This window comes from Sitophilus oryzae, unplaced genomic scaffold (genome assembly GCF_002938485.1).
Source record: "Sitophilus oryzae breed Bouriz unplaced genomic scaffold, Soryzae_2.0 scaffold_863_pilon_pilon, whole genome shotgun sequence".
In the NCBI taxonomy this organism is placed as follows: Eukaryota; Metazoa; Arthropoda; class Insecta; order Coleoptera; family Curculionidae; genus Sitophilus; species Sitophilus oryzae.
This window is the reverse complement of record NW_022147487.1, coordinates 1,625,400-1,845,906: the sequence shown is the minus strand read 5'-3', so window position 1 is coordinate 1,845,906 and position 220,507 is coordinate 1,625,400. Positions and strand designations below refer to the sequence as shown.

Sequence of the window (220,507 nt, the reverse complement as noted above, 5' to 3'; positions counted from 1 at the left end):
CTGTTGTACTTCGTTCAGTTACGTATTGCTCATTCCCTAAATAACTGGCCCACATAAAATAATTAACTAGAATTTTATAATCTTGGAAAATTTGATATTCTTGAACCTTTGATTCTAAATATTCTAGAATTTTTGATTTTCTTGGAATTTAGGTTCAGGCTTAACTGATTATTGATTTTTTCATTTGGTTTTCATTATTTTTATTTGGTTTAAAAAAACGGTTCGGCTAACATTATAGCCTCCATCGGTGTTGTGTCATATGAAAAAAATAGTGTCGAATATAATCCAAAAATTGCATATAAAATATTCACACGCACATAATGTTTACTGCGTACTCCATAGTCAATGTAGATAATTTTAGTGTTAAGAATAATAATTTTAAAAAATATGTGGTCATCTTTTGATAAGTTTATATTAGTTTATTAATTGCAGTAAACATTATGAGGTGTGAATTATATTGTATATGTAATTTTTTTTTTTTTTTTTTTTTTTTTCTCATATGACACAACCCTGATGAAGTTATAATGTTAGCCGAAACGTTTTTAAACCAAATAAAAATAATGAAACAGAAAACTTAATCAACGTTTTCAGGCTCATCCCAAAAATCAAAAGAACTAATTTAACATATAAAATGCCAGCGATCTTCATTTTCATAGCCATCGCTGACGCCTTTTTTAGATAATATTGTATTATTTGTAAATATAATTTGTCGAACATTGATACTTACCAAAATATACATATAAATTTTAATGAATGCAAATAATAATACATTTTTTTTTTTTTTTTTTGTAAAATGTTTTGTTAAATTAGATCGATTTTCAAACCCCAAAATTTAAAATATATTATTTTACATTTACCCATTATCTTATGTACCTATACATTATTTGTACATTGTAAAACATTTGCTGCATTTGGATGGTTCATAGTTTATTTGCCAAAGTATTTATTACTATAAATAGGTATATATGTTGTAGTTATTAACTGTATGTTAATAATATTTCATTTAAACTATATCATTTTTAAAATACAAACCAAAAATCTGAGGAATAATTGTGTTTTCCATGTATTCTACAACTTATTTATTAATCCGTTATATCTAACTAGCGTGATATCATAAATCTCGCTCCGAGGCTGATCTTTTTAATAGAGGCACTGCGAAGAAGGTAAGATATAGGTAACTCTTTTTACGTGAAATAGAAAATAATAAAACAAGTGACAGTTCTTCCTCTTCTTGCAAAAATCAACACATAATGTCATAATTGTCAAAAGTAAAATGTCATCAGCTTTTGACTTTTCTAAATGCCGTCTCTAATAGAACAACCTCAGAGCGAGATTTATGACGTCATGCTAGTTAGATACTACGGATTAATAAATATGTTGTAGAATACATGGAAAACATAATAATTATTCCTCGTATTTTTGGTTTGTATTTTAAAAATGATATAGTTTACATGACATTAATTTTTTTTTTATTATTAGTAGATATTGAATGTTTTTGTTAAATTAGATTTTCAAACCCCAACATTTAAAATATATTTTACATTTTACCCATTATCTTATGTACCTATTCATTATTTGTATATTGTAAAATATTTGCTGCATTTGTATGGTTCATAGTTTATTTGCCAAGGTATTTATTACTATAAATGGCTATATATATTGTATTTATTAACTGTATATTATGCATATTTCATGTAAACTATATCATTTTTAAAATACAAACCAAAAATACGAGGAATAATTATGTTTTCCATGGATTCTACAACATATGTATTAATGCGTAGTATCTAACTAGCGTGACGTCATAAATCTCGCTCTGAGGCTGTTCTATTTGAGACGGTATTGCGTCAGTATGGCTGCAAGTTGCAAACCTAATAAAATTATCACTAAAAAAGCCCGCGGGAACTGTCAAATTCAAAGTTATTCGTTTCACAGACTATAATATAGGTTCTTGTAAACTATAAGTACCTCGGAATGTGGCACTTGTTTGCATAAATATTAGATTGGTTAGCATTTGGGTTGCTTTGGTTAGCTTTTCTTTGTGGAGGGTGGTAAGCTGTGGTTTTTATATTTTAATAATTAACTGTGATTTTGTAAAAATATTATTAGATTTATTATTAGATTGGTTAGCATTTTAGACACGTTTAAATGATTTTTTTTTGGTTCAAAAGTGCTTCATCCAAGGATTTTTTTCTTTTAAAACTATTCTATAAGCATAGGACTTTCTGCCAAAAAAAAAATTGCTAAATTCGTGGGTACTTATACTTTACAAGGCCCGATAATATAATAAGGAACAAATGGAAAATGAAAATCAAGTATTTCCGCAGGAAATTTTTAATTTTCCTGAGTTTGTAAACGCTTCTAAAAGGCAAAAATATATTTATTTTTTTATATAACTTATTTCAGCTATGTTGTTTTGAGGTCCGTGAATTTACTTTTTAATTAAACCAGGTCTTTTTACTCTTCACGAGTTTTATTTCTGTTAACAATTACAAGAACAAAAACTAAAACGAACAAACTGAATATGCTGCCGCCATATTCTTCTTACTCTCTTTTTTGTTACTAGGAACCTTATAAAAACAAACTTACTAACCTATTCTTAGTGCTACCAACCGTAAATACATGGGTTATGTTAATTTACCATTGCCCCAATAGATGGCGTATACAACACCCCCCCTCAATGGTAAATTTACTAAACATTTGACTAACAATATTTTCCTTTTAAATACATAACAAATTTTTTCTTAATTTTTAAACTATTTACACAATCTAAACCTAACTTTTCTCTAAGTTTTTTAAACTGTGTAAAACCTAATGGTTTTGTAAACAAATCCGCCTGTTGATCATGAGTACTAATATATTTTAACATCACTACATTATCTTTGATTTTATTCCTAACAAAATGATATCTAATGTCCACGTGTTTCAGTCTCTTATGGAACTCAGGGTTCTTACAAACTTTAATAGCACTTTGATTGTCAGCAAAAACTAACACTGTAACATAGTTTTCACATATGTTTAAATCATAAAATAAATATCTAAGCCAACAAGCCTCACTAACAGATTGGCTTAAGGCTATATATTCAGCTTCAGTTGAAGACAGACTAACAGATGACTGTTTCCGACAAGCCCACGATACTGTACAATTGAAAACTTTAAAAACATATCCTGTTGTAGACTTTCTGTCAGTACAATCACCTGCCCAATCCGAATCTGAATAGCCTACAATTAAATATTCACAATTATTATTCTTTTGATATACCAAGCTCATATCAATAGTGCCTTGAATGTACCTTAACACTCTTTTAATCTCTTTCCAAAGATCATAACTTGCACAAGTTTGATATCTGCTTAGTATACTAATAGATACACATATATCGGGTCTTGAGCAAAGCATTGCATACATAAGCGACCCAATAGCCATTCGACATCTCTTTTCTATCTCTAAATTTTCAGATTTTACTCTTTTTAAATAATCATGATGAAAATTGTTATTCATAGGTGTTTTAGATGGTTTACAATTTAACATTCCAAATTTTTCAAGAACACCTCTTAAATAGTTTGTCTGATTTATAGTAATTTTCCCTTCAGATAAATTTTGAGTTATATTCATCCCTAAAAAATGTTTAATTTGCCCTAAATTATTCATTTTAAAAGTATTATTCAAAATTTTAATTACATTGTCTACTTCTTTTTCGTTTGTTCCTGCTACAAGCAAATCATCAACATAAATTAAAATATACATTTTACTTTTAACATTTGTTTTGATATAAAGGCAATACTCATATTCAGATCTTTTAAATGACATTTTTGACATTAATTCATGAAATTTATCATTCCAGTTCTTTGGTGATGTTTTTAAACCGTATAATGATTTTTTAAGCTTACAAACTGTACCCTCAATTTCTTTAAACCCTTTTGGAAGTTTTATATAGACATCATCTTGAATATCCCCATTTAAAAAAGCACTACATACATCTAATTGATGTATTTTTAAATCGAAATTGATACATAAAGCTAAGAAAACTCTTATTGATGGTAATTTTGCAACTGGACTATAAATATCTGAAAATGATATACCTTTTTGTTGAAAACCTTTAACAACTAATCTTGCCTTAAATCTAAAAACATTTCCACTGTCATTTCTTTTCTTCTTGAAAACCCACTTGCACTGAATGACTTTATTTTCACCTACACTTTCATCACTCACACAAATCCAAGTTTGATTTTCTTCCAACGCTTTGATTTCTGTTTCCATGGCTTCTTTCCATTTGCTCCAATCACTGCTTGCCATAGCATCTTCATATGTTAGGGGTTCATCTGTGTCAATACAGGCTAACAAACCTATATCTTCGTTGTCCATGTCAAAGTCATTGAATCTTGACGGTAGATTTATGCTTCTTCTTAAGTTGTATCTTCTATTGTCTTCTTGGTCTTCATTTTCACTACTGTCACTATCTACGTTCTCTTCTAAGTGTCTTTCTTCCTCTTCAATGTCCAACTCACTGTCACTACTAGACTCAGCTTCATTTTGAGTGTTTAGTTCTGCAATTAGCTCTTGATTTTCTTGTTTTACTGTTTCTTTATTTTCTTCTATGACACGTTCAGGTTCTATGTCTTTTTCTGGTAGAAATATTATGTCACGAAGAATTTCTACTGTGTTCTTTTCAGGTAAGTATATTCTGTATCCTTTTACATCTTGACTATATCCCAAAAATATACCAAACATATTCTTTGCATCCCACTTTAGTCTTTTCTCCTTTGGAATATGTACCGAGACCTTTGTTCCAAACCTCTTAAAAATATTAGGGTCTATCTTTCTTTTGTACCATGACTCATATGGTGTTTTATTTTGCTCTGAGCTTACTCCTGTTCTATTTAATATGAAAGTAGCTGTGTTGAGAGCTTCTGCCCACAAATTCTTGTGTAATTTTTGACCTTGCAACATTGTTCGAGCTGCCTCAACTAAGGTTCGATTTTCTCTTTCTGCTCTTCCGTTTTGTTGTGGCGTATATACAACCGATCTTTGATGCCTTATTCCTCTGTTTTCTAACAGTTCTTTGATCTCTTTGTTCAAAAATTCAAGACCGTTATCTGATCTTAGAGCCTTCACTTTGTAACCTGTTTCTCTTTCAGCTAAAGTTATGAAATTTTCCAACTTTTTCTTTTTACTTCTGACTTATTCTTTAGAAAATAGACATACCTGTAGTTAGTATAGTCATCTTTTAATAGGAGAAAGTATCGAGATCCTCCTAAAGATTCTTGCTCCATAGGTCCACATACATCTGTGTGTACTAGCTCCAATGGTACTGTAGCTCTTGACTCACTTTCATGGAAGGGATGTCTATGCTGTTTTCTAGTTAAGCATTGTTCACATACAAACTTTTCATCCACAAATTCTATGTTATTGTTCCTTAAAAAGTGTTTTATATAGTTAACATTTTGGTGTGCTAATTTACAGTGCCATTCTTTTAAACAGTCTATGGTTTTAACTTTCATACAGTCAGAGTTTAAGTTAGTTGTTAGGATATTTTTAGGTTGATCTTGTAAGCATTTGACATAAGACTTTTCTTGAGAAAAACACATTGTATACAACTTATTCTGTCTTATAGCTTGAGCTCTTATCTTTCCATTTTTGTCATAAAAAGTGCATTTTTCATTATCAGAGGACAAGAAATATCCATTATCAAGCGCACAACCAGCAGAAAAAAGATTGAACTTTAAATCAGGTATATATAATACATTAGAAAGGTAAGTTTCAATAAGACTTGTGCCATTATATGCCCACAACTTAATTTTGCCATAACCTCTTACCTCTAGCTTTTGACCATTTCCTACTTGCACCATTCTAGGGATTTTTACTTTGTACATTTCCTGAAATAATTCCTTGTTCCATGACATGTGCTCGCTTGCACCGAATCAAAAACCATTCATGTGACTTGGTATTAGTTTTAGAGTTGACCATAAAAGCATTTACTTCTGGTTCTTCTTTCTTTTTTTACTTGACATGCCTTTTGTTTTCTTGATTTCCTTCTTTATTTTTTCTGACCCAACATGTTTGGACTAAATGACCATTTTTTCTACAGAAACTGCACACTTTCTTTTCATTCTTTTGCTTCTTGTGCCTGAAATAACAATCTCTAGCAATATGGCCTACCTTTGAACATATATAACATTTCTTTCCTTGAGGTTTTTCACTGGTTTTAGTTGCCAATGCAGTTGCATTTTCCAAAGACTTGCATCTTTCTTCTTCTAGAAGTAATCTTGAAGTTAACTCTTCGAGACTTTGGTTATCTACTGGAACAGATTCCCACGCTGATCTAAAATGCTTAAATTGCTCTGGGAGAGACATTAAGATCTTGGTTATTACCATTTTCTCTGATAGAGTTTCGCCTGCAGATTTTAATTTCATTTTTATTTCTTCTATTTTAGATAAAAAGGTACTAACACTTGAATCAAACTGCAGTGAGAAGAAACGTTCTTGTAAAAGGTGTACACTCACCACTGATTCCTTGTCATATACTGTTTTTAGTTTACTCCATATTTCTTTGGACATTTCACAAGACAGTACATGCGTTAATGGTCCTTCTTCCATTCTTGTTACCAGTAATTCTTGGGCCTTTGCATCTTCTTTCATCCACTTATTTATTTCTTCAACTCCTGTGGTTGGTTTTACTTTGGATCCATCCACTACTTCAAATAAACTACGACCTTTTAGTATGATGCTTGTTTGAAATTTCCAGACTGGCCAGTTATCTCCATTTAGTTTTAATGCAGCGTTATTTTCAGACATTTTTTCGGTTTTACTGTTTTTACTTTTAATGTTTTTACTCTTAACACTCCGATACACTTTCCCGAAATTTTACTTGTCGTTTTGTCCTTGCCGTTTTTAGTGCGAGACCTTGGTTTTCTATTCTGTGTCTGGGCTGTGATCTGGGCTGTGATCTGGGCACATAACCTGTTGTTTTGAGGTCCGTGAATTTACTTTTTAATTAAACCAGGTCTTTTTACTCTTCACGAGTTTTATTTCTGTTAACAATTACAAGAACAAAAACTAAAACGAACAAACTGAATATGCTGCCGCCATATTCTTCTTACTCTCTTTTTTGTTACTAGGAACCTTATAAAAACAAACTTACTAACCTATTCTTAGTGCTACCAACCGTAAATACATGGGTTATGTTAATTTACCATTGCCCCAATAGATGGCGTATACAACAAGCTATTCTAAAGTCTATTAAATTTCCTCAGAAAATGGATACAGTTTATTTCCGCAGGAAAATTTTTATTTTCCTCAATTCGTGAATGCTTCTAAAAGGCAAAAATATATTTATTTTTTATATAACTGATTTCAGCTATTCTAAAGTCTAATAAATTTCCTTAGAAAATGAAAACAGCTTATTTCCGCAGGAAAATTTTTGTGTTTATATGTTCAGAAAAATATTCACTTATAATATCACAAGAGCTTAAATTATTTTCGGAATTTTTTTTGAGGGCACGAATATTTTGAAAATTATCCCGAGTCGAAGACGAGGGATAATTTTCCTAAAATATTCGTGCCCGAAAGAAAATTTCCAGGAATAATTTAAGCTTGCGTGGTATTCGGTAAGAAAATTTCACACCTAAATTTGAAAAAAAAATATTAATCCAACATGACATTTTAAAATAATTTCAATTTGTTAAGTTGGCCAAGGTATTGATGTTTTTGACATATTATGTGTTTTGTCATTTTTGTTTGCGATTCTGTCATTAAGCTATTACTAGTTTTAAAACGTCTGTAATTCATATTGTAGGTATATCTAACATATTTCCTTAAATAAAAAATATTACCAACCTTAGTTACATCAAATGCTAAAACTCAAATGGGTAATATTTCAATATATAGACATTGTAGTTCATTCACATTATGATTGTAGATCTTATGTTTACCTTTTCAACTGTCAAAAAATTTCCACTAAAGTTTCGTGGCGCCTCGAAAAAATTTCCGGAAATTTTTTCGGTTGCCATGGTAACTAGTCAACATTAAAGCATGTTATTGGTTGAAAAGTAGAGGTGTGAAATTTTCAAAATAAAACGCAAAATGTATTTTTTATATATAGTAGATTTCAGTTATTCTAATGTGCAAAATTTGGAAATTACGCATTTCCGCAGGAAAAGTTGTGTTTTCCGTGGTTCACAGTAGCTTTTTAAAGACAAAAATTTATATTTTTTTCTAATAACTGATTTCAGGAAAGTTGACCCGCGTCGTGTTGTGTTGTGACAATTTCAAATGTTAATAAAATTTCCGAAAAATGTTTACGCGTAGAGGAGAGCGTAATTAGGGCGTTGTTGGGTGCAATAACATTCAATAACTCAACTTTCCCTGATATTCAACTCTCCCGAAACAACATTTTATAGCTTCATATTTTCTCATACCGATTTAATCAAAAGTAAAAATGAATTCAAGCAGTTCGACGAAATATGTGAGTAAACAAAGTGATCGTTACATAATTAAAAAATTAAATAGACATATATACTCAGAGAGACATATATAGTATCAGAGAATAAAATATAATTTCCAGTATTAATGGTATATCAAATTAAATGTTTTATGAACATCTTCTAAAATAATTATGTACCTTTAAATTTTTTTGTTATAGTCGAAAATAGCCCCAATTATGACCCCACTAACCAAACCGGTGATTAAAACTATGCTCGCTACCGTATAGTTGAACTCATCTAAAAAGTTTATTTAACTGGAATAATAAATTATAATACAAGTTAGACCTGAAGATATATAAAAATATTTACTTTTTTATTTTTATTTTTAGAATTTTTAAAAATTATACTTCCTAAGCCTATAACACATGGGCATGATAACACAGAGAGAGAGAGAGAAAAAAAAAACTATTAATAACTTGTTTTATCTAATTTATTAACATTTATTCATTTGATAGTGACACTAGGCAGAGCTTGTTTATCAATATAAATACAATAATTTACAATTTGTTGACGATAATTTTATAATTAATAACGTTTGAACTGGATTTACATGGTTTTTGTTTGCACTCAAAGAAGGACTCGTCACAAAAAAAATACTTTAAATATTTTAAATCCAGGAATTTCTTAGGCAATTCTGGCTGGAATTTGGGCACAAATGACGTCTTTCTGATCGGAATCTACCAGTTCCCACTTTATGTCCAGCGTTATCTGATGAAAAAAAAACATTTATTTAATTAAATTATAAAAAAAATGATTTTTTATATTAAATGTAGGAAATTATGAATAACTAAAAAAAGTTCAAAGAAAAGTTGTGGAGCGTCAAATTTATCATAGAAATCAATCTATTCTTTTTTTGCTTAGATCAAAATTAACCGAGATAGGGTGGCTAGAAGCTAAGGGATGATAGTAGAAATTTAAAAAAATATATAAATCGCCGAAAAATTCATATTTCATATATTTAACATTTTTAATCAATTTGTTTGGAAAATTATAAATTTCAATTAAGACTTTTTTTTAAATTCACCCCGAGAAAGGGTAAAAAATATAAAAAAAGTGTTTTTTTTAATTTTAGAGAAACGTAAGAACTTTGAAAAAAATGTTGTCTCCTAGCTTCTAGCCACCCTATATCTCGGTTAATTTTGATTTAAGCAAAAAAGGTATAGAGACCATTTCTATGTAAAATTGAACACTATAACTTTCATTTGAAGTTTTTTTTAGTCCTTGCCGTTCTCCGGAATTTCGAAAAAACAATTTTATTTATTTGTATCACCGGAGGTAAATTTAAAAAAAACTTTCACAATTCGTTTGGTTTGGTAGGTCTTTCAAAGTAACTTACATCAAAAATTCAAATGTTTACCAAAACTTCGTATTTGAAGGCCTGTTTTCTTTGACTACATCCCTAAATAAGATACTCTAAGAGTCCCAATTTTTGTGTCCAAAACCAAAAGAATTAATATAGTCTAGAGAGATATGTCTGTTACTAATAATGCCAGAGATTCTTCTCTTAAAGATGATTACTACTGATGTTCTGAGTACTAATCCAATGTTAAACGAATACACTACTACTACTACTGCTATTACTCGCTGACGAGTATTCGACACGCATCAGAAGATGGTCACGCCAGGCGTCTTCTTTCATGAGCTTTTCTGTGACTGAAAAGCCCGATACGTGATATTATAATCTGCCAAACGCACTCCGGACTAGTGATGTTAATATTTCAGACATTTTTGATTGTTGCAGGAAATTTCGGAAAATTTCGGAAATTTATGAAATTTTAGGAAATTTTACAATTTTACATATTTTTTGTTGATACAATAAAGGAATATATTAGATAAACATTTGATACCAACATATAAGTGAAAAAAAAAACAAAAAACATAATACCGTATGATCGAAAAAAAACGGCGTCCAGTTGGTTGGGAAATGAACATCGATGACATTTCCCGTATAAATTTACATATAAAATGACAGCGATCTTCATTCCATAGCCATCGCTGACGCCGTTTTTTCTCGATCATACGGTATTAGTTGTTATATTTTTAATAAACAATACATAACTCATAAAAATCATAAACATACCAAACCAAACACATAACAAAATCATTTGGTAACATTTGTACTATAAATTAAAAAAAAACAAAAAAGCTCGAAATATAAATTTAAAAAACGTAAAACACAAATAACTGAATTATTCTATTCCTGAATACTTTTAGGCGCCGAGCTGGTCCCATCTTCATAGGGTATTATAGTAATAGTATATTAGTACTGTCTTCGTCAGTTTCTATTTCCAAATCAGATATATTTGATGTATCATCTGGTTCTGATTCTGAAGGATGGACCTCTACCTCTACACGTTCTAGTGGTTCTGGAGGAGTTTCATGTTGTTGAATATCATGCTTCATATCCCCTTTTTGTTTTTGTAGTAATAATTTATTGTTATGAGCTACGAACATTATTTTGCCGGCTCTCTGTGCAGCTGAGCGATTCCTTTTTTTAGTATGGTTAAAACTAAGTACTGAAACTTCTCTCAGTGGCTGCAGATGGCGTTGGTAAAGACAGCAGAGTAACAGCTAAATATTTCAACTGAATATTTTTACACATTGCTTGCCACCAACTTAAACAGTCTACATTTTTAGCTGACATCCAAACGTAGTCGAGAGCCCACAAACCCGATTTGGCGCAATAATTTGTTACATTTGTAAAAATGGCTGCTTTATTATTGAAAAACTGAGGATGCTTGTTGGTGATATTGTTGATTAATTATTAGGGTGCTCTCCCAGGAAACAGAGGGGTCCAAGAGATTCGCGGCAAAATGCATTGGTTTAAGAGCCATACGTTTTCTATTTTGTAAGGCGGAGAAGCATTCTTTTTCTTCTGATTTAAGAATAAGCATACTTGATACACTTTCGTTAAATTTGTGCTTAATGATTTGAATTTTGAAAAGAAATTTCTTGCAAAATTCTGATTTTTGTTCTTTTATATTCTACTATAATACATTTATAGTAGGTATAGTTTTCTTACCCTTGGATAACTCGTACTGATTGGCATCGTTGTGGTGTACTTGTAAGTAGTTCCAGGTGTCAATGGACAGGACAAACCAGAATCTTTACAGCCGTCTGGATTGGGTAAGTCGAATGGTACCGGTACTCCCATAATTAGTCCATGAACGACAGCTTTCAGACTTGTAGATGGCGTGCCTAAATAAAAAAAAATCTTAAATAGTAATAAATAAATAATAAATTCTTTAATTTTTAAATGGCGCCAGTAATTGGCCTTAAGAAGCATGTAATTTATTTTTATTTAAGTAAAACTCCACGTAAAAGCTGTGGCACATTTAGAAAAATAAGTAAACCTAGAGGTTATACAAGGTGTCCCAGAAATAAGAAATAAGCCCCAGAAACACGCCTATGAGGTTTTTATCCCAAAAAAAAAAATTTGAAAATTCGAAATTTTTTGAAAAATATTTTGGAATTTTTTTTTAGATTTTAGTTAAAAAACATAATTTCTTGATAATATGACAACATAGGTAGTAGATTAAATTTACAAGAAAGAAAATCCAGAAAAGATCCAGTGGTTCTCAAAATTTGAGCAAAACAAATAATTGTTTTTGGAAATTTTCAAAGTAAAATACCTCCGATATTTTGGACTTATTTGAAAAACGATAAAGAGAAAACGTTTCTTTTGTCGAGATCTACCGTCCCTTAAAATACTTGCACTTATTTCTGGGACATCTTGTATAAAGCATAGAGAATCTTTTTCAATTAAATTTAGTTAAAATAAAAGTTTTTTTTTTATTTTTTTCTAAAATTTCACTGCGTTAGAATCTAAATGGAAACCAGCTTGACCAATCAAAGTGCTAACATTTCAGGGGGTATATCTCCTCCCGTCGTCAGAATAAGAAAACGGAAAAAAATAAAGAAAAACTACTAAATATAATTATTCCCAGAAACTTTAGTTTTTAGGTTACATTTAGATATTTTGAACAGTTCTTTTTTATTCTGGTTCTAGTTGCTTCTGTCATTTTAGTTATCTGCTAGAGCTCCTCTATGTTTTATTATTTTTCTGACATTAAGAGGCATTTATCTGCATTTATCGCAGTAGATAACTAATGTATGCTTAATAAAATATAAATAATAATTTTTAATGGCTAAAAAAACGCCATACTATATTACATATATTCCATACCAATTAAACTTCTAGTTACGTAATCGAGGACGCGATTTTTAAATTCATTGTTGCCAAACGTGGACATATTCGGCGCCGGGCTGACTAACGGGAATTTAAATTTCCCGCTGGGGATTCAGGTGATAGCTCTGCTATAAAAAATATCAAGTCGCCACATTTATCTATTTATTTCCTGACATAGTCAGTCGTTTTGACACTTTAGTTTTTGGTTTAAATGAATTGTGTTGTGATATTTTAAACTTAAACATTTTTACTAGCAGACCTTGCAGTCGAACATTGCTCTTTTTAGAACCTCGTTTAGTGTAAAGCGGTACAAGATAGCTTAATAGCCGTAAAAAACTCATCGCAACTTTATTAGAATATTTTGAACGTGAAAGCGGTAGTAATGGCCCTTTTTCTCCCTTAAGTGCTATTAAGAAGGCGAGTCTTGTTGATATAAATAATAACTGTTTATATATTTATAATCAATCACGTCACTAAAAGTTAATTTGTTATGAACTATACAGGGTTGTTCACCACATACGACACGGAGTATTGTAGCTAAACGATAAGATTTTTACAAATTGTAAGTTTGGGGTTCGTTGAAGGACTATTAGAGCTACAATTTAAAAATATTTTTACAAGATACAGAGTGTCCCAAATAAATAAAAAATATCAAAGTTGTATTTTTTTAAATGGAACACCCTGTATATTATTACATTTTTAGTTTCTACGATTAAAATAAAGGTAAATTTGATTAAGGTTTATTATACTTAAACCTTATCGTTTTTGAAATATTTTCAATTTTGTGAAATTGCAGTAAAAATTTTAAAGCTTCATTTCTCCAAGGGTATCAATGTTATTAATACTAAATATTTACTGAAGTTTATTTATTGATCACTTATTGTGTTGCAATAATAAAAATAATACTACCTTATACAGAGTGTCTAAAAATTTATTTTAAATAATTTCTAGCTTTAAACGCCAATAACTTCTTTAATTTAAATGGAACGCCCTGTATATTTTAGGAGAATCAGATGCACAATTTAATTGTCTATCAAATTGTATTATACTATTTTTTACCTATCCCTTCAAGTTTTCGTGGAAAATGCATTTTCTTATAATTTAGACCCTATTTATCAATATACCTATGGAATATTGACATTTTAGATTGTTTTTAAAGCAAGAAATGTACAAAATGTACAGGCTAGTAATATTATCGTTTTTAGCAAAACGATAATATTACTAGCCATTTGTATGCAAAAAGAAAACTATTTAAATTTTTATAAAAGAGTATACCATTAATTAAATATAACACCATTATTTCCGCCCATATACTAATTAATTACATACTTAATTGTGTTCGTTAATAAATTATTCTAAATAAATGTGGATTTGAGTCAGAAATCAATATAATAATAAGTTATCAAAATTAAAGTCTCTGTTGTTATAAATAAGTATTTATTAAAAAATGAAATATCATTTTTAAGGTGTTTCTTTTTATCACACTGTCTAATACCCATACAAAATTCAGTTTTTTAGTATTTGGAGCAATTATTATTAATCAACGCAAACAGTCTCCTTTAACAAATATTTAAACAGTTTTTTTATTTTTTAATAAAATAAACAAATTATATCGACAATATTAGTATCTGTACTCTTTAAAAATTTGGTACATCTTTAAAAATAATCTAAAATGTCAATAGTCCATGGGTATATTGATAAATAAGTTCTAAATTACAAGAAAATGCATTTTCTACGGAAACTTAAAGAGATGGGTAAAAAATGGTATAATATAATTTGATAGACAATTAAATTGTGCATCTGATTCTCGTAAAATATACAAGGTGTTCCGTTTAAATTAAACAAGTCATTGCCGTTTGAAGCTAATAATTATTTAAAATAAATTTTAGGCGCTCTGTATAAGGTAGTATTATTTTTATTATTGCAACAAAATAACTGATCAATAAATAAACTTCAGTAAATATTTAGTATTAAAAACTTTGATACCCTTGGAGAAATGAAGCCTTAAAATTTTTACTGCAATTTCACAAAATTGAAAATATTTCAAAAACGGTAAGGTTTAAGTATAATAAACCTTAATCAAATTTACCTTTATTTTAATCGTAGAAACTAAAAATTAAATAATAATAAGGGTGTTCCATTTAAAAAAATACAACTTTGATATTTTTTGCTTATTTGGGACTCTGTGTATCTTGTAAAATTATTTATAAATTGTACCTCTAATAGTCCTTCATCGAACCCAAAACTTAGAATTTGTAAAAATCTCATCGTTTAGCTACAATACTCCGTGTCGTATGTGGTGAACAACCCTGTATACAACTATAAATGCCTGTGCATTTATTATTTTTATAAAAATGGACACTTGAAAAATATTTGTTTACATATTAGGTATAGGTGCTATTTTTCTAAATAATACGCAAGGTCACATCCATGAATGCACATCTGCAATTATTTACCTGTTTTTTTTTAATTATAACGTTGAGGTCTTTTGTTTAAAACCAATATAAAAAAACAATAGAATTGAAATTTAGAACATAAGTAGAAATAAGCTAACACAAAACAATGTTGTACCAACAATTTTTTAATAAAAACCTACTTGGAGTGAAGTTGATGACCATGGTGGCGTTGGTGTTCCTTTTTAATGTACATCTTCTGGATGAGGCTGGGCAGTTTGTGATTTGTATATCGACAATGCTACCATCTTGCGACCCTGAAAAATCCACACAATATTATTTACTGCTATCTCTTCAATTTAACAAACTTATTTTAATAATATTATTTTAATAAATTATTATTTTCCTTTTATTTTCTTATCAGCTAACAATATAAAATACATTTTATTTACAACCACATATGTACAGTACGTCTGTCCGTACTGTAGCTACGGGGTATCCGTGAGAGGGGAAACGATATTCTCTCGATGTTTTTCGTAAAAAATTAGACGTGGCGTCCCATCAATAAAAATTCGACAAATTTGCAAGTAGCCAATAAAATTAGTGGGCGGAGCGATTTGCGGTGAAGTACTCGTCAAGTCGACGTATAAAATATATTGCTGTTTATTTAAATGTTTTTTGTCCGCATTCCTTTATTTTCCTTTTTTGTCCGCATTTTTAGTATAATTTCAACCAGTGGCGGATACAGAGGAGGGGCCCATGGGGCCGGGGCCCATAAGGGTTGTGGTACTGCTTATGGTACTTGGCTAACAAACTTATTTTAATAAATTATTATTTTCCTTTTATTTTCTTATCAGCTAACAATATAAAATACATTTTATTTACAACCACATATGTACAGTATGTCTGTCCGTACTGTAGCTACGGGGTATCCGTGAGAGGGGAAACGATATTCTCTCGATGTTTCTCGTAAAAAAATAGACGACGCGTCCCATCAATAAAAATTCGACAAATTTGCAAGTAGCCAATAAAATTAGTGGGCGGAGCGATTTGCGGTGAAGTACTCGTCAAGTCGACGTATAAAATATATTGCTGTTTATTTAAATGTTTTTTGTCCGCATTCCTTTATTTTCCTTTTTTGTCCGCATTTTTAGTATACTTTCAATCAGTGGCGGATACAGAGGGGGGGCCCATGGGGCCGGGGCCCATAAGGGTTGTGGTACTGCTTATGGTACTTGGCTAACAAACTTATTTTAATAAATTATTATTTTCCTTTTATTTTCTTATCAGCTAACAATATAAAATACATTTTATTTACAACCACATATGTACAGTATGTCTGTCCGTACTGTAGCTACGGGGTATCCGTGAGAGGGGAAACGATATTCTCTCGATGTTTTTCGTAAAAAAATTAGACGTCGCGTCCCATCAATAAAAATTCGACAAATTTGCAAGTAGCCAATAAAATTAGTGGGCGGAGCGATTTGCGGTGATGTACTCGTAAAGTCGACGTATAAAATATATTGCTGTTTACTTAAATGTTTTTTGTCCGCATTCCTTTATTTTCCTTTTTTGTCTGCATTTTTAGTATACTTTCAATCAGTGGCGGATACAGAAAGGGGGCCCATGGGGCCGGGGCCCATAAGGGTTGTGGTACTGCTACACTTGGCTATATGCCCTTCTTACTTGGTACCTGGCTATATGCCCTTCTCCTCTAGGAGCTACAGATGCCCGACGCACTTTGCCGGACTCTGTATTTGTTGCTGTTTTAAAATGATATAAAAGCACAAAATTTATTCGGTTTAATGCTACGAAAAGGGTAATAATAGTTATCGGAAAATGAGATACTTTAACAAGAGCAAAAATATGTATATTTTCATGTTTTTTGGAATTTTCTCTAAAACGGTATGGAAATTTGAAAAAGTATAAACGGAATTAACCATTTTAGAATAAGCAAAATTTTTTATAAAGGATGCATTTTTCTCAAAATTTTAATAATAAAAAAGTTTTTCCCCTTGTAAAGACAATCCGGGGACACAGGGGCGCATATACGGAAGGGGTAATGGAGGTAATTACCCCTCCCAGGAAGAAATTTATAAATAAGAAAATCTGGTATGAAACAAAATTGTCACAAAATAAATTAATAATGTCAATCAAAATAGAAATCCAGAACAATCTTAGCTTATTTTTTCCATATAGTCACAGTACCTTTATGCGAAAATTTAATTTAAATTTAGTAACACCCCAAAAAATTATTATTTTTTTAAATCTTGAAAAAGAACATAAAATACTGACTATAAAAATAGGATCAATCAATAAAGAAACTACGATATGTTTAAACAGTTAAAAATACTAAAATTATCCTCTCTAATATACATCACAATTTTTTAGTAACCTTCATTTTCAATTAAACAATTTGCGAGTATATAAAAGACCCCAAAAAATTAAAAAATACTACACAAACTATTTTACATAAACATTTAAAAATAATAAAGAAAAATAATCACTTACCACAATCAGTGTACGCTGCACAAGCGAAGTAGGAAGAAACCAATAGAATGGCCACTGAAACTAAAATTCTGTTTTCCATATTTTTTAACTTTTAGCTTCTTTGACAAGAAAAAAATAAAGTCACCAAGAAATCGGTTGTTTCTTCCACAGCACTAGTAGATGACGACGAATTGTAACCCTGTCGTAATTTTGTTTGATGAATTGAAACTGTTTATTATCAGGAAAGGACAAAAGTTTATCAGCGCTCTGACCAGCGGTCGAGAGATTTCAAATTATCGACTTAAGAATCCCAATACTTTTTTTTAGTATAAAGTAATATACAGGGCGAGTTTTAAATGAGTGCAAATATTTTCGGGGCTGGTAGATCTCGATAAAAGAAACATATTTTCTCTTTACCGTTTTTCAAATAAGTCCAAAATAAACGAGTTATTTTGGACTTTACAAAATATATTTATACAGGGTGTACCAGAAATAAGTGCAAGTATTTTAACTGGTAGTATATTTCAACCCCAGAAACACGCCTATGAGGTCTTTTCAAGAAAAAAAAAATGAAAATTCGAAATTTTTTGAAAAAATTTTTGGAATTTTTTCTAGTTTTTAGTTAATAAACATAATTTCTTGATAATATGGCAACATAGGTATTAGATTAAATATACAAGAAAGAAAATCCAGAAAAGATCCAGTGGTTCTCAAAACTTTAGCAAAAGATCATTTTTTTGGAAATTTTCAAAATAAAATAACGTTATTTTGGAGTTATTTGAAAAACGATAAAGAGAAAATAGGTTTCTTTTATCGAGATCTACCAACCCTTAAAATACTTGCACTTATTTCTGGGACACTCTGTATATAAATGAGCCGTTGAAAACCAGAGCGGTCTAAGTCAATTTTTTTGGATTTTCTAATTTCAATATATTACGATTCCTGATGTAGTTTTCTATCTACTTACGAGGTTTTAAAAATGTTAATCTATGAAAACTTGCATATATGTCACTAAAATTGTAACCAAGACGGAACGAGCTACTAGAGTGATTAACAGAATTAATTTTACTTCAAAAAGTTCATTGTATCAGGCAGTTACTCGTCAAAAATTCATTTTTCATAATAAAATGATAATGAAACGTGACCTAACCCACACAAAATTTAGATAGAATTTCTATTTAAATATTGAGCATACATCCAACTGGTACATAAATAAGGCAAAGGCAGACTAAAAATATCCAGTTATCTGTCGTTCATGAATTTTGGTTGCTTGTAATGCAAAAAAGTCAAATATCTAACAACTATCTCAGTTTACACCGCCAGTACATCTAGGGTTTTTTAAGAACCTAAAGGTGTAGAAGCAATAAATATTAGCGATGGGAACTATCGAATGAATTAGACTATCGAATGGTTACTGAATGAATGATTTCAACTATCGAATGGTTTCATTCGAATAAAATCATTCATTCATTTGTATACTAAAGCATATGTGACAACCTCGCCGTGCGACTAAATGATTATCGTTAAGCCACGACTATCGAATGCTTTTTATAAATGAAATTTAGTATTCGTTTGATTTTTGTCTGCGTCAGTGCATCATTAGTCCTTCCAAATTTTTATAACTTGCCTTCTAAATACTGTGCTATTTTTGCGTTTATTAAAATATTTAAAATACTAAAGTAGTAGTGTTTTTTTTAAATTGATGATTGTGTACGTGTGCAGGTGGTCAAAATTTTTCTGAAAATTTGTGTGATTTTCCGATCTTTCAATTACTTAATTTTATACGGTATATGGTTTATTTTTTTAATGGGAAATTTTGAGAAGTAACAATTTTTAAGAGAGATGAGGTGAACTTACAATTAATTTTAAAAATACATATGTATTTGTATTTTAGATGTTTTAGTAATATGAATTAGTTGAACTTAATAATCATATTTAAGTAATGTGGTAATGTGGTTAAGTAAATGGTTATCGAACTCAAATTTTGGGATAGGAAAATTAAATTGATTGATTAAAGTTTTACACGTGCCAATTTAAAAAAAAGTTAACGATATTTGTATTTTGTTTATGCTAATTCTCTTACATGTAGATTTTTGCGAAGAAATATTTTATTTATTTTTAAAGTAAATGCCAGTAAAAGCAAATATTATTTTTAAATACTAATACAAAGTAATAAAAAGTAATACACATATATAATTATTTTGATTTCTAATATCTTATTTATATTTTTCTTCTATTACACTGCATGCTTAGAAAATTAATAAATGTTTATATTTCATGATTTTAAAATTTGTTGTTAATATAACAAATTAGTTCCGTAATTATTATTATTTAATAAACCAACGTTGCCACACAAAAAATTTAGAGACTATATTATTTTTAAATAGGATCTAATATAAATAATTTGGACTTCTAATTTGTTGTTTATATTTCGCTACTACTTAAAAAAATGTTTATATTAAATGATTTTAAATTTTGGTGTTAATAGGTATAACAAATTATTACTGTTATTATTATTTATTAAACCAGTTTTGCTTAAAAACATTAAAAATCATTTTCCTACATCCAAAATATAAAGTATTATTGTAGTGTAACAACAGAATATTAATAAAAAAATGCAAAATATATAGTCATACTATCCCTAAATAACTATAATACCAAAGAATAATATTCTTTGCTAATACCAACTAATACGAATATACGGCAACAGCGCCGTTCATAATGTATTTTCTGTGTAAATACTAGCACCTCAATAAAAAAAATAATGTGTCCTTATCTTTATCTGACTCAAAATCAAAGATGCCGGCTTTTTTTCATACCATTGCCACCGACCGCTGTCCGGTTTCTAGGAAAGAAACCTACGTCGCCGGGCGACAACTAAAATCCAGTTTATATTTTATTATAATCGATCCTGACGAATAAATGAATTTTACAAATGAATGAATTTTATAAATGAATGGTTTTTGCTGCCGAATTAATATATTTCAAGGCAGATGACGCATCTATTCGATATTTTTATTCGAATAGTTTTCGACGAATGTTTTCTTACTAGCTATCGAATTATTCGAATGAATTGCAACTATCGAATGTTTCGATAGTATTCATTCGATAGTTCCCACTACTAATAAATATACCTTTTCTCTTTTTAAACCAGGACAAATATGACACAGAACTTTTAGAAAATAATCTGCCGAATGAAGGAGCTTAACTAGGGTGTTTTTGATAATTCTGATACTGTTCAGTTATATTTCTTAAAACTTAATATACAGGTTGTTAATTTGTTTATTACTCGCGGCAAGAGGTTGATGGTTGAAATATGGCAACCTCGGCACCCTCGTCAGAGTCGGCAGAAAACCCTATAAGTGCATAGTGCATGCGTTCTCAATAGGCAGTGTTGCCATTCTGTTCCTCTATAAGTAACTGTCCAGTTAACAACCTGTATAAAACTTTAAAACACATGAAAATGTTATGGTGTCCGTTTGATACCACTAACTTTGAGATTTTGAATGAAGCTTTAGTTTAGGATTGGTACTCTTAAGGCTGACGAAGAAATTACAGCGAACAAATCTACTATTATCTTTGTAAACGTAGAGTTTTGGTCCTAAACGAGATAAAATTACTGGTAATTTGTTTTAATTAGATTAGAGTGAATCGGGTCGAATTCAGGAAACCTTAAAATAACTTTTGCTCTTTTGTGTACACAAAAACACACACACAAACAGCGTTCTATAATTTGCTTTGTTTAAATAAAAGGTCAGAGTTATTACGGAGTTGATTCTTATGGGGTTTGCTTAGTCACAAACTATAAATTATGAACTTATTGACATTACAGCCGAGACACAAAAAGTCATTTTTGCGTCTCACCGTAAACATGCTATTTTTTTCAAACACCACAAATAAATTTTTAAACAATTTCAAACGTTCCAAATAATATAAAAATATTTAAAAGTCGTACCTTGTATGTAATTATACAGGGTGAGTTTCCTACGATGTTCTCTATGGGTATCTCGGAAACTACTGGAGATAGAGAGTCGGTTAAATGGGAAAAGAATTGCAGTTTTGTGGGATCATAAATATGCGCCTTTCAGATTTTTGAAAAAGTTCATGGCTTACTAGATATTTCGAAAAAAACAAATTTCGGCTATTTTAAAAATTGTACCTAATTCCATTATAAGCTATTTTAGACAAAAAGTTTTCAAATAAAAGTTGTAGATAATCACATCCTTAATGAGACTGTGTCCTTCTTTTATTTCTAAAGCCTGTCATTTTTGACATATGACACAAACATATGTTTTTTTAAATGGAAACCATAGTAGGCCACAGGGGGGTGACAGTAAACCGGAAAATTGGAAACAGTTGTGGCGCGGTTCTACCCAGGCAGACAGCATGGCCTTCTAGACTGTCCTAGACAAAAATCTGAATATTTCTATATGATTTCTGTCAATTTCTGCTACGGAACATTTTTATGCACGTCGGCGTCCTGTTCTTTTGTCTTTTGTCAGTGTGTCAGCGTCAGCTCCCGAGGCCTCTGGCAAGGTCGGACGCCATTTTAATTTTTGCCGTTTAGATTTGATTGGAAGTTTGTTTCTGATATTTCGGCTGAAATTTACAAGTACAAAGATGTTTTTTGATATAAAGTTCCTTGTTAACACTTTAATAAAGTATATATGATATTAATTACATGAAGAAAATGATGAAATCGACGTTTCTGCGTGTAGTAGGTATGGGCCATATTATATGTAAAAATAGGTAATATATTAACTGTTTTTATATTTTTTTAGCTTTAAACCCAAGGATCTTGGGATATTCTTTGCCAAGAATTTTTCCGTATCTCTACTTTAAAGACTGATCGGTGATTTTGAGCAATTGAAAGCAAGTTATACAAGGTAAATTATGATTATTGAACTATTATTAGCCTACATTAATTTTCTACAAGATGAACAGAAATGCGTAATTACATATCACATAGATACATAGAGGTCATAGCAATAATGCTATAAATCTATGTATTTAGATTATTTTTAAAATACAAATGAGGTATTAGATGTATATGTATCATATTTTTTATTCATTTTATTTTCATTCAAGTCCTGTTTGATTTAATTCACAAAAGTCTTATGTACTTATATTTATGTTTTTTACATATTTTTTTTGATTCCAGGTTTTATGTGGGTTCCGGTTGCCTTTTTCCTGCTTCCAGTTATTTAGTTTTATGCCCGTGAAGCTGTGAAAACATTTATTTATCTTCAAGTTTCTGTAAGTCAATGCACTGTTACTTTACTAATTCACTTTAACACAGCATCTCTGATATTATTTAAATATTTGATATTGATACAGTAGTTTATTGGTTTATAGCTCTTTAATTGTGTTGATTTGCATATTTACATTGTTCTAAATTCCAAATAAATATTTTTGAGTAATTTTGTTGTATTATTTACTACTAGAAAGAGTAAAAAGTATATTAACCCTCATTTAAACCTCCTGAACAGACCGCCATTAAAAACCGGAAACGGAAATAAATTTCATAAAATTGAAATTGTCATGTCTATGTCATGTCAAATGTCCCAGCCGCCATATCTGAAAATTAGTTACCCAGGCAGCCACGCTGTTTCCATAATTTAACATTGACTTGACACTTCTTCTTGTATTTATTATTTTATGGTTGGCCATGGCTTCATAAAAAGCGCCATTTTTTAAGCTCTTTTTTATTGTTACTGAGAATCTACAACAGTAAATACTTATATTTTTATGAATGTTTAAGTTACTTTTACTCTTAATTTTTTTTAAAAATAATGTACCTAGTAGAAATATAGTCTAATGGACCCTGAAAAACGTTAAATTAAATATAATATTTAAAATATAGTTGTCCTCCTTGTACATGACTACAATAAAACTAAAAAAAATAATTTAATAAAAAAACAAGTGGTTGTAGAAAAATTTTAAATATAATTTGTTTATTTTTTAACAACGAAATTCGAAGGTATAATAACAGATATCATACCAACCATAAATAGAGTATGTCATATAAAAATGTTTTGAATTTTTACTAAAATCGACCCTTGATAAAAAAAAAGGACTAGATTAAGTTTCCCTTTGATCCAGTCTGTATACTATTTCTTTGGATTTTCTGCACGTGTGCAAAAAATACACTAAAACACTATATCTTATAGAAAATAAAATATTGTGCGTTGAATTTGAGGGATTTCATCTGAAAAATTATTAATTTGGAAGAAAACCGGCAACAAGCGGCAGAAAATTATAATATTTTAGTGCAGTCTGGCTGGTCGCAACGATCAACGGACGGCCAGGACGTTAGTGTGGGCTGTATCTTATGTATCTTACATAGTTTTATTAGAGGTAGCAGCGGCCTGGCCGGTGCGACCTGGTCGTCAGTGAGTTCGAGCCCTTAACAAAAAAAATGTTTATTACAGATTATCAATTTTTTTGATTTAAAAAAAAATGATTTTTACCAACCATGCCTACCAGTTATTGTACCACGTTTATTATAATCAAGGAAATAAATAAACATTAAACAACTTTTATTAAATTTCATAGGAACATTTACAATTTCTAAACTTTTAAAAGAAAAAAAAACACTATGTATTATTTCTATATTAGATTTTGTTCTTCTCAAAGCTCACAGATATTAACAAAAACCTTCTGTACAATACTGGCTGATCTCACAATTACCTCTATATCACACTTTAATACAAGCACTTAAAAAAAATCAAAGAATTAGACTAAACAAAACTTGAACGAGAAACAAAATTAAAAAACAGAAAAAATCTGTATTATCACTAGAGAATTTGAATATCGTGTCCATTAGCGTCAATTTTCCTGTTGAATTTGTTGAAACAGGAGCACTATACTCGATTTTTTAAATAAATTGGAATTATGGACAGTACTCCAAATCCTATCAGCCAAAACATCGATGACATGTTGAAATCTTCGCCTAGGGAATGTAAGGTTTGGCCGCCCTGTATAGCAAAGAATGATGGTGCAGCTACCCCTGAAAGAAAAAACAAGATTTTGAACACACTTGGTTATGTTAATTAAAAAAAAATTAAATTATTAATCAACAGTCAATAGGCCAGTAAGCGAGGGTTTTAGCACAGATTAGGTATCCTATAAGTATACAGATAAAAATCTTGTCCCTAATTCGTGGTACGAAAATTGTTTTTTATGACGATGTGCAAACGAGTAAAATTAAAATAATAAACAGCGTAATAGAGAGATATCGCTAAACCGAATACCGTGCATGGACGTTAATAAGGCCAGGTGTTATTTCCTTTACGTGAGGTGGTATTAACTCTCTTCATTTATAGTTATCGGATCGGAAAGAATTCTGTTCGCGTCGCGTCCGCTATTTAAACTTAACCTAACTTTGAATTTAAAACTTTAAAATTGTTTTGTTTACTAGGTATTTTAAAACTAAAGGGCTGAAGTGCGTATTTCCAGTGCTTTATTGTTCAACGTCTTGCAGTGGGTTTAGGGCAACAAGCAACAAATTCTCTTAGAAGGGCTAAGTCGTCATCTGCTGTAAACCTAAGCCTCTATATAGGTTCTTTAATATTGGAAGAGGTGGAATCCATATTTTGGGTCATATTTATTTAATTAAAACTAATCCCAGCTACTTAAATATCAAATTACCTAATAAAACTAAAGTAATAATTCAAAACAATTCAAACATAACCTAAAATAAAAGATCTCGCCGGCCGGCATACCCGCACATGCCCATTTAAGCAATTTTTAAACGTTATTTAGAAATAGCGCTTGGTGTAATTAATCCGCAAATTATTTATATATTTAATAATTTTAATTTTTTTGACATATCTCAAAAACTAAGCAAGATACGTAAAAATGCAACAGAGGAAAGTTAAAGATCTTTTTTGCAATATTTTTGCTCCCTTTTAATTTTTCTGTAGATCTCTTTATTTCGTAAATATTACGTTTTTTTAGTTTGACTTACATGTAAGGACCACCTTCTTTGAGCCCTTAAAACCCAAAAATCGCGTGAAAATAATGAGTTCAAGACTGTTCAACTATAGAGGTTAATTTGTAGCTCGTGTAGTTTCCTACAAATTGATATTTTTTATTTTAATGATTTTAATCATAGATTTTGTTGTTAATTTTTTCCGAAAAAATGAGGTGACCATTTTATTTTTATCATAACTCCCCGGGTTTTTGAGCTACGAAGCTACGAGCTACTTCGAAAAATGTATTCTTTCGCCATTATTTTACGATAAAGGGTTGCAATGTAGTTTTCGAAAATGGTAAACAACAAAAAAATGAATCGATTCATTACTCCAAAAGCTTCATTTTTGCTTTATATGAGTTTTGCGATAAAACGCAAGATTTTCGAGTTATTTATAGAAAATTGCCGGAAAATATGCAGTTTTTAGATGAAAAATCAACATTTTCAATCCTAAATAACTCGGAAAATATTAATTTTCTGAAAAAATGTTACAGAACATTTTTTGCGTAGAATTCATCCCTTGTCGCCTTGACTAGGATTCGAACCTGCCTTACTACGGCTCCAACGTCATAGCAGCGTAAAGTAGTAAAGTCGTAGCGAAAAAATTTTATATTTTTATTTTACATAAAAAAATGCTTTCACTTTAGAATAGCCGAAATCAGTTACATGAAAAATGAACTTGTATTTGGTTTATACGAGCCTTTACGAGCAAAGAAATACAAAAAAAATCCTGCGGAAATGTGTCAATGTCATTTTGTGCACTTTGTTTTTCATACATTTTTCAGTTTAGAAGCTTACGGGACGCGGGAGCGAATAGGGGTGCTGGGTGGGGTAAAACATCTTTCGGAAGAATAACAATTCTTGTAGAATAGATAATGTAGGTTCCTGTAAACTATAAGTACCTTAGAATGTTGCACTTATTCTTGTTTTTTATTAAAGCTTTACGTAAACAGGGCTGATTCAAAACAAAAAATCATTGGATCATGCAGTTTTCTGTTATATTTTAATAATTAACTGTGATTTTGCAAAAATATTAGATTGGTTAGAATTTGGGTTGTTTTGGTTAGCTTTTCTTTGTGGAGGGTGTTAAGCTGTGGTTTTTGTATTTTAATAATTAACTGTGATTTTGCAAAAATATTATTAGATTGGTTAGGATTTGGGTTGCTTTGGTTAGCTTTTCTTTGTGGAGGGTGTTAAGCTGTGGTTTTTATATTTTAATAATTAACTGTGATTTTGTAAAAATATTATTAGATTTATTATTAGATTGGTTAGCATTTTAGACACTTTTAAATGATTTTTTTTTGGTTCAAAAGTAATAAAAAGATAATTTTATATGTATTTATGCTTACAAAAATGGAAAATGAAAATCAAGCATTACCGCAGGAAATTTTTTATTTTCCTGAGTTTGTAAACGCTTCTAAAAGGCAAAAATATATTTATTTTTTATATAACTGATTTCAGCTATTCTAAGCTAATTCTAATAAATTTCCTTAGAAAATGAAAACAGCTTATTTCCGCAGGAAAATGTTTGTGTTTATATGTTCAGAAAAATATTAAAAATAAAACGCAAAATGTATTATTTTATAGCAGATTTCAGTTATTCTAAAGTGCGAAATTTGGAAATTACGCATTTCCGCAGGAAAATTTGTGTTTTCCGTGGTTCACAACAGCTTTTTAAAGACAATTTTTTTGATTTCAGCTAAACGAAAGTTGACCCTAAACCAAACATACAATTTAGTAGTAAAATTTCTCATGTTTTTCTTTCAACTTCACTAAACACAATGCTATAATTATTCATAAAACAGCAGGTACAAGTTCCAGTGTGGGTACGTTAGTCTTTACTCCGTCTTGCCCGAGCATTAAAACGTTATGTGTAGTCGGGGGCTTTATTTTCGAAAAAATAAAACTACATTTTTAATTAATATTATTTAATATTTATTTTTACATGCTATTTTTACCAATATGTGTCATTGTTATAATAATAAAAATATACCCATTTCAAAATATTTTTCTCAATTTGGTTCTTAATTTCTTCGTCTGTCTTTTATATTCCGATTGAAACTGTTCTTTGGATGGTATATATTTTGTAACCTTTTCTAAATTTTCTTTATCTGAAAACAACAATATATAAAACTATTAGGTATCTAAAATTTTAATTAACTACAAATTATATAATTTTTTTAATATATGTATTTTTTTCAAACGTCAAAAAGGTATTGTTACGGATTCCGTGGGTCCACTATTTAAACTCACGATAAAATACTTAACGAATTTATTTGTTTCACTCTGTACACACAACTTATACTATTTACAACACAACTTATGCAACTACTATTACTCTAACGGTATTTCGCGGTATTATCAAACTTCAGACTATCTTCAGACTTTAGACTTCAAACTTGTCCAACTGTCGTAAGCATATACGTATTACTTTTTACAAATTATACTCAGCCTAATCTCCAAAAAGTGAAGCCCAAACAGTGAAAGAACAATATAGAATTCTGCATAAGTCTATTTCACCCGGATATTCATTTAACTGAGCATGCCTCACCTGAAAAAGTTTTCATTGGTCGATGTTTTTAATTTGGGGAAGTGGTTGGGTGACATTTCCCCTAACCTTCAATTTTATTTATATTTTTATTATTTATAACACATTATCATGGGAGTTGGAAAAATATCAAAAAATAGTTGGAAACAATAAACTAAACAAAATCACTCTTTTACGCGCACCAATAAAAAGTAATCCAAACAGAACTAAAACAACAATCAATCGGAGTTTGGCGCAATCGCAGTTCGATCCATATCCGGGTGAAATAGACTTATGCAGTTTTAATATGGAGCTGGGTTATGTTGTCTTTTTCTTACGGCACAGAAATTGCACACGTATTTTCAAACTTCAGACTTCAGACTATCTTCAGACTTTTCCAACTGTCGTAAGCGCTCCTTTTATATAGCTGTGGTGAGTGTTTCGCGAACAATCCAAAATTATCGGGACCGGTCCGCCATCTACTAGTACATTCTATTGTCTGCTTCGCTTACTTGTCGACTTGATTAAGAGATGGCGCTACAACAAAATAATGTCTTCAGGTTTCTTGACACGTTGCGGTTTTAGTTGCTCGCTTCTCCGACAGATGGCGCCACATACACCTTGACAGTATTAATTTTTGCGATGTGATTGGCATTATAAAATATTTATTTTTGTATATAGTTCGCGAAGTGCTACTTCGTTGAACGATACTTGAATTTTTTAACGAGGCGTAGCCGAGTTGAAAACTTAGTCGAGATCACCAAAATAGTTCGCTCACAAGTTGCAAACAACAGTTTTTCCTACAAACATTAAAATCGCGATATCAAGGTGTATTAACAGTCTTTTTATAATATTTGGAACGTATGAAATTGTTTAAAAAATTATTTGTGGCGTTTGAAAAAAAAAACAGCATGTTCTATTCAGAGCAAAAATAATTTTTGTACCTCGCCTGTAATGTTAAAAAAGCACAATTTTTACTCCTAATAAAACAATATACTAGTACTAAATAAAAACTTGATTAAAATCAAAAACATTGGATTAAAATCAAAAAAACCTGACTAATAGTTATTTTTTATACAAGGCGATAAAATGGTATTTTAATAATTTTTAAATTAATAATTTTTAAATAATAATTAATTAATTTTTGAATTAATTTCGGGGGACGATAATGCAATTTTATCGTCGTGTATAAAACAATATTTTTTTCCATAGCGAGTTACGTTTTAAAAAATATTCAGAAATTATTATTTCAAGGATTTTAATACGAGTAGAAGAAATATTGTGCCGGATTGGCGTTGGTTCCTATGTAATTTGATAAATAAATAAAAGGTTCTTTGGTTGTCAGTTTTGAGTCAATATTTTTTAATTTATCTTTTAGATAATTCCAAGATTCCAGTCGATATTACGGACACTAAAAACGTTAAATTTTCCATACAGATTAGGCAGAAACATCGAATATTAGCACTTACTACATTATATACAGGGTGATTCCTGTAAGTCGGTTATGCTTTCGGGGAATGATAGGGGACGTCAAAATATTAATTTTGATATAGCACACTATGGGTCGGAAATGCCTCTTACGCAAGATACAGGGTGTTAGAGTTTAAGAAAAATTAAAGATATTCTTTAAGTCTTTTAACAGTTGAAGGTATCGTTATAAAATTTCATTATAGAAGTCTACCTAACAGATACACTTTAAATGTAAAAAGAAGAGATTTTAGTTTCAAACGCCACTGATAAAAATAAAAATTTCAGAGTTTTTTTATTTACTCGGTTTATTTCCAAGAAAAAATGTCTCTTGCAACTTTCTCCTATCTAACACCATTTTGTCACAATTTAAAAATAAATAAATTTTTTAATGAGAATCTTAAATACAGCGAATTATTATAACTAGAGGGCAGAAACACATGTGCATCGTTAGCTCCCTTCATCTTAGCTCCATAGACTTAAAATAAGATAGAGACTGAGCATCTCATTCATAAATAGCTGGAACATGCGGTCAGACAATGTCTTGTTATTGTTGTGTTATTGTTTTAGGTTATAACGAGTGCGACACGAGCGCTAGATAGGTTGTCTCTGTCGTAACGGTCGTTCCCTGACGACTCTGCCGAGAAACACAACACTGTCTTTCGTTTCTCAAGTACACCTGAACTCTCCGTATCATAGCCGGGTAATTTTTTTATTTTAATGAAGCTAAAATTAAATTAAAAATATATCGTATTTAAACTTCTTTATATTTTATTAAGATTTAGGACAGGTTTTTTAAATAAAAATTTAGAAAAAACGTCTTAGAGTCCAAAAAGGATAAAAATAATAAAATACACGTTATAGAAGAAATTTTATAATCGAAATTACGTAATTTTTGAAATTAATAATAATAAATTATTAATTTTAGTCAAACATTTACAACCCCTAATATTAATCAAAACAGGATCTATTCCACAGATATAATAGAATCGGCGACAGGGAGAGAAAAAAATATATGATTGTTGTAATTTCTTTTCTGGTTAAGCGATGTCTTATTATGTAAATTAGAGAAAACATAAATATATTCCATTAAAGCAAGGAAGGTGATAGGAAGTGGATAAAATGAAATCTAACTTTATTTAACTCGGTACTGTCTTTATTATACCGGGGGCGTCCCAAAAGTGGCTCATCCCCATAATTTTTTTATATTTTCAAATAAAAAAACAAGATTTAGTATGTTAGTATATGACATAAATTAGGATTGATTGACGTTTCAATGTTTTTGGTCACTTCCTGTTTCACCGGAAATGACTATAACTTTTAATTTTTAAATGGCACCCGCGGTATTTTTTACTTTATTCGATAGAAAATGACACTCTGAATAGAATGACATATCATATGTCAACTTTTGACATTGTCGCTTAAAAACAAATCGTATTTTAAATTTCAATCCAGGGTGCCATGGTGTTGTTAAAAACACTAAGTTTTAATCAAGGAGCCTTGGAAAAATAGTTTTGATCGTCTAATAGGTTTCGTGTCTTGTCTAGGCCGGTTAAAAGATGTACAAATGGTATTTTTAATCATACATATGTCAATTTTTTCAAGTGGAACAAGGGTGACTCATTAGCATATTTAGAAAAGCATTTTTTTATGAATATATTGGTACCACACGCTTGGTATTTCGAGTCAAATTGTCGTTATGAACCGCGTGTTACAATTACAATTAAACCATATGCGAAAATGTCAAAAGTTGACATATGATATGTCATTCTATTCAGAGTGTCATTTTTTATCGAATAAAGTAGCAATATATCGAGGGTGCCTTTAAAAATCAAAAGATGTAATCATTTCGGTGAAACAGGAAGAGACCAAAAACAATTGAATATGTCAATAAATCCTAATTTATGTCATATACCTACTAACATACAAATCTGTTTTTTTTATCTGAAAAAATAAAAAAGTTATAAGGGTGAGCCACTTTTGAGACGACCCGGTATATTAAAAAATATTGTTTCATAATGTAATATCACAACCTACTAAAACACACACTTTTCAGGACAATTTTGTTTTTTTTAAAATTCTTGTGTCCGTAAAGTCGAACGGACCCCATTCCAAATTTTTACCGATATTTTGTTCTGCAATAATTACAAACATTACAGTTGAGGGTTGGAACCTTTGGCGTTAAACAGCAAAATAAAAACACTGAATCACCACAATACACCAAAACCCTTTTACTTTTACACTGGACGCGCGTTTCGCTAACCATGTTAGCATCATCAGCAGATGATTATAAACTCAAAAGTTTATCACTCAGTTTAATTATCACTCAAATAAATTACCAACAGATATTCAGGCTGAGGCAACAAACGCCACATCCAAACTACTTCCATTTAAATCCCGAATAACTTATGAAAAGGAATACAAAAATTTTCAAAAATGTAAGAATTTAAAAAAGTGCGAGACGAAATAAAGTTTTTAACCTATCCTCGCTGTTAAAGTATCATTTAATCTACCCTTTTGTGGTTAAAGTACTATTTTATCTACTATTTTTGATAGAGATAAGGCAATTTTAACAGTTGCTATGGAAAAAAATTTAAAAAAATCGACTTTTTCGATTTAAAAAAAAACATGATTTTTTTGCACTCTGCCCTAACTAACTACTCCCCAAGAGGTACACAATCCGCCTAAAAAGACAAGGTCGATGGCTCTTTTCGTGTCCTTATTTCCTGGACTAAAAATGATCTAAATTGAATTTAGTTTTTACTTACCGCAGTATTTTAATAGCAGAGTCACCATGGCTACTGAAAACGGCACAAGCATAAAAATATGAATTTGATAGTTTTTGGTCCCTTTACCTGACGAGGTTTGGTTTAGTTTGGTGTAAACAACTTCCATATTTTTAATAAAATATCTGGTAGTAGAAAGAAATACAATTTTCAAGTCGCTTCACATTAAATTGTATATTTTTGAACCATACCCTACGGTGCCCTTACTAGAGAAGCCAGTATATTACTGGCCTAGTAATATACTAGTTTCGGTCCAGCGACGGAGAGAGCCGTACTCGGTACGCCTTCGCAGTGGAGAAAAAGCGTTCCAACCTGGAGAGAATCGTTTAGGGCTCGAACCAATACCACCTAGACAAGAAGGCCTCGGAACAAGACGCGCGACCGCTCCTCAGTAGGCCATTAGATACACATTGCGTATATAGAGCGTATACTAAAATAGTATTATTTTTCACAATATTTTGCTATTTTTTTTTGTATATTACCTTTTCTCTAATAGTAGGATTTTTCGATGTAATACTCTATGTTTTATTTATAAATAATATGATTTCAGAGGAAAAATAAACTAAATTTACTCTAGTACGTTTTCCAGTATCATCATTAATCATATTATATTCATTAAATTGTAATGTGTCAATTTAAGAAATAAAACAGGAATCTATTATGTTATAAATTCTATTATATATAGATATTAATCTATATATTATTAAAAATGGAGAAAGATACTTAGAGTATAAATTAGATACAGAGAACATAAATAAATGCAGATTTTTAATTTGAAAGAGTGGATAATTTCCGTTTGTTTTCTTTCCCAAGTCGGTCATTTGACTTGCCACAATAGTTTTTTAAAAGTGTATTTGTGATAGAATTTATTATAGCATGTTATGATCAATTTTTGAAATTGGTGAAATATGTACAACTTCTTTAAAATCTGAAAGTGCGCTGCTAATCATAAAAGTAAATGCTGAATTGGCTAAAGTGGCACTTTTAGCAGCTGTTCCAACAATATTTCCTCCCTTATAATCCATATATGGTTTAATATGAATTTCATCCATGAGTAAAATCATGTGTTTTTGGTATCTTTTAAATATTTGTATACATTTTGGCATATAGTAAAAAAGATTGTCTTTCTTCCAGAGTTGGGTCAGTGAGAAACGAATTACATATAGATTTTAGTGTATCAGGATGCGGCAATGTTAAAAATCCATGATTTCTTAAATACTTATATGCATGAGGACTGATTGTATTTAATATTGCACATAATATTAGGGTGTCAGCTGATTATCGATTCCTTTTTTTAGATAAAGTTAATAGTTTTAATTGTTCACATAAAAAAGACACTGATGAACTATTATCTTTGTGTTTTAAATTATCTAGAATGCTGCAAACCTGAATAATTATATTATTGAAACTGTTTGTTTTTTCCTCTTTTGATGTTGGGTGGGTACTCGATGCAAGATTTTCTAATTTTTCAATCTCATTTATTACTTCTGATAAATCATTAATATTATTTAAGGTAAATTGCATGTTCATATAAATATGTGTGATGTGTGCAGTTTTAATTCGGAATCAATATTTATAGAATAAGTAATAATAGGACCTGGAGATCTTCTTATTTTAAATAATAGAACTTCGTTTAAGTTACTGACTATTTTATGCCATTTTTCAGGAAGTATCCAACTCTCAAAAATTTGTTTAAATTCATCGAAGTTTTTAAAAGTTGTTAATTTTTTATAGGTCTCATATTCCTGTATACTTTCTGTAAGCGCTTTTTGCAAATTTTGTTCTTCTTGTATAATTGACTTTGCTTCTCTACTTTTTCGGTTGTTATCGGGTTTCGAAAGGTAAGAGGGACAATTTGGAAAAATTGTTGGAACAGAACCTGTTAAAAGTATTGGACGTTGTAAAGGTATATCGACAATTTTACCTGATTTCTCATCAAAATAAGTATTAAAAAATTTGATACTTCCTTTTGAAAAATGCTGCTCGCAAACCCTGGTGTTTTTAGTGGGCTGAAAGTTGTCTCTTGGAATCGCACGTACCCATTGTTTCGAAAGTTGTTCGTCCTTTGTAAGGGCGAAAATGTGAACACGTTTGTCGTCGGAATAATTACCACTGCACCCCGGAACACAACACTTATACGGCATGTTTACAGCACAATATCGAACACCAAACACTAAAAACTATCTAAAACGCTGTAAATACTGGAATTACAAACGAGAGCGGTCAAACGAAAAAAATCATCTGGCGCTCAGCATAACGTAAACATGTGGTCGCCATCATGTCGCCCTTAGATTTTACCACCTTACGCGTAGTATGATTGGTCCAATTCACGTGGGAGTTTTGAATCGGTACAACTGGACTCGGTCTTGCGAAATTCCTAAAGCGCGGCGGCGGTGGTGCCGGTTTGCTTCGGAAATACGATCGAACATAGTAAAAACAAAGTAAAAGATGAATGCCTACATAACAAGAAATGCAACCTCGCCCGTATTGGACAACCGGGGCCTTCTTAATATCTAGGTGGTATTGCCACAAAATATACACCATACAGAAGCGACAAAGAGTACGTTCCACTAAGCACTCATAACGTTCACGCCCAAAATTGCGATTTTTCCCGTTCCACTTGCTTGCGAGCATTACAATCATAAACTCAAGTGGAATGGGTTATGGAGCATTTTAAGCGTCAATCCTGTCAATATATGTAAATAGTAAATATATGAGTAAATAATACTCAAAATCACAGAAGAGAATTCAAAAAATCTGTCTCAAAAAAAAAAGATCAAAATGTCTTTGGCGACAGTTGGATATTTTGTGCATCGGAATGTGTCTGAAATTTCTTCATCTAGTTCAGACGAATAGTGGAATGCAATTTTCCAAAATCGCGATCGTAAAAAGCGAAAACTTAGGTCACGTATTATTGGCTATGAGAATTCTATGAAAATTTTTATCGTAAGTCGGTAATCTTTTGTCAAAGTTTTAAAAATTGCGCCAAAATTCCTCAACGTCCACTTCGATCCTAATATTCAGATGGGTCGTTGTGAGCTCGGCGTGAGCGAAAATAATGACGTCATTAGTGACGTTTTCGCCGCGACCACAACGTCCGCGATCGTCATGTGGAACGACCGAAGGCATATTTTGAGCATTATGAGCGCTTAGTGGAACGCACTCAAAGAGATTTGCTTCAAAATTTTTAGGAGGGGGTAATGCTGGTTAACTGTCAAACGTGACGTCAAAGAATTATACACCAAAAAAAATTCACGACCGCAGGTATAATTATTTCTAGATATTATGCATAAAAGAATAAAAAATATATTTCATAATTATTTATTTATTTTTAATTCTAAATAAAAATACTGATTTAAATCCCTCTAGCTTTTAAAAATTAAATAAACCTGCTTTTCATCATTTTCTATTAAAATCTAACAATTTTCTTTCAGTGTGAAATGCTGTTCAAGGCGCACGGATGTCAAACGTGACGTCACGCAATTAGTTCCCATTTGACCAATGCTATTCAAAGCTCTTTGTCGCTTCTCTGTGGTATTGCTCGAACTCACTGACGACCAGGTCGCAACGACCTGGCCGGATGTATTGCGTTTTTAGCTGCGGCCAGATGAACGACCAGTTTCAACAGAGTTGTCAAATCTAACGATTTTTTACGTTTTACCATTTAGAAAATATTGTTTCAGAAATGTTAAAATATCCGAGTTAACTGGAAAAAGCGAAGTTGCTATTCACAACAAACAAAAAGCATATTGTGTACGCGCGACCGACAAAAAGGGAGATATTCTGTTTCTTTTTTCTACTGATATGGCGCCCTTATCGACTTTAGAAGTAAACATATTAGGGCCATCGTAAAAAAAGATCGTCAGACACTGGCTCTAAATATAAGCAGGTAGAAAGTTTATTTATTAAGTTAAACAATGTTTGTTCTGGCGTACTTGTTGAAATGGACACGTCGTGTGAGCGCCACACTAGCCGATATTCAGCTTACTTCGGGTTTCTCTTGTTACCGATTCTGAACCGTCCTAGAACTGTGATGCGTATGCGCAGAAGGAAATACGAAGACATTATTTCATTTGTGCATGCCCTGCAGAGTTCTAGGACGGTTCAGAATCGGTAATAACAAGAACCCGAACAAAGCTGTTTACAAAATGGGGACTGGTGGGGATACTTGCCAAGTACGCAAATATTGTTACTTACTGTCCAAGTCGACACATGCGCACAAATTCGATCCGAATTCCGAATCCGATTCTTGAACGGTCCTAATTGCTGCGTTGGAACAAAGCTATTGTCTTTGCTTAAACATATATTTATACAAGGATATCATCATAGAGGTTAAAAGGATATCATTATCAATAAAGTTTAATTTTCTGTTAGGGAACCACTGGAATATTAGTAATTGAAATAATATTTGATCAAAGTGAACTTATGAAAACTATAGAACGTATGTCATCATCCAAGTTCTTTGTTTAATTTTTTTATAGTACAAGGTACAGGGTTGTTCACCACATACGACACGGAGTATCATAAACGATTAGTTTTTTTACAAATTGTAAGTTTTAGGTTAGTCGAAGGACTATTATAGCTACAATTTAAAAATAATTTTACAAGATACAGAGTGTCCCAAATTAAGTAAAAAAAATTATAGTTAGTTTTTTTAAATGGAACACCCCGTATATTATTCTATTTTTAGATTCTATAATTGAAATAAAGGTAAATTCGATTAAGGTTTATCATACTTAAACCTTACCGTTTTTTAAATATTTTCAATTTTATGAAATTGCAGTAAAAATTTTAAGGCTTCATTTCTCCAAGGGTATCACAGTTTTTAATACTCAATATTTACTGAAGTTTATTTATTGATCAGATATTGTGCTGCAATAATAAACAAAATACTACCTTATACAGAGTGTCTAAAAATTTATATTAAGTAATTGCCAGCTTTAAACGGCAATAACTTGTTTAATTTAAATGGAACACCCTGTGTATTTTACGAGAATCAGATGCACAATTTAATTTTCTGTCAAATTGTATTATACCATTTTTTACCTATCTCTTCAAGTTTTCGTAGAAAATACATATTCTTATAATTTAGATCTCATTTATCACTATACCCATGGAATATTGACATTTTAGATTATTTTTAATATTTCATTAAATTCAGGTTATTTCATTAAAAAAATAAAAAAACTGTTTAAATATATTTTGTTAAAGAGGAACAATTAATATGATCCCAGTATTCACAGTTTACTTTTGACTGTTACGTATTGATTACAGTTGAGGGTTGGAACCTTTGGTGTTACAGCAAAATAAAAACACTAAATCACCACAATACACCAAAACACTTTTCTTTAAAGAGGAAACTGCAAGTATCCAATCCCTCATTACCAAAATTGAATGCTTTGCCAAAAATTCATAAACCGAACAAGTCTATGCGCCCAATTGTTTCGGCTGTAGGTTCTCCGACTTATAATTTGGCAAAATGGTTATCAAGGGAGTTCGAAAATTTACCTGATCATGAACCTTCTTTCTCAGTTAAAAATAATATTGAATTCACCAACAAACTCAAAACAATTCACCAAACAAAATTAAAGATATAACATTGCATGAAGGTGAAATTTTGGTCTCCTTTGATGTATCCTCATTGTTCCCAAGTGTTCCAATTCCACATACTTTAGGCTACTTGAAGGAATTACTGAACGCAAATGGTCTCGACAACAAAACTGTGATTGAATATATTGAGCTTACATCGTTATGTATGAAACAAAATTGTTTTCAATTTAATAACAACTTTTTGAACAGCGGGAAGGTACAGCAATGGGTAATCCATTGTCTCCATTTTTAACTAATTTATTCATGAACAGGTTTGAAGTGGAGGCTAGGAATCAGTTTGAGTATTGTATGGTTTAGGTATGTGGATGATATTTTTGCTGTTTTTGACACACATTCAGACACCATAGATAACTTTATTTCTAAGTTAAATAATCGTTTTCCTTCCATTAAATTTACGGATGAAATTGAGAACAACGACAGATTACCATTTCTAGATGTATTAGTTATTAGAAATACTAATAATTGCCTGGAATCTGATATCTAGAGGAAAAATACGACCACACGCAGATATATTCCTAATGAATCACATCATAGTGTTGAACATAAAATGGCTAGTTTAAATTTCTTAGTTCATAGATTACTTAGTTTCCCACTTTCCAACGAAAGATATGAAATAGAAAGAGATTACATTAGGAATGTAGCTGAGTGTAATGGATATTTTCCATCACTAGTTGATAAATTAATTAGAAAAGCTAGGTATAGGTTAATGATTTCTGAAAATTCGACTTTTCAAGTGGAGAAAGATACGTCTAAATATTTTTCGATACCGTTTGATAGAGATATATCCCGTGGTCTAAAAGGAATTTTTAAGAATGTCAATTATAAACTTGTGTATAGTGCTAATAATAAATTACAACAATTATTAGGTAATCCAAAGGATAAAACACCTCCACTGGAAAGGTCGGGTATTTATGAAATTTCTTGTAAATATTGTAATCAGAAATATGTTGGGCAAACTAGAAGATCAATATTAACTAGATTTAAAGAACATTTAGCTCAGATAAGATATGGTAGACCGGATAAATCTTGCGTTGCCGAACATATTGTTGATAAAGAACATTGTATAGACCTTAATAATTTAAAATTAATTAAACAAGTCTCAAATTACAGGCAATTAGATGCATATGAAAGCATCAGAATTAATAAATGTAAAGATAGTATGAACAGAGACAACGGTCCAATTGTTCCTAGTACTCTAGTGGCGGAAATCTAACTGTTACTTGTGTTGTTACGCTCAGTGGGCTCTGACTCAGTTGGCTAGATTTTACCACGCCCACTCGGTACCCCATAGATTGTACTTTAGTTTATAATCATCTGCTGATGATGCTAACATGGTTAGCGAAACGCGCGTCCAGTGTAAAAGTAAAAGTGTTTTGGTGTATTGTGGTGATTTAGTGTTTTTATTTTGCTGTTACGTATTGACTGTTTACGTTGATTAATAATATTTGCTTCAAATACTAAAAAACTGATTTTGTATGTGTATTAGACAGTGTGGTACAAACTAATCTTATAAATTTTGCAACCAAAGTGTGTACTAGGTATTTCAGGAAAATATTTTAACTTCTACAGAGTGGGTTCAAAAAAGTGTGAGTGATCAGGATTAATTTTTTTTAATGGAACACCCTCTATATTATTGCATTTTTGGCTTCCTTCATTTTACATAGTCCTAAGATATTATGAAATTTGTGTTAATAGCTTCAAAGATATTACATAATACAACAAAGAAATACAAATATATTTTTCTCAGTCTTTTTAAAAAAAAATATTAAAAGTACAAGAAATGTCCTGAAATCAAAACAATAACTAGATATTTGCTATAGTTGGTCTGTACTTACTTTGCTATAAATATCGTAATCTTAAATCATACAGGTTGTTCAAAAATTCTGCGCAAAGAATTCTAAAATATAAAATAATTTTTCTTCTTTTTTTTAAATAGGACACCCTGTATATAATTTTTTTGTTAAATGCAAAATTAAAAAATTAACACTTCTTGTGTTTAAAGTATTTCAAAATTTTTAACGGTTCCGCAGATATTCGCGGTTTACAATTACAATAGTAAATGTTTATAATGTGATTTTTTTCTGGTATTTTACCGTTGAAATAGCCATGTAATAACACTAAAATATTCAGCTTTTAATTCTGCATTTAAAAAAGCAAATTAAAATAATATACAGGGAGTTCCATTAAAAAAAAAACGAAGAAAAATTATTTTATATTTTAGAGAGTTTGGCATAATAATTTGAACACCCTGTATGATTTAAGATTACGATATATATAATATAGTAAAAATACAAACCAATTATAGTAAGTACCTTGAATAGTTTTGATTTCAAGGCACATTTTCTAATATTTTTTTTTAAATATATACAGGGTGGCGCACCTCGGTTGATTATACGAAAACGGAAAGATATAGAAACAAAATATTTTATGGGTATATGTGGGGGAGGCAATGTGCACAATTTAAAATTATTTAGAAATATACAGGGTGTTTCAGAACTAAGATAAATACCAAAGTTATATTTTTTCTTATGGAACACCCGGTATTTTATTTCATTTTTGGATTCTTGGGCCCAAAAAAAGGCATTTATTAGAAGGTTTAAATATGTTTAAAATCTTGGGTTTTTGAGATATTTAAATTTGCATGCTACAATAGAATAGATTATTAACGATCTGTACCTTACTTTTCACAATTAATTCTTGAGCTGAATTTAAAGGTAAAGAAATAAACTTTACTGAAAAATGGCATGGCATGGATCTATTTTAAGGATATATTTTATATAAAAACTTCGTTATTTCAAATGCAACGCCCTGTATTTTTTAAAATAAACCGAAGCAGATTCAAATGCTCTTTCAAACTATATTAGGGTTTCCTATACCTATCTAGCTTAGGTTTTGAATAAAAAGCGATTTTTAAATAAAATTGCAATCAAGATGGCTGCTGACGTCATGGCAATTTTCTAGTGACAGTTAGTAACTATTTTCAAAGTCGACATTAGGTTATGGACATTATTATTTATAATTTATAACAGTTTTCTTAGATTTACCTACAATAGTTTAATAAATAAGTGTTCATTATTTTATCAAGAAAAATAAAGCAGTATCTGCTTTTTTTTTCTCTCGAGGAGGAGGGGAAAAATCTTGCATAAGACACCGTTGGGTAGTGTCTGATTCCTACCGACTAAAAAAACCCTCCTCGCATTCCATCGCTCTATCCAGCTGGAAACCGCTTGCGCATTACTTCAGCTGGAAGGCTGTCTATGCGGTTAGGCCCCGCATTCTATTTCCTTTGGTTTCTATTATTTCTCGAATGCATCTATATGTAATTTTCCATGACGTTTCACCACTTAGTAGCCCTTGCATCATATTTTTGGCATTAAAGACTTGTCCACTGTCCCGTTGGAATGACTCTCTAAACTGCTTCCATTCACTGCAGAGAAATAGTGTGTGTTCGACACTGTCAACTTCCTTGCAATACATACACAAATTTGAGGTGGATCTCTCCCTTTTATGCAAATAGTTGTTAAAGCATCCGTGCCCTGTCAGTGCCTGAGTTAGGAAATAGTCCGTCTCTCCAAAGCTTCTGTCTAACCAGATATTAATGTCAGGTATGAGATCATGTGTCATAGATCATGTCACATAGATCTACCATATCTATCTAGATCCCACTCCTTTTGCCATTCAATCATCAGTATGCTTCTTGCCTCCAGTTTTGATGTCCCTTTGTATCTCTCTCTTCTCTCCTCTACAAGTAGGTGAATAGGCGGCACCCCGGATATGACATTTAATGCTTCAGCGGAGACGGTTCTATATGCACTGCAGATCTTGAGGTTCAGTTTACGGTGTATACCTTTAAGTTTTTGCCTTATATATCCCTTTGATATTGCGAAGTGCCACACTGGGGCGGCATATAACAGTTGAGAGTGTGCTACGCAGGCTAGGATTCTACGTTTGGAAGCAAGTGGCCCTCCTATATTAGGCATCAGCCTACCCAGTGCGGTCAAAGTTCGTTCCGCCTTTCGTATAACTTGATTTATATGCTCGCCGAATGTAAGCTTTGAATCAAGCCAAACTCCAAGATATCTTATTGCATTCTTTGGTGAAATTGTTGTACCGAGAAGCTCAAATGATATATGAGAGAGTTTCCTCTTGGTGGTTAATAAAACCGCTTCAGTTTTGCTCGGTGCTAGTTTTAAACCTTTGCGCTCGATCCAGTTGGCCACTCGTTGTAGCCCTGCATTAGCAACACTCATTAGTGTCTTTTCGTTTTTGGCCATTACCACCATCGCTACGTCATCGGCAAAGCCGATTAGTGTTACTCCTTCGGGCATTGCCGTTTCCAGTAGGTTGTTGTACTGGATATTCCATAGTGTTGGGCCAAGTACTGACCCCTGTGCACTCCACTGGTTACGTTAATCTGCCTTTTAGCAGTATCGTCTTCAATTAAAATTGTCCTTTCAGAGAGATAAGATGCCACCATGTTAGAGACGAACTTATACCCCATTTTTGCATTTCGTCCAGAATGATCTGCCACGAAGCACTGTTGAACGCATTTTGCACATCTAGAGTAATTACTGCGCATAATTTTCTATTATTTGGTGCATAATCTGCTGCTTGTCTGACAATAAGAAGTACATGTTCGATCGCATGTATTGTTTGTCTACCTTTTCGAAAACCATATTGGCGCGCTGAAAGAGTTCCTATTCGATCGAGTTCTTCATTTAGTCTAATTAGAATTAGAATTTAGAATAAGTGGGAGGGGGGTTAATCTCTGCGACCTTAGAGATCTATTGTGTGCCCCTTTCTTGAGTTATAACTCATCATACAGTCTGATACAGGGTGTTAAGTAAGTACAGGGTGTTAATAATCTATTCTATAGTAACATGCATATTTAAATATCTTTAAATATTTCAAAAACCAAAGATTTTAAACATATTTAACCCTTATATTAAATGCCTTTTTTTGGGCCCAAGAATCCAAAAATGAAATAAAATACCGGGTGTTCCATAAGAAAAAATATAACTTTGGTATTCATCTGAGTTCTGAAACACCCTGTATATTTCAAAATAATTTTAAATTGTGCACATTGCCTCCCCACATATACCCATAAAATATTTTGTTTCTATATCTTTCCGTTTTCGTATAATCAACCGAGGCGAATGAGGTGAGCTACCCTGTATATATTTTTAATTTTTCTCTCTGAAATTACCGAAACAAATTTAAAAGTCGATGTAAAGTGATTAAGAAGAAAGCCAAAAATGCAATAATGTACTGGGTGTTCCATTAAAATAAAAACATCCCGATCCACTCACTTTTTTGAGCCACAATGTAGAAGTTAAAATTTGTTTTGTGGGCCCTACAGATGCACGACGCACTGTTGCAAGACCCTCTATAAAAAAGACTTTGCCCACGAAATTATTAGAGGGTGTTTTGAATATTGAAGTTTATAAATAACTGAGTTTACGAATTAAAGTTAATATATTTATATACTGATTGCTAAAAAAAAATACAAGCACTTTAAATTTGACAAAAAAAATTGTCTATTGCGTTTTTTTGCATCTGAGTATACATATAAACTTTGCGACTTACCAACGAATGTTCCTAATGCAAACGGTACTAAAGGCACGCCTATAACTGGTGCAGACAAGTTTATAAACCAGTTAGGAAGTATTGGAGTCACTCGAAGAAAAACCATATAATTAAACATATTGTCTTTATGTTTATCGACTTGAATCTTCCACTTGCTTGCCCTTTCAGGGAAGTATTTCAGTACGAGCTTCCTGCCCAACAGTTGGGACAGCATAAAGCACAGTGTAGCGCCCACCATAGAACACGTACACACTAACACTAAGGCCACATAAAATGGGAACAGGTACCCAGATAAAATCGATAAAAATAACGATCCTGGAATGGCAAACGTTTGAAGGCTACATCAATCTGTTAAGAAAAACATAGATTTAGTTCATAATAACTGAAATAAAAGAATAAGTTTTAAAAAAGGATACAATATATAAGTTAAAAATACACCAGACATCACATGATAATAATGGTCCCCCTTGTATCTATTTAAAACTATTCCTAACTGTTTGGCGTCCTCTATATTCCAGGGAATCTTTAAATGCTCTTTTTCTTCTCTGTAAAATATATACACACTTTAAAATAATCCATTTTAAAAATATTATATACTAACTTACTCTGTAACTTCTGGGAATTTCTGGTAAACAACATATAAGGCAGTGATAGATACTAGAAATATTAATGCTACCGATAAGGTAGCATATCTAGTTGATATTTCTTCATTATTATGTCTTCTATTATTGCCTAAATATAATAATTACGTATATTAGAGACAGTCATCTAAGTCATAAGGATATTTTTAGTATTTTACTATAATAGACATACTAGGATTAATATTAGGTACAGATACGATAGGCTGGAATATCATTTCAGGATGGGAGAACTCAATTCTTCTACGAGCTGATCTGCAGTTAGGTCTGCCTCCGATAGGATATTTGGAAACAAAAGGGATATCGTACGAGTCGGAGGAGGAACTAATTGTGGGGTATTGGAGGAGATTATCACCTTGAATTTGTGCACTACTCATTCTCAGTCGGTTACTATTTGAAAAACTACTTATTTTCTATGTTTTCGTCCTAAAATAATAGTTTGAATTAGTCAGATAAGGGCTTGGAAATTTAGTTTAAACAAATGCAAAACAAATCGTCACTGTTTTTCAAATTTTACGTGACGTTTGTTTTGTAGGTTATAATATTATCTTGCTCTGTGGTAGAGGATTTTAGATTTTAGATAGTCGAATCTTAAATATTAAAATATTAGGTCCGAAAATATACTAGATTTAAAAATTTAGTATCGAAATTGTTATGAAAACATTCGTGTCATAACAAAAACATCAAAAAAATTCACACATCACAAAATTTCCCGTTCGTTATCAAGATTTCTAAATCAACCATCTCAAAATTTCAGTGAATGACCATTTTCCTGGCATGAATCAAAGTTGCTGCACGTATCTGTTGAAGCTGTCATACAATAATTTCTACAGATGCTTCCATAATTCCTGGTAAGCGCAAAATGAAATAAAACTTTTTTGGGATGGGTTCAATTACAAATTTCTAGCGCCAATAAGGCCACGCATTATGAAACGCTGAAATTACAAAGGAACTGTACGTCTAAAGAAGTCAGAGAATCGTTTTTGAAGCTTTCGAAAGAGGTAATTTTTTTTACGAGTTTAAATGAACTGTACCTTAAAGAAATATTTTTTTAGCATCATCCAGACCTTAACAAGGACCCTAATGCTCATAATCAGTTTTTAAAGATACAGGAAGCTTATAATGTTCTGAGCAAGCCTGGTCCAAAAGCATCGTACGATCTTTCATTATCAAATCCTCATAGACATATTCATAATGTTTATACATCGAAACCAGGATTTAGAGGCGAAGGTCCCAGGAGGTAAATGCAGTATTAAAGCACGGAATTGAATTTTAAAATTGAAATAATTTAAGCTATTGGGACGATCCGTACTTTCACCATCAGCAACATTATGAACGAAGATATAGAGAGGAAGATATACCGTTTGGCCTAAATCATAGACCTTCTAAGGCTACAATAGTGTTTTGCTGTATAATATTAGCACTAATGTCGTTTACAATGCAGATGATGGTTGTGAGGTATGTAGTAATTTTTTTTTGTTGGAATAAATTTCTAAGTGAAAAAGTTGATGTTCAGTAGTGGCTATAAAGAATACAAAGAGCAATAATACCACCTTTTACACCTGAACAAATCACCATTGTAATAAACCATAAAAAATTGCTATAATTGTCCCTGGTGTCATCTCATCTGTGTATTCTTCGGTCATTGATGTTCAAAGAGCCACACTGTATATAATCTGCTGATTTAATTTTCTTTTTTAGTGAAGAAAGAGAAAGACTGAAGAAGTTTCAGGCTAGAAAGTCTTGAAATGTATTTTTTTTGATGTTATTTATTAATTTATTTTTAGTTTTTTATGTATAGATTTTAAATAAAAAACTTCTAAGTTTACTAGGGTTTTGTTTTAAGGTATAGAAGTAACCAGATGACACGACTATCTAATGAAGCAGAAGAAACATTAAACGAAGTCAGGGAAAGAGCCAATAGAAACGGAAATTTAGTGCAATTGGAAATTTTAAGAAAAAAATTTGAGGAACAAAAACAACGTGAATTAGAGTATTTGAAGAGTCTTGAGTAATATATGTTTATTTTTGTTTGATCAGTATTTTTTTGTTTTCAATAAATATTTTGTATGAATTTAACGTATTTCTAAAAAGGATTTTGAAAATTAAAATTTTCAGGAGAGCGAAAGGTAGATCCCTGTAAAAACTATAAAAGATTCGTTAAATTGTCGGTAGATGGCAGGAATAACTGAAATTGTTTTAGTTACGCCTCTGTCTAATAGAGGTCCCAGGTGGGTATACTTACTGATATTATGTATAGATGTCGCTGACATCATTAAATTTAAATTTTGCCCGCATTTTTTAATTTAATAACGAGATATTTATTATTTTAGGTAGCAAATACTTATCTTATTGTATTAATAATTCAGGAGCTAACAATATTGCTATATTATTGCTTTTTATTGAGTTGTTTATTGAAAAAAACTGAAAACCCTTTAATAAAAAATAAACAAAATAATATTGTTTTTAATCGTTTATTTTTGTACACTTATACAATATAATCGTTTTTAGATACTGTACAGAGACCATACAACTTTTTATATAATAGGCCGAGTAACTACACATCACAATAAAGGAAGTACATAGTAAACTGGAAAAATATAAAAGTACAAAACTTTTCGAAATATTTTAATAAAATTTTAATCTTTTTGTACATCATTTTTTCTTCAACCAATACATATATCACATGTAACTTTTTTTAATTCTATAATATTAAATAGGCTTAAAAATGTTTGAAGATATATTTTTTATATTTATATATTTGTAATATAATCAAAAAAATTGTATATAACCTTTGAATAAGAAGACTATGGAAGGAGCATATCAAAAATCTTAGGTACACCGCGATGGGCCTCAAATATGGCCGACTTAAATTCCGGTTTATCAGTGTCGTTCTAATTTCATTTAATAAATGTAAAACTATGATGTAGGGTAGACTCAATAATTTGTTGTTTTATTTTACGTTGTGAATAAATGTTGGTAGTTATTAAAATTGTTATAAAAATATATAATTCTATTAAAAATAGATAAGTTATAATAAGTATTTATTACCACAAACATCCGATACGCTACTGAAGCAGGTAAGTCAAATTAACGTATCTAAATTCTTTGACATCTAATCTTTGACAAGTAATAAATAAAAGCAAAAAAGCAAGAAAAATATATAATTTAGTTAATTTAAGTGAATTTCATAAATGATCGGTTTACTACACGTATGTATATTCTTTAGTCACTTACTAGCGAAAAGTTGTTCCATTATTTCACTCAATTTTTGCCGAGATCTACCGCACGCTACACAACCAACTATTTTAGAGTCTTTTTCGATAAATAGCGATAGTGTCACTGTTAATTTAAGTGCTGCCACAATTTCCATCTAGATTTACTACCTTTATACAACTATCAGTAGTAGAATAAATAATAAATAACATAAAATAAGCTCCGTAAAGACTGACAAATCCACAAAATTTCAAATCAAATTCAAATGTGTCAAATGAATCGTCAAACAGAACTGTCAAGGATCCCCACCCTAGAGAGCATTTATGGTGGCTTTTCCGCCCACCATGCATGAATACATGGATAGCATTATGCTCCTTCCTTAGTCTTCTTATTCAAAGTACCGTATGATCGAATAAAAACGGCGTCAACGATGACTATGAAATGAAGATCGCTGTCATTTTATATGTAAAATTATATGGGAAATGTCATCGATCGTCATTTCCAAGCCAACTGGACGCTGTTTTTTTTCAATCATACGGTATATAACACACAACTACATATATATTTTGACACATTTAGTATAAGTACCTATGTAATATTTTATAAATTTATATGTAATTCCTATAAATTTTATTTCAACCATTTTGTTATTTTTTTATATTATTTATTAACAAGAAATATGTATTTTATTTAATACTGTTTTACTAAATAAACAAATAATTTTTGAAAATTATACAGGGTGTCCCAGAAATAAGTGCAGTTAAGGGGTATGGTAGATCTCGATAAAGGAAACATATTTTCTCTATATCGTTTTCCAAATAAGTTGAAAATAACGGAGTTATTTTACTTCGAAAAATTCCAAAAAAAATATTTTTTGCTCAAATTTTTAGAACCAACACTGGATCTTTTCTGGATTTTCTTTTTTGTAAATTGAATCTACTACCTATGTTGCCATATTATCAAAAAATTATGTTTTGTAACTGAAAACTAAAAAAAAATTCCAAAAATGTTTTCAAAAAATTCCGAATTTTCAAAAATTGTTTTTGCGAAAAAACCGTGTTTCTGGGGTTGAACTATACTACCAGCTAAAATACTTGCACTTATTTCTGGGACACCTTGTATATTAATTCAAGTGCTTATTTACCCTTAAAATGAAAAAAAAAAAAACGTCGACAAGGTAAGCGTTGAAATATAGCAATCCTGTTCGAACACTGCTATGTACAGTACGTCTGTCCGTTCTGTAGCTACGGGGTATCCGTGAGAGGGGAAACGATATTCTCTCGATGTTTTTCGTAAAAAATTAGACGACGCGTCCCATCAATAAAAATTCGATAAATTTGCAACTAGCCAATAAAATGAGTGGGCGGAGCGATTTGCGGTGACGTACTTGTCAAGTCGATGTATAAAACATATTGTTGTTTATTTAAATGTCCGCATTCCTTTCATAGACACAGATCCAGTAGACGTACTGTATATCGTTAAGTTTATAAAGATTAAAAATCAGTCCTGAGTTATTTCAAATCTATAACGATCGGTGACATTCCCCATATAATTTTACATATAAAATGACAGCGATCTTCATTTCAATGCCATCACTGACGCCGTTTGTTTTTTTTTCGATCATATTTTATAATAATACGATCGAAAAAAAAAACGATGTCAGAGTTGGTTTAGAAATGAATATTGCCTTATTTAAGATTGAATTTTTAATTCTTATGTTATTTCAAAGAATTTTAAATAATTCACGATTAGCTAGCTGTCATTTTTAAGAACTTATGCGATAGATATAGTGCAACCGAAACTAAACTAATGTAAGTTGGTAAATAAGACAGTATATAAGTAGTTTTTCATTTCTTTGATCACATATGGTTTTAAAAAACAGCGCTAAATGGTAGTTCTACGAAATAAAATAAAAATAATGACAAAAATAGGTCCGTTTTATTTAGAGTACATGTAAAATCTTGAGCAGAATCAAAGTAATCAGTCAAAATACATTCTTTTGGTTTATAATATACTTTTTCTTTAAAAAATCTACTCAGAAAAATAGAGCAGATATATTTTTTCCTTACACAACATGCATACACTACACCAATAAAAATAGAGTTAATAAATTAGAATTTTTGAACGTATACTGTGACAGCTTCGTGAGGTTTTTCAGGTTTGAACACAACCTGGCCATTTTCTTTGTGATCGGCGTATTTGAGCGAGTAGTGGAGTTCAAATCCTAATTTTCTTAGGGCTAGGGCTGTGAAATGGCTGGTGCAGTCCACTGCCATGAATCCGGCACCATATTGTTTACCCAACTCCCTGAAAAAAAAAGAATTCAAATAAAGTTGATGTGGATGCACTTCACCAAAGACGTCGAAAGCATTACCAGATTATTAAAGTTCTAATAAATATAACTTTGAAACTTTTTCCGGTAAAGGTGTGGATCCGGTGGCTGACCTTGAAGCCCATATTTGCTGCATTTGATCATCGATACTACGCAAGCGCACATCGTCGATGTTGCCAAATTGCAGTTTATTTTCGAATTATTTTATTTGCAGTTGAAAATTTTTTTTTGAGTGTTAATCAATAATAATACAAATTCTATAATTAATTTTATAATTTCAGATTTATCTTGATATCCAAAATTAAGGTAAGAAAGAATATATAAAATTGTAATAATAATAACAGTTATTTATATATTTACATTAGAATTAAAAATGATCATTTACGTATTTTTTCTTAATGGTTTTAAACTTATTAGAATTATTTTATTTCTTTCAAGTTATTTAATTTCTAGTTATTTACAGGCAACAATAGTTTTGGTTATATGTATTAATGTATCGAAGTACTACCATGACGAGTCTTATAGAACAATATACACGTCATTGGGAGATAGAGGTAACATTTTACCTATAATCTTTAATGTTACTAATATAATATACTTTGATTATAATGTTTGTATCATAATTTCTTAAAAATATCAAGTTAGTGGATTAATAGCAATTTTAGACATATATTTTATCGAAGAGTGTGTTGATAAGACTAAAATAAACTTTATGTTTTATCTTTTTCTCTTTAGAAGAGAGATGGTTTGTGTCGTAGAATACATTACAGTACTTAATATCGTGTACTTTGATATTCTTTTCATAATTTACTGTAATTTCTTGTTTCCTATAATGCCAAATCTTGACAATATGGTGAAGGTTGAGTTTTGATCTTATTAGTTTTATACCTGTGTTTATACAAAACCAAATTAAGACTTAGTTAGTTTGTGATTTATATTAAGATCTTTCTTATAATACTTGTTATGTCTTAATCTTAATACTATATTATGCTTTATCTGGAAAATAAATGTTAAAATATCTTAATTTTGCATATCCTATTCCATCCTTCCATTAGGAAAAATATGGTTTTCATATATGCTAAGAAAATCACATAAGATTATCACGTAAGAATAGAGAAATCTTAAGGTAGCAGAAAAATTAATGCAATATATGTATAAGCAGAATTAAAACAAGGTAACTGTTAATGTTGCTGAAGCTGATTCTACAATTTTAATTACGGAGGCTAAAAGGCCTTTTAAGGCCTCCGTAGTTTTGATGGAATGTTAAAAAAACTATTATGAACATGACATGGAGCTACAGCATTTAAAAATTAAAAAAAAGAAAAAAGAAAAAACTTGGACACATCCCTTTTAATTTCCCGAATTTTTAATAAAGCCCTTTTTAAACATAGCATAATAATCTAGAGCAATTAGATTAATTATAGGAATCTAGGGTTTTATTTCTATTTAATTTTATTGTATATAATATAAATAATATACCGCGTATATAATTGAAAAAAATAGCATCGGCGATGACTATGAAATGAAGATCGCTGTCATTTTATATGGGAAATGTCCTCAATCGTCATTTCCCAGCCAACTGGACGCCGTTTTTTCGATTATACGGTATATATTGACAAAAAAACACTGAAAAGCATATATTTGTTTTCTACTGAAAATAATTCCAAAATAACTTGCAAACTGGCAACATCGAAGATGTGCGCATGCGTAGTGTCTGTGACTATATGCAGCAAAAACTCGTTTCAAGGTCAGCCACCGGATCCACACCATTACCCTTTTTCCTTTTCCTTATAACCTTTATATCCTGGTTAAAAAATACAGCACGCTGTTGCATCTAGTAAGTTGGCCGATAAAAATTGTTTTATGTTGGTAGTCATTGTTTTCTTGAAATATGGACAGTCTGTATTTTACTTTGAAGTACGATTTTGCTTACAATCAAACGCAAAAACCACTACATTTGCATCACAACATACTGGACCCATATAACACAACACAATCCTTTAGATATCTTGCGGATATCCACCAAGGATATAGTAAATATCTTAGGGATATCCAAAAACCAGAGGAGGATATTTATGGGATATCCAGATGGGACAAAAAAAGTCATCTTCAAGACATCCCTGGGCAAGCCTTTTACGATTATTTAGGATATTTATAGGATAATACAAGGATGATGTTGGGAGCATTATAGAATATTTTTAGGACATTATATGAGGACTGTTATTTGACAATACTTACTTCATCCTTAGTTTATAGTAAAAACGTTCGCGATTTAGTTTTATTTGGCCACATTTTGACGTTATGCATTGGATATTTTTATTAACAGCTCTAAAATATACCTACATATTATGTCAATGAATTTTGCGTCAAAATTTAGAAGTTTATTTGTATGAATTAAGAGCTATAGTCTATAAAATGAATAACTTTGAATTTTGACCGTTATTTTTTACCAACATGGCAAATATATAATCCCTCTATCCAAAAAGTTACTGATATTCTCTAAATGAGTGCCTGAACGAATCAGATAGGTAACTCTTTTTATTTTCGTGAAATAGAAAAGGAAAATAATAAAACAAGTGACAGTTCTTCCTATTCTTGCAAAAAACAACGCGAAATGTGATAATTGATAAAAGTAAAATGTCATCAGTCTTTGACATTTCTAAATATCAGACCAATGCCGTCTCTAATAGAACAGCCTCGGGGCGAGATTTATGACGTCACGCTAGTTAGATACCACGGATTAATAAATATGTTGTAGAATACATGGAAAACATAATTATTCCTTGTATTTTTGGTTTGTATTTTAAAAATGATATAGTTTACATGAAATATACATAATATACAGTTAATAAATACAATATATATATATATATATATATATATATATATATATATATATATATATATATATATATATATATATATATATATATATATATATATATATATATATATATATATATATATATATATATATATATATATATACGATTTATAGTAATAAATACTTTGGCAAATAAACTATGAACCATACAAATGCAGCAAATGTTTTATAATATACAAATAATGAATAGGTACATAAGATAATGGGTAAAATGTAAAATATATTTTAAATTTTGGGGTTTGAAAATCGATCTAATTTAACATGAAAAGCGATGGCTATGAAATAAAGATCGCTGTCATTTTATATGTAAAATTATTCTAAAATTTTTGATTTTCTTGGGATTTAGGTTCGGGAAAAACGCTGATTAAGTTTTCATTTGGTTTTTCATTATTTTTTTTTGGTCATCAGTGTTGTGTCATATGAAAAAAATAGTGTCGAATATAATCCAAAAAATTACATATAAATATATATGTAATTTTGAATAATTATATTTTCCATGTATTCTAGAACATAATTAATCCGTAGTATCTAACTAGCGTGACGTCATAAATCTCTTTCCGAGGCTGTTCTATTAGAGACGGCATTGCATCAGCATGGCCGCAAGCTGCTAACCTAATAGAATTTACACTAGAAAAGCCCGCGGGAACTGTCAAATTCAAAGTTATTCGTTTCACAGACTATATAACAAGTTAGTCACGGCAACTATGATGTTATAGCGTAATTGTATTAAAAATTAGAGTAAAAATAGAAAAAATTGGAATAAGTCGCAAACTATTAAAAATAGGTATATGACATACTTAATAAAAGTTGAAGAGCTTTGCAAAATCTATCAGAAAAAATGAAAATATATAGGGTGTACCATTTAAAAAATTTGAGATTTTTTAATTTTAATTAGTTGAAATTCATAAATATATTTTAAACACCCTGTAGCATTTAACTACAATATATTAACATATATCTTCTTTTTAATCTCTATAGAACTTTCATACCAAATTTTGGTATTCCAACTTCAGAAAGAATGGTACAACTGACAATTTTTTACCACACTGCATTTGTATAAACAAATTTAAATATTACAAAAACCATTAATTTTAGGTATATAACATTATATATAAAAAAAGTTATAGAATTTTACGCAGAATCTAAAAATAAAATAAAAAATAGGGTGTTGCATTTAAAAAAACATATGTTATATCCGCCACACATTTTTGAAGAACCCTGTATACTCTATAATAATTTTAAAATGTGTATCTTAACCTTCCCTATAACTTTTGTATTTAATATTTTTTTGTAAACCTCGAAACAAATGAGATAATGGACTTTACTCTCTCGTTGACTCACCCTGTACAATGGTTTTCCTTGTTTATGGCTAGTAAAATCAAAAGAATACATACTGGCAGGGAAAAGAAACATCAGGTCTTTGAAATAATTATTAAAAAAATCACAAAGCTGGACTTTGAAGCGACTATAGGGATACGGTAACGAAAAAAATTAATTCACTAGAACTGTTTACAGAAAAGAATAATCGAAAGTTATTAAATTTCAAGTAATATCTACCAATGCAGATGGCCTGGTATAAGGTTCATTTTTACGATCATTATTTAAGAGTGAAAATATAAAGGCTGTCTAAAACAGAAAATAACATAAAAAGAGACAATTCTCAACTGAGAATTTTTGCTTCCAATTCCTTTTTGGAAGAGATGACAAAAAGAGGGCAGAAAAATAGAGGACTCTGGGCACGTGTAGGGTCTCGCTTTTCAAAACAAGGACGCTGAAAGCGACAGAAAAAGCAAGAAAAGGGAATTTTTCGCCCTTGAACTACTAAAATACGTTTCCAGGAGTATAATAAAACAATTTATATCGGTCCTTTCTATCCAGATGAGATTTTTTGAAGATATTGTGAGATAAAATTTATTTTATTGCTTTTTTCGATTAAAGTATTGTTTAAAAATGAAAAGCAAATAAATTTGGACTTATTAGATCTTCATAACAAGTTTCAAATAAAGGCAAGTGGTGTAAAAGTGACACATTTTTCAGAACTTTTCTTTTTTAACTCTAGTTATAGTAATTCGCTGTATTTAGGATTCTCATTAAAAAATGTATTTATTTTTAAAACGTGACAAAATGGTGTTAGATAGGAAAAAGTTGGAAGACATATTTTTTCTTGGAAATAAACCGAGTAAATAAAAAAACTCCGAAATTTTTGTCTCTGTTAGGTAGATTCCTATAATGAAATTTTATAACGATACCTTCAACTGTTAAAAAATTACTAAAGAATATCTTTAATTTTTCAAAAACTTTAACACCCTGTATCTTGCATAAGAGGCATTTCCGACCCATAGTGTGCTATATAAAAATTAATTTTTCGACGTCCCCTATCATTCCTCGAAAGCATGACCGACTTACAGGAATCACCCTGTATAATATTTTTATTTATTTATTAATATCTCTGAAATTATCGAAATATATTTACTCATGTCTTGGGATTATGTAAAGTGATCTGAAAGGAAGCTAAAAATGCAATAATATACAGGGTGTTCCATTTTAAAAAAATCATCCCGACCCACTTACTTCTTTGGACCACCCTATAAAAGTTAAAATATTTTCCTGAAATACATCCTAGTACATAATTTAGGTTTGCACATAGACTTAAAATAAAATATAGACTACACTATTTACATCTCAACGCGGTCAAACAATATTTTTTGTACACATGTTTACTTCTGGGTACAGTCGACCGAGCCTTTGTCATCCAGTCTATGTTGTCACGTCTTTAATATTATCAATATTTTTTTTCTTGTTATACACATATATTGAGATATTAATACTACAGTTTAATAAAGTACGTTTTAGTATTCCATAGATGTATTAAATAGTCCTTATACTACTAAATTATAAGTCGGATACTGTTTAAAAAGGATAAGTTCTTTACAATATGACAACACCGATTAGAGGCGAGGGAGCCTATTCATTCATTTATTCCCTTGTAGTACGCGTCGCACGTGTGCGGTAAAGCTTTGTTGCCGCTATGTCCCCGGCTGTATTAACGCATTTTCTTAGCTTGTAGTCCTTAGTGTTTATTTTATTGACTTTTTCTGTTCAAGAACTATAAAATATGGTTCGACAGTGCCAAATTTTCAAGAAATTTGACTTAAATAATCCATTTAAGTCTTGAAACGACTTTCGACCGGTAGGCAACTCTCAATTTACCCATTAGGAGTCAGTGGCGTTGTTGTAGAAAGGCGCTTATTTAGATAATATTTTAGTAAAATGTAAAATCTGAATTTTTTCTCTTACATAATCATTTATATAAAGGTTTTTGTAACAAAATCATAATTATTATAACCCTGTTAATAACTAATAATGTTTTTATTAAAAATATATTCCGGTTTATTCTAAAATTATCTTCAGAATCTAAAATAACATACAAAAATTTTAAAATGATATTACATTATGAAACACTATTTCTTAATATACCGGGTCGTCTCAAAAGTGGCTCACCCCTATAACTTTTTTATTTTTTCAGATAAAAAAAAACAGATTTGTATGTTAGTAGGTATATGACATAAATTAGGATTTATTGACATATTCAATTGTTTTTGGTCTCTTCCTGTTTCACCGAAATGATTACATGTTTTGATTTTTAAAGGCACCCTCGGTATATTGCTACTTTATTCGATAAAAATGACACTCTGAATAGAATGACATATCATATGTCAACTTTTGACATTGTCGCTTAAAAACAAATCGTATTTTAAATTTCAATCCAGGGTGTCATGGTGTTGTTAAAAACACTAAGTTTTAATCAAGGAACCTTGGAAAAATAGTTTTGATCGTCTAATGGGTTTCGTGTCTTGACTAGGCCGGTTAAAAGATGTACAAATCGTATTTTTAATCATACATATGTCAATTGTTTCAAATGGAACTAGGGTGACTCATTAGCATATTTGGAAAAAGCATTTTTTTATGAATATATTGATACCACACACTTGGTATTTGGAGTCAAATTGTCGTTATGAACCGCGTGTTACAATTACAATTAAACCATATGCGAAAATGTCAAAAGTTGACATATGATATGTCATTCTATTCAGAGTGTCATTTTCTATCGAATAAAGTAGAAATATACCGAAGGTGCCGTTTAAAAATTAAAAGTTATAGTCATTTCCGGTGAAACAGGAAGTGACCAAAAACAATTGAATGCGTCAATCAATCCTAATTTATGTCATATACTAACATACTAAATCTTGTTTTTTTTATTTGAAAATATAAAAAAATTATGGGGATGAGCCACTTTTGGGACGCACCCGGTATAATAAAGACAGTACCGAGTTAAATAAATGTAGTTTTCATTTTATCCACTTCCTATCACCTTCCTTGCTTTAATGGAACAGATTTATGTTTCCTCTAATTTACATAATAAGACATCACTTAACCAGAAAAAAAAATTACAACAATCATATTTTTTTTCTCTCCCTGTCGCCGATTCTATTATATCTGTGGAATAGATCCTGTTTTGATTAATATTAGGGGTTGTAAATGTTTGACTAAAATTAATAATTTATTATTAATTTCAAAAATTACGTAATTTCGATTATAAAATTTCTTCTATAACGTGTATTTTATTATTTTTATCCTTTTTGGACTCTAAATTGTTTTTTCTAAACTTTTATTTAAAAAACCTGTCCTAAATCTTAATAAAATATAAAAAAGTTTAAATACGATATATTTTTAATTTAATTATAGCTTCCTTAAAATAAAAAAAATACCCGGCTATGATACGGAGAGTTCAGATGTACTTGAGAAACGAAAGACAGTGTTGTGTTTCTCGGCAGAGTCGTCAGGGAACGACCGTTACGACAGAGACAACCTATCTATCGCTCGTGTCGCACTCGTTATAATCTAAAACAATAACACAACAATAACAAGATATTGTCTGACCGCATGTTCCAGCTATTTATGAATGAGTTGCTCAGTCTATATTTTATTGTAAGTCTATGGGTTTGCACGTAAACAAAATTCCCAAGTTTTTTATTCTAGGTGCTACAGATGCCTGGCGCACTATTGCCGGACCCTGTATATTTTGTATATTATTTCGCTGTTTGAAAATTTACAAATAAGTATTTCTTACATAATGCTGAGTAATTTAGGGTATAAGCAACCCTAAAAAGGGACCACAGTGTCCTAGTTTTAGGACAATTCTCTCTTAAGAAAAAGGACATCTCTTTGGATGTCCTTGCTCTACTTAACTGAAACTCGTCCTGAATAACAAACAGATTTTATGTGCCTTTCAGGGCCATTTTCTCTACTATTCCTCTTTCCTATTACAATTATCATAAAATAAAATAACCGCGCGTATATACATATTGTTTTTCTACTTTGTAGCCTATAAAGTCCATAATTTTTTTCATTTTTAGTCAATAAAAAGTGTATAAAGTTGAATAAATTTGTTAAAAATTCTTTATACTCTAACTTGCGTATACCCGCGACTTCGTTCGCGTCGAATTAATCATTTGTAATGGTGATGATAAAGCAAAGCAAGAATTTCCATTAACATACAAACTGGATAAAATTTTCTCACATTTATGTCAGCATGAGAAAAAACAATATGGCGATATTATTATACAGGGTTGTTCACCACATACGACACGGAGTATTGTAGCTAAACAATTAGATTTTTACAAATTGTAAGTTTTGGGTTCGTTGAAGGACTATTAGGGCTACAATTTAAAAATATTTTTACAAGATACAGAGTGTCCCAAATAAATAAAAAATATCAAAGTTGTATTTTTTTAAATGGGACACCCTGTATATTATTGCATTTTTAGTTTCTACGATTAAAATAAAGGTAAATTTGATTAAGGTTTATTACACTTAAACCTTACCGTTTTTGAAATATTTTCAATTTTGTGAAATTGCAGTATACATTTTAAGGCTTTATTTCTCCGAGGGTATCAAAGTTTTTAATACTAAATATTTACTGAAGTATATTTATTGATCAGTTATTGTGTTGCAATAATTAAAATGATACTACCTTATACAGAGTGTTTAAAAATTTATTTTATATAATTACTAGCTTTAAACGGCAATAACTTGTTTAATTTAAATGGAACACCCTGTATATTTTATGAGAATAAGATGCACAATTTAATTGTCTATCAAATGGTTTTATACCACTTTTTACCTATCCCATCAAGTTTTCGTAGAAAATGGATTTTCTTATAATTTAGACATCATTTATCCATATACCCATGGAATATTGACATTTTAGATTGTTTTTAAAACAACAAATGTACAAAATGTACAGGCTAGTAATATTATCGTTTTTATTAAAACGATAATATTACTAGCCCGTTTGTATGCAAAAAGAAAACTATTTAAATCTTTATAAAAGAGTATACCATTAATTAAATATACCACCAGTATTTCCGTCCAAATACTAATTAATTACATACTTAATTGTGTTCGTTAATAAATTATTCTAAATAAATGTGGATTTGAATCAGAAATCAATATAATAATGTTATGAAAATGAACGTCTCCGTTGTTATAAATAAGCATTTGTCAAAAAATTAATATCATTTTTAAGGTGTTAGTTTTTTTACCACACTGTCTAATACACATACATAATTCAGTTTTTTAGTATTTGGAGCAATTATTATTAATCAACGCAAACAGTCAGTTACTGTAGTTTGAATACTGGAATCATATTAATTGGTCCTCTTTAACAAATATTTAAACAGTTTTTTTATTTTTTAATGAAACGAACTGTATCGACAATATTAGTATCTGTACTCTTTAAAAATTTGGTACATCCTCAAAAATAATCTAAAATGTCAGTATTCCATGGGTATATTGATAAATGAGTTCTAAATTACAAGGAAATGCATTTTCTACGGAAACTTGAAGAGATAGGTAATAAATGGCATAATACAATTTGATAGATAATTAAATTGTGCATCTGGTTCTCATAAAATATACAGGGTGTTCTATTTAAATTAAACAAGTTATTGCCGTTTAAAGCTAATAATTATTTAAAATAAATATTTAAACACTCTGTATAAGGTACTAAAATTTTTATTATTGCAACACAATAACTGATCAATAAATAAACTTCAGTAAATATTTAGTATTAAAAACTTTGAAACCCTCAGAGAAATGAAGCCTTAAAATTTTTACTGCAATTTCACAAAATTGAAAATATTTCAAAAACGGTAAGGTTTAAGTGTAATAAACCTTAATCAAATTTGCCTTTATTTTAATCGTAGAAACTAAAAATGCAATAATATACAGGGTGTTCCATTTAAGAAAATGCAACTTTGATATTTTTTATTTATTAGGGACACTCTGTATCTTGTAAAAAGATTTTTAAATTGTAGCTCTAATAGTCCTTCAACGAACCCAAACCTTACAAGTTATAAAAATCTAATCGTTTAGCTACAATACTCCGTGTCGTATGTGGTGAACAACCCTGTATAACTTGGTAATATTTGAGGGGTAGTTTCATCTCGTTGGAATTTGACTTTCGAAAAATCCAAATCCGTTTGCCAACAATAAGCTTTTTACGTCAAGAAGTTTAAGCAGAATCGTGTGGTTAATCAATTACCTAACTTTTTGGAACATCCTGTATGATTTTTTTAAAAATTTCAAAATATGTAAAAAAACAAAATAAATTATGCGTGTCCAAGCGTTTTCCCGAAAGACTAACTGTTTTTTAAATAACAAATATCGTAATATTTAAGGGACGTTTTCAACCTCTTGGAATTTAAGATTCGAGAAACCACTCCTTATCGAACCTCTACACCCCACAGTCAATCCGTTTACCAAAAATCAGCTTTAAACGTCAAGCAGTATAAGCAGAATCGTGAACACCCTGTATAAATTTTTTAAAAATCTTAAAATATGTAAAACAACAAAATAAAATATACGTGTTTAAGAGTTTTTCCGAAAAATTCACCGGCCTTTAAATAAAAAATATTCTAATATTTGAGGGGTGCTTTCACCCCCTTGGAATTTGAGTTTCGAAAAATACCTTCTTATCGAACCTCCACACCCTAAAATCAATCCGTTTTCCAAAAATCAGCTTTTTACGCCAAGCGCTTTAAGCAGGATCGTGATTAATCAATGACCAGATTTTTCGAAACACCCTGTATACATTTTTCAAACATCTTAAAATATGTAAAAAAAACAAAACAAAATATACGTGTTTAAGCGTTTTTTCGGAAACTTGACCGTTTTTTAAATAAAAAATATTGTAATATTTGAGGGGTGATTTCACCCCCTTGGAACTGGAATTTCGAGAAATCCCTTCTTATCGAACCTCTACACCCTAGAATCAACCTGTATGCCAAAATTGAGCTTCTTACGTTGAGTGGTTTGGGCAGGATCGTGATTAATCAGTGAGTCAGTCTCTTAAGGATTCTATGTTCTTCAGACACATCAATACTCCAACTTAACAAAAGAAAATTTTCCATATTTCATTCCGAGTAATTTTTCTCCCTTTTCTTATTTTCCTACCTCACTTTTTCCCTTTTAAATCAAAACGAATTTCACTGAGATTTCTGTCTCCCTGTTCTCGAGAAGCCTTATAAAAAGGGAGGCTCTATGTAAAACCTCTGTGGGTAATTGGATTTCGTTGTTTGAGCTGGATAAACAAAAGGAAATGGAGCCTCTATAGAAATTCTAGGAGCAAAGCTGAATTTCATAAAGAGCTGCGTGGTTTTAAGGCTCTTGAACCTAATTAGTTGTTCAAATTAGACTTTGTTGTAACCACAGGTTGTAACTTCTACAAATCACGCAATTTATATGGTTTCATGATAAAAAGATGAGAATAAATCTGAACATACCGTGTGGTGCATCGGAACACGGGACAGAAAATCCCATGTAAATTTTGCAAAGGCCAAATATTATCTTCCCAGATGATTTTATGCAAAAATAAAAATTGTATTAGACTTTTTTAAAGAGGCGTTAAAGTTGTACTTTAGTGTAGAATGTTGTTTCGTTTGGAATAGTCGTTTAAAAGTTATTTGCAAAAATCTACCTTCAAATTGCTATTTGTAAATTTTTAATTTACAATACGGCCCAGAGAAAGCTACAATTAAAATACCAGCAAAAATATGATTTTGTCATTGTCAAATTCGATGTCACATTATTTTTTGTTTCCCAAGCAGCATTTGGACGTCGGGACAACGTTGTGTCACGCGACCAAACGTCGGGGCGCAACGTCGGCACAACCTCGTGCCAACCCTAGTCTGCACTAGTTTGGAGAATAATTTTTGGGTCGAAACGACGTTGGCTAGAAGCCTAATTTAGTACAAACTGCAACGTTGTTTAAAATCCTAATTCACAGAAATACAAAACTAATATGGCGTCTCAGTCGCGTTTTATCCTAAATTGGGATAATTATAGTAAAAATATTATTTTTATGATTTAGTTAGAGACATATGTCAGATGGCAGTGAAGGAAAACAAAACAAAAGTATTTAAGTGTGGAGGATGTTTGAAGATCATAATTATTGAAACACTTTAACCGACTCTGTAACTCGTTACCCAAGACAAAAAAGTTAAAAGCAAACAACTTTATTGATAAATGTATTGTTTCTACTTTGAAAAATACTAATGGGCCTTAAAATTAAAGAAGTTTTAAAAATTATCTTGAATTTTTTTTTTAGTAAAATGAGAATAATTTATTCGCAGTCGAAAAAATTGTTTCCGCGTGTTTTTTAGGATCAAATATTTCAAGTTAATGTATTCAAAAAGCAGGAATTGCTATTTTAGGAACGAAACATTTTCTTATTTAACAACAACTTACTCGGACAACTTTTTACTGAAACTTTGCCTTATAATTTCCTTGATGCATAAATAACTAAAACAATATAGATTGAACAAATTGATAGATATCTTACCTAGTTTTATTGACAAGTTCCTTGGCAATACCCTGTCCCCTGTAAGCTCCATTTACTGACAGGATTTTGACAGTTACCGTCTTGTCGAACTCTGGAAACCTGGCAAAAATATCCGATTCTTTGCCCACTCTATCCAGCAGCCTTATGATTTTACTGAATTTTGGATCCGTGACTTTGTAGTCATCCTCTTTGTCTAAGTAACCTAGAAGAGGAAAATCGTATTAAATTTTAAAAAGAACACTTTCAATAATGATCGTGTTTTAGGAGTAATCCTAAGGGATAAGGGTAGATTACCTCTAATTTTTGTTTCATCCAGTTTGTGTGATGTAACGCTGTTTCGGGTAGTAAAAATTAAGTGAAAAAGAACCCGAACTAGCCATCGCGTTGTGTTGTGACAATTTCAAATGATAATAAAATTGTCGAAAAAATGTTAACGCGTAAAGGAGCGCGTGTGCAATAACATTCAATAACTCAACTTTCCCGAATATTCGATCCTTCCGAATCAACATTTTATAGATTCACAACTTCTCACACCGATTTGATCAAAAGCAAAAATGGATTCAAGCAGTTCGACGAAACAAGTGAGAAAACAAAATATCCATTACATGATCACAAAATTAAATAGGCATGTACTATGAGACAGTAGCGGCTCGTAACCATTAGAACTGATGAGGCGACGCAAACGCGGACGAAAACAAAAAGACGGGGGGGAAGGGGGATCTAAGCTGCAACAAGTTTAATTTTTTTTGTTCCTCAGATATAATATATTTGAAGGTTTAACCTACTAAAAATGTCATAAGAACTTTTTTTTGTTTTTATGTGTTTATTTTCTTTTTGTTTTTTTAAGCAGCTAAGCAACAATAAGTTAGAGATTTGTTTGCTCCTCAGATATAATAAGTTTGTAAACATAACTTATTAAAAAAGTCATCATCGGAACTGTTTCTTTATTTTTTTTTCCCTCAGAGTATAAATAATATAACTTAAACATATATTAGGTATTAGCTAACTAATCTAATGATCTTAATATAACAGTTCTAATTTGAGGTTTTCGTTCGGTTAGTAAGACGGAATTTGTCACATCAAGCTCTACGACGCGCGACGCGACGACATAAATAAGAAACAAACAAGTGAAAAATAGTTAAAAAATGTAATTGTATAAGAATTATTCCTTGTAGGTTAAGTTTATTCGTCTGTCTTTAAGAATAGCAAATTTATCAATTATGTCATCATAAAACTTCCCTTCGTTCTCACTAAGGGTAACCAACAGCTCTTTTTCAATTGAAAATAAAGACAGCAGAAAGTCTATCTTGTAACATTGTATTTCTTAATTAAGATTTTATCCGTTTTAGACAAGAAAAATCCCGCTCGACTTGAACACTTGTAATCGGGATTGTTAATTTGTCTTTTTATCATTTGTTACAACACTTATCTGGGGAGTAGGTCTGTTTTCCTGTAAGACCTCTCGCTTTTCATCCTCCTGTCTTCTTGAAAACGGGGTTTCTTGAAGGGACATCACAATGTCATGTACATGATTCATTTTAAAGTCTGATTATTACAAAATAAATCACTAAACTCTGAATTACGGCTAGATCACACTACTTGCTACTCACAAAAGCATAAAACAAACCGACCGAACAGACGTGACGTTTAGTAATTCCCCGAAATATCTAAAGTTAATTATTTTGGCCAGTATTGCGTGGATGCCAAGAGTTCATATTATTCAAATTTATTCTATACTCTCTTCGATATGCGATATTATTTCCATAATTATTGATGGGGTATTTCGTGAAGATCAATTAATAGATTAATTTTAATTACAAAGAGCATTATAATATCGCATTATCCAGCCATATCAAGCACGAACTATTTTTGAACTTAACAATCAAGTTTGTAAAGAATGGATTTTTTTTCATGAATCTGGCAACAGCGTTGCACTTAAGCGATTTGGCTGTCGCCTCTGCTACAGCTAATTTCACGCTTTCCCTCCGCTTCCCCGACCAACTGATTTCAATGTGTGACGTTTTAGTTCATTGATAAAAAAAGGTCGGCAGAGGCGGCAAAAATTACGCCTCAGGAACACAGAACGAAAAGATGCATTGTAGTCCAGTTAAAACAGAAACGATATGGCGCGATCGGTTGGTTTAGACCAGTCGAAAAGTAAAAAGCTTGGTATATTTTAATAAAATTATTCAATATTAATATTGATACATAAATATACGATTAGCTGGAAATAAATTTGTGTACTACTAAAAGATAGAATTTCGAGGTGAGGCGGCGCCTCAGTTGCCTCACCTGACGGGCCGCCACTGCTATGAGAGGATAAAATATAATTTGCAATATTAATGGTATACTTTTTTTTTAACTAGTGCTTATAGTATATTGTGCAACTAGTGCGAAAAGTTGTCGATCGCCCACAATTCTCTCGAGTGGGCAATCGACAACTTCGCACGAGTAGCACATACTATTTTTTATTACGTTGCTTTTTAATGTGTCTTTTGTTATATTTCATCATGTAAACAAAAGAGACTTATTAAAAAGCAAAAATTACTTTAAAAATCTCGTGACAAGAAAAACTTTTGGAACACCCCATAGATGAATGCAAAAGATGACATTAAAAACTTCAAATTTTTAAATCGGATTTTAGAGTAGAAAATGAAGGAATTTTGATGTTGCTTCTTAATAATGGTGTTTAATAATAATTTGTTTACCATGATGAAATAAAATAAAAGATACATATTAAAAAGCAACGTAATAAAATAAACAAAAAAATAAAAAAATATTTAAATGTCAACCTCACTTCTTTAATTTTGACACTTCGAGACTGTCTTTTTTGCTTGTCAATTTGCGTGTGCCAATACTGCCAATGAAAAATTGGGTGCGAGAAGTTTATTTGTCGCAATCTTTGAATAAGAAGACTAAGGAAGGAGCATATCAAAAATCTTAGGTACACAGCGATGGGCCTCAAATATGGCCGACTTAAATTCCGGTTTATCAGTGTCGTTCTAATTTTATTTAAAAAATGTAAAACTATGATGTAGGGTAGACGTGGGGTAGACTCAATAATTTGTTGTTTTATTTTACGTTGTGAATAAATGTTGGTGGTTATTAAAATTGTTATAATAATATATAATTCTAATAAAAATAGATAAGTTATAATAAGTATTTATTAACACAAACATTGTGCGTGGTGCTAAATTCTTTGACATCTAATCTTTGACAAGTAATAAATAAAAGCTAAAATGCAAGGAAAAGATATAATTTAGTTAATTTAAGTGAATTTCATAAATGATCGGTTTACTACACGTATGTATATTATATAGTCACTTACTAGCGAAAAGTTGTTCCATTATTTCACTCAATTTTTGCCGAGATCTACCGCACGCTACACAACCAACTATTTTAGAGTCTTTTTCGATAAATCGCGTTAGTGTCACTGTTAATTTAAGTTCTGCCACAATTTCCATCTAGATTTACTACCTTTATACAACTATCAGTAGTAGAATAAATAATAAATGACATAAAATAAGCTCCGTAAAGAATGACAAATCCACAAAATTTCAAATCAAATTCAAATGTATACCTCCTAACACTTTTAGAATAATTATACAGTATGTCCCCGGATTGTCTTTACAAGAGGAAAAAAAACTTTTTTATTTTTAACATTTTGCGAAAAATGTATTCTTCATAAAAATTTTTGCTTGTTCCAAAACGGTTAATCCCGTTTATATACTTCTCCAAATTTCCATACCGTTTTAGAGCAAATTAAAAAAAACATGAAAATATGTTTGAATTTTTCAACCATATTTTCATTGCTGAAGTCCTAAAAATCAAAAGGCGTTTCTATGGTAATATCAATTCGATTTATTTCTTTGATAGATGGTTATTATCAAACTTTGAATAAGAAGACTAAGGAAGGAGCATAATGCTATCCATGTATTCATGCATGGTGGGCGGAAAAGCCACCATAAAAGCTCTCTAGGGTGGGGATCCTTGACAGTTCTGTTTGACGATTCATTTGACACATTTGAATTTGATTTGAAATTTTGTGGATTTGTCAGTCTTTACGGAGCTTATTTTATGTTATTTATTATTTATTCTACTACTGATAGTTGTATAAAGGTAGTAAATCTAGATGGAAATTGTGGCAGAACTTAAATTAACAGTGACACTATCGCGATTTATCGAAAAAGACTCTAAAATAGTTGGTTGTGTAGCGTGCGGTAGATCTCGGCAAAAATTGAGTGAAATAATGGAACAACTTTTCGCTAGTAAGTGACTATATAATATACATACGTGTAGTAAACCGATCATTTATGAAATTCACTTAAATTAACTAAATTATATCTTTTCCTTGCATTTTAGCTTTTATTTATTACTTGTCAAAGATTAGATGTCAAAGAATTTAGCACCACGCACAATGTTTGTGTTAATAAATACTTATTATAACTTATCTATTTTTATTAGAATTATATATTATTATAACAATTTTAATAACCACCAACATTTATTCACAACGTAAAATAAAACAACAAATTATTGAGTCTACCCCACGTCTACCCTACATCATAGTTTTACATTTTTTAAATAAAATTAGAACGACACTGATAAACCGGAATTTAAGTCGGCCATATTTGAGGCCCATCGCGGTGTACCTAAGATTTTTGATATGCTCCTTCCTTAGTCTTCTTATTCAAAGGGTCTGATAATTAGAAATATCAAAAGCTGATGACATATTACTTTTGACAATTATGACATTTCGTGTCGATTTTTGCAAGAAGAGGAAGAACTGTCACTTGTTTTATTATTTTCCTTTTCTATTTCACGAAAGTAAAAAGAGTTACCTATCTGATTCGTTCAGGCACTCAATTTAAAGAATATCAGTAACTTTTTTGGTAGAGGGATTTTATATTTGCCATGTTGTTAAAAAATAACGGTCAAAATTCAAAGTTATTCATTTTATAGACTATAGCTTCTAGCTTCTACTAAAATAAACTCACCCCAAAGACTAACCAATGCAATCAAGACACGCCGTAGGGTATTACATATTTACAGCTGTTACATATTACATATATTTTGGTTGATAGAAGCAAAAATAGCGTAAACAGGCTTTAGGTAACCTCGACTTACCTCTTTCTAAAATACCATTCAAACTAAGGCCTATAATCTTTCCATTGTGCACAGCCTTCAAATTAAGTCCATTGTCCAGTTCTTTGGTGCAATATTCTTCTAGGTCTATACACCTGGGCCGATCTTCACTTATCAAACCTGTCAATGAAAAAAGATCTCAATAAAATGACAGTATTTATTATTTTTACTGGCAATTAAAGTAAACTTCCTCGACAAATCATAACATTTAAAGATGGTTTTATTACGTAGATTGATGCAATAAATGTGGAAACTTGATGAATAATGTTTACTGTCTGTATATACCGGGTGCGTCTCAAAAGTGGCTCACCCTTATAACTTTTTTATTTTTTTATTTAAAAAACATGATTTGCTATGTTAGTATATGTCATAAAATAGAATTGATTGACGTATTCAATTGTTTTTGGTCACTTTCCGTTTCACCGGAAATTACTACAACTTTTGATTTTTAAATGGCACCATGGCACGCACCCTCGGTATATTTTTTTATACAAGACGATAAAATGGTATTTTATCGTATATTCACGTATCGTAATATCGGGAAATGCAATTTTATTGTCGTGTAGAAAACAATATCTTTTTCCATAGCGAGTTACGTTTTAAAAAATATTCAGAAATTATTATTTCAAGGAATTTATTACGGGTAGAAAAAATATTGTGCTGGGTTGGTTTGGCTATGCAATTTGACAAATAAATAAAGCTGTCTCTTTAGTTGTTAGTTTTGAGCATAGACAAACAAATAAAAAGAGACTCGCAAATTAAATGGCAAAGAGAGGGACAACGTTCCCGTAGCGCAACGCAGAACGCAAAATTTCGTTCTATTTATGTATGTTGATCTGTGCATTGCGTCTATTGAGCCCACTATCTCATTCTAATATAACAAGAGAGAAAGAAGCAGCCATATAAAACGTAATTTCTAAATAGAAATTAGAACAATCGCCTTTCGTTTTCGTCATCATGACAACCAAGATGACAACATCATGACAATTCGTCATGTTTGTTAATTTTTCTTTTGGTGATTTACCTTTTTTTCTAAACTCTCCATTTTATTGACTTATGAATATGGATAGGGAACAAATTCCTTTGTTCCATATAGGTATTTATATTTTGTTACTTATAATTTTAGGTTATACTATTTGTTATTTTATTTGCTGCAGGAGCCAGTATCAACTATTTTTTATATGTATTGGTGCCCCCTTTCTCTGATAGATATGTTAACACCCGGTAAAATAAAAGTAAGTATTTTTATTTATCATCTTATTAAGAAAAAAGTAGGAGTAGTAGTGTCAAAAATATTTCGAACTTCTCTTAACATAACAAGTTAATACCATTAATTTTTTTCATTTTTAGGGTAGGTAGTTTATAGCTGGTTTATAGTAACCAGAAACTTTATTAATCATTTATTAATATATCTATTTTACTTTTGTTTTAGGATTAAAACTGGACTTGAAAATTGAAAATGGTTCAGGATCATGATTCTCGTAAAGTCTTCTTTGCTTGGATATTCACTTTGTTATTGCAATTAGGCAGTTTTTTCGAAAATTAGATTTTTAATGCACTTTAAAAAATTGGCCGATCGTTTCCTGCAACAGTCAGTTCTTCTGCATTTACCTACTTACTAAAATTGGTAGGTGGGTGGAATAAATACTGTTATTTTTTGTTATTATATTATAAAAAGTTTATTTATTTTTATGTATAAATAAATATGTTTATAAAACAGTACAATTTTTGCTTTTTTTATAATTTCCCTTATAATAGTAGTATTCTTTCGGTCTGAAAGAAATTGCAAATTTTCACTTAAACTGATTTATTCCCTACACCACGTTACCTTTACGTGGTATAGAGAATAAATCAGTTTAAGTGAAAATTTTCAGTTTCAGAGTGAAAGAATACTACCAATAATGGCTAATTTAAATTTTCCGCCAGCCAGAATGTGTGATAATGTCTTACGATACGTTTTATACCTATCTCTTTCTTTTTCATATAAAGCACACATAATAAAGAAAGATAGCAATAAAGACGTTCGTCTTGCCATGGTCCTGCTAATTGGTTTCAAAATTGTTATTCTGAGTTGGGGTGGTTTCACCCTTTTGGAACTGGAATTTCGAAAAATCCCTTCTTATCGAACCTCTACACCCTAGAATCAAGCTGTATGCCAAAATTGAGCTTCTTACGTTGAGTGGTTTGAGCAGGATCGTGATTAATCAGTATGTCAGTCACTTAAGGATTTTATATATTAGTATAGATTTTTGATAGATACGAGTATAAGGCAATTTCTTTGAATAAGAAGACTAAGGAAGGAGCATAATGCTATCCATGTATTCATGCATGGTGGGCGGAAAAGACACCATAAAAGCTCTCTAGGGTGGGGATTCTTGACAGTTCTGTTTGACGATTCATTTGACACATTTGAATTTGATTTGAAATTTTGTGGATTTGTCAGTCTTTATGGAGCTTATTTTATGTTATTTATTATTTATTCTACTACTGATAGTTGTATAAAGGTAGTAAATCGGTACTACCTTAATTATAATTCCTGATTAACTACCTTAGGCGGTGTAAATTTAATTATTCAGCTCACATGACTGGTTTTCTACATCGATCTAAACGAATCGGCACAAAACGTACAAGACATGTTAATCTTAATCTTTCCCGACAATCTACTTAGGCAATTCTTCATCCGTTAAGCATAAAATTAAATAGAATTAACTCACGTCAAGTTACAGTAGTTTAATTAAACCAATTAAGAATGAGGTAGATAATATGATGATTTGTCGAAAAACTGGTTTAAATAAGAAAAAAAAACAGGAGAAATTACAAGCGTGAATACCTTTCCTGAAAGTAATATTAGCCCGGTCAATTTAGACATTCGAAGGTAAATAAATTTACGACAAGCTGAAAATGCGTGAAATTGTTTAAAATATAATTAAAAATAACATTTTAAAATTCCGAATCATTCCGGTGCCTCGAAAAAAATTTGGTTTTCCCAGTAGGACTATTCCACATGTCTGTTGTGATTTTGTTTAATGAAAACTATTGCAGAGGAAAAGCTATTAGTAAGGATTGGAAATTATAAAAGCAACGGAAATAAAAAAAAAATTAGAAATTTACTAATCTGATTCATAACCTTCAAACACTTCTTCTTGTTGTTCTTCTTGATCTTAGTCTTGTTCGTTTTCTTTATCCTGGATGTAAGTAAATATCGTCAATAATGATGTATCGCATGTTTCTTCGTTGGTATCAAACGAATAGGTTTGATATCAACGAAAAAACATGCGGTATACAGCACTATTGACGCAATTTACTTACATCCAGGATGAAGAAAACGAACAAGACGATGATCAAGAAGAAGAAAAAAATCAAGAAGAACAACAAGAAGTATTTGAAGGTTATGAATCAGACTATTTTTTTTATTTTCATCGTTTTTATAATTTCCAATCCTTACTAATAATATCTTTTCTTCTGCAATAGTTTTTAATTAAACAAAATCACAATAGACATGTGGAATAGGTCTACTGGGGAAACCATGTTTAAGAAAACGCTCTATAAGTACACTACCTCATACGTGGCGGAAACATGTGCATATTGTGACGATTACAACCCTTTGACTCAGATACAGTGGCGGATAAAAGTATGGAAAGATTTTTTATTTCCTATTTTATCTCGCTCAAACAAATAATACAGCATAAATATTTTGGTATGCTAACAACCGCATAAATATATCAAATATTCACAAGATAATTTTTTATTCTATCTACATTGTTTATTTTTACCAACATATTTTGTTTACGCTTCGGACAACAGTATAGAAAGCTTTTTCTTGTTCATATTTTTGCTGTTGTGATCGATTTGTTTAGTTTGATTTTATTGCAAAGGCAAGCAACATATTGTTAAAAATGGGTAAAAATAAGTATTTGTCTGAGAACTTACGCAACAGAGTTATAGAGTTAAAAAATAGAGGTGTTAAACAATGTACAATTGCCAAATCATTAATGATTTCAGAAGGAGCGGTTTCGAAAATTTTAAAAAAGTATCGAACATTGGGAGCTACAACTAACCGGCCAAAATCGGGGCGTCCCCGAAAAACCACCCCTTTTATAGAAAAATCCATTAAAAAGATTTCTCTAGCAGACCCACACAAATCTTTCCGGCAAATAAAAGAGGAAATCTGTGACAATTTCAATATCAATGTTACTGATCGCACGCTTGTGTGAGGTAGGACTTCTAGGAAGAGTGGCCGTTAAAAAACCCTTGCTCTCAAAAAGAAATCGGAAGAACAGAATTCAGTTTGCTCAAAACCATTTAAATTGGACATCTCAAAATTGGAACACAGTGCTCTGGAGTGATGAGAGAAAATTTAAAATATTTGGTTCTGATGGTAGATCATTTGTGAGAAGGCCAGTAGGTAAAAGATATGATGCAAAGTACCAGAAGCCAACAGCAAGGCATGGTGGTGGTAGTGTTATGATCTGGGGGTGCTTTTCTCGAGCTGGGGTTGGTCCTCTAGTAAAGATAGAGGGAAAAATGGATCGCTTTATGTACAGGGACATTCTGCAAAATAACCATTTGCCGACGAAGAGATGCCCTTAATATGGAGATTCCGGCAGGACAATGATCCCAAACACGCCTCACGATTGGTAAAAAATTGGTTTGTGGAGGCAACCGTGGATGTTTTGGAATGGCCTTCTCAGTCGCCAGACTTAAACCCAATTGAACACCTTTGGGAGCATTTAGAAAGAAATATTCGATTAAGGGCTATTCACAATGCGACAGATTTGTGGGAAATACTCCAAGATGAATGGCAGAACACTCTTTTGCAAAATTTGTCAAAACCTTGTGGATTCCATGCCAAGAAGATGTAAAGCAGTCCTTCAGGCTAAAGGTTACGCAACTAAATATTAGATTTTAGGATTTGTTTCTTTATAAAATTTTCTTTCCATACTTTTGTCCACAGTAATTTTTATGTTTTTTAGTAAAAGAAAAATAAGAAATTATTTTTGAAAATTAAAACTAAATATCCATAAATTACAAAACGTTGTTTCATTTAATATACGAGGCATGTTTTTTAAGTAAGTACCGTTTTGGAATTAAAAAAAAACGTGCAAAGATATCGCAATAATTTTATTTTTACATGAAAGCCTGTACCTTAATCTACTTTTCTACATAATTTCCGTGAATATTGAGGCACTTGTCATAACGTGGCACCAGTTTTTCAATACCCTCCTCATAAAATTCTGCCGCCTGACTGATTAACCACTGTATCACAACTGTTTTGACTTCGTTATTCCATGGACTGTTGTTTCGATTCTGGTGTGACGTAGGCCACCCATGTTTCGTCACCAGTAACAATTTTGTCTAAAAAATCTTCACCTTCATTGTGGTACTGCTCAAGGAAAGTCAATGCACTGCTTAAACGTTGGGTTTTGTGCAAATCCGTCAACATTTTCGGAACCCAACGTGAACACAATTTCCGGTAATTCAAGTTCTCGGTCACAATGCGATACAAAACACTACGAGAACATTGAGGAAAGTAGTCGCACAATGATGAAATTGTAAAGCGTCTGTTTTCTTTCACCTTTTCGTCCACTTTCTGCACCAAATCTTTATTAACGACCGAAGGACGCCCACTCCGTTTTTCATCATGCACATTTGTGCGGCCATCTTTAAATGCTCTCACCCATTTCCTTACCATTCCATCACTCATAGTGTTTTGTCCGTAAACTTCACAGATCTCACGATGAATATCGATCGGTTTTACGCCTTTAGCACTAAGAAATCGTATGACAGCCCGTACTTCACAATCGGCGGGGCTCACGATGTCGGAGGCATCTTAAACACTCAATAAACAACGTATACAATGAAGAATCAGACTGTACTGGCGTCTGTGCATAGACAAGAGATGTAGGTAACCAGCGCGCATGCGCGGAACGCCGACCGTAGCGCTGCGGCGGCGGAATCGCAAAACGGTACTTACTTAAAAAACATGCCTCGTATTTAAAATAAGTTTAAAAAGAAAGTTACACAAAATATTTTAGAAAAAAAAATCTTTCCATACTTATGTCCATCACTGTATCTCAGAAACAGTGGCTCTAAGGAAAAAACTATTGATACATTTTTTATAGAGAATTTTATGATCTATAATTTTTGTCTGAAGTAATTTTATGATAAAACTTACCGTTTTGCTGAAAATCGCGAAAAAACATGTTTTTTTTAGATTTTTGAGCTTTGACTTTGCATAATTTTTTTCCAGACACCGGAATGATTCGGAATTTTAAAATGTTATTTTTAATTATGTTTTAAACAATTACACGCATTTTCAGCTTGTTGTAAATTTATGTACCTTTACTCAATTTTCTGGTCTAATTTGACCGGGCTAATACACCTTGCGTGTCACTTGTATTTCGAGAAAAATTTTATTTCAAGATAATATATTGGCATTACCTAAATAGTTATTCAGTGGTTCATCTTTGAAGAAAAATTCCCTCAAAAAGATGAGAATGTCTTCCTTATCTGCCGACGTTGCCAACTGTATGTCATATTCTTTGGGACTAACTGGGGTGGTGGGGGTAATCGGTGGTGACATTGGTTCGTCCAAGGACTGAAAAAAAACGATAATCATCGGTTAGAATGAATAATTTATATAAAAATAACCAGGAAAAGTTATTGTTTATGTTATATATTAATACCAATTTTTATTATATTCTATTTTCTAATAGATAGATAAATAGTTTTTCTGCCGGTTATATCATATCTCTCCGTTATATCGATGACAAATAAATCAATCAGGCAAGCAGCAATCCATCAAATGTGACATATTTTTTAGTATATACATATTTTAAAGTTTAAATAACAAATTATCGATTAAGAGACGAAATGAATATATTAATAATGTCGTTAAATAGAAGCATTTTTATATCCTTGACAAACTCGTATATGGTTCAGAGTAGCAAAATGTTTTCATTGATATAATTGATGGGGTGACTGCAATAACCAAGCAGCACCACTTTTTAGGTTTTAAATCGTCCAATCGTTCCCTGTAACTATTAATATACCGGGTGCGTCTGAAAGGAGGCTCACCCCCAATATTTTTTTTATTTTTTCGGATAAAAAAACGAGATTTGGTATGTTAGTGTATGACATACATTAGGATTTATTAACGTACTCAATTGTTTTTCGTCACTTCCTGTTTCACCGGAAATGACTACAACTTTTGATTTTTAAATGGTACCTTTAGTATTTTTTACTCTACTCAATAGAAAATGATACTCTAAATAGAATGACATATGATATGTCAACTCTTGACATTTTCGTTTAAAAAAATATTGTATTATAAATTTCAATCTAGAGTTCCATCTTCTTCTTCTTCTTCGGGTTCCATCTCCTAATGGAGGTTGGAAACCATCATGGCAATTCTAACTTTGTTAACGGCTGCTCTGAATAACTGGTTTGAAGTCATTCCAAACCATTCTCTCAAATTCTTGAGCCATGATGTTCTTCTTCTTCCTTGGCTCCTTCTGCCCTTTACCTTTCCTTCTATTATGTTCTGCAGCAGGGCATATTTAGGTCCTCTCATTATGTGTTCAAAGTACTCAAGTTTTCTCTTTTTAAGGGTGTTAATCACCTCTTCGTCCTTCTGAATTCTGCGTCGCAGTTCTACATTTCTAACCTTGTCAGTCCATGCAATCCTCAGCATACGCCGATAACGCCATCTTTCGAATGCCCCAAGCTTCTCCATTTCCGCCTTTTTAAGTGTCCAAACCTCTGAATCATAGAGTAGTATCTCTTAGCATTCTTAATCGGCTTTAAGTTGATGTCTCCACTGCAGAGACATTTTTTGAGTTTTACAAAGAATGTTCTGACTATTTCTATTCGAACTTTTATTTCTGCTGAGTAATCCAAGTTTTCGGTCAACCAACTGCCTAGATATTTATATTTTTGTACTCTCTCCATAGGTGTATATCATCTATTAGAACATTGGCTTGGACATCTGTGAGAGTGATATCTGTGCCATGCCTGTGTTAAAAACACTAATTTTTAATCAAGGAGCCTTGGAAAAATAGATTTGATTGTCTAATGTTTTTAGTGTCTTGTTCTGACCGGTTAAAAGATGCCCAAATCGTATTTTTAATAATATCTCGTTTTTTTTCAATGGAGGGTGGCTCATTGGCATATTTGGATAAAGCATTTTTTTACGAATAATTTGGTACCACACATCTGGTATTTCGAGTCAAACTGTCGTTATCAACCGCATGTTGCGATTTCAAATAAACCATATGAAAATCTCAAAAGTTGACATATATGTCATTCTATTCAGAGTGTCATTTTCTATCGAATAAAGTAGAAATATACCGATCTATATTTAATTACTGTCCTCTATTTTTAACAAATTAATATAATATTAGTTGAGCACTCTTTTTCATCACTCTAAAGAAGTTCTCCTTTAAAAACATAAGATACTCTATTTTTTTCTTGTCGTATGTAAATGCGTGTTGTAATATTAATTAACACCAATATTTTTTTCCTGGTTTATACAATTGTACTCTTTGTTTTCGAAAATTTTAACTATTAGACTCATTAAAAATGGCGCGCCTCATATTTACAAGTGCAAAATATGTACGTTACACAGTCACAAACATACTATTTTTTTGTGTTGTTGTATGGGTTCGTTAAGTATCCTGGTTGAATACTGTTATATACGAATTTATTATAGGTATTTTTTAAGATAGACATGCTTTTTTACAATCACGTTCAAAATATATTTTTAAAAAGGAGACATTTTCAATGTTTTCAAGTTTTTTGTTGTTTTTAATTGGGGTTTTTATTGTATACTGTTATTTGCAAGTTAATTAATATGTTTCTAAAGTTTATTAACAGGTTGTTCATAATAAGGTCATAATTATTCATACGAAAACCGTTGACGTTCTGTTTTAAAAAACTAAAGTGTTCTCGAATAGTTGCATTTAAATATTTTAAATACATTTTTTCTTTGTTCTTTGTGTTTTTTGCTTCCGACAACGGAAAGAGATACAGCGCTTTCAGATGGAGCGGACCGTCCGCGACTTCGAGCAAATATCATGAGTTTATTTATGAACAATTTCACATGGACGCGTATGCTCCGTCCGACGGCTATATTAAAAAATCGGTAAAAAAACTTTTAAGTTAAACGGTTTTATCTTATGTGCACTGAAAATTAGAAAATAATAATAACAATTAGGTATTTTGAACTTCTAGTTCAGAAATATTTTAGTACTAGGCAGAATAGCTTTTAGGCATATTAGACTAAAATAAAAACGTGGGGCCCATTAACTATTGCTGTAATACTTTCTTCTATACTAAGTGTGGATTGCATCGACTTACTATAATCGTAACTGGAGATTTTGACAATCAATAACCAGCCGTGGCGGTTTCACCAGCGAACGCCGAGCTCATGATCTACCAAAGTATAAAGATATGCTTTGCCATAGGTAGGATTTCAGAGGGGCTCCACGTTTTTATTTTTAGTCTAATATGCCTAAAAAGCTATTCTGCCTAGTTCTAAAATATTTGAACCAGAAGTTCAAAATACCTAATTGTTATTATTATTTTCTAGTTTTCAGTGCACATAAGATAAAACCGTTTAACTTAAAAGTTTTTTTACCGATTTTTTTATTTTCTAGTTTTTAGTATTTAACGGAAATGCTTACCGAATATTCCTCATTCTATTTAATTCATTTAGTGCATCATTATTACATGGTTTTACCTGATAATTTATTTTTGTTTGTTTTTTTATTTATTGTTTCCATGTTGTTCCCACGAGTAATGGACATTTTAACGGTCGATCCCCCAGAGGTCCAGTAGAGGGGCAAGGCTATATACAACAAGAAGCGCCTAATCTTGAGGGGGGAAAACGCTTGCGACATTACATTTTTAGCCACCCTAATGTCATACAGTCCTCAGCACGTTTTAACCTATTACCTTAACTTGGGTGATAAAGCTACCGCTAACTACGTAGGTACATCTAATCACCTATTTTTTTATCTGTCCTTCTAACGTCACACAATCTTGACACAACTGTTCTGGACACGACTACTCATGCTCTCACCTAATACGCCATTTTGTAACGACGTCCATCTTGGATTTTAAATTTTGTCATAACCACAGTATTCTACAAGGTCATAATTATTCATACAAAAAACCGTTGACGTTCTGTTAAAGTCAACCGCGCGCGTTTTTTGTAGACGTATCTGTTTTAAAAAAATATGAAATCCGCCATTCTCGAATAGTTGCATTTAAATATTTTACAATAATTTTTTCTTTGTTCTATATTGTTTTGTCTTCGACAACTAAAAAGTGTGTACAGCGCTTTCAGATGGAGCGGACCGTCCACGACTTCGAGCAAATATCATGAGTTTATTTGATGAACAATTTCACATGGGCGCGTATGCTCCGTCTGACGGCTATCTTAAAAAAACACGACGCGGACGCTCCGCTCCATCTGAAAGCGCTGATTATACTTCCCGAAACGTTAAGCATTTTTTTGTCCGTTAGGCAAATTTGTTTATTACTAAACCACTGCTGACAGTTAGTCTCCGTTGGATTAACGCCGCAGTGTTTACAAAAAATAACTATTTTATTTTGTAGATTTTCCTTCACAGTGGCAAAATGCCCATATGAATTTTTTGGAGAGATGAATCCGCCACAGACGCACAGACAGAGGTATAGACATTTTTAGCCAACCATACCAACAGGTATGGTAGGTTATTAAGATCGGCAAAAAAAAAGGTTTTTTTTAATTTCACTCACAAAATATTTTCATGGTGTCTGTCTGTCCGTCTGTACACGATAACTCAAATGCCGGTTTAACGATTTTAACCAAATATGGCACAAAATTCTGTGGCATCCGAGAATCTGGCAATTAGTTTTTGGTGGTGGTGGGGGGTTGGTAAGGGGGTATGGGAGGGGGTTAAATATTTTAAAAAATTGTAACTCCAAAATTACACTAGCTAGCGAAACGCCGGTTTTTAATTTAAGATTAGGAATAATATTTGCAACAAAATTTGTAATAACATCAAAATCAGTCAAAGTTGCAGTTTTTGAGATATTCCGTGTTTCCGTAGTCCGTTTTTGAGAAACTCCATGTGCAGAACTCCAAACTCCCATCGGACGCGACCCCAGATGGCGGATAGGGGAAATAACCGCGGACCAAAATTGGGAAAAATTCCTTCACTTTGAAACTAAAGGAATTGCCCCAATAACAGAACAGGAAACAATGGCATCCATAAAACAGCTTAAAAACAACAAATCAGCTGGTTGTGACGCGATCCCGGCGGAAATCTATAAGTGTACAAGTAAAGAACTTATTGGTCATCTTAAGGCTCTCTTCGATGTCATATGGGAAAGCGGAGAGGTACCTCAGGACTTTTGCAACGCGAATATAGTGAATATATTTAAGAACAAAGGAAGTGCATCAGACTGCGGAAATTACCGGAGAATTTCACTATTGGCTATCATGTGTTTGATAAGATTTTTCTTTAAATTTCGTTAACAAGAATGATAGGGGTAGTTTATTTCAACCCCTTCCCCTCATTTTAAAAAAGTGAAAAAATTACCAGAAAGTGTGTTTTCATAACAGTAATGCTTCCGTAAAATTTCATTAGTCTATCTCTTTTCGTTTTCAAGATAAAAAATAAAAACATTATTTTTCCACCATCTTTGTACCGCGATATCTCCCTAATGGTTGACTTTTGACCCAACGTTTATAAAGCAAACTACCCTTTATTTTGAACAAGGAATCACCCCCTGAAGTTTTTCGCATTTGTTTTGAAACACCCTGTATATAAAGGAACTGCCTACCAACTTTTTATTAACATATTTTAGTATGGGCGGCTATACATGCCCGCCGCCGCCAATTTTTTAAAATAGTTTATGTTTATGTAAATAATAAACACAGGCAAATTTGTGCAGGTCAAAATCAATGTCATTTTTTCTTACGTTTTTCGTACTGAATTTGAAACGCTATTATATTTATTACATAAGTACGGTCGAATTTTAATTGGAAGTCTGCGAAAACACGACAAAAATTCAATTTTGTTGTACTAGGATACCATGCAGTTACATAATGTAGCTATTTTTTATTTAGACATTCTTTTTCCGTATTCATTTATAGAATTCATTTGTCCAAATTTAGACACGGCCAGTACAGTGCATATACAATGCGATCAAAGAGATTTATGGTGAATCTGAAGCCAATCGTAGATGTAGCTTAGTATAAGGATGATTAGGCATAATGGATGTAGGATGAGAAAGGTAAATAGTCTTTAGTCTAGCGATTTCGGCTGTGCGTCGTTCACTAAAACAGTCAGTATTGAATTGTATATCGTATGATCAAAAAAAATGGCGTCAAAAGCGTCTGGGGAATGGCAATCGATGATAATTTTGACTAAAAATCGACCTAAATGTTGTCAAAAACTAACACTAATTATAGAAAGATTAAAAAAGGATAGAATGTACCAACCAGACACACCAATCTATAGGGTGGTCCGAACTGTTTTCTGGAAACATATTCTGCAGATAAAAATAAGTAAAAAAGTTTGTGTAAATGCATGTCCTAAAATGCTTAGTTTTGGAGATACAGGGTGTAGAAAAATTGGTGTTTGGAAGATTTTTGACATGAGAAATTTGATTTTGATGTCAATATGACTCCTTCTTGTAGAGGGCGCCACCTACATATTTTTTAACTGATTTTAAGTGTAATAACGTTTTGTCCGCACCTGTATAAAACTACTGAGTAAGAAAATATACATGTACGACGTTTTTTACGTAAAAAAAGTATCTTGGTAAAAATCGCTGCGAGTAATGGTTCTCGGGATATTTGGAATCGAAATTATCAATGCCTGTCATCGTTGACATAAATTAAAAAATTAAACATGTTGACGAAATAGTTCTTAGACTAAAATCATAAATTTGAAATGTTTTTGTGCCAAAAGTTCAACAGAAACTCTTTTATCATCACTTTTTCGAAGAAAAATTTATGATTAATTTAAAAAAATAAAAGTTCCCAAATTTATCATTTCAGTCAAATAACTATGTATAGTCTGTCCAACGAGAAGATCCTTGACAGTGATAGATGTGTCTGTCATTTTAATTTCAAAGTAGTTTATTTTATTTTACAAAGAAATAAGTTGGTACAACTGGAACACATAGCAGGAAATATTTAAAATTTTATTGACAAGATGACAAGTGATTACTTCAAAATATTGTGAAAAAAACTGTATAAAACTGAAAAAATGTAATCGAGTTATTTTATTTAATAAAAACGGTATGTGTTAATACAAAACAAACAAGAACAAGACACTACATACCAAAAAAATATAAAAAAGAACTATTATTTACTTTCAAGCTTTATGAAACTACCCGCATTTATGATTATATTTATTAATATAACTTATGTACAAATACAAATTTGTAATATTCCACAGGAATAAATAAAACAACATAGGTAAATAAAACAAACTATTTTATTAATAATAACACTTACCAAATTTTATTCCTTAAAGGTTGATTAATTAACTTTAATCTTAATTATTTTAAACCAGTACCTTTTGACATTATTTTTCTGCAGTACTAAAATCCATTATTTACCTATCGTGTGATGTCGATATTTTACAGCTACTCCAGTTTTTAGTACGTGTTTTGTTTGATCCTTCTACCATATACGAGATGCACTTATCTACGACGAAATGGTATACAAACTTTATCGATGGCAACTTCATTGGTGTATAAGACTTTCTGCCTGGGCAGCGAATATTAACCATAATCTGTGCTCTGGGTCTACAGTTAATTTTCACTCCATTTTTCCTCCACTTGACTTCAAAAGATACAAAACATACGTAATAACACGAATCAAATTGCATCATCTTCCAAAACGCAGGGTATTTAACAAAAGTTGACACAAAATTATAACCTATAATTTGGCAAGAATTTGACAAGCGTCAAAAATGACAAAAATCTAAAGGCGAGTTCATACGCATCGGCGTCCGTTTGGCGTTCATCGTTCCGTCAAACCAATAAAATTGAAATACGATCTGTCATTTTTTAAATAAACCAATAAAACTGGTTAAAAACAACAAGACACGACGCATGACGGATTTATATTTAAACCCATCCATAGATAACTTAAAAATTATTAGAAACTTTTTTTAGTAAAATAAATAGATTGGTATGGGACGTCATCTGCTTTTCTTCTGTCATCGTCTGTCGAAATCTTACCTGAGAAAAAAAACAGAGTATATCTACTTAACATGTTTATTTTTTGTCAATAATGATATATATTGACGTCGCCAAAATTATTATCGATTGTTATTCCCCAGCCGTGTTTGACGCGTCTTTTTTTCGATCGTATGGTATAATATAGAAACAAGATGTAGAAAATAAATCTAAAATATTGATATCTTTTCAAATAGTACCATAGCTATTAAAAATATACAATAACTTACATGGTTTAAAAAATGATTATTTTATAACATATGCCCTTGGAATTAACATGTTTGGATTTTCTACGATAATTATTACATTTTATTGATGTAATACCGATACGAAACTTCGAATGAAGATCAAGATCAAGCATGCGGTGTAATTTGTTATTTCTCACGACCTTACTCTGTGGTTCAATATCAAGGTGATGTTTTTGTTGTTTGTTGTCGGTTCATTTAAAAAAAATCATGTAATCAATACTTCTACGGTCATAATTGTTAATTGTTGTTATTACTAAATGGTAGGAGAAAGTGAATTTTATGGTCATTTATATACTTTATTTTTTGTAATTATGGATTAGTAACATAACATATAATTAGTGTTAATTTTAATAAGGTTAAATTTAAATAAATATTAGTTTATTGGCATTAAACAATAACAATAATTATGAAAGTAATAAGTAATCAAAAGGCACAATATTACAGTAGTTTAATTACAGTATTTATACACGTAAATAAAATTGATACATAATTATTGTGTGTCTAACTTTTGAAAGTTTCCATGCAATGTATAAATCAGAAATATACTCTGTTTTTTTTTCTCAGGTAAGATTTCGACAGACGATGACAGAAGAAAAGCAGATGACGTCCCATACCAATCTATTTATTTTACTAAAAAAAGTTTCTAATAATTTTTAAGTTATCTATGGATGGGTTTAAATATAAATCCGTCATGCGTCGTGTCTTGTTGTTTTTAACCAGTTTTATTGGTTTATTTAAAAAATGACAGATCGTATTTCAATTTTATTGGTTTGACGGAACGATGAACGACAAACGGACGCCGATGCGTATGAACTCGCCTTTAGATTTTTGTCATTTTTGACGCTTGTCAAATTCTTGCCAAATTATAGGTTATAATTTTGTGTCAACTTTTGTTAAATACCCTGCCTTTTGGAAGATGATGCATTTTGATTCGTGTTATTACGTATGTTTTGTATCTTTTGAAGTCAAGTGGAGGAAAAATCGAGTGAAAATTAACTGTAGACCCAGAGCACAGTTTATGGTTAATATTCGCTGCCCAGGCAGAAAGTCTTATACACCAATGAAGTTGCCATCGATAAAGTTTGTATACCATTTCGTCGTAGATAAGTGCATCTCGTATATGGTAGAAGGATCAAACTAAACACATACTAAAAACTGGAGTAGCTGTAAAATATCGACATCACACGATAGGTAAATAATGGATTTTAGTACTGCAGAAAAATAATGTCAAAAGGTACTGGTTTAAAAAAAATAAGATTAAAGTTAATTAATCAACCTTTAAGTTTTGGTTTGGTTTGGTTTGGTATAAAATTTGGTAGGTGTTATTATTAATAAAATAGTTTGTTTTATTTACCTATGTTGTTTTATTTACCTATGTTGTTTTATTTATTCCTGTGGAATATTACAAATTTGTATTTGTACATAAGTTATATTGATAAATATAATCCTAAATGCGGGTAGTTTCATAAAGTTTGAAAGTAAATAATAGTTCTTTTTTATATTTTTTTGGTATGTAGTGTCTTGTTCTTGTTTGTTTTGTATTAACACATACCGTTTTTATTAAATAAAATAACTCGATTGCATTTTTTCAGTTTTATACAGTTTTTTTCACAATATTTTGAAGTAATCACTTGTCATCTTGTCAATCAAATTTTAAATATATCGCTATGCGTTCCAGTTGTACCAACTTATTTCTTTGTAAAATAAAATAAACTTCTTTGAAATTAAAATGACAGACACATCTATCACTGTCAACGATCTTCTCGTTGGACAGACTATAGCATAAATATACTTAGACAAAGAATAAAATTGGCATAATGAACTGCTAAAATACTAAAGCGTTGTCTGATTAGTTATATTCAGACATTTTAAATAGTTTTTTTTTGTTTATATTTATTTCTTTTTGTTTATGAAGATGGGAGGATATACAGGGTGTCCCAGGCTGAGCGTGCATTAGAAGTTTCTAAAGAACTACAATATCTAGATCGGAGATTTTTGGCACATCACTGTTTCACAACGAGATTTATCGACCAAAAATATTTTCAGTTAGTGGGGTGTCCCCATTTTTTATTACTTACTTAAATTCTCTGTAAAATTTTATGAATTTTGATATTAAACACTCTATAATACCCTTGTTTATAATATACAAGGATAATACTTAACATTAACCGTTTCTGAGAAAAAATATATTTTTGAACGAAAAAAATTGCCCCTCGAAAAAATTTGTATAGCCTAAAAATCAAATTTAGTGATTACCACAGTCACTGTGATATAGTCTGTCCAACGAGAAGATCCTTGACAGTGATAGATGTGTCTGTCATTTTAATTTCAAAGAAGTTTATTTTATTTTACAAAGAAATAAGTTGATACAACTGGAACGCATAGCGATATAATTAAAATTTGATTGACAAGATGACAAGTGATTACTTCAAAATATTGTGAAAAAAACTGTATAAAACTGAAAAAATGTAATGGAGTTATTTTATTTAATAAAAACGGTATGTGTTAATACAAAACAAACAAGAACAAGACACTACATACCAAAAAAATATAAAAAAGAACTATTATTTACTTTCAAACTTTATGAAACTACCCGCATTTAGGATTATATTTATCAATATAACTTATGTACAAATACAAATTTGTAATATTCCACAGGAATAAATAAAACAACATAGGTAAATAAAACAACATAGGTAAATAAAACAAACTATTTTATTAATAATAACACCTACCAAATTTTATACCAAACCAAACCAAACCAAAACTTAAAGGTTGATTAATTAACTTTAATCTTATTTTTTTTAAACCAGTACCTTTTGACATTATTTTTCTGCAGTACTAAAATCCATTATTTACCTATCGTGATGTCGATATTTACAGCTACTTTTTTAGTAGTTTGATCCTTCTACCATATACGAGATGCACTTATCTACGACGAAATGGTATACAAACTTTATCGATGGCAACTTCATTGGTGTATAAAACTTTCTGCCTGGGCAGCGAGTATAAACCATAAACTGTGCTCTGGGTCTACAGTTAATTTTCACTCGATTTTTCCTGCACTTGACTTCAAAATACACAAAACACACGTAATAATACGAATCAAAATGCATCGTCTTCCAAAACGCAGGGTATTTAACAAAAGTTGACACAAAATTCTAACCTATAATTTGGCAAGACTTTGACAAGCGTCAAAAATGACAAAAATCTAAAGGCGAGTTCATACGCATCGGCGTCTGTTTGTCGTTCATCGTTCGGCAAACCAATGAAATTGAAATACGATCTGTAATTTTTAAATAGACCAATAAAACTGGTTAAAAACAACAAGACACGACGCATGACGGATTTATATTTAAACCCATCCATAGATAACTTAAAAATTATTAGAAACTTTTTTTAGTAAAATAAATAGATTGGTATGGGACGTCATCTGCTTTTCTTCTGTCATCGTCTGTCGAAATCTTACCTGAGAAAAAAAACAGAGTATATAAAGAGAAGACACGTGGCTATCTATTTCAAAAATTAAATTGTTCGAATGCCATATAATAATGGTCACAGCTGTTGCTGTTAAGTTGAAAATATTTTTAATCGATAGATCTCCTAAAACATTTCCGATCTAGATATTGTAGTTCTCTAGAAACTTCTAATGCACGCTCAGCTTGGGACACCCTGTATACCCCCTGAAACTTAAAGCATTTTTTATTTAGGCAAATTTTTTTACGAATAAAAAGCCACTTACAAGCTGGTTTCCTCTTGGATTCAAACGCAGTGGCATTTTACCACAAATAACTTTTTAATTTTTCAGATTTCTGTTTCATTGGCGAAATTACCCTGGCTTATTTCAAGAAAGAACTCTACGAAGATTTAGATGGACTGAATAAAAGATCCAGAAGGTTGTCATTAATACAAAATTCACTACATATGAATGTTGAGATCATTTCTATCAAAAAATGTGTAAAAATGAAGACACACAGTGATTTGGTATGGTTTAAAAAGATTGTGGACAAAAATCGCAGAAAATTCATATTAAGCTGAGTGCAGGTATGTAAAACAATGCAACAAAATAATTATCAGTATCACTATAAAGAGTTGGCTATAAGAATAATTTCAAATCTGAAATTGTTTAAATATTGTATCAACAAATCATATAAATAATGTTCCTAGTTACAAATTAGTTTATATTTTTAGTTGTTTTGGAATTGTGCCAACTTTGAAGCATGTCTAAAGCAAAATAGTGTTTAATAATACTTGAAGGACAATAATATGTATTAGATATAAACATCATAAAACTTTTTACACTGTATACTGAATATCAATCTGTATTATGAAAAATGGAAGAAGACTATCTTAAACAAAGATCTTAAAGTAGATGTCATTATAATAATTGTTTGAAACTCTACATACACAGTGTCTTCAAAAGTATAGAATAGAAATTTTTGTGGAAATTTTTAATGTTTCATCTGGTATTTACTATTTTTACTAACTTTTGATTTTAATTTTTCGTGACACTATATTAATAGCTTATCTATTAATCTTCCCATAATATATTAGGCATTGTTTAATTCCATAATGTTAATATTGTCATGTAATCTAACTACCTTAGATAAAAGCGTCTTAATTGTTATTATAATATACGCATTTTCATCTCATTACACAGGTCAATAAACTAGAAAACAGTAACTTTTACTTATATCCTATACCGGGCCATGTACCGGCTCAGGAGATATAGGAAATGTGGTGTAAATTTTAAAAATGTGGATTATTAGCTCTTCTATAGATTTTAGAAGAAATTTTTAATGAAACTTTTTAAACTACTAGATTATATCAACTTGGAAAACTTGGAAACTCCTCTGCTAAGCCGTTTTTAAGTTACTTGCAAAATTAGGTCCTTAAAAAGTAATTTGTACATCGGTAAAGCACTCCGGCCACTAGTAATTTATTTTTTTCCATAGCAACTGTTAAAATTGTCTTATATCTATCAAAAATAGTGGATAAAATAGTACTTTAACCAAGGGTAGATTAAAAGATACTTTAACAGCGAGGATAGGTTAAAAACTTTATTTCTTCATGCACGTTTTTTAATTGGTTCCATTTTTTTAAATTTTTGTATTCCTTTTCATAAGTTATTCGGGATTTAAACGGAAGTAGTTTGGAATATCTGTTGGTAATTTACTTATTTCGTTTTGAGCCATTTCTGGCTTCAATTCAATCAGCATTCGACACGAAAGAGAATTAAAAAATATTGACTCAAAACTGACAACTAAAGGGACATGTTTATTTATTTGTCAAATTACATAGAAACAAACGCCAACCCAGCACAATATTTTTTCTGCTCCTAATAAATTCCTTGAAATAATAATTTCTGAACATTTTTTAAAACGTAACTCGCTATGGAAAGAAATATTTTTTTTATACACGACGATAAAATTGCATTATCGTCTCCCGAAATGAATTAATCTTTTCGGTCAACGATAAAATACCATTTTATCGTCTTGTATAAAAAATAACTAAAAGTTTAAGTTATGTTGACATTTGTCTGGTTTTGTATTGTTATACCTGTTCAGTTTTAATTTAAAATTTATAATAGGTGCAGTTTTTCTTAAATTACTTAAAATCGGCTTGTCCAAAATTGTTCAAAATTTGCATGCATTGTCCTATGTTTTCCAATATACGATGCACCACCCGGTATAACCTGAGCTAGTGTGGCAGTATAAAGCACATATTTATTAAAATATACAAAGTATTTAGAAAAAATAGTCCAAATTCTACGCAAATATCATGTTTTTATTCTCTGCACATTGCAATCTGAGCTGATCACTCTAATCTTGGACACACTGTACAGGGTGGGTCAAATTCGACGCTTTTAAATGGATACGCCCTTTTCTATAGGAGATAGACGAAAACTAATATCGGTGTCTGGAACTCAATTTTCTTCAAAAACACGATGGTGAAAACCGCACATCAATATCTGTTACCGTTCCGGAGTTACGGGGTGTTTTTAAAAAAATGTGTATTTTTAACAAATCGCTGCAACTTTATTGCTATGGAAAATTTTGTATTTCTATGAAAACATTTCCAAAGCACCTTTTTACCTAGAATTTAATGGTTTAAGTATAATTTTTTTAAAATTAATAATTTAAGAATTATCAACTGGAAAATTAATTTTTTATTTGGGATACCCTCTATATTTTTAATTAACTGAAAAGAATTTATTATTACCTTTCCAAAAATATAGCACACTTGATATTTTGTTATAATCCCCTTCGAAATACAGAATTTTTAAAAGTTCGCCACTTTTAACTAGTAGGCTTTGGACCCCTTATTGATCATATGCCCTTAATGGAACTCGAAAACATATTTTTCAGCAAGACGACGCACCGCCTCTGAATGCGGAAGTTATCAGCAAATTTTTGCAGCCAATTTCAAGAATAATTGAATAACTAACCAAGATCCCAGCCATTGGCCGTCGAGGCCGCCTGACTTAGTGCCCATGGATCTAATCCTATGGATATATTTGCGGAAGAATAAAGGTTCCTTATTCCCTATAATCTAGACAAGAATTAGAAATACTTAACAGTTTTGAGAGGGTATCTTTCACCCCCACTGAGTTAATGAATTCCGCGAGAAATGTTCAAAAACTGCCCCGTCTGTCCATAACAGAAGACGGTTGATATGTCGAACACCTGTAGCAAAATCTCATGTCTTGGTTTGCTATTTATTTTTATTGTTATTAGATATAGTTTAAATGTGTTGATGTTGGTTAAATATATTTTAAATTGTTATAAAATTTTGCATCTCTCATAACAAATATTATTTTCGTTTTAATTGATGCTCACAGTTTTTGCATTATAGCCGGTGCCGTTCAAAGCCTACTCATTTAAAGCGGGCAAATTTTTATATACTCTATATCTCGAAGAGGAATCGAGCAAAATATCAAGTGTGTTATATTTTTGGAAGGGTAATTTTAAATTCTTTTCAATAAACTAAAAATATACAGGGTGTCCCATATAAAAAATCAAATTTTCTGTTGATAATTCTTAAATTATTAATTTAAAAAAAATTATACTTAAACCATTAAATTCTACGTAAAAAGGTACTTTGGAAATGTTTTCATAAAAATGCAAAATTTTCCATAGCAAAAAAGTTACAGCGATTTGTTAAAAATGCACATTTTTGAAAAACACCCCGTAACTCCGAAACGGTAACAGATATCGATATGCGGTTTTCACCATCATGGTTTTGACAAAAATTGAGCTCCAGACACCGATATTAGTTTTTGTCTATTTCCTATAGAAAAGGGTGTTTCCATTTAAAAGCGTCGAATTTGACCCACCCTGTACATAATAATCTAATATTTGACACACTGACTGTATATTAAATTAGAATGACTATAGTGGCGTAAAAATAAACCTGAAAGATGTTAAAAATTTTGCACAATGAAACTTTAAATATTTATTTTTAAACTGGCGGTTCTAACAAAATATTTAAACTATTGCAAAATAAACACCTTGTATAGGCATGGTTCAGTCAAAATATTAACAACAAAAAACGGGAAACATTAATGGATTTTAATTAACTTCATTGCATAAATATTTAAAAATAATTTAAAAACTGGAAATGTTAAATACTTGTAGTATATAAATTACTAGTAGGTACTTTAAATGGAATAATTCTGTTATCTGTTTACTAATACGTAAAATTCCAAAAAGAAATAATTTCAGTATTTAAGTTGATAGATACATAATATTATGATTTTATTCTCTATTAATTCAAATTGCAGGAAATTTAATCCTAATATAGTCGCGGGTATATTATAAATGGAAAAAAATTGCTATGAATTTTGTTAATAATGACGTTAAATACTGTTTAATTCATAATTTGATATTGCATGCAAACGAAATATAAATAATAATAATACAAAAAACTTCCTGTTATTATGTTTTAATGTCATAAAAAAAGGTCAGTACTGTAAAGCCCCGACTATACATAACGTTTTGCCTGTCAGGTGAGACGGATTAAAAGCTAGCGTATAATACACTGGAAGATTTACATGTAGTTTTATCAATTATAGCATTATGTTTAAGGAAGCTGAAAAGAATGGAATTTTACTACAAAATTGTACTTATGGTTTAAATTTGATTTGTAAACACGCAAAACTAATTGAGAAAATAGTATCGTCTGGATTAAATATTTCGTAACAATTTTGTAAATTTTTCTTGTTTTGTGAAACTATGCAAAAATATTAGATTTTTAAAAGTTTTATGATATATCCATTATAATCTAAAATATTTAAATAAAAAAACGAATTTTCTCTAAAAACCATAAAAGTGTATATCATTTGCTTTTCGTATTTGGATTTTTTTTTAATTTAAAAAATTAAATTCATAAGTTTAAATTGCATATTTAAGACAGCTTTTCACTATTTTTTGTATTGTTTTATATTAATTATTATATGTTCAAATTATAAATATTTAATGTTTAAATTATAAATAATTATATAATTAAATTATAAATGTAAAAAAAACAACATAATATAAACCAACACATATGTAATTGGATTTTCTATTAAAACTGTAATGGAATGATCGATTAAATTGATGTATAATTATTACTATTTTTTTATTTTATGCAGATGCGTCAATATATTATGAAGAAATTGAAGGTGTGTCACAGTAGTTAATTTTAATTTAATTCATTTTTAACGATATCTGGCGACAACATAAAATATGTCGTCAGTGAAACGTCAAATAAGGTATCTTTGTTATAGCGCTTTTAAACCCTATACAGAAATACAGTCCAAACAGTTTTCAGTCAAAACATATCAAGTAAAACAGTGAGTGTAGACGAAAAAAACGATCCGTTTTACTTGAACTAAGTTAAGACGGAAGACCATCTAGAATCTAGAGAAACGTGTGACAGAATCATTCAGTTTTGCAACAAAACTGTCGTTTTGCCTGCACTGGAAATATAAGTAAACTAGGGCGTACCCGCGACTTCGTTAGCGTCGAACTAATCATTTGTAATGGTGCGATGATAAAACAAAGCAAGAATTTCCATTAACATACAAACTGGATAAAATTTTCTCACATTTATGTCAGCATGAGAAAAAACAATATTGCGATATTATTATATAACTTGTAATATTTGAGGGGTAGTTTCATCTCGTTGGAATTTGACTTTCGAAAAATCCCTTTGCCAAAAATATGCTTTTTACGTCAAGCAATTTGAGCAGAATCGTGGTTAATCAATTACCCAACTTTTTGGAACACCCTGCGTAGTTTTTTAAAAAATTTTAAAATATGAAAAAAACAAAATAAATTATGCGTGTCCCAGCGTTTTCCCGAAAGACTAACCGTTTTTTAAATAACAAATATTGTAATGCAGAAAAAAAATCGTGGGTGTTTGGGAAGGCTTGAAAGGAAACAATTTTTTGCGACGTTTCGCGACTTTATTGTAGAAAAAAAAAACGATGCTCGGTTTGTGTCGTACTCATTGAAACGACACAAACCTAGCATATAACCATAATGAAATATTGTAATATTTGAATGGTGGTTTCACCCCCTTGGAACTGAAATTTCGAAAAATCCCTTCTTATCGAACGTCTACACCTTAGAATCAACCTGTATGCCAAAATTGAGCTTCTTACGTTGAGTGGTTTGAGCAGGATCGTGATTAATCAGTGAGTCACTTAAGGATTTTATATATTAGTATAGATTAATTGAGGGGCGTTTCCACCCCCTTGGAATTTAAGATTCGAGAAACCCCTCCTTATCGAACCTCTACACCCCACAGTCAATCCGTTTGCCAAAAATCAGCTTTAAACGTCAAGCAGTTTAAGCAGAATCGTGATTACTCAATGGTTATATTTTATGAAACACCCTGTATAAATTTTTTAAATATCTTAAAATGTGAAACAAGAAAATAAAATATACGTGTTTAAGAGTTTTTCTGAAAAACTCACCGGTTTTTAAACAGAAAATATTCTAATATTTGAGGGGTGGTTTGGTTTGGAACTCCCTTAGTACCCCCTTAGAATTCGAATTTCGAAAAATCCCTTCTTATCGAACCTCTACACTCTAAAGTCAATCCGGTTTCCAAAAATCAGCTTTTTACGTCAAGAGCTTTAAGCAGGATCGTGATTGATCAATGACCAGATTCTTCGAAACGCCCTGTATACATTTTTAAAAAATCTTAAAATATGTAAAAAAAGAAAATAAAATATACGCGTTTCAGCGTTTTTTGGGAAACTTGACCGTTTTTTAAATAAAAAATATTGTAATATTCCACTCCAGTTTTTACCCCTTTATGGGATGAATTTTAAAAAAATCCTTTCTTATCTCACCTAAACATCATAAACGGAACCCCTGTGCAAAATTTCAGCTTTCTAGGGTTAAGGGTTTGGTCTGGCAGTCTGGGCGTTGATGAGTCAGTGATGAATGAATCAGGACTCTCTTAGAGATTTATATATTTTATAGATGTTCAAAAGATAATTATGGATATATTACAGCAAGAGTAATGATATATAAAACAACCCCAGAGTTCCCAACTGAAAAAAAGAAGTACGACAGGGAGACGCAATATCCCCAAAGCCGTTTACAGCAACATATTACAACAACTATAGTATATATTGTAGGGACGTTGAGGGTGCTAACCCCAAGCAGTTTTGACAATTTATAAATAATAAAAGTAAGTCTCGGTCGTTTCCTGAACAAATGAAGTTTAATGATGTCAAACTCAATGATACAAAATCAATAGCAGATGCATTTGCAGACTTTTTTCGATCGTCCTATATTGTATCAGGTAACGGTCATATTCGTGAAGGTAGGCACTGAAATTAATTCTTCCTTTGGTGATATAACACTGAATCGGGTATCGGAGAGGATATCTTGCAGTGCTTAAAAAAATGAAGCCCACCGGAGTGGTAGGACCCGATAAAGTACCCTCATTTCTGTTGAAAGATTGCGCAATAGTTTTTTCCTCCCCACTAACGAAATTATTTAATCTGTGCCTGAAGACAAATAGGTACGTTTCCTGTTATCTGGAAAACCTCAAAGATCATCCCAGTATTTAAAAAGAACGATAGAAATAATATTGAAAATTATAGACCTGTAACAATAATTTCTAATTTTTCCAAATGTTTAGAAATGGCTCTCTATGGCGCATTGGCGTTCCAGGTGGGAGGTAGAATTTCACCAAATCAGCATGGTTTTATAAGGGGTCGGTCGACGACAACTAATCTTTTAAGTATTACACAATTTTTTTACACATTTAGTTGCATGGTGTTCATATAATAACGTACCATTGAACGTTGAAAAATGTAAAGTCATGTCTTATACCTTGAAATCGGAAACACAAATTTATAATTATTCTATCGGTGATACGATGATAGGTAGAGTATCTGTTTTTAAAGATTTGGGTGTCACATTTGACAAAAAACTATCTTTCGTTCAGCATATATCTGAAGTCGTTCAATCTTCGTTTAAGGCCTTGGGATTTATTTTGCGTAATACTAGAGATTTTAGCAATAGTAACACATTAAAACTACTCTATTATGCTTTTGTAAGATCAAAGCTAGAGTATGCATCAATTGTATGGTCGCCGTTTTATGCGGCACATATTAATGCTCTCGAGCAGGTACAGCGTCGTTTTCTGAAATATCTGAGTTTAAGAACTGATGGGGTTTACCCGCAAATTGGCTGCTGTCACAGCTCTTTATTGCAGAAACATTCTCTAGATTCCTTGGAGGTTCGACGGACAAATTCAGAGCTGAAATTTTTATACAAGTTATTACATAATGAAATTGATAGTCCGGATGTTCTCAGTCAAATCAATTTTCTGGTCCCACGTAGCTCTCGGTATAGCTTTACATTTTATGTGGCCTCCTCGCGCACAAATGTAAGTAAATATTCGCCATTGAAACGTATGCAGGATGCATATAATTTATATCAGTGTAATTTTGATATTTTCAGCTGCAGTTTGGTTTCGGTTGTGAGTTCAGTTTAGTGGTTTTTCTTGGTTTATATTGTTGTTGTTTTTTTTTTCATTGATATGTATTTTTTCTCATTGATGTTATTTTTTGTTTAATTTAATTATTTTGTATTGGATTTTTTTGTGTGTAACCCACTCTGTAATTGGCGTAAGCTGTAGAGTGTTGTAGAATAAATAAAATAAAAAAAAATAAATAAAAACATTAGAAGAAATCTTCCGTCAACTGGAGTGGATCAACAAAGGATTAAAAATAGATGTAGAATATCTTAACCATCTAAGATTCGCTGATGACATAATCCTAATTGCCAATAGTCCTGAAGAACTACAAGCACAAATTAATGAACTAAATACAGCCAGCAATAAAGTGGGCCTCAAAATGAATTTAGCAAAAACTGAAGAAATGTACAACGAACTAGTGGAAGGAAAAGACATTCTAATAAGTAACACAACACTGGAAATAGTAGAAAAACAGCTCGGAATCTCTACTACCAGAAATCAACAGAAGAATTAAGTTAGCTTGGAATACTTATGGAAGAAACTCAATCATAATCAAATGTGGAATGCCATTCTATCTAAAGAAAAAAAACATTCGACCAATACGTACTACCAGTTATGACCTATGCCTGCGAAACCTGGACACTTAAAATGGGCAACATAAGGAAACTGAAGGTCGCACAACACTCAGTGGAACGAAATATGCTGGAAATAATTAAGAGAGACCGTAAAAGGATAGAGTGGATACGACAAAATACCCAGGTAATAGATGTCATCCACGGAGTCAAATCCCTCAAATGGAAATGGGCAGGACACCTGGCAAGAAGAACGGAAACAGATTGACCACAAAAATTACAGGATGGTACCCACGAGGAGTTAAGGAACCTATAAGAAGACCGAACCTGAGATGGGACCATTATATTAGGAAATTAGCAGGGATAACTTGGGCCCGCATAACCAACAATAGACAACAATGAGCCCGACTACAAAGAGAGTATGTGAGCACAGAATATCTAGCTACGCAACAGAAGCCTCGTTACATGTATAAAATTGTAGGTATCAAAAGGAGACAGGCTTTAAAAGCCTGTCTCCAAATCAGATATTTTGATCCGGTAGTTTCGCTACTACATAATAGAGGGCGATAAATTTAAAAGAAAATAGTTTTCTACAAACGAAATTTAAAAGAATTTTGTGCAGTGTTGCCATTGTGTAATTCATATTGTAATACTTTCTGATAAATCCTACCTTCAAATTTGCTACATCATTTAAACATATTAAAATAGATCAGTGCTCTTTTTTCAAACGTTTAGTCAGGTTTAAGTACGTATTTAACTTGCCATATTAGTTGGGGTTCAATAATCAGTTCCTGACGTTTGATTGTAATTGAATCCTGAATTTGATTGTAATTCGGCGACAATATAATAAGTATTGTTCTACTATTATGATACCACTTCCTGACGTTCAATTGTGTTCATACTTTATACCGTATGATCGGGGAGAAAACGGCGTTAGCGATAGCTATGAAATGAAGATCGCTGTCATTTTATATGGGAAATAGTATACTATAATATAGTACCATATTACGATACATGGCGTTCGATTGAGCTTAAACTTGGTATTCTACTTTATCTTTAGTAACATTGTAATATTATAGTTCCATGGAGCATATAAAGTGGTACCTTCTATAGTACTACATTATGATACCACTTCCTGACGTTGGATTGGGCTCGTATTTGATATATACTTGCATATTTTTGATCACATTGCAATATTATGGTACCATGAAGCATATCAAGTGGTACCATACTATAATATAGCACCATATTAGATACGTGGCGGTTGATATAGGGCTTAAACTTGGTATACTACGTATCTCCGGTGACATTGTAATTTTGTGGAACCATGGAGCATATAAAGTGGTACCTTCTATAGTACCATATTATGTTACCACTCCTTGATGTTCGATTAAGCTCATATATTTGATGTATAATTTCGTATTTTTGATGACATATTATAATATTATGATACCATGAACCATATCAAGTGGTACCATAATATAGTACCATATTACGTACATGGCGTTCGATTGGGCTTAAACTTGGTATACGACGTATCTTCGGTGACATTGTAATATTATAGTACCATGGAGCATATAAAGTAGTACCTTCTATAGTACTACATTATGATACCACTTCCTGACGTTCGATTGGGCTCGTATTTGATATATACTTGCGTATGTTTGATAACATTGCAATATTATGGTACCGTGAAGCATATCAAGAGGTACCATAATGTAGTACCATATTACGATACCATTTCCTGGCGATCGATTGGGCTTAAACTTGGCATACTACGGATCTTCGGTAAATTTGCAATATTATGGTACCTTGAAGCATATCGAGTGGAGTCCAATATTATGATATCATCCTCGATTGGGCCCTAATTTGGTATACTTACGTTTCTTTATAAAGATTTGTTGTGTGTTACTGCATTTTAATAAATTAATTCCATTATTATTAAACTTATATTTCATTACTAACTTTCCCGCATTAATAAATATCACTATCAATCGCCCTGTATATTTTTAAAGGTAATTAAAGGTATTTTCTTAGTTAACAATATAAGGTTGTGTATATTAAAAATGTATTTTTTGAGTATATGTTTTGTAATAATATACTTAAAACTATTTTAAAAGCCAAACGAACAATTAACATAAGTGTGTCTGACAAGAAAATAAGAATAGAAAGAAACTATTATACACCAGAAAAAGAATGGGATGCCAATTAAAGGTCTTTTTGAATCTGGCAACTGTGCATATTTAGGCGAGCTTCAAGGCCGTCGATGTACCGTCGATCTAAAACCGAAAGTTCAAAATTTCCAATTATATTCTAATTATGATATTGTCGCGCCATCTAGTATTTTATTTGTGAAATTTTAGCTCTTTCATTACGAGTATTTTTCTGTTGCGTAGCTAGATATTCTGTGATGTGAGGGAGACTACACCATTTTAATCAATTTAAACGACTTCTGGAACACTGTGTCAAAGATTTTTGACGTTTCTTGGGTAATTTTGAATTGTTTAAATCTTTCAAATAAATTTTACAAGATGATTTACTTTATTTAGAACTTATTTGACGTATTTTTTTTTATTTTACACTTCCAAATAAATTGTTTACAAACTCCAAATTTTAAAAACCATTCATTTTTTTAGATATAATAATAAAGATATTTTAATATAGACGCACGTTTTTCTTACAAATCTATTTCTTGAAAAATGTTGAAATTTTCTTAAAATAATATTTTACAACAATTTATTACTTCCACATGTTTCAAATTTCGTTCCTCAAACTGAATAATAAAGCTATAACTAAACTAACATAATTTGAATAATAAAACCATTAGTATTCCTAGCACAAACGCCAAATTCAGAAGACAATTAGAATTGCCAATTGTCTCATTAGCGAACAATATAAACATAAATAAAACAATAATAAATTATTGTTTACTACTGTTCGTACGTCCTAATACGTCTAGAAAGATATTTTTACATGGATCGAAAAAAAAATAACGGCATAGAATAAATATTTCAATTGGAATTTTAGTTTCTGTCACTGTTTAGTAGCAAAGAGGTTTAAAAACCAATAGTTCAGAGTAAAAATGAAGATACGATAGATACAGTATGTCTCCGGATTCCGGATTGTCTTTACAAGAGGAAAAACTTTTTTATTAGTAACTTTTTGAGAAAAATGATTTCTTCATAAAAGTTTTTGTTTATTCTAAAATTATTAATCCGGTTTACTCTTCCAAATTTTCATACCGTTTTAAAGAAAAATGAAAAAAATATGAAAATATAGTTGAATTTTTTCTAAAGCTTCATTTTGAAGCTCAAAATTAGTGGTTACTTGTTGCTCTAAATTCAATGTAAGCATTCAGAACGTTAAAATTAGTGGTAGACATTTTCAATTAGTTAACAAATTTTTAACTTTTTTCACTAATAATTATACTTAGATTAGTCTTAGATTATCTTTCGTTAAGAGAATTTGTGGTTAGAAATCAAAAGTTGATTGTCTTATAAGCTAATTATAGGCTTTATGGACTGTAATGTGGACTATAATACTATTAAGATATTATATTATGCAAATTTCTTATCAGTGTTGAGGTATGGAATCATTTTGTGGGGTGGAAATAGAGACATACAGAAAATATTTGTTGTTCAAAAGCGACTGCTGAGGACAATGAAAAATATGAAGTGTAGAGATAGTTGCCGAGGACTTTTCAAGAGTGAGGGTTTGATGACGGTGCATGGGGTTTATACCAAGGGCTGGCAAAGGTTAGTCTTGGGTCGAGATTTCCGTATGTAAGAAGAATACAATGCGTTTATAATGTACTGAACAAAGAGAGGACAGTAAACACGTTGCCAAACGTATGAAATAAACCGAGAAACTGTGCACATCGCTAAGAGACGTGGAAGGGGATATAGCAGATTTGTCGCAGTTGACCGATCGACCCAATCAATACCTCTGTCAGTACTTAAAGTTCTAGGGAAAGGTGTACGTCACGCGTTCAGCTTCACGATTTAATTACGTCTCGTGATACTTAATTTGTTTGTTTATTAACGAGTCGTTGTAATTTTCCCTATAGCTTGAATTTTTTTAAGTGCAAACACTTGCATTTTTGGTAAAAATAAGTGGAATTGAGTGGGTGTTCGATAGTGGTCGCGCTATTAGAACTCTGAATTCAAAAATCGATATCTCGAAATCTATTAGAAATAATAGATTTTAGTTTTTTCAAGAACTTTGTTAATATTTCTGCTGTATTTTGTTTGTAGACAGTATGTGAAAATATTTATCAATAAAAAAATTACACGATTGCTGAAAATTGCTATGCTCTAAAAGTAAATGGATAGATTGTTTACAATTTTTGAATGGAAAAAACAACATTATCGAATTTTTCTTTTGTAAACATATTGTAAAATATCCGATCTTGAAAATAAAAAAAAGTTTCAATATCTAAAGTGGTTCTTGAGTTATGGCCTGTTATGTGTTAAAAAGTTGAGTTTTTAAATTATCGCGATTACTGACGTTTTCTCGTTATAAAAAAAATGACACCCTAACGATATCCTTATAATTCCATTTCAGATGCTCAGAAACATGTCTAATGATTTTATCTAGTTATCTCTTGAAAAAAAAGTCTTTTAAAAATAAGCGGTTTGCGATCGTGATTTTACTTTAGTTGATAGGGAAAGGCGTATCGGCAACGCCGCAACAGAACACCGTCGCGCGTCGCGTCGGTCGGTAGCATTTCTCTCACTCCGACTTAATAAGATCCCTATGCGATTTACTTTCACACATGTAAATGCCGACCCAAAAGTAACAGTTGCCAGCACGGTATTTATGAAGCTCTGCTTTTCTTTTTTAAAAATCGGAATTCATTTGATTCCCAGATGGCTCATGGGTATAACACCAGAACCCTAAATGTAAATTACCCAGTACACAGATTGACTCTGACTGGGAGGAATCCATATTATATGTGTCTCAGGTTATTTAATAAACTACCAAATAATATAAAAGAAATATCAAATTTTAGAAGATTCAAACAAAACTTTAAGACACTTATCATTGGTATATTAGCCTTAGAGCTGGCGACATATTTAGAGAACATATTTTAAGCAAGTTAGAATAATAAAAAAAAATAAAGTTTAATAACTTGTGAACCCAGAATCCTAAGTCTGGCTGGGGGGTTCGGGGTATTTCGCTACTGCGCAACTCATAACATTTGCAAAAAAATAAATCCAAAAAACATTCTTTAGGCAACTTGAAATTTGTTTATTCTTAAATTTTAGCATCTATTTAACCTAGAAATAAGTGTGCCAGACTTTTTTTTCGGATTTAAAGTGTAACCAGACCATTCCATATATGTTTAATTATTATACCTGGAAAACATACTTTAGGCATTCTAAAATTTTTACAGCGTGTTTATTAGATGATATTAAAAAATATGTGTTAATTGCCAGACAAATTCAATGGGGAAAAAAAAAATTATTGTCTGTGACACCATTTCCTTTGTGATATATTTTCAGATTCTCTGTAAATTCATACACAATGTGAAATAAAGATGATTATTATTATTATTATGGATACAGCCCAAGATACAACTGACTACCGCAGGCTGTAAACTTTTAATTATAAAGCTTTATTCAGAGCCTCGCAATAGAATAAATTAGTGGTTTCAATTACGCTTTATACTTTTTAGTTTACGATCATTCACAATGTTTAAGAAACACAATTAAAATTAATAGAATATCCTAGCAACAGCTTACGTTAGTCAGTTGTATCCATAGAGAAAGCCTAATAATATTTAGCTTATAAAACAATCAACTTTTGATGTCCAACCACAATTTCTCTTGACGGAAGATAATCAAAGGCCAAAATGACATTTCTCGCAAATTTTGATTTGCGTTTGATAAGTTTGTTAAGTTGATTTGAGTTTGATAAGATTTTTCTTTAAATTTCATTAACAGGAATGATAGGGGTAGTTTATTTCAACCCCTTCCACTCATTTTAAAAAAGTGAAAAAATTACCAGAAACTGTGTTTTCATAACAGTAATGCTTCCGTAAAATTTCATTAGTCTATCTCTTTTCGTTTTCAAGATAAAAAATAAAAACATTATTTTTCCGCCATCTTTGTACCGCGATATCTCCCTAATAGTTGACTTTTGACCCAACGTTTACAAAGCAAACTACCCTTTATTTTGAACAAGGAATCACCCCCTGAAGTTTTTCGCATTTGTTTTGAAACACCCTGTATACAGGGTGAGTTTCCTACGATGTTCTCTATGGGTATCTTGGAAACTACTGGGGATAGAGAGTCGGTTAAATGGGAAAAGAATTGGCCATGACTTTATAAAAAGCGGCATTTTTTAAGTTTTTAGCGATATAAGCTATTATGTTTTCTTCGAAAAATTACTGAGTTATAGCCAATTCTTATCATTTTTAAACAATTTCACTTAGTTAGCCATGGAAACAAGTTCAATCGCCGCTACTCTCAGAAATGTGAAGCTGTCACATTCAAACTTTGTAAATTAAAATAAACAGAAATTGTAAATATGAATTTCTCAAATGAAGAAAAGCGTGTAGATACTCGCGCATCAATAGAGTGTTTCCAAAATGACTTTCATTATGACCCTCCCCCCCGCACAATGAAAGAAATGTTAAAAATTATTGATATCATAATAATATAAACTCAGGGATAGGAAGAGGTGGACTAATTGCATGGGCCTCCTCGACCACCTGACCTATCCATTTTAGATTTTTTTTATGCGGTATGGTTAAAAATAAGGTTTACAAAAGAACTTATGAATTAAGAGAAGCACTCGAAGTGGCGGTACGAGAGAAGTTTAATTAAATCAACCGGTCCTTTTGTGAGAATAGGTAATAATTCAGTTTTAAAAAGATGTAACTCCAAACAATGGAATTTTTGAACATTTTCTAAAATAACTTAAAGTGTATGCAGTGACTCGACTGCAGCGATATTATTTTTTTTAAGTTTTAGTTTGTGTAATGTAAATTCTAAAGAACCGTTTAGTAATATATTCTGACTTTTTATAAGTTATAAATCACAAAAGAATAAGAATGCCATGCAATCTAAGTGAAATTAGTCAAGAGAAATAAGAATTGGCTATAACTAAATTTAACTTTTCTAACAAGTCGTGAAAATCGTTCTCTAAAAAACATAACATTCACCGGTCAACCTATCCTCGAAAATGTATGGTCAAGAAAAGTTGAACCAATAATCTTACACGCTTTTCTTCATTTGAAAAATTCATATTTACAATTTTTGTTTATTTTAATTTACAAAGTTTGGATGTGACAGCTTCACATTTCTGAGAGCAAAGACGATTAAACTTGTTTCCATGGCTAACTAAGTGAAATTGTTTAAAAATGATAAGAATTGGCTATAACTCAGTAATTTTTCGAAGAAAACATATTATAGCTTATATCGCTGAAAAGCTTAGAAAATGGCGCTTTTTATGAAGTCATGGCCTACTATGGTTTACATTTAAAAAAACATGTTTGTGCCATATGTCAAAAATGACAGGCTTTAGAAGAAAACGGAGGACACAGTCTTATTAAAGATGTGATTATCTACAACTTATATCTGAAAACTTTTTGTCTAAAATAGCTTATAATGGAATTAGGGACAATTTTTAAAATAACCGGAATTAGGTTTTTTCTAAATATCTAGTAAGCCATGAACTTTTTCAAAAATCTGAAAGGCGCATATTTATGACCCCACAAAACTGCAATTCTTTCCCCATTTAACCGACTCTCTATCTCCAGTAGTTTCCGAGATACCCATAGAGAACATCGTAGGAAACTCACCCTGTATACGATAACTTTTTCTACTAATTGAAAATATCTACCACTAATTTTGACGTTTTGAATGGTTACATTGAAATTAAAGGCACAAACCACTAATTTATTGCACTAATTGCGAGGTTCTGAATCAAGCTTAAAATATAATTAAAACCATTAATTTTTTAAGGTTCTGAATAAGGCTTTAGTAGACTTGAGAAATTCAATTTTTATAATTGCCAACATTTTAAAAACAAAACAAACATTTATAGCAAATCTACTAAGCGAATAAATATTTAGCATTCAATTTGAAAAACTACAATTTATTGTAAAACTATATTTATAAAAATCTCCGCATATTAAGGAAAATATATTTTAAAAATGTGTGCTATTATTGGGCGACTATGTTACAATAAATCTCATTATGAAGTTTTTTGGGAACAAAATTTAATTACCAAAAACTAACTAATGGCTTAATTACCTCATATCGAGTGAACTTAAATCTCTCGATGGTGGTCCTGGGCACCATATTTCTATGCATTTGCACTGCCATTGTCTTTATTTTTTATTAATTTATTAAAATCTCTAAACGCGAATTATTTTTTCCCGGCACGTAAGTCAATCGACTGACTTAATAGACTTATCGGTAGCAGCAGGAACGGATAACTGCAGGAGAGTATCGCGCGCGTATACCGGCAAAGCTAACACAAACCTGCTAGCGGTTTGGAGCGCTGCGTTTTATAGTAAACTCGGGCAGACGAAAGCGCGTAGAGCTTTTAGCGCCACGCCTGAACAATCACGACAGGTCTTTGATAGATTATCTTGTAACCCTTCCGACTTTAGGATCCATAAAATAAGACAGTTTTACTTGGTATACCTTGTAGGTTGCGTAGGTATGCGTTAAATAGTTGGGGGCAATCGTATCACTGCAAGTTGTCCAGATCAACTTGTAAAGGTCTCTCTTACTTTGGAGACAAACTGCAGTGATTATTAGGGTTTGAAGGCATATAGATAACATCGTTACGATTTATCGTACCGTGTAAACAGTACTCCACTTTTCCGATTAATTGAACCATAAATTTGTCAATCACATCGTTACGATTTCTCGTAACGTGTAAACCGCCCTTTAATCCAAGCGGAAACTACTTGTCAAAAGTTAGGTTTACAGATATAAAATTTGCCTAACGAACAAAAAAATGCTTAAAGTTTATCTCTTTCCGTCGTCGGAAGCAAAAAAATACAAAGAATAAAGAAAAAAAATATTTTTTGTCATACGCTCCCAAAAACAGCTATTTTACGGACTCATTTCAGTCCGTAAAATGTTTCTTTTTCGGCCTAGGCCGTAAAGGTCGTCATGGCAACCTTTATGGACTAAAATGTCTAAATTCGTTATTTGGTTGTTTTATTTTGTCATTCAGAAATTTGTCTAAAATCATAAAATTATACATATATTTATAATTAAATTATTAAATACTAACAATATCAAAAGCTAAGTTATTTGTTTAAAGTAAGTACCTAGGTACCTATTTAAAAGAGGCTTTTAAATTAAAATATTCTTAAATTACAGTCACAAACATTCAAACCATCGTCAATTTGGTCAGAAATATTCCATGCGAGCAGTGTTAAGTGTTAAAGAAGATATTTATATTGACAAATTTCCAAAACTTTTGCTTTTTTGAAGAGGAATTCGGTTGGTTACGAGCCTAAAAAGTCTAAGGTTTTGTCCATAAAAGAGATCGGTGATTTTTTGGCCACGGCTAGTGATGAAACTTATTTACTTACTAAGGTAAGTTTGCGATAATGATTTTTAAAATATATAGATGGTTTCTTATTCCATTGTATTTGATTTTTAAATTATTAAATACTAACAATATCAAAAGCTAAGTTATTTGGAAAAATAAAAATGAAATGAACAATTTTGTGCATTTTGAAAACTTGCATCTGCAATCGAAACGACTCCTCCATTGGCAGGTAAATTTACTTTCTGATGAGGTGGAGTAAATGCGAACGATGATGTACTTGGTAATACATCCGTGGAAGTGGTCGCGATTTTCTTTTCCCCCATTAGCAGTTTGCAAACTTTCTTCTTTTTCTCAATAGATTCTTCTATGTAACCTTCGGCCACTGTGGACGACCTAAATAATTATTGTTGTTTAGAACAAGATCGGAAAATATTAAAATTTTTACCTCCAACCTCCTAGGCGTTTCAGCGATGTAAAATCCACATCTGCATCTGCAGCAAGAGTAGCAGAACTACGTCGGAAACAATGACCTGTATATTCGTTTGGGTTCGACAACTTTAAAAATGCTGCTACAATCGATGGCATCTTCCCAAATGAATGAATGCCGACTCGTTGCACGGTGCATTTTCCTTTACGATAAGAGATGAAGACATAATCATGTGGTACATTTTTTGGCCTAAGACAAGCATATTTTCTATACAACTCAACTGGATTGACAACGTTCCCTTCGTTCACCACCGGAAACACTCTTTTGATATTAGTTTTTGTATCCGCAAGGGTAACTAAAAGGCAGCTGTTGTCTTTTTCTATGATGTCTTGCACTCGTAGAGAGTACAATTCTTCTTCTACATGGCCTCCACAAGGCCAATGACAAAGAGCTACCTAAAAATCAAATACAATGGAATAGAAACCATCTATATATTTTAAAAATCATTGGCTTGCAGCAATAAATAAATAAGTTTCATCACTAGCCGTGGCAAAAAATCACCGATCTCTTTATGGACAAAACCTTAGACAGGCTCGTAACAACCGAATTCCTCTTCAAAAAAGCAATAAGTTTTGGAAATTTGTCAATATAAATATCTTCTTTAACACTTATGCTCTCAGCATGGAATATTTCGACCAAATTGACGATGGTTTTGAATGTTTGTGACTGTAATTTAAGAATATTTTAATTTAAAAGCCTCTTTTAAATAGGTACCTAGGTACTTACTTTTCTAGTGGAAATAATTTAGCAATACATCTTCATTTACAACGAATACATAAATTTTTTACGATAGCTTTCCATTCAAATTAAAAACATCATATTCTTTCTGGTAAATGGCACGAGACTTCACAGGAAGTAAATCCAACTGATTTCTTTGGCCTTATTAGCAATATGTTCGGGATTTTGGAACATTTAAAATTGTTGATGAATTTGTGTGTGATTTTGTGACAAATTTCGAATGACATGTCAAATGCGATGAAATAAACAAACTCGTTACTAAGATATGAATTTATAAACCAACTTTTTCAAACATTATAATTTCAAATATGGAAAATTTGCAAATATCGTTCTAAAAAACTGTAAAAAGCGTATGACAAAAATAGTGTATGCTTAACACGTACCTAAATTATGTTTTTTAGGACTCATCTATTTCCGGACTCGGCCCAACGCCTCGTCGCAAACAGTAATGATTCGTCTAAAAACATCATTTTAGGTACTAGTTATAAATAGCCTGAAATATTTAAATTCAACTATTCGGAACACTTTAGTTTTTTAAAACAGATACGTCTAGAAAAGCCGTTGACGTTCTGTTAAAATTACATTATATCCCCCAAGTTAAATTTCAAAATTAACAATTATTACTACCTGATAACAATTACTTAATAAGGTAAAACCAAAAAGCCCAAACTTTCTGTATGATTATTTTTAATTTTTACGTATGTTATGTTTATTTGTGTTATGTTCTTTAAAATCAAAGAAGCGATTGCCATTCATTACTAACATCTACAGATGCATGAGCAATACATTTATTTTTATTAGATTGAATTAAAAAAGCCTCTTTCATTTTTCTTTTAGAGGCTATCGCTTCTATCGGATAGATGGATCTTCTATATTGAATAGATGAATCTGCCACAGAGGTATAGACATTTTTTATAATTACTATTTTATCCAAAGTATACACTAAAGGTAAGTATACACTGAAACAATTTAATATCCGACCAACATTTTACAACAGATTCGTTCCTAAATACATCCAGAGTGAAGGCTAAGTGAAAAATGTTCCGTTTTTATTTTTCAGTTCACTTCACAATTGCCAGTCGATCCTCTGTCGTAGTTTTTGTATTTACTATTAGTAGCTTTAAATTTAATTAGTTTTTAACTTATTATAATTATTAAACTATTCACCATTCGACATTATAATATTTACATTTTTTCTTCAAGAGAAATCCTACCACCTAGTACTAAAGCCATATTAACCCGGAAAAATGGACTGCTGGAAACAGTTGCAGTGCGCTGGATGGGAACCAGCAAACTGGATGACAATATGTAAACTAGGATGATTACACTGGATGATTTCACTCTGAGTGATTCACTTTGTATGTAAGTACAATAAATCCCGTTTTTAGGGTTCCGTACCCAAAGGGTAAAAACGGGAACCCTATTATTAAGACTTCGCTGTCCGTCCGTTCGTCTGTCACAAAGGTCTATCTTATGAACCGTGATAGCTAGACAGTTGAAATTTTCACAGATAATGTATCTATGTTGCCCCTATATGAACAAATACAGCATACATACATATAAAAACAGAATTAAATAAATATTTATAAATAAAAAAGTACTTTCACTAAACATTATCTTTTAAGTAAGAATTTTACATAGAATCTTTCAAGTCCTCGCTGGCCGCGTGGTTAAAGCGTTAGGACTTTACGCTGCTATGACGTTGGAGCCGTAGTAAGGCAGGTTCGAATCCTAGCCAAGGCGACTTTTTTTTAATCGTTTTTTTTTGTTTTGGTTTGGTTTGTTTTTTTTAATATTATTTGAACGAAGTTAAATAATTTTTTTGTATTATAAAATCTATGAAGTATTTGTTTCCAGTTTTTAGTTTCTTTATCTAAGTGTAGAAGCATTACAAACACATAAATATGATCTTTTGTTCGAAAAAGGCACAAGAAATAGTACAAACAAAAAGAAAATGGACTTGTATCGTTTTCAAAAGATTTCCGTGGTGTAGCGTTAAGGTTTTAAAGCTTAAAATCCGAGTCATATAAACTTAAAAGCTCTCCTTCTAAAACGCTTTCCAAAACTAAAAGCTTTTGGCATGACTGTATGGTATTTTATAACACATTTCGTGGTTAATGCGCTCTTAACTTTCCTAAATAATTTACAACTTTGCATGTAAATTTCTCATATATCGTATGTATATTCAAAGGGGATCTAAAATTTGAACATAACGTAGGAGAATAATTATGGGTAAAATTGCTAGCATAATTTTTTAATGACTTTTATAAGAAAACTAGCGTGTACCCGCGACTTTGTTCGCGTCGATTTAATCATTTGTAATGGTGATGATAAAGCAAAGCAAGCATTTCCATTAACATACAAACTGGATAAATTTTTCTCACATTTATGTCAGCATGAGAAAAAACAATATGGCGATATTATTATATAACTTGGTAATATTTGAGGGGTAGTTTCATCTCGTTGAAATTTGACTTTCGAAAAATCCGTTTACCAAAAATAAGCTTTTTACGTCAAGCAGTTTAAGCAGAATCGTGGTTAGCAATTACCAAACTTTTTGGATTTTGGAAAAAATTTCAAAATATGTAAAAAAACAAAATGAATTATGCGTGTACAAGCGTTTTCCCGAAAGACTAACCGTTTTTTAAATAACAAATATTGTAATATTGGAGGGGCGTTTTCACCCTCTTGGAATTTGAGATTCTAGAAACCCCTCCTTATCGAACCTCTACAACCCACAGTCATTCCGTTTGTCAAAAATCAGCTTTAAAAGCAGTTTAAGCAGAATCGTGATTACTCAATATGGTCATATTTTATGAAACACCCTGTATAAATTTTTAAAAAATCTTAAAATATGCAAAACAACAAAATAAAATATACGAGTTTAAGAGTTTTTCCGAAAAACTCACCGGTTTTTAAATAAAAAATATTCTAATATTTGAGGTGTGGTTCCACCCCCTTTGAAATCGGGTTTCAGAAAATCCCTTCTTATCGAACCTCAACACCCTAAAGTCAATCCGTTTTCCAAAAAGCAGCTTTTTACGTCAAGCGCTTTAAGCAGGATCGTGATTAATCAATGACCAGATTTTTCAAAACACCCTGTATACATTTTTAAAAAATCTTAAAATATGTAAAAAAACGAAATAAAATATACGTGTTTAAGCGTTTTTTTGGAAACTTGACCGTTTTTTAAATAAAATATATTGTAATATTTGAGGGGTGGTTTCACCCCCTTGGGACTGGAATTTCGAAAAATCCCTTCTTATTGAACCTCTACACCCTAGAATCAAACTGTATGCCAAAATTGAGCTTCTTACGTTGAGTGGTTTGAGCAGGATCGTGATTAATCAGTGAGTCAGTCACTTAAGGATTTTATATATTAGCTGTGATATTAGTATAGATATAATCTGTTAGAAAGATCATTTTTTACTACCCTACACGCACGTCTCTGTATAAAAAAATTTCATGTAAGGTGGTGGTACCCTTATGTTATTATGCCGCGCTTGAATAAATGCCAAAGTTCCCACTTGAGCTCTCCTACTATAATAGAAAAAAATTTACTGCAAATTGCTTACACACGCTTAACGAATAGGTGCTTAATTTTGTTGTAATTAAATGATGAAAAAGTTGACTCGAAGCATAATTGTCGCTATTTTTTAACACCTCAAGCGTCAATTAACGTTAATTAGTTTTTAAACATAAACACAAATAAATAATTACTTAACTTTCTTTTAAAATAAACTTACTTTTTCAACAGAAGAAAACAAAATATAAACAACTTATATTTTGTTGTTAATATTAACACTACACTGATGAACAGAAATTAATTAATTATATAATATCAATATTTATATACCGTTGTATACGTGAGAATATACAAATAGTAACTAAATGTAATTTTATTTAGTACAGTGTATTTATCGTATTGTGAAGCACTTATGTGATAAGATAATGAAAATGAAAATGAATACTGTTCTTTGATAAAAGTCAATGAATTTATTTATTGACTTTTAACATACTTATATTTTTTCAAACATTGTGTGTTTTGGATAATCATCAACAATGCGGAAACATATGCAATCAAATTTTTGATCATTTTAATTAAATGTTGTGCATTATGACTTATGATTCATTAATTACTGTATCTATCTCACTTAGTCAACATATCTTTGATGTTCCGATAAGATTTATACTCCAATTGATTTTTACTCTCAGTATTCTACAGAATCTACTTCATATTCCTTCAACTTGACAAAAAAATTGCAGATCTTCTAAAAAATCACCAAATTTTGTGTATTTTATCTATTTTTTTCCATAGCAACTGTTAAAATTGCCTTATATCTATCAAAAATAGCAGATAAAATAGTACTTTAACCGCAAGGGTGGATTAAATGATACTTTAACAGCGAGGATAAGTTAAAAACTTTATTTCTTCTCGCACGTTTTTTAATCGCTTCCATTTTTGAAAATTTTTGTATTTCTTTTCTTAAGTTATTCGGGATTTAAATGGAAGTAGTTTGGATATGGCGCTTGTCGCCTCAGCCTGAATGTCTGTTGGTAATTTACTTATTTCGTTTTGAGCCATTTCTGGCTCAAATTCAATCAGCAATCGAAACGAAAGAGAATTAAAAAATATTGACTCAAAACCGACAACTAAAGAGACAGCTTTATTTATTTGTCAAATTACATAGAAACCAACGCCAAGCCAGCACAATATTTTTTCTACTCGTAATAAATTCCTTGAAATAATAATTTCTGAATATTTTTTAAAACGTAACTCGCTATGGAAAAATCTTTTCCCAGAAAATCTTTTCGGTCATTTTATCGTCTGGTATAAAAAATATCTATTATAACTCGGAAAAAAAAATAAAAACTTATTTCTGGTAATTTTTGAACACCAATGTATTAATATTAGAATTAGATTCTTGGATGAAGGCCTGGCTATGCCTGTACCCTGTCTGTTTCTTCAGTGGTGAGTCTGCTTTGCCCTGATTATTCTATGGATCATACATTTGGGTATTCTCAGTACTGGCTCTGGACTTGAATAGGATTTTTGTGATCCTTGCCTAGCTAGTCCATGGGATTTTTTGTTGCGTTGGATGCCGTTATGGCCCGGCAGCATATTCATATTCTGTCAACGTAATACGATATTCGGCTAAAGTCGCAAGCGTTCGAGCCTAACGTTTGCAGAATATGATTACATTGAACTAACGTTGGCAGTTTATACGGCTGAATTCGCGTTTGAGCCTAGCGTTTGGAAAATATGATTGAATTGAACTAACGTTGGCAGTTTATTTGCCATCCGACACAGTTTGTTGTTTAGTCTTCAAATTATTCATTTAAAAATTTGGCTTTGCATGTTGTTATTAACATATTGTTGTTAACGAGCTGCTCATTACCTTACACTGCATCAGGATACTGCGACGTGCAAGACCACAAGATTTACTTTTTTGCAACGCAGTCTCCTGCAGGGGGCATTCCAGTTGAGTGTATCATTTTTAGTAGTCAGAAACAACTTAGAATTATTTGACGAAGCTGTTAAGAATTTAAAGGCAATCATGCCTCAGAAAGTTTCTCCAAAAATAATATTAACCGACGATGATCTCAGTGAAAGAAGCGTTTTAAAAAAACAGTGGCTACAGGCAGAGCTCCTGCTTTGTTCCTTTCACGTATTGAAGGCAGTATGGAAATGGTTGACTGCATCGAAGAACCTAATCAAAAAAGAAGACAGGCAAAGACTATACACGAACTTTAAGAATATATTAACTTCAACATCAGTTTTACTTTTTTAAGTAAACGCGCAATGTATATAATGGATTGTTCTTTGAATCTAAAACAACATTTTGTCATCGTTTTAGTTAAAAATTGCACTTCAACAAGTTTGAAACCGTTCTCATATCACTTTTTGTTCTTTTCCTTCAAATAACTAACCATTCACGCATATAATCATCAAATTTTTTAAATTACACCTAGTGCTTAAACAAGCATTAAGTGCCAACGGGCAGTTGCGATGCTCATAATTTGCTAACGCTTCACGGCGCCCGGTACGAATCCAGCCGAAGTCGTATTACGTTGGCAGAATATGAATATGCGGCCCGGCACCTAGGATAATTTATCTACGTCAGTTGAAGTGAGTTAAGAAGCTCCTAACTCACGCATTTTGAGTGAGTTAAGAGCTTCTATATTGTTCTATATTGACCAGGCATTCCCAGGCGAGTCTCGACGATATCTTATTAGAGTTTCCCTATGTATTGTTTCTTATTTTCTTTCAAAAAAAAAAAAAAAAAACAACGCTTTATTGTACAAAAAGCCAAAACAGCTTCATCGACAAAGCAAAACAAAAAAAGCACAAAAACAAATATACAAATAATACAAAAAATACAAAAAATGTCATACAATACAAATCAATTCAAAAAAAAATTTACGTCATAAAATTACAAATAAAACATATATGGACATTGCAGAACACAGGCGTATCTAGAAAATTTTACAAAAGGAAAACTGTAAATGGATAAAATCATGTTATAATAACATAAAATCAAGAGTTATAAAATATTAAATACTAGACCTTTAACCAGTGTGTGAGATGATCAAAATATTAAAATTAAAATTCTAAATTGTTCATGATTAAACATCAACAAAAAAGTCGTTTACCGCATATAGGGCTCTCTCCAGTAAGTATGATTTCAGAGCTTTGCGAAATGCGGGAAAGAATGAAAGTGACTTGATATTCGAAGGCAAATGATTGTACATTTTCTTGGCATTGTACAGTATTGAGCCCTTAACTAGTTCTGAGCTCGGGGTTGGCAGATAAATATCGTGCTCCGCATTCCTAAGTGGATAGTTGTGAGAAGGCCTTTCCGGAATAGAGAATATGTGCTTGCGGATTAAGCAAACGGATTCAAAAATGAATAAGGAAGGAAGAGTCAGTATTTTGAAATTTTTAAAGAAATTCTGGCAGTGAGTTCTACTGTTTAGTCCCAATAAGTATCGAACTGCTCTCTTTTGAAGTTTGAAAATACGATCAAATTTTGTCGCGCAGCAAGTACCCCAGAATGGAAGGGCATAACGAAGATGCGACTCAAAAAGGGCATAATAGACCATTCTAGAGGTTGATGAGTTAAGTTCCTTAGACACTGATCTTAGCGCAAAACAGGCAGAGCTTAGTTTCTTTGATAAGGCTTCGATGTGCAAGTCCCATTTTAAAGAGTTGTCCACAACAAGTCCTAAGAATCTCACAGAGTCCACGACGTCAATAGTGGTGTTATTGAGTACAAAAGGTTGTATAGTACTTTTATATGACAAAACTTTAGTTTTTGAAAGGTTGAGGCATAGGAGATTAGAATCGCACCAAGATTTAATGGTTCGTAAGTCACTGGTTATAGTATCATATAGTGCCGTAACATCTGGGCCGCTCCAAGTGAAACTAGTATCGTCCGCAAAGAGGCAGATTTTACCGCTAATGTCTAGATTTGCAATGTCGTTGATAAACACCAGAAATAAAATAGGGCCAAGTACTGAACCCTGAGGGACACCACATTCTATAGGCTTACAAGAAGACATAGACGTATCAATCCTCACAAACTGCCTTCTGTTGCCAAGATACGACTTAAGCCATTCGAGCGGCACTCCCCTGAATCCATAGTTTTGCAATTTGTTAATTAAGATTTTATGATTTACACAATCGAAAGCCTTAGAGAAATCACAGAAAATTGTAGCTGTAGAGTGATGGTTATTCAGGCTAGAGTATACATTATTAAAAAGGTCGAACATAGCATCATTTGTGCAACTGTTACTTAGAAATCCAAATTGATGGGTAGAAAGTACTTTATATTTAAGGAGAAAAGATAGAAGCCTTTTTTAACCAATCTTTCAATGATCTTAGATAATGTGGGCAGGAGAGCAATTGGGCGATAGTTCGAAGCTTGATCTTTATCTCCTCCTTTATGCAGAGGAATAATTATTGCTGTCTTAAGGCAGTTTGGAAAAACTCCTTTTGGAATGACTCATTAATTAAAGTAGTAAGATAGATTAATGTGCATTCCGGAAGTTCAGAAAGAACATTTGAGAGTAAACCCATCAGTCCCAGATGAGAATTTATTTTTAATACTTTTAATTGTACTACGGAGCTCATCTAATGCTACGGGCGTGAAGAAGAAACTGTGTAAATTCTCATTTGCTTTAGGGAGATATGAAAGTGAATCATGAGAAGGAGTTATGGTGTTCACTAAATTTTTAGCCACATTAACAAAGTAAGTGTTTAAATCTTCAGGTGGAATTAAAGACTGTGCCAGACGAAGAAGTCTTATTCCTTAAGTCATTTACAATAGCCCAAGTCTCTTTAGCAACATTACCGGATTTGGCTAGCCTCCCATTATAATAAATGTCCTTGGCAGCTTTTATAGTCTTACGATAAACCCTTCTATAAAGTTTCACGTAATTATGAAAGAAAACGTTGTCTGTGAATTTTTTAAGGTGAGATAATGAGCGCATGTTCTTTGCAGATATACGCAAGCCGGTCGTAGACCAGGGTATACCTTGCTTACTTTTGATAGGCCTAAGAGGAAACGCCTTGCACGCCAGATTAGACAAGGTATTTATAAATGAAGAAAATTCGGAATCGACGTCAGCCGAGGGGACAACCCACTCAGTTGTTAGACATAGGTGGTGAAAATTTAGAAAATGTTTATCCGAAAAAATACGGCCCAATTGGCGCGAGGTATTTTTGCCTTTGGAATGTGGCAAAAACGTTGTCAATACTGCCTCATGATCAGAGAAACCTGAGTGAAGGACTCTACAGTCAACGAATTCCGGGTCAAAAGACGACACGACATAATCTATAGTACTAGAGCCAGTTTTAGTTATTCTAGTTATTCTAGTATTTCTAGTATTCAAAATATTCTAGTATTCAAAATATTTCTTTTAATATATTAAATAACAACATAAATCAACAACTTCCTTATTAGCAAAAGGTGTTTTTTTTATGTTTCTCAAAATTGGATTTGAATGAAACAACACAAATTATTAATTACCTTCGACTTATAAACATTACTCATCACCAAGAAAGACCTAATAGAAGGTTACAAACACTTCTACTGAAACAGAAAACATTCCACTATACTTTCTAAAAGCGTGACTTTGTTTTTGATAACAACCATAATACATTTTTATTTGTGAGCCTGTTTATATAAAATAAATATTCCAGTGTAGCAGAAAACCAGAAGTTAATATTCGTTTTGTGGTATTCCCATGGTCGACGACGTCATTAACTCATAATATATCAGAAATTTCCGATTTTACGGTTGATATTTTACTACCTTAAACCGTCATCATGATGGAGTAATTATATCAAAACCAAGAAGACAGAAAAAAGGTATATAAAATGAAATGACTAGCGCAGGTTACTTGCTGTTTTTTTTTTCTTTTTGAGAATTCGTATTTTACTTTATATACAAGTTGGTACTTCAGGGAGATAAAGTAAACTAGAAATTTATCGAGGAACCTTTTTTATTAAATTATTGTTCGGAAATATAATTATGATAAATAATGTATTTACGTAGGTTCATTTCTGGAAAAAATCTGTCATTCTTGGTATGTTGCTACTGAAACTGATGTTTAGTCATCTTCTGATGATGCTGATTGTCCCATCTCAGGTGTGGTCTTCCCCTAGGTCTCTTAATTCCTCGTGGATACCATGCTGTAATTTTTGTGGTCCGGCTGTTGTCGTAACCACCGTAACAACAAGGCCGGACAGCTGTGACGTAAAAGTCTCGTGACGTCACCGACTGGAGGCCCAACTCTATTTAGCAGCGTTGATAATTACCCGATAAAAGTTCAAATTGTGGATCTTTTTTCACTCACCAGATATATTTCGAAGTTTTAAAATGTCTTTTTCCGAGTTTTTAAAAATATTATAGTATATAATAATAGTTTTAATAGAATACGGAAAAAATCATACCGGTCAATAAATGTTTATCTCTCACTTTTTATCAATCAAATTTAATAAAGCAATATTTTAAGTTCACAATATCTTTGTAACTTTGTAAACAGCTTTGGGGATATTGCGCCTGTTTTGGTGTATTCTGGTGAATTATAGAATAAAAGGAAGCAAACACAAACAGTTGTGTGCTTTTGCGTCGCAACTATATTAATCATGAATACTAAATTGTAAAATATTAAATTTGAACTTCTTATTAGTGCTACATAAATTACATATTGATGAACCACTTAATATTAAAAAGCAAAAATAAACTTTCTGGGGTTCCCGTGTTACCAGAAATTAGCACTATACACTAAACCAGAAAAAATATATATTTTAATATTTATTCTATTATTCAAACCAACCACAGAAATACAATTATTATTGTGATATGTGATGAGTACTAATTTTGAAGAATATTTCAAAAAGTAATGTTAACTATTTTGTTATTATTTATTATTCTTCTAAAAGTGTTGAAGAAGAATTCTGTAAATTGTCGAGTAACCTCAAGATTTTTGTAAATTTCAAAATGTTTTTTGTTGTTAATCTTTCCTAGAGATTTTTTTAAATCTTTATTTTAAAGTGAAAAACTTCTTCCAGCATTGTCTCACAATCAAAAAAAAAACAGTATTTTATTGTTTCTGTTGCATTTTTGTATTAGTTACTAATAGGTATATAGGTAGTTGTCTCCACCTAACCACATTTTTACTTTTTAACTATGTTCTTGATCTAAAAAGAATCAGATGAAAGCAACTCTTGTCAGATTAATTAAATAAAATATTTTTTTATGCAAATCTTACCTCATTATGCAGACACAGCTACTTTCAGATTACTTTTTTATGTCTTTTTTATCCACATTTTTTTATTTTTATAAAAAAAATATAACATAAAGCAGGAAACAAACACCAAGCTCACCTGTATCGGTTTCAATTGTTACAAAGTGAACGTATAATATAAGAACAATAATATTATAGAAAAAAAATCTGGAGATATATAAATCAAATGACCAGAAACAGTTTTTTTATCAACTAAAATTAATTAAATGTGACAAGTATTATCTAAAATATAATCAGGATTGTGTCAGTTTTTTAGGTGTGGGCATATATCTGCCTCTACACACATATCTAACCAATAGTTATACAAAAAAATAGATCCATTTGATAATCATCATTCAGTGTTTGTCGGCAACTTTATATAGATTCAGAATATATACACCTCGATGAAGGCTTAGGTATCTTGGTTTTGTGACAAAAAGAATTTTTTGGACCCTTCTTTTAAGCTATTTTTGATGATGGTTAAAACGTCCTCTACATCCATTACTGTTTTCGTAAGACTAAATGGCCTAAATTTTCTTATTTCTATGCCTTTTAACTAATAAATAACAGCAGCTTCAACAAAATCAGCCAAAAAAATGACCTCTTTTCGCTCTTTTTACACATTTTCAAAACTTTTAGAAAGTAGCTTCCTGATCGGGTCTGTCAGCCTTACTAGATTAGTTCTGTAGTTGTAGCGTTACCATTTAATAAAAAAAAAATCAAAAGAAGAAAAGTTAATATGTTGATAACCAGAATAGACACTGGACATTCACCTAAAGATTCTATAATGTCTTTTGTGATTCACAAACGTCAGAAAATATACCTTAGTGCGTGTAAGTAGTTTTTTCTATATGCCTTCGTATTTCTTGCATTTTTTCATATGTAACACACCCTCAATGGGCGTGTACTATGTCATAATACGAAAAAAACACATAATATGATATAGAGAAACGGTTTACTGAATTGTAAGTGATATCCGTCTTGATGTTTTTTTCATATTTGTAGGTCAATCCGATCCTCTAGTTGCACCGTTGTGCATAATCATTGTTTACAAAAACTTTTTTCTTGTACATTTATAAAAAAAGGTTCTTTATACTAAAAGACGTCATAGAATTTCTTTATATGTGGTTGGTTATAAAGTTACAGTTACAAATTTACTTATACTTGTGTGGGATTGTTAAAGCAACCAGTGGCGCATCTAGAGACTGAGTCTGGGGGGAGGGGTAGTGTAAATATTCAAAAAAGTACTAAATTTGAATTAAATTTTTGCTGGAAGGTATTGTAACTCTGGAAAAACTCTACTTGGATTGGTTTGGATATTCTGTTTTAATTTGTATTACTAACTTTTTTGTAACAATTTTATTTTATACCAAATTTTATCTTATTAATTAATTGCTTTCTGGGAGGGGTAATTACACCCATTACCCCTCCCGTATATACGCCCTGTATAGGGCTTGTTTCTCTCTACAATTTCCTGTTTCACAATGTACCGTTTGTGTCCTGGGGTGCAACTTTGTTCATGTTTCAAAGCGATAGCAAAGTAATTTGTAGCTTGATGCACTATGTTCAGTAGCAACATCGATTCGTAGCGATATTCTGATTTCTCGCTTTGTGGCGAGGCGACAGTCTAGACACGTGTGCAAGAGTGTGATAGTGATACCATATTTCGCAGCATTTGAGCGACAATAGTTTTGCAATGAACATAGTATCGATCTGGTTTTGACATCGCTTCTAAACGATCGCTTGCTAACTTGAACAAAGTTGCACCCCTGGAAGGGTTCATAGTTTCATAGTTGTCGATTTTCGATAGAAATCAGTACATGTATATTATTTCGTACATTTTTCATTTTATTGATTTTATGGAAAGCACTGTCCATTAAAATGTTGTATCCTATGTTATAGGGCTTGTTTCTCTCTACAATTTCCTGTTCTAACAATGTACCGTTTGTGTCCGGGAAGGGTTCATAGTTTCATCGTTGTCGATTTTCGAAAGAAATCAGTACATGTATATTATTTCGTATATTTTTCATTTTATTGATTTTATGGAAAGCATTGTTCATTAAAATGTTGTATCCTATGTTATACGGCTCGTTTCTCTCTACAATTTCCTGTCTCACAATGTACCGTTTGTGTCCGGGAAGGGTTCATAGTTTCATCGTTGTCGATTTTCGAAAGAAATCAGTACATGTATATTATTTCGTATATTTTTCATTTTATTGATTTTATGGAAAGCATTGTTCATTAAAATGTTGTATCCTATGTTATAGGGCTCGTTTCTCTCTACAATTTCCTGTCTCACAATGTACCGTTTGTGTCCGGGAAGGGTTCATAGTTTCATCGTTGTCGATTTTCGAAAGAAATCAGTACATGTATATTATTTCGTATATTTTTCATTTTATTGATTTTATGGAAAGCATTGTTCATTAAAATGTTGTATCCTATGTTATAGGGCTCGTTTCTCTCTACAATTTCCTGTCTCACAATATACCGTTTGTGTCCTGGAAGGGTTCATAGTTTCATAGTTGTCGATTTTCGATAGAAATCAGTACATGTATATTATTTCGTATATTTTTCATTTTGATGATTTTATGGAAAGCATTGTTCATTAAAATGTTGTATCCTATGTTATAGGGCTCGTTTCTCTCTACATTTTCCTGTCTCACAATGTACCGTTTGTGTCCGGGAAGGGTTCATAGTTTCATCGTTGTCGATTTTCGAAAGAAATCAGTACATGTATATTATTTCGTATATTTTTCATTTTGATGATTTTATGGAAAGCATTGTTCATTAAAATGTTGTGTCCTATGTTATAGGGCTCGTTTCTCTCTACAATTTCCTGTCTCACAATTAACCGTTTGTGTCCGGGAAGGGATCATAGTTTCATAGTTGTCGATTTTCGAAAGAAATAATTAAAATAAATTAATTTCTTTCTGGGAGGGGTAATTACCCCCATTACCCCTCCCGTATATGCGCCCCTGAAAGCAACTGATTATTAGAAGTTTTTTTATGATCTTAATACATACAGTATGTCCCCGGATTGTCTTTACCTAAGGAACATTTTTGATTATTGACATTTTGAGAAAAATGCATTTTTCATAAAAATTTTGATTCTTCTAAAATGGTTAATCCCGTTTAGACTTTTCCAAATTTCCATACCGTTTTATAGAATATTAAAAAAAAATGAAAATATGGTTGAATTTTGAAGTCCTAAAAATCGAAAGGTGTGTTAAACAAAATAGCTAAAAAAATAAAAAAAATAAAAACATATATGGTTAAATTAGTGCATTTTAAAAGTATCCAAAGGTGTAAATTAAAAAAAAAATCGTTTTTTCCATAATATTAACATGGGCCTTGCATAGCAAACACCCTATATAGACTCCTTCGTATCCTTGTATATAGCACAGATTTTTTTCTAAATGTTAACCTTGATAGTGTTAAATAATATCAACAATGCCATTGTTTATAAGTCGATTTTTTTCTATAATTTGCACTTAAAGATTTATTTCTTTTCCATTGAGTTTTGTCGTCTACTTGATGGTCTAGGTCGTTAAATTAACGATTCCAGTTGCTAATTTGATGTCTGTGAATGCTGTCAATTGATATCATTACTTATAAGTGGATATACAGGGTGTAAAAGGTATTATAGATTGTACAGGAGTGGAGAAGTTAGTCACCGCGACCATATAGACTTGGTAAATTTCAGTTGATTTCAACAGATTCCGACCGCAGCGCTTCAACGACAGAAATCAGAAATTATCAGTATGTACTTCACGCCGCGGTCATGTTGGTCGCATTAAAATAATATTGAAATCGTGTTTTTGTTATAATATTCAAGTATTTTAATTTTTTAAGTGACTGACTCACTGATTAATCACGATCCTACTCAAACCACTCAACGTAAGAAGCTCAATTTTGGCATACAGGTTGATTCTGGGGTGTAGAGGTTCGATAAGAAGGGATTTTTCAAAATTCCAGTTCTAAGGGGGTGAAACCACCCCTCAAATATTACAACAATATTTTTTATTTAAAAAACAGTCACGTTTCCGAAGAAACGCTTAAACACTTATATTTTATTTGTTTTTTTTTACATAGGTATTTTAAGATTTCTTAAAAATGTATACAGGGTGTTTCGAAAAATTTGGTCATTGATTAATCACGATCCTGCTTAAAGCGCTTGACGTAAAAAGCTAATTTTTGGAAAACGGATTGATTTTAGGGTGTAGAGGTTCGATAAGAAGGGATTTTTCGAAACTCGAATTCTAAGGGGGTGAAACCACCCCTCAAATATTAGAATATTTTTTTTTATATTTTGTTTCGAAAAATCTGATTATTGATTAATCACGATCCTGCTTAAAGCGCTTGACGTAAAAAGCTAATTTTTGGAAAACGGATTGATTTTAGGGTGTAGAGGTTCGATAGGAAGGGATTTTTCGAAACTCGAATTCTAAGGGGGTGAAACCACCCCTCAAATATTAGAATATTTTTTATTTAAAAACCGGTGAGTTTTTGGGTAAAACTCTTAAACACGTATATTTTATTTTGTTGTTTTACATATTTTAAGGTTTTTTAAAAATTTATACAGGGTGTTTCATAAAATATGCCCATTGAGTAATCACGATTCTGATTAAACTGCTTGACGTTTAAAGCTGATTTTTGGCAAACGGATTGCCAGGGGGGGGTAGAGGTTCGATAAGGAGGGATTTCTCGAATCTCAAATTCCAAGAGGGTGAAAACGCCCCTCAAATATTACAATATTTGTTATTTAAAAAACTGTTAGTCTTTCGGGAAAACGCATTTTTTTACATATTTTGAAATTTTTTAAAAAATAATACAGGGTGTTCCAAAAAGTTGGGTAAATGATTAACCACGATTCTGCTTAAAGTGCTTGGCGTAAAAAGCTTATTTTTGGCAAACGGATTTTTTGAAAGTCAAATTCCAACGAGATGAAACTACCTCTCAAATATTACCAAGTTATGTAATAATATCGCCATATTGTTTTTTCTCATGCTGACATAAATGCGAGAAAATTTTATCCAGTTTGTATGTTAATGGAAATTCTTGCTTTGCTTTATCATCACCATTACAAATGATTAATTCGAGGCGAACGAAGTCGCGGGTACACGCTAGTTGAGACTATAAAACACACAAGTACGAGGTTTGTGTGATTTGATTGATATTTAAACCCGTGTATTTGCATATACTAGTTGTTTACGATATTCTCCGATGGTGGCAGCACCGGCGGAGAATGCACCAAGCCTATAGATAAGTAATCTAAATGTCTTTAAAAAGTTATCATACTATTTACTTTTTGGCTTATTTTGATGCTTAGTGAGAACCTCCTGATAGATGTTCAAATTTTCAAAATTTGTTGCTAATCAAATGAGCAAAATCAGAATAGTCACCAATTTCAATCATTTTGGATCGGTTTCTAGTTACACCCTGTATAAGTAAGTATCCATAGAAAGATATAAATCTCAGTTGTAGTAATTATTCCATGATGACTGCAGTAAGTGAGTAATGGAGCTACCCATATAGCAGTGAATGTATTGTTTTATTTACGATTGCATTAAAAGCATTAAAGATAGGATATACATAAATGTTTCATGATATATGAAACAGAAATTCTAATAAAATATACAGTGAGTTGTTAATATTCAGTAATATAATAATATTTTTCTTCGGACAAATAAATATTCTAACAATTTTTTTTTAAACTTATTATTTGCATTGAATTACTAAAAATATATTTATTTAAAGATTTTCTATATAGAAATACCGTATGATCGAAAAAAAACGGCGTCCACTTGGCTGAATTCGTTTACTCTATGAAATAAGCGAATTATATCGACAATATTATTATATCTGGTAATCTTCGAAAATTTGTAACATTTTTAAAAATAATCTAAAATATCAATATTCCATGAGTGTTTTGATCAAAAGTAAAAATGTAAAAGAATAAAAAAACCAACCAATATTTTCACGGTAATTAAAAAAAATATATATTTCCCTTTTGAGCAGCCTAAATATAGCTTTTATATTTATAATAATGATATACGATCTTGGTTAATATACCTACTTTTAATAAACAAGTGGCAACCTAGCATTTTTTTATTTGTTTACATCTGGTTTGTATATCTTGAGAATCTTCAATTTGTATAGTAAGGTTTGTCAATTTATAGTATTTAAATTCAATATTTTAGAATATACAGGGTGGTCCGAACTGTAATCCGGAAACTTCGGCAGCATATTCTGCAGATAAAAATATGTAAAAAAGTTCGTATAAATGTATGTCCTGAAATTCTTAGTTTCGGAGATACAAGGGTGTAGAAGTTTCATTTTTATTTCGATTTTTTCCAAATAATTTATGAAGTAACGTCAATATTTGGATGAAAATTGGTGTCTGAGAGTTTTTTGACATGAGAATTTTGATTTTAATGTCAATATGACTCCTATTTGTAGGGGACGTCACCTACATGTGTTTTAACTGTTTTAGTAGCTGTATAAAACTACTGAGTAAAAAAATATACATTTTCATGACTTTTTACGTAAAAAATGTCTCTTAGTAAAGATCGATGACATTTCCCATATAAAATGACAGCGATCTTCATTTCACAGCCATCGCTGACGCCGTTTTTATTCGATCATACAGTATATTCCTCTAATAAAATATATATAAAAAAATGCAACATTTGCAAGAATCTTAACTCCTCCAACGGTCACCAAGAAACTCGAAGAACCTTTTCAGGACATAAGACCGAGAAAAATCATAGATTTTCCTTGATTTAAGTAAGAACAATCTTGTCAGATTGTGACAGGATTTTTAACAGGACACTGTCTCCTCAATGAACACCTCAGTTGATTGAAACTAAGAAGAAACGGCGAATGCAGATTCTGTGGGGAAAATGGGGAAACACCAGTACACCTCATCACTGAGTGCGCCGAGACGACAACCATTCGTGCCATGAATTTTGGTATGACTAATATCGGAGATGGAGAACTAACCTCTGTAAAACCGTCCCAGATACTGGCTTTTGTCAAAGCCCTGGGACTGTATGATGAGTTATGATTCAAGAAAGGGGGACACAATGGACTCCCATTCAATCTACAAGGCTGTTGTAAATATTATCTCAAAGGTTAGGAAAATAAGTGGCAACATTGTTTTATAACGTATATATTTGGCTTTGGTATAATAAAGGCAGTCGTTCAAGCTGATGCTCATGAGAGTACGTTCGTTTGTATTATTTTTCCCGCCAAATGTTTTCTAATACATTATAACAACAGGTTATGTGCCCAGAACGTGTTTAAAAAGCGAAAAAATACAGAAATGAGTATTCTTGAGTGCTACACGATGGCAGTGAACTATTTATCTAGTGTTCCTCGGCTAACGGGTCGTGAAAATTACTCAGATTGGGCCTTTGCAGTGGAAAATGTGTTCGTCCTTGAGGGTCTGACGAAATGTCTTGATGGCTCTGAGACAGATTCTGTTGTAGTAAGTAAAGCCAAAGCTAAGTTAATTTTAACAGTTGATCCTACGTTATTTATCCATGTAAAGGACACTAAATCGGCTCAGAAACTAGAAAGAAGTGCTTTTAAACTGACTGAAAGACTATGAAGAGTTTATTGGAAGTTTGATGCTTGCTGGTTTAACCGACAAATATGAACCGATGGTTATTGCAATTGAACACTCAGGAATTGACATAACTGCAGATTCAATCAAGTCAAAATTGTTAGACATGCATCTAGATGGCGTTAGTGGGGCGTCAACGTCAAGTGCGGGTAGTGCGTTTGCGAGTAACATTTCGGGCAAATGGAATCATCGAAATGACAGCGGTCGTGGTAACAGTGGCAACAACGGAAAGCACAAAAATGTAAATAAAGGAAAAAGTGAGGTTATCTGCTATAGATGTAAGAAGATGGGGCATTTTATGAACCGATGTCCAGAGAAGAAAGCTTACAGTAAAGATAATACATCTAGTGCTTTTAATGCTGTTTTTCTTACTGGAAAATTTGAGAAATCAGACTGGTACATTGATTCAGGTTGCAGTGCTCATCTTACAGCTCAAAGAAATTGTTTAAAAAATGTAAGAGAAGTTCCAGTCAAGGAAATTACAGTGGCAAATGAGAATAGTTTAGCTATTGAATGTGGTGGTGACACAGAACTCACGACATTAGTGAAAAATAAGCAACATTTAATTAAAGTGAATGATGTGTTCTACGTACCGGACTTAATGACTAATTTATTGTCTGTGAGCCAGTTAATAAAGAATAATAACAGAGTTGTTTTTCACAAAACTGGGTGTAACATTTTTAATAGCAAAAACAGTAGCAGGATTAGTAGTCTCAGGAGAAATTTGGCACAGGCGTTTTGGACATTTAAATTACAAGTACCTGAATTCTATGAAGAATGGCTTAGTTGAGGGCTTTGATTATACAGGAAGTTTATCACAAAGTGACTCAGGCATTTGCGAAATCTGTTGTCAAGGTAAGCAAATGAGACTACCGTTTAATCATAAGGGGAAGAGAGCAAAATCTATTTTAGAAGTTATTCATGGGGACTTATGCGGTCCAATGGAAGTGACATCTATAGGGGGCTCAAGATATTTTATGATATTAGAAGATGACTATACGAGAATGGTGTTTACATATTTTCTTAAAAGTAAAGATGAAGCTTTTGAAAAATTCAAGGAGTTTAAAGAATATGTAGAAAATCAAAAAGGTGAACGAATAAAAGTTTTTCGTACTGATCAAGGGACAGAGTTTGATGGGAAGTTTTTTCAAGAGCATTATAAGAATCAAGGAATTTTGCATCAGCAAACAAATGCTTATACTCCGCAGCAAAATGGTATGAGTGAACGGATGAATAGAACCATAGTGGAAAAAGCTCGTTGTTTGTTATATGACGTAGACCTTGAAAAAAAATTTTGGGCGGAAGCTGTAGCAACAGCTGTTTATCTCAGAAATCGATCTGTAGTGTCAGGATTGAAGAAAACTCTATATGAATGTGGTTCAACAAGAGGCCAGATGTAAGTGGAACACGAATTTTTGGTAGCAATTTTTTAAAGAGAAAAGACAGAAATGGGATAAAAAGTCTGAAAAAATGTTTTTAGTTGGGTATAGTGACAATATAAAAGGCTATAGACTGTATGATCCGATAAGACAGAAAATAATAATCAGCAGAGACGTAGTAATTGAAGAAAGCATAAGAAAACCAAGAAACATAGAATATGAACTACAGAGATGCCTAACAAGGTTTTTATCTCTGAGACATTTGTGGCTGGAAAGTTATGAACATTATTTTGGACCGCGAATAGGTTTGTCATTTCTACTATTGTGTTCAACAGATCTTGGGTAAAATATTGAGAAAAATACTTATAGGGGGACAATATTTCAATTATATTCGACTGTTTAGGAATGTGCCACGGAAGCGGCGGTGTTATATATGTAATACCACGCCTCCACCTGATATCTTCTTTATACGTAAGGCCATTTTCGTTGCAGAATTGCTTGACCTGCGCCTTGGATATTCGCACAGTTGCAGTTTGTTCTGCAACCGGATTTGTACTACCTGCTTGATTATTTAGACCACCACCTTCTGTTTCCGCTACGTTTTCCGCACCCTCTTTCTCTTCGACGTTCTCCTCTTCTCTCAAACGTTTCCCCTCCTCCTCCCCAGCGTTCCCCTCTTCATGTATTTCTCCTTGATTTTCATCAGGGTCTCTTTCTTCAAACTCTTCAAAATCTAAAAAAAAACAAAAAACTTTCAAAGATATGAAATTTTAAAGCCAACATTTCAGCTTACCTCTAAAATCTAGTTCCTCATCACCTTCTTCTACGTCAAACCCTTCAATATCGGACATTTGATCTATTATATCTAACAGTTCTTGATCAGTAAGTGGCCTCTTTGAAGACATTGTACTACCTGTAAATGGAAATTATTTATAACCCTCCATTCACCATGTTCGTTAAAACGAACAAGAATGTTTTTTGGAAAAACTACCTAATTTTTTTGTTAAAATTACGTTTGGATATGACAAACGTCTTTTTTAAACTCCAATTACTTACATTAAAAAAAAACAATTACTTACCCTTATAATATAATAAAAAACACAAAAGTAAACATGCGAAATCAACCGTCAACTGATATTTATAGCACGCACTTGTTAAACCTCCTGGGAGTGGATGTTGCTCCGTAAAATCGACGCTAGCGCCAGTCGCAATAAATTTAGAGTACATGTTCGGTTTACCGAACGCGATGAATTAAAGGATATATTTCGAAAAGTTTATGCATATTTTTGTAAATAAAATTATTAGTACTAAAATAGTATTAAAATAAAGTACTTTATGCATATTTTTGTAAATACATATTTATACATAAAATTATATTCTAAAAGAATAAAGCAGTTGTAGAAAAATCAAAAAATATATTAAACGATCTCAAAGATATCATTTCTGTTGAATCGTACTAATCCTATTCTGGTTAACAATAGAATTATTTTTAAAAGTGAATTATTTACATACCATTTAACACCAAAGGTGCGATAATATGCATCTGCGTTTTAAGTTTATGAATGCCGTGTTATACAATCCGGTATTATTGATATGGAATATTTTACAAGATATTTCTGGTATTTAGTTTTAGAATTAATTGATATTAAAACACATACATTTAAGATAAGAATAAAATTCTATTTATTATTAGATTCAAAATTTACACAGCATATTTTCTCAATATGTAGTTCTATTAGTAGTATTGTATTTGACCATAATTTTTTTATCAGCTTGCTTGAGTTGGGATATATATTTAGGTATTCTCTTTGTAATTGGGCCCATTGTTGTCTATTATAGCACGTACCATGCTGTAATTTTTTTTGTGGTTCATCTATTGTCCGTCCTTCTTGCCAGGTGTCCTGCCCATTGCCACTTGAGGGATTTGATTCTGTGGATCTTTTGTCGTGTCCACTCTATTCTTTAACGGTCTCTCTTGGTTATTACCAGCATATTCCGTTCCAATGAGTGATGTGCGACCTGCAGTTTTCTTATGATGTCCGTTTTAAGTGTCCAAGTTTTGCATGCATAGTCATCACTGGCAGGACAAATTGGTCGCATGTTTTCTTTTTTTAGATAAAGTGGCATTCTAGATTTGAATATGATCGAGTTTCTTCAATAAGTACTCCATGCTAACTTGATTCTTCTGTTTATTTCTGGTAGGGGAGATCCCGAACTGTGTATTAGTTGTCCACAAATATATTTATTCTTCTAATGTATATATATTATATATCGTAGTCTCATAGTGTATTTCGTCTTTTTATGAAGATCCTAGGTCATTTCATGAAGCGTCGCGTCGGTTTGGTTAGGAGTTTAGTTATGTTATTAGGTTAGTTTTTTTCATTAAGTGACTAGGATCTTCATGAAAAGACGGAATAGACTATGAGACTACGACATTACCATATGGTCGAAAAAAAAACAACGCCAAAGACGGCTGGCAAATGACAATCCATTCTAATTTTGGCAAGGTCAATCTCTAGACATCATTTACTAAAAATTGACATAAAACTTAACACCCATTATAGAAAGATTAAAAAAGGGTAGAGCGTTTCCAGACACACAAATCTATTCCGAATAAATATTTTTATTCTAATTTTAAACTACACCATTTAAAAATCATTCTTACTCAGTATAAAAATAAATTACAAGCAGAGATTGTCATTCCCCACAAGTCTTTGACGCCACTTTTTTTCATTTTTTGGTAGTTTATAATTGTCGTAGACCTACATTTCATTTTTCAAGCCAAATTAAAATGCTGAATCAAACAGAAAAAGTAAAAAGATTTCAGTAGGTAATAAACCTTTAATATTCAAGATTAACTACTAAACGATATCGATTCTAAAAGGATGTAAAAAAATCAGATTCCGATAAGTAGTCAATTAAAGTTCTTTATTAGCGCTAAAATGTCAACTGGATCGAGAAAAAAACGCGCCTGTCAATACGAATGCCATAAATATGTTGCGAGCACTTGAGAAGATCGTTTCTTCATGGGTTTTTTAGCGCGTGACATTCCCATTCTTGTTCGAAGCAACTGATTTACTTTTTTCCTTACAAGGTTAAACTGTTAAGATTCGATTTTAGACCATATACGTAAAGGACTAATGGACACGCCTCGTCTAGTCTAGTTTTAACTTTGTGATTTTCATTGTGCTTTGTTTTTTGCAGTGTAGACTACGTGAATTTTTGAAAATTCAGGCTCTGAAATCTTGGCAAAATCCGGACTTATGTAATCCGGACTATGTATGTTAAAAAATACATTATCTATACTAATGGGCTAATACAGGGTGGCCCATCGAAAACGTTCCGCAAGGCATAACGGCTAGGGTATTCTTTTTTTCAAAAAATCCAAAAACACGTCAATTTTGTTTGTGAGAGGGACAACTTTTGCCCCAAAAATGATTGCGAAATCTTCAACCCTCTGAGCGGGGGTGTCATCCCCCAACTTTTTTCAAATGGGAAGAGGGGTCAAGTGACACCGCAATAAAAAGAGCTTTCTATTCTCTATATTTCCCCGCCTCGTTTTGGAAAATCGGTCGAGTCATTGAGAAAATATGAGGTATTGAAATTTGAAAAGTTTATTTAAACATTTATCAGAGTAAACGATAAGGATAAATTCCTTCGACCAATTTGAGGTTGTTTCTTATTATTCCTAGATGTTTACGCATTTTTTCACTTGCCACAAGGTTAAACAATCAGGTGCGGTAGTTGCTAGATAGCTGTTCTGTGACTTGTGCATTGAAGTTCTTCTCAATATTGTTAAACTGACCTACAATAGAATTTTCAAAAATACCAGTCCACACGTTCAATTTGTGAGGGTTTTGTGTGTGCACCTCGTAAAAAACCCTGGGGTTGTCTTCAGCCCAGTACCGACCAGTTGTGCCGATTAACTACAAACTACACCGTTCAAAAAGAAAGTACACTCATCCAAAAAACACACATTAAATAGGAAATTATTATCATTCGCCACACTTCGTTGAGTGTTGAGTTCTTGTACCAACTGAATTTTGTACGCGTAGAACTTGCGTTTTTTTAATATCCTGTTGGACATTTGTACGATTCACGCCGGTCTCATTGGCTAATTTTCTTGTACTCAGCGTACTATCCATGGCAACTTGGCCCAAGACGAATACTTCCATAGCTTCATTTAGTACAGGATTTTTCCTCTGCCTCTTTTTATTCATAACGGAACCAGTTTCGCCATTTTTTTTCAAAAACAATTTTGCCATAAAGGTGTTTATCAGGATGGCGTTCATTGAATATCTGCGTAACCTGATTGCCACATTCATTATTTTTAAAATAAAGTTCGATTATTTCCACTTTTTCTGCAAGTGAGTACACCATAATAACAGTTAAAAAATTTAACGATAATTTAACAGCTATCTAGCAACTACCGCACCTGATCGTTCAATCTTGTGGCAAGTGAAAAAATGCTTAAACATCTAGAAATAATAAGAAAAAACAGCAAATTGGTCGAAGGAATTTATCCTTATCATTTACTCTGATAAATGTTTAAATAAACTTGTCAAATTTCAATCCTTCATATTTTCTCAATGACTCTACCGATTTTCAAAAACGAAGCGGGGAAATATAGAGAATAGAAAGCTCTTTTCATTGCGGCGCCACTTGACCCCCCTTCCCATTTGAAAAAAATTGGGGGATGACACCCCCGCTTAGAGGGTTGAAGATTTTGCAATCATTTTCGGGGCAAAAGTTGTCCCCCTCACAAACAAAATTGATGTGTTTTTGGATTTTCTGAAAAAAAAATTACCCTGCCCGTTATGCCTTGCGGAACGTTTTCGATGGACCACACTGTATTTGTATTAACACAGTCGCTAGAAATTTTTTTTTGGATACTATTGTATTAAATGACCAGTCTATGAATTGGCGTTTTTTTTTGTAAAAAACGCCTTTTGCACAAAGTTGGCACGCGTTTCCATTAAAATGGGGCAAATATTAAAAAAAGCCGAAGAAGCACGACAAGCGTTACTTCCATCTAAAAGTGAATCCATTTACCAAAAGCCATATAAAAAGTACCTTCAGTGGTTGGGACAGAAAAATATTGTAGCGGGAGATGTCGATGAAACTGATGTTCTCTTTTAAATTACTTATATGTGACATTGATGATGTAAATAAATTATTATGAATGCCCAACAAACGATAATAGATGAAATAGAGAGAAGACAGCTGGTATGGTATGGGCATGTAGAAAGAATAAGCGAGGACCGAATACCTAAGAAAGTCTTGAAATGGATACCATCAGAAAGGAGAAAAAAAAAGAAAGCCCAAAACCAACATGGATTGGAGGAGTACATAAAGCTATGTCGGAGAGGAATATTCATCGCTATGAACCCGAATTTATATACATAACAAATTATTTGAGTAGTTAGATGAATGTCCATTTTCATTTTATAAAAAGTATAAAACGCAATATAAGCAAAGTATTACTCAAAATCTCTATTGTATTTCATGGCTGTTACCTATAAAAGGCAGAGGGAATTATGGCATCTAAATTCCCGTTAATAATGTCCCAAGAAAGTTATGTACGGTGTCCCTTAAAAATCTGGACATTACCATCGATGTAAGTAATCTTTAGATGAAATGAGATCGGACCAAATGACCCCTCTTTATCACTAAAACAAACCATTCGAGGTGAACAAAATGGATCGAGGAATGTGGACAGATATAAAATTCCTTCAGGATGGACTAACTTGGTATACAGACGGTTCAAAGACCGCTGAAGGAACAGGAGCTGGAGTATTTGGGGAAAGTCCAAGGGCAAGCTTATCCTTTTCCTTGGGTAAACACTCAACCGTATTCCAGACAGAAATCTTCGCCATTCTACAATGTGCAAGAGAAAACAATAGAAGAGCTTATTCAGGTAAGCTCATCAATATATGCTCAGACAGTCAGGCGGCACTTGGGGCGCTTGTGAACCCAAAGGTATCGTCGAGACTCGTCTGGGAATGCCTGGGTGAACTGGGAGCTCTGGCACGAAGGAACAGAATTAAATTATTCTGGGTGCCGGGCCACAGCGGCATCCAAGGCAACACCGAAAAACCGATGAGCTAGCCAGGCAGGGATCATCGGCATCCTATCTTGGTCCAGAGCCAGTACTGGGAATACCCAAATGTATGGCCCGTAGTGCACTAAAACTCTGGATCAAGGAAAAGCACAATGTCCACTGGAGAAACAGACAGGGGCACAGGCACAGCAAGGCTTTTATCCAAGGACCTAGCTCTAAAACCGCAAAAGAACTGCTAATGCTTAGCAGGAATAAAGTGCGGATTACAATAGGCCTCTTGACAGGACACATGGCTGTCAAGTGTTATTTGAACAAACTCAACCTGTATCAAGGAAGTCTTTGCTGCAGACTCTGCGATAAAGATCCTGAAACAGCGCAGCACATAATATGTCATTGCGAGGCTCTGGATCGCAAGCGACACTCTTTATTTGGGAAAGCTAGGCTAGAACCGGAGGAACTATGCTCCCATCCTATCAAGGACCTGCATAAGCTAGTGCGTGGCACAGGGATAAGAGAATGGGTGCAGATATAGAAGGGGGACAAACACAATAGGCCTCACAGGTCGCAGTGTTTCCGGCAGAGGACGGCCCCATGTTATGGAAAAAAAAAACTTTAGATGGGACAGTACGTCTTCATCGGTATTTCTCTAATATGTTTTTGACAATTTTGTATGTTTTTTAATTATATTTTTTTGTGTAATCACTCTGAATTAAACCGTTTTTAATATAATTTATTAAGATATTTAGGAATCTCTGCTCAGTACGCAATGTTGTTCTTGTTTACAGAGAATCGGAATAATATAAATGATAAATTACGTTTAAACTGTATAATTAATCATAAAGCCAACTGGCAACTGGCAATCTGAAATCTGCAAGTTTTTAAGGACTGTTTTTAAAGGAAATTGATGTTCGGACTTGACAAATTATTCTACTTTAATTGGTTGAACAGTTTCTATGAATCTCTTATATGTCAGAATTCGCAAGAAAAACTAAACACTTGTTATCGAATTACAGAGTAAAACTCGTTCAAGTAATTTTTTGCCAAAATTATAATTGGCTTCGTGCTTCGTGTTGAAAACAACAACATAAACTGGAACAAAAACTGAATAAACTGACAGGATAACAAGCAGTTTAAATTATCGGTTTATTAAAATATCCAGTTCATATTTTTCTTCGTCCATCGATATGCTGTAGGTATATACAGAGTGTCAAAAAATAGTGTATCACAAATTAAACGAGCTAAAAATAAAAAAAAAGGTTTTTTTTCAAGCGGCCACCCCTTCCAATAACAACCACGCATATTGCTGCTTAACTTTGGTGATCGTACGAAAAAATAGATGTTGACGTGATGTTGATTCATAAAAATTTCAATTGTTATAGAGGACTATAAAGTAAAACCTAAAATCGTGTCGAGAAATCAACAGATTTATATATACTAAGGGCTGGCAAAGTTTAGTCTTGGGTCGAGATTTCCGTATGTGGGAAGAGTACACTGCGTTTATAATGTACTGAACAAAGAGAGGACAGTAAACATGTTGCCAAACGTATGAAATAAACCGAGAAACTGTGCACATCGCTAAGAGACGTCGAAGGGGATATAGCACATTTGTCGCAGTTGACCGGTTGACCCAATCAATACCACTGTCAGTACTTAAAGTTCTAGGGAAAGGTGTACGTCATGCGTTCAGCTCATGATTTAATTACGTCTCGTGATACTTAATTTGTTTATTTATTAACGAGTCGTTGTAATTTTTCCTATAGCTTGAATTTTTTTAAGTGCAAGCTAGAAACACTTGCATTTTTGGTAAAAATAAGTGGAATTGAGTGGGTGTTCGATAGTGGTCGCGCTATTAGAACTCTGAATTCAAAAATCGATATCTCGAAATCTATTAGAAATAATAGATTGTAGTTTTTTCCAAGAACTTTGTTAATATTTCTGCTGTATTTTCTTTGTAGACAGTATGTGAAAATCTTTATCAATAAAAAAATTACACGATTGCTGAAAATTGTTATGCTCTAAAAGTAAATGGATGGATTGTTTACAATTTTTGAATGGAAAAAACAACCTTATCGAATTTTTCTTCTGTAAACATATTGTGAAATATCCGATCTTGAAAATAAAAAAAGTTTCAATATCTAAAGTGGTTCTTGAGTTATGGTCTGTTATGTGTTAAGAAGTTGAGTTTTTAAATTATTACTGACGTTTTCTCGTTATAAGAAAAAATGATACCTTAACGATATCCTTATAATTCATTCCATTTCAGATGCTCAGAAACATGTCTAATGATTTTATCTAGTTATCTCTTGAAAAAAAAAGTCTTTTAAAAATAAGCGGTTTGCGATCGTGATTTTACTTTACTTGATAGGGAAAGGCATAACGGCAACGCCGCAACAGCACACCGTCGCACGTCGCGTCGGTCGGTCGCATTTCTCTCACTCCGACTTAATAAGATCCCTATTCGATTTACTTCTACACATGTAAATGCTGACCCAAACGTAACAGTTGCCAGCACGGTATATAGACAACACTATTTTATTCATCCAACTTACATACATATGCAAATTACTTAAAACAGTATAGAGATATAATATATTTTCCATAAAGTCCATATAAATTTCTAATACCTAACTTTTCTTAAAAAAATAAAGATGTGTCCTTATCTATAAAAAAATATTCAAGAAGAAACTAAGTTACAATCTTCTTGATCTTCTTGTACTAGAGAAAGTCAAATTTTACCTGCAAAGAAAAAACACTTTGTGTAGTTTTTATTTTAAATTTTCGAAGTAAAGCTGGTCATTCTCTAAGCACTGGGTAAAATGTCCTGGAAATTTAAAACATTCTGTAACTTTATTCATTTCAGCTATTTTTTGGTTTCGATTTATAATCTGTTTTTTTTAAAGTCAATTTGTCTTGAGTAATTACTCTTGTTAATTTCTGTAACTCATCTCAATTTCTTCCTTTTTAACGAAACGTGTTCTAATAATTTCTTTATTTTTAACTTATACCGGGTGTTGCATCGTCGAGCGGGACATAAGAAATCCCATGTAAATTTTAATGGGGTCAATTATTGGCTTCCCTAATTATTTTAATAGAGAATAATTCTATTTAGGTTTATTGAAGAGCACTAAAACCCACATTCAAAAGAATAACTTTAGATATTTTTGATTAGCCCGTTCACGAGTTATCGCCGATTTCTTTTTAAATATTTCTCCTTTCTAATGGCCCTGTATTTACTTATGAGCACCAGTCAAGGTAAAAGATAACTGTCAAATGAAGTTGTCATTTCAGAAATTTATCTATTTAGTGCTTTATTATTATTATTAAAAACTCATACCTACATCGAAAATACTAGCGATGAATTACACTACCGAAGAAACAGTATTGATGATTAAATGGTATTATCAAGGAAATAGTTATCAAAAGGTGTCGGACTCTGTATCCGAATAGACCGATACCTGGAAAATCTACAATCGCGAGGAATATCCAGAGATTTGAGACCAAAGGAACCCTAATAAATAACTGCAGATGTGAAGCAAGGCAGGAACAAAGAGAAAATGCAAGAAATGATACCGACTTGGAAGTTTTATTGTGCGTGGAAGAGAACGATGGAAAGATAAGCACAAGGAAACTTGAGGATGAAATAGGAATAGATCACACTACAGCGTTTCGAATTTTGAAACGACATAAATACTATTCCTTCAAATATGAAAAGCACCAAGAGCTACGAGATTGGGACGAAATACGGCGGCAGGCGTTTTGTTTTGATATGATGGAAAGAGCAAACACGGATAGGGAATTTTTAAAAAACATGATTTACTGACGAATGCACGTTTATCTTAAATAATGAATCCAATGTTCAAAATTATCGATGTTGCAATAAAGAAAACCAACACAGGTTTGTCGAAACAAGGACGCAATATCCACAGAAAGTAAATGTTTGGGCAGGGATATTCGGACACAATATTATCGGGCCATTATTTTTTACGCGAAATTTAAATGCAGAATATTATTTGGAACTACTCGAAAATCATATTTTACCTGCTTTACATGATGCCGCTAGGGCAAATCAGGAAGTTTGGTACTGGAAGAATGGATGGCTGCCCGGTACATAGTGCCCTGGCTGTTCGGGAATATTTAGACAATAGCAAAGAGTAGATAAGACAAGAGACGACAGTGAACAAAGAAGTCGAATTTCGCGAGAGAGACGCAGGTATATTAAAATTTAAAGGTCCCATCAAGTCCCATTTTGATGTTGCTAAGTATATTTCTTTGAAAAATAAACAAGATTTTCTGAAAATAAATTAATAATATAAGAAGGATATAAGTAATGTATGTTAATACAGAAATGTAAATTTTTAGTTTAGGTTGGTTTAGGTTCTTTTTTCGCAATGTACTGATAATATCAAAGAAACAGAATGACTAATAAGTTGATCGATTTCAAAGATAAACAGATAAAATCTCAAAATCTGACAACGGCGTATTTTATCTAATCTAAAATCTAACCTATGATTTTAGGACGCTAATCAGCTGTGCTAATCAGGCTTAAACATAAACAAATCTGATCAGTTGTTTTCTTGAATTTTTGCCTTTTTAAAGTGTGTTTTCAGAGTTTTTCGATATCTTATCGTTTTGAGAGTTTTTAAGGTTTAATTTTAGTATCGTTTTTGTTGCGTACTAATTTGTAAATATTGTTAAATATGAATACTGAACAGGACACGAGTAGCAGGAAAAGACGAGATGGTGGCAATGTGTGTGCTTATAAAGACTGCAAAAATAGGTCTTATTCTTCGACAAACATAATATTTCACTCTTTTCCAAAGGATCCTGAAAAGTATTTTTATATAAATATACTATATAATTATGTTATTAAACTAAGAAAGAAGACTTAAAGAAGTTATTAAACTAAGATCGAAGACATGGTTAGAAGCTTGTTATATATTTTTACAAAAAAAATTGAGTAACTCTATTTTTTTGTACATAAACTCCACATTGTGATTTTACACTTGTTCAAGTCCATATGTAAAAAAATACACGTAAATAAAACATTTCTTACAAATCGACTTGGTCACTTTATCTTGTTTACAAACGATATACAAAATATTGCTTTTATTATCTTTATTCCCCGACAAATATGTTTCTAATTATAATTTATTTTATATAATATTTAGAAAACTCATTTTTTTTTTCGTTTCTATTTATTTCTTTACCCATACAGTAACTATTTATAAGCTATACAGGCAAGTTTTAATAATAGTCTATTTTAAATTTCCCGCAAAAAAATTACGAAAATTTAAAGGGACAAGCGAGGCGAGGTCACTCTCCCCACCACTTAAACATGAAAGGTACCGCGCGAACTGCCGTCTCTTGTCTTATCTACTCTTTGACAATAGTTTTAACGGAAACGTTAACTAAATCATACAGTAAATTGGCCAGCAAGGTCTCCTGATATTTCGCCAAATGATTTCTTTCTCTGGGGCCGTTTAAAAAACAGGATATACAAGGATAAAAAATACCCAAATCTAGACGAGTTAAAAAATGCTATTTCTGCCGAATGCAATAGAATTTCAGTTTACCAACTAGCGAATGTAAGAAGAGAATTTTATGAGCGCCTGGGTTATTGTCTAGCAGTCGATGGAGGAATATTTGAGCATCTTCTTAAATCCTAAAGTTCTAACAATTTAATAATACCTAAATTAATAAGTTATTGAATATTGTAATAATACTATAATTAACCTTGTAATTGATTACTTTATTTTACTTTAATTCATATTCATACTCGTGGTTTGGGGGCAAATATTTTTTTTTTTTGCAAAATATTATTTAGTACTATCTTTTTTGGTAGACATCTTGTACTTGCAAATTTTGCGATCTTGAGTTCTGATTATGAGCAACCAATCAACAAATTTCGCGATATCGTCTGCTGTTTGTAAGAGGGGTTAAGGCTGTTAAAATTTGGAACCACGGATGCTATTTACTAGACGTTGTGTTTACGCGGCATCGTTCGGTCTAGAACTGAATCGCGATCATGGACGTTGTTTATAAATATGCCACCTTCTTCAATTCTTTCCTTAACTATTTTAGTATCTCTTGGATAACAAAAAAGCTGCTATATACACACTGCAATTTTCCAACTATTAAAATTCCATAAAACTATTTTGCATCAGAATTCCTATTTGTTACTGTATATTTTTCCTCGCATAAAATAGAAACTTATATAACTAATTTTTCCCATACATACAAGTTTTGCATGAACTTAATGAGCCAATTATGTAGCATTTCAAGCAATTTCATTATTCCGAATTAATTACTGTTCTAACGGAGGTTGGTCCATTTATGGTTGCAGGAAAATGATTACAAGCCGATTGGTAACCAGTTACGCCAATCAAAGGCTTAGGCTGGAAGCTGCGTAGCAACCATGTTTCAATGGGCATTTTGCGATTAACAATTTTATCTACGAAATAATATTTTATGTTCTATAGTAAAGTATTGAAAGATAAAAACCAGACAGAGATGAAATGTTATTTTATTAATTTCTTAGTGTATTAATATAAGCTTATATCGTCTTGGTTGCGCTAACTACCTTTTATAAGTAACCGACCATGAAATACAATAAAATAAAAATGGACACTCATCTTCTATTATAATTATTACTCTAATTATTTACTTACATCATTAATGTCATATATACAGGATGGTCCGAACTGTATTCCGGAAACTTCAGCAGCATATTCTGCAGATAAAAATAAGTAAAAAAGTTCGTATAAATGTATGTCCTCAAATGCTTAGGTTCAGAGCTACAGGGTGCAAGTTTCATTTTTATTTCGATTTTATCCAAATAATTCCTGAAATAACGTCAATATTTCGATGAAAATTGGTGTCTGGAACTTTTTTGACATGAGAAATTTGATTTTCATGTCAATATGCCTCCTGTTTGTAAGGGGTGCCACCTACATGTGTTTTAAGTGTTTTGAAGAGTAATAACTTTTCGTCCGTACCTGTATAAAACTACTAAGTGGAAAAATATACATTTTCGTGATTTTCTACGTAAAAAATGTCTCTTGATAAAAATCGCTACGATCAACCGTTCTCAAGATATTTAGAATGGAAATCGAAAAAATAAATTTGTTGAGTAGAAAATTATTTGACCGAAATGATAAATTTTGGAACTTTTTGTTTTATCAAATTAATTATTAATTTTTCTTCGAAAAAATGATAATTAACGATAATAAAAACAGTCAGACTCATCGATAATAGAACCCCGTTAGTCAGCACTTGATGGTATAGGCACAAATTACCTATAACAGTGAAACAAAATATATTAGGTTACTGATTATTTGTTGTTAAATTGCGGAACTACATGGGAATATTTTAGTGTAAATGTAGTAAACCTTATTAACATTCAATGCGTTCAAACACCCGTCTTGTAGATGTTGCCGCTTATGCCCATTTTATTAAATAAATCTGGTGTGCGGATAAAAAATATCTTCGATTTAAGTAAATTTATTTCTACATTTATTCTTAACTTTTGCAAATAACGGCGGCAGCCTGTGGTTTAAAATTTCACCATACATCTTATTAGTTATTATATTTTGTATGAATTAACTTGGTGCTAGGTAAGATTTATCCATAATATTTAAGATCAGCAAATCATTTATATAATTTTCTAGCCATTATAGCAAAGAGTTACAAAAGAGAGAGAAATACACGAGGAATTAAACTATCGCCTTTTACTTCATCAAACCGACCCTCAAAATTTCTTCCTGTTACAACAGATGCAAAAGAACACCGAATTACGCGTTCAGGTTTCTGTGACCTTCAGAAAGAGTTCATAGACAATCCGCATCAATGTATAGTTTGGGTTATTATTTGTTTGGGTGAAAATAATCTGCACCAATATGTTATCGAGGCATACAAAAAGGTCCACAGACTTCGAGACATACGAAAAATCAAGTCCATTTAGCGTGTGTCGCAATTTTCACACCTTAAAAAATTAGTTTTTTATAGCTATAGCAACTGCAGCGACTATGAAAAAAGCTGTGTGATTTTCATTCAAAATAAGGGCACCTGTAATTCATTTGAGAATGTTATAAATCGCTAAAAGAGGTTTCAAATCTCTTGGATTTCTATTAATATTAAATAAATTTTATTAAAAATTGAACTAAAATTGTTAATATCATTAAAAACAATTCAAATTCAAAAATTGTATCAGTCAAATTCCCTCATTTAAGGTGAATATTAAAGTAAATATAAATACAGCTCATTCTAAGCTCTACTTATCTTTAAGAAAAATTTAAATCATTGTTGGCAATTGGGCCTTAATGCCATTTCGAATGAACAATAGTATTAATAATGTACATTATAATAATAATAAATTTTATATCATAGTGTGTATTAAAACTACTAACTAACTAAGGACCACCCATGTTTCAGGACCACCCATGTGAGAAATTTCCTTTTATTTACATCATTAAATGATTTATTAGATTGAAAATATTTGATGTATTAAAGTTTATAAATAAAGATTTATATAGTCGAAAAATGTCCGATAGAACCAATAGAAAGGTAACTATTTTGTCACATTTTTAATTAAATTTTGTTAAATAAATTAATTTTTTATACTATAAATATCTTTTTTTTCCTTATAAATAAACACATTTGCATCCCATTTTAAATAAGATATACAAATTACCAAAACTTAGACAGAACAGTTCGAAAGTTCAACAAAAATCCTACACGCGTTTTTAAAAAGAAACATATAACCACGCACTATGTCATTCCAGCAAGCGAATACGACACAGCATAGGTTTCCGGACTAAACGACTGGTATATTTACACCATTCAATAGGCGTGTCGGGTTTGCCGAGCGGTTTCCGATGCAGTCGCTTTCTTTCGCATCTGTTATAGGTAATTTGTGGTATAGGCGGGTCTCTTCTCAATATCGATATTCATCAATAATTTCACACAAAACAAAATAATTAATGTAAAAACTGCTTTATGCAAGAAGAAACATAAGTATGTGTCTTTTTTTATTTGACACCGTTTTATTCTGACATTTATTAACTACATGCTCTAAAATATATTTCTTCTCATAATATTTATGTTTAAATATCAATAATAGATAGTCACAAATACAAAAAAATTAAAATATTTTGTTTTGTGTGAAATTATTGATGAATATCGATTTATATTATTCGATATTGTTTTATTTTTGAAATTCACCTACCTACTATTCTTCAAATATGACCAACTACCAATTTTGTCAGCAAAAACTCTCAAACCAAACCCAAATTAAAAATTAATTTAAAAGGAAAGCGAAATATAAATTTCAATGTCTTATTCATACTAAATACCATATGATCGAAAAAAAAACGGCGTCAGCAATGGCCACGAAATTAAGATCGCTGTCATTTTATATGAAAAATTATATGGGGAATATCATCGATCGTCATTTCCCAGTCAACTGGACGCCGTTTTTTTCTTTTCGGTCATACAGTATCTTTCATTTTAGCGTTTTATTATTAATAAGATTATATACCTACTAAAAATTATAAACAAAATTTACCTGTTATTGTGGAAAAATCTCAACAAACAAACTTTTAAAACGGAATACTTCAATAAAAGTCAATTGGATGAACAACAAACTGTGATATCGCGCGTTGCTTATAAATGACACTACATATAAATAAATATATGCTATCGTATTATTGTACGCGTCCTGTTCTGTTGTAAAGTGACCCTTAAATATTAATTGTGTCGGCCATATTTCTTCTCATATACAGCAGAGATTTTTTCGATACACTAGCTTCGAGTTGAATTGGTTTTAGTTGATTTCTATGAATCAAATAAAAAAATAATTGTTGTTAAACTATATTTGATATCAATTAAACTTTTAGTTACGTAATTGAGGGCGCCATTTTTAAATTCATTGTTGCCAACCATGGATATATTCGGCGCCGGACTGACTAACTGGAATTTAAATTTCGCGCTGGGGATGCAGTTGGTAGCTCTGCTGTAAAAAATGTCAAGTTGCCGCATTTATTTCTTTATTTCCTGACATTGTCATTCGTTTTGACACTTTATTTTGACACACTGTTGTGATACTTTAAGCACAGATTATACAGATTATAATCTTTGTTTTTTCTTTATTGTTTTTCGTGGTTCCAATTTTCGGAATCGGGCACTAGTTAGGTGATTAGTTTGCGCACATAGCACGCCCACTTATGGCCTCTAAAATTGTGCACAGCGCCTGACCGGCACAGTTATTAGAGAGATATCGGAAAACCGAATAGCGTCATCCAGTATTTACGCGTACCTTATCATGGTTACGATATGCGCGAGTCAATTTTTTACGCAACACCCGCTAATAACGTTACCGCCTGACGTAATTTGCGGATCAATTACACCAAGCGCTCTTTCTAAATAACCTCTGATAACGTTTAAAAATTGCTTAAATGGGCATGTGCGGGTATTTGACAACCGGAGCCGGCCGGCGAGATTTTTTTATTTTAGGTTATGTTTCAATTGTTTTGAATTATTGCTTTAGTTTTATTAGGTAATTTGATATTTAAGTAGCTGGGATTAGTTTTAATTAAATAAATATGGCCCAAAATATGGATTCCACCTCTTCCAATACTAAAGAACCTATAAAGAGTCTTTATAAAGGTGTTTTCTAAAGGTTTACAGCAGATGACGACTTAGCCCTTCTAAGAGAATTTGTTGCTTGCTGCCCTAAACCCACTGGCAGACGTTGAACAATAAAGCACTGGAAATAAGCACTTTAGCCCTTTGGTTTTAAAATACCTAGTAAACAAAACAATTTCAAAGTTTTAAATTCAAAGTTAGGTTAAGTTTAAATAGCGGACGCGACGCGATCAGAATTCTTTCCGATCCGATAACTATAAAAATGAAGAGAGTTAATACCACCTCACGTAAAGAAAATAACACCTGGCCTTATTAACGTCCATGCGCGCTATTCGGTTTAGCGATATCTCTCTATTACGCTGTTTATTGTTATTTTACGCGAGTTTATTTTTGCGCACAGGAAATTTTACTCGTTTGCACATCGTCATAAAAAACAATTTTCGTACCACGAAGGGATAAGATTTTTATCTGTATACATATAGAATACCTAATCTGTGGTATTATTAACACCAGTTTTTGTTTTCTTTACTTGCCAAATTTGTAAAATTGTCATAGACTGATACTGTTTACTGAGAACGGTTTCTTTTACCTGAGAGGTAAGTCTGACAGGTAAAAGATTACGTGTGGGGGAGGCTTTATTATAAAGTACGATCTATCTTGTTTGTGTGGTATGTGTATTAACTCTTGTTCTCAAATTTGTATACTTTGTTTAAATTAATTTAGAATAATTTGTTTTAACTGAAATTTATTATAATTATTCTGTCTCTTTATTTATTTTTATTTTTAATATTTGAATAGCATCAGAAAGAGAACTTCAACTCGTGTGCAGTGTATATTGAAAATCATACACATAAATTAGAAAGCAATTATTAGCAATTTTTTATTTTATCATAAAATTCATAAAACTTATCTGATTAAATCAACATTAATTACATTTTTGAAAGAAAATGATTAGACAGTTATTAAATGTCATAAAAGTCCGATTAAATAACTCCCTCGTTTGAAAGCAAGTCGTTATGTTACTTAAAAAATACTTTTGTGAATACATTTTCTATTATTTGTATTGATTGCTACTTGTATTATATAAATTAAAATTAATTTTTCAGTGGTAAACCGCACAATCATAAAAATCTTAGAAAATTAATTTAACTATTCTTAGAAAAATTACTTTTTTGCCGCTTAGCTAATTTCAATCTTAGAAATTGATGTATGTAATTTTTTGAACAAAATGCGTTCTAAAATGCTGTTATTATGTTAATAGATATTTCCGTTGAGGAAGTTTTAATAAATTTACAAGAGAAAAATATAAACTAGAACTGTGCGTAAATATGGTAATAGAACTGTTTATGTTGTTCTAAATGAGATAAACGAATTTAATTAAATCATTAATAAAAGTTTTAATGAAACAATAATTAGTTATTTTTTATAGAAGACGATAAAATGGTATTTTATCGTCGACCGAAAAGATTCGGGAGACGATAATGCAATTTGATCGTCGTGTATAAAACAATATTTTTCCCATAGCGAGTTACGTTTTAAAAAATATTCAGAAATTATTATTTCAAGGAATTTATTACGAGTAGAAAAAAAATTGTGCTGGGTTGGCGTTGGTTCCTATGTAATTTGACAAATAAATAAAGCTGTCTCTTTAGTTTTGTCAGTCAGTTTTGAGTCAATATTTTTTAATTCTCTTTCGTGTCGATTACTGATTGAATTGGAGCCAGAAATGGCTCAAAACAAAATAAGTAAATTACCAACTACCCCAGTGCAGTTATGACATTCACCATGTTGAAATTGCAAAAATTTTTAGAAAGCTGCGACCATTGAATATAGTTAGCTTTAGTAACCCTTATTAACATACTAAAAGTCCCCATTTGTTCGATGTGTGCGTCATCAAAAAAAATCGGCCGCCATCTTGAATTTTGGTACTTTTTGGGAAAAAATGTAAATAACTCGAAAACGGTTTGTTATAGCGAAAAACTGCAAGAGGTAAAAATTAAAGAGAATAAAAAACTTTATTAGAACCAATGAAATATAGTTTATTATCCTAACGCAATGACGTACAAAAAAAAATTGAAAATCGAGCAATTTTTAAAAGGAATCACCGAAATGCAAATTACTATTTTTTTAAGCTTATTAACAAATAACATGGATATTTAGCATCAATTGAACTGAAATATAATCCTTGTAACATTTTCAAGAAATATTTTTTATTGGTGGGTTAATAATATTTCAAAATTAACAAAAATTATAAAAGCTATCCTTTACTAAATACATGTGTACTAATAATGTGCGAAAGCAGTCTCCACCTTGTCCCGGTCGGGGCTATTTGCAATTAAACCAAGGTCCTATTGTTACCATTTTGTAAACAACTTGTTTTTAAAAATACAGTGACAGTTTGAAAAATTAGGCTGCAGGTTGGAAGAAAAAAATAAAATGTAATGTAAACTGGCGACTTTCAAAACGTTGCAAAAAGATCCTCATCTGCGACAAATTACATCCGCTTTTTTTATATCCTGCAGCACAAAAATCTGAGCTAGTCGAAGCTGGAAGTACATTCTTATTTTCATTATATATGGTCGACATAGGCTAGCAAAAGGTTTAGATCAGTTGAGGTATTTTAAATATAAAGCCCTTACATCGTCAGGTACTTATAGTAAAAATTTTGATTTAGCTACCTTACCTCCAACAACTAACGCAGCTGAAAATCATTATTATAGGACCTATTTATAAATACCGTATTGGCTAAATAACGGAGAAGAGGAAACAGAATGTGCATGGATGGAGTAAAAAAACGGATACCTTAGTCCCAACAACAATGTCAAACGCAGTGGCACCAGAATTTGTATTGAAAATGATTCACTGTAATTGCAAATCTGGATGTAATAAAATATGTACTATTGCGATAAAAAAAAGTAGTACAAGAATTAGTAGTCCCAGATGGGGGGGTCCTGCCACACTAGTCCCTGCTTTCGCACATTATTAGTAGGTTACAAGTTGGTAACACATTTTTATTAACCCTAGAATACTAACCATCGTAAATTTTACGACGATACTTAATTTCGACCACGATTTTATCGTCGCGGTAGACCCCTTTCCGTTGTGCGCTCTTCTAGTCTTCTACTATATCAGTGTGCGTAGGTTGGTGGTCCAGTGTGCATAGTATGGTGATCGGAAGAGTGTTAATTCAGCAGCGACGTCGTAGTTTTTACGAAGGTTAGTATTAACGTTATATTTAATCATATGCCCTTGTTTGAATATTTTTCTTCAATATTGCTAGATTCTACTTTTTTTCAGAATATATCATTCTATCATTGACTGAAAGAGAACTACTGTTAGAAGCCCAAAAAGGCTTAGAAGGGTTATTGCCGGGTGAAAATGATGATAATTGTGATGAGACAGAAAGCGGTTCCGAGAGTGAAGATAACGTTCAAGAAGCCTTTAGTCCATCTGAGTCTGAATTTGAGCCGACAACTAGCAGTGACACTGATTCAGAATATGACTTACCATCTACAAGTAAGAAAAGAAAAAAGGCATCCAAAGTAAGCAATTTATCTTGTATTGCAGTCAATCCTGAGGATGATACGGTGTCAGATAATCAGGAAGAAAATGAAGATGCAACACAGGATATTATAACAATAGGAAGTACCGCAGATAAACCTGTAAAGCGGCTACGCCTTCCCGCAAGTCTAAAAGGTAAAAACGGACACAGGTGGTCATCCGAGCCAAAAGCACCGAGAAGAACTCCCAAACGCAATATTGTACACATCATGCAAGGTCCCACTAATGCTGTCAAAGAAGCATTTACTCCTTTAGACGTTTTTCATTGTTTTCTAACTCCGAATTCTCTTCAAAAAATTGTTAATTATACAAATGCTGAGATATTCATTCGAGCTCAAAAATATAAGACAAGTAAGTACACTAACTCAGACGTAAAACAGGAAGAATTGCATGCCTTATTGGGACTTTTAATATTCGCGGCCTCTCAAAAGGATAATCACTTGGCAACGAGAGAAATGTTCAACGAAAAGCTTTCAGGTTCAATATATAAAGCAACAATGAGCCGTGACAGGTTTGAGTTTCTCATAGAGTGTCTTCGATTTGATGATAAAGCCACTCGGTCAGAAAGGAAAAAATCTGATTCATTAGCGGCAATACGAGAAATATGGGGCGACTTAATGGATAAATGCAGAAAATCGTATAAACCGGGATCCTACCTTACAATCGACGAACAGCTGCTGGCTTTCAGGGGAAGATGTCCCTTTAGGATGTACATCCCAAATAAGCCAGCTAAATATGGACTAAAAATTGTTATGATGTGTGATGTCGGTACTAAATACATGTATGATGCCGATCCGTATTTGGGCAAAGGGACTAAAACAAATGGCCAACCACTGGGAGAATTTTATGTTAAAAAATTGACCCAAGCAGTACATGGTAGCAACCGGAATATAACAACCGATAATTGGTTCACTTCGGTACCCCTGGCTACAGACCTTCTAAAAGCCCCTTACAATTTAACCTTAGTAGGAACCCTAAGACAGAATAAAAAAGAGATTCCTCCAGAACTATTGAACCTGAAAAATCGAGAAATTGGGAGTTCACTCTTTTGTTTCGACGGTGAAAAAACTCTGGTTTCATATAAAACCAAAACAAACAAATCCGTTCTTCTTCTCTCAACATTGCATGATGGTCCAATACTTTGTGATAAGACTGGAAAACCTGACATTATCACGTTTTATAATGCAACCAAATATGGTGTAGATACATTTGACCAGATGTGCGGGAACATGAACGTATCAAGGAAAACAAGGAGATGGCCGCTTTGTCTCTTCTACGGTATGATTAATATAGCCTGTATTAATTCATGGATTGTTTATAATCATAACCAACGAAGAAAGGGATTAGAAACAACTCGAGAAAAAATTTATGTGTTTATTATCAGAGCAACTAATAAAACCATGGTTGGAGCAGCGGAAAACTTGGCCAACTTTAACCCGCTCGCTAAGACTGATAATCGAAAATATTTTAAATTCAGATGGACCACAGGAAAGAGCAACTCCTATTGAAAACAAACGTGCGATGTGTCAATTCTGTCCTTCAAAAAACGCAGAATGACGACCAACTATTGTAAGCACTGTCAACGGCCTATTTGTGGAGAACACCGTGCTTTTTGTTGTGTTTCTTGTTCTTCAAAAATGTAATTTTTTTGTTTCTTTTTTAATGTTCGTAATTATAAATATCAAATGAATTAATCAATGTGCAGTTACAGTTAATAAATATTAAAAATGTTTTCTGTAAATCGTGTTCTTTTTTAAAGTCGTAAATTTTACGAAGGTTAGTATTAATAGGCAGCCAAATAAGGTTAGTATTCTAGGGTTAATATGGTCATAATTTGAATTATTTTTATTCGATTTGTAGGGGTATGTTCATAATGTATTTATCATAATGAAAAAGTGTTAAGATCTTAGGTTAAGACCGTAGATGATATTTATGTCAAAAAGACATTCGCAAGTAGTTTATTACATTTTATTTTTTTCTTCCAACATGTAGCCTAATTTTTCAAACTGTCACTGTATTTTTAAAAATAAGTTGTTACAAAATGGTAACAATAGGACCTTGATTTAAGTGCAAATAGCCCCGACCGGGACAAGGTGGAGGCTGCTTTCGCACATTATTAGTACACATGTATTTAGTAAAGGATAGCTTTGACAATTTTTGTTAATTTTGAAATATTATTAAACCACCAATAAATATTTCTTGAAAATGTCACAAGGACTGTATTTTAGTTGAATTGATGCTAAATATCCATGTTATTTGTTAATAAGCTTAAAAAAATAGTAATTTGCATTTCGGTGATTTCTTTTAAAAATTGCTCGATTTTCAAAAAAATTTTGTACGTCACTGCGTTCGGATAATAAACTATTCTTTATTGATTCTCATAGAGTTTTTTATTCTCTTTAATTTTTACCTCTTGAAGTTTTTCGCTATAACGCACCGTTTTCGAGTTATTTACATTTTTTCCCAAAAAGTACCAAAATTCAAGATGGCGGCCGATTTTTTTTAATGACGCACACATCGGACAAATGGGGACTTTTAGTATGTTAATAAGGGTTACTAAGGCTAACTATTTTCAATGGTCGCAGCTTTCTAAAAATTTTTGCAAATTCAAAATTATTTGCACTGACCTAAACAGATATTCAGGCTGAGGCGACAAACGCCATATTATCCAAACTACATCCATTTAAATCCCGAATAACTTATGAAAAGGAATACAAAAATTTTCAAAAATGGAAGCAATTAAAAAACGTGCGAGAAGAAATAAAGTTTTTAACCTATCCTCGATGTTAAAGTACCGTATGATCGAATAAAAACGGCGTCAGCGATGGCTATGAAATGAAGATCGCTGTCATTTTATATGTAAAATTATATGGGAAATGTCATCGATCGTCATTTCATAGCCATCGCTGACGCCGTTTTTATTCGATCATACGGTACTATTTTATCTACTATTTTTGATAGATATAAGGCAATTTTAACAGTTGCTATGGAAAAAAGAATATTTAAAAATATTTAAATAAAACTATAATTTTGATAAAGTAAGAGAAAAAAATCCATTAAAATATTAATTTATAATAAAATATAAAAAATTTTGATATACAGGGTGTTCCAATATTCCGTGGACATACCACTACTAACGTATTTTCGAAATCAAAATAAGATCATTGGACACAATTTACGGTAATTTACCTCTATACAAAAGTTTGTCCGCCAAAAGGTATAAAACTAAAAAATAGTAAACCCATTTTTTCAGATATCTTAAGAATAGTTATTCCAAGATTTGAATGAAATTTTGGGTGTCTATGTAAAATGATAGTTCTAGTATTTACGACATTTTTTGTCTCTTGTAAAAAAACGTCACAGTGCATACTTTTTAGGGAAAAAAATTATTTTTCCAAAGCTGACTTTCAAAAAATGTGTTTTTGTCACATCAAGCTATGGAGGCGCATAAAATCTATTATAATATGCTCTCATAATCTAGTTGGGGCGAAAATAGGGAATTTTATGTCAGTATCATAAATTATATTTGACAATAAGCTTCATAACAAGCTTAAAAAAATAATAAATTTTAAATTAATTACGGTTCGGGTTTATTTTTGATTGATGCCTTCTAATCGACAAACAAAGCATTTTTGTATAAAGCTAAAATTATGTGCAATTAACTTATTTTGATTCAAAAAATACGTAGTTGTTCTATGTCCACAGAATATTGGAAGTCCCTGTATATTTTGTAGGTGTCTCGATATACAGGGTGTTTCAAAACAAATGCGAAAAACTTCAGGGGATGATTCCTTGTTCAAAATAAAGGGTAGTTTGCTTCATAAACGTTGGGTCAAAAGTCAACCATTAGGGAGATATTGCGGTACAAAGATGGCGGAAAAATAATGTTTTTATTTTTTATCTTGAAAACGAAAAGAGATAGACTAATAAAATTTTATGGAAGCATTACTGTTATGAAAACACACTTTCTGGTAATTTTTTCACTTTTTTAAAATGAGTGGCAGGGGTTGAAATAAACTACCCCTATCATTCTTGTTAACGAAATTTAAAGAAAAATCTTATCAAATACATGCAAAAAAATTAATTTGGATAGTTTAGTTTGTTTAGAAACTTTTTTATCTCTTGTATTTTTTTGATAAAACTCACCAATTTGAAATTAAAATATAAAATGTAAAGCATTACATGTCAGGACAAAAAACATTTTCTGATAAAGAATCTAGTGGGCTGCTGTAATTTTTTTAGGAAAAAATCTAGTCGGCCGCTGTTACTTTTTAGGATGTTCCTAATATTATTTTATTTGACATTACTCTACTGCAATACCTTATTATCTAGATGATTATTTTATCGTTATTATCACTAGATTCTTAATCTAAAAATGTTTTTTGTCCTGACATGTAATGCTTTACATTTTATTTTTTAATTTCCAATCGGTGAGTTTTATCAAAAAAACACAAGAGGTAAAAAGTTTCTAAACAAACTAAACTATCCAAATTAAAGCATTTGCATGTGTTTGATAAGATTTTTCTTTAAATTTCGTTAACAAGAATGATAGGGGTAGTTTATTTCAACCCCTTCCACTCATTTTAAAAAAAGTAAAAATTACCTGAAAGTGTGTTTTCATAACAGTAATGCTTCCATAAAATTTCATTAGTCTATCTCTTTTCGTTTTCAAGATAAAAAATAAAAACATTATTTTTCCGCCATCTTTGTACCGCGATATCTCCCTAATGGTTGACTTTTGACCCAACGTTTATAAAGCAAACTACCCTTTATTTTGAACAAGGAATCACCCCCTGTGGCAAGATCTGTGGCACCCGAGAATCTGGCCATTAGTTTTTGGTGGAGGTGGGGGGGTTAAACATTTTAAAAAATCGTAACTCCAAAATTACAGTAGCTAGCGAAACGCGGTTTTCAATTTAAGATTAGGAATAATATTTGCAACAAAATTTGTAATAACATCAAAATCAGTCAAAGTTGCAGTTTTTGAGCTAAAAAAAATTGGAAAAATTGCTTTACTTTGAAACTAAAAGAACTGCCTACCAACTTTTTATTAACATATTTTAGTATGGGTATTTTTTTTAAATCTTTTTATATTATTTGGAACTTTTAAAATCGTTTGAAAAATTCTTTGTGGCGTTTGAAAAAAAATAGCATGTTCTATTCGGAGTAAAAATGACTTTTTTTGTGAATCGCCTGTACGTCAAACGTACAGCCTCGCCACACAATTTGTCATTTTTATTCCCAATAAAACAATAAACTATTTTTAAAATAAAGTGATTTTATTTGATTTTTTTTGCCCGATAATTTCGTTTTTCTTTTTTACACAATTTCTCTAAAAATTGTGTTTATAAAAAAATAATGAAATATTTTAATAGTAAGTATAATGAGTATTTTTTTGTATTTTATTATAATGAAATTAATTAATAAAATACTGACCGGAAGTGGTGGAAATTGGAACCCATTCCGGATGTCCGGTGTTCGGAAATGATGGTCGCCCCCACGCATCTTCCGGAACAACTGATGTCCAGCATTCGACTCCGGGGATGTTGTTGCCATGTTGCTACGGTCCCGGAATCTTTGTAATTCGGTTAGAATAGGTTTCACATCAGAGAGGGATTCGAATAAATTTTTGAATTTCTTTTAAAATATTACTACTGTAGTCACTACGGTATACAGGTTTTTGGGAGATATTTAGTCCGATACCTGCAGTAAAGAACTCCATTGAATATCGTGTAAAACTTGGAAAATAAATTCGTAATAGGAATACTTTTATTGCTCACTATTATAATAAAAAATACGCGTTCTTTTTGAAAACCGTCGATTACTTATTAGCAACTAAATGGATATTTGAGGTGAATTTGCATTGTGAGACCTGGTTGAGTAAGCTCAGGAAATATACAGAGTTTTCTTTAATGACATGCTAATATTTAAGGGGGTGATTCTTGGACATACTATAAGAAAAGAACTTCATATGTATACAGAGTGGCCCGAACTGTAATCCGGAAACTTCGGCAGCATATTCTGCACATAAAAATAAGTAAAAAAGTTCGTATAAATGTATGTATCTTGGTAAAAATCGCTACGAATAATGGTTTTCGAGATATTTAGAATGGAAGTTTCCGGAATACAGTTCGGACCACCCTGTATATGTCCTAAACATCTTAACTTTTCAGATACAGGGTGGTAAAATCGTCTAATTTTTTTTTTCAAAATATCTCTAATGTTATATTTGATACAATTATGATACAACAAAAAAAAATGATTTGATACCATACAAATTGTTTTATTTCTTAATTTTCTTCAAATCGATGCAGAAATGATTTCCACACAACTGTCACCGCATCAGATTTTCAGCGATTTCACCATGAAGTAAAATGACTTTAATTTTTTTTAGATAAAAACCTAAAAACTATACGTCGGACGAAAAAAATCAAGAGGTAAAAAAATATTTAGAAATGAATGGAGATTTTTAAAATAATTTTTATTTTAAGAGAAGTCAGTGGTGTACCACTTTTTTCTCCAAAAATATTTAATATAAAACCTGTATGAACGGCACTGGATGAAAGAAATAAAATTCTTTGTACACTAAAAAATTTATTTTGATGCATTGAAGATGTATCGATTTTCATAAAGATGTCTGTATAAAATCAGAGTAATTACGAAAAGAAGTTTTTTTAGAAAATTTTACCACACTGTATCTTAGAAATTAAGATGTTTCGGACATGCATTCATATAAAGTTTTTCTCTTAGAATAGGTTCTAGAATCACCCCCTTAAATATTAGCATGTCATTAAGGAACACCCTGTATTGGAGTTCTGGTAAAGCTTGTGATACACCGCAAGGGTTAGTCGGTCCACTTCTACAGTATCCCGCATGTAGAAGTAAGGGAGACGAGGATACAATGGGTTGTCCTCTGGTTCCCCAATGTTAAAACCAGTAGATAACTTTTAATAACTTTTCAAAGTTTAATGGTGTATTACATACTAGACTATACAGGGTGTCCCAGAAATAAGTGCAAGTATTTTAAGGGGTTGTAGATCTCGATAATAAAAACATATCTTCTCGCTATCGTTTTTCAAATAAGTCCAAAATAACGGAGTTATTTTACTTTGAAAATTTCCAAAAAAAATTTTTTTTTGCTAAAATTTTGAGAACCACTGGATCTTTTCTGGATTTTCTTTTTTGTAAATTTAATTTAATACCCATGTTGCCATATTATCAAGAAATTATGTTTTTTAACTAAAAACTAAAAAAAAAAACAAAAAATTTTTAAAAAATTTCGAATTTCATTTTTTTTTTCGCGAGAAAAACCACATAGGCGTGTTTCTGCGGTTGAACTATACTACCAGTTAAAATAGTTGCACTTATTTCTGGGACACCCTGTATAGGGTAAATTAAAATTAAAGTAGCTTCTATTGAAATTTAACATTTTTTGATAATTAAGCACTCAAAAATCATTTGGTACGGTCCTGTAATCCCTAATTAGTCGGTAATTAAATCTGATGCGCGTGCAGCAAATAATTGTTTTGAAATTTGCCGGCCGATCCGCACCGATCGAGGAATCTATCGATTTTACATACAGTATACACCAGCCAATCTGTACCTACACATACAGAACATGCAAATTTAGCTAATTTGCATATTACATGCATTACAAATAAATTTAAAAATTCAACACATCCACACTATACAAAAAAAAATCCCATTAAAAAGTATTTAAAAAATTTAAATCATTTTTTAAATAACATAATTAATAATAGAGTACCGATAAATAATGATAAATCTCTATAAAGAGTCTGAATTTTACGAGAAAAAATTTTTCATTTGTAGATAGTACAGATTTATAATTAATATTACTATTTTATAATAAAAAAAAACATAAGTAATTTCTCATAAATTTAAAAACCAGAAAATTTTAGTATTAGTGACATCTAGTAAGAAGTAGTCTAACTAAATATGAATTCTATACAGAATACTGTTTAAGTTTATATTTTCAAACGATAGGTGGATGCCAGCTGTATTGTATATTTGGTTGCAGGTATCTTTAATTTAAATTTAAATTAGGCGGGATCTATTTTTTTAAATTTAAAAATGGTAAGTAATTATTATCAACACTAATTTTTTATATTTTCTATGATTTCTATTCTCTTTAAGCATAATTAGGCGATTTTCTGTTAAATTTTTATAATGTAATTTGCTTTAATAATTGATTATTATAATTAATACAGCGTTCAATGATGTAAGAAAATAAAGGTGAGCATTAAAAAACGCTCTACGCTCTTTTAAAAAGTCAATGTTTTGTTTTTATTTATATCGGCGCATTTTAAATTGACTGCAGTGTGTCTTGTGACGACTTTCTATCTCTTTTCCCTCCGATTTTCTATAGCTACTTTTACTGCGCAATCTCCCCCAATAAAAGCCTACGAAAATCAAACCAAAACAGTTCCTCGTCTTTCCCCTCTGCCAGAGTTTCCATTAGCGTTGCTAGCATCTTTTTTACAGCGCTGCCGTGTCTAATAGATTTTCTTTAGATCGGAAGAATTTTAATACTTTTTAAGAAATACAAATTTTGCAAATTGTGTTCGAGATCATTACATATAAATGTGACGCGCTTTTTGTAATTGAAAAAAAATTACATTATACATACAGGGTGTTCCTTAATGATATACTAATATTTAAGAGGGTGATTCTTGGGCCTATTCTAAGAGAAAAAGTTCATATAAATGCAGCGGCGTGCGGTCCATGGAAGCACCGCTTCCCTAAACTTTTTAAAGATAAAAAGAAATAAATAGTTAAAAATAATACTGTTATTTTATAACAAAAGATTAATTTAATTTGTTAAAATTATTTATTTGAAACCTTACATAAACATATCTAGTAAATTTAATTAGCCTTTTACTGCATGGATGCGCGCCTGGGAATCGCCGCCGGTCGCCTATCCCTCCTTCATGTAGGTGTTATTGACCTCGAACGCAAACGGCAAATTTAAGCCGAAATATCGCGCACAGTTGCTAGCCACGGCAGCGATCTTTCGGCCGCCTTCCTTGACTTTTAATTTATCGGGACGGGTTCGCTTGCGATTTTATAGGTAATATTAAAATAAATTAAATCCAAAATTTTATGATGATGTTATAGACAAATTTGCAATGGCTGATAGACGAATAGACCTCAAATACAAATAGGTGCCTATCGCGCGTCAAGTGCTTCGGAAAATTAATTTAAAATATCGTATTTTAACTATTATAACTTTATGTGTTTTTGTTTGTTTAACAATTTTCGATAGAATTTTAATGGAACAATGGAATTGGCCTCGGAATTTTCAAAGGTAAGTTTTTTAAGAAAATGTAAAAGTAATGTCTCGAAATAGGGTTTTTTACCGATTCGCTTCCCCGCCTATAATTGTCACCGCACGCCGCTGTATAAATGTATGTCCTAAACATTTTAATTTTTGAGATACAGTGTGGTAAAATTTTGTAACAAAACTTTTTTTTATAATAACTTTGATTTTGTTATAGATATCTTTATGAAACTTGATACACGTCTTCTATGCATCAATATACCTGTTTTTGGTGTACAATTTTTTTTATTTATTTTAACCAGTGCCGTCGTACGGGTTTTACATTGAATATTTTTGGAGAAAAAAGTAGTACACCACTGACTTCTCTTAAAATAAAAGTTATTTTCAAAATCTTCATTCATTTCTTATCTCTTGATTTTTTTCGTCCGATGCATAGTTTTTGCTTAAAAAAATAAAGTCAGTTTTGCTTCACGATGTGGAAATCATTTTTGCATCGGCTGAAAGGAACTTAAGAAATAAAACAATGTTATTGTATGTCAAAATAAGCACTTTGATGCATGCAAGACGTGTATTAAATATAACATCAGAGATATTTTGAAAAAAAAAATAGAAAATTTTACCACCCTGTATCTCAAAAGTTAAGATATTTAGGACATCTATTCATATGAAGTTTGTTTCTTAGAATAGGTCCAAAAATCACCCTCTTAAATATTAGCATGTCATTAAGGAACACCCTGTATATTTTAATTGATCAATTACACTGGTAACAATTTCGATTCTGGTGTTATTAGTCCTTGTTTTCTTTAATCATTGAATACGTCCCTACGACATATTTTTTAGGGAAAAACGAATTCGAGGACGTGACAACGTCGCACACCGCTCGCTCTCCTGCTTCGCCGATTCGCGGACGGCACGCCATCTCTGCTTCAGTCGATTTTCGAACTTCGTCCAATTCGCTAACTTCGTGGTGTATCGAGCCGGCGACCGACATCGCCCGCCCGCGTCGTGACGTCACAGACCATGCGGGACCTGGCCGCCAAAATGGCCGAATTAAAGTTTGAGGCGCCCCTGGCGCAGTTCGAGGACGGGGGTGACGAATGGGGCTCGGGGGAGTTCCAGTCGTACAAGAACAACGAGCACGACATCATGAACAGCAACAAGAAGCTGAAGGACCTGAACCAGGTAAGGCTTTAAGGGTGGAAATCGCCCTTGTTGATGACATAGGGTCGGCAGCTGATGGCGTAGGGTTGTGAGGTGCTATAAAGTAGGAGGAAGGTGATTTTGGGGGTGTAGGTGTTTGTTTTGTTGATGATGATAAGGTTTTAAAAAAATGATTTTCTTTATTTTTATTAAAACAACCTCTAAATATGGATAGTTTTTTTTAAATTACTTTGGTGATTATCTTACAAAGAGGCAGTTGTATAATTCCATTTTTGTTGTATGTCAGTATATTCGTAATTTTCTCAAATTATTTGGATTATACTAGCTAATAATTCTCCAATGTTTTGGTCTAGTATTAATTTCTCTTAAGTGGCTATTTAATTTGCAATTGATTGACTTCACACATCTTGCTATTATAAGGATCTGGAAACAAAAAAGAATCTCAGTTACTATTATAGTTTATTAAACCAAATAATGGGATAGACGGTGCTCATCCATTGGCGATATATTTAGACCATTTTATACCTCACATTTTCAAAACTTCGAATTTCTGATTTATGAAAATTAAGGTTTTAGTGTTTTATCAATATGCTATGCATCCTTAACATTAAGATTGTTAGACAAGAATGGCTAAAAACCATCAATATTTTCCTAAACAACTTTCAAACATATTCTGCGTACCTAGGTTTTTTATTAATATTTTCACCAAGATGAATTTCTAGTATTTCTAAAGTTTCTTAAAAACTCGTTTATAGTGTTTCTAAGAAAACGACATTTTTCTTTAAAATACCGTATGATCGAAAAAGACGGCGTCCAGTTGGCTTGAAAATATCGATTGATGATATTTCTCATATAATTTTACGTACAAATTGACAACGATCTTCATTTCCAAACCACCTCTGACGCCGTTTTTTTTTCGGTCGTATAGTACCTACTAATAGATTCAAATATCGTTTAAAGATTTGTTTCAGGCTTTTGTTGCATTCATTTCTTTGTAATGTTTATACTCCCAATTGATATTTTGCTTCGGTATTATTATTATTTAAGCTAGTGTATACCGTATGATCGAATAAAAACGGCGTCAACTATGGCTAGGAAATGACTATCGATGACATTTCCCACATAATTTTACATATAAAATGACAGCGATCTTCATTTCATAGCCATCGCTGACGGCGTTTTTATTCGATCATACAGTATTAGTTGTTAGTTTGCTTAACTGGATACAGTTCTGTGATACAGTTATTGCACTCAAAAAATTATCACCAACCTCTAAAAATATATTTCTTGTAACAACCTAAATTCCATCTGTTGATTTTTTAAATCAATAATTTTCTTTTTTTTTTGCTAGTTTATTAACTCTACAAACAAAAATCAAAGCTCGTCATCCTGTGTTTAGGTCTGTCAAATGTTGACTGACATTTCATTATTCCTTTTTTGAATTTTAGGTACCTATAATTCTGTAAACTTTGCCTATACCAAAGTTTATAGTCGCCTATACTCTGTACCTAATCTTTATTGAAGAGCATATTGCATCTAAACTCTAATATAATTTATTTCGATTTGACATAACCCAAACTGCCTTGCAAAGGAGAAAATTGTTATTACTTCTAATAAAAAATTTTCTTTTGTTAATTGACATTTAAAATGATTATCTAACTTTGAAAAGCTTGAATAGAACGCAAATAATGAAAACTGGCCAAGATAATTCTTCTTGTACTGGGTGTTTCTGAAACGAATTAAGAAAAAAAGGTCAAATAAACAAGTAGATTCGCTATGTCCATAAAAGAATCGTTTTCAGTAACCTGTGCGTAGGATATTGAAAGGCCGCACTTTTGTGACGAAACCTTCTCAAGATTTCTTGCTTTTTATCATGCATATTTATTTTTCTCTTTTTTTTGTTGGATGTGTTACATACCGCAGCATCAATTCATTGCCTTATTTAAAAAACTGTGTTAATTGAGCTGTTATATAATATTGAGCTGTTATATATAAATAATATCTATTAGCGTCTTAAAATGTTTAATGTATTAGGCACATTACTTCAGATTTTTTTAGACTGATTCAGAGAAAAAAACCTTACTTATTTTTTTTTTCTTGTATAAAAAGTCTTTAACTAAAACTAGCAAACGTGTTTTTTTTACAAACGTCACATTAGTATTAATTTTTGACGTGATTGACAATATAAAAAGTGATTTTAACGCCTAGGCATAAAAGTAAAGCAATTTTACGCCTAAACCACAAATTAACTATAACAGATGCGAAAGAACACCGAATTCCGCGTTCAGGTTTCTGTGACCTTCAGAAAGAGTTCATAGACAGTCCGCATCAATGTATAGTTTGGGTGAAAATAATCTGCACCAATATGTTATCGAGGCATATAATCTCACAGTAATTTAATAGATTACTCGTCATATTATATCAGTTCGTAGGAGATTAGGAAAAAAAAGATATTTATAGTATAAAAAATTAATTTATTTAACAAAATTTAATTAAAGATGTGACAAAATAGTTACTTTTCTATTGGTTCTATCGGATTTTTTTTCGACTATATAAATCTTTATTTGTAAACTTTAATGCATAAAGTATTTTCAATCTAATAAATAATTTAATTATGTAAATAAGAGGAAATTTCTCACATGGTTGGTCAAATTCTATAGTTTTCATTATATCAAACAGCCTCTGAATGTTTTCTTCAGTGCAAAACTCATCAAAATTTAATATAAATAATTTTTCCAGCCTGTAAATAAAATGAACAAATTTTTCCACTTTCATGATCAATGGGTAAATAATTTCGAGTTATCCAGAGATTCGGATTCTTTTGCAAATTTTAGACAAATATCACATTGATGTATTTGAAGACCCTTTTTAATGATGTAGTCAAACATAATTAAAGGCATTTTGAGTTGAAAACATTTCTCAGAGGCTGTTTGATATAATGAAAACTATAGAATTTGACCACCCATGTGAGAAATTTCCTCTTATTTACATCATTAAATGATTTATTAGATTGAAAATATTTGATGTATTAAAGTTTACAAATGAAGATTTATATAGTCGAAAAAAGTCCAATAGAACCAATAGAAAGGTAACTATTTTGTCACATTGTTAATTAAATTTTGTTAAATAAATTAATTTTTTATACTATAAATATCTTATTTTTCCTTATAAATAAACACATTTGTATCCCATTTTAAATAAGATATACAAATTACCAAAACTTAGAAATAACAGTTCAAAAGTTCAACAAAAATCCTACACGCGTTTTTAAAAAGAAACATATAACCACGCACTATGTCACTCCAGCAAGCGAATACGACACAGCATGGGTTTCCGGACTAAACGACTGGTGTATTTACACCACTCAATAGGCGTGTCGGGTTTGCCGAACGGTTTCCGATGCAGTCGCTTTCTTTCGCATCTGTTATAGGTAATTTGTGCCTAAACCATGCCTAAACACAAAAGTACGAAAATATGTCACTAAACTGACATAAAGTGTCGAATTCAACGAGCGTAACCATAGTATCTCGATATATAATTACATACAAGGTATTACTTTTAAATCGTTTTATATTATTTGGAATGTTTGAAATTGTTTAAAAAATTATTTGTGACGTTTGAAAAAAAATAGCATGTTCTATTCGGAGTAAAAATTAAAAATGACTTTTTGTGGCTGGCCTGTAATGTCAAACGTACAGCCTCGCCACAAAAAGTGTCATTTTTACTTCTAGTAAAACAATATACTATTACCACTGTTTAAACCACTTTACGTTGAAAAATATTTAAGAAATTGTTAATCCTATATTTATTTATTTCTTTAAAAATATACTAGATGTCACAAGTTAGTTCCTAGTATTATTCCTCCTAAATTTTAAAATATTTTCGTGAATTTAAGCCTATTTATATGTTTAGATTCGAGGAAATGCGTTCACAGCCACAGCTGATTCTTTTTCGGGAAAAGATACATCGAAAACACTTTTCCTAAAATATCTATGACAGGAATTCATTCTTTACTTTTTCAAAGATTGAGTGTTTTGATTTAAGATGATATTAATACTCACGAAATTTTTGGCATCTGTCTGTATATTTGCTTCAGACTTTGAAAGACTTCAATCTTTCCCAGATTTCTTACATTTACATTGTTCCAAATACTATTATAAAGATAATTAAGGGTCTTGTGCAGAACAGGTCCCCACGAAATCGTGGTTTTTTTAATTTTTAATGTGGATCCCATAGTTAATGGAATGGTTTAAAAGAAAAAAATTGTTGGATGAACCACTTTTTCTACGAAAAAAAATAATTGAAAATTCCAAATTTTCACTACATTTCAATGCGAAAACTCCCTATTATAACCTTCATAAAGACAGTAAAATACAAGGTTATGCACAGTGTTGCCATACTCACCCTGAGTAAAATCGACGAAAACGTTCTACTTTATATTCATTTTTTTTACATTTAGTACGCACTTTAAGAACACGAAAAATTAAAAATATAATAAACGAGGCAAAACAAAAACACTATAAAAATAAATTGACAATAAAATCATTACACAGTATTTAGCACAATTGTTTAAAAATATATTTTTCCCGGATTCCGAAATCGATGTGATCTGCGTACTTCCAAACACTCCCCACCAACCTAACCTAACCAATGCATTAACACCCCCAAATAACCAGGCTAACCAATGCATTAACACCCTCCAAATAACCAGACTAACCAATGCATTACCACCCTCCAAATAACCAGAATATCTAACCTAACCTAACCAATGCATTAACACCCCCAAATAACCAGGCTAACCAATGCATTAACACCCTCCAAATCACCAGGCTAACCAATGCATTAACACCCTCCAAATAATCAGGCTAACCAATGCATTACCACCCTCCAAATAACCAGCCTATCAACCTAACCTAACCAATGCATTAACACCCCCAAATAACCAGGCTAACCAATGCATTAACACCCTCCAAATAACCATGCTAACCAATGCATTACCACCCTCCAAATAACCAGGCTAACCAATGCATTAACACCCCCAAATAACCAGGCTAACCAATGCATTAACACCCTCCAAATAACCAGGCTAACCAATGCATTACCACCCTCCAAATAACCAGGCTAACCATTGCATTAACACCCTCCAAATAACCAGGCTAACCAATGCATTACCACCTTCCAAATAACCAGGCTAACCTAATTGAGCCTAATGACAAAACTTCATTGATTACGCGTCGAAAAACAGTATATATTAAAAAAACTTATATTTTCGTAGAACCTGAAAAATCCGCAAATTTTATTTCAGAAATTGCTTTAAAATAATCCACACTAACGAATAAGCTACTAGACAGTTCAATTTTTGTTGCACTAAAGTGATAACTTACCGTTTTAAGTCCCTCCACAACAACTTTATTTCAGAAGAAAATCATATAAAGTAATTTTATTGACAACGTCGCAAATTCTATGCGAAGGCCATAGATGACATACCGATGATCGATTAACTGTCAATCGAAAAAGTCATAAAATTGCTAGCTTGAGCTGATGTAAATAAATATATTTTCTTAATTTTTATGCTTACAAAGAAGATTCGTTACATTTTTGTGCTTAAATTAGATCATTCCACGTCTATATAAGGTAATAAAGTACTAATATGTGATGTTTTTACTGAATCCGTGTAGAAAATTTAACATATTTACTGTCCGTCGCCTGTACCTAAAATACGTTTTTTTGCCGCTTTTTAAAGATAAAACACATTCATCCAACAATTTTTATGCTTAAAAATATTCAGTTTAAGATAATCTTGCAAAAAAATCCCAAAAAAGTGTTAAATGCGTGGGGACCTATTGTGCACCAGAGCCGATAATTAATTATTCCTTAATCCGTTTCAGGTTTTGAACGATCTGAACGAAGACCTCACCAACAACTCGAACATCGTCGAGCTGATCTCTCCAAAATCCAACGTCCAACTGAAAAATGAACAGAATGCTGCCCAGAACAACCCGACCACTGATACAATCAACAACCCATCCGATGATAACTTTACAGAAACTTTCTCTGGATCTCTGGAAGACCTGGTGAATACTTTCGACGAAAAAATTACGAAATGTTTCGGGAACTACGATGAATCAGTGGAGAAGTTGGCTCCTGTTCAAGTGAGGAGTCAGGAGGAGATCATGAATGAATGCCAGTAAGTGCATTAATAATATTAGAATATGATTAGTTCGTCTTGTGTATTCTTTAGGTCTCTAGCTATATTGATTCTTAAAGAACTTTTTTTATTGAGACATTTTTATGGAGGTTTTTTGTGGGTTAGATTCAGTGTTCCCAGAATTGAAGGATTTCCTTCAACATGAAGGATTTTACAGTCAAATTTTGTCGATTGAACGGCTGAATCTTTTAAGCATTTTGCGCAATAAAAATTGTTTCCAAAATTGTTGAAAAGAAATAAATAAGTAAACGGAAAACATATCTAATAAGTCTGATCATGTTTAATTGTTCTCAGTTTAAGCAGTTATTGTAAGCAAAGCATTTTTTGAAACAAACTTTATAAGGCTGCTGTCGAGCATTCTGTCACAGCATTTTTGATCGTGTCATTTTTTTTAATAAAAAGTTTATTTAAATACAGGGGTATCCAAAAATTACCAGAAATAAGCTTTTAAAAAATTTCTCCTAAATATAAAATAGATAAAATACCCGAAATTTCATGATTTTTAACAAGAGCTGGAATTTGTTGCAATGTTGAAGGAATATGAAGGTTTTTTAAAGTTCACTGAATTTTTTTTTAGAATTTAGAATGAGTGGGAGGGGGGTTAATCACTTCGACCTTACAGATCCATTGTGTCCCCCTTTCTTGAATCATAACTCATCATACAGTCCCAGGGCTTTGACAAAAGCCAGTATCTGGGACGGTTTTATAGAGGGTAGTTCTCCATCTCCAATATCAGTCGTACCAAAATTCATGGCACGAATGGTTGTCGTCTCGGCGCACTCAGTGATGAGGTGTACTGGTGTTTCCCCATCTTCCCCACAGAATCTGCATTCGCCGTTTCTTCTTAGTTTCAATCTACTGAGGTGTTCATTGAGGAGACAGTGTCCTGTTAAAAACCCCGTGACAATTCGAAGATTGTTCTAACTCAGACCCAGGAAGATCTGTGATTTTTCTTGATCATAAGCCCTCAGAAACTTCTTCGAGTGTCTTAGACCATTGCAAGATTTCCATTCCAGGTTGCGGATGGAATCTTCCAAGTTCTTGAGTTCCGCCTTGAGTTGGTTACCACTTGGAAAGCAGAACGGTTCTGGTCCAGTTAGTGGAGTGTTCGCTCCTTTCCTAGCTAGATTATTTGCTTTTTCATTGCCTTCTATCCCTTGGTGAGCAGGCACCCAGTGTAGGCGGACTTTGTTTTCTTTGCCTAATTTATTCAGCTTCTCTATGCATTCTTTGACCAATTTCGAATTGATTGATACTGAGTTGATCGCCTTTAACGCTGTTTGACTATCAGATAAGATGGCTATTTCTTGTTTCCGATAGTTCCTATCTAAGATAAGTTGTACGCATCTCTCGATAGCGTAGATTTCTGCCTGTAGGATACTAGGGTAAGTGCCCATTGGTTCGGAGTAATTAGCTCTCGGCCCAAACACTCCGATCCCTGTTCCCGTATTGATTTTGGAAGCATCAGTATACCAAGTTATGGTATGGTCTTTTAACTGCTGGGCAAGCGTTTCGCTCTTCCAATCCTTCTTATTGCTCAATACTACATTGACATGTTTGTCAAAGTTGTACGTTCTTGGCATATCGTCCACTGGGAGTTGCAGGAGTGTTATTTCCTTTTTGAGGGTGTTCCAAGCCCCTGATCTGACAATTCTCCCAGTACTAATTCCGTTAGTGACCATTCTAATCATTGTCGCATTGGCATATCTACCAATGACAATGTGCAGTGGTGTTAGATCTAGAATGACCTCCATTGCTGCTGTTGGACAGGTTCTCATGGCTCCTGTGATGCAAGTTCACTGAAGAAATTCGCTCGAAAATTTCTGGCAATACTGGTTAGATTGATAGATTTGATAAGACGAAGATTTTTTGATATAATATCATTTCATTCAACCAAGCAGTTATTAAATTCAACAAAGCAGTTATTTATAAGTAATTTGCATAAAAATTCATTATGGGAGACTGTACAGGGTGAGTCATAAATAAGTGCAAATATTTTCAGCGCTGGTAGATCTCGATAAAAGGAACATATTTTCCTTTTACGGTTTTTCAAATAAGTCCAAAATAACAGAGATTTTTTACCTTGCACGTTTAAAAAATTGGTTTTTGCTTACATTTTGAATTATGTTTTATGTTTTTTTAAGTAAAAATTTTAAAAAAATCCAATAATTTTTTCAAATAATTCTAAATTTTAAAAATTTCTTTTTCAAAAAAGATGATTGTTAGACAATTCTGTAAGATATTTTTATGGCTATAGTAGGATAAATAAATAAAAAAAATATTTAAATAGATATATTTCGTTTATATTTTGTAAAGTTTACCGAATTCATAAAATCGTTTTAAGAAGGAAAACCAAACAAAATCTGGAGAAAAACAAATAAACAACAACGCGGGGAATTTAACCTTAACTATAAAATCGGTGTGTGAGAAGAAATATGTTACGTCTGTTGAAGGACGAGCATCTGTTCATTTGTATGCAGCTTTTTTTAAATTAAATCCCAAGTAGCTAAAGGAACATCGCATGTTTTATAATAGTTCTATAATGAATTTGTAAAATGTTTATAATTCATAGTCATTTATGAATATCTACAATTAATTATTGTAGAATAAAATCTAGTACTAAAATAAGTATTGCATTTGAGAGGTGAACAGCTTTTTATAATCTCTTTTAATAAATTGACAGAAATACAAAAATAATATTCATTAATTTATTTGATTACTGTCAACAAACTAATTGTTTAAATTAAACATGTTATAGTTCGATATCCGTTAAGTATAATATTTAATATTCAAACGGTATCATTATTTGAGCCGTATCATAATTTGAAGTATATTTTAATGACCTAGAGTCCTGGGGTCATCAACTTATGCAAATATTTGTGTCAACCGGTCAAAATATTAACCATATCGCAACAGAGCAGGCTGATAGTACGAACATTGCAAATATTTTGTTTGTTCAGCTGAAAATACAATATTAAAACATATTTTTATTAAGTAGGTATATTACTATTTATTAAAGTGTACTAATTCTTCATATTCTAGATCTAGATATTGCTTAGAGAGGTTTATCACCAAAACACTAGACAATGTATTTCACAAATTAGTTTTGATAAATCTAATATTATTTGACTCTTTCTTTACTCTTTTTATTTAATGATTAGTTTATTAACAAAGTACCGCCTATACAATCGAATTGACAGTTGTTATCATTTGATTTCTATGTTTACTTTACATTTTTACATATTTTTTCAATATCTTTCTAGGTTTGTATATGCCATTTTTCGTTGAATTTCTATTCTACAGGGTGTCCCAGAAATAAGTGCAAGTATTTTAACTGGTAGTATAGTTCAACCCCAGAAACTCGCCTATGAGGTTTTTACTCGCGAAAAAAAAATTAAAAATTTGAAATTTTTTGAAAAATTTTTGGATTTTTTTTTAGTTTTTAGTTAAAAAACATAATTTCTTTATAATATGGCAATATAGGTATTAGATTAAATTTACAAGAAAGAAACCCCAGAAAAGATCCAGTGGTTCCCAAAATTTTAGCAAAAAATCTTTTTTTTTGGAAATTTTAATGTCACTGATTTGCAGTAGACATCAATAATTATTACAAACAAGCGATAATATATAAGCGTGCTTGACGTGAGCTGTCAATTGCGGAATTTAGCGGGGTTCCAAACCTAATTTAGTGAAAAATTAATTTGTGTATGTATTTTAACAACTATTCTGCTAATCGGGGCGGAGACGAATCCAACAAATCAGAGATCACTAAAATTTATCCAGCCGTTCTTTATTGTTTTATTTATTCAGATTTATTTATTTAATTATTCATAATGTTTTGCCATTACATAATAAATTAAGCGAAAATGTCAACAGTTGACATGCTATGTCATTCTATTCAGAGTGTCATTTTCTATCGAATGAAGTAAAAAAATACCGATACCATTTAAAAATCAAAAGTTGTAATCATTTCCAAACCTCGTTTTTTTGGTCTGCAAAAATAAAAAAAGTTATAGGTGTGAGCCACTTTTGAAACACAACCGTTATATGTATTGTCAAACTTTTCAATAAACATAAATTTCTTTATTATCATGCGAGAAACTTATCTTATACATCTGCAGGTGTGTGATATTTTCCTGAGAACTCGTACAAGGCTGAAAATATCAGATTTTACTGCAGTAAACATCTGCTTTTTTTCCTGAAAACACATCAAAACGTGATATCAACCAGTTTAAATACCATTGTATAATGTTATTTGTTTATGATATATTCCAAGTTTTGTGTCCTTTACACCATTATTACTGGTGCTAGTAATATGTAATAATATTTTCAGAGACAATAATAGGCCAAATAATTCGTGTTAGAAAATTACTGTGTTGTTTTATTAACAATAATTAAGTCTTGATATATTGCAAAATGGCGTTAAATCAAACGTCATTAAATTTTCGCTATAAATAAATAAGTTAATGGCAATATAACGTGCTATGGGTACGAAATAATAAAATCCATACAGGTGAATTAAAATTCCTTACAATAAATTTAGAGAAAGTAAATAGGTATCAGAAGGAAAAAGATATAAAAATTGTGTGTTTATATCAACGAGCATCCGTCATACTTAAGTAATATTAAATTATGTGAATGCGTAAAACTATAATTAGCATGGGGAGAATTAAAAAATAATTATATTTTTTGGATATTTTTGAATTTAAATTAAAACAACCGTTCAATTTCAATATTAAAAAAATGCTTATTTTTTGTGTATTTTATATTTCTAGCTAACCAGCCTAATTTTATACCGCCTGACAGTTGACCGAATGATCTGGAATGATTGAGACAAATCGATTTGACCGTTTTTGTCATTTGATTCAAGATTCAAGTATGTTTCATATATTTCAATATCTTTTTAGATTATTTGAATTTGCTATACCCTGTAGAATTCGCGCTACTGATTCCTATTTATAAAGTGACATATAGGAATAATACCATTTGGTATCAATAACAGATAAACATTTTTACACCTCATAAAGTAAATAACAATACATATTGTTCGATATGTTTTATTTAATAACTTATTTCTTTCATTCTGTATAATCTGCTTATTATGAAAGTTGAAGATTTTTCAACGATATCATTGGCAAACCGGCATCGCCGCGCATGGTCGCCTATTCATCGAACATGATTGGCGAGAGTACGTCACAGGATTTGTTACCAGGCGGTTGCCATGGCTTTTACGCCTTTCCTATTCGCTTGCTTTATCCCCAACTTCACGGTCTCTTCTGAAAAGAGTAGGAATATTGAATACTATTGAAATATCCAGTGGCGGTGTCATTTTTTTGATCATTATTACTTTATTTCATTATTTTATACCGGTTATCCTAAACTTTATTCCTATATTTTTAGTATATTTGATAGTTAAGTTGTGTTTTATTGTTTTGTTATCTTGTTATAATGTTTTTCGTTCGTAGTTTTTAATTATTAATATCAAGTTTGATCGTATATTTGTGTTTTAAAACGAATAAATTTGTTAAGGGTAAGACGCTACATAGTCAGACAAGAGAAATAATAGCTAATTTATATAGGTAAGTTAATAATAACGTGGATGAAATCTCATTTGGTGTATTTCCTTGTGTTCATAATAGGGTTTGCGATGAAGAAGCTACAGAGAGTTCGCTTGAGTTGCCGCTTAAACGTAAACTTGAGCGGATATTTCTTTATACCGGAGTTAGCGTATCGGCTATAAAAAAATTCACACAGAAGATAAAAAAAAGGCTGAAAACTAACCCCGATAAAATGATATCCTCTCTGGAAAGAAACGACCACGTGAGACTGCTGTCGAAAAGCTCAACGACTTTTTCGAAGTGGTCAGGAATTTGATAAATAGATTTTATCTCGAATTCAAACTCGTCCCCACAATTAGAAAGCTTTTGCAAAAATTGCAGGAAGAATCGAATTTTCCTTTTGCAGGGAAACGCTTAGGGGGTTATTAAAATCAAATGAATTTTTTTGGCGTAAATGTTAAAATAACAGATAAATATTAATGGAGCGGCCCATTATATTGCAGAGAGAGATATAAATATATATACGCGATATTCGAAAATATAGCCAAGTATTATCTATTTGGATGTAACATATGTGTAGACAATGACCTAACCTTTAAAAACTGCTGGCGGAGCGATACCATATCTGGTGTAATAGGCAATATTGGATCTACTGGTGAGTAAAATTATGTTTTGTTTGCGCTTCCAAAGTTAACTATTTTCAAGATTTTTTTTTGCTGGAAATAGTTATATCTAAAATTATGTATTATAGAAAAAAATATAGTTAGTATAGATGTATAAATAAATATACCTCAAGACTCAGTCTTGATCATCTGCTGATGGCAGATATGGTTAGCGAAACGTGCGTCCAGTGGAAAATTAAAAGTGTTTTGATGTATTGTACTGATTTAGTGTTTTATTTTGCTGTGTAACACCAAAGGTTCCAACTGTCCCCAGCTGTAATTATTTCTTCTATTATATTAACAACACAATAATAAAATGATTCGAAATATTTAAGGGAGCTTTAATAAAAGCTTTTAGTGTTTATCTGCTAAATCAACAGTCGCGATTCAAACAGCATAAAGTTTTTTGAAAAAAATTATTAATCTGAGTATTATGTTTATGATACACATTATTTTCAAATAACACGGTACGCCCATGCCTATTTTATGAATGAAATTGGGCGTGTTTTGTTTACAACTGCGTTCCCCTGCCGATACCCCGTAGCTACAGATCCGTTGGTAACACTATACGTAGTCATTATTTTATAATTTTTTAGATTCAAAGTCCATATATGTACCGTAGTGCCTAATGGTGTTTAAACTAATTAATTTAATTAGATTATATCTTGATTTGAAATCTAGGTGAATATACTCAATATGGTTCTATACAGTCTTTTGCTATATTTAGGCATGTGCGGTACAGTACCTATTTTTCATGCTTTGAATAATATAATATTGAGATATAAGGATTAGAATATAATATAGTAACTTATCTATACCTAATACTTTTTTAAGTATAATATACGACTAATAAATTAACCATACTTATACAGTATGTCCCCGGATTGTTTTTACAAGAGAAAACACTTTTTTATTATTCACATTTTGAGAAAAATACATTCTTCGTACAAATTTTTGCTTGTTCTAAAATCGAAGCCCGTTTATACTTTTCCAAATTTCCTTACCGTTTTTCGAGAAAACTAAAAAACATGATAATATGGTTGATTTTCAACCAGTCCGGGGACATACTGTATATACATTTCATTGCTACCTATAAATTATGAATGTGTTTGATTAAAGGTTTTAAAACAATGATTAGTGGTATCAGAAAAATAAAAGTTTTGGTCTAATTAGGTTAGGTAGATGAATAAATGTGTGTTAAAACATTAATAAATAAAAGCACAAAGGAAATAAACACAACAATGTATTTTTTGTTCTTAACAGATAAAATTCCATCAGAAACATACTACAAATTCCATTATTTTAACTGGTTTATTCGAAAACATTTTCAGCAATTTTGCCAACGAGTTTTTGCAATTCTAAAAATATTTCAATGTAATATACAGTGTGACCCACTCAAGACCGCACCCTCCATAAAATCTGTGTTTATAGTCCGATTTTGATGATTTTTTTTCAAATATAAAGTTTCAAAAAAATGCTTTAGTGCTCAATGTCATGTTATTTCACAAAAACTAGGCCTACTTAATAAAGTTTTGTGGTGAAAAATTTGCAAAATCATATTAGCGATTTTTTTTTCAAAAATTTGAGTACACCCTACATTCGGCATCCCCAAAACAGTTCTGTACCAAATTTCGTTTAAAAATATTAATTATTAATAATTCTGCAGTTAAATTAAATAATTCTCTATTTTTGCCTATTTAACGATGAGTTATCCGTAACCCTTGAAAAAACAATCCACAACAATGGGTTTTATTAGCTGTCAATTCTTGCAGCGTAGAATTTGAATATTAATTTAATAGCACGCAGAAAAGTGTTGTGTCAGAAATATTATTTGCATTATGGAACAATTAAATATTAGGGATAAAATTGAAATTATTCGTTTAGTGGGTGATAACTATCTTCAAGCAGGAGAAGCTGCCAGAGAATTTAACAACAGACATCCCGACAGACCTGCAGTAAGTAGAAGCACGGTTCAACAGAATAAATAGAGTTTTTAATGGAACTGGTTGTGTGTCAAAATACTTACTAAAAACAGAAGGCCGGAACATCAGATAAATAGGCGGAATGAAGGAAATATTAGAATATTTTCGTAACAATCCCCTCGTGCAAGCATTAGAGGCGCCAGTGTTGATTTGGATATACCAAGGGAAAATATTAGGAGATGTTTGCGAACTAATAAAGTTAAACCTTTAAACCAAGATTTTACACACTTTGGAAAACGGAGATGATGTTAGACGATTAGAATTCTGCTTATGGGCTCAAGCAGAGTATTTAAATAATAGAAATTTCTTAAAAAGAAATTTTATTTAGTGATGAGCAACATTTAGTACAAACTGGGTAGTATCCTCTCAAAATTCGGCGATTCTGGGCAGTCAGAAAACTCTGAATGGGTGATCAATACACAAGAAGACAGTATTCTCAGAAATTAAATGTGTGGTGTGGCATACTTGGCATACTTGGCATTGATGATAGAATCAATTGTCCATATTTTTTGAGAGAAATTTGAATAGTCCAACGTTTTTTGAATTTTCACGATTAATGACTTTTGGGATGCAATACATAATTTACCATGCCAAACCCGTTTGAATTTAAAAATTTCAATTGGACGGATCACCTGTGCATAACGCGGCAGTTGTCAGGGAATGGTTAAATGAAAATTTTGAAAATAAGTGGATAGGTCGAAATAGCCCGCTAATTGAGTGGCCACCGAGATCCCCGGACCCTAACACCCCCTTGATTTCTTTCTTTGGGGTTTCTTAAAGCAACAAGTTTACAAAGTCTAGACCTCAATCTGTAGATGAATTACGTATTAGAATTACAGAGGCTTCTGCAAATATTACACCACAGCAGCTTAGGAATATAACTGTTAATCTAAGAAAAGATGCGACAAATGTATTGAACTGAATGGAGGGCTGGTAGAAGCAACTAGAATTATTTGAATATGTTTAACTTATTATTCGGTTATTGTGTTGCTTGTAGTATTTTTATCATTGTTTATGTAAAACTCGTTGTCGTGGATTGTTTTTCAAGGGTTACTTGATAACTCATCGTTAAATTGGCAAAAATAGTGAATTATTTAATTTAACTGCAGAATTATTAATAATTAATATTTTTAAACGAAATTTGGTACAGAACTGTTTTGGGGATGCCGAATGTAGGGTGTACTCAAATTTTTTGAAAAAATAGCTAATATGATTTTGCAAATTTTCACCACAAAAACTTTATTAAGTAGGCCTTGTTTTTTTGTGAAATAACATGACATTGAGCCCTAAAGTACATTTTTTGAAACTTTATATTTGGAAAAAAAATCATCAAAATCGGACTATAAACACAGATTTTATGGAGGGTGCCCGGTCTTGAGTGGGTCACACTGTATATATATATATTTGTGTTCTTTTAAAATCTTAAATTTTAAGCAATATAATCAATATTAATGTGGTGTATATTTAAATTTATATAAAAAAATGCTTCATTGAAAGTTTCTTTATATTTTTCAAACTCTCTGACCTAGTTTTACAGGTTACAGGCGAGAAACATTTAAAATTTGAGGAAAAGGTTTTTGAATTCGTGGAAACTTTCCAACTAGAACTAGAGAGCCGTAAATTTGTCAAAAAATACGGATATTTTGGAGCCAGTTTTAGGTTTATTACTGCTGCAGTAGGAATATTAAATAATTTAATACATAATATCCAGTGATGGCAGTCTCAGTAACCCCGTCTCAACTATTTAATAAGATGGGTTTTATACAAAGTATATACTAAATCTGGAAAAAAATTGTGTCGGAACTTGAATTATAGTGTGATTATTGTGAATCTAAAGAATGTAGCTTCAAAAATTGTTACTTGTGAAAAAAAATAATGGAACATCTCTTCACTAGTAATTTTTTAAAAAAATTGAATTTTTTTTAATTTTTTTTTTACTTTTTAGTTAAAAACATAATGTCTTGATAATATGACAACATAGGTATTAGATAAATTTATAAAAAAGAAACTCCAGAAAAGATCCAGTGGTTCGCAAAATTTTAGTAAAAAATACATTTTTTTTTGAAAATTTTCAAAGTAAAATAACTTTAACTAATTTGAAAAACAATAAAGGGAAAATATGTTTCTTTTATCGAGATCTACCAGTCCTGAAAATATTTGCACTTATTTAAGACTTACCCTGTATTTATGTAATGAGTAGTCAAATAATAATATATGAATTAAGAAATTCGTAAATAATAAACAGAACATCAGCATCCCTACTATCAATTTAGCTAAATTAAGCTCTTTACAATTTTAAATTTACTTTAATTTATACTACATATACACATTTACAAATTAAGGAAATTTTTGTGGGAGTAATATATTATGAATCACTCGTTGTTCAACACTTGTTAGAATAATTATGATCTGAAAAAGAAACAATAAGTGTGGGCTCTGAAGGTTGTTAACAGTATAATTTTTACTGTATTTTATAACGATTTAAAACAAAATTTAACTTTAACTTTCAATCTAGAGTGCCATGGATGTGTTAAAAACATTAAGTTTTAATCAAGGAGCCTTGGAAAAATAGATTCGATCATCTAATGTTTTTAGTGTCATGTCCTGGCCAGTTAAAAGATGCCCAAATCGTATTTTTAATCATATCTCAATTTTTTCAAATGGAACGAGGGTGGATCATTAACATATTTGGAAAAAGTATTTTTTACGAATAATTTTGTACCACATACTTGGTATTTCGAGTCAAATTGTCGTTATGAATCGCATGTTGCAATTTCAAATAAACCATATTCGAAAATGTCAAAAATTGACATATGATATGTCATTCAATTCAGAGTGTCATTTTCTATTAAATAAAGTAACAAAATACCGAGGGTGTCATTTAAAAATCAAAAGTTATAAGGGAAAATCTTAGATTTTATTATGAAGGACTACATGGATAAATAAATTCGCTTCATTTTTGTTGAAATTCCTGCTATCATACTTCTCAAATTCTTTCTTACTAAATTTACCTCAAGTCGAAACTCGAAACTGATACTGTCGGGCTTTGTTATTCGATACCCATAAAATTTTCAGGTATATAGAAAGTTTTACCTCTACGTGACAATATCCAATAAAAGTTCTTTATATCGTGCAGCTTTTTGGAGTTTTAGCACACACGTTTGTTATATAACTGAATTACCAGGCCACGAGGGTCAAAAGGTTAACAAAAAGGCAGATCAAATGGCCAAACAAGACTCATCAATGTCATTATAGGCCCTGAACCCTGAACCCTGAACCGTGCAGGCAACATGGTCCAAATGAGGGCAACCAAAGTCCTAAAAACTAAAAAAATATTAAATTACTAGCGTGTACCAGCGACTTCGTTCGCGTCGAATTAATCATTTGTAATGGTGATGATAAAGAAAAGCAAGAATTTCCATTAACATACAAACTGGATAAAATTTTCTCACATTTATGTCAGCATGAGAAAAAACAATATGGCGATATTATTATATAACTTGGTAATATTTGAGGGGTAGTTTCATCTCGTTGGAATTTGACTTTCGAAAAATTCCTTTGCCAAAAATAAGCTTTTTACGTCAAGCAGTTTAAGCAGAATCGTGGTTAAGAAATTACCCAGCTTTTTGGAACACCCTGTATGATTTTTTAAAAAAATTCAAAATATGTAAAAAACCAAATAAATTATGCTTGTCCAAGCGTTTTCCCGAAAGGCTAACCGTTTTTTAAATAACAAAAACTGTAATATTTGAGAGGCGTTTTCACCTTCTTGGAATTTGAGATTCGTGAAACCCTTCCTTATCGAACCTCTACACCCCATAGTCAATCCGTTTACCAAAAATCAGCTTTAAACGTCAAACAATTTAAGCAGAATCGTGATTACTCAATGGTCATATTTTATGAAACACCGTGTATAAATTTATAAAAAATCTTAAAATATGTACAACAAAATAAAATATACATGTTTAAGCGTTTTTTCGGAAACTTGACCGTTTTTTAAATAAAAAATATTGTAATATTTGAGGGGTGGTTTCACCCTCTTGCAACTAGAATTTCGAAAAATCCCTTCTATCTAACCTCTACACCCTAGAATCAACCTGTATGCCAAAATTGAGCTTCTTACGTTGAGTGGTTTGAGCAGGATCGTGATTAATGAGTATGTCACTCATTTAAGGATTTTATATATTAGTATAGATATTTATAAAAAAAATATCATATCATATAGATTTTATTAGTGAAACTGTTTCTATCTGGGGCTCTTTATTGAAAACGATTTATTTTTATAGCCACCAGCCTTGAAAGTAATCATACTCATAAAAAAGAATGTCTAGTAGAGGATTAAGGGATGGATTTGAATGATTCAGAAATGCGAAAACTCTTTTTTATGGTTTGTGGCGTCGCGACGGCCGCTCTTATTCATAGACGACGACGCCTCAAAGTCTGACCCGCTATGCGGTCATAAATTTTCAATAAAGAATTCAGAGCAATGTCGAGACAGATACTCTAGAAAATACTATTTGTATTCATTTAAATATTATTATACCAATAATTATTGTAGTAGATCTCAAAGTGGAATTTAACGAAAACTAAAGTAATGTACAACGAACTAGTAGACAGAAAAGGCATTCTAATAAATAATAACACAGAACTGGAAATAGTAGAAGAATACATATATTTGGGACAACTAATACACAGCTCGGTATCTCTACTGCCAGAAATCAACTGAAGAATTAAGTTTAGCAGCGAGTACATAATATGGAAGAAACTCAATCATATTTAAATCTAGAATGCTACTTTATCTAAAGAAGAAAACATTCGACCAATATGTACTACCAGTCATGACCTATGCTTGCAAAACCAGGACTCATTATAAGAAAACTGCAGGTCACACAACGCTCAATGGAACGAAATATACTGAGAATAACCAAGAAGGACCGAAAAAGAATAGAGTGGATATGACCCATGTAAAAGATGTCATCCACAGAATCAGATCCCTCAAGTGGCAATGAGCAGGACACCTGGCAAGAAGGACGGACAACAGATGGACCACAAAAATTACAGCATGGTACCCACGAGGAATTAATAGACCTAGATGAAGACCAGACCTGAGATGGGACCATGATATCTGGAAATTAGCAGGGATAACTTGGGCCAGCCATAGCCAACAATAGACAACAATGTGTCCAACTACAAAAAGAGTATCTAAACATGTGAGAGAGGTAACACCATAATTGGAAATAGTTGAATAAGCTGAGAATAATGACGATACCAATGATACAAATACATATACGATTAGCATTTATAGCCTTCGACAAATTAGAACATATTCTAAAGAACAATACGATCCTTATAAATCTAAAGCGAAAAGTATATAACACTTGTTAGTATTCAAATTATAGAAGCAATTCTGGACTTGCAATCAATCGACTGGCTCGTGAAGGATCTGGCCGCTTAGGGTGCCCTAAGATTAAGGGAATCCAATCTGTGGAACCAGACCAACTACGGTCACTCGAGGATATTGCCAGTGATAGGAAAAATCATGGTGAACACGAGTCCACATCTGCTAGACCAGAAAACGGACTATATGCTCACCAGACATAATTTTGGAGAAAAGATAAGGATTCGCATCCCGACAAGAGAAGAATGGGAAAGCAACCGAGTAATGAACACTCAAGAGATAGCAGTCTACACAGATGCTTCCGCAAATTCAGGGGGCACAGGTGTAGGCATCTTCTCAGAGAAACTGATGTCTGACGATCTTTGAGGCTATCGGATGGCTGTAATGTTCTACAAGCAGAGGTTTACGCCATAAAGGAAGCGGCTAGATGTATACGAGAGAAAATTGCTGATAGACCAATAGGGGATACAGTGATATACTCTGACAGCTTGGCCGCTTTAAGAAGCATCACCATGTAATCAGTGAGATCGAAAACTGTAATGGAATGCCGAGAAGCACTGTCCTGGCTGCGTCGGGGCCGGGCTACTCTGTGCTGGGTGCCAGACCATAGCAATGTGGTGGGCAATCAGGAAGCAGACAGACTCGCTAAAGGCCAGTGGAGAGGCCGTGGCAGATGACCCACCACTTGTGACCATCAACAGACTGAAGGTGGCTATAGGAACTACCATCAAAGCCAAGCAGCAAGAGATGTGGCAACACCGTGAGGACTGCGCTATAGCTCGAAGAATATGGCCAGTGGTAGATAGCAAAAAGACAAAACAACTACTAGAGCACAAAAAGGACCTAGTACGCATAATTGTAGGTGTCGTCACTGGAAACTGTCCCACGGGGGTAAACCTCGTAAGATGGGAAGTTTCCGACGACGACTACTGCAGAGAATGCGGAGAGGAAGAAGAAACCATAGAGCACCTGCTGTGCTACTGTCCGGCATTGGAATACCGACGCTTTAAAACTTTAGGGCAAGGTTTTTTGGAGGGACTACACGAAGCAGCAGAAGCTGGGAACTTTGCAAAGAGCTGGAAGTGCTGTAACGCAAAGAAAGAATGAGAGGAAGGTTTGGTAAAACAATGCAGGGGTATCGCAATGGGCCCAAGGCCTCCGAGTGAGGGATCAAATATGATCCCAAACCCCAGCAACCTATAACCTAATCTAACCTAGCATTTAAATTAAACTCTTGACAACTCAAAGAACTATGGAACGATGCAAATATGCTAGGTTGCTAGAGGTCTGTCTACGAGACAAAATTCGTAATGAAAACATCAGGAGGCAGGAGTTACCGGTATAATTCAACAAGTGGCTAAAACGAAATGGCAATGGGCTGGACATGTTGCTAGACTGGATAAAGACAGATCGGCACGCATAGAATAACAGTGTGGAGGCCAAGATAACCTAAAAGAAGTGTGGGACGTCCACAGAAACGTTGGGTGGACGATATTAGGGAAATGGTAGATAAAGGGTGGTTAAATACAGCACAAAGATAGACCTATTTCTAGGTGTGAATGAATGTGGGTTGAGGAAGAAGGAAGAAGAAAACTGATATGTATTTTTAAATAAAACTAGGTGCACGGTGTGCCCCGCCAAGTCCAATACACCCTATCCAAGAAATATCATCCTTTTCTCGAAACAATTCATGACACTTTTAACACCCCTATTTACAAAAAACTTGTAAGATATCATGTAAAACCTAGTCAGTTTGTTTATAGTTAGTTTCATATCTACAACTTTTGTTATAAATTGTTATCTAATCAATTACCTATCATCATTTATAGTGACCATATCAACATTGATCAGTCTTTAACGTATAACAATCATGTTCTGTTTGCATCCAAAAGGCTTATGCTAGTCTTAGACAATTGTACCTTTATGCCCTTATCGCGATTACTTAAATTTAAGTTGAAAACTAATCTATGTTAATGCTTTTGATTTGTCACACTTTTTCCATATTGGTTCCACCTGTTTTTTTTTTCTCAGAGCCTATAATATGTTCGTGATAGTTATCGCATACAAAAAACGCAAAACGCATGTCTGAGGTACATCTTCAATCTCATAGAATATGACCATGTAATCATGTAAATTGACTTAATATGAAGAACAGACAACTCTTAATCACTTTAAATGGGAGAAATCTTAAATAATCTTGAGATAACGAAAAATTGGGTAAGAATAAAAATAAATAACAACCTGAGATCTTTCAACAACTGATCATGACATGTGTTTTTACTTTCAGGTCATTTAAAATGCATCCATAATTATAATTAGTATTGTTTTTCATGGTTTTCTAACCCTGAAAACGCTACCGCCCTTACAGCGCTGTTATTGATTTGTCACGTTGTAGAGGTAGTGGGGGGAATACAGAGGGGTTGTTCAGTGACCTTCTTCGTCTGGTGAGTCATGCGCACTAGGGGTGTGTTATAGGGGGGATATGAGTCAAAAATTGTTTTGGATACGTTATATGTGGGGTAAACAGGAGGTAAACAAAGGCTGTTTATTTTGTTGGGGTGTCTTTATTTATTTGTATTAATCGTTATTTATTATACAAGGTGTTTGAGGGAGCATTTTATACAAGCAAGAATGTTTTAATTTTCTTAAGTGGATTAAATGCAATTAAAACATGATATATGTATATATTTAGTTAAAATTATACAAATTTGATAGAAAAAATTAGCACTAAACATTATTTTTAAAAATTAAGAAAAAAAAAGCTTCAAAAATGTAAAATTTGGAGTTTGTGTCATAAGAATTTGCAAAGGTTTTTTAAAAAACACGGAAAAAAACAAGAAGTTGATGATGGCATTCCATAGCAATTTTTGCGGAAGCTCCAAGAAGCAACTAACCATAATTTAGTGCCCGCGAAGTCTAGAGAACATTACGAAACAGTAGCTTGCCGAATTTAACGAGCGGAATAAAGTTATTTTACTCTGCTAGTGGGTAAAAAATTAAACGCTTCATATAAGTGGATAAACTGCCATTTTGTATGGTTATGGATAAACAAATTATTTTTGTTGAGTTGTACTTTTTTTCATAAATCAGTTTTAAAAAGAGCATCCTTTTATTAACGGTAAATTACTAAAAGATAAATATTTTAGCACAGAATCGTTAATTACATAATAATTAAATACATATAAAAAAAAATATAGATGGTGTGTTCTGGGATACATTTTTCTACGAATATTATAGGGTGTAAATCGAAATAACTCAATATTTATTCAGCATTTATAGGTTTTAGCTTGTCAATTTTGATAAACCATAAAGACGTTCAAATATGCACATTTGAAACTTTATCCAGTCTCGAGCCATATACAGAGTTGTTCACCACATACGACACGGAGTATTGTAGCTAAACGATGAGATTTTTACAAATTGTAAGTTTTGGGTTCGATGAAGGACTATTAGAGGTACAATTTAAAAATAATTTTACAAGATACAGAGTGTCCCAAATAAGTAAAAAATATCAAAGTTGTATTTTTTTTAAATGGAACACCCTGTATATTATTACATTTTTAGTTTCTACGATTAAAATTAAGGTTAATTTGATAAAGGTTTATTACACTTAAACCTTACCGTTTTTGAAATATTTTCAATTTTGTGAAATTGCAGTAAAAATTTTAAGGCTTCATTTCTCCAAGGGTATCAAAGTTTTTAATACTAAATATTTACTGAAGTTTATATACTGATCAGTTATTGTGTTGCAATAATAAAAAATAATACTACCTTATACAGAGTGTCTAAAAATTTATTTTAAATAATTATTAGCTTCAAACGGCAATAACTTGTTTAATTTAAATGGAACACCCTGTATATTTTACGAGAATCAGATGCACAATTTGATTGTCTATCATTAATCTTATTTTTAAAGATGTACCAAATTTTTAAAGAGTACAGATACTAATATTGTCGATATAATTCGTTTATTTCATTAAAAAATAAAAAAAACTGTTTAAATATTTGTTAAAGAGGACCAATTAATATGAGTCCAGTATTCAAACTACATTAACTGACTGTTTGCGTTGATTAATAATAATTGCTCCAAATACTAAAAAACTGAATTTTGTATGGGCATTAGACAGTGTGATAAAAAGTAACACCTTAAAAATGATATTTCATTTTTTAATAAATGCTTATTTATAACTACAGAGACTTTAATTTGATAACTTATTATTATATTGATTTCTGACTCAAATCCACATTTATTTATAATAATTTAATAACGAACACAATTAAGTATGTAATTAATTAGTATATGGGCGCAAATAATGGTGTTATATTTAATTAATGGTATACTCTTTTATAAAGATTTAAATAGTTTTCTTTTTGCATACAAATGGGCTAGTAATATTATCGTTTTGCTAAAAACGATAATATTACTAGTCTGTACATTTTGTACATTTGTTGCTTTAAAAACAATCTAAAATGTCAATATTCCATTGATATATTGATAAATGAGGTCTAAATTATAAGAAAATGCATTTTATACGAAAACTTGAAGGGATAGGTAAAAAATGGTATAATACAATTTGATAGACAATTTAATTGTGCATCTGATTCTCCTAAAATATACAGGGCATTCCATTTAAATTAAAGAAGTTATTGCCGTTTGAAGCTAATAATTATTTAAAATAAATTTTTAGACACTCTGTATAAGGTAGTATTATTTTATTATTGCAACACAATAACTGATCAATAAATAAACTTCATTAAATATTTAGTATTAAAAACATTGATACCCTTGGAGAAATGAAGCTTTAAAATTTTTACTGCAATTTCACAAAATTGAAAATATTTCAAAAACGGTAAGGTTTAAGTATAATAAACCTTAATCAAATTTACCTTTATTTTAATCGTAGAAACTAAAAATGTAATAATATACAGGGTGTTCCATTTAAAAAAATACAACTATGATATTTTTTATTCATTTGGGACACTCTGTATCTTGTAAAAATATTTTAACGAACCCAAAACTTACAATTTGTAAAAATCTAATCGTTTAGCTACAATACTCCGTGTCGTATGTGGTGAACAACCCTGTATATCATATACATTTTAAAATAGGGCATCATGATATACGAACGTAAATTTAAATTTCAAATTGTTTTGTTTTATCCTTTTTGGATTTAATTTAAACTTTTATTTCGATTGCGAAATATCGGTGGTGTATTATATCTAACCGTGGACGGATATTTAAATTTATTTAAATTTTTTTAGGCGCAGGAAGTATCTTTTGTTTTTATGTTTGTAACTTTATTGATACAAACTGTGAAATATAATTAGTTGAAAATTCTACATAAAACAACAAAAAGGGAGCAAATGAATGTGGAAATAAAAAAAACTTACTAAAAGAATCCGCACACTATACCTCTCGTATGCAGAATTTTATATTCTATTAGATTAGGGCTTAATATGAGCTGAATTGTTAATAGTTTTCAGGAAGCTGGATTCCCCTTATTTTGCCTTAAACCTGAAAAAAACTAAGAGTATTTATACTGTTGAAAAATATATTAATACAAGTCTAAAATAATCCAAACTATACTTTTGTATATGCGCAGAATTTTATATTCTGTTAGAAGTTAGTTCTTAATATGGTCTGAAATGTTAAAAGTTTTGGCGAAGAGCCCGGGAGAGATAGCGATAGTATTTAAAAGTAGTCATGTAAGTAGTTGATTTAATCCATGCATACTTTCTTTTTGAGCTACTCTTATTTACTGCTCTGATGATTACGTGAACAAAGACTGTTTTGCCGTCAACAACGGTAAAATCGAAGAAGTTCCTCTTTACAGTAAATGCACTCCCTGCAGTGCACAGGCAAAGAAGAGATCGGTGAAGAACCAGTTTGGACCTATAACGACCTTGCGTTAAAAGTTGCCGAGAGAACCATCGTCTAAAGAAAGCTTGGACATCAGTAAAGCACTATGTTCGTATAATCCGTTATAGAGAGAGTCACGAATGCAGATTGATCTTTTTTTTATTTTTCATTTCTTTAAACTTTCTTTAAAAAATTTCTGATTGGGAGCCTTTTCTATTTTGATTGATTAGGGTTCCTTCTTTTACAGTAATGTTTGTCTATAATATTTGTCCGAGGGGTATGCATAAAAAAATAAAAAAAGTTTTAATATAGAACGAAAAACTTCTTATCAAAAAAGTAACATTTTTTATAACAAGCATTAACTTCTAAAAGCGAATATCTCCAATAAAAATATGAGCTATTGGGATGAATCAAAAAGTAAAATATCGAGAAAAGATGCGCCTTCATGATAAAGTACTTTTTAAATCCATTACTTTATTAAATATTTCCACAGGGTGTTTTAAACTTTCGGCCCAATAACAACATTTTTTCCATAGCAACTGTTAAAATTGCCTTATACATATCTATCAAAAATAGTAGATAAAATAGTACTTTAAGGGTAGATTAAATGATACTTTAACAGCGAGGATAGGTTAAAAACTTTATTTCTTCTCGCACGTTTTTTAATTGCTTCCATTTTTGAAAATTTTTGTATTCCTTTTCATAAGTTATTCAGGATTTAAATGGAAGTAGTTTGGATATGGCGTTTGTCGCCTCAGCTTGAATATTTGTTAGTAATTTACTTATTTCGTTTTGAGCCATTTCTAGCTCCAACTCAATCAGCAATCGACACGAAAGGGAATTAAAAAATATTGACTCAAAACTGACAACTAAAGAGACAGCTTTATTTATTTGTCAAATTACATAGAAACCAACGCCAACCCAGCACAATATTTTTTCTATTCGTATTAAATTCCTTGAAATAATAATTTCTGAATATTTTTAAAACGTAACTCGTTATGGAAAAAAATATTGTTTTATACACGACGATAAAATTGCATTATTGTCTCCCGAAATTAATTCACTCGCGATTTCATCGCTTGGGATTTCATCGCTGTACTGGCTATGTTTTTATGATAACTGGCCAGAATTCATTCAAATAACTCTGTTTAGTATTAAACGACATTATGGAGCGTAGACATCTTAACAGAGACGAAATGCTAAGGGCCATGGTTATGCTTGAAGCTGGAATGCGCCAAATCGACGTAGCTAGAGCATTAAATACAACGCAAAGTGTAATATCGCGATTAAGTGCACGCTACCGTGAAAGTGGTGATGTTGCTGAAAGGCACACAGAGCGACATCGCATTACTACCCCTCAGCAAGATCATTTTTTACAATTAAATGCTCGACGCCGACCGACTCTAACAGCACCAGAGCTTAGTTTAATTCTCCAGGAAACACATAATGTAACCGTGAGTCCTGACACTGTTCGCAATAGATTAAGAGAGGTCAACTTAAGAAGCAGACGCACTTGGAGAGCTCAACCCTTAACGAGAGGAAATCGAGAGGTACGATATTTGTGGGCTCAAGATTATGTTCAGTGGTCGAATGAACAATGGGCCAATGTTCTCTTCACGGATGAGTCACGCTTTGGAATTCCTCGGGATTCGAGAAGGCTTAGGCTATGGAGAGAACCGGGAAATCTTATTCGGTTGGATCATGTTCAGGAAGTGCACCCTTATCAAGGTGGAACAGTTATGGTCTGGGGAGGAGTCCAGTTAGGCCGAAAAACCGATCTCGTTTTTCTTGAAAGGTTTCTAATAGGACATATCGTGATTTAATTCTTTAGCCTATCGTGTTACCATATGGCAATGATTTTGGGAGAAACTTCATTCTCATGCATGACAATGCACGGCCTCATACAGCCAGAGTGGTAGTGAGTTTATCAATGCTCATCAATTAAACATCTTACCCTGGCCGGCACAATCTCCTGACCTCAACCCCATCGAGCACGTATGGGACGCGGTCCAGAGAAGAATTTTGAGAATGGGTATGCCTCGTGAAACTCGTAGGGATCTGGTTCGGGCCGTGAATGCAGCGTGGCAGGCTGTACCTCAAGAAGAGATCGACAACCTGATCAGGAGCACGGAGAGACGATGTAGGGCTGTAATGAACAGTAGAGGAGGCCATACCCTTTATTAAGTAAAAATGGTTTTATCTTTTTTATAAAAAAATCATGGTAAATTTGAAAAATTCTGTAAATTTCGCATTTTTATTTCCAATACGTCCTGTAAACTATTTGTTTATTTTAATTGTATTATATCAGAAATGCAAATAATAAAATTACTGACACTGGCTGGATAAAATGGTAATATCCCTAGACTTTTCCGGTGTGTGTATATATAGAACTTTATGGTGTCCATTTTTCGGACAGTGCAGTATTTTTTATCCTAAATCGATGTTTTTTCACTATTTTTTTCTGTTTCTTTAATGATGTTTGTATAAAATTTTAAATAAACTAACTAATTAGTAGGTATTGGTTGTATATGGGCATATTATAGAAAGTAACTATCCATTAAGTAATTGCTTTATTTTCTTCTTATTATTCCAGTCATTCTTCTGAAACGTAACGTAATGTGAGATCGGCGAGTATTTTGACTAATTTATTTATTTATTTACTCTCTGGTAGACGCAATATTGTGAAAGTTATTTCTCAACATACATATACATATATTTAATTTAAATAAATGCAAGTGAATCTATTGGATCAATTATTATTATTCATTAAATATAAAACCATGCCGTGAACTCTAACTATTTTTAGTTAAAAAAAATAGTTTTTATCATTTTGGCATTGAAATACTAGGTCAAAACTATGGAGGTGTCTAAAAATAAAATTAAATAATGATTTTTTATAGTATTTTATCCTATATTTCACAACAAAAAATAAAATAATAAAAAAATATAAAAAATATTTAATTAATTTCATATTACGTACTGTTTTTTTTTTGGTTTAATTACTCTGAACAAATTAAGGGTTTGCCATGTATAAATATATTGCATATATCTCAGTTTTTTTTATGCTTGTGCAAATAATGACTTCATATATTACCACAGAACATAGAAATATCCTTAAAAGGCAAAAAGCTGGTAAAACAGCTTGGATTTATGGAGATTTCTGTATTTTATCTTAATCTATATACTATAAAACAAACACAGAGTGAACAGTTAATTAACAATTAAAAAATGTGTCACTAATGTAAATTTTGTTAAATTTGTTTCCTTCACATTTTTTGTCTTCTTTTGTAGAAGTTTTAAAAGAGATCTCTGTTAATCTAAAAGGTACAAGAAATACAAAAATACAAATCAAATCCAAAGAATTTATTTACCAATTTAATGCCAAATTTCAACTACTTAATTTATAGAATATTTTATAAACACTAATTTCCTATTTAGACATTACTTTTATTTAGATATTTAAAACTTATATGAAGTCTGTACATTATCAAATTCTGTTGGCAAATATATTATTTATTTCTTGACGAATACACGAAACGGAAGTACGTAGGCTACGTTAGACAGGAAGTTGACAGAATAAAACTGTCTATAGCAAAAAAGCTCTTTGAATTTTGCTTTGTATCGTATACGAAATAATATTGTGCCTTATATTACTTACTATATTGCATTAAAATACTGTTTATATAATTTAATATTTACTTCCAATCTTAAATATAACACTATTCTTCCACAATTTAACCACAATAATGATCTAATTGTAAAAACAAATAAGTACATAGTACATCATCGTTACGTTTAATTTGTAAAGTGATATGGCTGACTCAGCACTATTTTTTTTTTGCAGGATGTGGTGGACGATTACGGGAAATTTTGGAAACATTCTGCCAATCGATTGGTCCAAATCGTATGCCAGGAAATTACAGATCGATTCCCTACATTTAGAACAGGTAAATGTAATTTTCTTTTTTTATTATCTGCCATTTTATTATTACCAATTTTTGGCATGGTTTTTTGTTCAAATGCGTATACAGGGTTGTTCACCACATACGACACGGAGTATTGTAGCTAAACGATTAGATTTTTACAAATTGTAAGTTTTGGGTTCGTTGAAGGACTATTAGAGCTACAATTTAAAAATATTTTTACAAGATACAGAGTGTCCCAAATAAATAAAAAATATCAAAGTTGTATTTTTTTAAATGGAACACCCTGTATATTATTACATCTTTAGTTTCTACGATTAAAATTAAGGTTAATTTCATAAAGGTTTATTACACTTAAACCTTACCGTTTTTGAAATATTTTCAATTTTGTGAAATTGCAGTCAAAATTTTAAGGCTTCATTTCTCCAAGGGTATCAAGGTTTTTAATACTAAATATTTACTGAAGTTTATTTATTGATCAGTTATTGTGTTGCAATAATAAAAATTATACTACCTCATACAGAGTGTCTAAAATTTTATTTTAAATAATTACTAGCTTTAAACGGGAATCACTTGTTTAATTTAAATGGAACACCCTGTATATTTTATGAGAATCAGATGCACAATTTAATTGTCTATCAAATTGTATTATACCATTTTTTACCTACAGCTTCAAGTTTCCGCAGAAAATGCATTTTCTTGTAATTTTAAATTCATTTATCAATATACCCATGGAATACTGACATTTTAGATTATTTCTAAAGATGTACCAAATTTTTAAAGAATACAGATACTAATATCGTCGATATAATTTGTTTATTTCATTAAAAAAATAAAAAAAAAACTGTTTAAATATTTGTTAAAGAGGACCAATTAATATGATTCCAGTATTCAAACTACATGAATTGACTTTTTGCGTTGATTAATAATAATTGCTCCAAAAAGTAAAAAACTGAATTTTTTATGTGTATTAGACAATGTGGTAAAAAGTAACACCTTAAAAATGATATTTCATTTTTTGACAAATGCTTATTTGTAACAACAGAGACATTCATTTTTATAACTTATTATTATATTGATTTCTGATTCAAATCCACATTTATTTAGAATAATTTATTCACGAACATAATTAAGTATGTAATTAATTAGCATTTGAGCGGAAATAATGGTGGTATATTTAATTATTGGTAAACTCTTTTGCAAAGATTTAAATAATTTTCTTTTTGAAAAAATGGGCTAGTAATATTACCGTTTTGGTAAAAACGGTAATATCAACAGTAAATTTTTATCAAAGCCACCTAAAGACTTTTGCCTGGTATTTTACTGTTTTTTTTTTGTAAAAAAGCCTCTCAATTTACTCACACTTTTTTGAGTTACCCTGTGGAAGTTAAAATAGTTTTTTGAAATAGAGCTTAGTAAAAAATCTCTTATAGTCTTTTTTAGATGACTTACAAATGCCCGGTGTACTGTTGTAGAACCCTGTATAATATATTTGAAGCGTTCACGTGTTAAAAAAAGCTGTGTTACAGTTCTTCGAAACGACAAACGTCATTAACAAGCGAGCTCTAATTTAAAATAATTATTTTAACAGATGAGGTAGTCCTCGTCTGCCATTATCGTTTGATATAAATATACCGTATATATTTGTCTCTCTCCATACTAAGCACAATGTGTGTGGGACAAATTATTTAGAAAGGCGAAATAAAAAAAATAACGCACATCTGGTGTATATTATGATTGTCAGTCAGATGACACATAATAACAATTGGTTTTGAAAAGAATAACACTTAATACACAGCTTCCAAAATTCTTCTTTAATTTTTTAGAGTACTATGTATCAATTCTGTAGTATTATACGACTTATACGGGTAAATCACAATTAAGTAATAATTTTGCATATTATCAACATACGATAAAAAAAACGGTGTCAAAGACGGCTGGTAAATGACAGTGGATGATAATTTTGGCGTGGTCAAGCCCTTGACGTCATTTACCTAACCCGTACTTTTCTTTATCTTTTGATGACGCTTACTGGTCCAAGAAAATAGGCCTTCATATACGCCGAAGTTTAGGTAAAAACTTGAATTTTTCATTTTTTGAAATATCTAAAAAAGAAATGTGAGATTTTTTTTTAAATTCACCCTCAAGAAGGGGTGTAATTAAAATTAACCGAGATAGGGTGGCTAGAAGCTAGGGGATGATAGTAGAAATGTAAAAAAATATATATGTAAGTTGCTGAAAAATTCATATATGTATTTAACATTTTTATTCAATTTGTTTTGGAAATTATAAATTTTAATCAAGATTTTTTTTTAATTCACCCCGGGGTTTCAATAAAAGCTGTCCCCTATAGCTTCTGGCCACCCTATCTCGGTTAATTTTGATTTGAGTAAAAAATTTAGAGACAATTTTTATGTAAAATTGGATGCTCTACAACTTTTTTTTCTAGTTCTTACTGTTTCTCCGAATTTTCGAAAAAATAATTTTGTTTATTTATTTCACCCCTTCTGGGGGGTGAATGTAAAAAAATCTTTCACAATTCGTTTTTAGATCTTCCAAAGTAACATATCAAAAATTCAAGTTTTTACCAAAACTTCGTATTTGAAGACCTATTTTCTTGGATTATTACATCCAATTGGCCTTAAGAAAGTTCTACATAATTTATTTTTATATTGAGAAAACTTACTTTGAAATAGTGTAGTTTAAAACATGAGAATTTTTTTTTCGAAATAGATTTATGTCTGAATTTTTTTTCAATCTTAAAAATTTATGATAAAACAGTTTTTGTCGAACCTTTGTCACAAATATTTCCAAATTTATGATTTTACCAAGATACTAAAATCGACAGAAATGTACTATATTTTTTCGTGAAGTAGTGCACACAAGTATGGACGAAAAATTGTTACTCTCAACAACATTTAGGTGGCGTACCCTACAAGTAGGAGTCATGATGATATTGAAAAAAAAATGATCTATAATGTCAAAAAACCCCCAGTCACCAATTTTCATCCAAATATCGACGTTAGTTCAGATATAATTTGGAAAAAAACATAAAAATTACATAAATAGTTTGTTACTTGAATTCAGTGATGCACACTAACCACAATCTAGGAATTTAATTTGATAGTTTTTATAAGGATTCCGATGTTTACCACAAGGAATGTACTAATATGGCTTTCCAGAGCTATGACTCAACAATTAACTGATACATTTTAAGAGTATTATTTCTTGGTGTGCCTTACATTGATTTTATTTTATTTGAACTATTTAAACAGCGACAAAACAAATTTTTGTTGCCTTAGTCTGGAAACAAGCTGTAGAAAAATTATACAGAAACTTATTTTTTGACACATCAACAAAGGTTTATTTTGAGAGTGTTGTTTTTAATTTTTCAGCAACCACAAACACCTGAAGACGACCTAGACCTCTCCTCTGAAGACGAGGCTGTAGCCAACGATTTGGACATGCACGCCCTTATTTTGGGTGGTATTCAACAGGAAGCAGAACCCTTAAAAACAGCAGATGAAGTATGTCATTATTTATTTATGCTTAAACTAAATAATTACAACTAAAAATTAATATTTTTGCAGGTTATTCAAGAAATTGATGACATGATGCAAGAAGAAGAATATTCTATGGACGAGAGTCCTAGAGATTCGTTTGAGAACAGCGAGGTAATGGAAAAAGCTAAAGAAGTTTTGGCATCTCCTTTATATGAAGACAGTAAGTCAAATAAATATGTATACCGGGTGTTGCATCGTCGGACGGGACATAGGAAATCCCATGTAAATTTTAATGGGGTCAATTATTGGCTTCCCTAATTATTTTAGAGAATAATTCTATTTAGGTTTATTGAAGAGCACTAAAACCCACATTCAAAAGAATAACTTTAGATATTTTTGATTAGCTCGTTTACGAGTTATCGCCGATTTCTTTTTAAAGATTTCTCCTTTCTTATGGCCCTGTATTTACTTATGAGCACCAGTCAAGGTAAAAGATAACTGTCAAATGAAGTTGTCATTTCAGAAATTTACCTATTTAGTGCTTTATTGTTATTGAAAACTCATTCCTACATCGGAAATCTTAAAGATGTATTTATAAATACAAATTAATAGGAATTAAAGTAAAATAAAGTAATCAATTACAAGGTTAATTATAGTATTATTACAATATTCAATAACTTATTAATTTAGGTAGGTACTATTAAATTGTTAGAACTTTAGGATTTAAGAAGATGTTCAAATATTCCGAAAACGCTGTAGTGTGATCTATTCCTATTTCATCCTCAAGTTTCCTTGTGCTGATCTTTCCATCATTCCCTTCCACGCACAATAAAACTTCCAAGTCGATATCATTTCTTGCATCTTCTCTTTGTTCATGCCTTGCTTCACAGCTTCAGTTATTTATTAGGGTACCTTTGGTCTCAAATCTCTGGATATTCCTTGCGATTGTAGATTTTCCAGGTATCGGTCTATTCGGATACAGAGCAGCAAACATGTCCGACACTTTTTGATAACTATTTCCTTGATAATACCATTTAATCATCAATACTTTTTCTTCGGTAGTATAATTCATGGCTAATATTTTCGATGTAGGTATGAGTTTTTAATAATAATAATAAAGCACTAAATAGATAAATTTCTGAAATGACAACTTCCTTTGACAGTTATCTTTTACCTTGACTGGTGCTCATAAGTAAATACAGGGCCATAAGAAAGGAGAAATATTTAAAAAGAAATCGGCGATAACTCGTAAAGATCAATCCTAATTTATGTCATATACTAACATACCAAATCTCGTTTTTTTAAATGAAAAAAATAAAAAAGTTATAGGGGTGAGTAACTTTTGAGACGCACCCGCTATATTATTGTCTTAATACTTTCAAAAGCAAAAAATACGATTTTTAATACATTCTCTGTTTTTTTTCTCTAGAATTGAAGGATCTAAGTCTATCCCAACTAAATGAACTCTTCCTTGAACTAGAAGTACTGATCAGAGAGTTCTCAGAAACTCTTATTACGGAACTGGCACTCAGAGACGAGCTTGAATACGAGAAAGAACTCAAAAACACTTTCATTTCACTGTTATTGGCCGTCCAGAACAAAAGAAGACAGTACCACGTTGAAAGGAAGAGAAGTTCGAAAAGTAATTCAGTTAAAACGCCCAGTGGACTGGACCCAAAGGTAATGTTATTTAGTTTGGTTAAAATATAACTTTTAATTTTTGTCCCTGCCTTTTTCAGTATTTGACCACTGTCATTCCTTACCATATAGATAATGGTACACCAGATAATCAAACTTTACAAGTTCTAATAAAAAGTAAGTTTGTTTTTTATTATGAATAAAATATATCGTATAGCTATAATTAAATAATTTTCTTTAATATTTATTTGTTTATTTTTTCTAGTTCTAAAAGCTATTAATGAAGATAGTCCCACTGTACCCACCTTGCTTACAGATTATATATTAAAAGGTAAGATCCGTTCTTTTAAATACCGTACGATCGAAAAAAAACGGCGTCCAGTTAGCTTGGAAATGAACATCTATGACATTCCCCATATAATTTTATATATAAAATGACAGCGATCTTCATTTCACAGCCATCGCTGACGCCGTTTTTTTTCTCGATCATATTGTATATTTCATAGTGTTTTTTAGCCTGTATGGTACTTTAATAAACTACTTTTAAGATTTTTTACAAGAATATAAGAATTTAAATCTGTCAATTCACCGGTCAGTTGTATTTTCTGTCGGTTTTGGATGTTCTGTCATAACCAACATGAGATACAGGCCAGAGACATCGATTTGTGACGTCACCGCAATAGTCGGGCTTTTGAATTGTGCCATATGGTACTGCCTATAGTTTTTGCATAAATAATAGTATTTATTGATAGTTTTGCCAGATATAAATATGAAAAATATTATACACAAAGGTATTAAAAAATAACATTAACTTTTTATCGCGTTAAAGTAATTGAATGGCATTAAAATTTAGATCTAAAACACGAATATTAATATGAAATAAACAACAGCATAAGATGAACAGAATAAAATCCAGATAATAAAAAGCATGTCCTAAAATTGCGTTAGCGAGTATTTAGCAGCTAGTAATAATATACCTTGTGATAAAGTTTCAAAATATTAAAAAAATTGAAAACTATACTTTATCGACAAGTTAAGAAAATGTATTGTATATGATAAGGGCAGAATACATTTTAAAGTTTAATTAAAAATAATTGTAAAAATTTGCCTAACATATTTAAAAAATGTGGATATCAGGTAGCATTAACTATTATCATTAAGTAATTTGTAGTTCGATGTTCAAGTAACCATTTCCATAAATCGTAAATAAAAAGATAAAGATATTTTTTTTATATAAAATACTGAAATAAAGTACAAATCATTTAATTTCTTTAAAATATATTGCCATTTCATAATAATAATAATAATTTTCAATATTTATTTCATCCTGAATTTCCAAATCTTGTTTTCTTTCATCGGGATGTTTTCTCTTTATGGGAACATGCACAGTTATATAAGAGGGTTGATTTGGAAAAATTGTAGGCACAGCATCTTCTGTAGGTTTTGGCCGTGAAACTAATGAAAACAATTGGTTTGTTTACGACCACTAATTCTCGACCACTTCGATAGAACTGTCAAAACAGTCAGGCCTTGAATATGACGTTAGCCACGGTTCTGTCTGTCAGAACCTTACCTGGCTCTTTGAACAGACTATAGCTACAGCAATCAATCTATATAATATTATTTCAAGTACTTATACAGGGTGTCCCAGAAATAAGTGCCAGTATTTTAAGGGGTATTTTTTAATTTCTTGTACATTTAATCTACTACCTATGTTGCCATATTATCAAGAAATTATTATTTTTAAATAAAAATTGCGGATTTTCAAAAAAAATGTTATATAGGCGTATTTCTAGGGTTGCTACCAGTTAAAATACTTGCACTTATTTCTGGGACACTCTGCATATTGTTATAAAACTAAACTTAAATAGAAAATCTAGTGATAATTTCTATATACATAGCTAAAAACAACCTTTTTTTTTCTAGTTATATGCCCAACGTAAACCAATACTTAGGATAGAATAAACTCGCACAAGAGTGGTGTCGTTTTTTTGACAGATCTAGCAAAATATTTTTAGTTGTCACTGATATATGACGTCTGTATATGACGTTACGAAGGAATGGATTCCGACAAATTTTTTTGACTATTGATTAAGGTATTTTTGCATTTTTTTTCCTTTGTAATTTTTTATGATTAATATCGTGTGATCGAATAAAATCTATGTCATGGTAGGCTTAGCGAAATAACGTATATACATTTTTTTTCATTTGGGCTTTATTACGACGTTTCTTACTATGACATTGTTTTTATTCGATCATACATGTAAAAATGAGAATATTCAAGAAAAATATTATTGTTATGATTAATCAAACATAAATGAAGTGTTAACTCAATATAGTTTCCCTAAAATATATATGCCTTTTATTTCAAATAATTATTCTTGAATTAAAATAAGTTTTTTAATTTTAAAATGCATTTTAAAATATTTATGGGTACAGTTTGTTTAAGATATTTAGACACGTATTGGAAAAAAAATAGAATTTATATTTTCGATTGAAGGTTAAGTATTGTTTTATTTTTTTACTTCAGAAAGTCATTTTACTTTTGAGCGAATTCACTGTATAGAAAATAATATTTTTTATTTTTTTAGTTTATCTGTAGTTAAAATAATAATTTTTGAGTTCTTTTCCCAATATACAGTGGTGGGCTAAAAAGTATGGAAAATTTTTAATTTGTCATTTATGCTGAGAAATTAAAATATGAAATAAAACGACTTATATATAATCGTGACCTACAAATAATTTCCTACAAAACCTAATACATTTAAATAAAAATTACAGTTATCAAAAAATATATAAAAATTATGAATATTTTCTTGGTCAAAAGTATGGAAACTTAAGAAGAATGTTTTATTAAAATTCAAGATAATATAAAAATTACGAATATTTAGTGGAATATCCCTTTTAATTACTTCTCCACATCTTCGTGGCATCGAATCGATCAATCTCGTACAATCTTTACTGGAAATGGCCGCCTATTCAGTTTTTAGCACTTCCCATAATTCATTTTATTTCATTGAACATTATGTTCATTTAACCAATTTTGAACAAACTGAGATTTGTGCTTGGGATCATTGTCTTACTGGAACAACCATCTGAGTGGTATTTCTTCATCAGCATGAGCAGCATATTATTCTCCAACATGTCTTTGTACAAAAAACGGTCCATTATCCCATCAATTTTAACAAGAGGACTAACAGAGCGAGAAAAACACCCCCCATACCATTATACTCCCCCCCCCATGTTTTACTGTGAGCATCTTGTACTTATGGCTGTACCGTATACCTTTTGGTCTTCGGACATAACGTCTCCTGTCACTACCAAACAGTTGAAACTTGTTTTCGTCGCTAAACAGTACAGTATTCCATTTCTGATAAGACCAGGTGAGATGATCTTGAGCAAATTCAAAGCGGGCCATCCTATTTTCTTTGATAGTGGTTTCTTCAACGCAACTCTTCCAAAAAGTCCCATGTCATCCAACATTCTTCTCACCGTGCGTGAAGACACCGATATTCCCCTTTCACCCCTTTCTCGAGAAATGTCTGTGGATGTTTTTCTTGGATCTCCCATTGATATTCTCTTCATTACTTTCATTGTCCGGTTGCACAACTTTCTTGGTCTTCCTAAAAGCTGTTGAAACGTTTCGTTTTATTAAATTTACAAATTATTTTTCGAAAAAAAAAAAAATTTTTAAAAATGTTTAAATTTTTACTTATTTGAATTTGTTTATAACCGCTCTTGTGTAATTCAACTATTTTATTTTTTAAACTGTAGAGAAATATTTAGACTTGGCATGATGTTTATTTATCTGAAGCAAATCGTACCGTTTATCAGCTTAAACTAAATAATTTTAATGTATTTATTTATGGTTTCCATACTTTTGGCCACAAGAAATCTATTGTTCTCCTACAAAACTGCTAAACAGATTTTTTCGCTGTGTAATTTTGAATACTTTTATTTGCTGATAAGCTATTCATTTATATTCCTGAGAATTTAAGCATAGCAATATTTTCTGTGATATTTTAAAAAGTAAAAGTTTCCATACTTTTGGCCACCACTGGAATTTTGTTCAAAAAGATTTGGACACGCTGTATCAAAGAGATTGATAGGGACAAAATCAATCAAAGGAAGTTGATTTATTATAAAAATGCATTTTATTGTGTCATATCTGATTCTAGTCTACTTCTTTTTTATTTTAGACTTAGAACCTAAGTTTATATAATTATAGATGTATTTTTGATCATTTAATATAGAGACATACCGTGATCGAAAAAACGGCGTCACAGTCCAGCGAGTCAAATCTACTTCATCGTTTAAATAGTATAGTTTGGCGAATTTTGACGGTGCGATAAAAATTATCGTTCATTTTTATTATAAAGGTTACCGTGACGCTGTTTTTTTCGATCGCGTAGTATTTAATGTTGTGTACGTGGATTCATACCAACCTGCAGCTTTCTGTGATTTTGATATTTTATTTTGCAAAACTTGTATTGATCGTATGTCATATAAATATAATTATTTTTATTTGTATAAAATTGCGAATATACTGCGTGAATGGACATTTTTTTTAATGCTCTGAATTATAAAAATGTTCGGATCTTTCAGAGAGAATCTTTTGTTCTCCTTTGTATATATTTTTCAGATTATCACAAAGTAATTCAAATTTATTTTTTCCTAATAAATATCTTTAGAACTCAATATACAGGGGACTCTTCATTCCGTAAAACGCCTATATTATTAGCTGTAATTAAGTATTTTAATATTATTTTGTTAAAATATACACAGAGCGATTCGGACTATACGTTTGAATTTGTATAATAAAATAAATATTTTTAAATGTGTAAAAATCTAATCTTTATATCCTGATATTTTTATGGATTTTTTGGAATTTAAAAAAAAATTCTGTATATAAAAAATGTGGTGTTTTTAATCACCACAAAAGCCCTATAGAAAAATTAAACAATAACTAAATAATCATACACGTTTATATGTATAAATAAAATAGGTGTTTTAAAAATATATTAACACAAAATATATTTAGATTTCAACGATTTTAAAAACTGACAGTTAAAACACAATAGTATTATTATAACTTTATATTGTTTTAAATCATAGGTAGATATTTGCAGTAATTTGTACAAAAGCGATGTAACATATAATTACATAATGTTTATTGCTATTTATTTTTTTAAACAACCCTCTGTACCCATGTTCTACGCTTTCTTTGCCTGTATTTAAGGTGATTTTTATTTTGATGTTTCAAAACCAATAGATTTTTAAATTATAAGACTATTTCTTGCTCTGTAATTGTTAAAGCTATAGCCTATATACGATGTTTAATTGAATTTACTAAAGTATGTAAGTTTAAAGATATGAATTGTGGATTTTTTTCATCCTTTTCGAGGAATATTAACTTTCCTTTCGTTCAGAAAGCTTAAATAAAGACCACTTAAATAATTGTCTTGTTTTATTTCTTAAAGAAGAAATAGTGTTTTTAATTTTCTGAATTTATCTGATAAAAATTTGTTGAATATAATTAATAAAATTAATTTTGCAACAAAATACTTTTCTAAATTTTAAAATTTAGGATATAGATTTAATAAACGTCTTTTCGTATAATTTCTGATTTAAAACATAGATGGCGCTAAATAAAATTAAGTTAACTTTGCCGTGGAAATACTAAATTGTAAATTGTCATTACTTAGGATTATTATTGACTAAATAAATGCCTTTAGTGTAATACAGCACTAGGTTCATAGATGGCACTAAATGCAATACGATTAATATTACCGAAATACTAAAATTTAAAAAATCATAATTAAACATTTTTAAAAATATTTTTACCAGTAGTAAATTAACCATTTAAGCAAATAAATAAACATACTTTTTCTTCTCTCTATTAATTAACACAGATTGTTTATTAATTGCTAGTTCAGTTTCGTAATCTTTGTTGGTCAAACATTTTGTTCTTTACGCCTGTGTTGCCAAGATATTATCGAAGTCCTGAAACTAATCAAAATCAGTATTTTTGTAAGTATAAAACGAATTATACCGTTCAAAATCATGATAAATCTAATAAACATATAACGTAAACGTTGTTTCAGCAGAATAAATAATATTTCTTCTTCTAGATACAGCATTATTTATTTTATAATAACATAAAATGATCATTTTGTTTTACATCTATTCAATCTGACAACATTGACAGTGCGCCATGTTTTCCGTTGTTTGCAGTTTGTCGTTATGTCGCTCTTACAATTTTTCTTGATTTTTGGTAGTAAAGGGATTATTCAGAACACTATTTGAGTGTAATCTGTTCCTTAAGGCCTATTCAATCGAAAAATGTAAGTACCTCTTATTTTGTCTGCTTTCTATAGTTTTTTTCGCTTTCAAATATTTCAATTACATCATCGTTAAGAGCTGATACATTTTTCCTGTTTTCACAATTTTCTTTTCTAAATTGAGTATACGGAAATATAGATACTTTTCTTGATGTCTCTATTGTACATTAAATAAAATAATGTTATTTAGAATAATGCTCTATACTTTGAGATATTTGGTATTTTTTGGAGCATTTTTTTTTGTTTATAAAAAAAAAAAAAAAAAAAAAAGTTTTTTTTTTAGGTTTTTATTTGTATAGACAAATAAGATTTTCTACGTCGTTTAGAATAAATCAGTGTTATTATACCTAAAAGGGCCTTTCCATTTTCAATAATTATATATAATATTTTTAAATAATAAAATCGTTTACACATCACAGCATGTTTAATATCTAGGTAGACTGTTGTCACATTTAATTAAGTAGAATAATATATACGATTTATTCCATTTTAGGAGCGTGTTATTATTAGAGACATGGATCACTCCTTACTTGATGTTTGACCATTATTCTCTCAGTCTGGTTTACAACATTGGTCTCATTGCTTTGATTTAAAAGTATATTTATTTTACTTTTTACAGATATTTATATTTTTAAGAAGAGTTGGATCACTCCCTATATTCATGATGTGTGGCCATTATTCTGGTTTACGAGATTGATCTTCAAACATCTGATTAAAAAGTAAGTTTAATTTATTACTTAGAAATTAATCTTTAAAAATTTATTAACAGCCTTAACAAAAATATAGCATACATTAGTGAAACGTAATATCAGAGAAGAACCATCGTGAATACTATTTATTTCTTTTTACAGATTTTATACAGCAAATCGATGGATGTATACAGTTCCAGGGCAGTACATTTAATGAATTTTACCAACATGTCATCAACACTTATAAGTATATCTAAAATTTTATTTTTGGGTAAATATTTTTACTGGTTTTAATGTTCGCCGGTTGACATCATTTTCAAATTCAATGAAGAAGGAAAAAAATTCCAATGAGTCTCTGAGTTACATTTTTATGGTTCCTTATAATCACAGAAAAATTCAGACCATCTATTTTTAGTTTGAGCTCAATTTTGGCTGCTGTTGGCAACTTTTTGGCCACTATTTTTTATTTTTGGTATAATACCATTTACTTAGAACTTTACTTGATTGCGTACATCAAGATGTTATATTTTCATTTGATCGTTTTTATTTTGTGATTTTTTTGTTTACTTCTATTTCTCTAAATACTTGGCTTCCCATATCTTCTGGATTATGGAAATAATATCATCATTTTGTTTGTTAATAATACTGTCTTACTTATTTTGTCTTCATTTTACTTTGTTAAAACAAAATCTATTGACTGTATTTCTTATTTTATTTTATTTGGTAAAGTGTTATTATTAATAAAAAAAAAAAAAAAAAAAAACAGTATATATATATATATACAGCAGACAGCAGGAGGAGCAGGAGTATATATATATATATATATATATATATATATATATATATATATATATATATATATATATATATATATATAGCAGCATATATATATATATATATATATATATATATATACAGCAGCATATATATATATATATATATATATATATATATATATATAGTATATATATATATATATATATATATATATATATAGAATTTTGCATTTCATTTATTTGTTTATGGTTAACTATCGTTTTCCTATAATTGCTCAATTCCCATATTTTCTTCATTGTGGAAATAATAATATCATTCACGATTCTTTTCCATTGTCTATTTTTATAAGTCTTCTTTTATTTGTTTTTCTTCTTATATGGTGTCATTCTTCTAATACTTTTTTGCTTGTGCAATCCCTTGTATAGAATTTTAGTGTTGGTGAATTCATTTTCATGTAATTTTTCTCAAACCACATGCCATAAATAATTTCAAAATCAGGACCAATTTCCAGCAGTTGCTGGCGCATTCGCCATTTATTCAAATAAATTCTGACTTGTCCACTTCTGTCTGTCTTCTTCCAGCCTCTCTCTGAGTAATAGTCGAGAGCACGGCACCTTCCTTGGGAGACCTGTCGTTTTCTAACTCCTGATAGCCGAGTTCATAGCATGCACAGGTACCCAAGGGAGTCACCACCCTCTGATTTACGAGCTAGGTGTTCTAACGCTAGAGGCTTCGGCCGGATACAACCTGGCACCCAAGCTACGAGACTTCTTCGTGCACGTATCCCGTGACGTCTCGATGGTAGAGGGGGCGGGATATCGGACACATTGAAGATGATGAGGGGGTCCGCCTGTAGGGGGTCCCGGTGGATGTCCGCTCGATGGGTGACGAGGGTGACCCGAGACGGGGCTGCTTAGCTGGGATGGGAACTGACTGGTGAGGCTTAATCGTCGGCCAAGGGTTAAATCTGATGAAGGGGGGCGAACCTATATGCTCTGGAGGATTTTTTCCTATGTGCTTCATGGCAATTTTTTACTAGATATTCGCTAGAGGAGGCTAAGCATAATCTTTGGTTAATTTTCCAGTTCTTATTTACCATATGCTTCTTTATTTTTTCTCTTGCTTTTTTCAATTTATCATATGCCTATTTCATTATTTTTTACTCATGTTTTCTTTGTTATTGGAATATTATCATTCATCACTTATCACTTTTGCAATTGTCTTATTTATTTTTTTTTATTTTTTGGTATCACCTTTTTCAAACTTTTCTTAGACATTTGAACATTTCTATTGCCTCTTATATTTTCTTAATCGTTTTCATGCCATTTTTTTTCAATACATCATTATCTCTCTTTCATTATAAAGTCTTTTTATATGTATATAATTGTCTTAGTTCACTCATTTTCATGCATTTCTTGTTAATTCTACATATCTCTATTCTGTTTTTGTTTCTCTATTATATCTTTATTTTGTGAAATCTTTTTTTCATTTATTATTTCTAAAATCTTATTTACTTGTGTAAGTTTTTTTTTTCTAAAGCTTTTTTATTTCTATTGTTTGTTTATGGGGGGAGTTGTAGTTGTGGAATCATTTTCATGTCTTTCATTTCATCATATCATACAGAGTAAAACGAAATTTTATTTTTGTTAAGTATAATTTATTATTTTTCTTTTGCATTGATTGCATTTCTAAGTCCCCTCTTATATTTGAATTATTGTTTATTTTACTGCTATTTTATTAAGACTTCTAGGTCTTTCTATTGTCTACATTTGAATTGTATAGTTTTGGATTCATTTTCTCATTGATCCTCGTTTCATTTATTTTCTAATTATTTTTAAAATTAAGTTTTTGATTGGGATATTGTACTGCTTTGGAACAAGCATTTTTTGGGACAGCTGCACTTCAATTCAACCACATTCTTCAAGATGCGTTTAGCTTGATAAATGCAACATTCAACAGTGGATGAAGAATAAAATTCATCACTGGAAGAGGAACTAAATAATTTTAGGTAAATTACACTAAAGTGTTTATTAGTAATAAATAGTCTAAAATATTCTTTGTTATAATGAGTCTAAATTAGTCTAAATATATATTTATTTTTATTTTCAGATCGTCAAATTTTTGGAAAACATTCGTTAAAAGCTGCAGCTGATTCTGTTACTTCTATTTTTTCTCCATTGGACACATCTCAAGAAGATTTTTAGAAACACTGAAAATGTTTTAAACGATTTATGAATTTTGTTTTATATAAATTGATATTTACCTTTTTTGAAATTGTAAAAATAAAATTTTGAAATGTTGAATTCTGTAATTTATACTTATACTTTTTCAAAATTTAAGTTAAAAAAATTCTTATATCATCAAGAATATATTTTAGTAGGTTCCAGTTGTATAAAAACACAGAATTCAAGACAATCAAAATCTTAATTTTATTCTTGAACATTTTCTTGGGACTTAATACTGTACAATCAAAAAGTTTCCTGATCGAGCAGGCTTTGACCATCGATAATAATCTTTTCCCATGAAGAAATTACATTAAAAATAATATAAATTTTTATACTCCGAAGAATATTATTTTTGATTCAATAATTAGAGTACCATTTATAATTATGTTGGATGTCGATACCGTATGATCGAAAAAAACGGCGTCAGCGATGGCTATGAAGTGAAGATCGTTGTCATTTTATATGTATATGGAAAATGTCATCGATTGTCATTTCCCAGCCAACTGGACGCCGTTTTTTTTCGACCACACGGTATTTATTAAATGTAATGTTTTAGTTAAGTTGTAATATACTTGATCGAAAAAAAACGGCGTCAGCGATGGCTATGAAGTGAAGATCGCTGTCATTTTATATGCATATGGGAAATGTCATCGATTGTCATTTCCTAGCCAACTGAACGCCGTTTTTTTCTCGATCATACGGTATTTATTAAATGTAATGTTTTAGTTAAGTTGTAATATAATAGATCGAAAAAAAAAACGGCGTCAGCGATGGCTATGAAGTGAATATCGCTGTCATTTTATATGTATATGGGAAATGTCATCGATTGTCATTTCCCAGCCAACTTGACGCCGTTTTTTTTTTCGATTATACGGTATTTATTAAATGTAATGTTTTAGTTAAGTTGTAATATAATAGATCGAAAAAAAAAACGGCGTCAGCGATGGCTATGAAGTGAAGATCGCTATCATTTTATATGCATATGGGAAATGTCATCGATTATCATTTCCCAGCCAACTGGACGCCGTTTTTTTCGATCATACGGTATTTATTAAATGTAATGTTTTAGTTAAGTTGTAATATAATAGATCGAAAAAACACGGCGTCAGCAATGGCTATGAAGTGAAGATCGCTGTCATTTTATATGTATATGGGAAATGTCATCGATTATCATTTCCCAGCCAACTGGACGCCGTTTTTTTTTCGACCACACGGTATTTATTAAATGTAATGTTTTAGTTAAGTTGTAATATAATAGATCGAAAAAAAAAACGGCGTCAGCGATGGCTATGAAGTGAAGATCGCTATCATTTTATATGCATATGGGAAATGTCATCGATTATCATTTCCCAGCCAACTGGACGCCGTTTTTTTTCGATCATACGGTATTTATTAAATGTAATGTTTTAGTTAAGTTGTAATATAATAGATCGAAAAAACACGGCGTCAGCAATGGCTATGAAGTGAAGATCGCTGTCATTTTATATGTATATGGGAAATGTCATCGATTATCATTTCCCAGCCAACTGGACGCCGTTTTTTTTTCGATCATACGGTATTTATTAAATGTAATGTTTTAGTTAAGTTGTAATATAATAGATCGAAAAAAAAAACGGCGTCGGCGAAGGCAATGAAATGAAGATCTGTCATTTTCTATGGAGAGATATGTAAAGTTATATGGGGAATGTCGTCATGTTCATTTCCAAGCCTGGACGCCGTTTTTTTTTCGATAATACAAATATATTTTTTTTATGTAGAAATCCATATAGTATAAGCAGAAATAATATAAAATGTATGTTTAGAAGGAATATAAATGTATTTTTTGTCTTTTTGCTAAACTTTTTTACGTGTATTTTACGCCATAACCATCCCTGATCAAAACGTTTTATGATCAGAGGAGTAATTATGGGGTATAATACTACAAAAAAACAATACGTATGGAAAATAGCGCTATCTTTATACAGTATATGATCGAAAAAAAAATGGCATCCAGTTGGCTGGGAAATGACGATCGATGACATTTAAATTTACATATAAAATGACAGCGTTCTTCATTTTATAGCCATCGCTGACGCCGTTTTTTTTTCTGGATCGTACGGTATTTTAACGATCAAAATCAATGCCCACTTGACCATAAAACAGTTCTTTTATACTGTATATTAGTTTAACAAATTAGTGTAATCTGCATCCAGAATAAATTTATTTCTATTTAGATTTAGGTGTGTCTTTGTCAAATATTATGAATTAATAAAACTATTAAGATTAATTGTTGTTTTATTTCACAATTACTTACATTTACTCACTCCAAGGGATACAGTTCATTTCCTAGCTCTTATATTCTCCTGATAGTAATCGGTATTTTGTTGAAAATGAAAATTTTCAGTACAAGTTTTGTTACAAGCTCGAATATCTTTGATTTGTATCAGGAGTACACAAGAGCGAGAAGATAAATGGCTATCCCTTAAATAAAGATCAAGCTAGTAAAAACTACCTCTTCGCAATTATGTGTTCCTAATAGAAATCTGGGATTTTAGGCAAAGACTAAAAAATTAAGAATTGGTATCAGGAGTACATAAAGAGAAAGGAGGTAAAAATAAATTAAATAAATATTTGGCTGCTCCTGGTATTGAAAAATACCTCCTCGCACTCATATTTTCCTGATACAAATTCAAAATTTCCCTGCTTTTGACAAAACCGACCAAAAATAATTTCGACCTGGCAAAAATTGCAGTACCCGACCAACGAGTTAGAATGAGTTAGATTTTTTCGAAAAACGGCCATAACTTCTAAACTATAAGAGATATCGAGGAACGGAAGACGGCATTCGATTGGCCTTACAACCCTCTATAAGGGTGCAAATTTGGGGCGCGATCGGAGACAAAAAAAAATTTTGAGGGAAAATGAAGGAAGGTTTTTACCTTACCTCATTTTTCGCCAAACAAATTTTTGGTCTCCGATCGCGCTCTCGTTTTGCGCCCTTATAGAGGGTTGAAATGCCTATCAAATGCCGAGTTCCGTTCCTCTCTAACCCTTATAGTTTCCGAGATATTAAGGGTTGAAGTTTGGAAACGAGGTCGAAGTGCTAGAGATAGCAGAAATATCGTTGATCGATGCTTTATTTACATGTGGTACTAAATTTAATCCTTACCTCTTCGCCCTTATGTGTTCCTGATAAAAATCGGCGATTTTTGACCCGGTTGAAAAATTTTCGTGCGGCCTTTGACAAAAATTGAATTTTCTCGGATATGTATCAGGAGTACATAAGAGCGAAAAGATAAATATTGGTACTCAGTTTACTCCACACCTGTTCACACTTATGTGCTCCTGATAGAAACCAGTGTTTTTGGACAAGGATTAAACATTTTCGTTCGATTTTTGTTAAAAGCTGAATTTTCTGGGACTTGTATCAGGAGTGCATAAGAGCGAGGAGGTAATCGTAGGTATTATACTTTTATATGAAATGCTGTCTATTCCAGGGGAACGACTTGTTAAGTTGTTTAGTATGAAAATTATTGAAAATATATTATTTTTGTGATAATTAAATGACTTTTTCTTTTTGTTCGGGATTAGACAGTATTTCTAATAGGTATATTTTGGTTCAATTGAAACTTAACTCATTTGTTTTTAATTATTATTTATTACATATTATTTTATTAAAAAGAGTAATATAAAAAGTATATTAAAATCCAAGGTGTTGATGTACTTGCTGATGTCTTTGTTGAGGCAAATAAATCTTCTGGCCACCCTTCTGGTCCTGTAAAAAAATATAAAGAAATAATTAATTATTTGTACTTATTGCACTAACTACTTATGTATTTATTGCACTAACAAGCCTTGATTAAAAAATTCTACATGTTTAAATAATTAGAGAAGTGATGATAGTAAAGTGAGGTATATAAAAAATAATATATAATATATACAAAAATCTTCGTAACATAGAGAACTCTTTTTGATAAAGCTACAAGAAAAAAATATGGTTAAGTTAGCTGTATTTGTAATTAACAAATATTTTAATTACAATATTAAAAAAGTATGAAAAACTAAATTCAAAAAATTTCAGACTTACTATACAGGCAACTCATTATACACGGTAAGTGTATTTTTAGTTGCCTATTCAATAAATAACTTGCGCGCCACAACATTTTATTTGAAATGAATCATTTATATCTATATATTTTACAAAATACAATGTTATTACGTCTTTATTAAACATATTTCATTTAGAGAATACATCTTTTTGTATAATTTACCTAAAATTATTAAGCTTCCTCCTGTGCAACTGTCCCAAAAAATCCATGTTCCAAAGCAGTACAATACCCCATTGAAAAACCCAATTTTAAAAGAAATTAAAAGAATATTAAATAGAAAATGAATCCAGAACTAAACAATCCCATTAGGCATCAATAGCAACATAATCAAAGATTTGGAAGTCTTGAATGTGAATAAAAATAAGCCATTATTCTGTACAGGCAATAGAAATGTGGAAATACTATGTCTTAGAAAAATCAGACATAGAAAAGGATACAAAGTCTGAAACATACAAAATAACACAAATAAGACAACAAATAGAAGAGTTTATAGAATATATGAAAGGTGATATTTCCAATAATAAAGAAAATATGACAGACAAATAATGAAATAGAAATATTGTGAATGAAAAAATGGCATAAAATGATTGATATACAGGCAATAGAATCGATGAAATATGTCTTAGAAAAGTCTTACAAGAATGACAAAAACAATATAAAAATATATAAAACAATCATTGGGTTAGTTTGTAGAATTGATGAATGGAATGGAATAATAAAGAAAATATGGCAGACAAAAGAGAAAAGAGTGGAATAGAGGTAGGGCAAAAGAAAGATAAAGAAAAGTTTTAGGTGATATGAAAACAAATAGAGGTACGTGGGCTATAAGAACAGGAGAATTGACAAAAAGTAATGCTTAGCCACCTCTAAGGAATATCTAGTCAAAATATGACTGAAGCACATAAAGAAAAATCCTCCAGAGCAGCTAAGTTCGCCCCCCTCAATCAGATTTAACCCTTGGCCGACGATTAAGCATCACCAGTCAGTTCCCATCCCAGCTAAGCAGCCTCGTCTCAGGTCACCCTCGTCACCCATCGAGCGGACATCCACCGGGACCCCCTACAGGCGGACCCCCCTCATCATCTTCAATGTGTCCGATATCCCGCCCCCTCTAATGTCGAGACGTCACGGGATACGTGCACGAAGAAGTCTCGTAGCTTGGGTGCCAGGTCGTATCCGGCCGAAGCCTCTAGCGTTAGAACACCTAGCTCGTAAAACCAGAGGGTGGTGACTCCTTTGGGTACCTATGCATGCTACATAGGTCATCGATGCCCGAACATCAGGGTTAGGGGGTGACCTGGCCCTCCTCTTAGGGGAGGCTAGCTATGATGCTCTGGAGTCGATATTACTCAGGAAAATTTATTAGGAAAAATACTAGAAAGCCTAGAAGTGAAAGTCCTGTTTTTTTAATAAATGGCGAATGCGCCAGGAATTGTTTGTAGTAAATTCTACACAAGACAAAAATTATTAGAAGAATGACACCATCAAAGAAATAATGCAAATAAAAGAATTCCTATTGAAATAACGTTAACGAAATATTTCATAGAATCGAGAAATAATGTTATAATTGAATGAAGAAAATATGGAAGTCAAGCTATTATAGAAAAACGAAAATAAACCATAAACAAAATAAAGTAAAATTCTAAGCAGATAGTACATTTTTCCAAACCAATAGGACCTATAGAAATGCAGCAGAGGGAATATTTTATAGAATTCATAAATGATGATATAATTACCCACAAACACAAATAAATGGGAGTCAAGCTATTATTGGGAAATAAAAGTAAATAAAAAACAACATGAAGTAAAATTCTAAGTAGATAGTATTCTATCAAAAAGTAGCCAAAAGATAAAAATTGGCCTAAATTGAAAATAAGACGGCCTGAATTTGTCTATCATAACAAGGAACCATAAAAATGTAACTCACTGACACACTGGATTTTTTTGTTACATAATCAAATTTAAAAATGATGAAATCGACTGATGAATTTTAAAAACCAGTAAAAATATAGTTACTCAAAAGAAATTAAATTTTAGATATACTTATAAGTTATGATGCCATTGTTGGTAAAATTCATCAAAAAGATAAATGTACTGCCCTGGAATTGGATCTTCTTGTATCAAATGTTGTAGAAAATCTGTAATAAAAGAAATAAATATTATATTTCATTATAATTTATATCAACCTATTTTACAAAATGCAAGGTGTTTATTAAATATATTTAATTAAAAAAATATTATAGTACTACTATAGTGTTACTTAGTAGTTACTTAGTAACTTACCTAAAATTGTTTAGTTCCTCTTCAATGATGAATTTCTTCATCCTTATTCCACTGTTGAATATTCAATTTAATCTTTCTAATGGCATCTTGAAGAGGGTGGTTGAATTGAACTACAGTTGTCCCAAAAATTCTTGTTCCAAAGCAGTACAATATCCCATTCAAAAACTCAATTTTAAAAAGAATTAGAAACGGAATGAAAAAAAAACAATTCAAAAATTAACTGAAAACTATACAACTCCATGTAAGCATCAATAGAAACGAAATCAAAGACTTGAAAGTCTTAGAAAATAGAGTAAAATAAATAATAATAAACATAAAAGATATTTAGAGAATATAGAAGAAAAATAATAAGGAGAAAACCCATTAGGCTTGTTTGATTGCATCATATCTCCTGAAGAAAAGTGAAAATTGGTGAAATGTGTCTTACGGTCCCAAGATCCTAAGATTGTTTGACTGCCAGAATTTGCTAGTTCATTTAGCGTTATCCAGGGTGCACCACGAGGAGGCGAACTAGCTTTGCACCCCTCCAGAATGAAGACAATATGAAAGAAAAATAACTAGACAAACAATGAAATAGAGATATGATGCAATGAAAAAACTGGCATGAAAATAAAAACATAATTCTATACAGGTCATAGAAGTGACGAATTATGTCTTTAGAAGAGTCTCAGAAGAATGACAAAATGTATACAAATATATATAATAAACTTAGAGAAAAACAATCAATGGTAGCGTTTATAGAATTGATGAATGATTCATTCCTGTAACGAAGAATATAAGAAAAAGAAATTGCGCAAGAAAATGATGAATTAAAAAAATTGCATGAAAACGAATAAAAATATTTAATTTAGGCAATACAAATGGTGAAATATAATGTCTTAGAAAATTTTGAGGATGACACAAAAAAATTATACAATTATATAAATAAGATAACCAATAGAAGAGTGATGAATAATGATATTTCAATAAGGAAGAAAAATATGAGTGAAAAATAATTAATGATTTGATGAATTGAAAAAAATGGCATGAAATTGAAGAAGGTAAGAAACTAAAAGAAAGATACAAATATACAAAATAAGATCATTGGAAGAGTATATATGGAAATGATGGGTGATATTCCAATAATAAAGAAAAATATGGCAGACAAAAATTGTATAACAGAGGTAGGCCAAAAGCAAGAGAAAAAATAAAGAGGTCAACAAAAACTGGAAAATTGATCAAAGATTATGCTTAGCCACCTCTAGAATATCTAGGATATTTAGTGAAAATTTGACATGAAGCACATAAGGAAAAATCCTCCAGAGCATATAAGTTCGCCCCCTTCATTAGATTTAACCCTTGGCCGACGATTAAGCCTCGCCAGTCAGTTCCCATCCCAGCTAAGCAGCCTCGTCTCGGGTCACCCTCGTCACCCATCGAGCGGACATCCACCAGGACCCCTACAGGCGGACCCCCTCATCATCTCCAATGTGTCCGATATCCTGCCCCCTCTACTGTCGAGACGTCACGGGATACGTGCACGAAGAAGTCTCGTAGCTTGGGTGCCAGGTCGTATCCGGCCGAAGCCTCTAGCGTTAGAACACCTAGCTCGTAAACCAGAGGGTGGTGACTCCCTTGGGTACCTATGCATGCTACATAGGTCATCGATGCCCGAACATCAGGGTTAGGGGGTGACCCGGGTCTCCTCCTCTTAGGGGAGGCCAGCTATGATGCTCTGGATTCGATGTTACTCAGGAAAATTCATTAGAAAAATACTAGAAAACCCAGTAGAAGACAGGGTTTGTGAATAAATGGCGAATGCGCCACGAATAGACTAGGAAATCATTTATTTATTGTAAGATTTTTAAGTGTATTATCTTGTGTTTAAATTATATTTAAACACCGGCCAACAGAGTTCGTAAAATTACAGAAATTCATGTCATATGATGTGAAAAAATGCCTTGAAAATGAATCCATCAAAAGTAAAATTCTATACAAGAAATTACACAAGCCAAAAAATATTAGAAGAATGACACCGACACCATCAAAAAAATAATTCTTATGGAAATAACGCCAATGAAATATTTTATAGAAACGATAAACGATGTTATTACTGCCACAATGAAGAAAAATGGAGTCAAGCTATTATAGAAAAATGAAAATAAACCATAAACAAAGTGAAGTAAAATTCTAAACAGATTGTATATTTTACCAAACAAATAGGACCTACAGAAATGCAGTCAAAGGAATATTTGGTAGAATTCATAAATGATATAATTCCCCACAAACACAAATAAATGGGAGCAAGTAATTATTGGGAAATAAAAGTAAATCAAAAACAACATATGAAGTAAAATCTAGTGTAAAAAAAGTGGCCAAAATCGCAACCAAAGATCGAAAATAGATGGTCTGAGTTCGTCTATGATAATAAGGTACCATAAATTGTAACTCATTGGAAATTTTTTCTTACTTACATTAAAAATATATGTATTTACCATTTACTTGATGCATTGTTGGAGATATTGATCAAAAGGATAAATGTACTGCCCTGGAACTGTATACACCCGTCGATTTCTTGAACAAAATCTATAAAAAAGAAATAAATAATATTACATTTTATGATTTATGCTATAATAATTGTGTTTTGTTTCATATTAATCTGTTTCATTTGGTTTATTCATTCATTCATCATATTAATAATTGCTTTTCGATAATAAAATATATAAACTTACTTTTAACCGGATAATATGAAATCAATCTTGTAAACTGAAGTAATAGCCAAACATCAGAATTATATATAAGGGGTGACCCAGGTCTCTGCTTTTAGGTGGTCTTTATGTCCTGGGTGTGTATTATTAATAACATACCTAAAAAAGAAAATTATAATTAAAGCATCATATTGAAACAATGAACAAATTTGACGAACATATTATATGTATAATATTAAAACTGAACGTTTCTTGAAAAACGTTTCTTTAATTGAAAAATATTATATTATAATTGTGGAGAATGAGGGGCACTTTTAGGTATACTAACACTAACTTATTCGAAAAGACGTAGAAAATACCTCAATTCCTGTACAAACAAACACCTAAAAAATTATCTTTAGGTTTAGGAATAAAAAAAAACCTTTAAACTCTAACAAAAAAAATGGCAGGAAAAATCAAATATTTCTAAATATGAAGCAATATTCTAGGTAATTATACTTTTATTGTATAATAGAGACATCAAGGAATGTATCTATATTTCCATATACTCGATTTTGAAAAAGAAAATTGGAAAAAATGTAAGCTTGTGATGATGTAATTGAAATATTTGAAAGTGAAAAAATCGATAAAAAAACAGGCAAAATATTGGTTACTTACATTTTCAGGAGATTAAACAGGCCTTAAGGAATAGAATAAACACAAATATAGTGTACATAAAATTCAATTTTTTTATCAAAAAATCAGAAAAATTTTAAGACCGACATAACGACTTGTTTTTAACAACGGAAAATGTCGCACGTCAGCGTTGTCATATTGAACACATGTAAAACAGAATGGTAATTTTTTGTTGTGTAAAAATCTAATACAGCGTCTAAAAGAAAATATATTATTTTATTTATTCTACCGAAACAAAGTTTGTATTATATGTTTGTTAGATTTATCTTGATTTTGGACCGGTTCAATTTTTTTTAGACCTACAAAAATAATTGATTTAGATTAGTTTCAGGATTTCGCTAATAGCTTGGCAACCTTGGAAACAGTTTAGTACAAAATTTTCTCACTTTTTCCACAATGGCGCCACCAGCATTCTTCTTCTTTTTCGTTTTTCAGGCATTAAAAGAACGGAACCACAGAATAAAAAGCTTTTTTAATTATGGTTCGAAACATGGGTAGCCACAGATTTGATATAGAATTATGCTCAAATTATAATCTGTGGATAATTATTAAACAAAAACAACATTATAAAGAAACAAGAACAGCAAAAGTTTAAAAATAATAAATAATATTAAAAATTGGACAGAGAACTGGAGAACGTGTATGTGTTTTGTGTGGAGAACACTAATCAAAGTACAGTAAAAAATGTATCAATTAATTTTTAAGAAACAAAAATGACAATTTTTAATTCTAATGTAAATTATAAATAAATGGATACTTACAACTCCAATTACAATCATAATACCTTAACTTCAGAATCTCCATTAAACCCTAAGATTAAAGCATAATGTTTCTGTAATTTTTGATCTCAAGGTAAATCTGAAAAATAGATTATGGTGTTTTATTTATTTAAAATTTCCTATCACAAAGTAATGTAACGATATTTTCTCCATATATCGAGTAAATTTATTGACAATACAATACATTGAATAAAAAAGAATAAATGTATATAATTAAAAAGGTATATAATTTAAAAATTGACATCTTAAAAACCTAACAGTAAGAATTTATGTAAGATATGGATAGATTTGTTGCATTTTTTGATGGAAGACTTACAGGTCTCCAATACCACCAATTGTATAATACTAAAAAATACATATTAAATCAAAATACTAAGTTACAAAGCAAAACTTACAGATATAGGTTGGCTTTAAAACAACAGATATCGGTTTACAGGTATTTTTGCATTCTTTGGATGGTTTTAGATTGATAGTTCTTTCTCCTGAACCCTGTATAATGAACACATAACTACATTCAGTGTTTGGCAGGTTATATGGTTCCGATTCTGGACTGTCTACTATTAAAAATCTTTCAACTGCTTGTCCAGACCTAAAAGAATGTTAGGAACCCTGTATATTATCAGTTTACAGTAAAAACTAAAAAAGATTAAAGTGTACCTTTCAGGAAGGAAATATGGCTTAGGAAATAATTTCCTTATAATTCTAGCGGCAGTCATTTTGTTAATTCTCCATTGGATATGAATGTTGGAAGACAAATCATGTTCATCAGTATCAAATAAAGATTTAAGATCTTTTACATTTTTATTTGATGTTTTCAGTCTTCTTGAATCAGAATTCAGTTCATTTGTAAAGTTACTATAAAGAATTTGAAGGTCCTTCCAGGATACAGCATTTTGTTTGCCCTAAAAATCATTAAAATACATAATTCAATATCAAAGTTGGTTAATTCAATAAACCTTTGCTATGAAAGGGGTCCCTTCCCCAATTTTAGTAAAACTATTCAGCTCTTCCAAACCTGTTAGATCAATAACCGAGTGAACATTTTCACAAGGCCAGCATTCCATATCATTAACATAAAAATATGGATTTTCAACCAAGCAACTTTCATCATACAAATCTACAATAAAAATCGGCATATTCGATATATTATGTTATACTTTACAATCACTATTACCTGTTAATGAAGGAAATAGCTTAATAAATGGCACAGATAATGTTCGAACAACTTTTAAAGCCGGATAAGTAAGGCCTTGCACATTTCTTAAAACTATACTGGAAGTTGGGGTGTGCACATGTAATAAAACATATAAAGAAAGACTAAAACACACAATTAATACTGTACAACATTTAAGAACGTTTCTTCGTAATTTTTGAGCAAGTTTCATAAGTTTGTTGCTTAATTTTGAGCCTTGTTCTTTCCTTGCAAATTCGTCAAAAGATTCTTTTAAAATATTGGTTACTTGTTCGTCATTTACACCCAGTTCTCTGGCTTTTTTCTTTATATTCTTCACATCTTGTTTGAATTGTTTTAAAAGGGATTCTTTTGACATGTTTATTTAAAATACATTTTCTTAAAAATAAGTTTATAACCTGAAATCAGAGAATGAAATTCAGGAAATCATAGAGATTAGGCAACTCAAAAAACATGAATTGACTAATTTTGAAAATATATAATTTGAGAAACATTTTCATTTAAAATTAGTAATATATAGATAATATCTATATATTAGCAATATATTATATTAAATTACCTAAAATATAATACGTAAAGTGAAGAATCTTTTACAACAATATAAATATACAGGTAGCATAAATAAATGCACGTAATTACACTGAGTGAGATAAAATATATACATACAATGAAAATAACTAAACAAAACATTCATTTACAAGTCAAAATTATCTATTTTACAACTAAAATTATAGTAATTTCACCATAAACAAGCTTATAATTGAGCCTGCTGCCAGACCTATACCCATAAACACAGTCATCATTGAAGATGTGGCTTCTTTTTCAAAATCATCAACTTTTCTGAAAAGTAAGTAAGTAATAAAGCATTACTAAATAAAGTAAGAACTGGTTTTTTATTACCTTGGTGCCAAAATAGCTGTAAGATTCGCTAAATAGCCGTTACTTAAGGCACACATGAACAAAATTAAGATATATTGGTAGTCCTTATTGAAAACAACAGCCCAATAACGTCCTGGATGGGCATTGCACAGCATCATCAATGGAATAAAAATAAACCTGGATAAACTCAATATAAGGAAAATACTTTATACTTTCGTTTTTTAGCTGAAAAAAATAAAAATTTTTAAAAAATTTTTCACTAACTTTAAAATTTAGGATATGTACTAAATAAAATGCTCTGGAATATAATTCGTAAACAGCCTCATAGATGGCACTAAATAAAAATTGATTCACTTTACCGAAATACTAAACTTCTAGATTATATCCTCACTTTCAAGATTTAAACTAAGTAAAATGCCTTTTCAAGTAATCTCCAATTATCTTGATAGATGGCGCTAAATACAAGGCCGGTTTACTTTACCGAAATACTAAAATTCTAAATGTAATTTTGTTTAAATTCAAATAATTTTCTTAACGCACAAAAAGAAATTGTACTTACTTTTTGGAATCTTCTGGCTATTAGACGGCCTAAATAGTCTCCTATACTGAACAGTAAGTACTCTATAGTAGGTACAAAGTATACATCTAAAATATGTTGTGTTAAAATCATTAAATTGAACCATTTACAGTGAAACTGTACCATTCCACCTATTTCCGTGACCCCAACGTGACCCTTTCCTTCAGAGTCAATAAGTACCGTTACGGCGGGATATACGGAAAGAGTTATGGCAAAAACTGAGAACATTGAGACACCATGAACCCATATTTTTCTTAGAATTCTATGTGAGATTTGTAATACTGTTGATGAGCTAGAAAAGTCCAATATGTTCAGAATCTTATCTTCTACATGATACTAAAAAAAAAACATTAGATCTGATATTTGGCACAGAACTTTTGAATTCACCCTAAAAAATACTGTTTTTATTAAAACTATGTAACATGTAGAATCGCAAATGCGATTGTAATGTTTCCAATTATAAAATAAACTAAAGCACTATGTGTGGAGGACGCTCCAATAGCTAGAGAAATTATTTCAGCTATTGCGGCAAAATTTAAAAAACAATCCCTGTATAATGAACACATAACTACATTCAGTGTTTGGCAGGTTATAATATGGCTCGGATTCCAGACCGTTTACTATTAAAAATCTTTCAATTGCTTGTCTAGACATAAGAGTAGTTTATACTATGTAACCTGTATATTATCAGTTTACTATAAAAACTAAAAAAGAATAAAGTGTACCTTTCAGGAAAAAATATGGCTTAGGAAATAATTTCCTTATAATTCTAGTGGCTTTAATTCTCCATTGGATATGAATGTTGGAAAACAAATCTTATTCATCAGTATCAAATAAAGATTTAAAATCTTTTGCGTTTTTATTTGATGTTTTCAGTCTTCTTAGATCAGAATTCAGTTCATTTGTAAAGTTACTATAAAGAATTTGAAGGTCCTTCCAGGATACTGCATTTTGTTTGCCCTAAAAATCATTAAAATCAAATCCATAATCAAAGTTGGTTAATTCAATAAACCTTTGCTATAAAAGGGGTCCCTTCCCCAATTTTAGTAAAACTATTTAGCTCTTCCAAACCTGTTAGATCGATAACTGAGTGAACATTTTCACAAGGCCAGCATTCCATATCATTAAGGTAAAAATATAGGTTTTCAACCAAGCAACTTTCATCATACAAATCTAGAATAAAAATCGGTGGTATTTTCAGTATATAATGTTGTACTTTACAATCACTTTTACCTGTTAATGAAGGAAATAGCTGGTTTAATAAATGGTATAGATAATCTCCGAATAACTTTTAAAGCTGGATAAGTAAGGCCTTGTACGTTTCTTAAAACTATACTGGAAGTGGGGGTGTGCACATGTAATAAAACATATAAAGAAAGATTAAAACACACAATTAATACTGTACAACATTTAAGAACATTTCTTCGTAATTTATGAGCAAGTTTCGTAATTTTGTTGCTTAATTTTGAGCCTTGTTCGTTCCTTGCAAATTCGTCAAAAGATTCCTTTAAAATATTGGTTAATTGTTCGTCATTTACACCCAGTTCTCTGTCTTTTTTCTTTATATTCTTCACATCTTGTTTGAATTGTTTTAAAAGGGATTCTTTTGACATGTTTACTTAAAATTCATTTTCTTAAAATAAAAATTATAATCCGAAACCCGAAATTCAGGATTCAGGAAATCATAGAGATTAGGCAACTCAAAAAACATGAATAGACAAAAAAATTCAAAATAGCAAAGAAAATATTTAATTTGAAAAATATTTTCCCCATTTAAATTTAGTAATATATTCATATATTAAATTACCTAAATTATGATACGTAAAGTGAAGAATCTTTTACAACGATATAAATATACAGGTACAACATTTAGCATAAATAAACGCACGTAATTACACTGTGAGTGAAATAAAATATATACAATGAAAATAACGAAACAAAATATTCATTTACAAGTCAAAATTATCTATTTTACAACTAAAGTTATAGTAATTTCACCATAAATAAGCTTATAATTGAGCCTGCTGCCAGACCTATACCCATAAACACAGTCATCATTGAGGATGCGACTTCTTTTTCAAAATCATCAACTTTTCTGAAAAGTAAGTAAGTAATAAAGTTTTACTAAAGTAATAACTCGTTTTTTTATTACCTTGGTGCCAAAATAGCTGTAAGATTCGCTAAATAGCCGTTACTTAAGGCACACATGAACAAAATTAAGATGTATTGGTAGTCCTTATCGAAAACAACAGCCCAATAACGTCGTGGATGGGCATTGCACAGCATCATCAATGGAATAAAAATAAATCTGGATAAACTGAGTATAAGGAAAATACTTTCGTTTTTTGGCTGAAAAAAATTAAATTTTTTAAAAAAATTTCACTGACTTTAAAATTTAGGACATGTACTAAATAAAATGCTCTGCAATATAATTCGTAAGCAGCCTCATAGATGGCACTAAATAAAAGTTGATTAATATTGTCGAAATACTGAATTTCTAAATTAATCCTAACTTTCAAGATTTAGACTAAATAAAATGTCTTTTCACGTAACCTCCAATTAAGTTGATAGATGGCGCTAAATACAAGGCGGTTTACTTTACCGAAATACTAAAATTCTAAATGTAATTTGTTTAAATTCAAATAATTTTCTTAACGGACAAAAAGAAATTGTAGAGACTTACTTTTTGGAATCTTCCGGCTATTAGACGGCCTAAATAGTCTCCTATACTGAACAGTAAATATGCTATAGTAGGTACAAAGTATACATCTAAAACATATTGTGTTAAAATCATTGAATTAACCATTTTAAACAGGGAACTGTACCGTTCCACCTATTTCCGTGACCTTTTCCTTCAGAGTCAATAAGTACCGTTACGGCAGGATATACGGAAAGAGTTATGGCAAAAACTGAGAACATTGAGACACCATGAACCCATATTTTTCTTAGAATTATTTTATGTGAGATGTCTAATACTGTAGATGAGCTAGAAAAGTCTGATATGTTCAGTATCTTATCTTCTACATGATACTAAAAAAAAAACAAAAAATTAGATCTGATATTTGGCACAGAACTTTTGAATTTACCTTAAAAAATACTGTTTTTATCAAAACTATGTAACATAGGATCGCAAATGCGATTGTAATGTTTCCAATTATAAAATAAACCAAAGCACTATGTGTGGAGGATGCTCCGATAGCTAGAGAAATTATCTCAGCTATTGCGGCAAAAATTCCACCTAAAGCTTGTCCTCCAATCGTCGCTGTGATATATATCGGAGAAAAATTTCCAACAACCCCAAAAAGACTACCAGACATTATTGCACTACAAACTAACAGATTTATTTTTTATTTACCAACCTTTATAAATAAAAATAATTATACTTACTGTTTAGTAATACCACAGTTAATAATGTTATCAGAAAAAACATGTACTGCCCTGAAATAATTCTGTTTCAAACATGTATGTCTTTATACAGTGTGTTACATGTTACATCGCCAACCTGAACAGATTATAGGAAATCCCATGTAAGTTTTAAAATGAATAAATAAAAACAAACCATTTGCTTAACAGAAAAGTTTATTTCTAAATTTTAAATGAGGAAATCTTATTTTTATGGATTAAGGAAATTTACATGGGATTTCCTATGCTCAGGTCGACGATGCAACACACTGTATATTAACTATCTCTGTGGTACTTACATTCATCTGTATCTATCAAAACAAAGACTAAAGTCTCTATCATAAACAGGAACATAAAAATTAGAGATCCTAGAATCCTTTTATTAAGAGAAACCCTAAAATATATCTATTAAAGTACTAAAAAGAGCTTATTACAGAACTTACCTGTGACTTATAGCTGTATTCAGAATTAAAAATAAAAGATTCGGTATAGCAGAAGCTGCATTAATGTATGATGTGAATTCAGCTTGCAATTGAGTTTTATTCGTAACTTCACTCGCTGTTGTAACATTGGTTCTATGAATATCTCTAAATTTATACATCCAATACTAAAAACCTTACTTCAGTAACAAAAAAAGTTAAAAAAAGTCAACCTACATCGTTTGCAGTGATATAGAAGTTCCATGGTAAAATTGTTACGATTCCTAAAAGATAAAATATAAAGTAAACTGTGTAAAACTTGTCTTTCGGTTCCAAAGGCTTATATAAAGGTATGTTGTCTCCTAGAGCTAAACTTTCAGGGTTCTCGTTATCTGAATCATCTTCTTGTAACAAAGGAACCGTGTTGATCGAAGAAGCCATGTTTTGGCCGTTATCTTACGAGAAATATCACGAAACTGAATGCGTTACTCTAAGGATATCATGTTTTATTCTTGTGTTTAGAAATTTTAAATAGGGTATGTCACAATAGTAAACATAATTAGCAAGAAAAATTGGATTTCTTCAAGGTTCCATATCCACTTGTTTTAAAAATCAGCTGATTGTCAAAGTCAAAAAACCACAGATTATTAGTATGCAGTTCTTGACACATCATAAAATTTCAAATTCAAAAACTTTTTTAAAAGATATTTATTACTTAAATTATATAGTTATTTAACTACAGAATTTTGCCTTTTTTAGTATTATCTGGGTTGATAAAATGTAGTTTAAAACAGAGTTAAAATATTCATAATTTTTCTTGTATATTTGGCATTTAACTTTGAATGTCAAAATCATATTTTGATGTCATCAGGACCGGGTTTGTTTACGTGTGCAGTGCAAGAACATCTTTAACATAAATTTATTTAAAAAACAGACTTATTTTTATAATATATTTATAATATAAAGCATTTCCAATTTACGGTAATTTTGGATCATTGGGTAATACCTCACCAGTCATAATAATTATAATTAAATTAAAAATAGACGTTTTGTTATTCTTTTAGGTGTTTCCAGGTCCCAAATTCTTATTAAGGAATGAAAATTTGAGGCAAAAAAGATGTCTTTTGTTATATATTTAAGCCGAAGACTGCGTACAGTTAGGCTAATAGCTTTTTTCATCCTTCTAGTGTTTATAATTTACTTATTAGCAAGCTATGATAAAGATTCTAGTAGTAGTTTTAATTCCCCATTATCAGCACAACTTAGACAAGTAAGTAACTTATATTTTAGTATTTTTGAAGTTTTACGTATCTACAAAACTCTGTTTTGGTTTGTAATAAGAAAGATGTTTTATGTAGGATAAGAAAGACAGAGAGGTACCTAAGCTGGTCTCAGGGCTGGGTAATTTCGAACCAGCTGAAATAGAGGACAGGGATGGTCCTGGAGAGAAAGGACAGCCCCATCATTTGAGGCAGGATCAGCAAAACGATGCTGACCAATCAGAATCAGACTATGGAATGAATGTTGCATGTTCAGATGAAATATCCTTAGACAGAACAATTTTAGACACTAGATTAGAAGAGTGTAAACACTGGAAGTATCCAACCAATTTACCAACGACCAGTGTGATAATAGTGTTTCATAATGAAGGTTGGTCAGTTTTGCTGAGGACAGTACACAGTGTTCTGAACCGCACACCGAGTTATATACTGAAGGAAATCTTGCTGGTGGATGATTTTTCTGACAAAGAAAATCTGAAGTACGATTTGGAGAAGTATATTGATCAGTTTGACGGTAAGGTGAGGCTGATCAGGAACGCTCAGAGGGAGGGGTTGATCAGGACTAGATCAAGGGGGGCTGTGGAGGCTAAAGGAGAAGTTATAGTATTTTTAGGTAAGAGTTTTATTTTTATTTATTTGTTTAAAATATTTAGCAATATTTTCAGGGGTTTAGATCTTGATAATTGAAGTATATTTTCTGGTTTTTGTTTTTCAAATAACTCCAAAATAAAGAGAGTTATTTAAATTTAATAATTTTATTCATTTTTTTACGCTTTGAGCGTGTCTGGTTTATGTTTAATTTTCCAATTTTTTGTGGCTTTAAAAAGTTTTATTATAAAATCATCATTACCATCATTTCTTTTTTGCTTATCATTTATCATCATCAAGATTTTTTGTTTAAATTTTGAGAAACCCTGGATCATTGCTTGTTTTTTCAAATAATTGAGAAAAATTCCAAATTTTTAATTTTTTTCGCGAAAAAACACTCATATATAGACGTGTTTCAGGGGTCTCTAAAAATATTCGCGTTTATTTGAGATTCACCGTGTATATTCTTCTACTGTTTCCCGTGTTCTGTTATTAACTGTATACAGGGTGTTCCTTAATGACATGCTAATATTTAAGGGGGTGATTTTTTGACCTACTCTAAGAGAAAAACTGCATATGCATGTATGTCCTAAACATCTTAATTTCTGAGATACAGTGTGGTAAAGTTTTCTAAAAAAAACTCTTTTTTATAATAACTCTGAACTTATTATAGATATCTTTGTCAATCTTGATACAGGTTTTTTTTGCATGAAAATACCTTTTTTGGTGTACAAAGAATTTTACTTATTTCAACCAGTGTCGTCCATACGGGTTTTACGTTGAATATTTTTGGAGAAAAAAGTGGTACACCACTGAACTCTCTTAACATAAAAATTATCTTCAAAATCTCCATTCATTTAAATTAGGAAAGACTCACCCTGTATACTCTTCTACTATTTCCAGTGTTGTGTTATTAAATCTCTATAAACCATAGAATTCTGTTCTTCACA

At 31.4% G+C, this 220,507-nt stretch overlaps 11 protein-coding genes and 2 pseudogenes across 23 annotated transcripts in view; 4 read left to right on the top strand and 9 right to left on the bottom strand.

Annotated features, from left to right (window-relative positions):
• Positions 1-6,116: 6,116 nt before the first annotated feature.
• LOC115890344 lies at positions 6,117-7,225 on the bottom strand. Of its 2 annotated transcripts, none has more exons than XM_030910535.1 (2): positions 6,449-7,225; positions 6,117-6,393 (listed from the first exon to the last, which is right to left on the bottom strand). In XM_030910535.1, exons 1-2 carry the CDS (start codon positions 6,791-6,793, stop codon positions 6,367-6,369), a joined length of 372 nt encoding a protein of 123 aa, XP_030766395.1. In that variant the 5' UTR covers positions 6,794-7,225; the 3' UTR covers positions 6,117-6,366. The 2 variants fall into 2 exon arrangements, with proteins under 2 accessions (XP_030766395.1, XP_030766397.1); XM_030910537.1 differs by having other exon boundaries at positions 6,503-7,225.
• A 1,668-nt stretch (positions 7,226-8,893) lies between these two features.
• Positions 8,894-17,803, bottom strand: LOC115890351 (ecdysteroid-regulated 16 kDa protein-like). Its single transcript, XM_030910552.1, has 4 exons — positions 17,575-17,803; positions 15,267-15,380; positions 11,504-11,679; positions 8,894-9,189 (listed from the first exon to the last, which is right to left on the bottom strand). The coding sequence occupies exons 1-4, from the start codon at positions 17,651-17,653 to the stop codon at positions 9,106-9,108; spliced, it is 453 nt and encodes a 150-aa protein (XP_030766412.1). The 5' UTR covers positions 17,654-17,803; the 3' UTR covers positions 8,894-9,105.
• A 6,272-nt stretch (positions 17,804-24,075) lies between these two features.
• On the bottom strand, positions 24,076-44,668 carry LOC115890346 (transmembrane protein 41 homolog). Of its 5 annotated transcripts, none has more exons than XM_030910540.1 (5): positions 44,318-44,668; positions 44,110-44,236; positions 43,921-44,049; positions 43,505-43,842; positions 24,076-24,562 (listed from the first exon to the last, which is right to left on the bottom strand). In XM_030910540.1, the coding sequence occupies exons 1-5, from the start codon at positions 44,517-44,519 to the stop codon at positions 24,417-24,419; spliced, it is 942 nt and encodes a 313-aa protein (XP_030766400.1). In that variant the 5' UTR covers positions 44,520-44,668; the 3' UTR covers positions 24,076-24,416. The 5 variants fall into 5 exon arrangements, 3 of the variants coding, with proteins under 3 accessions (XP_030766400.1, XP_030766402.1, XP_030766401.1); XM_030910542.1 differs by having other exon boundaries at positions 44,498-44,668; XM_030910541.1 differs by lacking the exon at positions 24,076-24,562 and adding an exon at positions 27,450-27,639.
• Positions 44,669-44,789: 121 nt separating this feature from the next.
• On the top strand, positions 44,790-46,904 carry LOC115890349 (chaperone protein DnaJ-like). Of its 4 annotated transcripts, none has more exons than XM_030910550.1 (7): positions 44,790-44,993; positions 45,050-45,143; positions 45,198-45,382; positions 45,436-45,600; positions 45,995-46,153; positions 46,261-46,373; positions 46,476-46,558. In XM_030910550.1, exons 1-6 carry the CDS (start codon positions 44,920-44,922, stop codon positions 46,283-46,285), a joined length of 702 nt encoding a protein of 233 aa, XP_030766410.1. In that variant the 5' UTR covers positions 44,790-44,919; the 3' UTR covers positions 46,286-46,373; positions 46,476-46,558. The 4 variants fall into 4 exon arrangements, with proteins under 4 accessions (XP_030766410.1, XP_030766409.1, XP_030766408.1 ...); XM_030910549.1 differs by lacking the exon at positions 46,476-46,558 and adding an exon at positions 46,654-46,904 and having other exon boundaries at positions 44,791-44,993; positions 45,989-46,153; XM_030910548.1 differs by having other exon boundaries at positions 44,791-44,993; positions 45,989-46,153.
• A 1,882-nt stretch (positions 46,905-48,786) lies between these two features.
• On the bottom strand, positions 48,787-150,989 carry LOC115890348 (dopamine N-acetyltransferase-like). 3 transcript variants are annotated; one of them, XM_030910547.1, is made up of 5 exons: positions 150,922-150,989; positions 74,065-74,221; positions 67,606-67,743; positions 62,479-62,680; positions 48,787-49,665 (listed from the first exon to the last, which is right to left on the bottom strand). In XM_030910547.1, exons 2-5 carry the CDS (start codon positions 74,204-74,206, stop codon positions 49,470-49,472), a joined length of 678 nt encoding a protein of 225 aa, XP_030766407.1. In that variant the 5' UTR covers positions 74,207-74,221; positions 150,922-150,989; the 3' UTR covers positions 48,787-49,469. The 3 variants fall into 3 exon arrangements, with proteins under 3 accessions (XP_030766407.1, XP_030766406.1, XP_030766405.1); XM_030910546.1 differs by lacking the exon at positions 150,922-150,989 and adding an exon at positions 109,169-109,312; XM_030910545.1 differs by lacking the exon at positions 150,922-150,989 and adding an exon at positions 102,937-103,168.
• On the bottom strand, positions 125,364-126,472 carry LOC115890347. The gene is made up of 3 exons (XM_030910543.1): positions 126,302-126,472; positions 126,016-126,135; positions 125,364-125,955 (listed from the first exon to the last, which is right to left on the bottom strand). The coding sequence occupies exons 1-3, from the start codon at positions 126,447-126,449 to the stop codon at positions 125,387-125,389; spliced, it is 837 nt and encodes a 278-aa protein (XP_030766403.1). The 5' UTR covers positions 126,450-126,472; the 3' UTR covers positions 125,364-125,386.
• LOC115890369 (piggyBac transposable element-derived protein 4-like) lies at positions 145,089-146,993 on the top strand. The gene is made up of 2 exons (XM_030910575.1): positions 145,089-145,140; positions 145,222-146,993. Exons 1-2 carry the CDS (start codon positions 145,089-145,091, stop codon positions 146,991-146,993), a joined length of 1,824 nt encoding a protein of 607 aa, XP_030766435.1.
• Positions 150,990-155,743: 4,754 nt separating the features above from the next.
• Positions 155,744-192,775, top strand: LOC115890363 (fasciculation and elongation protein zeta-2-like). Its single transcript, XM_030910571.1, has 9 exons — positions 155,744-155,965; positions 161,833-162,131; positions 185,457-185,559; positions 188,931-189,062; positions 189,126-189,258; positions 190,468-190,718; positions 190,778-190,853; positions 190,942-191,007; positions 192,603-192,775. Exons 1-9 carry the CDS (start codon positions 155,804-155,806, stop codon positions 192,617-192,619), a joined length of 1,239 nt encoding a protein of 412 aa, XP_030766431.1. The 5' UTR covers positions 155,744-155,803; the 3' UTR covers positions 192,620-192,775.
• Positions 192,776-211,410: 18,635 nt separating this feature from the next.
• Positions 211,411-212,876, bottom strand: LOC115890380. Its single transcript, XM_030910590.1, has 5 exons — positions 212,395-212,876; positions 212,177-212,337; positions 211,878-212,122; positions 211,616-211,809; positions 211,411-211,565 (listed from the first exon to the last, which is right to left on the bottom strand). Exons 1-5 carry the CDS (start codon positions 212,768-212,770, stop codon positions 211,474-211,476), a joined length of 1,068 nt encoding a protein of 355 aa, XP_030766450.1. The 5' UTR covers positions 212,771-212,876; the 3' UTR covers positions 211,411-211,473.
• Positions 212,877-212,947: 71 nt separating this feature from the next.
• On the bottom strand, positions 212,948-214,434 carry LOC115890368 (annotated as a pseudogene).
• Positions 214,418-215,595, bottom strand: LOC115890381 (annotated as a pseudogene).
• Positions 215,596-215,602: 7 nt separating this feature from the next.
• The window catches only part of LOC115890378 (equilibrative nucleoside transporter 1-like), a 5,990-nt gene continuing 1,085 nt past the window's right edge, over positions 215,603-220,507 (bottom strand). The window contains exons 1-9 of one of the 3 annotated variants that reach the window (XM_030910585.1): positions 217,927-218,320; positions 217,714-217,877; positions 217,570-217,664; positions 217,256-217,306; positions 216,955-217,199; positions 216,694-216,898; positions 216,552-216,637; positions 216,021-216,217; positions 215,603-215,963 (exon numbers count right to left, since the gene is read on the bottom strand). In XM_030910585.1, the coding sequence (XP_030766445.1) occupies positions 215,852-215,963; positions 216,021-216,217; positions 216,552-216,637; positions 216,694-216,898; positions 216,955-217,199; positions 217,256-217,306; positions 217,570-217,664; positions 217,714-217,877; positions 217,927-218,130 (1,359 nt within the window). In that variant the 5' untranslated portion in view covers positions 218,131-218,320 and the 3' untranslated portion in view covers positions 215,603-215,851. Of the gene's footprint in view, positions 215,964-216,020; positions 216,218-216,551; positions 216,638-216,693; positions 216,899-216,954; positions 217,200-217,255; positions 217,307-217,569; positions 217,665-217,713; positions 217,878-217,926; positions 218,321-220,507 lie in introns of those variants that run through there. The other 2 variants (XM_030910586.1, XM_030910587.1) reach the window with 2 other exon arrangements.
• The window catches only part of LOC115890377 (N-acetylgalactosaminyltransferase 7), a 26,371-nt gene continuing 24,402 nt past the window's right edge, over positions 218,539-220,507 (top strand). The window contains exons 1-3 of the mRNA XM_030910582.1: positions 218,539-218,688; positions 218,754-218,959; positions 219,048-219,582. Coding sequence (XP_030766442.1) covers positions 218,807-218,959; positions 219,048-219,582 — 688 coding nt within the window. The 5' untranslated portion in view covers positions 218,539-218,688; positions 218,754-218,806. The remainder of the gene's footprint in view (positions 218,689-218,753; positions 218,960-219,047; positions 219,583-220,507) is intronic.

Excerpts from the sequence above, each read along its gene's own strand:
- LOC115890344 (XM_030910535.1), bottom strand. The coding sequence starts at position 6,793 with ATGTCTGAAAATAACGCTGCATTAAAACTAAATGGAGATAACTGGCCA. Across the intron at positions 6,394-6,448 it reads CACTGCAGTTTGATTCAAGT|GCGAAACTCTATCAGAGAAA; the intron begins GTTAGTACCTTT and ends TAAAATCTGCAG.
- LOC115890347 (XM_030910543.1), bottom strand. The coding sequence starts at position 126,449 with ATGTACTCTAAATTTATTGCGACTGGCGCTAGCGTCGATTTTACGGAG. Across the intron at positions 126,136-126,301 it reads TTTTTTATTATATTATAAGG|GTAGTACAATGTCTTCAAAG; the intron begins GTAAGTAATTGT and ends TTCCATTTACAG. Across the intron at positions 125,956-126,015 it reads TGAGGAACTAGATTTTAGAG|ATTTTGAAGAGTTTGAAGAA; the intron begins GTAAGCTGAAAT and ends GTTTTTTTTTAG.
- LOC115890349 (XM_030910549.1), top strand. The coding sequence starts at position 44,920 with ATGAATCAAAGTTGCTGCACGTATCTGTTGAAGCTGTCATACAATAAT. Across the intron at positions 45,144-45,197 it reads TTTTGAAGCTTTCGAAAGAG|CATCATCCAGACCTTAACAA; the intron begins GTAATTTTTTTT and ends ATATTTTTTTAG. Across the intron at positions 46,154-46,260 it reads GAGTATTTGAAGAGTCTTGA|GAGAGCGAAAGGTAGATCCC; the intron begins GTAATATATGTT and ends TAAAATTTTCAG.
- LOC115890351 (XM_030910552.1), bottom strand. The coding sequence starts at position 17,653 with ATGGAAAACAGAATTTTAGTTTCAGTGGCCATTCTATTGGTTTCTTCC. Across the intron at positions 15,381-17,574 it reads TGCAGCGTACACTGATTGTG|GGTCGCAAGATGGTAGCATT; the intron begins GTAAGTGATTAT and ends TGGATTTTTCAG. Across the intron at positions 9,190-11,503 it reads TCAGTACGAGTTATCCAAGG|ATAACGCTGGACATAAAGTG; the intron begins GTAAGAAAACTA and ends TTTTTTCATCAG.
- LOC115890348 (XM_030910545.1), bottom strand. The coding sequence starts at position 103,008 with ATGGCAGTGCAAATGCATAGAAATATGGTGCCCAGGACCACCATCGAG. Across the intron at positions 67,744-74,064 it reads ACCACTGAATAACTATTTAG|GTTTGATAAGTGAAGATCGG; the intron begins GTAATGCCAATA and ends TTTCATTGACAG. Across the intron at positions 62,681-67,605 it reads GAATGGTATTTTAGAAAGAG|GTTACTTAGACAAAGAGGAT; the intron begins GTAAGTCGAGGT and ends TTCCTCTTCTAG.
- LOC115890380 (XM_030910590.1), bottom strand. The coding sequence starts at position 212,770 with ATGTCAAAAGAATCCCTTTTAAAACAATTCAAACAAGATGTGAAGAAT. Across the intron at positions 212,123-212,176 it reads GGACCCCTTTCATAGCAAAG|GGCAAACAAAATGCTGTATC; the intron begins GTTTATTGAATT and ends AATGATTTTTAG. Across the intron at positions 211,566-211,615 it reads TTTAAAGCCAACCTATATCT|TATTATACAATTGGTGGTAT; the intron begins GTAAGTTTTGCT and ends TGTATTTTTTAG.
- LOC115890369 (XM_030910575.1), top strand. The coding sequence starts at position 145,089 with ATGGTGATCGGAAGAGTGTTAATTCAGCAGCGACGTCGTAGTTTTTAC. Across the intron at positions 145,141-145,221 it reads ACGTCGTAGTTTTTACGAAG|AATATATCATTCTATCATTG; the intron begins GTTAGTATTAAC and ends ACTTTTTTTCAG.
- LOC115890346 (XM_030910540.1), bottom strand. The coding sequence starts at position 44,519 with ATGAGTAGTGCACAAATTCAAGGTGATAATCTCCTCCAATACCCCACA. Across the intron at positions 44,237-44,317 it reads TGTACCTAATATTAATCCTA|GCAATAATAGAAGACATAAT; the intron begins GTATGTCTATTA and ends TATTATATTTAG. Across the intron at positions 43,843-43,920 it reads GTATTTTTAACTTATATATT|CCTTCAAACGTTTGCCATTC; the intron begins GTATCCTTTTTT and ends AGATTGATGTAG.
- LOC115890363 (XM_030910571.1), top strand. The coding sequence starts at position 155,804 with ATGCGGGACCTGGCCGCCAAAATGGCCGAATTAAAGTTTGAGGCGCCC. Across the intron at positions 162,132-185,456 it reads GAGATCATGAATGAATGCCA|GATGTGGTGGACGATTACGG; the intron begins GTAAGTGCATTA and ends TTTTTTTTGCAG. Across the intron at positions 185,560-188,930 it reads ATTCCCTACATTTAGAACAG|CAACCACAAACACCTGAAGA; the intron begins GTAAATGTAATT and ends TTAATTTTTCAG.